At 36.4% G+C, this 288,358-nt stretch overlaps 1 long non-coding RNA gene and 2 pseudogenes across 1 annotated transcript; 2 read left to right on the top strand and 1 right to left on the bottom strand.

Moving 5' to 3' along the window:
• LOC101327696 (glycine dehydrogenase (decarboxylating), mitochondrial-like) overlaps positions 1–2,174 on the top strand; it is a 4,882-nt pseudogene extending 2,708 nt beyond the window's left edge.
• A 63,248-nt stretch (positions 2,175–65,422) lies between these two features.
• On the bottom strand, positions 65,423–279,460 carry LOC141278474 (uncharacterized). The gene is made up of 4 exons (XR_012331232.1): positions 279,324–279,460; positions 141,356–141,426; positions 132,829–132,877; positions 65,423–65,630 (listed from the first exon to the last, which is right to left on the bottom strand). It is a non-coding gene; the product is annotated as an uncharacterized lncRNA (long non-coding RNA).
• A 7,134-nt stretch (positions 279,461–286,594) lies between these two features.
• Positions 286,595–287,502, top strand: LOC101320370 (developmental pluripotency-associated protein 4 pseudogene; annotated as a pseudogene).
• The last annotated feature ends 856 nt before the right edge of the window (positions 287,503–288,358 follow it).

Genomic DNA, 288,358 nt, shown 5'->3' with positions numbered 1-288,358 from the left:
ATTTCATGCCCCTACCATGTCCTGGCCAGTGGCAGGCACTCTCATGACTGAGGCCACTGAGTCAGAAGACAAGGCAGAGTTGGATAGATTCTGTGATGCCAGGATCAGCATTCGGCAGGAAATCGCTGACATCGAGGAAGGCTGCATCAACCCCAGGGTCAATCCACTGAGGAGGTCTCCACACTCTTTGTCCTGTTTCATGTCCTCCCACTGGGATCGACCATATTCCAGAGAGGTGGCAGCCCCCCTTGATGAAACCAGAGAACAAATTCTGGCCAATCATCACCTGGATTGATGACGTCTGTGGAAATCAGCACATGGTTTGTACCTGTCCACCCATGGTTGTTTATGAATTCCCATTTTCTTTTTTTTTTTTTTTAATAAACAACAGAAATTTATTCCTCACAGTTCTGAAGGCTGGAAGTCCAAGATCAGGGTGCTGACATGGTGATGTGAGAGCCTTCTTCCAGGTTGCAGACTTCTAATTGTACCCTCACATGGCCAAGAGGGGAGGGATCTCTCTGTAGCCTCTTTTGTAAGGGCACTAATCCCATTTATGAGGGTTTCACCCTCGTGACCTAGTCACCTCCCAAGGGCCCCACCTCCTAATACAATCATCTTAGGGGTTAGGATTTCAACTTATGGATTTTGGGGGGTACAAACATTCAGACCATAGCAGTGACCAAATGAAATAAAGCTAGAAAGGATTTAAAGTGATTACCTCTAGGGAGTTCAGTGAAAATCATGTATGTTTTTCTAGTGGGATAGGAGAGAGGATACGTGTACTTTTCATTTGTAGTTCATTTCATCTTGTAGTTTGATTTTTTTAACCATGTACATGTTGTTCTACTTTGATAGTTTAAATTAAGTAGTTGGGAAAAAAGCACTTTAGTGTAAATGCCTCCTCCCATTACAAACCCTGAGACCCACAATTCCTAACTGCAAACCTTTTTTTCCCTCCTTAAAGGAAGGTTTAAGTTCTTCAGTAAGAGGCTAAGAACTAACACCTGAATAAATGAGTTACAAAGTATTAGGTGAAACCAAATGAAATTTTGACCAATGAAGATAGCAGTTTCATATCATTCAAATTAATATATGCTTTTTTCACTGAAAAAGTGCAAGTGAAGCCAGAACTGTAATTATAGCCTGTTATGCACCATACATTTAGTTTTTTATATTGATTTTCTACTTAATTTAATTAAAAAAAATTTTAAACCCCACAGAGCTCTGTCATAAACACAAAACTATTTTCAATTATAGAAAGGGCTAAGCCATCGGTCTCCAGAGAATTCTGGTTTACTTATTTTTAAAATTAATTTTTATTGGAGTATGATTGCTTTGCTTGCTTTTGTTTGATATGTCTCTTACAAAGCAACCTGCTAATTTAACTCAAAGTTGAAACTAAGAAGATGTCACATGAAGCCATCTATTAAATATTCAGGCCCCTTGTACATGTAATATGCTGAAATAATACACCCTGCAATTTTTCTATTTATTTCTTTCATGAAGAACTCTAACCGGAGAGGGGCCAGGAAGAATTTCCTTGTACAAGGGCAAAGTAGACTTAAGAACAATGTCTTATACTTAATCATTGTTTTTCAGCAAACCTTGAAAGTATCTGAATCTCAAAAGTTAGCCCTAGGCTTTTTTTTTTTTTTTTAAAATAAAACTCAATGCTCCTCCCAAATTTGAGGTATTTGATTCTGAATTGAGAATCCTTCTTGAGAATTTTCATCCTATACCTGACAATTTATTCCTGATTGTTACTTTGAAGGACTAAAAGCTGTAGAGGATGTGTAGTTTCAAATTATAGTTCTTGATATTATAGTAGGATGAGCATGTTGCTCATAGACACCTAGATCTCTAGGGAAGGGACTCTCAAGATCAGCTGATCTGTTCACAAATGAGGAAACTGAGGCCTAAAGAGACTGAGAAATTTAGTCTACACAGAAAGTTAATGACATACATAAAGTGACCAGAGACTGTTCAGCTCCTGCTGAGACCTTTCTGTTACACTGTGCTGTTTCCTTAACTAAGAAATTCACCATCAAAAATATCCAGGGTGTTTTTTTTTTTAAAGAAACTAGTTAAAAGTGGACTTTTGTAAACCTAGAAAATCATGATTCTCCAGATATGAGTTCCCATTTTCTGAACAGAAGAGGGTCTCTTCTTAATCTTCTCTCCTTAGGTTCAAGTGACTGATTTGATGTGCTTTGGAGTGTCATTTTCCACCACAGACCCAAGTCGGGTTTTTGTTTTTTTTTTTTTTGTGCGGTACGCGGGCCTCTCACTGTTGTGGCCTCTCCCGTTGCGGAGCACAGGTTCCGGACGCGCAGGCTCAGCGGCCGTGGCTCACGGGCCCAGCCGCTCCGCGGCATGTGGGATCTTCCCAGACCGGGGCACGAACCCCTGTCCCCTGCATCGGCAGGCAGACTCTCAACCACTGTGCCACCAGGGAAACCCTCAGGTAGGGGTTTTTTATACTGTGTATATTTTTGTAATCTCTCTCAAGGTAAATGTAAATACAACTAGCACAGTGAGTGGCAGCTCATCGTTGGAAGATTGATTTGCGTTGGTGCCTCTGCTTTCACATGTAGCAGTTGATGTTCAAGTTGCCTTGACTGGGACCATTTAGTTTTTGCATAGAAAATTTGGGGTGTGATAGTAACTTTAACTTCAATGTAGCACGTATGCAGACATTACAGAGGCCATACTGGAGATCTGATAGACATATTTTTATTCCAAATAAGTCTTTGTGGACTGTGCCATCTGTGGGAAATCCCAGGGCAAATGTTTACATTTTGTATACACTGAAGAAATCTTTTTCCTCCTACTAATTTGCCTTATCCATAATAGCATTTCTGAGTGTTTTCCTTTTTCCATGTGTATAGTTTTTTTAAATCTGCAATTAATAATGTTTTAAGAAAGCATTGCAATTTGAAAAAAAGTCTTATTTTGAAACAATTTTAGTCTTATAGAAGAGTTACAAAAATAGCACAAGGAGTCCCTATTACCTTTTACCCAGCTTTGCCTAATGTAACGTCTTACATAATCATGGTACCATTATCAAAACTAAGAAACCAACATTGTATAAATACCACTTAAATGACAGTCTTTGTTTGGACTTCACCAGTTTTTTCCACTAATATGTCTTTTTCTGTCCAAAATCTAATCCAGGATCCCACGTGGCATTTAGTAATGTCTTTCATTAGTCTTCTCCGATCTGTGACGCTTCCTCGTCTTTCCTTAGCTTTCATGACTTTAGTTTGAAGAGCTCCGGTCAGGTTTTATGGAGAATGTTCCTCAATTTGGGGTTATCTGATAATATCACAAGATTAGATGGCATGGACAAAAATAACACAGACATAATGTACCCTTCACAGTGTATCAATATATTTTATCACTGGTTATATGAACATGGATAACTTGGTTAAGGTGGTGTCTGCCAGTTTTGTGCACTGTAAATTGCTATTCCTTCTCTATAGTCCATAAATATTTAGGGCAAGATACACTGAGACTATACAACTAGGTCATGTTTCTCCTTAAACTTTAAACTAATTTTAGTATTCCATGGGTCTTGCCTGTAGCAATTCTTACTGTGATATTCTAATGGTGATTTTCTATTTCTCTCTTCTTTCTATATTTATTAATGGGAATGCTTTTGTAAGAAGAGATTCAATACTCCATGTCCCTCTTGTATTTGTTTAATTATTTGTTTGTATCAGCATGGAATCATGAATATTTATTTTATTCTTTATGTTATAATCCAATAGTTATTTTTAAACATCTTTATTGGAGTATAATTGCTTTACAATGGTGTGTTAGTTTCTGCTTTATAACAAAGTGAATCAGCTATACATACACATATATCCCCATACCTCCTCCCTCTTGCATCTCCCTCCCACCCTCCCTATCCCACCTCTCTGGGTGGTCACAAAGCACCAGCTGATCTCCCTGTGCTATGTGGCTGCTTCCCACTAGCTATCTATTTTACATTTGGTAGTGTATATATATCCATGTCACTCTCTCACTTCTCCCCAGCTTACCCTTCCCCCTCCCCGTGTCCTCAAGTCCATTCTCTATGTGTGTGTCTTTATTCCTGTCCTGGCCCTAGGTTCTTCATAAGCAATTATTTTTTTAGATTCCATATATATGTGTTAGCATACGGTATTTGTTTTTCTCTTTCTGACTTACTTCACTCTGAATGACAGACTCTAGGTCCATCTACCTCACTACAAAATAACTCAATTTTGTTTCTTTTTATGGCTGAGTAATATTCCATTGTATATATGTGCCATGTCTTCTTTATCCATTCATCTGTTGATGGACACTTAGGTTGCTTCCATATCCTGGCTATTGTAAATAGAGCTGCAATGAACATTGTGGTACTTGACTCTTTTTGAATTATGATTTTCTCAGGTTATATGCCTAGTAGTGGGATTGCTGGGTCATATGGTAGTTCTATTTTTAGATTTTAAGGAACCTCCATACTGTTCTCCATAGTGGCTGTATCAATTTACATTGCCACCAACAGTTCAAGAGGGTTCCCTTTTCTCCACACCCTCTCCAGCATTTATTGTTTGTAGACTTTTTGATGATGGCCATTCTGACTGGTGTGAGGTGATTTTTTTTTTTTTTTTTTTTGCGGTACGCGGGCCTCTCACTGTTGTGGGCTCTCCCGTTGCAGAGCACAGGCTCCAGACGCGCAGACTCAGCGGCCATGGCTCATGGGTCTAGCCGCTCCGCGGCATGTGGGATCTTCCCAGACTGGGGCATGAACCCGTGTCCCCTGCATCGGCAGGTGGACTCTCAACCGCTGCGCCACCAGGGAAGCCCTGTGATTCTTCATTGTAGTTTTGATTTGCATTTCTCTAATGATTAGTGATGTTGAGCATCCTTTCATGTGTTTGTTGGCAATCTGTATATCTTCTTTGGAGAAATGTCCATTTAGGTCTTCTGCCCATTTTTGGATTGGGTTGTTTGCTTTTTTGATATTGAGCTGCATGAGCTCCTTGTATATTTTGGGGATTAATCCTTTGTCAGTAGTTTCATTTGCAAATATTTTCTCCCATTCTGAGGGCTGTCTTTTCATCTTGTTTATGGTTTCCTTTGCTGTACAAAAGCTTTTAAATTTCATTAGGTCCCATTTGTTTATTTTTGGTTTTATTTCCATTTCTCTAGGAGGTGGGTCAAAAAGGATCTTGCTGTGATTTATATCAAAGAGTGTTCTGCCAAGGATTTCCCCTAAGAGTTTTATAGTGTCTGGCCTTACATTTAGGTCTTTAATCCATTTTCAGTTTATTTTTGTGTATGGTGTTAGGGAGTGTTCTAATTTCATTCTTTTACATGTAGCTGTCCAGTTTTCCCAGCACCACTTATTGAAGAGGCTGTCTTTTCTCCATTGAATATTCTTGCCTCCTTTATCAAAAATAAGGTGACCATATGTTTGTGGGTTTATCCCTGGGCTTTCTGTCGTTTTCCATTGATCTATATTTCTGTTTTTGTGCAAGTACCATAGTGTCTTGATTACTGTAGCTTAGTAGTATAGTCTGAAGTCCAGGAGCCTGATTCCTCCAGCTCCGTTTTTCTTTCTCAAGATTGCTTTGGCTATTCAGGGTCTTTAGTGTTTCCATTCAAATTGTGAGTTTTTTTGTTCTAGTTATGTGAAAAATGTCATTGGTGTTTTGGTAGGAATTGTATTGAATCTATAGATTGCTTTGGGTAGTATAGGCATTTTCACAATGTTGATTCTTCTAATCCAAGAACATGCTATTACTCTCCATCTGTTTGTATCGTCTTTAATTTATTTCATCCGTGTCTTATAGTTTTCTGCATACAGGTCTTTTGTCTCCTTAGGTAGGTTTATTCCTATGTATTTTATTCTTTTTGTTGCAATGGTAAATGGGAGTTTGTCCTTAATTTCTCTTTCAGATTTTTCATCATTAGTGTATAGGAATGCAAGAGATTTCTGTGCATTAATTTTGTATCCTGCTACTTTACCCAATTCATTGATTAGCTCTAATAGTTTCCTGGTAGCATCTTTAGGATTCTTTATATATAGTATCATGTCATCTGCAAACAGTGACAGCTTTACTTCTTCTTTTCCAATTTGGATTCCTTTTATTTCTTTTTCTTCTCTGATTGCTGTGGCTAAAACTTTCAAAACTATGTTGAATAATAGTGGTGAGAGTGGGTAACCTTTTCTTGTTCCTGATCTTAGTGTCTCAAATGCTCATGGAGGGTAAATCCAGGGTAAATCGTATCTTGGGTCACAAATAAAGACATGATACATTTAAGAAAATTGGAATTGTATCAAGTATCTTTTCCAACTACAATTCTATGAGACTAGATATCAATTACAGGAAAAAATCTGTAAGAAATACAAACACATGGAGGCTAAACAGTACACTACTTAATAACCAAGAGATCACTGAAGAAATCAAAAAATACCTAGAAACAAATGACAATGAAAACACAACGACCCAAAACCTATGGGATGCAGCAAAAGCAGTTCTAAGAGAGAAGTTTATAACAATACTATCCTACCTTAAGAAACAGGAAACATCTCAATTAACAACCTAACCTTACACCTAAAGCAACTAGAGAGAGAAGAACAAAAAAAACCCATAGTTAGCAGAAGGAAAGAAATCATAAAGATCAGGTCAGAAATAAATGAAAAAGAAATGAAGGAACAATAGCAAAGATCAATAAAACTAAAAGCTGGTTCTTTGAGAAGATAAACAAAGTTTTCTTTTTTCTTTTGTCCTACCCAGTACGTGGGGAGTTTCTTGTCTTTTGAGAAATCTGAAGTCTTCTACCAGCCTTCAGTAGGGGTTCTGTAGGAGTTGTTCCACATGTAGATGTATTTCTGATGTATCTGTGGGGAGCAAGGTGATTTCTACATCTTACTCCTCCGCCATCTTGAAGGTCTACCCCCCAGTAGTTATTTATAGGGATGCTCAAATTGCTCCAGAGTTGATGATTGTCAGCTTTTAGGTTGGGTCCACCATACTTTTCACATGGCTCCATCATTCATTCATTTATTCATCCATTTATACTTTCATTTATTCATGTATTTATTTAACCTGGCATTACATGATACTTCCAGCTTATACCCCAGCCCTGGAATGAAGCAATTCTCCAAGGAGCTCTGGTTCCTTTTATTGGAGAATGGTATTAAGAAACAAAGATGTGTGCTAGGTGTTATTGCTAATGGATGACACTGCTTCAAGGCCCCTTTAGAGGACAGAGCTAGAAAAAAAAAATATTATATATATATATATATATATATATATATACACACACACACACACACACACACACACACACACACATATACATTTGATCTTAAAACATGTATATACATAGGTATATTTATATATATTTCATATCTGTAACAATATGCGTATATAATGAAAGAACCAAAAAGCAAAACATAAGTTCATACAGGCATCTCCAACTCCAACCAGCACCACAGGTTTTGTTTCAGCATTCTCCTTTTATTTCTGTCCTCTTGTTTCTCCTTTATTTTACCTTCTTTATCTTAGGGTAAGAAAATTGGCTCTCATTATGTCATATATTTATCTGTTCAACTTTAGCACAAATAAAAAGCAGTTTCAGAATTGATAATCAGTACTCCTGTTGGAAATAAATTTATCAGCTAGATCACAGTGTTTGTGTAGAGCTCTTTTTATTCAGAACTTTTGCTCAGCTTTTTTTAAGAGTGTTTGTCTTCTTAGAGTTCTTAATGTATTCTGGATAAAGATTCTTTATTAGATATGTGCTTTGTAAAAACTTTTTTCGTCTGTGTCTACCTTTTCATTCTCTTAACAGTCTTTACTGTACAATTGTTTTTAATTTTGAAAGTCCCACTCATTATTATTTCTATTATTATCATTGTTTTTCTGTTGTTATTTATGGATTAAGTTTTGGCATTGTATCTAAAAAAGAAAAAACTATGCTAAACCAAGTTCATGCAGATTTTTCTCCTATGTTTTATTCTAGAAGTTAGAAGGTTTATCATCTTACATTTTACATTTATATTTATGATCCATTTTAAGTTAATATTTATAAAAATTGTGAAGTATACATCAACATAGATTTTTAAAAAAATTTTGCATATATAGAACACTTCCTAATACTATACAGAAAAATAAACTCAAAATGGATTAAAGACCTAAATGTAAGGCCAGACACTACAACACCCTTAGAGGAAAACACAGGCAGAATACTCTTTGATGTAAATCGCAGCAAAAGCTTTTTTGATCCACTTCCTAGAGTAATGAAATAAAAACAAAAATAAACAAATGGGATCTAATTAAACTTAAAAGCTTTGGCACAGCAAAGGAAACCATAAACAAAACAAAAAGACAACCTGCAGAATGAGAGAAAATATTGGCAAACTAAACAACTGGCAAAGGATTAATCTCCAAAATATACAAACAGCTCATGCAGTTTAATATCAAAACCTCCCGCAAATAACCCAATCAAAATATGGGTGGAAGATCTAAATAGACATTTCTCTAAAGAAGACATACAGATGGCCAAAAAGCACATGAAAACATGCTCAACATCACTAATTATTAGAGAAATGCAAATCAAAACTACAATGAGGTATCACCTCACACTGGTCAGAATGGCCATCATCAAAAAACTACAAACAATAAATGCTGGAAGGGTGTGGAGAAAAGGGAACTCTCCTATGCTGTTGGTGGGAATGTAAATTGGTACAGCCACTATGGAGAACAGTATGGAGCTTCCTTAAAAAACTAAAAATAGAACTACCATATGACCCAGCAATCCCACTCCTGGGCATATACCTGGAGAAAACCATAATTCAAAAAGATACATGCGGGCTTCCCTGGTGGCGCAGTGGTTGAGAGTCCGCCTGCTGATGCAGGGGACGCGGGTTCGTGCCCCGGTCCGGGAGGATCACACATGCTGCGGAGCAGCTAGGCCTGTGAGCCATGGCCACTGAGCCTGCGCGCCCGGAGCCTGTGCTCCGCAATGGAAGAGGCCACAACAGTGAGAGGCCCGCGTACCGAAAAAAAAAAAAAAGTACATGTACCCCAGTGTTCATTGCAGCACTATCTGCAATAGCCAGGACATGGAAGCAACCTAAATGTCCATCAACAGAGGAATGGATAAAGAAGATATGGTACTATAAACAGTAGAATATTACTCAGCCATTAACAAAAACAAAATAATGCCATTTGCAGCAACATGGATGGAACTAGAGATTGTCATACTGAGTGAAGTAAGTCAGAGAAAGACAAATATCATACAATATCGTTTATATGTGGAATCTAAAAAAAGTGTACAGAGGAACTTATTTACAAATCAGAAGTAGAGTCATGGATGTAGAAAACAAACTTATGGTTACCAGGGGATAAGGGAGGGAGGGATAAGACTGGGACTGACATATACACGCTACTATATATAAAATAGATAACTAATAAGAACCTGCTATATAGCACAGGGAACTCTGCTCAATACTCTGTAAGGGCTATATGGGAAAAGAATCTAAAAAAAAAAAAAAAGAAAGAGTGGATATATGTGTGTGTGTGTGTGTGTGTGTGTGTGTGTGTATATATATATACATATATAACTAATTCACTTTGCTGTACACCTGAAACTAACACAACATTGTAAATCAACTATACTCCAATAAAAATTAAAAAGAAATTTTTTTTGCATATGGCTATGTTCTTTTGAGTTCTGTCAGTTTTTACTTCATGCATTTTGAATCTCTGTTGTTAGATACCTTCACTTTTGGTATTATTATATCACCTTAGGGGATTGACCCTTTAGTCTTAAATTATGTCCCTGTTTAACTCCGACAATGTGCTTTGTTCAAAAGTCTAATTTGTCTCTTCCTAATATAGCCACCCTAACTTTTTTTTTTGCTTAATATTAGCATGGGAGATCTTTCTCCATACCTTCACTTTGAACATAGGTCTCTGTATTAATTTGATTTTCTTGTATACAGCACCTAGGTTGATGTTGTGTTTTGATTCAATCTGAATTCTAACTGGAGTGTTTAGATGATTTCTACTTAATGTTATTATTAATATGATTGAATTAAAATCAACCCTCTTGTTAGTCAACGTGTTTCATCTATTCTTTATTTCTCTGTTCCTCTTTTTGTACCTTCTCTTGGATTAGTTGAGCACACTTTTTGTTCCATTTTATCTTTTCTATTGGCTTATATATTGGCTTATTGTCCTAAAGGTTACTATATATGTTTAATTAATCAGCATCTATCTTCAAATAATATTACCCTGCTTCATGTTTTACAAGTAATACATTTTCATTATCTCTCTCCCATTCTTTGTGCTGTTGTGTTTATGCCTTTTATTTTTACATATGCTACAAACACAAAATAGATTGTTGCAATTTCTGCTTTCAACATTCATTTATATTTTAAAATAATTTAAAAAAATTGTATGTTACCTTCATTTACTAATTTTTAGTTTTCTTTATCTCTATGTAGATCCAAGCTTCTATCCATATCCTATTTTTTCTGCCTCAATAAATTCCTTTTTCATATCTTATAGATTATGTCTTTTAGCCATACATTCCCAGAGTGTTTTTTTTTCTGAAGAATTTCTTCTTTATTCTTGTAAAATAATTTTGCTGAATGTAAAATTCTAGTTTGACTTTTATTTTTTCCTTCAGCACTTTAAAGATAGCACTCCATTGTTTTCTGCATGATTTCTGAAAAAAGATGTCTGCTGTCATTCTAATCTTGGTTCCTCTTTGTGTGATGTATCTCTTTTTTTCTGTCTACCTTCGCAATTTCTCTGTTTTTTGTTTTCAGTCATTCACAAACAATATGCTAGGGGGTGTGTGTGTGTGTGTGTGTGTGTGTGTGTGTTTGTGTGTGTTTGGTGTTCCCATTCCCAGTTTGCTGCACCTCACAGGGGATGCATCTCTAGCAAGTTATGTGCTACTTGATATGTACAAGCCTGCCAGGGGGTGGAGGGCATTCTCTGTCATGATTAAGCCTCATCCTTAGCCAGGCACCATGTCCCTGGTACTTGTATATGTGATCTTTTCAGTGTTGCTGCCCCTTTTCCTGTGTAGTTCTGAGCCCAGCATGCATTTAATCCTCATTATAGCCCTATGTGTTCATTGTAACAGCTGTGAGTAATTTCTTCTTGCAAAAATCCCCATTCTCTGTAGTACTGATGAGATACAGGGCTCTAAAATTATATCTGTAAAGTGCCAGGCCCATAGTAGGTATTTGGCCAATGGCGGTACTTTTCCTCTTGTCTCCGTTTAAGGTGTTGGGAGCTGATGGGATATTTTCAAGAGGGAATGGGTGTGTGGGAAAGGAACAGATTTTCCTCTATGCTACTATTGTTTTCAGCCTCGGTGGACCATGGAGTTCTTTGCTTTGTGATTCAATAATTACTTATTTACAGACTCAGCAATTGGCAAGGTCAGTTTCACCTTCCTTGAGACAAAGTGTCCTGTTAGAAAGCCTACTGAGCTCTAGCTGTTTGGCTAATGTGGTTTCTGGGGTTTGTGGGAAACCTACCACATTTGTAAGATTATTCACATTCCCTTTGCATTTAGGTACACAGCTAGCAGAATTCACAGGCATATTCCATAAACATTTACTCCAAAGAGTAAGACAAGGTTTGTTTTTCCAAATAAATGGCTTCCTTTTTCTTCTTTCTTTCTTGCCTTCTTTCTCTCTCTCTCTTTCTTCCTTTCTTTCCTTCAAGTGACTTGTCACAGGCAGATTTTTTAAAAACTAACATTTCAAACAACGGCATCATCAATGTCCATTTCTATATTCTATAGAATTCTCTTAATGTATAAAATATACATAAAATGCTTTTAGTGTATATTTGAGAATTTTCCTCTCTGTTGATCAAGTTGATTCCCCCAGTCTGATAAACCTTGAAGATTAATAGAAATGAATGTAATTACCTAACTAGAAGACAAAGGATTCGCATGTAGCCAGTTAATTCTTATCTGACCTTTTCAGAATAATTTTATTCTATTTATTACTTGAAGAGTGGATACTGCTGATTGAGACCTAGATTTAGAGCTGCAGGGCATTAAAAAAATTAGAGAGATGGATGGAAGATGAATCATACACATTCTTGTATTAATTTTTGGCACTGCATGAGAAACTCTTCTTTTGAAAATGATATGTTTACTTCAAAATACTGAAGTGCAATGCATGGTGATGTGGGCCGGGTGATTAGAGTACTCAGACAGCCTGTATTCCTCCATCACCCATAACATGCTCCTTTATCCTTTGGCATGGCTGCTTCAAGGTCTTCCTAGGGCAAGAGGATCCATTGCTTTTTGTCTGACTTGTCTTTGACTTCCCTGCTCTACTTTTGCTTTTTTATTAGGAGATTTTGTCTCTTACCCTTCATAGAAATAAGCTTTTTTTGTGGATGCTTTGATTTTCGTGAGTACATCAATCACTAACTGTTCCTTATAGTAGAGTCATTCTCTTCATCTGTATTGGTTGCTGTCCACAGTCTACTGATATTCACACATTTTCTCTATATTTTACACACGGTACTCCATGTGCCCTTCCCTGACACACCTTGTACACCAGCACATTGCCTTTTGTATGTTTTCCCCTAGTCACATCAAATTAAGTGTAACTGACATCTGCTTCCTCACTACTCACCTACTCTTCTTAAGCTTAAATTTTTAAAGTTAATCGTGTTCAAAGAACAATTCTACCAGACTGGTTAAGACAAATAATAACCCCTACACTCTCATTCCACATTTCCCCATGTCCAGAGACAATCACTTTCAGTTAACTTGTTTTAAGTGTACTTTCACTCTCTGGATATCTTAATATCTCTAAGTACCCTGGTTGTATCACTATTTGATAATTTTTTTTCAGATTCGACACTATTTTTTGGCTCCCACTATGATAGATGAGAACTTAGCTTTCTCCCCACTCCACATCTCTAAGGATATATGCAAATTTCCATCTCATCATTCTCCCAGTAGAGACTTATAAATTTGGTTAGATCAATATTCAGTCTTGGAAATTTTTCTGGAATGATTTCAATGTCATTTTGCTCTACTGTCTCCATCGTTTGAACTGCCTTTTTGAGTTATCTTCAACCTTATCTTACAAAGATTCTATTGAGTTTTATATTTTTCTTCTCATGTTTAATTTTTGTAGGATATCATTTGTTTTCAAAATAGTTTTTTTCATAGTATCCTAGAGTTTGATGAATGCAATATAATGTCTGATTTCTTTGAAAATATCAATTTAAAAATTTTCTCTTCTCTGCATTGTCTCAGCTTTTTCCAAGTTGTTTTGTTCAATCTATTGCTTTGGACTTCTTCTGTGTTAGAGATTTTCTTAGATATCAGCCATCCTGGTTGTCTCTTCATATTCTAGAATGTTGTGAACTAAAATCCTGACTAGCAACTCTATGCATGTGGAAGGGTCTTAATTGACTGGTGGTTTCACTGCAACATGATTAGGCTAAATCATTTGTTAGGGAATACCTGATGTCCAAATATTTAGGCTTTTCTTCTTTGGGAGTCAGACTCCATCAGAGGACCCTTCCCATCCTCCTGAGTGTTCATTATGCTAACCACAGTGGGCTCAGATCCACTTCTAGGACCTTTGAAGATTCACAGGGGCTATAGCTACCTAGAAGCAATAACTTCCCAGAGACATTTCCATGAGCTTCCGCTTTGCTGTCCCACTCCATTCTTGGACACGCTTGGCTTATTTATTGACAGCGTGGTGAGTTCTCTGATTTTCCCATTCCTCCCACAGCTCTGTGAAGTCTAATTACTATAGCACACACTCAATCACATAATACTAATAGTCACTCTGTCTCCCTGTCTGAACCCTGACTGATAGACCCTCAGCTTTTTCCTCTTCAGTGGAGAGAACTGCCATCTTCTGCTCAGAGGGGTGCTAAAATAGAAGGGGCAAATGTAAGCTATTTTAGAAAGAGTTGGATTCCTAGGTGGAACTCATGTGACTTGAGAGGGGATTACCACCATCACCCCCAAACACACACATCCCACTTCATTTCACCACCACTCTTCAGCACCAAGGTTATCTAGTGCTACTGATTCCACCAGATGATTCCTGGATATTCCCACTGCAGCCTTAGGATTTGGCTTTCTCAGTGCTGCTAAGTCAGTTGTCTTCATTCCATATGTTTTGTAACATCTACAGTTTGTTACTGATGTCTCTGCTCCTACTCTCCCCATTTGTGGAGATTTATTCCTTAAACATTACTTGATATTTGGTGCAGTCACTGTGGAAACTAGTATGGAGATTTCCCCCAAAACTAAAAATAGAACTACCACATGACCCAGCAATCCCACTCCTGGGTATATACTTATAAAAAAATCAAAATTCGAAAAGATACATGCACCCCAACATTCATAGCAGCATTTACAATTGCCAAGGTATGGAAGCAACCTAAGTCCATCAACAGATGAATGGATAAAGAAGATGTGAGATATATATATATACACACACACACAATGGAATACTACTCAGCCATACAAATGAATGAAATTTTGCCATTTGCAACAACATTAGTGGACCTGGAGGGCATTATGCTAGGTGAAGTAAGTCAGACATAGAAAGACAAATACTGCATGATATTACTTATATGTGGAATCTAAAAAATACAACAAAGTAGTGAATATAACAAAAGGGAAGCAGACTCACAGATATAGAGAACAAACTAGTCATTACCCGTGGGGAGAGGGAAAGGGGGAGGGGAAATATAGGGGTAAAGGAGTAAGAGGTATAAACTATTATGTAAAAACTAAGCTACAAAGATATATTGTACAACACGGGGAATATAGCCAATATTTTATAATAACTATAAATGGAATATAAACCTTAAAAATTGTGAATCACTATATTGTACAGCTGTAACATATATAATATTGTACATAAACTGTAACTCAATAAAAATAAAAAATTGATATTTCAATGGGAGTTTGGTTTTAGTGGGGTTCCAGGAGAGAGTGAATAAGATACATGTGTTCAATCCACCATTTTTACTGAAACACCCTCATTCATTTTTTAAACTTTGTAATCTGGTTACTGGCTCTCAACTCTACTATTGCTCCTTCCTTATGAATAATCTAGATGTCAAATCAAAAGTCCTCTTTTCCAGTCCTTGTTGCCCTTATTTTTTCAACAGTATTTGACGCTACTGACTCTCCTGCTCATATATTTCCTCTTCTCTGTCTCTCCTTCTCTTCCTCTCTCCCTCTTGTTTGCCCTTCTTTCCTTTGCTACTACCACCATTTATGAAGCATCAATTTTATGCAAGATTTTTAGTTAGGCATTACCCTTCAGAGGATGCAGGAAATGGAAACCAAGAAGTTGGAGAGTAGAAGAACACTTTAAGTTATTCTGTGCCTTCATTGATAGCATGTGAAGCATTCCTCCCGCTCAGGGAGGAAATGACAGGTTGTAACTACCTCATGCTACTTGGGTCTAAAGCAGACAGCAAATCAGTCTGCATGAATGTTTCCTTCTAAGGGGGCCTGGCTGTCCATTATTTCAGGGTTTCTAATTCTCTGCAGAGCATCTGGTTAATACCACGTGGGCTTTGGTTCTGCTAGGCTAAACACTGAACAGGAAAATCCAGTGAGGATGTGGACAGAGGTTCTTTTCCGTTGCACCAGAGACAAATGTTCAGTTTGAGGGAGGAGATGGCCTTCTGTTTTTGTCACAAATCCTGAACTGAAGGACAAAAGAAGCAACAGTCATTGAGTGAGTAACCACCACTATTGTCACTGTGTGGCACTCATAAAGAGAGAGAAAGGTTTTTGCAAATAAAAACCATAATTAAAAAAAAATACCCTATAGATTACCTTTTTATAGGGGAAATAAAGAGCATTTCTTTAGGTTCACTTTAATTAAAAGAAAAAACTTACCTGTAGAAGAAGCAAAGGGTATTTCTCAAAGCAGATCAGAGCAAATAAAAGAAGAGTTGTTGGAGCATTAAAAGAAAAGGAAGTCTTTTTATACGAGCAAATTTAAACAGCAGCAGCAGTCATTTTAATTACAAGTATCAGGGCAGCAAGCATTCAACGTCTTCTATGTGGTGACTGATCTTCACAAATTGTCATTCCTTTCTTGATCTTCCCTGCCCTGACTTGGATAATCTCCACATAACACACTTGACCTCTCCAGAAAAACAAACAAACAAATCGGTGAAATAATGTATTTTATAGTTTGGAAAAACACTGCTTGCTAAGGGAAGACAGGACAAGTCATTTTTTCTCTCTTGAATATTCCAAAACTAGATTTGAATACAGTCAATCCTCATTATTAACCTCTTCTGCATTTGCAGATTTGCCTACTCACTAAAATTTATTTGCAACCCCAAGTCCATCCTCATGGCTCTTACATCGTCATTCTCAGCAGCAAAAATTTGAGTCACTCAACACGTTCCCACCTGAGCTTAAAACAAAGCTATGCTCTACCTTCTTGTTTCATCTATCATGCAGTAAACAAGTGTCCTTACCTTGGTGTATGCAGTGCCACATCTTTCCCATTTTGTGCTTTTTGTTGATGATGTCATGGTTTAAAAGAGCCCCCCAAGTGTAGAGCTGAAGTGCTGCCTGGTGTTCTAAAGTGCAAGAAGGCTGCAATGTGCCTTAAGGGGAACACAAGTGTGTTAGATGAGCTTCATTGAAGTTAAGCATCTTTCAGGCACGAGCTATAGTTATAATGAGCTCAACATTACCAAAGCAACGATTTATATTAAGCAAGGTGTCTTAAAAAAACACATACAAAATAAGGTTATGCATTGATTGGTTGACAAAAATGTGACCTGGCCTTGCAGGAACTTAACTTTATATTTCCCCTCAAAGCAATGATTCAGTATTTGCTAATTCAGTGTTTGCTCCAACTTTATAGAGCATAACTACTGTGAAGAATGAGAACGGACATAGAGCGAGGTCCGAAAAGTATTTTGAAGCCCATAATATCTGTCCTACACCAAGTGATTTTTCCTGTAATGTATGTGTTTACATTTTGTTCTAAAATTTCTGAGTTCCCTCTACGGGTTAGCTCAATATTCATTTCTCATGTCCTGCAATAAATGAGCTTGCCTTCACAGCAAACTGGAAGGTTTTCTCTTTTCTTTAATGTTCTCCAAATTTGATAGTATTGCTCCTTCTTGGACTATGAAACACATTATCTAATTTTTCAGGCAGCTAGAGTATTATGGAAGACGTTTTCAAACTCTGTGTGGTAAAGGAAAAAAATCAGAGAATGCTCCTTAAAAGACGTAATAGTTTAATTTCAGGGTGATTAGGTGGTAGTTTAAATTAAGTAAGTGAAAAACGAAAAGAGGGAGATTCCTAGCAAAAGGGAGCCATATTGCAATAGGAAGGACACATTTGGGAGGAAGGTAGCTGGCAAGACTCCAGGACAGGTGCATGAGAGGATACGGCAGCAGATTGCGTGGGGAAGTAGGCAAAGCTCCCCGTATTAAATGGCTTGACATTTGGGCAAGGAATTTTGTCTTCACAGAAAGCTTATAAAGCAGAAATAGCATGATACCTTCTTATTTATGTCTTTGCTCTTTATTTATTTTAGAATGATCTTTCTAATTATGTTGTACAGAATGAATTAAGAAAGTGATTAGGAAGCTATTTTAATATTCTTAGTGTAAAATCATGAGGGCCTTTAAGCAATAACAACGTAAAGAAAGAGGAAACTATAAATTGTAAGGGCAAGTAGGCCTTAGAATTTAAACTCCTAACAGCTAACTTGATATTGAAAGTAACTTCAAAGGTGGAAACTAGACTGGATCCCAATTTTAATTTATTTTAGCCCTTTCTCTCCCCAGCTTTTCTAAGTTCCATAAACAAATACTTACTAAGCAAAGATTGTATTCAAAGTACTGAATAGAAACTGAGAACATGACAATGATTTAGACATGACCCTGCTCTCAGAAGAGAGCAGAGAGAGAGACAGAATCATCTAAGCAAATAAGTGATGTATCACACAAATGAGCTAAAACTCTTCATCTGTCAATTGTGAAATTTTGATGATTGCCACGCTATGTTGTTGGTCCAATGTTTAGAACTCTCCAAATTCTTGCAAACTGATGAGAACTAATGCAGTTATTGCCAGACGCTAATTTCTTGGTGAGCCACAACCTTGAAAATCTATTAAGCCATAGAATAGTGTGAGATCGCTAAGGGAAAGTATTATTGCATTGCCATCTGTAAAGTTCACCCATTGTCAGGGCTACATAACGTGCTAGAGAAATTCTAGTTTCCAAAATGAGGTAGTCAGACCAGAAAAAACAACCATATGGGAGTGAGAGAAGCAGTATTAATTGGTCAAAAGGAGAATGTGTTTCAATTTAAAGAAATATACAGATATGCAGCTAAATTATATATTTCTTTTCCTGATGGCCCTCTAAGATTGAATTTTTTTAACTGATGTATCACACTCTCTGCATTTTTTAAAATGATTTCTGAATATTATATTATTCTTTCCTGGCACTCCGGCAAATGCCCAGAATAGAAGGCATGTACTCCTGTTGCAAAATTATATAATGGACTCAGTACTGTATAACAGTAGATGCATCTACTGCAAATAACCAGTAGTGAAAATTCCTGGGCAACCTGACCGTGCAACATGCATACAACACACCACAAACTATTTCCAGATGGGAGTACAGGGGGGCCAAGCATGCCAGTCTCCTAGTGTGCCCTTGGGTTCCTCTGTATGAGCTAAGTCTTAGAAACTGGTGTGAATTCCCTTTCTCTCCTACCTCAGTTAAAATAGCATCTCTTTTCTACTCCTCACTTTCTGGGCCTGGGAGGCCACCAGCCTAACAGTGGCAGCTGCCTAATGCACAGTAATGTCAGTGACATAGAATCTGTCTCAGATATACATAGGGGAAGGAAATATAATACCTTCTCGTGGACATTATTCTGTTACTTTCCTTCTTTATTTGTTATTTTGCTGTTGTTTATTCATAGACTCATTTTCTTTTGGTTTTACACTGGTTCTGGTTTATTAGCGAGTTTTCATTGCTTTTATGTCAATGTGTGGTTACCAACTATCATGTGAAGACCTACATACCTTAATGTGTGTGTGTTTTAATGAAATAATGACCAAAAATAATTAGTTCTTTTGAGTGTGCATGTTTGTGATGCCCATTTATTTATTTATTTTAATTTGTATTTGATATTGGAGCATAGTTGATTCAGTTTATATATATATATATATATATATATATATATATATATATATATCTGTGCTTTTTCAGATTCTTTTCCCATATAAGTTATTACAGAATGTTGAGTAGAGTTCCCTGAGCTATACAGTAGGTCCTTGATTTTTTTAATTTTTAATTTAATTTTTATGTTATATTGGAGTATATTTGATTTACAATGTTGTGTTAGGTTCAGATGTATGGCAAAATAATTCAGTTATACATAAAAATGTATCCATTCTTACTCTCCAAAATGTAGATGACTCATTTTTTTTCTCTAGAATTTAGATGACAATGTTGTTTTCAGAATTAAGCCACATAACATAAATGAAAAGACATAGGCACAGAGGACTTTTGGTTCTAGGAATGTGGAAGAAAAAGCCAGAAATGTTCCACAATCTAGATATGTGCAATAAGAGATAGCCAACATTCTTTTATATGCATAGCTGAATTTTTAAGAAAGAAAAAAAAATCCCACACAATGAGAAATGCAGGGACATCTAATGCTAAAGCAGTGGACTAAGGAGCTGAAGCTGCACTGCCCAAGGAGGGCTGTGGTCTAATAGCACTTGTGTTCTGACAGCCACACGTGGGGAGCAGAGGAGGCCTTGGGCCCCACATGCAATGAAGGATTGGAAATGAGATCCCTGCATAGTGTCTCAATTCATATCTGTCTGGCCATTTTGGAGAATAGGAATGTAGGAAAAGTTGCCTATCTCTATCTGGGCTTGGAGTGAGGAAAACATCCCTTAAGATATTGTAACCTGAGGCCTGTGCCTCATGCTTATTGCATAAACACACATACATACGCACCCACACACACTCACACAAAAGATAAACTCAGGCTGATGATTGCATCAACAACAGAAAGAAAGGGAAAGACAAGGAGGCGAGAAATTTAATGGGATCTGCATTTTTAAAAGACGTCTTAAAACTGGTATTAGTTAAAGAGGCAGATAAGGAGCATCTCGGACAGAGAGGGATCGTATGCAAAGGTTCTGTCATAGGAGCCAGACATTTTAGGGGAATCAAATGAGGTCCAGTGGAGGGGGAGATGAGGAAGCAAGAGAGAGGCTAGAATTGGAGAAACTAGAGGTCGACAGTGTGAGACCATGTACACAAACAGCTACAAATAAGCAGAGTTGCACAGATTGAGCAAAACTTGAGAATTGACACATTTGTCTGTTGCTAATTACTGAAAATTAATGGGTCACTGCATTTTGCAAAGTGAAAGACCATCTCACTATTATTTTAGACACATCTATGGCAAAGGACTACATTCATATCAGTGTCTACTTGAACTCAAACACTAGACCTTTGAGCTGGGACTAATACTATCTATAGTTACTGGAGAATTTTCTAGACAAATCATGCCTTGAACAGACTGGGTACTGTGGTAGGTAGAATGCTTCCCCTAAATATGTCCATTTCTTAATCCTCCAAACCTGTGAACGTTAATTTACAGGTCAAACGAGACTTTGCAGATGTGATTGAGTTAAGTATCTTGCGATGGAGAGAGTATCCTAGATAATCCAGGTGGGTCCAATGTGATCACAAAGGTCTTTATAAAAGGGAGGTATGAGGATCAATGTCAGAGAAGGAAATGTGACCAAGGAAGTAGAGATTGGAGCGATGCTGTCACAAACCAAAGAATGTGAACAGACTCTAGGAGCTGAAAAAAGGCAAAGAACTGATTCTCCCCTAGAGGCTCCAAAAACAACAGCCCTGCTGATCCATTTGAGACTGCTGATCTCACGTACTGTAAACTAATCAATTTGTGTTGTTTTAAGGCACTAAATGTGTGGAAATTTGTTCCAACAGCCATTGGAAACTAATGTAGGTAACTACACAATCTGAATGAAGGGATAAGGGTAAAGTAATTGCAAAGATTTTTCCATGAATAATATTAAGACGTGCAACTCCACAATTTACACAATTCTACAGTATAGAGCTGTGCTATCTTATAGAATAGTCATTAGTGGAATGTGGCTATTGAACACCTGAAATGTGACGAGCCCTGACTGAGATGCGCTAAAAGTGTAAAGTATACAGTGGTTTTTAAAAACTTACTATGAAAATATGAGGTAAAATATCTCATTAATCATTATATATTGATTGTATGTTGAAATACTATTTTGAATAGATTGAGTGAAATAAAATAGGTTGATAAAATGGATTTCACTAGTTTCTTTTTACTTTTTTAACGTGGCTTCTAGGACATTTAAATTACCTATGTGACTATAATTTTTCTGTTGGTTAGTACTGATGTAGCTATTTCCACAATAGCTCCACAATTTAGACATCTGCACCTGTCTAGAAATTCTTTAAACTTAGGGCTAAACTCAAAATTAGATATTGCATATATATATATATATATATATATATATATATATATATATATATATATATATATATATATATACTTTTTTTTTTTTTTTTTTGCGGTACGCGGGCCTCTCGCTACTATGGCCTCTCCCGTTGCGGAGCACAGGCTCCGGACGCGCAGGCTCAGCGGCCATGGCTCATGGGCCCAGCCGCTCCGCAGCATGTGGGATCCTCCCGGACCGGGGCACGAACCCGTGTCCCCTGCATCAGCAGGCGGACTCTCAATCACAGCGCCACCAGGGAAGCCCAAGATATTGCATATATTAAACAAATGAGCTCATGTATAATATATGAATATGCGCTAGTACAGGGTGAACATGAGCATTTTTCACATATCTTCAAACTACTAACGTAAACTGTGTTTTCTCTGACATTCTTGTCAGTATCAATTTTTAAGTCTAATGTTCTTTGAAACTTTGTTACGATGCGTGGCTTTTCAATCGCATCTTTTATTTTGCTTCTCTGGATATGACTTTATTTTCCCCTTTCCCAAGCTAAACAAACCTCCCTTGGATTAGAATAATGTATCTGAATGGATGAAGAATGGTTTTGTTCATCTTGGCAAACACTTTGCAATGATTTTAATAATGCCCTCTGTTACATATATGGCAAGAAAATAAATTGGACACTAACACAAATCAATGAAATAAATCTGTTCACTGAATAGTAGAAATATTAATAGGTATGTAACAAGTCCCTTAGAATTCTAAGCTTTGAAACCTCCACCAATCAGAATATTTTTAAAGATATATTTCATAATCACTTAAAAGTTTATTATAATCAGCCTAAGTTATTCTTGCTGCTTAGTAAGTTCTGTTTTTTACTTAATTAGGTGAGGTATAAATACTCCTCCTCCCCCCCAGAAAAAGCCACCATATTTTGGTGATAATGTTGTATAACTGTATAATTTTTGAGTGTGAACCATAAAAAGGAAATGAAATGATATTAAAGGTGAAACAAGAAATTATGATTGCAAATAAATCATAGTTATAACCTTGAATAAATGAAAGTTGGGTTTGAAAGTCATTTCCCTGACAGCCCATTTGTCAATTAAATTTATCTCATTTGTGAAAGTCCGGCACCACAATTATCATTATTCATGTAATGTACGAGGATTCATTCTAAGTGCCATGTCTGTCTCCTCTGCATTTATTCCAAATGCATTTAAAGGGCAATTGTTCTTAAAGGATAACTTAAAAATCAGCTTTCAAGTTCTATTTTCATTTGGAAAATCAAATTAGAATCCAAGTATCTTTTGTTTACAAAATAAGCCCAGCAAAAATGATTTACCACATTTAAATTGTCTAAGTCTTAATTGAAATTATTATAAAACTTGGTCCTATTGAATGACAAAAAAATTTATTTTGTTCATTATTAAAGGCCTCAGGTATTCTGGCTTGCCTCTGTCATAACCACCAGTAATCTACTGTAATCACACAATGCAAAAATCATCCCTCCTTCTACACACACACACACACAGACACACACAGGCTTTTAAAGTGTATTGGTGTGTGTGTGCACGTGTGTGTACCTATACAAAATATCTGCTCATCACTCCCTTAGAGGAGTGGTTAAATTTAGCATCACAAGTAATGGGAAGAACTGAAATTTTGTGCTAATTATAACACAATGTAAAGTACACAACTTCATCAATGAAGTTATCTGACCAAATGTGTTTAACCAAAGCAGAATTAAGACACTAGCCTTAACTTTCAGTTTACTGAAAATACAAGAGATATAAAAACAAGTTAATGACATAATAAAAAACAATTAGACAAATATGAAACATGAGGTACTCTCATGAGGTAAGAAAAGTGGTCTGGTGACTTAGAAGAGTCAATGTCATGGCAAAAATATGAAGGAACTCTTCTTAATTAAAAGGCATAATAACCAAGTGTAGTGTTTGAACCTTGACTATATTCTATTTCTAGAGAAAGAAAATGTAGTAAGTGTTACATTTGGGATAAATGGGAAAATTTGCATATGGCCTTGATAATAAATAATTACCAATTATTTGGTGAAGAATCCAGTTTTTTAGGTATGATATTGATATTGTGACTTTTTTAGTAGAATGCCATTCTAATAAGGAAATCCACTTTGAAGTACTTTGGGATGAATTGTCTTAATGTGTGTAACAATTTTTCTTTATATTGGAAATATTTTATAATAAAAACTTGATGAAGTGAATTTAAAATAATTGCTGACGATTCCTAAATGTATATTCTCAGTCCAGATTGCTTGCTGCACTTTAGATGCATATTGTCAACTTTTCAAAATCTCAATTTAGATATCAAAGTGGCATCTCCAACTTTCCATAACCAATCATGAGTTTGTGACCTTTCCTTCCAAAACATGTCTATCTGTGGTCTTCCTCATCTCAGATGATAGAAAGTCTACCTTTCCAGTTGCTTATGCTAAAGTCTTAGAAAATATTCTTTATACCACTTCTTCTCTCAAACTCCATATAAATACGTCAGGAAATCCTGTTGACTCTAATATCAAAATATATTCAGAATCCAACGACTTCTCATCGCCTCCACTGCTACAACTTTTGTCCAAGCCACTGTCTTAATCTCTTGCTCATATTCCTTCACTATCTCCCTAACTGCCTTGTTTCCAACCTTGCCAATTGCAGTCTGTTCTTAACCAGCATCTAGAGTGACCCATGTCAGTGTTCAGTGCGTCTGGGCCAGGAGCCAAGTTCTGCCATCTTTAACATAACAGCTTCACAGCGATTTTGGTTTTTGCTATATCATAGCCACTGATGAGGGAGAAAAAGTCCAGCAAAAGCATCTTTAAGGAGAAAACCTGAAAGTTGCATATATCAATTCCTCTCATAGGCCATTGGCCAAATTTGGCCACATGATCATAATTAGCAGTAAAAGAGACTAGGAAACGTAGTCTGTTGTTGAATGACAATGAGTCTAGCTAAAAATCAGAGTATCTTTTACTAAAGAAATCATGGGAAAATCTACACTAGGGGTTTTCAGAATTTCCCCCAGTTAAGTATTCTGGTTACCTAAGTATCTATGAATTGACTGCATACAGACCAAAATCCTGGATTTTGTAATGTTCATTCCTCTTCATCATATCTGGATTTGGCTCTTCAAAATCAATCTGTTAACTAACTGACAAGCTAGCTGCTTCTCTCTCTTCTAATATATGTTGATAGCATAAGAACAGCTATAACCATAATAAAATGAGAATCTGGAAAAAAGGAAAGAATGGGAAACAGAGTAGTCAGTGTTTCATAGCAGTCATCCAAGCTCAATGGACAGAAATCACACAGACTCCCTCCCCAGACTGTGGCGTGGGTTACTTGGTTCACCTATCTCGCGCCCCCTTGTTTCTGCCTTCGGGGCATATCTCCTTGATCCACTGGTCACTGTGATCCTTGCTTTGGAATATCCTTGTCCTTTGTCTTGTGTGACAACTCCAAAGTAGGATGAGTTGGAGAGTGTCCCCTCTTTGGGGACTAGGCAGCTTTCACACCCCATTTTCTGCCGGTGAAAGTTTGGGGGCTCCAGGGTTGTTCTAGGGATCAGACTCAAACTCTGTTATAAGGGAGGCTTGTGGTTTCATTGGCAATACAATTCCTCAGGGGTTTAGTTCATGTGAAAGGTAGCACACCCAAATATCTCAACGGGCCATTATTGCAATATTCCTCCTTTATTTACTGGCTTATATGTTAGGCCTACCTCTTTTAGGCCAAAAATTTTAAATGGCCCCATGAAGGCAACAGAAATAACAGGAACAGTAGATGTCTTTGATCTGATCTTTACATGTGGATAACTCTAGGCATTGTCTTAGCTCTTGCTGTTTGAAGCACAGATATAGTTGTATTTTTTAACTCTGAAAGACCCCAAATTCCTGGACTTTCCAGCACTCTAACTTTTTAGCCACAAAGAGATTCTCCTTTTGTGTGCTCCTGTGAGGTCCATCTCCACATGAAACCAGGCCAGTTCTGGTTTGTGTCCATTATCTTCTTGTAGTTACCTCCAAAAGGTGTAAGTACCAAGGGCGTGGCCAAGATGGCAGAGTAGGAAGACGCCACCTCCTCCCCTGAGCACACCAAAACCACAACTATTTACAGAGCAAATATTGATGAGAAAGGCCGGAAGATTACCGGCAAATATCTCCTACAACAACAACAAAAAAGAAAAAGAAAAAGGAACCACAAAGACAAAGGTGGGAAGTGGGGAGACAAGACCCATAACCCTGGGTGTGTGACCCACAAATAGGATAATTACAATTGCTGAGGTTCTCTCCAAGGAGCAAAGAGTCAGAGCCCGGAATCAGGCTCCCCAGGCCAGGGTCGTGCACTGGACCGACAAGCTCCCAGAACATTTGGCTTTGAAGGCCAGTGGGCTTACTTTTGGGAGAGTCAGAGGGCTGTGGGAAATAGAGACTCCACTCTTAAAAGGGGGCACACAAAACCTCACACATTCCAGGACTCGGGGTAGTGGCAATAATTTGAAAGAAGCTGGAGTCAGGCCCACCCGCTGATCTTGGAGATCCTCCCAGAGAAGCAGGCGGCAACTGGAGCTCACCTGGGGACATAGACACTGGCAGTAGCCATTTGAGGGAGCTCATTCTACCACTAGGACACTGGTACTGGCAAGGGCCATTTGAAGGCCTCGCTCTAGCTTATTAGGGCCAGGACCCAGCACTGCTCACCAGCTTGTGGTTACCAGTACTGAAATGCCTCAGGCCAAGCAGCTCGCTGGTTGAGGACACAGCCCCACCCTCCAGCAGGCTGGCTGCCCGAAGGCCCATTGAACCCACAACCGCCCTGGATCAGGCCCTGTGCATGAGTGCTCAGGACCCAGCCCTCACACCAGTGCACTGGCGCTAGCCCTGGAACCCCCTGGGTCCCATCCCTACACACCAGCAGGAGGACACCTAGCCCCAGGACCACAGCAGCCCGTCAGCCTGCTGTGTCAGGACCTATATGATACAGCAGTTTCCCTCCCGGATATCTAACCAAAGAAAACAAAAACACTAACTAGAAAAGATATACACATCCGAAAGTTCATTGCAGCATTATTTATAATAGCCAAGATATGGAAGCAAACCAAGTGCCTATCATTAGGTGAATGGAAAAAGATGTGGTATATATGTAGATATATAGATATATTACTCAGCCATAAAAAAGAATTAAAGTTTGCCATTTGTGACAACATGGATGGATCTAGAGGGTCTTATGCTAAGTGAAATAAGTCAGACAGAGAGAGATAAAGACTGTATGATTTCATTTATATATGGAATCTAAAAAACAAAACATATGAATAAACATACAAAACATAAACAGAGTTAGAGATACAGAGAACAAACAAGTGGTTGCCAGAGGGGAGTGGGTTGGGGGAAGAAAGAAGTACATGAGGGAGATTAAGAGGTACAAACTTCCAGCTGCAAAATAAATGAGTCATGGGTATGAAATGTACAGTGTGGGGAAGATAATCAATACCTATGTATTGTCTTCGTCTGGTGACAGATCATAACTAGACTTACAGTGATGGTCATTTTGAAATGTATAGAAGTATTGAATCACTGTGTTCTAGGTCAATTACGCTTCAAAAACATGCAAAGGGACAAACATACAACCTCATAGAAAAAGAGAACAGATTTGTGCTTGCTGGAGTTGGCAGTCGGGGAAGGGGGAATTGGATGAAGGTGGCCAAAAGGTACAAACTTCCAGTTATCAGATAAATAAGTACTAGGGATGTAATGCACAACACGATGAATATAATACTGAATACTGCTCTATGTTTTATATGGAAGTTGTTAAGAAAGGAAATCTTAAGTATTCTCATCACAAGGAAAATATGTTTTTCTATTTCTTTAATTTTATATGAGATGATGGACGTTCACTAAATTCATTGTGCTAATCACTTCATGGTATATGTGAGTTGAATCATCATATTACATACTTATAAAGCGCTGTATGCTAATTATATCTCAGTAAAATTGGAAGAAAAAAAAGAAATACAAATTAACACCAATATATCATGTTATGCCAATTAAAGTAGCAAAATTTTATTTTGTTTTAGTACTCATTGCTGGTCTAGACTAAAATGAAAATTGTAATACTTATGCATGGTTGTTGACAGGGTAACCTGGTATGATTTAGGAATGGATTATGGAAATATGGTTCAAGAACTGTAAAAGTGTTCCTACTCTTCGATAAAGCAATTGCACTACTGAAAATGTTACTTAACCCAAAAGATGGGGAAAAGGTACATATGAGAAGATGTTTATTGCAGCATTATTTTCAAGTATTTGGAAATCATTCAGTAGAGATGTAGTTAAGTAAAGTACAACTACTCTATGGAATATAAAACATTAAAATGGTAATGCTGAAGGTTATGTAGCAACATAGACAATGCTTGTTCTGAGTTTAATAAAACAATGACAACAAAAAGGCATAAGTAGCAGCCAACACACTGACTCATTCTGAATTTTGCCAATTAATTTCCTCAGAGCCATAGTCCCGGGAGCACACGGTCTGCCTTCCAAGTTATGGCAACAGCTGTCTTACCGAACATTTTGTCACAGCGTAATGGCATTCTTCAGTTTCCAGCTCACAATATTTGTGAATTTTCCATCTTCCACTTTGTGCATTTCACATATAGTCATAGTTTTCATGATAGCAACCCACTTCCAGGGCTTTTTTTTTTTTTTTTTTTAGGATTTCTGAACAATTAGAGCTCTAGAAAGATATCCTAAAATGCATTGGCTTTTTATAAGAACAGTGTTTTTGTCTCTAACACACTGGCTTAGAAGGTTTAGAAGTGAGCAGTCCAAGACTGGTGGGGAAGTTTCCAAATATGCTCTAAGTCATTACCATTAATCAGCTACCACAGAGGAGAAAACAGAGTTCAAGATAAGCATCTTAAAGGAGATATCCAGGAAGTGGTATACATTAATTCCACTTGTGTAGCACAGGTACAGACTTAGTCACGTGGGCACACCTAATTGAGACAACAACAACAACAAAATCAGTAGTAGGGTACTCACATACTCACCTAAAACTCTAGCGTTCCATTATTAAAAGATAGAAGTAACAGTTATTGATCTTTATCACCATCACCTCTGTGCCAGTTACTCTACTGGACACTAAAGGTATAATAGACAAAAACTGAGCAAGATATAAGCCCTAGTATTACAGAGTGACTAGATTTCAGGAGAGCCACCTCTAGATTCTATTCAAAATTGTATGAAACATTAGCTCTCACGTAAAATCACTGCTAACCTTGTAAAAGAGAGAAAGATAAAAAACACATTCAATTAAATGTTCCGGCTTTTATTCCTTTTTTACTTCTCCTTTCCTCCTCCTCTCACTCTCTCTCTCTCTTCCCCCCTCCCCCATCTCTTACTCTATCTTATCTTATCCTTTCTCTTTGTCATCCTTTTTCACATCCCAGGGGTAGGAGACAATGGCAGCTGGCCTGAAATCATAAATGGCAGACAATGACTACCTCATCTGGTGAGACAGAGGATATGGGGCTTGAGAGAAAGTGGGACATCAAGGACAACCTCAAGTGCTTTGGGCCTAAGACAAATGACAGGCAGAGGACGGCTTGACTGAGAATGGGGAACACTTTTGTAGATGCAGATAAGGGAGGTAAGGAGACTGACGGAAGCCCATTTAAGACATATTAAGTTTGAGATGCTAAATAACCAAGTGAACATGTAGAATACAGCATTGAAACATGGAATTCAGGAGTGAGGGCCAGGCTGGGATGTAAACTGGAGCATTTTCACCCTGAAGATGGTAGTGAAAGCCTTGGGACTGGATGAGATCACCAAGGAAGGGAAGGTAGGTAAAGGGAAAAGAAATCTGATCCCTGAGCTTGGGGTATAGTCTGAAAATTTTCAACTCAGAAAAAGTCTCCCTCCCTCTCCCTTCCCCTCTCCTTTTCCCTCCACCCTCTCCTCTGCCTCCCTCCCAGCTCTATATCCCCCAGTACCTTAATCTCTTAGGTACCTACAATACCTTAGGAGGTAAGATATTGTAGTTATATTGACCAGTGGTAAAACTCCAGAAGAGATGAGACATAACTGATTGAGATAGTAAGATGCTACTTAACCATCTTTGTCAATATCTAACTCTTAAAGTATATTTTAGATGCTAAAGAGAATTTAAAATTCTAGCATTATACAATTTAAGAATTGTGTCTTGTTTATGTTATAAATATTTTAAATAATTTTAAAAAATATTTCCCTTAAATTCCTCAGTAGCAGCTCCTCTCTTTCTTCATCTCAAAATTTCTGCTACATGTACAGCTTGATCAACATTTGTCACAATTAGCATTTAAAACAGCACGTGCTACATGACTCTAAACTGCGCACCAGCACACTAACTCTGATTTGTTAGTGTTGAACAGTCATCCCCTCTTTGTTTTTTTTTTTTCGGTACGTGGGCCTCTCACTGTTGTGGCCTCTCCCGTTGCAGAGCACAGGCTCCAGACGCGCAGGCTCAGCGGCCATGGCTCACGGGCCCAGCCGCTCCGCGGCACGTGGGATCTTCCCGGACCGGGGCACGAACCTGTGTCCCTTGCATCGGCAGGCGGACTCTCAATCACTGCGCCACCAGGGAAGCCCCAGTCGTCCGCTCTTGATTGAGCACAGCTTTAACTGCGGTCAGAGATCTGCAGTTACCCAGTTTACCTCTGACTCAGCAAGGTCAAACTTCAAGTTGCTCACTACTGAGAAAGAAAATTTATATATATACATCTCCAATTCTTTTTCAGATTCTTTTCCCATATAGGTTATTACAGAATACTGAGTAGAGTTCTCTGTGCTGTGCAGTAGGTCCTTGGTGGTTATCTATTTTATATACAGTAGTGTGTATATGTTAATCTCTAACTCCTAATTTAGCCCTCCCCCTCATCTTTCCCCTTTGGTAACCGTAAGTTTGTCTTCTAAGCTGTGAGTCTGTTTCTGTTTTGTAACTAAGTTTAGTTGTATCATTTTTTTAGATTCCACATATAAGTGACATCATATGATATATGTCTTTCTCTGACTTACTTCACTTAGTATAATAATCTCTAAGTCCATACATGTTGCTGCAAATGGCATTATTTCATTCTTTTTAAGGCTGAGTAATATTCCATTGTATGTGTGTACCTGAATCACTTTGCTGTATACCTAAAACTAATACAACATTGTAAATCAACTATACTCCGTAATCAAATAAAAATTAACTTAAAAAGCAAAAAAAAAAAAAAAAAAAGAAAATTCATGTCCACACCCTCTATGCTCTCCTACCCTGAAAAGGGCTTTCCTGCCTTGATGCCTGGCAACCTACTGTCTCCACAGTAGTGTGTGTATTTAGTGAGCTCTTCTGTCACCAGGTGAACAAGCTGGCTTTAAAATGACTAACAGAAGACAAGATGATCAAGATGAGCAGAGCTAGAAAAAGAGAGGTTTAAAGAAAAATTTAAAGTCTGCTTCTAGGTACAGATGACAACGTGCCCCAGTCATTTGATAAACTGAGAAAACAAACAAAACAAGCAAATGATAAGTGTATACGTATATCTTTGTGAGGTAAGAGTGAAGGTCAGGCATCGGACTTCTCTTTCTCGTGTGAAATATCTGTAAAAAAAGAATCCAAATTACCCTACGTTTTTTATATGTCTTGCTTTCCTTCCACGTTTGAATTGGAAGCAAAGCTATCTGAGCTTACATTTTAGCTCTCCAGTTAAACAACTGCATTAACTTTCCCTTATCATTTCATTCTTTGAGTCCTTAGTTTCCTCATCAATGAGAAAGAAGTGTTGGATAAGATGGTTTCAAAGACCCCCTCCAGCCCTAAAATCATCTCATGTTGTGGCATTATATCTTGTTCATTTGTCTAGGTCCTAGAGAAATAAAATCTGAATTTAAAAATAGTTTTTCAAGCCAGTTAAAAAAAAAGGCAGTTTATATTATGGTCTAAATCAGCACTTTTAAAACAGTGATGTCCATTTGAATCATCTGGATTGTATTAACATGAAGACTCTGATTCTACAAGACTGGGGTAGGGCTTGAGATTCTGGATTTCTAACAAGCTCCTAGGGGATGATGATGCTTCAAGTCTAAGCACCACACTTTGATCAGCAAAGATCTTAATAACCATGGAGCTTCCTACTTTAGAGACACATTCACACATGTAGTCTCTCTCAAACATACAGACACAGTTATGATGACCCAATGTTTTATTTTAAAGATCAAGTTTAAATGCTTTATTTCCCCCAAGCTAACATCAAACCAAATCAATTTAGAAACCAGATCAAACCAAATAAACTTAGAATAATTTCAGTTAATTATCAGAATATTTTATTTGCATTCAGAATTAGATTTAATCGTAATTGCTTTTTATATAATTCAGTGATTTTTTTAACTGATTGTTTGCTCTCCTGTCAACCCAATAAAAATATGATGTACTGTCTCAACTTGCCTCTTCTCTGTCCTGCAAAAGAACCCCAGGTGCCACGTTCACTCTCTAGAAAGTCATCCTAAAAATGCTACTGGGAATAGTCACTGTACGAAAAAGCCCAGTACAGGTGCTATGGGGTTTACTTTCAATTTCCATTAAATTTTCTCCTTCCTCTCACTCTAATTTATGTCAGGTCCTGGACCTATGAAACTCATATTAATTTGGACAGCTGGTCCCTACCTTGAAGCTAAAGAACTGGAAGATGTTTTATTAACCACTGCCCACCCGCCCCCTCCAAAAAATAAAAAAAACCACACACTGACTACCCTCAGAAATAATCAGCCAACCTGCAAAGGCAACATTAGTGCCAAGTCAATTAACAGATTGCTTCTGAGAGGAGTTTTTACATTTTTAACTTGATAATTATGCTCTATTCTTGAAGATAAAAATCTTTTCTGAACACTAGCAACTAACACTGCCAAATCTTTCTTGTAATTACCTCAGTGATTCCAACTATATAAGTACTTCCTAGACTCACACTCCCGTTAGTAGGGATCTTCTAAGTCACTGAATTCACAATGTAGATTCTCTTTCTAACGAAGAACTGAGGGCTTATGTCAGTTCAGGTTCTAGAATTAATTTATTGTTGCTGTTTTTATTATTGTTGTCATTTTCCTTATGGTGGGGCAGATCTCAGAGATTCTGACAGATCTAGTGAGGAGAGCTGGCTGCTTTTACTAGATGGAGGTTGTGAAGCAAAAGAATCAGCTAGGGAACTTATCTAAAACGCAGTTCTGTTATTTTCCTCCATCTCAAGCCCTTCATCTCTGGCATTCTGATTCATTAGGTCTGAGTAGGATGTCCAAAACTGAAATTTTAACAAGCATCCTATGTGATTCTGATGCAAATGTGCATGAGACCATATTGTGATAGTGATTTCATTACTCCAAAATATCTTAGCTCTTGAATCATTTAATATAAAAGTTGACATCTGAAAATGCATCTGTTTAGAGTAGCAGAGACTTTTTGTGATGTAGATGGTCACTATTTACATCAAAGTCTCTACTGAAGAGAGTCCCTTCTGTTCCAAATATGAAAGGTATTTCAAATCATACATCTTGATCACTCAAGCTTGTAAAGGATTCCTTCGCACTTTCTAGAACTGATGTAACTTTCATTTTAGCATTTGACACTGCTTAAATTTCTCTGGAGGCTTTACTATTATTTTGTAATTGAATAAGGGCAAAAAACAAATTCATTTCAACAGGAGCATATGCATTCTGCCTACTTAAAATTCCTGGGATGAGCAAAATGGTTTCTGACACAGTATATATATATTTAAGCTATAGAACACTTAAAGATCAACATATAATACAAGATCAAACCTCTTTGATGAAATGTAGCAATGTAGAAAAACAGGCAATAATCAAACTGATTTCCTAGAACTAATTATAAAAATGTGTGTAACTAAATATACCTTTATATAGTTCTTTATAAGGCAATTTAAAAATAATTATAAGTAAAATGTTATTAAAAATTGTCCTCCTCTAGAGATTTCAATGTGAGTGAAAGGTTTGAATACAGGAAGCACTAGAAAAGCTAAACTGAATTTTGGAGCTTAATGGGGTCTTTGGGAGCAGGAATGAGGAGACCTGGGTTCCAGCACCAGCTAAGCCTGTGACCCAGTAACTGGAGACAAGTCATATCTCCCTTCTAGACCTATTTTCTTCTCCAATTTGACTTCTTATGAGTGGGATTATTCAATTCAGTGGTTTACAGCTTGGAAGCCGCTTTCTGGAACCAGAGATACTTTCAATATTTGAAAAACATTTATCAAGAAACAAAACAAAATAACATATCACACACCTACACACACACACACACACACACACACACAGAGAATATGTAGTCAGAATAAAAATGAACAAGAATATTAAATGACATATTTTTTCATCTTTATTAGAATTAATTTACTTACTGGGACAATACTGAGTACCATGCATGGATCAGAAAATTTGCTGATGACTCGTGAGAATTTATAGATTAGGAAAGTAGGACAGTTACTTTTACCAGTAACACAGGTCACAGAAGTCAAATTGCAAAACAAAAAACAGCAAAGCATTTTGTTCTGGTGAAAACCAGGGAACCACTAATTTAGTTACAAACCCTGTATTTTACTTTATTTATTTATTTTTACTTGTGTAAAAATTAACATAATCTTAAGGCTCCACACAGAAACTACCAGAACTGATAAAAGAATTAAGCAAAGTACCAGGATATAAGATTAATAAACGGAAATCTGTTGCATTTCTTTACACTAACAGTGAAATACCAGAAAGAGAAACAAACAAAAAACAACCCCTTTAAAAATCACATAAAAAGAATACTTAGGAATAAACCTGATCAAGGAGATGAAAGGTGTATATGTTGAGAACTATAAAACATTGATGAAGGAAATTGAAGATGGCTCAAAGAAATGGAAAGCTATCCCATGCTCTTGGATTGGAAAAATTAATATTGTTAAAATGGCCATACTACCCAAAGCAATCCACAGAATTAATGTGACCACTATCAAATTACCCATGACATTTTCACAGAATTAGAACAAATGATCCTAAAATTTACGTGGAAACAAAAGACCCAGAATTGCCAAAGCAATCCTGAGGAAAAAGAACAAAGCTGGAGGCATAACCCTCTCAGATTCCAGACAATACTGCAAAGACACAGTAATCAAAACAGTGTGGTATTGGCACAAAAACAGACATATGGATCAATGGAACAGAATAGAAAGCCCAGAAATAAACCCACACACCTATGGTCAATTAATCTTTGACAAAGGAGGCAAGAATATACAATGGAGGAAAGACAGTCTCTTTAGCAAGTGGTGGTTGGACACTTGCTGGACAGCTGTGTGTAAATCAATGAAGTTAGAACACTCCCTCACACCAGACACAAAAGTAAATTCAAAATGGCTTGAAGACTTAAATATAAGACATGACACCATAAAACTCCTAGAAGGGAACATAGGCAAAACATTCTCTGACAAAAATTATAGCAATGTTTTCTTAGGTCAGTCTCCCAAGGCAATGGAAATAAAAGCAAAAATAAACAAATGGGACCTAATCAAACGTACAAGCTTTTGCACAGCAAAGGAAATCATAAACAAAATTAAAAGACAACTGGGAGAAAATATTTGCAAATGATGCAACTGACGAGGGCTTAATTTCCAAAATATACCAACAACCCATACAACTCAATAACAACAACAAAAACAAACAATGGGCAGAAGACCTAAGCAGACATTCCTCCAAAGAAGACATGGAGATGGCAACAGGCACATGAAAATATGTTCAACATAGCTAATTATTAGAGAAATGCAAATCAAAACTACAATGAGGTATCACCTCACACCGATCAGAATGGCCATCATTTAAAAGTCTACAAATAATAAATTCTGGAGAGGGTATGGAGAAAAGGGAACCTACACTGTTGGTGGGAATGTAAAGTGGTACAGCCACTATGGAAAACAGTATATAGGTTCCTTAAAAAACTAAAAAGAAAGTTACCTTATGATCCAGAAATCCCTCTCCTGGGGTTATATCTGGAGAAAACCATAATTAGAAAATATACATGCAACCTAATGTTCACTGCAGCACTATTTACAATAGCCAAGACATGGAAGCATCCTAAATGTCCAAATGACAGATGACTGGATAAAGAAGATGTGGTGTATATACACAATGGAATGCTACTCAGCCATAAAAAAGAATGAAATATTGTCATTTGTAGCAACATGGATGGACCTAGAGATTATCACACTAAGTGAAGTAAGTCAGACAGAAAAAGACAAATAGCATATGATATCACTTATATCTAGAATCTAAAATATGATATAAATGAACTTATTTACAAAAACAGCAACAGACTCACAGACATAGAAAACAAACTTATGGTTACCAAAGGTGAATGGTGGGGATGGGGGAGGGATGAACTGGGATTTCGAGATTAGCAAATACAAACTGCTATATATAAAACAGTTAAACAACAAGGTCCTACTGTATAGCACAGAGAACTATATTCAATATCTTGTAATAAACCATATGGAAAAGAATATGAAAAAGAACTTACATGTATATATATAACTGAATCACTTTCCTGTACACCAGAAACTAACACAACATTGTATATCAACTATACTTCAATAAAAAATTTAAAAAAGAACTAAACCTGCTCTGTGCCTGACACAAATTGCCAATAAATAAATTTTTGTTTAATACATTTAAACAAATACAGTCAGATGATTTTTTTATGCACACTAAATGTTGAAATACTCAGCTTCAGGTTTAAAAGGCTTCCAGATTATGGGAAGAATCTCCATCAGGAGTCATGGATAGCTGTATGTTTGACAATTGTACTAGGTATTTTTTCCCCTTGCTTATTAACAGAAGAATTATGCCATGTTTTAGTCGAGTTTGCAAAAGAAAAATTTTAAGGCTTTGATACCAAGTAAAATCAAATTTGTGAGAAAATGCTTATTCACATCTGTAGAGTGTTAAATGTTCCAGGATGAGAAGCAAGGCTGGGCAGCCAATGACTTGTCAAGTTATCCGTGCTGATCTCAAGCCAGGAATCTAGAGAGACACAGGATCCAGTGGGGTGGGGCAGATTGCTGTTCCTGTTCCTGGTGGGATAGGAGGAGAATATTAGCTGCTCTTGAGGTGGAATTTGTAGAACAGAGAAGTCATAGGGCCAGGGGAAGTGAAGTTGAAGGAGGGAAAGATGTAGACTAACGATGTAGACTAAAGATGTAGACTAACTAGAACAACATGACTAGCTCTAAGCTAGATCTGCCTGTGGGTAGCAAATAACTATCTAAGTTACACCTAGAGTTTGTATAACACATGGGCTCGAACCTTTGGCCTTGGGTTCCTGAGTGGAAAATGATGAGATGATGAACATCTGTTGAGAGCTTATTGTGTGCTAGGCCCTGAGCTATTTTATTGATACTTACTTCTCACAAGAACTCTATATCAGTAATCTTATTACTCTTATTTAATAGATGAGAAAATTGCAGTTTAAAACCTATAAGAAACTTCAGATTCCAAGTTTGTATTATTCAAAGTCCCTAAACTTAACTCTCAGGCTTTACGTGCTGGAAATATAAATATAAATATAAATATATATATATATAAATATAAATATAAAATAAAGGAAATGGTTTTCTCCTTCCCAGGCCAGTGGAAGGGTTCAGTTTATTCAATCCAGTTGCTACTAACAAGGAAGTAAATTACAGGTCATAAGCATATGACAACATATTCCAGATTTCCTTTCATAGCCCAGATTTTAAATGCTGTTCCCCATGGTTCTAATGATATTTGACAATGTCCTGAATTGTTGATATTGGACTACAAATTTTACTGCCTAGATTTTCTCTTGCTGTTGAAAATGTCACAAAATTGAGAAACTTCCTCATGTACCTTCAGGGGGAATGCATTCTATGAAGACGATGAAAACTTTATGGCAGTGACTGGTTAATCCTGAGTTCCAGTGGTCTGTATAATTGTCAATCCAATGTGGACCAGTATGGTCACTCGTTATTGGGCCACAAAGTTTCTGCACATTTGAGGGCAAATGATTTGCCAACCACTAATGATACTAAGGAATGTAAGATCTGATTCCTAATTTGAAAGAGACTAGACCTCATACAAAAGAAATATGTATGAATTAATCATATATTTTTATATCTTCTATTCCAGAGGTATATAGAAAGGACACTGTTTGGGGATGATTTAGGCAAAGAGGATTGAATTGAGGTCAGAGAAGCTTCACAAGGGAGAAAATGTGTCTTAAGGAACAATATTCGTTTTCCAGACTGAGAAATAAAAGATGTGAACTTTCGGTACCATCAATACAACTGGTATTGGCTGGTTTGAAATTTTATAATTGAAAGAAAAGTAGGGTGGTTGGAAGTAAGCCTGGAAAGATAGAGAACAAGTAATAAAGAGCTTTATATGCTATATGGATAAAATTCCATCACACCAAAGCATCAGCAAATGTTTAAAATAAGAGTTCAGGAAAAAATTGTGGGTATAGTTTAAAACATTTCTTTGGATTAGTTTTCTTTATGGGATTTATTTTTTCTTCTAACCCCAGCAGACTGTTGCCTTATTTAATTTTTAAGAAGTCCATTTTTTAACAAAGGTATAAGTTAACAATAAGAAAAAAATTTCTATCCTTTGAGATGTTTTTGAACAGAAAACTACAAAAGAGGTTATGAACTGTCTTTCCCTGGAGAAATTTGAGACTAAGAGAATCTTCTCCTCTGTCAGAAACACTTTAAGGAAAGCTGACTAGAGATAGGGTAATGAACGCGGTTAGTCAATGACCTTATGGGGTCCTCCAACCAAACGTTTCAGTGATTCTATGATTTTTAGAGAGCTGCAAACAAGCTTTGCAAGTTCACGATAAAATTTGCAAAGCAGCTTATGGTTGGCAAGGATTAGTGGGGCTCTGTGAGCCCACAGATTAACCTTTATGTTTTAACGTGCTTGCCCTCACAGGCAAATGCTCAGTGTGCTCCTCACACTGCTTTCAGCTTTAATAGGCTATGTGCTGTCAGTTATTTTTCCAGCCCTGGAAATACTCAGCTCTTTATTACTCAGCCAGGTCTGTTGTGGTCAAGGTCATACATAGTGTTGCTAGCTGGCAAAATATACAAAAACGTGAAGTTAATTGACCTTATAAGAGATGATTAGGAGTAGGTTCATAAAGACACCGAATTTCTGAATGGGAAATTGCCTTAAGGTTACTTCATTAAATCTCCAGTTGAATTCAGGAATCTGCTCAGGGTCTCATCTGATCTTATCTTTAGGAATATCAGATTACCATGGAGACTCTTCGTAGGGAATTCCTTAGGAAAATCTTTGTGCTACCTCAAATACAGCAAGGTTATATCAGGTCACCCTCAGAACCAAAAGCTTAGATACTCTCCAAAAAGGGAAATAACAGACAAGAGGAAGAAATTCTAAGAATTCTTAAAAAGCTATTAAAAAAAAAGATGAGGCATATTCAATTACTAACCCTCAGGGACACTAATATCAAAGAGTGTCCTATATATAACAGAGGTACTGGTATTCAAGAGATTAAAACTCATTCCAGAATCACTCAGATTTGTGCATGGATGCCCTTGTGGAGGTTTAATATAGGAAGAGCATGATCCTTAGTTTGGGTCTCCCACCCCGTTCAAAGACCCGACAGGGAGGGGGAGCCCTGCCATTCACACCTTTAAGAGGTTAGCATGTCTGTTAAGCAAAAGTTTTAATCCATGTGTACCCTGGAGCCATAAAGTCCTCCTTCACATCTTATTACTAGAATGTATCATGAAACTGTGGGTCAGAATAGCAACCACTTATAGAATACTCTTGAGTTACTGTGAGTGACTATTAATTCCCAGGGAAGTGATGTTTAGTAATTAACCATAATGGACAAGTACTTCGTGATAGCAGTCTCTCCTCATCTTTGAAAAATGGCTCATGAGGGACTTTCCTGGTGGTGCAGTGGTTAAGAATCCGCCTGCCAATGCAGGGGACACGGGTTCGATCCCTGGTGCAGGAAGATCCCACATGCCATGGCGCAACTAAGTCCATGTGCCACAACTACTGAGCCTGCATGCTGCAACTGCTGAAGCCTGTGCGCCTAGAGCCCATGCTCCGCAATAAGAGAAGCCACCGCAATGAAAAGCCCGTGCACCACAACAAAGAGTAGCCCTGTTCGCCACAACTAGAGTAAGCCCGTGCGTAGCAATGAAGACCCAACACAGCCAAAAATAAATAAATAAATAAACAAATGTAAAAAAATGCCTCATGGACTTCCCACAAGATTCTGTAATGATATATGTAACTTGTTGATAGCGATTCCTTATAGACTCAGTTCTTTCCTTGTTCATTTTCTTCTTCCATCTGAAGAAGCTATGGGGGCCTAGGATCCAAGAACCATTTATTTGTACTTCCTTTGATATTAACAAAATGAAAATTATATAAATTCTAATTGGATGCTATTGTGACATATACTTTTATTTCCTACTACTGAATGATTACACATAGTATTACTAGGTTTATATAGTACCAAAATTTAAACATGTTGTAATGATTCTTGAAGGCTTACAATACCCTGCATCCTCCAGCCTTTATCATACAGACTGGATCTCATTCTTAGCCCATTCATAAACAGATGCCTACAGATATTTCACATTCTTGATTTTGAAGGATCTTGGTTTTCTTACAGATCTGAGAGAATGGTTGATAATGTAAATATAATATGTCTTCTGGCATGCAGGAGTTAATTTTTTTTAATTGTCTATTTTCTTTTATTTTTTTAATCAGGACAATATTCACCTATTATACTTCCACTTTGCTTTTACTTGTGTTGTTTGGATGGTTGAAATGCCTGTCTTGTTCTGTATTCTGCCACTAAATAACCAGAATATCATCAGCTGAATTTTCATAGAAAAAAGTTAAGTAATGTGCCAATTGCAGAACAAACTTTGGTTGCATAATAGTGGTATTCATGAGCCTTTCTGTGTTATGCGTAGGATTCTTCTAACACTGATAAGGAGAGTTGTAAAGTTTTCCTATACTGCCCATTATTAATAAATGCCAATTGAAGCAAAAAGAAGAAAACGGCTAGTCTGACAGAAAGTACATAGACTCTTGATGAGAAAGATTAGAAATGGGGATGGAATTCAAGGGTGTCTCTAGATTTCTAGCTTTCTTCCCAGCTGTCTCATCTTAGATGGAAAGTCTGCGTATACTAGAAGAATTTCCAAATCTTATATTGCAAGGTCTTGAATTCCAGAAGTTCTAGAAAAATTGAGAAAAATGAGAATTGGGAAACTATGGAATTTAACTTTGAATACCTTTGAGAAGCTTATAAACTTTTTTATCAAACAATTCATCTCTACCTTTGGAGTGAAAAATTCACACCAATAGCTTGAGAAAGTTTTCTGGTAGAATTTTCCTGATAAGATTACTTTAAAAAAAGTAACCTTTTCTATAACATTATTTGGATATAAATTATTTTGTATGGGACACACTTCGGCCTGTTTGGGGGATCTGTATGGAAGGACGTCAACGTAATTACAGAGGGAGGAAGTGCCATTGCCAGAAGATGATTCATTAATTTCCAGACAGATTCATGGTTTGTGAATCAACAGCCGAGAACTCAGGACCTCTTGGCTAGGAATAGAAGTAGATGCAATAGTTTCAGTGACAGACATCTGTTATGTCTGACAGGGAGCAGTATGGTTCAGTGTTCAGTGTTTTCATCCTTCATGTGTTTCTAGACTTGAAGGAAGATTTTATTTAAATTGAGTTGAGCTAGAGGATTTTTAACAGTAATTATGAACTTATCATTTCCTGTTAATATTGCTGATACAAAAATTGTTATCTCACCAGACTGGTACTAATATTCTAATAGTTAATTTGTGTTGTACCCATATAACAACTTTCTTAACTAAATCAGTTGTATGTTACTTATAAGTGGTATATCAGCTGGATTGTTTGATCGTAAGAAACAGAAACCTACTGTAGCTAGCTTAGACTAAAAGATAATTTGTTAGTAATATGGTGGGCAGGATTTAAAGGGTCAAAGGAAAAAATTGAACAACCAATACTCAAAAAGAAAAATAAAACAGAGTAGTCTCTTAGAATAGCTAAGTGACCCACCTCTGTCAGATGATCCTTTCCTCATTGTGGAGGGATCCATATGTTGACCTTGCCTCCAAGATCACATGCAATGTGGGAGAGGTAGTTCCCTAAATGAAAATCAAGGTGCTTTCATCAAAAGAAAGAGGGAAAGATGTTGGCAGTCAAAAACAACAAACGTCCACCACCTAAACATGTAACTGCAATTTTTTTTTTTTTTTTTTTTTTTGCAGTACGTGGGCCTCTCACTGTTGTGGCCTCTCCCATTGCAGAGCATAGGCTCAGCGAGCCTGCTCCGCGGCATGTGGGATCTTCCCTGACCGGGGCACGAACCCATGTCCCCTGCATCGGCAGGCAGACTCTCAACCACTGCGCCACCAGGGAAGCCCGTAACTGCAATTCTTAATTAACTTCAGTGAAGAGGGTTTGGTGTTAATCTCATTAGCAGAACATTCATTTATTCATTCAAGAAACATGTGAATGACTATTTTTGTCAGATCTAGTGCTAAGCTTTGAACTGTAAAAAAGAGAGATGTAGTCCCCACTCTCATAGAATGCATATATCTTCTACAGAGATATCATCTCTCTTTACTAAGTACTGTCACTGGCTAGCATCAAATAAGACCTTATTAGATGGAATCATCAAAAATGTTTCAGAGAGCACCTTTATTGTCAGTTAATTCTAATTGGTAGGTAATGGGTTACCTCTAAAGGTTTGGGGCATAGGATTAATTTATATAAAAACGATTTGAAGGAAAATTAATCTAATAATGGTCTGAAGAACAAATTGGTTAAAGTGTAGAGAGTGGCAGCAAGAAGGCTGGAAGGCCAATCAATTACTAGAGACTTATCAACTGCTTTCCTTCTAATATAATCCACAAAAAAATATCAAAATAAAAACAAAATATTAATTTATTGTGAGCTAAAGTGATTTAATGCATAAATTTACTCTTTTCCACTCTACTAGGGAGATACAGATAAGGTAGTTGAGATGGAGAAATATTTGCCTTAAGTTGTTTATCTAGTAGATGGAAGAGGCAGGATCAATTACAGGTTAGCCTACCAGCACTTGGATTCTTTAACTTTCCTTAACTATATAACTATTGATAAGTGGATAGGATGAAAAAAATATATTAGTAAACTTCACATTTTTGACTGGGACTAACTATGGAAGATCAGAGCTAGGTGCTTGTCTCAATTAAAGCTGGATCTCAATAGGAAATAAACTTGTTCTAGAACCTTTGTAATACAAATATTAGCATACATTTCATCAATTAGTTCTTTTAATAGATTTATGTGAATTTATTTTTAACAGTGGGTCACAACCACCTATGATAGAGAATCAGATAAAAAAGCTCAGATCTAGGGCTTCCCTGGTGGCGCAGTGGTTGAGAGTCCGCCTGCCGATGCAGGGGACACGGGTTTGTGCCCCCGTCCGGGAAGGTCCCACATGCCGCAGAGCGGCTGGGCCCGTAAGCCATGGCCGCTGAGCCTGTGCGCCCGGAACCTGTGCTCCGCAATGGGAGAGGCCACAACAATGAGAGGCTCCTGTACCGCAAAAAAAAAAAAAAAAAAAAAAAGCTCAGATCTTCTGTCACATCTATTGACTTATGCTCTAGAGAAATGTGTGCCTGTGAAGTTTGAATTTTATTTCTTAACATACCTTGTTTTTTTGTTTGTCTGTTTTCATGTATAAAAGATGGGATTCTCTGTACTTGTTCTTTTGGCATTTAAAGTGCCTCATTTGAAAAAGTTTGAATGGTCTGTTTTCATTATTTGTAAGGTTATTGTAAAGTTTATTTATCACCTTTCCTATTTCCATTTCCCATTTCTCTGCAAGTCACACTCATTTTTAAATGTGGCAGGCAAGGATCTATTAAACCACATTTCCACCTTTGTGAAAACGAAACACTTGTTCCCTGAATAAAGTTGATCTTGTTTTGTAACTGACTGCCTACTGTGGCATATAGGAAAGAAAAATAGAATGACTGTATGGAATGTATTTATAAAACAGTGTTTTATACATACATAAATGAATATTATAAATAAAATGACTCATCAGCTCATAATGTTGCAACGCGAAGGGAATATTCTAGTTATCCTGTCCTCCTAGTTTCCTCTCAACAACAGGGATAGAATAAGAAATTATGGACTCCATACAAAACTTATAAAACAAACCAGAAACTCCTCAACCTTGATTGATATCATCCATGTTTCTCAAAAATATAAATACTGTATGGCTACTTGTATAATTTTTTTCTCAACAGAGATATAATAAAACTAGTCAATTAATTTTTCCTTTCTCATCTGAAAGGAAAAAGAAAATCCTCAAACCAGCTTTGAGTTTTCCTTTTTCAGTATTTGTCAATCAAAAAGTGTGAGAAGGGCTTCCCTGGTGGTGCAGTGGTTGAGAATCTGCCTGCTAATGCAGGGGACACGGGTTCGAGCCCTGGTCTGGGAGGGTCCCACATGCCACGGAGCAACTAGGCCCATGAGCCACAACTACTGAGGCTGCGCCTCTGGAGCCTGTGCTCTGCAACAAGAGAGGCTGCGATAGTGAGAGGCCCGCGCACTGCGAAGAAGAGTGGCCCCCGCTTGCCACAAGTAGAGAAAGCCCTCGCACAGAAACGAAGACCCAACACAGCAAAAATAAATAAACTAATTAATACCCTGTCTTGAAAAACCTCACAGAGACCCACAGAGTTACCCTTAAAAAAAAAAAAAAGAAAAGTGTGAGAATTTATCTTATGGAAAGGCCATATGCAAAATGAAAATCCATTATCTTTGAGTAGTTATGAGAAAAGACTTTATGGAGAAAGGGATATCTAAACAAATTGTTTTGTTATTATGCCTCCCATTGATTTATTAAATAACGTTCATTCAGTGCTGGGTACGAAAATGAATAAAACAAGGACTCTGCTCTCATGAAATTTAAATTCCATCCAGCGGAAAGGTACAGTATCACATGTGTAGTAGAGTATGATTAGTGCTGTAATCGAGATGAATACCAAGTCATCCTTTGGCACTTTGTGGGCAGTAAACACCTTGACTCATTTAATCTGCCCGCCTTCAGAGCTTTGTATTAGAGGATGCTCAATACTTGAATGAAGGAAATAGATCCATCCATCCAAGAGAATAGACTTCCTTGATATACATGTGCATCTATCCCAGGCAGTAGTCAATAAATATTCAAAACATGGCCCAGTCTGAGATGCAGCTGAAGGCATTAAGAATTGGGAAGAAGTTTGAAGTAAATAACCACAAAGAGCTCTCACAGCCTTAAGTTTTGTGGGCCTGTGCCTAAAATGGGTATGCATTCTTCACTTTCTTACCATCTCAGCTTTAACAGGTATAGTTCTCTATGGAGAGCTCAGAAAATCTACACATAAGAAACCTCTATAATACAAAAATCATGATAACTATTTGAATGCAAAGTAGGTAATATAAAAATAATTAAATATTAAGTCCAATTATCATGTCTTATTATTAATATTGAAAACATTTTCTCCAAATAATGTAATGCCTGCATGAAAGTAGGATTGGCAAAAAAAGCAGCCAAGTATTCCCCTAATATTGATTATGCTTGTGAAAGCTGCTCTGTGAACTATGTTCTTCTAAAAATTCAGAATCCCAAACAAGGAAAGGTTAGAATAATGAGGCCATTAAAATGACTTACGCTGGGCTTCCCTGGTGGCGCAGTGGTTGGGAGTCCGCCTGCCGATGCAGGGGATGCGGGTTCGTGCCCCGGTCTGGGAGGGTCCCACATGCCGCGGAGCGGCTGGGCCCGTGAGCCATGGCCACTGGGCCTGCGCGTCCGGAGCCTGTGCTCCGCAATGGGAGAGGCCACGACAGTGAGAGGCCCGCGTACCGCAAAAAAACCCCAAACAAACCCCAAAAAAAAAAAAACAAAAAAAAAATGACTTACGCTGACTGTGATCAATTAAGATATATTATAGCTATATAGACCTTCCAGGAACCTGCTTGATTTTTTTTTTTTAAATTATTATTATTATTTTTTTATTTATTTTGGCTGTGCTGGGTCTTCGTTTCTGTGCGAGGGCTTTCTCTAGTTGTGGCAAGTGGGGGCCACTCTTCATCACGGTGCGCGGGCCTCTCACTATTGCGGCCTCTCTTGTTGCGGAGCACAGGCTCCAGACGCGCAGGCTCAGTAGCTGTGGCTCACAGGCCTAGTTGCTCTGTGGCATGTGGGATCCTCCCAGACCAGGGCTCGAACCCGTGTCCCCTGGATTAGCAGGCAGATTCTCAACCACTGCGCCACCAGGGAAGCCCCCACCTGCTTGATTGGGAAGACTACTTGTAGGACACAGCTCTTCATCTTAAATAAATGTTTTGTTTGTGTTTATGTATGTCATCTTGTAGGTTTAGATGGTATACCCAAATCCCACAGGAAGGAAGAGAAGAGAGGAGAGAGAGAGAGAGAGTGCCCAAAAGGCACTGATCCTTGCAGGGAAATTCCACTTATTTGTAATTTATTTGTACTCAAAACGTAATATTATGATGGTTGTTTACAAAAAGGGAGCATCTGGAGCAAAATTTAGAGGTTTGGGGAGTGATATGGTTTTAAGAGTTTTGAGTCAAGCAGTCCTGGAAGGAAAATAATTTGAAGAAAAAGTACTTGACTTTGTGTGACTATTCCAGTTTCTATAGCATTTTAACAGCAAATTTAATCTCTCTTATTAATCTTCAAAGATATACTGTTAGACGTCAGGCCCAGATTGAAAGTCCAAGCCTTCTGGATCCAATTTTTTGTGTTTTTTATTACCCTACATTGATGAGGAAATCATGTTGGAAATTGTATGTAAAGTCGGCAAATTATGGTTAGAAAAATGACTCCATCAGATTAACATTTGTTTGCCACCACTATTGCATTCAGAGGACCACATAAGACACTTTGAATACATTTTGAGTATTGTAGACAAAACTTTCCTTTTCTAAGGACCATGTGAGCTTATAGAAGAAAGTGGAAAATGGTAATTGCCTTTGAAGAAAATTATAAGAGAATCAAATATATTACACTCAATTTCCTTTTTTATTTAATAAGTGTTTGTTCCTTTCTCTTCTTCTGATTATAATAATACCTAGAAGCCAAAAAGAAATTATGCATGATCCAACTATCTAGAAGCAATCACTATTGACATTTTGGCTTTTTTCCCCTGTATTTATTCTATCCATTTTTACATAGTTAATGTCATGTTATAGTTACACATTATATCTTAATATGTTCACATATATTGTCACAATCATTTTTCCATGTCACTAGAAATCTTTGTAAGTAATATTTTAATTATATGCACAATATCCCACTTAATGGATAAACAGTTTCACTTCAACACTTGCCTAATGTTAAATATTTAGGTTGTTTTCAATTTGTCACTCTTTTAGGTAATACTATGATGACATTTTTATTCTTGTTTTGAGAGTAGACTATCATTCCCTATATTGTATTGTTATGTTATATAAACAGATTATGGTTTATATAATATACAATTTATGATGTGTATTATATATTTTTATCAATATATATGATTTATATGACTTTTATAAATGTAAATCATTAGAGTGAGTGGAAATTATGTAGCTAGCCTGGAAATGCTTTGATTAAATGGTAAATCAAGATAGATAAAGAGAGAAAGAAAAAAGGAAAAGAAAGAAAGAAAGAAAAAAGAAAGAAAGAAGGAAAGGAAGAAGGAAAGGAAGGAAGGAAGAAAAAAGGGAGAAAGAGAGAAAGAAAAAGAAAGATTGATAGATGATGATTTAAGTAAGGAAGCATAGAGAGGGAATTCTAAAACTATATATATATATATATATATATATATATATATATATATATATATACCAGAGGGAATATATTAGTATTTTTTCTTGGAAGTTGAGGGGCATATTTTTTGTAAAGCAAGAATTAGAACTGTTAAGGATGGATACACTTACACTTTTTGGCACATGTTTAATATTTTGAGATGTTAGCAAGAGGCAAGTGAAGTCCTTTTTAGATATTTTATTAATAGGGGAATCTTAGGAAACCTGATGGATTAGGGTCCAGACAGGAGACAGAAACCACCCTAGTAATTTGATAGAGAATATTTAACATAAATAATTTTAATTAGGTATAAAATTGCTGACTATTAAAAGAGAAAAGGAAGAATTCAAAGGTGTAAGAGAGGTGGCAACTGCCGGAAGCTGCTGCCAGGCCACCCCTACAGCTGAGGGAATAAAGGAACAAAGAAGGAAGTGTCCTGTAGATCCGAAAATGAGACTTCTGAGGAGAGGGCTCTGCTCCTCCACTGCTGGTGTGTCTGAGCTCAGAGAAGGTGCCTCAGAACTCTGCGAAGGGGATATTGCTGCTATAGGAACGACTTTTGCCATCATGGGGACAAAGCTTTGCGGAGGTGCTACTCGCAGGAACCACAAGCTGACAGAGATCCCCCAAGAAAACAACAAACCATGGGGCAAGTCCTGCCTTCCTCTTCCAATCTTCCAGCCTCCCTCTAGCGCCCTCTATTGACAGAGTCTGTCGGGGTAAAGCCGCCAAAGCAGAAGTCTGCAGTTTCAGGTGCAGCATCTCAGAGTACGGGAGGGTGGGATTGCAGCTGAAAAATATCCTAATAGCTGGCATAGTTCACATGTTCTGACATGGATTAAATAAATGGATAATTGCAGGCAACATCTCTATTTAGAGTGAGCCATTTAGAGCCAAGATCCTTTCCTTCATTCTTGGATTGTGGAAATGGAAAAGCTCAATTCTGACAAAATCCAATTACCATCTTCGTATGCTTTTAAAGAAAGAGAACTATACTGACCATATGCATTGGTCAGAGTTTCTACTCTGCCTCTAGAGTATCTATGATGACCGTGAGCAAATGATTTACGTCGCTTAGGCTCAGGTTACTTTCTAATAACATAAAACTATATCTTTTTTATTTTAAAAAGATATTTGAAGACCAAAATCAGATAATATCATGAAATCATTTTGTATGTCAACAAATCATTGGTTTCCTTTCCAAATCCAAATAGTTTCTAAGTAGGACAGGGTGAATTTCTACAACATCTCAATTCTATTTTCTATTTATTCTTATGATAACTACGTAAGAAGAGGTTCACGTACATACTAAGTAAACATTTTCCAGTGGACTTTAATCCCTGATTTTAATTTCTTTTCTTTTCAGTGTGTGTTGCAAACATTGATGGATATTATGGATTAATCTTGTATAGAGTATTGCTTAAAGTACATCACTTTCTTGCCTGCCCACTGTTTGGTGACATCAGTCTACACTGCCCACGTACATTGCGGTCACATGCTGTTTAAGCAACACCTCATTACATCTTCATCCCCATCTACATTTCTAAAGTCTTTCTCCATAACATATTTTTGTATAACTGACAATTGACATAGCCTCCTTTGAGCTTCTACAAGAGAATGGTTTATTCTGCATGAACATACTGCACATGTATGTTTGTTAGAGAATTTTTTTATTCTGTAGCATATTTTGTATTTGTTTGTAATATTCTTCGTATGAGACTGTAAGCCTTTTGATATTAGAGGTCATTTTTTAAAATTTTTAAATTTTTATTATTTATTTATTTGGGGGCTGTGTTGGGTCTTCGTTTCTGTGCGAGGGCTTTCTCTAGTGTGGCAAGCGGGGGCCACTCTTCATCGCGATGCGCGGGCCTCTCACTATCGCAGCCTCTCTTCTTGCGGAGCGCAGGCTCCGGACACGCAGGCTCAGCGGCCATGGCTCACGGGCCCAGCCGCTCCGCGGCACGTGGGATCTTCCCGGACCGGGGCACGAACCCGTGTCCCCTGCATCGGCAGGTGGACTCTCAACCACTGTGCCACCAGGGAAGCCCTAGAGGTCATTTTTGTATCAGTGCCTCTTACAGTGTCTTGTAGGTCATAAGCGCATAATAAATACTTGTTGCATGACATATTTGCAGAAGAAGATTTGGCAGAACTTTATGTTCAATTTGATATAAGGTGTGAAGGAGACAAAGCAACCAAAGATGACTCATGTTTGTGAGCCTGGGAATGATGGGAACTTTTATGTAATACGGAAATTCAGAATGAATAATGGATTCGAGGAGGGTTTGGAACTCCATTTGTCAACATGCTCAGGTTTGGCTGTTAGGAGAATGCTTAGCTCAAGTGTTTTATTCCGTTAAGAGAGTATTTTGAGAAATTTGGTAAAAAGAGGATAAGCAATATTATAGAGTTATACCTTAGAGGTTGAAATTGAAACAAGGGCTTTATTTCCTGAGGGAGGAAGAATAGAAAGCCCTAGGGGAGTGTCATTCAACTAATAAAACTTATTGAACACATACCATGTACAGAGATCCACTGGTGAATTCAACAGATAAGGTCCCCAACTGTTGCGAAGTTTACAGATTTACTGCTGTAAATTGTTAGAGGCAAAACATAAAACAGGAATGGTCAGGTGGTTAAAAAATATTAAACCCACAAGTTGGTGTCCTTTCATATTTATCCATTCAACAAATGTTTGTTGAGTGCCATTCATAAACTAGTTGTTGGCCTGTATTCTTTGGGATATAGCAACAAATAAATGAGAGAGCCTCAGAGACACTGCAATTTAGACTTAAAACCCTGGAGAACCAGCCAATGAGGGTGTTGAGACTACTAGTGGCTGAGGCAATTTCAGCCTTAAATTGTGTCTTTGCCTGGGAGGTTTCTTATTTGTCTTGGCCTTCTTATGAGCAATAATGCAGGTTCCTTAGCTTCAGATATATCTGACCTAACCCTCAATGCATGGGAAATAGTATAGACACTTTCTAGAAGGGTATTCCTAGCCTAACAAGGAGGGTGCCCTAGATCCAGTGGATTCCTATCTTGAACTTGGTTCTATGCAAACTTGTTTAACAATTCAGACTTTAGTGGAAAGCATTGTAAAGAGTTTTGGATCAGTACTAAAGAGGTTCACACTCAAGTCAACTTGACTGCCGGTTCATATATCCCAACTCTAGTAAAAGAGCCCCTTCTTAGTTCAAGACCACCTACTTAAATAACTAGACTCTTAATTCATTTTCCTGTGTCTGGGTCCCTAAGATAAATTGCCCCTTTTTCCAAACACCGCCTTAGGTGTTTGGTCCCCACGTCCAGCTGTAAGGGCATGCCAAGTACTGGAACTGCTTCCTATAGGAAAGGCATAGATAACCAGCAGAGGAAAATCCTCAGCATCAAATTTTTATAAGGAAATCATGAAAATGATGTTTTGGTAGAGAACTTACACAAATGTCCAGCCTTTCATTCAACATAGTAATTCAACAAGTGTTTATTAAACACCTATTATATGTCATGTATTGCTTTAGGGGCTAGAAATACAGTAATAACAAACCAGATTCTTTAGCTTCATAAAACTTCCATTCAAATGGGTAGACAAACAAACAATAAATATAAAGAATAGATATAGAAGATAATGTCAGGCAATAATATGAGCTATAAAAAAATAAAGCAGGGTTAAGGAATAAGGAATGACAGCTGTTCTTTTGAGTGTGTCAAAAGAACAGCTGTCATTCCTTATTCCTTAACCCTCACAAATGTCTTTGTGAGACATTTCTGAGGAAATAGTTTTTGAACAGAAATTGATTTATTCAAATCTCTTTCTTTTTAACTAAGCTCTGGAAACATAGCGCTCAATAATAGGGACAAACATAGTCAAAGCCTGCTGAACAACTGCTCAAGATGAGTCCAGGTGGTCTGATCCCCTGAGATGTGAAAAAAATGTACTAAGAAGAGAATTTAAGATCCGTTGGCTTCATCAAGATATATCAAGGAATATGTCACCTGTCACACGTGCCGATCACTGGACACAATCTTGCAAAAGGACACACAACTCTATTTCTTACAGTTTGAAACTTGTCATTCTCAATGCTCTGTTGCCAGCATCAAAGCTGGCTTCCAGGCTGTCACGGGCAAGTGAGCACAGCTCCGTGCCAAAGCTAACTAATTTGCTAATCACCACTGATTTTGCAAAGTGTGTTGTGGAGATTTGTCTGGACAGGTTTACCGTCAGAGTGGATATACCACTGTATTAAAAACAAGATAGAAAAAAAAAAAAAACTAATTGCAACAGAACTAATCCTGAAGTGGAGGGTGAAGTGGCACCAGATGGGGAGAAAAGCCATTGAACTACGAAGAAGCAAAGAAAGACATTTTGGGTTTCTATGTGGCTGTGGCTACAGATACCCAAATAACAAGTCAGTTCACCAAGACGTTCAAATTAACGGTTACCTGAGGGGTTACAAGGACTTACTCTTTGACCAAAGTGACAATAAACCTCAGCAAAAATTATCAATGCATAAAAGCTTTTAATACATTATTCAATGAATGGTCATATGTATGACCAAGGACTACAAAAAGATTTTGTGTTTAGAAGTTCCAGTGATCATTTCTTCCTGGTGTTTAGCATTTACCATCCAATGAGCAACAAGTACTTTTTAAGCAGCAATATAGTTGGAATCTAAAGCCCATTAAATCTCAGCTTGTATCTGGTGTTTCCCTAAATGAAGTTTCACTCTACTTCTCAGTAAATACTTACTAGAGAAATAATGAGGTGAAACCCCAAATTACTAATACTTGAATATGAGTACTAAATTTGCTTTGGCATGTATCCAAAAATTTCATTCAGTGTCATTACTAAAACCGAATTAGTCTGGAACATGTGGTCAGGGATGTCTTTAATGTCGGAGAGGGTACCAGAATGGGGTGTTACCTCACTGGTGATGCTGAGCTTCTATGTCCTTGGCCGCCTTCTTTTCCTCTAATTCAAGAAGAATAGATTTTTGTTTGAAGGCTAGACAATATTACCTCTAAGACGGTTTTAAGTCTCAAGTTTCTTGTGCCTTCAAACTGTGCTCTTTGGAGTCCTCTGTGTTCCCGTGAGCACCATCAGGCTCCAGCATGGACATTGTAGAGAGGGTTCTGGTCAGCAAGCATTTCAACCAACCTCTGCTTTTACCTCTTTTACATACTGGGGTTTGCAGTATATTTTCATTTGAAGAAAAAGTTTTGTGTATAAAAGCAAAGTGTTTTGGGGACAAGGAGGTTACAAATGGGAGTGGGTATATGGCAATGAATCTCCAGAAAAAGGATTGATTTTTGTTAATTATTGCTCTATCTTTCAACTTGATTTTTTCATTCCGGTGGTCTCTAACCACATTAAGATGTGGTTAGCTCTCTTACCTCTATTACTTGATTCATATTTAAATACGATTTGTTGTATTACTCAGTTACCAATGCATGAGACCAGGGCAGGAATTCATGTTTTGAGGAAAGGCGTGTTAATAAATATCTTCCATAAAAACAGCAAGTTTCTGAGGAAAGAAATATTCATGTATCTGGTCATGGGATAATTAATATGTCTTAAGTGGGATAATTAATTTATCTCTGGAATTAGCTATATATGATAGACCCTGATGTCTGTCAGCAAAACATAACCAGAGTCATTCCTAGGAATACATTAACTATGTTTAAAAAACATATTATGGAGACTCATCAGTTTCGTGGGAAAGCTTGCTTCTTCATACTGACACAATACACTCAATTATTACAATGAGAATGCAAGGAAAATGGTATTTAAAGAGGGGAGTTAATGGGGTGAGGGAAATTGAGAATGCAGAATAATCATAACCTGAGACCAAATAAGGTGAAGTTTTTGAGTAAAGCTATATTTTAACAACTATTTGATATAACACCTTTTTAACACAAAAGTATTTAACTTGACATTAATTATTGATCTTAGGTTCTGTGCCTTTGACAGAGTATGGATTATAATGTGACATACATACTTGGGGAATTACAGAACAATGGCAGGGGTGGTAGGGACCTCTGACTTAAGAGGAAGATTGAAAAGTCATTGAGTTAGATGCCAAGAGATTGAGGTTTTGAGCGAATCTTTACCAAACATTACTGACCATGGACAATTAACATTCTTTCTCTAGTGTTTCCATAGTTTAAGGAAATTGAATTAGTTCTAAAGCTGTTTCCAGTTATATAATTATATGAATTAAAACAAAATAGAAAGCTTAGAGTCACAACATGTTATTCCAAAGAATATATTTATGAAAAAACCTAGTTAAGATAAAAATAAATTTGATTTTATAGCAATCTCTGTGCAGAGGAAAAGAGATTTGAAAGCTAGAAGATAAATAGAGGGAGTGATTGTCAGAGATATTAATAAAAAAAAAAACTCTGAAAAGACCTGGCACTCATTGGGAAAATGGACACTGCTCCTCTCAAATGATTTTTGCTTGAAAAGAGAGTGGTCTTTTGCCCCTCATACCTCTTTTTATTGACTTTAATAACTGGAATTTAAGTTCCACCAAATTTGAATTTGATTTTTTAAATTGTAAGAAAATTCCACTTCTCCAAATGCCTCCTTCCCTAAATCGTCACTGTGTATGATAGTTCACCATTTGAGACATGAGTCTCAGATATTTGTTCCTATAATTTAAAAAAAACTGTCATCATAATTGAGGAAATTATTTTTTATCTAACCCTATTTTTGTATAGCCAAGAATAGGCAGTATTTTTTCTTTCATTGATACCAATTACTCTGTAATAAAAGGACAACCACTTTGGTATTATAATTTGATGTTAAAGAAATATGTCAAGATTTTTTTCTATTGCCCTATTCTACCAAATAATTGTTTCTGTCTGAAAAGCTAATGGTTTATCTTTATAATTTAAAATGTTTCACAGGGTTTTTGCTTATTGGTATTAACCCTGCTGTGTGAATTATATGTACTTGCCAAATATGTTAATCTAGAATAACATATTACAACTTTAAAGTATTTTCAAGAAATATTTCCTCTTTCTTTTTCAAATATATTAGTATTTCTCAAATACTAACATGGATTTAACTTTTAGACATGACATTTTACCCTTCTGGAAAGCTATTCTAGTTTGGGATGCAAAAAAATCAATGTTCATACTAACTTTTAATAATTTAGCAGTTATTTAGACAGCTAAGTTTTAATAGTGTTAATTGATTTATACTTTACACTATTTCCAGTGTGATCAAATACAAATTTTAACTCAGTAGGTAAGTTTCTGCAAACTTCCTCATAAAAAAAAAAACAAAACATAATCTTTGTGCCTGCTTGAGATTATACTGAGACTTTTACCTATTGGCTTTTCTTTGTTACAGGAATGGGTAGGGAACACGTATATAGTAAGCCTAGAATGGAACAGAATGAGTTACATGTTAACAGCTGTCCTGAGAAGCAGTCTGATTTCCTGGGCCTGTTGCCAAGGAGAATCTTCTGGAGCCCTGGAAAGTGACTCTGGGGCTTAACAGTATAAAAGTTTGGGGCCAGCTGAGAGTAGCATAACATCTGAGGCCCTTCGTGATCTGACACCAACTTATCATTTTGCTTACCACTTATTTTGTTTGCCTCTTCACTATACTTGACTTTACATTCTTACTACATGGGACCATTCACCATTTCCCAAAGAAAACCATATTTTTACTAACTACAGGCACTTTGGCTTATACCCTCAGCCTGAAGCACCATTACTTCTCCCTCTTCTCTCTCCAGGTGCTCAAATTCTAATTCTTCATGGCCTTGTGCTTTAAACTAACAAGTAGATATTCCATACACTGAAACAGCCCTTTACAATGTTGAAGAGCCTTTCAAATCTATTACCTTATTTGAGTCTTACAAGAACCTTGTCAGGATTTTAGGTTACAATCAAATTAGTTTAAAATATAATTTTTCAGATGGGGAAAAAGAAAACATAGATGTGTTTTGACCAACTACAGATTACACAAATATTTGATGAAGAATTTGAACGTAAGTAATTTGTCTTAAAGCAAAGATTATTTTTCTTCAATACCATACATAACCCCATGACATCTTTCATTTTACAGAATAATATAACTTAAGAATTGGAATAGCTCTGGTAAATTTAATTTAGTTAAATTTACTTTCTTGCTTTCACGTATTTTTTTTTTCTGATAGGCTTCCTTGAAAGGTAAAATGGCCCAAGGCTGTCATCAGTGAATTAGAGTTCAAAAGGTATTCCTGGTTGAATATACACCAAGTCTGCACTTCATGCTATTGAGAACTGTGGCTTTGTGATTAAGTTTGTCACATGGTAACCGTGAAAAAGGAAACAGTCTCCATGAAGTTTCAACATGATTGGCAAACACTGGTTTTTGAAATAGCAATTTGCTGTTTCCATGTGATAGAACAACATTTTACTTATCCAGAGAAGTTAAAACAACCTGCAATTCCAAAGGGGTTAGGAATTATAATGTAGGGTAAGAATTGATTTGTCAAAAGTGCTGATTCATATTTAGCGTTTCACGAGAAACTTTGATTTTCCCAAAGTGATACATGAGCCTTTGGAACAACTTTGCTCTACTCAGTCATCCGATTTCCCTGTGGAGCATACAGGCTTTGTGGTAAGTATTTTGATTCCCAAAGGAATGCCTTTGGGAAATGCCAGACCAGCACAAATCATAAAGCTTAAAAGTGCCTGACTCTCCACTGCTACTATTACTACTGGGTGTCTTGCTGAAGTTTCTAAACCTTTATGTACTGCAAAAAGTTGAAATGAATCAGAAAACTGTAGCTGGGGGTGAAAGAAAAATAGAAGAGATTACATTTTGTCAATTCTTTTATTCTTTATCTCTGGTTTCTAGGTTTTGGACAAGCAGAGTGAGATGAAAGAACGTCCCTGCTGTCTTGCTGAAAGAGAAAGTCGTGGTTTCTGGAGCTCAGGTACAAGACTTAGGTTGAATATGTCACAGTTAAATCTTGGGAATGACTTAGTTCTATGCTGGCAGAGAAAAATGCCGCTGTACATTTTTTAGGGTTTGCAAGTAGGACAAGAGAAAAAAAATTAAAATGACTTGAGGATTATTGTGGCCACAGAGAGATTTGAGAGGGCAACTGCAAGTCTTAAGACTTGTATTTGATTATTTCCACTCTTGTTGCCATATATATTTTGAGGCTTGTTGAGCTATTCTTCACTGTGTGTTTGAGAAAAGAATGTTTTATAGGATTTATAGAACTTGGTTTGAATTATTGCTTCAATACTCTCTACCTCTGTAACTTTAGCCAAATCATGTAGTTCCTTTACTTATCTCTTTTCCTTTTCAATAGAACAAACTTGACAATATCTATCTTTTATAACTCACAAAACTATTGTGGGGCTCAAATAAGATAATAAATAATGAAAGCCTTGACGTCTCATAAAGCAGTAAAGAAATGTAAGGAGTCATTGAGATTACATCATAGAAAGTGAGTCTAGCAAACCTTCAGTATTTTTTACATTCATGTAATCACATTGCCCTACCATATTTTATGTAATAAGATTTCAGCTTTCAAAAGGCACACTCACAAAATTGAGAATCTGAGACTAGGACAGTAAGCTGGCACTAGATTTTTCCTGGTGGTTTAGGATTTCACCAAAAGAACATTAAGGTTTCAGGTGTTTGTTTCACTTTGTTTACACTTTGGGCTGGGTACAAAGTTCCAAAGAGGCGTGCCATATCCTTATAAACCCCCATAATCTGCTAGAAGGCCCTTCCGCAGGAGCCCACTACAGAACAGTATGGCGATGCTTTTCTCCCTTCCTCCTTTCCTTCATTCCTGCCATAGGTAGCCAAGTACTTACGATTTATCTATATGAACAAAGAAAATATTTATTCTAGTGCCCAAACTTGTTTGTAGAAGTCAGAATTTCGTTATCACATTTCTTTTAAGTCTTCAGAAAATGATATATTTGATATCATTTAATTTTTCAATTTATACATTTCATTTAAAAAACTCACTATACTGAAAGGGAAGCACCACTGAAATATGAATGAGATTTGGTGCACTGATTTTTAATTTGGCCATTCATCTCCTCGCTAAAGTGGGGGAACAGATGAAGATATCTGCTTAAAATGGACTAGGAAGCCTCTTTATTCTGGCACTGGGGGTCAGAGGGGAAGGGTTCCTCCTTGCTGTGGGCCTCACACAACTGAAAACCCATTTTTCCCCGGCACTGGGCTTGAAACGGGAAGGACTCCTCCTTTCTGTGGGCATCACACCTCAGAAAACCCTTTCATTCTGGCACTGCATATGAGAGAGGAAGGGCTCTATCCTGCTGTGGGCATCACTTCTCTGAAAACACCTTTATTCTGGCACTGGGGGGGAGAGGGGAAGTTTTCTTCCTTGTTGTGTACATCACAATTCTGAAGATCCCTTTATTCTGGCACTAGGGTTGTGAGGGGAAGGGCTCCTCCCTGCTGTGTGCAGCAAAACTCTGAAAACCCCTTTATTCCGGCACTGGGGGTGAGAGGGGAAGGGCTGGTCCTTGCTGTGGGCATCACACCTCTGAAAACCCCTATATTCTAGCACTGGGAGTGAGAGGGGATGGGTTCCTACTTGTTTTGTACATCACACCTCTGAAGATCCCTTTATTCTGGCACTAGGGGTGAGAGTGGAAGGGTTCTTCCTTGCTGTGGGTCTCACACCTCTGAAAACAACTTTATTCTGGCATTAGGTTGCCAGGCACATTATTATTCTGGCACAGACGAATGGATAAAGATGTGGTACATATATACAATGGAATATTACTCAGCCATAAAAAGGAATGAAATTGAGTCATTTGTAGACACGTGGATGGATCTAGAGACTGTCATACAGAGTGAAGTAAGTCAGAAAGAGAAAAACAAATATCGTATATTAATGCATATATGTGGAACCTAGAAAAATGGTACAGATGAACCAGTTTGCAGGGCAGAAATAGAGACACAGATGTAGAGAACAAATGTATGGACGCCAAGGGGGGAAAGCAGCAGGGGGTGGGGGTGGGGGTGTGATGAATTGGGCGATTGGGATTGACATGTATACACTGATGTGTATAAAATGGATGACTAATAAGGACCTGCTGTATAAAAAAATAAAATAAAATTCAAAAATTCAAAAAAAAAAAAAGAAAAAAGAGACCAGAGAGCTAGCTCTTTGTCTTTCTCTCTCTCTCTCTCTCATTCTCTCTCTCCTTCTCCCTCTCTGCCCACCATGTAAGGATACAGCATCTGTTAACCAGGAAGAAGGTGTTCACCAAGAACCTGACTGCACTGGAATCCTGCTCCTGAACTTCCAGCTTTCAGTCCAGAACTAAGAGAAATAAATATTTGTTGTTTAAGCCATCCAGCCTATGGTAATTTTGTCATAGCAATCTGGATGAACTTGTGTCAGTTGCAGTTGACCTCAATTTCCAATTCGATGATCTGTTTTGGGCTTCAATCTATTGATACATATCATTAGACCCTACTGATCAACCCCTAAAACTCTCCCCTACGTATCATCCAGGTCTTGCATCACTCTCTGACCATCCTTCTCAGTCTCTGACCAACTCCTTTTCCTTTACCTGATCCTTAAACCGACGATGGGTTCCACCATCATCTACTCCTTTTCTTGTTCTATTCTGCTAATGAGGTGATATTATTTTCTGTCATAATTTCAGCTGTTACCCATATGCTCCTGATTCCAGATCTATATTTACCACCCTAACATCTACCTTACACTTATATTTCCAACTGGAGATATTTGTCATTTCTCCCTGGATACCCTTCCAGCATCTTATATCTACCAATAAGAATCGAACTTATTATGCCCCGAATCCACCAAAAGAATGAATTAAATAAATGGAACAAAATTAAGACATATCACTAGATCTAAAAAAAAAAAAAACTATTTACAAAAGTATATAAAAAAAGAAAGATTCAAAAAGGACATGGAAAAATAACATGAGGAAATACAGAGGCAAATTTTAAAAATCAAAAAATGTGAAACTATCTGGGAAATAGTTTTCAATGTTTATTTCATATGCTAAGTACACACAGACATACACACACATACACAATCAAAATGTTAGCACTGGGCATTAAATATGCTTAAGATGGCACTTTTACCTTGTCTTAGTAATCAAGGAAAAGATCGGGATTCTCTTAGAGTTGATTAAAAAGTTATTATGGAAAAGACTCAACATAGATGATTTTTAATCATTCCTTTATAAACTCTGTATTTCTTAGCTAATGTAACTCCTTGATTTTATGCCCACTTCTTTTTTAATTTTTAATTTTTTTAACATCTTTATTGGAGTATAATTGCTTTACAATGGTGTGTTCGTTTCTGCTTTATATCAAAGTGAATCAGTTATACATATACATATATCCCCATATCTCCTCACTCTTGCGTCTCCCTCCCACCCTCCCTATCCCACCCCTCTAGGTGGACAAAAAGCACTGAGATGGTCTCCTTTGGCTATGCGACTGCTTCCCACTAGCTATCTATTTTACATTTGGTAGTGTATATATGTCAATGGTATTATCTCACTTTGTCCCACCTTACACTTCCCCCTCCCTGTGTTCTCAAGTCTGCTCTCTACGTCTGCATCTTTATTCCTGTCCTGCCCCTAGGTTCTTCATAACCTTTTATTAAGACTCCATATATATGTGTTAGCATACGGTATTTGTTTTTCTCTTTCTGACTTACTTCACTCTGTATGACAGACTCTACGTCCATCCACCTCACTATAAATAACTCAGTTTTGTTTCTTTTTATGGCTGAGTAATATTCCATTGTATATATGTGCCACATCTTCTTTATCCATTCATCTGTCGATGGACACTTAGGTTGCTTCCATGTCCTGGCTTTTGTAAATAGAGCTACAATGAACATTGTGGTACATGACTCTTTTTGAATTAAGGTTTTCTCAGGGTATATGTCCAGTAGTGGGATTGCTGGGTCGTATGGTAGTTCTATTTTTAGTTTTTTAAGGAACCTCCATACGGTTTTCCATAGTGGCTGTATCAATTTACATTCCCACCAACAGTGCAAGAGGGTTCCCTTTTCTCCACACCCTCTAAAGCATTTATTGTTTGTAGATTTTTTGATGATGGCCATTCTGACTGGTGTGAGGTGATACCTCATTGTAGTCCTGATTTGCATTTCTCTAGTGATGTTGAGCAACCTTTCATGTGTTTTTGGATTGGGTTGTTTGTTTTTTTGATATTTAGATGCATGAGCTGCTTGTAAATTTTAGAGATTAATCCTTTGTCACTTGCTTCATTTGCAAATATTTTCTCCCATTCTGAGGGTTGTCTTTTTGTCTTGTTTATGGTTTCCTTTGCTGTGCAAAAACTTTTAAGTTTTATTAGGTCCCATTTGTTTATTTTTGTTTTTATTTCCATTTCTCTAGGAGGTGGGTCAAAAAGGACCTTGCTGTGATTTATGTCATAGAGTGTTCTGCCTTTTTTTTTTTCTAAGAGTTTTATAGTGTCTGGCCTTACATTTAGGTCTTTAATCCATTTTCAGTTTATTTTTGTGTATGGTGTTAGGGAGTGTTCTAATTTCATTCTTTTACATGTACCTGTCCAGTTTTCCCAGCACCACTTATTGAACAGGCTGTCTCTTCTCCATTGTATATTCTTACCTCTTTTATCAAAAATAAGGTGACCGTATATGTGTGGGTTTATCTCTGGGCTTTCTATCCTGTTCCATTGATCTATATTTCTGTTTTTGTGCCAGTACCATACTGTCTTGATTACTGTAGCTTTGTAGTATAGTCATAAGTCAGGGCATCTGATTCCTCCATCTCCATTTTTCTTTCTCAAGATTGCTTTGGCTATTCAGGGTCGTTTATGTTTCCATACAAATTGTGAAATTTTTTGTTCTAGTTCTGTGAAAAATGCCATTGGTAGTTTGATAGTGATTATATTGAACCTGTAGATTGCTTTGGGTAGTATAGGCATTCTCACAATGTTGATTCTTCCAATCCAAGAACATGGTATATTTCTCCATCTATTTGTATTGTCTTTAATTTCTTTCATCCATGTCTAATAATTTTCTGCATACAGGTCTTTTGTCTCCTTACATAGGTTTATTCCTAGGTATTTTATTCTTTTTGTTGCAGTGGTAAATGGGAGTGTTTCCTTAATTTCTCTTTCAGATTTTTCATCATTAGTGTATAGTAATGCAAGAGATTTCTGTACATTAATTTTGTATCCTGCTACTTTACCAAATTCATCGATTAGCTCTAGTAGTTTTATGGTAGAGTCTTTAGGATTCTCTATGTATATAGTATCATGTCATCTGCAAACAGTGACAGCTTTACTTCTTCTTTTCCAATTTGGATTCCTTTTATTTCTTTTTCTTCTCTGATTGCTGTGACTAAAACTTCCAAAACTATGTTTAATAATAGTGGTTAGAGTGGGCAACCTTGTCTTGTTCCTGATCTTAGTGGAAATTCTTTCAATTTTTCACCATTGAGAATGATGTGGGCTGTGGGTTTGTCTTATATGACCTTTATTATGTTGAGGTAAGTTCTCTCTATGCTTACTTTCTGGAGGGCTTTTTATCATAAATGGGTGTTGAATTTTGTCAAAAGCTTTTTCTTCATCTATTGAGAAGATCATATGGTTTTTATCCTTCAGTTTATTAATATGGTGCATCACATTGTTTGATTTGCATATATTGAAGAATCCTTGCATTCCTGGATTAAACCCCACTTGATCATGGTGTATGATCCTTTTAATGTGCTGTTGGATTCTGTTTGCTAGTATTTTGTTTAGAGTTTTTCATCTATGTTCATCAGTGATATTGGCCTGCAGTTTTCTTTTTTCGTGACATCTTTATCTGGTTTTGGTATCATGGTGATGGTGGCCTCGTAGAATGAGTTTGGGAGTGTTCCTTCCTCTGCTATATTTTGGAAGAGTTTGAGAAGGATAGGTGTTAGCTCTTCTGTGAATGTTTCATAGAATTTGCCTCTGAAGCCATCTGGTCCTGGGCTTTTGTTTGATGGAAGATTTTTCTTTCTTTCTTTTTTTTTTTTTTTGCGGTACACGGGCCTCTCACTGCTGTGGTCTCTCCCGTTGCGGAGCACAGGCTCCAGACATGCAGGCTCAGTGGCCATGACTCACGGGCCCAGCCACTCTGCAGCATGTGGGATCTTCCCGGACCAGGGCATGAACCCGTGTCCCCTGCATCGGCAGGTGGACTCTCAACCACTGCACCACCAGGGAAGCCCTGTTGGAAGGTTTTTAATCATAGTCTCCATTTCAGTGCTTGTGATTGGTCTGTTCATATTTTCTATTTCTTCCTGGTTCCGTCTTGGAAGTTTGCGCTTTTCTAAGAATTTGTCCATTTCTTCCAGGTTGTCCATTTTACTGGCATACAGTTGCTTGTAGTAATTTCTCATGATCCTTTGTATTTCTGCAGTGTCAGTTGTTACTTTCTGTTTTCATTTCTAACTCTATTGACTTGAGTCTTCTCCCTTTTTTTCTTGATAAGTCTGGCTAATGGTTTATCAATTTTGTTTATCTTCTCAAAGAACCAGCTTTTAGTTTTATTGATCTTTGTTATTGTTTTCTTCATTTCTTTTTCATTTATTTCTGATCTGATCTTTATGATTTCTTTCCTTCTGCTAACTTTGGGGTATTTTTGTTCTTCTTTCTCTAATTGCTTTAGGTGTAAGGTTAGGTTGTTTATTTGAGATGTTTCTTTTTTCTTAAGGTAGGATTGTATTGCTGTAAACTTCTCTCTTAGGACTGCTTTTGCTGCATCCCATAGGTTTTGGGTCGTGTTTTCATTGTCATTTGTTTTGAGGTATTTTTTGATTTCCTGTTTGATTTCTTCAGTGATCTCTTGGTTATTAAGTAGTGTGTTGTTTAGCCTCCATGTGTTTGTATTTCTTACAGATTTTTTCCTGTAATTGATATCTAGTCTCATAGTTGGAAAAGTCTCATAGTGGTTGGAAAAGATACTTGATAAAATTTCAATTTTCTTAAATTTACAAACGCTTGATTTGTTACCCAAGATATGATCTATCCTGGAGAATGTTCTTGAGCACTTGAGAAGAAAGTGTATTCTGTTGTTTTTGGATGGAATGTCCTATTAATATCAATTAGTTCCATCTTGTTTAATGTATAATTTAAAGCTTGTGTTTTCTTATTTATTTTCATTTTGGGGGATTTGTCCATTGGTGAAAGTGGGGTGTTAAAGTCCCCTACTATTATTGTGTTACTGTTGATTTCCCCTTTTATGGCTGTTAGCATTTGCTTTATGTACTGAGGTGCTTCTCTCTTGGGTGCATAAATATTTACAATCATTATATCTTCTTCTTGGGTTGACTCCTTGATCATTATGTAGTGTCCTTCTTTGTTTCTTGTAATAGTCTTTATTGTAAAGTCTACTTTGTCTGAGAATTGCTACTCCAGCTTTCTTTTGATTTCCATTTGCATGGAATATATTTTTCCATCTCCTCACTTTCACTCTGTATGTGTCCCTAGGTCCGAAGTGGGTCCTTTGTAGGCAGCATATATATGGGTCTTGTTTTTGTATCCATTCATCCAGTCTATGTTTTTGGTTGGAGCATTTAATCCATTTACATTTAAGGTAATTATTGATATGTATATTCCTATTACCATTTTCTTAATTGTTTTGGGTTTGTTATTGTAGGTCTTTTCCTTCTCTTGTGTTTCCTACCTAGAGAAGTTCCTTTAGCATTTGTTTTAAATCTGGTTTTGTGGTGCTGAATTATCGTAGCTTTTTCTTGTCTGTAAAGGTTTTAATTTCTCCATCAAATCTGAATGAGATCCTTGTTGGCAATCTTGTTGTAGGTTTTTCCTTTCATCACTTTAAATACTTCCTGCCACTCCCTTGTGGTTTGCAGAGTTTCTGTTGAAAGATCAGATGTTAACCTTATGGGGATTCCCTTGTATATTATTTGTTGCTTTTCCCTTGCTGATTTTAATATTTTTCTTTGTATTAATTTTTGATAGTTTTATTATTATGTGTCTTGGCGTGTTTCTCCTTGTATTTATCCTGTATAGGACTCCGCACTTCCTGGACTTGATTGACAATTTTCTTTCCCATATTAGGGAAGTTTTCAACTATAATCTCTTCAAATATTTTCTCAGTTCTGTTCTTTTTCTCTTCTTCTACTGGGACCCCTATAATTAGAATGTTGGTGCATTTAATGTTCCCCCAGATGTCTCTTAGACTGTCCTCAATGCTTTTCATTCTTTTTTCTTTATTCTTGTCTGCAGCAGTTATTTCTACTATTTTATCTCTCAGATCACTTATCCGCTCTTCTGCCTCAGTTATTCTGCTATTGATTCCTTCTAGTGAATTTTTGATTTCATTTATTGTGTTGTTCATTATTTTTTGTTTGCTCTTTAGTTCTTCTACGTCCTTTTTAAGTGTTTCTTGTATTTTCTCCATTGTATAAAATGATTTTGGATCATCTTTACTATCTTTACCATGACTTATTTTTCAGGCAGACTGCCTATTTCCTCTTCATTTGTTTGTTTTGGTGGGTTTTTACTTTGCTCCTTCATCTGCTGCGTATTATCTCTGACTTCTCATTTTGTTCAACTTACTGTGTTTGGGGTCTCCTTTTTGCAGGCTGCATGTTCATAGTTCCCATTGTTTTTGGTATCTTCCCCCAGTGGGTAAGGTTGGTTCAATGGGTTGTGTAGGCTTCCTGGTGGAGGGGACTGGTACCTGTGTTCTAGTGGATGAGGCTGGATCTTGTCTTTCTGTTGGGCAGGACCATGTCCAGTGGTGTGTTTTGGGGTGTCTGTGACCATATTATTATTTTAGGCAGGCTCTCTGCTAATGGGTGGGGTTGTGTTCCTGTCATGCTAGTTGTTTGGCATAGTGTTTCCAGTACTGTAGCTTGCTGGTTGTTTAGTGGAGCTGGGTCTTAGCATTGGGATGGAGGTCTCTGGGAGAGCTTTTACTCTTTGATATTACGTGGGGCCAGGCGGTCTCTGGTGGACCATTGTCTGAACTCAGTTCTCCCACCTCAGAGGCTCTGGCCTGACACCTGGCTGGAGCACCAAGACCCTGTCAGCTACACAGCTCAGAAAAAAGGGAGAAAAAAAAAGAAATAATAAAAAATAAAGTAAAATAAATAATGTTATTAAAATAAAAAATATTATTAAAAATATAAAAATAAAACAGTAATAAAAAAAGAAAGAGAAAAACCAAACCAAATAACAAATCCACCAATGATAACAAGCACTAAAAACTACTAAAAACAAACAAACAAACAAATAAAGACAGACGGACCCTAAGACAAATGGTAAAAGCAAAATTATACAGACAAAATCACACAAAGAAGCATACACATACATACTGACAAAAAGAGAAAAAAGAAAAAATATGTATATAAAAATGAAGAGAACAACCAAATCAATAAACAAATATACCAATGATAATAAGTGCTGAATACTAAACTAAGATAAACATAAAACCAGAAACAAATTAGATGCAGAAAGTAAGCCTCAAGTCTACATTTGCTCCCAAAGCCCACTGCCTCAATTTTGGGATGATTCATTGTCTATTAAAGTATTCCACAGATGGAGGGTACATCAAGTTGACTGTGGAGGTTTAATCTGCTGCTCCTGAGGCTGCTGGGAGAAAGTTCCCTTTCTCTTCTTTGTTCGCACAGCTCCCGGGGTTCAGCTTTGGATTTGGCCCCACCTTTGTGTGTAGGTCACCTGAGGGCATCTGTTCTTCTCTCAGACAGGGTGGGGTTAAAGTAGCAGTGGATTAGGGGGCTCTGGCTCTCTCAGGCCAGGGGGAGGGAGGGGTATGGAATGCGGGGCAAGCCTGCGGCAGCAGAGGCCAGTGTTGCACCAGCCTGAGGCACGTTGTGTGTTCTCCTGGGGAAGTTGTCCCTGGATCACAGATCCCTGGCAGTGGTGGGCTGCACAGGCTCCCAGGGGGAGGGGAGGTGTGGATAGTGACCTGTGCTTGCACACAGGCTTCTTGGTGACTGCAGCAGCAGCCTTAGCGTTTCATGCCTGTCTCTGATGTTTGCGCTGAGGGCCGCAATTCACTTCCATCTCTGGAGCTAGTTTAGGCGGTGCTCTGAATCCCCTCTCCTTGTGCACCCTGAAACAATGGTCTTTGCCTCTTAGACAGTTCCAAACTTTTTCCCGGACTCCCTCCTGGCTAGCCGTGGTGCACTAGCCCCCTTCAGGGTGTGTTCATGCAGCCAACCCCAGTCCTCTCCCTGTGGTCTGACCTCCGAAGCTGGAGCCTCAGCTCCCAGCCCCCACCCGTCCTGGCGGGTGAGCAGACAAGCCTCTCGGGCTGGTGAGTGCTGGTTGGCACTGATCCTCTGTGCGGGAATCTCTCCATTTTGCCTTCTGCACCCCTGTTGCTGTGCTCTCCTCCATGGCTCCGAAGGTTCCCCCCAGCCTACCACCCGTCCCCGTCAGTGAATGGGCTTCCTAATGTGTGCAAACTTTTCCTCCTTCACAGTTCCCTCCCAGAGGTGCAGGTCCTGTCCCTATTCTTTTGTCTCCATTTTTTCTTTTTTCTTTTGCCCTACCCATGTACGTTTCTTGCCTTTTGGGAAGTCTGAGGTCTTCTGCCAGTGTTCAGTCTGTGTTCTGTAGGAGTTGTTCCACATGTAGATGTACTTTTGATGTATTTGTGGGGAGGAAGGTGATCTCCACGTCTTACTCCTCTGCCATCTTGAAGGTCCCCTGTATGCCCTTTTTGGCCAACTGAATAATAATTGGTGATATTGAGCAGTCTTTCATGTGCTGTAATCCATAGTAAGTTTATTTGTAGAATGTGAACCCAAACCTGTTGGCACCACTTATGGTATATTTTACATTGCAGTATAGTTTCTAGTAATTTGGTAAGGTTCTGAGTAAGAAGAGCTTGTGAACTAGTTGGCAAGACTATGTGAAAGCAATTTCTTGTCCTCAATGGCCTCATTTTTTAGACTTCGGTTAAAGGCTATTTTGAAGAGGGATAAGGTCTGCAGAAGGAGATCATTGACTAAATGGGTAGTTAGTGTGCTGTTTTTATCTAAAAAAAGTTGCAATTTAGCTCTATGAGCTATAAAATATAATTCTGGACATCTTGAATATGAGATGTAGTAAGTTCCTAGAATATGTGGAATATGGATGCTTAATGGACTTAGAGCCCACCAGTGTCATGTTCATGGGGACTCAAATAATTCTTTTTTGATAAACAGTTATTGAAAACAATACAAACTTCCAGTAGCAGAGGTTCCTAGTTGAGCCCAGACTGAGTTGACATATAGCAGGGTATTTGTGTTTAAGGACTAAAATCTCTGAAGAGAGCAGGCTTCCTCCTTTCCTACCTTCATCTGTCCTTTTCATAAAGTGAAACAAAGGAGAGATGAGGAAATGGGAGAATTGACATAGATTCTACCTCCCCACTCAAAATGGATTTAATGCCCAATAAAGAAAAAGATTAGTTTTGAAGTTGAAGAACATACCTTTATAAAATATTTTATGTCTCTGGGTATTAATTCCTAGTTCAGATGACAAAACGACTCACTTGAAAGAGGATGTTCTCTCTTTTATGAGGCCAAACATACTAGAGTATTCTCCTAGAAGACTTATTATTATTATTATTATTATTATTTTTTGTGGTACACGGGCCTTTCACCGCTGTGGCCTCTCCCATTGCGGAGCACAGGTTCCGGATGTGCAGGCTCAGCGGCCATGGCTCACGGGCCCAGCCGCTCTGCGGCATGTGGGATCTTCCCGGACCAGGGCACGAACCCGTGTCTCCTGCATCAGCAGGTGGACTCTCAACCACTGCGCCACCAGGGAAGCCCTAGAGGACTTATTTTCATGGTGGTTTCTCGGAGAGCAGAGATTGATATGAAAATGGGTTATATGAAGCAAGAGAATAAAAACATGGGGACCATCTCATGATGATTATTGCTGACTTTCATTGTGAGACACTCATTTATGAGTCCTTGAAGGAGAAATAAGAGTCAGGACAGGAAGAGGAGGTATGTACATGAAAAGAACTGGAATTTTAGTTTATTGATGAGTATAGAACTTCATTAATAGCTATAGCCTGAAGAGGCCGGGAAGCATTGTTAAACACTTAAAATACAGATTTTTCTTAGGCACAAATGGGTCAGCAGGATATTGTTGTAGTTTTCTACTATTTTAGAATGAAGAGAGTGCTTGAACTGTTAGAGGTTAAAAAATAAACTAAGAATCTTAGTTCTCCTGTTTGAGAATATTCCGAACAAAATGAGAAGAGACCATTCTACTCATTAATTAAATATCTATTTGTTTACTTCTCTGGGTAGAAGATTGATCTTTAGGATGGACCAAATAGAACAAACAATCTAAAAGAAAAATTTTGCCCAAGATAGGTAAAACAAGAATAGCCAGCTATTTTTTTTAAAAATTTAGGCGACCAGTTGTATAAAGTTATCAAATAATTTATCGAGGATGTGTAGAGAATCAGGTGGGTGTTTGAAAACTGGGTTTATCTGGAGTAGTTCATGACTAAATGCACTAAAGAAGAGCCATCTCCTAGAAATCATAGAGAACTCAATAGAGGAGGGCCCTAAACATCAGGTCTGAGCTCCTTTTAGACAAGGGGAAACTAAACCAAAGAGAGGGAAGTTAATTTGGCCCACGTGACTCCTAAACAGAAGTATCAAGCTCTATTGATTCTGCTTCTTTTTTTTTCCCTCTTTGTCGTATTCTTATTCTTAGGAAAATAATTCCAAGGATGCTATTAAAAGATAAAATATACAAATTCCTAAAATCAAAGCTAATCATATTGATGCTGCAGTGGGGCAACTGATCATTATGGAAAGAATTTAATTTGGTAGATCTAAAAATTACTATCTCATTGACACTTCCAATTTTGACTTAAACAGCAAATAATCTGTCTCTGTCTCTAAAACGTGTATCACCTATATAACTGCTAAACCAAATGGTAAGGATAAATTTTCATCGCATTAAATAAAGAAAACTGGAGACAGATCAGGTTTACTTAGGAACTTTATAACACAAAATAGGAACTAGCAAGTTAGGGATGTAGATGCTTTTAGAGTTAAATCCTGTGTTAAATCCCATGAAGGAATAAAACAAAAGGAGAAATCAGTTTGCTAGGGAAGAGCTATTAATTGGTTAAAAGGCATTTGACACTAGGAGCAAAAAGAATGTAGTTAGTATAGGATTTTCCTTTACTTGAGTGATATATTTCCTTGCTGCTTTAATAATAACATTGAAGTAATTGTATTTCCTCAGGAATGTTTTATGCAAAAGATGTTGCTCAATATGAATGCCTGTTAATAGGCTATAGCTCATAAAGCAATAACTTATCTTGGTACATCAACAAAAGGAGTATAAAATTGTATAGTAAAACCTTCTGGTTGGACTGGCTATCAAAGAACATAGTTTATGGCTTTGAAAATGGAAAATGAATTTATAGTTTGAAGTGCAAAAAAGATAATCTTGTGTCTGAATATTTTGTCCTCAATTAACTGATAGCATGTTTTCTATTTTGGGTAAAAGTCTAGAATAAAATTTAACATATATTATAAAAGACTGTCTTACATATACATAAAAATCAAATTATTATAAAGGCCTGATCTGTGCTTTGACAAATTTATTAAAACTATTCTTCAGTTTAAATTCTATCGACCAAATGTATACATTATGTGCCAAATATGGTCACAGGGACTATTGAGAATCCAACTATGGTGACTACCCCTGAAGGGTTTATCATCTGTAGGAAAAACACATGCTAACTGACATAAGATTGACAATGATCTGTTGAAACAGATGTACAGATGGTACTATCGAAGGACAAAGAAGGATTAACCTCAACTTGGGTAGCTTGGAAAGGCTTTAAAAAGTGGCTTGAAAAGTCAATTCTGAGGCAGGACGTGAACAGAGCATTCCAGAAAGGAGAATTATGTCCAGAAACAGAACATTAAGAATAAACTTGGAGACAAAGAAAGTAATTGGATGAGGCTGCAGAACTGGGAGGAAGAGAGAGATGGAGAAGGAAGGGAGGCTTGTGTGTGGTGCTTCATATGTGGTCACTGTCAACCCAGTGAATTCATTGCGTGGAGGTTGTAGGAGATCACACACGTGAAAGCTCCAGAGACAGCCTGCAGACCGGAGCACTAGGCGATCATGCACTTGAGTCCTGTAGCTAATCAGCAGCAGAGACTTCTCTATATCACTGGTGCCCTCCTTTCCATTGCTATCTACCTTTAGGCAGCAGTTATCTAAACTCAGTCTATCCTAGTTCCTGGTAATATTCAATTTATTTCCATTCCCTATATTTGTCAAATAGTCCAGTCCTTGACGTCTTATGTTCACACCGCTCCCAAGTCATCTTTCACTGAAACATATTTCATCCCTTGCTTTATCTCTTCTTTTATTTTGCGGTACGCGGGCCTCTCACTGTTGTGGCCTCTCCCGTTGCGGAGCACAGGCTCCGGACGCGCAGGCTCAATGGCCATGGCTCACGGGCCCAGCCGCTCCGCGGCATGTGGGATCCTCCCAGACCGGGGCACGAACCCGTGTCTTCTGCATCAGCAGGCGGACCCTCAACCACTGCGCCACCAGGGAAGCCCGGCTTTATCTCCTTTCATCCCTTAGGCAGCTACTACTCATGCTTCAAGATTCATTTCAAATGACAGTCTTTTGTGAAGGATTTTCTGACAGCACATAGGTAGAATATGTTTCTCAGTCTACCCCAAATTCTTAGACATTCTGTATCACATACCTGTATAACATGTGTATTTGTGCCAACTCAAAGAAGAAGGTATTTGATCCTTAAGATCAAGAAGAAGGTATTTGATCCTTAAGATCAAATGCCTCATAAAACATGTTAACATCATCAACCTGTTTTAAATAAATCATGGAACATGTTTACTTTGTCAACCCCTGTTAAGTCCCAGAAGAGCAAGTCTTTCCATATATCTCTGTTGCTAGGACATAGCCTGATTTAGCCAGGCTATGTATTAGCTAAATTAATGATTGAAAAAGGGAATCTGAGGATTCACTCTTATTAGGTTTCATATTATATCTTAGGAATATTTCCTCACGTAGTGTCTATTAAACTGCAAACTGGTATTTAAAAAGCTTCTGAGTATATAATATCCAAAAATCGTTCCATCACAAGAAAAAGCACAGAGAACACTTCTTTAACCTCTTGTACATCTGTACAAGCAAACATACACAGTAATACATATGCGAAAGCATTCCATTTTATTAACCTCAACGAAGGCCGTGGTTCATTTCCATTGCAACATTAATCTCTTCTTATCACAAAGAATGTAGTGTTCACACACATGTACACACACTTAAAGCAGGGTGATATTTTACCTACCTGCTTGGGAGGAAAAGCAGAGTAGCAAGTCTGTGATGATTTATTATATGACTGTATGGTGTAAGAAGCAAGTTACTATCATATGTTTAAAATATTTACTTTCCTCCAATGAGTTGCTTATTCCTTCAGAAATGGCTTAGAAAAAAAGCAGTGTGTTTAAGTTGTGTTGACACTACTTTTTTATCTCATACATCTAATATGTGGAACATTCCATTAATGCCCAATAAGTTTTGCATGGGAAAGAGCACAGATTATAAGATTTAAAAATGAAAGGTTGGAGCAGGAGAAGCAAGTCACAATCTACTATAGTTCTAAGGCCTTTAGTACACAATTAGAAGGGCCCCAGTGACTGATTCATGAGTTAATGGAATGTAGATGATGCTTTAGATAATGGACCAATAAGCTATTGGACACATTAATTCATTGCCACTTTTTCCAGCCACTTTTCTTTTTCCCCAGCCAGGGTATGTTTCTGATGCCACAGTCATCTTTTCCCTCTGTGCCTACTTTGTGGAAAGCAATCACAGGGGAGAGAGCTTTCCCTTCCGCCACACTTCCTTTGCTTTATCTTTTCCTGATTATTCCACTTTAAAAAAATGTCCTAGACCCTTTAAATAAAGAGTAGGAAGTAGAATCAAAGTGCTCCTAGAGAGCATATTTTGTATCACCTTCTGTGTAGTAAAGAATGTGGCCGGGCTTTGTCTCCACTTCCTGGGATGTAACCTGTAAATCTTTGGAATTTCCCAGAATGTCTTTGTTATTCATGGTGAATGCTTTAGGCCACATCTGATAGTTTATACTTACAAGGTGACTCACAGTGGGCCCCTAGATAGTTTATGCCAAGGAGATGACTCAGGATGGGAGCTGGCCATGCCAGAAAGGCCAGCCATGTGATTAGAGGGTTGGGGCTTTGAGCCATGTGATATCAGCCCAACCTAGATGAGAGGGAGCCTGAAGGCTGAGCTCAACTCTGTGGTTAATGATTAAATCAATCATACTTATATAACAAAACCCCAGCAGAACCTTTGGACACCAAAGCTCAGGTGGGCATCCCTGGTTAGTAATACTCCAAATATTTTGACAGATCAATGTGCTGGGAAGGTAATGCAACCCTGGGAAAAATGGAAGCCTTACATTTAAAACCTTCATAGGCTTACCCTATGCATCTTTCCCTTTGACTCGTTCTGATTTATATCCTTTTTGCTATAGTTCAACTGCAAAATTAACTATAATGTTTCCCTGAGTTCTGTGCATCATTCTAGCTTATTATTGAAACTGAGAAGATAGCAGAAGGCCCTAAATCTGTAGCCAGCTGGTTAGAAGCAACGGTGACCCAAATTTATGGCCGCTGTTTGAAGTGAGGGCAGTCTTATGGAGGGCTTAACCTGTGAAGTTCGGGGCAAAGCCAGGTGGTTGGTGTCAGAAGTCATTGTATCCACCTTATTTTTCCATAAGGGTAAATTTGAACTCAGGCAAGGTTAGTAATGTTCTCAGTGTCATATTGTATTAGCAGAAAACCTTGGATGAGAGTCAGGTCTCATTTTCCTCGTGCCAGTGTTCTTTTTATACTATGCTAGATATCAACTCAGATTCCATCTTCATCTCCACAATAGAAATGTGATAGAGAAGAAACCAAAGCAAGCAAAGGAATGGGATGCCAATGTGGGCAAATCTAATATTACGATGCCATCTGATAGCAGCTGTATTTCCTATTTACAAAAGGCTGAGAAGGTGCTGTGCCCTTGGCTAAGTACTTTCCAGCCATGATCTTATGCCATCCTCACAATTTAAATATCTCCATTTAACAGATGAAAAACTGAGGCTCATGGAATCTAATAACTTGCTTCAGGAAGCAAAGATAATATGTTGTGGAGCCAGAGTATTGGGGAGACAACGTGGGGTCTTGACAAAACATTCTGGAGGCAGCCAACTTTGATTCCTTATATTGGTTTGAGCTGAACTGTGAGATGTCTTAGGATTTATTTTCGATACTTTCTACAGAAAAATATCAGATTTGAAATTAAAAGTATTTCTTTAAAACTAGCTAGGACATGAATGCAAGGCAATCTCTCCCTCCCTTACGTTTCCCCACTTAATTTTTTAATAATTGTATTTCAGAGATGAAGTTTAAGAAATACAACTTACATGAGACTTTATCTTGCCAATTGAGATTTTTTTTAATAATCAAAGAAATAACACTCCATTCAAAATAAAAATTTAGACTGAAAGTTATGTGGCCTTGAGCAAATATCTTAACCATTTGATGAGTTCGCTTTTTCTTCTTAAATGGAGATAATAATGGTATGGGCCTCACAAAGTTGCTGTGAAATATGAACTCCTTAGCACAGTGCCTGGCACATAGCAAGTGCTGACAATAATTATTATTCGGGTTTACATCATCAGTAATCATTATTATTAATAACACTCAAGTGACTCCACTGTTATTGCTTAGTAAAATACATACTCTTGTTTTGTATCCTTGTTTGGTAGAAGAAAGACTATTAAGAAAGGAATCAAATGATAGAGGACTTAGCATGATACTAAACTAGCTGACTCCAAACTAGCTATGTGTCTGAAATAAGAAAATTCCCTAAGTCAGTGTGAGTTCAACTCCAGCAAGAAGCTCTGTCTTCATGAAATCCTTAAAGTCAAATGACTCATAGAACATGTTAACACCATTGATTCAGTTTAAATAAATTGGAGATGTAGAAATCTTCCCATTAACTTCACCAGCATATGCAGTAAAATGGTGAGATTTGGCTAATAAGAAAAATAATTTTAAATTGGAGCAGATGCAAATTGATAACTTGAGGCAGTAAACATATGTGAAGGAAACCTTAAAGTACTGAAAGGGCTGCATTCAAAGGCAGTTACAAGGGAAAACAAAGGAGCCAGGATTCTTCCTCACTAAGGCCAGATCCTCACTGCACTGCTGCTTTACTCAATTCCTTCTGGCATCTACATTGTCATGATTAAGTAGAATAAATGTTTCACACTGAGTTTTAGAGTGTGCAATAGAGAAACAAAGCTGAATTACCAGGAATAGCAAAGAGCCACTCTAAATTACTTTGTGTCTCAAGGACACAAGTCTGTGTGCAGAGGTGAAAAGCTGATAAAAGAAAAACAGACTACTCACACAGCAAACACTAGTTGTGAAATTTAACTTTTTTCAGTTGATAGAAAGAGCTAAAAAGAAGACCTATTCAGGCTTTTAAATAGCCTGATGTCTTTCTTCTTTTAATGATATGTGTGAGTGCTAAATCGTTATTTATTTATAAAAGCCACAAAGCTATTAGCAGCATAGTGTGGGAAATAAATATATATTTTTTAATTAGAAGGCATCCCATTAATTAGAAGATTCATTAGACAGCCAGGTGGTTCAGTGAATCAGCTTAAGGTTAATTCAAGAAAGATAATACTGTCACCTAAAATGTGGATACATCTGAGGGTAAACTTTAAAAATAAACAAACAAAATGATCTGGATAATGGGATTCATTAACCACTGGAACTGTGTGTGTGTGTGTTTGTAGGTGTGTATGGCAAGAAGGTCAAAGCTGTCAGCCTGGGAAGCACATTATTAATGTTGAAATTAGTGTGTCAGAACTTGTGTCATAATAAAATATACCTGTAAAAAGTAGCATGGCTACTCCTGGTATAAGATACCACTAAGCACCTTCTCACAACCTTTCACTAAAATATCCATGAAGACAAAAAAAACTGTAAAAATTAAAAATGATTAAAAAAACCAATAGTATAATTGAGGAAGATGCAAATGAATAATAGTAATAAATTATCTAAATTTTAGCTTATGGTATATCTTATTTTCTTCTTAAAATACATTGTTCCTCCAAATATTAGTTTATTCACATTCATTTATCTAGGTAGAAGTTAAACAGCCCAGAATTCAAGTAGGCAATCAGTGTGAAGATAAATGAAGACCATTTAAATGAGAGCAAGCAAAGACTATTTATTCAGGGCTTGCTACAGCAAGGGAGTTAGCTATCATCATTTGTGTTTGGCAGAGACTCAAAGGCAGGCAGAGGAGTGGGAAAGCTTCATAGTGGATGTTGGGCTGCACCCCATAGGTCTACAAGGCCTGTGCTTGCAGCAGCTTCAAGACTAAAGATAGAGCCCAGAGTCAACAACAGAGGCATCAGTGGTTTAGTGGATGGGGGAGCTTACACATCCGGAGCAAGGTCCTGGAGTGACACCCCACCACCTGCGGTGGACGGGCAGGACAAAGTGGCAGTGTTAGCTGGGGGTGGGGGGTGGGGAAGGGGAGATTACCAGTTATAGGGAAATTGAAGTCAGGTGGGCTCACTGGTTACCAGGGAAACCAGCAGAGGGGCACACCCCTCACCACCCCTTTGATAAGCTATTATAAGCTGGGGCATGGGGCAAGTACATAGGAAGGTCAGTCATGTGAGTAGGGTGTAGGTGAAGCAGGTCCTGCTTGGGCTGGGGATGTACAGAGATCAAGAGAACAGCCATCTTGAGTGGCCTGACAATACAATAGAAAAAAAGGAAGGCTTCAGGTATGCCCTGATTGGGATGCTGTTGGCACAGGGAAGCTGGAGGTGGGCTAACTAGAAGCAGGGTGTCCTATGTGATTGGTTGGGCTACCTATTTGGCTTTCTCTGGTTGATCCTAAATTAGAAGTGGGCGCAAATATTAAGGAAGCTAACAGTTATTAATGAAGTTATTATGAATTAATGATTGTTACAGGGGTTATTGTTTGCCTTCCTGGATTGGTTGCTGTAGTTAGTAGTCGGCCCTCCTTTATCGATTACTGTGGATAATAGGTTGGCTTCTTGGCATGGTTGCACTAGGTTGTGGGTCAGAATTCTATTTTTACACATAGACTGGCCATGATGCATGTGTATATTCAGTCTCTTATAAGTATTGGATTCCAGCAGTGGCATGTGGCAGTTGGGAGGAATGATCCTCACAAGAAAAGTACCATAGAAGTCAACAGAAATGAGCAGGCCACAGTAGCAATGCTTGCTAGAAATTGTGCTCTTCATATGTTACATCAATTTAGATTAATGAAGAACCAGCCCAAAGGAGGTGGAGAAAGTTGCTACCTCAGTAGTGCAGCGGTACATTGGGTGAAAGCCCGCTTGAGATGCAGAAGCTGTATACATTAATCTTTCCTCAGCTAAGTATTTGAGGAAGGTTGTGTCACCTCCTAAGTGGACTGAGAGAAATACCAAGCGTTGTCCAGTGACAAAGACCTGGTCTTTTTGAACGTGAGTCAGAGAAAAAAAACCTTTAAAAATCATGATGTTCTTCATAGAAAATTCTAAAGAATAAGAGAGCAAACACAGCATCCAGGAGACCTACAAGAATAACATATGCTACCGCAGGATCCAAAGGAAACTTCAAGAATCTGTTAGGATCTTCATTAGAATCAAAGAAAACATGGCTTCTGTGAAAATCATCTGAAAGTCATAAGGGAATTAGACTGATGGAAATGGAGATAGAAGAGATGAAAAAAGATGGAAAAGGAAAAGAAAATTGAAAGCAAAACAGTAGAATATGAATCTTCATTGAAAGTATCAGATCAGGGGCTTCCCTAGTGGCACAGTGGTTAAGAATCCGACTGCCAATGCAGGGGACATGGGTTCAATCCCTGGTCTGGGAAGATCCCACATGCCATGAGCCACAACTACTGAGCCTGCACTCTAGAGCCCGTGAGCCACAACTACTGGAGCCCATGTGCCACAACTACTGAAGCCCGCGTGCCTAGAGACCATGCTCTGCCACAAGAGAAGCCACCACAATGAGAAGCCCGTGCACAGCAACGAAGAGTAGCCCCCGCTCGCCAGAACTAGAGAAAGCCCGCAGGCAGCAACGAAGACCCAACGCAGCCAAAAATAAATAAATAAATAAATTTATTAAAAAAAAAGAAAGTATCAGATCAATGATGTAGGTCACAAACTTGAAACTCTCGTAAAGTGAGAAGAAAAAGGCAACTTTCTGTAAAAAATGAAAGACATTATTGTTATGGCCAGTGAAAAAACCAACAGTCTGTAGATAATTGACCATCCTGAGGGAGAGATAGAAGCAAGGAAAGAAGAAAGTTATCAAATAATAGTGATAATAATAATAATATGAAATAATTGCAGCTAACATTTTTTGACTATGCCTCAAACTACATGCTCTGTATTTTATTGGGATTATTAAATTTAATGCACACAATGGACCCATAACTAGTCTTATGTTAACTCTATTTCACAAATGAAAAAACTGAGCTTAAAAGGGTATACAAATATTCCCCTAGGTTATTAAATAAAGCTTTCCTCATAGAATTTCATTTTTTATAAAGTCAATACAAACATGGATATATATATATAATATATATATATATATAATGTATCCTCTCAAAATAAACATATATATCCTGTCAAAATTTTTGTATTGTTGTTTAAAGAAAAATAAGATACACGTATTCTAGCTTCATTTACTCTCTCTCTCTCACTCTCTCTCTCCATCCCTCCATCAGTAAACACTTCTAACTTGATTTGTCTCACCACCACAACAAAATAGTCATTAGGAAAGACCTCTATGTATCTCTAACCAACAGCTATTTTCCAGTGTAGTTTTCTTGACCTGTTGCCTATATTTGACACTGCTGATCAACCCTTCTCAAAACTCCCTGTTTCCTTGGATTCTATGGTGCTATACATTTCTGCTTTTCACAGGCTATCATCTTTCTTGAGCCTCTTTTTATTTGAGGGCAGGGGTTGATGCTCTTTCTTAGCTTAGGCATTTTATCTAAAAGCCTTTCCCATTTTCAATCCCCATCTCTCCCTGTGGGAACTTATTTGGCCTTTGCCATTTATATGCTGATGACTCTCAAGGTTGCCAAATCTCTTCTCTGAGCTCCAGACTCCTATATCTTCTCCAATGTCAATATGCATCTCACACAAAATGGACTTCTAGATTCTTGTCATATTTTCCCACCAAAAGCTTGCATCTCCTTCAGGTTTTCCTGACCCAGGAAATGGCATTGCACCATTAAGTGCAACTGTTCAGGCCAAACATCTTAGAGGCATCATTACCAACTCACTTTCTCTGACACCAACATCTAAACTGGTGAAATTCTTTCCTCATTATGTTCAAATAACCCAATTAGAACCACATCTCTCCTCCTCTACTGCTACCACTTCATGCTGAGCCACCTGGGTTACTGTATTGGTTTCTCAACTGTTCTACCCATTTCTACACTTACAGGATCCTCTCCCATCCTCTTAATATCCACCATTCAGCACCCATAGGAATTATTTTAAAAGATAAATTAGAGCACGTCCCATCTTGATCTCAAGTTTTCAATGGCTTTTCATCACACTTAAATAAAATCCAAAATCCTTGATCTTTTTCCTAAATATCTCTCTTCCCATCTCCTAGATGCTTCCCATTCTCCATTCCATTCTAGCCATCTTCACATTGCTGACCCACAAATATCTCACCATGAGGTCCTCAAACTCCCTGTTCCTCGGCCTAGAATATTCATTCCTCAGGTATTTGCCAAGTTCATTCCCACTGCAGTTAGGTCTCTGTTCAAATATCATTTCAAAAAACTGTAACTTTCTCCCCTAGTATATAAGCTCTATGAAGTCACCAATGATGTCTTTTGTTCACTGGTATATTGTTTAGAACTTAGTGTATATTAAATAGAAAAATGTTTTTTGAATGGATGTGTGACTGGACCTCAGACTCAACATTTCTACCAACAGGCAACCATCATCTTTTGTCCAGATTTTAAAACTCTCAGTCTTTATCCTATCACACCCTACTGTGTAGGTAGTTTACTAAATCTTACCATCCTCCACTAAGCCTACTGGAATGTATATATTTTTTGTATCATCTCTCCAGGAGTCTTCTTCCTTCCTTGGTTGATTTATTCAGTGTATTTATTATGTACCCAGCACCCAGAGTCTCCTATTAAAATGCAAATACTCTAGGTTAGTGACAAAGTAGGCCATGGTGAGTCCTTCCTTTCTAGGAAGGCTTTACACGTGAGAGTTTTGTTCAGCTGGGACCTCAGGAAAGTAGGAGCTAGCTATCAGGTCCTGAATACAACCCCATATGGGAAGTAGCTCTCAATTTTTAGTCCATCAGAATCACCTGAAAGATTTTTTTACAACACATATATCTGGGCTGGGATCTCTAACTCCTCTGATACTATAAATCCAGGGTGGGCCCAACAATTTTCATTTCTATCAAGTTTTTAGTAATACTGATGATGCTGGTTCAGGGACAACATTTTGAGAATAACTGCCCAGGAAGGCATTACTGGGGGAAAAAAACTTGTAAAGTAGAAGGAAAATAAGACATCTACCAAATATAAAGCTCCCCTTGACATATCCACTCTCTTCTGTCTGACACCAAGCTGTATCTGAAGAGAGAGGGACAGAGAGACAGACAGACAGACAATGACGTACTAGAAGACAGGAACTCTAATCTAAGCTTCACTCTAAACTGGTTGCGTGACCTTAAATAAGTCTTTAAACTCTTTGAGCCTCAGATTGTTTTTGTGTAAAGGGACAAACTTTTGTTTCACTCACATTAGTTGTAATAATTAAATAATGTTTCTCTGTAAAAAACCCTGGCACAAATTAAACTCTCAAAAATATGTGCACTATTTTCATTTTATACCTTCCCCAGAGCTTGCACTTTCTATATACACACTCATTATTATTATTTATACTCTGATCTTTTACCTCTAGCCAGAACTAAAAAAGGAGTATCTTAGTGTGTCTATGTCCAAGTATTTATACCATTTCTCTTCCAAACCTGTCATCACTGCGATAATTTTCTTTGTCTTTATTTATAACTTCTCAGGCATGACAAAATATTTCCCAAGAGTTTCCTAAGTGAAATTTTAAAATGATACCGCATTGCATCTACATGATGTTTTAACCTGGGGACCTATAATTTTGACTGCAGAACTGACTCTGCCAAATAGGTAGCTGCATGACTTGGCCAAATCACTTTACTTCTGTGTCTGTTTTACCATCTGAATATTTGGATAATACCTAGTGTTCCAGTATCTCAGAATGTTGGAGGTGTATCAGTTAAGAATGCTTTTAGCTGTGAGTAATAAACACTGCTGGCCTGGCTTGAATAAACAGGGCTTGATGTTTCTCTTATTTAAAAAAAGAACTGAAAAAAGGCAATCTACAGTAGTATAGGTAATCAACAGCGTCATCAAGGATCTAAGTTCCTTTTATCTTCCTGCTCTGTAATCCTTAGTATAGGGAGAGGTTGACAGTTTTTTTCTGTAAAGGAACATATAATAAATATTTTTGGCTTTGTGAGCCGTAAGGTCTCTGTTGCCACTACTTAACTTTGCCCTTGTAGTGTGAAAGTAGCCGTAGACAATATGTAAATGAATGAGTGTGACTGTGTTCTAATAAAGCTTTATTTACATAAGCAGGCGATGGGCCAGACTTAGCTGACAGCTTCTAGTCTACTGACCTATCTGACCTCAGTATGGCTGCTGCACCTCCAGCAATCACAGCTACATTCCAGTTAAAAAAAAAAGTGTACCTTCAAGAGGGTGAAATGTAGAAGGTGCATGTCTACCAAGTCTATTCCTCTCCTGGAAGACCCCACTCCTGACTTTCTATCATATGGTATGGTCAGAACTGCATCTGTGGTGGTCCTTATAGCTGTTCACTAGTATTCAGATTCATTTCTTTCCAAGCACCTTCCCCTCTACCTGACCCCTCCCCCCACACTCAGAAATTAAGTGTAGCAAGTTACTTGTATCAGTCAATGAAATTTAAGCAAAAATGATATATGTTATTTCTGAGCTGTACTTTTAAGACCCCAGTGTACAGGTTGTTATATCTCTTTCCCTCTGTCACTAACTATGGGAACATTCCAGATAACAACTGTATATGCCTGGGTCCCAGAGTGAGGACCCATGGAGCAGAGTTCATGATAACTTATATATGAAACGAGTTGAGAGACATATCTTTGTTCTTTTAAGGCACTTACATTTGGTATTTTTGGTAATTGCAGCATAACCCAGCACCTCTTGGGAGATGCAATTCTATATGCACACTAAAGAAGGTAAATGTGGCTTTTCAGCCTCTGTTGTAAAGCAGTAGTTCCCAATTTGTGATCCTTAAACCAGCAGCAGCATCATTTAAGATCTCACTGGAAATATAAATTTTCATCTCTGTCCCAGACCCACTGAATCAGGAATCTGTAACTTAACAAGCTTTCTAGGTGATTCTAATTTATATTTTACTCTCTCTGTAGTAAAGGAAGGAAAGGGAGAAAGGGATTATAAATGACTTTTGCTTCAAAATATAGTGTGTACAAGAATAATGAAGAAAGAAATAAAAAATGCTACATTACTATGTCATTAGCTACTATATTACTATACCCAAGGGAAAGGATATAGATGCAAGTAGCTACTAAACATGCTGTATAACCTTGTTCAAACTGTCATTGTAAACTTTTCTCTAATGAACATTTCGTTTGCAGTTATGGGTATATATTTCAGAAAACAATACATTATCCTGCTTATATGAATGCAAAATATGCACAAGACATCAGATGTATACTTTCAAAATAATTAAATTTTATTTTAACAGTCGATGTGCAAAATGCTAGTTCTGCAATGCCAGTGTTCATGTCACTTAATAACTTAAGAAAGCCTCTGGTTGAATGTGATTTAGTTCAGAGAAAATATTTGTTGAAGTATCTCAAGACTTGAGCCCAAAATAAACCACTATGGAAGACTGAATCCACTTTCATTCTGTTTTAGTTTTTTAAATCTGTGAAAATAACAAAAAAAAAATCATGCTTTGGAAAGTTAAATATATATGAAAATATTATCTTTAAAAGTTACCTCAATGAAAGTTGGAAGAAATGAGGAATAGCTATGAATTGAGAATGACCATCACTAAAGAATGACCATCACTGCTTAATTAATATTCACTGCTTGAATATTCTTTCCCTTCCTGACAAATTATTTGGTGATGTGGAAAGGAAAATGGAGGGTGAAGAGAGAGTAAGAAGCTTGTCCCTTCCCCACATCAGCCTCACTCTCCCCATCTGAAAAATAGAGCAGTTCTACATATCACACAAGGCACTGCATATAAAAGGACGTAGCAAGAACATGTTTCCATATGAGATTGTTTCATGCATTTATTCATGTACCTATTGGATATAAAAAGTGATTACTATGTGCAAATCCTTTGAGAAGCACCATACATACACATGGTGTAAGATAAGTATAACGTGTTCAAAGAGCTTATGTTCTGATGAGGAAGATAAACAAGAAAACAAATGACCTCAGAATAATAACTGCTGTAAATGAGACATGAATAAGTGTCTCAATCTCTTCTTTTCACTTTTCCAGACATCGTATCAATATCTCATGTCTGATCCATACCACTTCTTAAATGAATTAGCATAGCTGCACCCTTATTTCTCTGTCAGGGTCTAGTGTATCTCACCTCCAATATATCCTCCACTTGTCTGATAGACAGTTGCAGTGAAAAGCAAAGCTGAACATTTAGTTCCTTGTCTACAAATTCTTTCACAGCTTCCCTATGTGAGCAAATAAATGCCAAGCTCCTTAGCTTAACATACTCTCTCCTAAAATGACCTCTGTCTAGCTCACTAGTAGTATCATCTCTCTTCACTCCAGAAACTTCCTTAGCTCCAGCTTTATTGAACTGGTTGAGCTTTTTAAAAACTGGCAGATTATTTACCACACTGGGTCTTCATTCACCCTCTTTCCTTCTATGGGCTTAACACATAATTGCACATCATTCTAGTTTAAACATTACCTCTTCAGAAAGACCTTCTTGACAACTGTACGTGCTTCCACTCACACCCTAGTTTCTCTTTATCACATCACCCTGTCATTGCCTTCTTGCTTGTTTCCCTGTGATATAATGTTAGTCTCTCCCAGCAGGATATTCCTCCTTGAGGCAAGGAAATTATCTGGTTCACTCCTTTATTTCCAAAATTTAGTGCAGTTTCTGTTACATAATAGCTATTCCATAAATACAGGTTGAATGAATGAAGCATGCCCATACAGCAAACAGATTCAAGGGCTCATTCTACTTCTGCATGACTCAGCTGCACTAGGGAGAGGAAAAATTGAGGGCATTTGACCTTGATCCTAAACCTAATATTTCCAGTAAAACTGTCCTAGCAGGATGTGATGATAGTTTAATTTGAGACAAGGTACACCCCAAATCCCAAAGCAGACTCCCACATTTTATGATGTTTGACCTATACTCGTGCACACATTTGCTCTGTTTCTTGGAGTAAGGCTCTTAATTTCTTGATTTTCTGCTTCTCTCAGGTTAATATTTAAAATTATATTCCTGACTGTTTTGTTTCTCTATAACAAACTATCCTGTATCTTCAAATTAATGTTGTGACTTCACAGTGATAAACGTGATAAGGACGTTAAAAAATTCTGGCTTGTTTAATAATTCTTAATAATTGATGTTGGCACTGTTTATTTGGCATGTGATTCATATACTTATTTAATCATTCAATATTTATTTACTTGAAAGGTGCTCTGTTCAAAGCACTAGGAGGCACTAGGAGGAAATATATTCTCTTTCTTCTCTGAAAATGCTCAGCATAAAGTAGGGGGTATAAACATGATTAAACACAAATATAATGGATAACAGCATCATGACATTGAAAGAAACCCAGTTGAAACTAGAGGAGAGACACCAGGGTTCTCCTTTCTGGGTCGGAAATTAAATGACTGTGTGGGATTTGGCAAGTAATTCTACCTTTCTGGGCCTTACTTGTTTATTTGTAATCATATAAACACTAAGTTCTGGGCCTTACTTTTTTATTTGTAATAAAATTCTACCTTTCTGGGCCTTACTTGTTTATTTGTAATCATATAAACAGTAAGTTAGCTTTCCAATCTATACAAGTTATTGAAGTTAGGAAATTAAATTTAAGCAATAAAATGTTTGCCTCTTAATTTGGAAAACACTAAATAAATGATAATTCTCAGTTGTCAAATTTTTTGAAATGCACATTCTAGCAGATATGTGAATTAATTCATCTATTTATTTAAATAGATTTAAAATGTGATCTGAACATGCAATTCTAATTTATAAGAATTTTTATTACAACAGAATTTAAAAAATAGTTTAAAACTGCATAAATCTAAAAAATTAGGAGAGTAGATTAATATTTCATGGTCCATTCCAACCCTTAATTCTATTTTTGGAAACTGTTCAAATCACTTACAAAATGTTAGATCCTGTTCTGAGTGATGCACATGTACAAGCTAATTTAACTCTTACCTCAAATATGTGAAGAGACATAGTACTCTAACCACACTGCAGATGAGATTATAATTAAATGCCTAACTTCATGTCTGACTAAACCATAGTAGAGTCAGGATCTGAATCGAGACAGTTTGACTCTGCAGACCAAGCTCTTAAGAACTGCGTTAAGCTTGTTCTGCCACGGCGTGCAGTAGTATGGCCTGAAGCAAAATATAGAGTATGAATCGAAGATAAAATATAACTGGAAATTTCAGAAATAATACATGAAAGTTAATGAGGGTGTGATGACAGTAGAAATGGAAAAGAAGCACAGATAGTCTGAGATGTATGTGGCAGGCATCGTGGAGAACCAATGAACTGAATGTGGTGAGAAATAGAATAAATTAAGGGGGTTAATTAATAATGATATTAATAACTATAATAATGACACAACTACTATTTATTAGGAACCTACTATGTTTCAAACATTCTGCTAGTCATTTAACACTCCATCTCACAGATTAACAGGATTTGATTCGTAGGGACATGGTAACGGTTGAGATGTCTGTACGGAAAACAGATTGGCGTGAATAATGCAGAATGAATCAGAGAGGAACCTAGGAGGAAATTCCTCCTCCTCAAGAGGAGCACAGGTCTCAGAAAGCATAGGGTTTCAATGGTATCTCTCTCCCTTTCTCTCTCTTTTTCTATCTATCTCCAGTTTTATAAGAATTAATTTTTTAAGTTACAAAAGAACTCACACTATACCCAAAAGAAGTCACCTCTTTATTTTTTGTATAACTGACCTGCTTTCTCTCATGAGCCTTCAACTCACTGGGTGGTGACAAAACAAACACACAAAAATACCCAAACATAAACAGGCAAACTAGTTTAAACCATTCCTATTATATGAACAATCTCTGTACGATTTTCAGTCTTATTTTATAAAAGTTTTCAAAATTATAGAAAGAAGTAAAAGAAAACAGTCTAACCTCCATTTACCAATCACATACATTTAATAATCAATAGCATTTTACCAAGTTGTTGTTTTCATTTTTTTCTTGTATTTTCAAGTTAATCACTATCATTACATTTCACCTCTAAATATTTTGTATGCATCTCTAAAAATCAGGACTTTTTAAAACATCTCTTTTTTTATAAACTATTGTATCTTAAAATTAGTTATATTTAATACAATCTAATATTCAGTCTATTTTTAAATTCCCTAACTGTCCCTAATGTGTATTTATCTTTGGTCAAAGCAGGATCAAATCAAAGACCATCAATTGCATTTTGTTATGCCCCTAAGGTCTTTTTAAATCTAGAAGGGTCTTTTCATACCACTGACCTAAAGACACCAGGGCAATTGTACTGAAGAGTGACACAACATTTAGCTTGAACCCTTTCAATGAGAATACTTTGTAGATGATTCTGTGTGCCTTGCATTGAATTATTTCAGAAGGTGCAAGACTTCTGATTGTCTCACTCTTAGTGATACTAAGATTGTTATTTTAAACAGTTTGTAAAGTTACACTTTCCCCTTGCAACAAGATATTTTATTGGTTGATACTTTAGATCCATGCAAATATCCAGTTCTCTGTCAACATCTCATTTTATAGTTTTAGTTTCCATTGGTGATCCTTGTCTGAATAAATTGTTTTATTAGGGTTGCAATATAATCAATCTCTTTTGGACACATATTCAATCTTTCAAACATTTCCCATCTCACACACACATATATACTTTTTTTTCCCTCTTGAAATGACATTTAGATGCATGAGATGGCTTACCATGTCCTTGAAGGAAAAAATAGAGAGCCTCAAATCTCTATGGAATCTGCTGGATTCTCTTAACTATGGGTATTCTTCATCTGTGGGCTTACTGTTTGGTCTGCTGGTGTTGGAAGCTCAAGGCTGTCTATTCTCTTTTAGGTAGCCTGGTGCAGCTACCTATCCCATTTTGTCTCATGTGAGTCATGTAGATGTAACATAATTTCTGCATGTCTGCCACATACCCCATCCTGCTTCAGCCTAAACTATTTATACCAAGATGCTGCCATGAGGTTTCCTCACTGCTTTATCATGGTCCACTCCATAGAAGGACAAGTGCTATTAAATCAGCTATAATCTGTTCAGCAGACCCCCATGGGAACACGGGAATCTTGAGTCCTTTCTACACAGAGAAAATGAGTGTGGCTTGGAAAATAAGATGACCAATTGTTTTGGTTTACCTGGCCCTGAATGATTTCTCACTAAGTGGGAATTTCAGTGCTAAAACTGGGATAATTCTGTGAAAACCAGGACAGTTGATCACTCTATTGGGAAAGCCAAAAAGAAGTCCTCTCTCTGTCTAGTGGTCCCGTGCTACAGGGAACACTTGGCTGGGGTTGCTCCAGGCTGGCCGCAGACTGACATGCACAGTGTCTCCTTTCAGAGTCCCTGCTGCCTTCAGTATCCCCCTCAGTATCTCTAACACATCTCTCTCCTCTGGCACTTTGACCTGGAGATGGAAGACGCGCGGGCCTGTCTTACCCTCTGCTTTGCTGGCAAAATGAAATCCTTTTTTTCTCCCACAAACTCTTAGGCAGAAGATATACATTTTTCTTTGTTCTTTCCTCTTTTTGTATAATCAAGATTTTTTCTAGACCACTGAAGAGACAGGCTAGGTATTTCCTTCTTCCAGGTCACATCTTTTCTGACTCCAGCCTGACGGCTAAGCCTTAGTAGAGACGAGGGTACAAGAGATAAAGGTAGCCTTCATGATAAGGAAACCTGGATTGTAAAGTGTTTCACAATCATTTTATCTCAAATAGCCTTTCTTCCACATAGGAACTAATAGCTCATACATGCTTTAAAATCTAGTGTTAAATGTATTGTGGCTTTGAAAATCATGTTGTATTAAACGAGAAAAAAGCTCCTGAAAAGACAGTACCAGAAAATTCTTTTATTGCTATTTTCATTATGTGAGTTGGCTTGATGATGGATTAAATGGGATTTGAAAGCATCTAGAGAATATTCTGATATTGGTACTTGGAAAGTCTTTGTGAACATTTTTATTTCTCAGTCAGGCTTATATCAGCACCTTGCCTGACGTCTATTTATATGGTAGATGGTATGTGGCTAATAAAATTCCCTAATATTCTTTAAGCCATATGGCATCTATCTCTGTTAAATTACCTCAAGTGTTATGACTACTGGGGGTATAGGTACTGTAGGAAAACTACGTGAGAAGTAGAATGATTTATTCTATATAGCTTGTAGAAATGGGACATAAACTCAGTTTATCAGAGTTTCTGTCCCACATTACTTTCTGTTATAACAAACTGTTGATTATATCCCTATTAGATTGAAAGCTTCTGGAAGACAGTGTATCCCCTGGAAGAGAAAGCACATGGAAGGAAATGTAGTTCTTTTTCATCTCTTTCTCTAAAGAATGTGGTACAGGAAGAGAGCTGGGAGTAGGGTGGCAAAATGTAAGGGTGGGGAGTGCCAAAAAAATTTGGTAACCAAGATAAATATGTTAATGCAATAGTTTTAAAAATCAGAATGAAGGCAGAATGCATGATGTACCAAATACTAACATTTAAAATAAAGATGGGATGAGTATTATGAAGTTTTTCTTTTGCCTCAGCCTCTAACAAGGCTCTGCATGGCACTATACAGAGAAAGAACCGTTCAAGGGAGGACTTGCTACCCAGCTGCAGCCAGCCAGCTGTCAACTGCTGCAGTGCCTGCCTCAACTGCAGACCCCAGCTCATAGGAGGCCTCACATTCCTGGGTGCCCACATGCATAACTGAGCAAGGCAAGGGTAGAAATGCCCAGGAATTTTGACTCTATCAGAGAACATTGTAAGGCATCACTCTCTTAAGAATTCCCTGCTGCATTGGCCAGGCTTGATCTCATGTGCATCTCAGTTTGATTTCTTCCTCTGAACAATCCTGGTTCCTTCACAGGTGTTTATCCTTAAAACATCTTGCACCTCAAACTTTGATCTTAGCATCTGTTTCCAGAGCCCAATCTATGACTGGGAAACAGTCCCAAAGCCCGCTTCATCTATGTATCATGGTTTTGATTAAAATTTTGATAAATTATCAAAAATTGAATTAAATAAGTCCTGGTCATGTACTGTACAGGATGTTAACTCTAGTTAACAATACTGTATTGTACATTTGAAAGATGCTAAGCGAGTACATCTTAAAAGTTCTCATCACAAGAGAAAAAATTTGTTACTAGGTAGTGATTGATGTCAACTCACCTTATTGTGGTAATCATTTTGCAGTATAGACATATATCAAATCATTATATTATACACATAAAACAAAAAATGATGTTATATGTCAATTATATCTCAATTAAAAGGATAAAAATAAATAAAATTTTAAAATTTTGAGTTTTCTTGCTACAGTTTCTCTTCTTAAAAATCTGGAGATTGTTATATATAAAGCTGTCAGGACAATAGGAACGGGCTATAGACAAGTTTTAAGCAAATTATAAATAATACTCATAGCGTTACAGTGTGGTTTTATTTTTGATGATCAGTCCATCTCAGGGTAGAGTTAAAGCCCTATGCTTAGATTTGTTAGAGTACTGATTTCTCATGGTTACGGTTCATATTCTTCTTTTTTGTTCCCTTGATTTATCACAAGAACCTGTATCAGACTTGTTACATCCTTATATGACTCACTAGTTGTAGAGAGTTCCCAAGGCTATGGTCAAAATTTACTCAAAAATTTTTAACAAAAAAAGTCTTTATGTCACAAATACAAGACTTCATCAACTACATTTTTATTAATCTAACCATTTCTTCTTCTTAGTAACTATTGCACAGATCTGTACAAATGCTGAAAATTCAGGAGATATTTCCCCCTAAAATGTAAATATGCTTAGCTAGCCAAGAAGCTGTAGCATCACTCTTTTTATGAATTACAGGCAAAGGGATTAAACAGGCTTCCAGGGCTTCCCTGGTGGCGCAGTGGATAAGAATCCGCCTGCCAATGCAGGGGACACGGGTTTGAGCCCTCGTCCGGGAAGATCCCACATGCTGCGTAGCAACTGAGCCCGTGTGCCACAACTACTGAGCCTACGCTCTAGAGCGCGTGAAACACAACTACTGAAGCCCGTGTGCCTACAGCCCGTGCTCTGCAATGAGAAGCTACCACAGTGAGAAGTCCGCACACCACAACTAGAGAAAGCCCACGTGGCAGCAATGAAGACCCGTCGCAGCCAAAAATAAATAAATAAATTTATTTTAAAAACCCCAAAAAACAGGCTTCCAAGGAAATGAAAATGTTTTTTCCTGGGTTTGAGGCAGGAAACAATATAGTTTGGGTTGCATGTTACCAGACATGTTGTCTTTCATTAGCTAAAATTCTTTCCACATATAATATTTTTCCCCTCCCTCCTTCCCTACTTCCTTCCTTCCACCCTTCCTCTCCTCTTTACCTTTCTTCCTTCTTTTCTGTCTCAACTTCAGAGCCCCACCTTACCCAAGATTCTTACTTTCCCAAGTTGCCCACATTTAGGAAATGCTGCATTCTACCTTATACCTTCCAGTCTCAATGGAGTTTCACTATTACTTATTTTGTGCTCACTACATATAAGTTATATTTATATCTAGGTAGAAATAAGTTTTTTTTTTTTTTTCTATCACAAAACCAAAAAAATTACTGGTCTGGGACCCAGAATACTTTGGTTCTGGTATTAGCCTTACTGCAAACTTGATATTTGACAGGGAATAATCACTTCTCTTTTCTAGATTTCAACTCTTCCCTCTGGTATATGGAGACATTTGCTGAAATATTGTTGACACTTTCATTATAGATGTTACAAAGCTGAATGGGTACATTCTAGGGAAAGTTTTGGAGAATTCCATGTACAATTTTACAGATTTAGCAGGACTATGGATGTGTGTGAGAAATATGGAATAAGCTATGGACATGAATTCTAGAGTTACTATTTAGTGCCTGGAAAACCTTGAACATTTTGCACAGCCTCTCAGATTCTTAGTTCATTCATCTGTGATTGGAGATAATAATAACTAACTTGCATGGGTATTGAGAAGATTTGGGGGCCCCTTCTCGTCCAAAAGTAATACAGGGCTTATAGCAGTTACTCTGTGATTGTTAGCTATCATTATCACTGAAAGACCTACAATATTTCTGTCAGACCCATTTTCTTCTTTAAATTAACATTTTGCTTGATTGTATTTAGTTCTCAGCTTATACATAGGTATTAATTTGCACAATTTTGTAATATGTAAAGTGCTTTGAGCTCTCAGAGAAAAAGTATTATGCAAATAGAGGACATTATTATGCACTGCACTGATGTGTGAATGCTCAAGTCTCCAGAAACATTCATCTTAAAGGAAGTATTAACTTCCAAATCTACATGAACTAGAGTAACTTCCAAATCTACATGAACTATATACTACATGAAGTATAAATGCACACTTAATAAACACTGACAATTTAAGATGTTTCACTTTTCTGTTAAAAGTGAAAAGACAAAAGTTAATGTAACACAAAATTTATGACGCGATTATAAAATGCTAGAATTCAATCTTTAAGTTAGTATTAACTTCTTGCAAATAAAATGTAGACAGTTATAATAAGAGATCTTGCCAATCATTGCCAATGACAAAGTCCTGTCTGTATATATTTGAACTAGGTACATTTCTTTTTTTTTTTGGCGGTACGCGGGCCGCTCACTGTTGTGGCCTCTCCCGTTGCGGAGCACAGGCTCCGGATGCGCAGGCTCAGCGGCCATGGCTCACGGGCCCAGCCGCTCCGCGGCACGTGGGATCCTCCCGGACCGGGGCATGAACCCGTGTCCCCTGCATCAGCACGCGGACTCTCAACCACTGCGCCACCAGGGAAGCCCACATTTCTTTATTATTCTATTATCATCTTACAGTTGCATTAACTTGGCACAGCATTCATATATATTTTTTAATGCTCATAATTATTCTGTGAGAAAGCTTGGGATAATTAGTGAGAAAATAAAGGCTGAGAGAGCTTAAGTTACTGGTCTATGGCCACTTGAGAGTCTAAGTTCACACCATATTCACCCTACTGGTGGGCATGGATAGAGCAGGTAAGGGGAAATCACGACTATTCCAATTTGATTGGAGTGTAGATTTGAGGTGAAGGTTGGAACAGGTTGAAAGGATCCTTGAAATTAATGCTAAGACATTTGAGTATTTTTATGGATAGAATTAGAGGAAAAGTTTAACGCTCATAAAAGACTCTCCTCATCAGAACTGTGCTCTGAAGAGATTAATATGGTGGAGCATGAAGATAGACTGGAAATGGATAGGAATAGAAGCAGAGATTAACTGGATGCTTGGAATAGTTCAGAAAAGAAAACAATGATGAGCAAAACCATTAAGGAGGTAGTATGAATATAAAGAAGGCAGAGTTGTAGAAAGTCTTGGGAAAATAGGGGTTATAGAGAGTAGAGAGGATACAATGATAAAGTGCTTCTCCTTTACTTGTGTTCTGAACCAATGGTGAAATAGGACCCAGGAGTCTAAAAGATGTAGATTAACAAGTCTGCTTAATGGCTGAGGTTTGCGGTTTAGCCAAATCACAGCCAATCAGCTTGCTACAGTTGAATTAAACAATCTTTCACATTGAGTCACTGGCATGAATAGATAACTTTAGGCCTCCCTGGTATGGGCTACCTTGGTAACTAGGCAAGGAGAAGCAGAAAATTCCTAGAATATATACATCTGTAAGCAATCTGTTTCTGAAAAAGGAGGGATAGTAGAGCTGAAATAAGCATATTCAGTTCCTTCTTCCAAACTTGCTAATCAGAAAATCACCTCTCTTCCTGTGAGGAATGAAGCATAAAGAGTAATGAAGGAGACCAAGGTTTGACCAAGAGATAATTCTAGGAAGGTTCCTTCACAGGGAGACACAAGTACTTGACAATAAGTAAAATAAAACAAAATTATCTTTAACTGGCTTCTATTTACTTTAGTCTGTAGAAAATAATCAGTAATAAACTCAGCTTAAAGTGAGTTTCTCAGTCTCAGCACCTAATGACATATTTGAACAGAGTTCTTTGTTGTAAGATATTATATTGAGCATGGAGAAAGCTGAACAACATCTTTGGCCTCTACCAATATCACATTCCTAGTATTGACACCCACAAATATCTCCACACATTGCCAAATTTCCTCTGGGGAGGAAAATCTCCTGCTCCCTTCCATTGAGAATCATTGGCCTAAATAGAAAGGACTCTGACCATGGCTTTTTGGTCATCTCAAGAATCTAAGTTTTAATCTTTCTAAATTAATCATGCATGAGTCTCTGAATTACCTGACCTTTATTTTTTTTTTGTAGGTTCAAAAGAGCATGTCAATCTTTATGAGGAAAATATAATTTACACTAGACCTGACATTTTAGAAAAGACATCGATAACTAGATAGCTGGGAGAGTGCTAGTGGGAACTCACTACATATAATCCTTTCCTTAGTTTGGAAGAATATTCTTCGGTTTGTAAAATGCTTGAAGAATTCTCTTTGTCAGAGATAGAAGACTACATTTATTGTACAAGGAAGTAGGTAGGAATAAAGCATATGGGTGACACTATGATTAACAACACCCTTGTCATTACTGTCATTCTTTCATAGGGATCCACCTATGTGGTCTCTGGAGATATTATTTCAGCATTGGGCTATACTTATATCCATCTAGAACAGGGAATGCTATTGTAGGAGATACGAAATTTTTTTAAAAGCCATAAAATATTCTATAATCTTCCACAATTTAATTAATGCAAACAGCATTAAGATTAAAAAGCAAGACTTGGGTTTAAGAACCACTTTTGCTCCTGACTTGCTTCTTTACCTTGAAAAAGTCATATCATTTTTCTAGGACTAAGGTGAAACATGGGCACCAAAGCAAACCTCCACAATGCTGTGTAGTGGGTTAGATGGGTTGGAGTTTTTTTTTTTTTTTTCTGATTCATATTTGTCCTGAAGGCATAATTTTGTCACTTAGGGGACTGCCTATCAGATTCCCCAATTTTGGTAGATCTTGGGTTTTGGCCTTTGTCCTTCTGGCTGCAAAAGTCAGTTTCTTGTCAAGTTAGATAAATGTCCTCAGAGTAAAAGCAGCTTCCAGCCTCAACCTACCACTTTAGTTTCTCCCTTTCTCTTAGGTTCCAGCTTGGTCATTTTTTCCTGTATTTTCAGCTCTTTGTTCTTTTTCAGAACTTTTTACCATTTTCAAAGACAGACTAGTTTGCCATTATCAGAAATTGGAAGTATGATACATTCAAGATAAATAATTGGGAAAATAAATTGAGTCATAGAACAATAAGAACTACTATAATGTAACTATCAAGAGCAATCCCCTGAAAGCTATTTCTTTCTGTTTTTAATAGAGCATTACAAGTATTCATATTTTTATCATACTCAATGTATCCCTTTATATTGCATTTTGTCTTTAAACTGTTTTATAAAACATTTAATAAATATAAATAAATGTTTATAGCATAAGTGAGAGTTGTAAATCATGGTAGTGAGATAAAGAACCTGTATCCAATGTTCAATTTAAATAGAATACTATAAATCCCTTCTTCAATCCAAGATAACTGTTATTCTGAGTTTTGTGTTTTTATTCCTTTCCTTGCTTGCATTATATTTGTTTCTCATTTTGTCATATTTTATCACAAACATTTTTTGTAATACTGCAAATTTGTATTAATACACAATGATGATTGAATATTTCATAAACTGTGTATCATAATTTATTTAACTATTCTAATATGCATTTATTTTGTTTTTACTTTTTAATAAATAATGTTCTGTTATTCATCTCTATGTCTACGTCTTTGTTCATACTTTTGGATACTTGGGTAATAAATCTAGAAATTAAATTAAGAGATCAAAGAATATGTATTTTTTGAGATCTTTGATATGATCTGCTTAAAATCTCTTTTCAGAAAAGTTTGTACTAATTTTCAGAGTAGTGCTGTGATTAACTAGGTGAAATGTTTAATCAGACCACATGAATTAAAGCCCCAATTTACCTCTAGCTAACTGTGTTCTTGGACAAGTTCTTAAGCGCTCTGTGCCTCTACATTTATTTATTTATTTTTTGTAAAGTGATGTTCATCAGTACCTACTTCCTAAGGTTGTTGTAAATATTTGATAGAGTAATATAATTTATACAAATATGCTGTATGAAAAAGATTGAATAAACTGATAAATACCAGTAATAATATATGAGTGTGCTGTACTAAGAGCATACACTGTGAATATTAATTTAAATATTTTATAAAATATTTGCCAATATCTTTTTTCTTTTTTTAAAGATTTATGTATTATTTATTAATTTATTTAATTTATTTTTGGCTGCATCGGGTCTTAGTTGTGGCATGCAGGATCTTCGTTGTGGTGCTCAGGCTTCTCTCTAGTTGTGGCATGCGGGTTTTCGCTCTCTAGTTGTGGTGCACAGGCTCCAGAGCACGTGGGCTCTGTAGTTTGCAGCCCATGGGCTCTAGCTGCCTCGTTGCACATGGGATCTTAGCTCCCTGACCAGGGGTTGAACCCTTGTCCCCTGCATTGTAAGGCGGATTCTTTACCACTGGACCACCAGGGAAGTCCCTATTAATATCTTAAGTAAATATATTCTTATTTTATCTTTTATTACTTTGATTACTATTTATTTTCATCTGTGTATTAGCAGTACTTTTTAAAATAAACCATAAATCCATGACTTCCCCATTGATATGACGGGATATTTTTGATTCCTGTGAATTTGTATTAAGTCCCTAATTACCAAGAAGTTTAGCCTTTTCATTAAACATTTTTCAGTTGTTTCATTTTATAATTTGTCATTTTCTTTTTTGTTTTAGGATACATATTTTTTAAATGTTTTAATGTGAAAAAATGTTTGAATCTTACCCTTATTGACTTCTCCTATTGATTTTATGTTTAGAATGTGTTTCCTCATTTTGGGAAAAATTAGTCTACATTTTCTTTTAGTTAAGCAGTTTTGTTTTCAAAATTCAATACACCAGGGCTTTATTTTGGTGTAAATTAGCATATTATTTATGTCCCTCATTAATTCCAGGGGCTTCTCAGAAGAAATTCTAGGGTTTTGAAGTAAAAGATATTACTATCAGAAAATGAGGACAGTATCCCTCTTTCCAATAGATAGAGCTCTTATTTATTTGTCTTATTGTTGTTTATCCAGACTTAAGGGTGTGCCATCAGTGTTTCTCTGTTAAATGTAATATTGGCACTGGATTTCAGAATGACAGACATTCCTTATTGCATGAATAAAATTTCCTTCTATTTCCAATACACTCAACATTTTAATGAAAAATAGTTAAATCATATTAAATTTCTTTCTAGCATTGTTAGCTCTCTCTTCTTGGAGGAGATATCTGAAGCTATGTACTATTACAACAGGTTTCTGAGGAAGATATGCAACATAAACAGTCCAGGTAATTGCACACTTATGTTATTAACTAGGGCTTTGAACCTATGTCTTATGTTGTAGGTTCATCACGTTTTTTCCTCTTACTAAGCTAAATTTTTGCTATTAATTTTTTCTATACAACAAAATAAAGGGAATGATAATGATGGGAATGTTGATGGACTAATAAAGGTAATGATGATGATAATGATGATACTGATGATGATTGTCATGATGATAATGACCGTGACTATAATTAACAGTTACTGAATGTATACTATCCTGTGCTAAACTTTTCACATGCTTTGTTTCATTTTTCTTCTTATTAAATGAAGAAAGTGACAGAGAGAAGAAGAAATACAAACAAAATGTACCTTGTAAGTGGAATGGGGTATAAGAGCAGACATTTGGAACTTTGACTCAAGACCCTCAACTTTATTTCTTGGTATGTCTTGTTTCTATAATTCCTACTGTCAATGACCCAGTTTACAAGATTTTGTTTCTTTGAGTTCTGTGTTCCAAGACACAATATGCCACCTTCCATATATTTCTATGTTCAGCATTTTTTTGGAGAGTTGCAATCTCTACTGGGATTTTGAAAGAGAAGAATGATGGATGTAAGGGGAGTAGATGGGAAATGAGCTCATTAGAGAGCTCCTGTGCTCATTAGAGAGTTCCTATGAAAATAAAGAGCTGCAGTTTATTTCTCAAGTGAGTTAAGCCTTCTCGTCCCAGAATTACGGGAACAATAGAGTTTAATGAATGTCTTTTTCTAGCTTCTTTGATGCTGTTCATACAGTTTTCTATCAGAAGATGGAGCATATGGTTACTAGCTTATGATAGTGTTTTTAAACTTTTCCTCATAATTAATGTAATTTGGGTAAAGTCCCTCTGGATTTTGGCATATGTCTTCTTCCATATTTAGTTTATAGTTCCCTTGCTCCTTTTTTTCTTTGTTTCTCTTAATATGCATTTTGATAGGAACAAGGGCAGAGCTCTACCAAATTCCCTGGTCGCATAACCTAGAAATCTCTATAAATCTAGTTTATTATTTAACTAAAAAGTAATACTGGATGTGTTGAGTCTTATATCTTGTATTATTTGGACAGATACAATAATTTTTTGAGTATATTGAAAATCAGTTAATGCAAATAACTTTTTAGTACACTGTCCAAAAATTAGGGATGACTAAAGATTAACTTTTAACTTCTCCCCCTGCTGGTATTAGGTGAGTCCATAAGACATCTCAATAGCATTATAATTTTTAATTTCAAATTGAATAAATAAATAAAATGTTAACTAATTTACAGTCATGGAAATGTTAATGATTGAACTTAGGTTGACCTGAAGATGGCACTTATTTGAAATATTTACAGATATGAATAATGGACATAGTATTTCCCCTAAGTTATGCTTTGTGACCACCTAGAGGGGTGGGATAGGGAGGGTGGGAGGGAGATGCAAGAGGGAAGAGATATGGGGACATATGTATATGTACAGCTGATTCACTTTGTTATAAAGCAGAAACTAACACACCATTGTAAAGCAATTATACCCCAATAAACATGTTAAAAAAAAAAAAAGAAGTAGAGTAATGATCACTACATGTGGATGAAAAAACTACTGGAGGCTGGGGAAAGATATGAGCAAAAGAAGTAGAGGCAATAGAACCTATGTCAAACAGGCCCAGGACTAGGGACTGTTTTCATCAGCTAGATCAGAAAAGTTTATAACGGAGGGAGGGGAACATTGGGTTAAGTACTCAGAAAGGTCATGCCTCAGTAGTGGGCCTAAGTAGCCCAGACTGAATACTGCTCAGGAGCCAACTAGCAAATCATAAAAGCAAGATCAAAGGATAAAATATTCCTGAGTATCTTAACTGTACCTCACAACAAAGCTCAGGAATATTTGTAGGAATACAAAATACCTACCTAGCAAAGTAAAGTTCACAATGACTGATCCATTGTAAATTATCAGGCATACAAAGAAGCATGAAAACAAAATCTGTAATCTGTAATAAGATCAATCAATAAAAACTGACTCAGACCTGCCACAGATATTAGAATTAGCAGTAAAGGAGATTAACAGACTCTCTACTGAAGAATATATACAGCACTTGAAAAGATGCTCAACATCATCAGTCATTAGGTAAATATAAATGAAAACCATGACAAGACACTACTACACGCCAATTAGAATGACTAAAATTAAAATTACCATATGATTTGTTAGTGAGGATGTATTAGAACCATATTCTCATTTCCTGCTGGCAGGAATATAAACTGATATAATTACATTGAAAAACAGTTTGGGAGTTTCTTAAACCCTATCATATGATTCAGCCATTCTACTTCTTATTGGTAAACAATAATGTTGAATAGAGCTTAATACCAGTAAAGCTTTTATGAACATCTGTACATAAGTCTTTGCGTGGACATGCAGCTTATTTCTCTTGGGTAAAACTATAAACTCCACAAGGGCAGGGGGCTTGTCTGTCTTGTTCACTGTCCCAACTCAGTGCCTAGCTCTGTGTCTGACCATGGCAGGAGTTCAAATAGTGGTTGACTAAAGTAATATGATTTACTATGGACTTTGTCTTAACAACAAGTAAATGAGTAAACAAATTATGGTGTATTAACACCATGGAATATTACTCCACACTAAAAAGGAATGAACTATTGATCCATGCAACAACATGAATAAATCTCAAAATAATTATGCTGAACAAAAGAAGACAGACCATAATGAGTACATACTATGTGATTCTGTTTATGTAAAACTCTAAAAAATTCCAGCCAATCTATAATGACAAAAAGCAAACTATCTGAGGAGTCAGAGGGTCAGGAGAGGTGAGGGGAGAAGTGAGAAGGGAGAATGAGGGAAACTTTGGGAAGATAAATAGTTTACAATCCTGATGAGGGTGATGGTTTCACAGGTTTGTACATGTGAAAGCGTATCAAGTAGTACAATTTGAATATGTGCTGTTTAATGTGTATCAATTATACCTCAAGAAAACTGATTTTAACAACCTCCTCTCCCCCAGAACAAAGCAGTATCTGTCCGATCTTATGGTATTCTAGGAACAAGAATGTATTAGAGATATACTGTTATCTGTCCATGCTTTCCTATTTTTTTGCTGCCTCATCTTCTGCCTTTCCTTTAAATTATGGCTCCTCCTAGGTTTCTTCTCTCCTTGGTCCTCTTATCTCTTTGCTCTATATGCCCTCCTTGCATGTTATATCTTTTTTTTTTAACATCTTTATTGGAGTATAATTGCTTTACAATGGTGTGTTAGTTCTGCTGTATAACAAAGTGAATCAGGTATACATATACATATATCCCCATATCTCCTCCCTCTTACATTTCCCTCCCACCCTCCCTATCCTATCCCTCTAGGTGGTCACAAAGCACCAAGCTGATCTCCCTGTGCTATGCAGCTGCTTCCCACTAGCTATCTATTTTACATTTGGTAGTGTATATATGTCCATGCCACTCTCTCACTTCGTCCCAGCTTACCCTTCCCCCTCCCCATGTCCTCACCCTTCCCCCTCCCCGTGTCCTCAAGTCCATTCTCTACAACTGTGTCTTTATTCCTCTCCTGCCCCTAAGTTCTTCAGAGACATTTTTTTTTTTTAGATTCCATATATATGTGTTAGCATACAGTATTTGTTTTTCTCTTTCTGACTTACTTCACTCTGTATGACAGTCTCTAAGTCCATCCACCTCACTACAGATAACTCAATTTCGTTTCTTTTTATGGCTGAGTAATATTCCATTGTATATATGTGCCACATCTTCTTTATATATTCATCTGTCGATGGACACTTAGTTTGCTTCCACCTGCATGTTATATCTTGATGTCTTAAATCTGCCAATTTTTTTTCTAATTCACATAAATTTCCATAGCTCCTGATCTAAATATCTAACTATGTATTGGACACTCACCTAAATGCCCACAAGCACTTTAAACTCAATATGTTTAAAGACAAATGTCAAAAAAAATTAAACATCGCACAATAAAACAAGTTCTCAGGTGAGTTCTCAGGTGATACCACATGAATTACATACCATCCCTAATGATGTTTTCTCTCCCATATTTTAAACTTGAATATACTCAAAACTTTTGAACTTGTATTTCACTGGAAATTTAGGTAATAGAGGAACAAGTTAAGTGAATAGAGCAATCAAATATTGTATGACAATTGGCTCATTTTCTTCAAGTTCATATCATTTAAAAAAAGTGAGAAGTTTGGAAGTGGCTTTTAGATTTAAAAGGACTAATAAGATATAACAACTGAGTGCAATGTGTGACTATTGGATCCTGGTTTGAACAAGCCAACTATAAATAACCTTTGGGAATAACTAAGTAATTTTCATTCTGGATATTAGAAGTTATTTGGAAATTTTGTTAATCTTTTTGATGTGAATATGGCATTGACATTATGAAATAAATATTTGTTTTTAATTTTAAAAAAGATATATTTAAAGGATATACTTTTAGGATTTCTCCTATCTTTTCTTGCTCAGCTTCACCTAGGTGTGCCACTTACTATTCTGGGAGCTGTTTCCTACGGAAGAGACTTCAGTCAATTGCTCTTTGTATGATTATGAGAGAATCAAGCAGATTGAAAGAAAAAAAATATTCTTGCGTCCTCTATCTTAGCAAGCAAATATTAAACTTTTAGCCCTGACAATCTGATTCCAGTGTTTCTTCCTAATGAATTGAAGTGAAGCCTTCATCCAGGAAAAGATATATCTTTGGGGTTTGAAATGGAATCATCTGGGAGCCACTACATGATATTACAGGGATTTATTTGTGTGATGAGGAATTCAATTTAAATTATGATCGACATTAGAAACAGGTGAAATATTTAAGCTCACTCTTTTTCTTCTTCCTTCCCTCCCCCATCTCCCTCTCTCTCTCTCCCTTTTCTTCTTCCTTCTCATGGATATAATAGCTTTAGGAATTGAGTATAATAACATACACTTAATGTAGTATTTATTTTAACAATGAACTTTCTTGCCTATTATCATATTTCATTCTTCTGGCAACCCTGGTATCTGTAGGTGCTTGTATTTTTTTTAATCACTCACATTTTAGAGAAATGAGATTTAGAAATCCCTGATTCTACTAAGTTCTAGAGCCAAGGTTGGATTCTACATATCTGGATTCTAAATTCATTTTACTTCCAAAATTCTGATAAATATTTGTTCTATTTTTTCAATTTCATATTGAAGAGTTTTATAATAATTCTAATTATTTCCATGTCTTAGCAGAAATATGTATTTTTGCATGTTTCTTAAGTGACTTTAAATCATACTAAATGTCATACTGCATTTTGAGAGCTTCTGCCATAGTTGGTTACAATCTTAAATCATAATTATAATATTATAAAAGACAATTTACACTTTATCAGAAAAAGAGGTTGTAAAAGACATACTTTTCTTTTCAATTAAAAAAACTGTGTCAATTTGTGTAGCTAAAAATATGACTATTTCCATTGTTTCCAAAATGAGATAGAATCCATTGGAAGGTTTAAGGTGTTATTATAAGGAAATAACTCTCTTCATCTTCCTGTTCCCCAAATACTTAAGTCTGTGTTAGAATGTCTAAATGAATGAACTCAAGATCACATGTCTACAGGGCCAGGTGATATGAATAAGTGAAATGATAGTAGATGTACTCAGTGTCTCATGATTGATTATAAGACAGAAAAGTAAGGCTTGAGAGGAAGAGGTGAGGGATGAATACGTAAAGCACAGGAGATTTTTAGGGTGGTGAAACTATTATGTATGATACTATAATGTTGTATCCATGATGATATGTATCTGTCAAAATCCACTGAATTGTACAACACAGAGTGAACATTAATGTAAACTATTGTTTAGCTAATAATGTATTTGTTCCTTTGTTGTGTTGGTTAATTACTTGTAACAAATATACCATAATAAAGAAAGAGGGCTTCCCTGGTGGCGCAGTGGTTGAGAGTCCGCCTGCCGATGCAGGGGAAACGGGTTCGTGCCCTGGTCTGGGAAGATCCCACATGCCGCGGAGCGGCTAGGCCCGTGAGCCATGGCCACTGAGCCTGCGCGTCCGGAGCCTGTGCTCGCAACGGGAGAGGTCAAAACAGTGAGAGGCCCGCATACCGCAAAAAAAAATAAAATAAAATAAAGAAAGATGTTAATAATAGAGGAAACTCTGTGTGTGTGTGTGTGTGTGTGTGTGTGTGTGTGTGTGTGTGTGGTGGGGAGGAATTGATATGGGAATTCCGTACTATCTACTCAATATTTCTGTAAATCTAAAACCATTAAAATCTATTAATTAAAAGTCTATTAAGTAATTTAATAATAAAAATCTGTTAATTTAAAAATATACCAACTAAGAAAAATGAATCAGAAATTTTCTTTCAATAGAATCAGTGCAAAGAACAGTGTTCATTCTATAAGAACAATAAACAGTTATAAAATAAATTTAAAATTAAAATATACTATTTAAAATAGCATAAAAAATAAACTGCCTGGGATGATTCGAGAAAGAGATGTGTATGTTTTCATACAGAAAAGTATGAAATTTTGTTGAAATATATTTACTAATATATAAATAAATAGAAGGATAGCTCTTGTTCATATATTGAAATATTCAACATGATGAAGATATCAACTCCAGAACAATCTATATATTCAGTGAAATCTAACAAAAATTGTAAAATTTATAGGAAACGTAAATAATGAAAATAACCATAGTAACAGATTTCCCCACAAATTTTCACAACTTCCTATAAAACCATATTAATTAAGAGTGTGTGTTATTAACCTAAGTTTAGATCCTTAAACCAAAGGATCAGAATTAATAGCACAGAGACAGAATTACATAAACGTGCATGCTTGATCTGATAGAGGTAGTTTTACAGGTCATTGGGGAAAGGTTGAACTTGACAGTTTATGTGAGAATGTAACAGAGAAGAACAAAACTGACTTCATATTGGATCATTTAGCTCTAACCTTTGTTTTCTGTTGCCTGTGCTTTAGTCAGGTTGGCTCTGCACCTTTGTAAAAGAATGTTGCCTATATAGCCTGAAATACACTTGATAGCCTATTCTCAAGGCTCTGCTTCCCAGGCTTGACCTTTAAAGGTATAACACTTTTCATTCATATAGAGATAAAAAGTTACAGAACAGAAAGTAACATATGTCTTGTTGGAGTCTTACAGGAACATGGTGACCAGACCTACGTTTACAGCTGCAAGAACAAAGGATTCAGGCACCAGGAAGTTTGTAACAACCAGCCACATCCCCTCCCCTTTAAGCATAAAAGAAAGCTGAATTCTAACTGGGTGAGATGGTTCTTTGGGACACTGGTCCACCATCTTCTTGGCCTGCTGCCTTTCCAAACAAAGTCGCTATTCCTTGCCCCAACACTCTGTCTCTTGATTTATTGGCCTGTCATATGGCGAGCAGTATGAGCTTCGACTTGGTAACAAAAACATGTTAAAAAATAAAATTGAACCCCCTACTGCAGATTTTATATAAAAACCAACATTATTTACATTAAATTCATACATGTAAAAGATAAAACTATAAATAGTTAGAAAATCATATGGAGAATATTTTATTACCTTAGTGTAGAAAGTATTTTCTACACAAAACACACACAGCCACAAAACAAAAAATCGTAAAGGAAAATATTGGTAACTTAAATTTGGTAATTAAAATTGTGAACTTTTTTAATCCAAAAAATGTCTTAAAATATAAAATATTGAGTCATAAACTGGGAGAATATAGTTTCAACATATAAATCTAGCAAAGAATTAAAATTTGAATACATGAAGTAAACTTATCAATCAATAAGGATAAAAAATAAAACTGAAAAAATGTACAAGAGAAGTTGCAGAGAATAGAACTAATATCCAATAACTGAATAAACATATGAAAAGAAGTTAATTATCAATATTAATAGAAAAATGTAATTGGGAACTGCTTGGAGATACAACTTCACAAACATTTCTCTGATTGGTCTAAAAATGGCCATTGATTTTTCAGTTTGTTCAGTTTTTTTCTTGTAAGGATGAGAATGACAGTTTCCAAAGTCTTTACATATCAGAGCTGAAACTGGAAGGCTTGTTCTTCTGTTCTTTAAATCACACTTTTAAGAGAAGGAAAAACAAGCAAAACTTTGAGAAAATATTTATATACCATATATCTGATGAAGGACTTTTGACTATAATATATACAGAATTCTTGAAACTCAATATTTGAAAAATTAAGCAACTCAGTTAAAAAATGGGAAAAAGATTTTAACAGTTTCTTTAAAGAAGATACATGAGTGGTAAATAAGCACATGAAAATATGCTTGACATTAGTCTTAGGGAAATGCAAATTAAAATCACAATGAAGTACCACTTCATACTTGTTAGAATGACAAAAATTAGAAAGCCTGCTCTTGCCAAGTGTGGAAAGGATATGGAGAAGACAGAATTTTCATGCTGTGCTGACAAAGAATGTAAAACACTACATTTTGGAAAACAGTGTGGAAATTTCTTACAAGGTTAAACATATACCTGTCATATGATCCTGCCATTCCACTTCTATTAATTACCCAAGAGAAATGAAACTTTATGTCCATACAAAGATGGGCACAAAGCAGTTTTGTTTGTAATAGTTCTTAACTGGAAACAACCCAAATGTCCATAATTATTGACTGGGCTAACAAATTGTATTATATTCAGGATTATTGACATATGTAACAATATGGATGAACCCCAAAATAATTGTGCTGAGTTAAAGGAGCTTGATGAATAATACATTCATATGTCAAAATTATCAAATTCTATACTTTATAAATATGAAGTTTATTGTAGTCAATTTTGCTTTTAAAATGTTTTTAATGCCAAAAATAGTGAAAATACCAATGAAATGGAAAAATTCTTATAAGTTAACTTATGAAACTGACTTAAAAAATAGAGTGAGCAATTTGTCCTCTATTTCTTTTTTAAATGGAGAAATTGTTTTAAAAATCCTTATGCAAAATTACATAGAATGTTTACATGGTTTCACCAAAAGTTCACAGAACTGATCTCTTGATCTTATATAAATTCTTCTAGGGAATATCCAAAGAGACAGTACTCAAAGGATGAGGCTTCTGCATTCTAGCCTAATTATTCTAATTTATTATTTAACTATTCTTATTTTGTAACTTAATTGTCTTATTTACCTTTAGATTAAAAATGCATTAATGCCATGCTTGTACATTTATGATTATTCCTCATCACCAATTTTCCCACAAATTTCTCACCAATTTGTCTCACCATTGTCTTTCCTCAATGTATCAGTATTCCCAACTTTCCGATAAGTAGAAGTCTTTTCTTCTTATAAGGCATATATGTCACTTTTATTTAAAAAATGTGATTTAGCTTATATTTGTCTTGAGCTGACTGTCACTAGCAAGAGCAAAGTTAGTTAAACCCACTGCTTTCTCTCTTTCCTGCCACAGTTAAATCTGATATCCTGAAAGATTGCTTGTCTGAGCAGTTTAGCTTGTAGCTCCTTGTCTCTGCCAATAATTAATGCAGAATGTGCCCTTGGGATTTTTCACACCTGGGTGTGCCTCTGAGACTCTGCTGTTTCAATAAAGACATCATTAGTTGGGCCTACAAAACTATAGCATACACTTTTGAAAGCACTCTATGCAATCTTCACAATATGCTTATTCTTCCTCTTCTTTTTAATTAGTCCCACATTCACTATATTTGGAAATTATCTGTCACAATTTGTGATTATAAGGAGTAAATATTTGGTAACTTAATTAAATCTGGTAACATTTACTCTGTATTATTCTTTTTGTCTATTCAGTTGTTCCAGAGAGGAAAGGATGAAAAGTGTTTTAAGAGCTTTTTTGTCCAGGTATTTTTGAGGATATTTTTATAATCTTAGAGTTGAGAAAATCTTAAACAAGATATGAAACTCAAAAACCATAAGGCTAAATTTTGACAAATTTCTCTTTGGAAAAAGGAGAAAAGAACCTTACATAGAATAAAACATAAAATAATCAAATTTGAAGGACCAAAGAGAACCAGGATGAAACTACAATAATAACTGTAATAGACAAAGGCTTAATACTAAAATTAATGAGAACAAAACAAAGATCTAATACAATCAAAAATTCTGCACAGGATATGAATCAATTTTTTAAATGTGTGGCCAAGATGGCAGAGTAGGAAGACCCTGAGCTCACCTCCTCTCATGGGCACACCAAAATGACAACTATTTACAGAGCAAGTATTGACAAGAAATACCAGAAGACTAGTAGAAAAGATCTTCTACAACTAAAGATAGAAAGAAGGAACTACAATAAGATGGCTAGGAGGGGTGGAGACATGGTATAGTCAAGACCCATACATCCAGGTGGGTGACCCATGAACGGGAAGATAATCACATTTGCAAAGGTTCTCCTCAAGAAGCAAAGGGTCTGAGCCCCACATTGGGCCCCACAGCCTGGGAGTCCTGCATCAAGAAGGTGAGCCCCAGAACGTTTGGCTTTGGGGCTTACTTTCTGGAGAGCCTGAGGGCTGTGGAAAATAGAGACTCTATTCTTAAAGAATGCACACAAAATCTCACATGCTCTGGGACCCAGGGCAAAAGAAATAATTTGAAAGGAGCCTGAGTCAGACCTACCTGCTGATATTTGAGAGTGTTCCAGAGAGTCAGGAGGCAAATAGCTCACCCTGGGGACATAGACAATGGCAGCAAAAATTTTTGGGAGCTCGTCTACCATAAGGACACTGGTGATGGTAAGTGCCATTTTGGAATCCTTCTGCAAGGTTATGAGAGCTGGGACCTGACCCCGTCCACCAGCCTGTCAGCACCAGTACTGGGATATCTCAAGCCAATCATCTAATCTGGCAGAGATACAGCCCTACCCACCAGCAGGCTGGCTGCCTTAAGACATCCTGAACCCACGGCCACTCATCAATTATAGCTCAATAAAATGGGTTGAAAAAACACATCATACTATATGTAATACTTTAAAACTGTGTAATTTATCATATATCAATTATACCTAAATAAACATTTTTTACAAATAAATAAAGACCCCCCAAAAATGCATTAATAAATGCCAAGAAAATGTTCAACCTCACAATTAAATGGGAAAAATAAAATTAAATAATATACCATTTTCATCTTTTGTAATTTCATATGTTTAAAAGATTGACATATCAAATGTATGGAAACAGGCACTTTTGTGAGATTATAGATAATATGCATATAATATTTTTTGGAGGGTATCTTAGTTTGGACTGCTATAAAAAATTACCATAGACTGGCTTAAAAACCAGATATTTATTTCTCACAATTCTGGAGACTAGGTAGTCCAAGATCCAGGAGCCAGCAGATCCTATTTCTGATGAGAACTTACTTTCTGGTTTGCAGATTGCCCTCATTTCCTTGTACCCTCACATGGCAGACAGCAGACAGAAAGAAAGCTCTCATATCTGTTCTTATAAGTGAACTAATTCCATTCATGTGTGCCCCATCCTAATGGCCTACTTACCTCCCAAAGGCCCCACCTTCTAATACCATCACATTGGTGATTAGAATGTCAACATATTAATTTGGGAGGACTGCTAACATAACAGAGAACATTTTGGCATTATCTGTTAAATCCAATAATTTTAACTCAACAGACTTTGACCTCCAAATTCTATATCTAGAAATTCCTACTATAATAATACTGACACAAGTAAAAGATGGATGGATATATACATACTTATAAATTAATATCATAGCAATTATGCAACAGTGAAAATTTAGAAATATCCTAGAATGTCCACAGATAAGAAATGATTAAATAAATTATCATCCCATATGCTATAAAATAATATAAAATTCCTTGGAAGGAATGAGGTGGGTTTTTTGTTTGTGTGTGTGTTTGGGGGGAGCTAATACAGATGGATCTCTACACTTTAAGTGACAAAAGTAAGTTTAAAAATACTTATATGTTCTTAATCACTTTTAAGAAAGTAACCAAAAGTGTGGGGGAACCTCTCTTACATGTATATCACATATGTATACATACTTAGAAAAGTTCTGGTATTAAACATATTAAATTGATAACAGTGGTTACTTCTAAACAGTATGTATATGTGAGAGGGGAGCTCAATTTTCATTTCACATATTTTTGTGTTTGAATTTTTGACTTTGTATGCTTTGTATTTGTAATTAAAATAATAAAAATGTGCATAAAAATTTTAAATCTCCCTCAAATAGACATACATGAAACACATGCCCCTTCTTTTCACAAGCTGGCTGCTATAATGTACCCTTTAAGCCTCCACCTGTTCCACTGAGCTCCAGAACTCTATTCTAGATATCCAGAATTTGCTGCAGCGCTCTAAATATACTTATTTTCTTTCCACATTAACTTGTTACAGTTTTTCTTTGTGCTTGAGTGCTGGGTCCCACCCTACCTTCTACCCATGTCTGGAACATAGTCCCACTTTCTTGTAAACTCCTAATTATCTTGTACAGCTTAAATGTAACAAGTGTAAAGGTTTCTCTGATCCAGATCAGAATTTTAGAAATTCCATTTCTCTCCAAAACTGTGTTGGACAGAGGTCTACTATGGTAATTAACACTTATTTCCTAACTTTTTCATTTGGCTCTGCTTCCACTGACAAGAGGTATGCACTCTAAGGAGACTGAAAAAAGAAAGGAAGAAAATGGGCAAATCATAGGTACCAGAAGTTTTAAATTGAAAATTTCAATAAATCCTGACAATATGAGATTATTATTTTTCCCAAATCCCATCACAAGATTCAAAGTGTGGCCCCTAATACAAATAGTGTGTAGCAGACTTAGGATCTGAGACCTTGACTGTCTGATTTCAGAGGCTTTCAATTCTTTTCACATAGGCTAACTGCCCTTACTCTGTGTTGTAACTCTTTATAGTTTCACCGTCTATCACAGTAACTGACTCAAGAGGTTCTTGACTTATCTTTAACAGATGAGCAAATAAATGAATACTGTGCTTCATGGTATTGTGTTTTATACAAAGACAACTAAGACAGATTACTGTTCTTCAGAGTCTATAACACAGATAACCATAACACAAAGCCTTCCACATAGCATGAGAGATGCAATTATGCAATGCAAGATGAAAAATCTATATAACATAATTTGTGAGGAGTGGAGAAGCACCTAAAAAGGTGTCATAAAAGTGGCACTTGAATAATCACTTGACAATTAGGTAGGATTTCACCATATAAAAATGGAGGAATTGAGCGATAAGATAGATAAACAGCAAGCAAGCAATTCTATCTAAGGAAAGACACAAAAACACTTAAGTAAAGGAGATGTTTACAAAATTGTGGATAGTCCAGTCTGTCTGCAATAACTTTAAAATCAGGTCAGGGAAATAGAACCTTGCTCTACTAGTAAATGGGAGAATTTAAAGTCATTTGTACCTGGGGGAGTATGAGCAAAGACTATGTTTTAGGATGATTATCCTAGCAGGAGCATGTTGTGTGGGCTGAAGGGGAAGAGAATATAGAGACTGAGAATCTACTGAGGAAGCATCAATCATTCGCATAAGAAGCAATTGAAGCTTAAACCAGAATGTGGGTAGTAAAAGTAGTGGGAGGGAGACTCAGAATAATTAGAAAGGGATTATGAAAATGTTTACTCTAATATCTTCATTGCAAACTTTTTATTAAATCTTAGAATGGTGTTCAGTATTAGTTATTACATAAACAGTGGTTTATGACCAAGAATACAACAATCTGGGATACTGGGCTGAAAGAGTCAATATTTTTCATCTAATCATACACAATGTGAGCTTACTTTCTGAAATATTCTGTCTCAAGAGTACAGGTTTTCTAATATCTAACCAAAAAATCCTAAAAACAAAGACAAATCAAGATGTTGCTTGTTCTACAAATGAGACATTAAGTTATTTTTAATTAGTTATTAAGACAAAGTCATTAATTTCTATATTATGTGGTATTTATATCAAATGTGCTTGTTTCAGACAGTCAGACTTATGATAAATTTCATAAAAAATCATGTTTTGATAATAGCTGAGTAAAAACAGATGGGCTGGAAGTTTTCCAAAGACCTTGCACAAAATATTTGTTTTAGGAGCATGAAGAGAATTTGCCCAGAAAACTGATTTAAAATTTACTGCTTTGTTGATGCTTAAAAATGGCAGATTTTAGAATTTAAATTTCTTTGTGTTTTCTCCTATTTTCCACATATTTGCCAGACTTAAAATGAAAAACATTCTAATTGGTGATCAGCCTGCAGTACTAAAGTATTAATTTTACCACATGCATTTTTCTTATCAAGCGTAGGGTAAGGAAGAAGAGGAACAAATGAGACTATTCTTTCACTGTTAAAACATTAGAAGACACATGCATTTCATCCTAGTTTTCGGCTACTGGATCCACTAGAGACATATACTAACAAGTGATTGCCAACATGGGAAAGAAGGAGTAATATGTGTTGTACTCTCACTGAGAAACGTGACTAGTTTTGAGAACACTGTCCTATAGCCAGTACTTAGTTTAGGTGATGGGAATTTAGTGAAACCCTACGTGGACTATTTTGTCTGAACTGCCCAGAAAGGTGATTCTTTTCTTGCATTTTAGTGTGGATAAGAGCAGCATCATATAGCAGCCCAGAAATGCTGATTTCAGGGAAATTTTGCTTTTGTGAATACTGGTTGTTGTGTTTAGGAGAAATTTACAGTGAACCTAATCAAATAAAAAGTTAATTAAATCACTTTGGTTATTAAAAACCTGTTGGATGGGCTTCCCTGGTGGCACAGTGGTTGAGAGTCCGCCTGCCGATGCAGGGGACACGGGTGCGTGCCCCGGTCCGGGAGGATCCCACATGCCGCGGAGCGGCTGAGCCCGTGAGCCATGGCTGCTGAGCCTGCGCATCCGGAGCCTGTGCTCTGCAGCAGGAGAGGCCACAACAGTAAGAGGCCCGCGTACTGCAAAAAAACAAAACAAAACAAAACAAAACAAACAAAAAAAAAAACCTGTTGGATGTCTCCATCACCTCCAGCTAAAATATGCTCTTGTAGTCATTACTCTCAGTGGGGTCACCTCCATGAGATGAAGCCTAGAAAAGTAATAAATGAGAAGAAAAACTGAAAAGAATGAGGGTTCTAAAATGTACAGAGGGAAAATCAGGCTGAAGATGAAGCACAGAGGTGACTCCTCGTCTTCCTGCCTATCTTAACCTGTAAACATCTCAATTATAACTGAAGATTTTTCTCTTCTACACCCTGCTGGAAACTGAGATTGATTATTTATTTATGTGTATGTATATATGTATTTATGTATGTACTTATGTATTTATGTGTATATGTATTTACTTAACAGATAACTAAAAGGAGCTTATTAGGTATCTGGTACTGTTCTAAGCACTGTATAATTTAATTCCCATAACCTCCCTAGAGGTAGATAATGTTATTATTCCCATTATATAGTTGAGGAAACTGAAGGACAATAATTTAAGAAACTTGCCCACATCACAATCACACAAATCAGGTATTCTTTAAAAGAGGCTTTCAAATTTATGTAGAGAACTTCTTTGAAATAACTACAATATAATTATTCATTATAGCAGCTGAAAAATTTCAAACTACTCTATACTCTATGTAGTTATGTTCTTTGACTCTAACAATACCCTTTGAGGTAGGCCAGGAATTATTATCTCTATTTGAAAGATGAGGAATCTGAAGTTCAGAGGATTCACAGCTTTGCTCAAGGTCACAGCTAGTGATAGATATGTCATTCAAACTTAAGCTGAGAGTTGCCATTCAATTTCTTTTCACCCCAAGTCCAAAGTTTTTTCCACTATACTCACAATAACAGCATGAAGTTTGTTGCTGACAATTACCTACCTGTGAGTATCCCACTATCTCCTTGGGCTTTGCAATAGAGACCCACCCCACGTAATGTTACCCTTTCACATGGAAGGTCAATAGACACCGATTCCTCAGGCTGTCTCCCATTGTCTGTTGCAAGCCAAAAGCAGGCCAGCTTTGATACTATCATGTCCCATGCACAGGATTTGTCTGAATGATATGCCCTGTGCAAGTCAGTTTCAAATCTTCCCTTCTTTGATGCCAAGTTCTGACCTTAAATCTACAGCAGATTTTCACGGGCTCCACTCCCCAGTGGTTTTGAGCTCCACAAAACCCATCATTTATATCTAATGTTTTGATTGATACTAAAGTAATCAGCCTACTTTTACTGGAGAAAGTCCTTAAACTTAGACATGAAAAATAATGAATTGTATTCTTTATCAAGGCTATCCTTAGGGGCAAAAAGAAAAAGGAAAACCTATTATGATTGCTTTCTTAATTTTTAATGAGCCAAAGTCCACAGGCTTTCTCTCTTTTTTTTTTTTCTTATTTGAGTTATAAATAACATACAACTTTATGTCAGTTTCAGGTGTACAACATAATGATTTGATATCTGTATATATTGTAAAATGATCACCATAATAAGTCTAGTTAACATCCATCACTATGCCTAGTTACAAAAAACTCTTTTCCTTGTGATGAGAACTTTTAAGACCTACTCTTTTAGAAACTTTAAAATATACAATACAGTATCATTAAACTATAGTCACCATGCTGTATATTATATCCCCATGACTTTATTGTATTTACTGGAAGTTTGTGCCTTTTGACCCACTTCACCCATTTTGCCCACCCCCAGCCTCCCACTCTGGCAACCACCGCCGGTTTTACTTCTTTACAAACTGAAAACGAGAATTTTAAATACAGAATAGAAATAACAGTCATCAACTTATCAAAGTAGCAGAGAAATTTTTCTTTCTGGTCCAATTTTCCTAAGCATCACTCTACTCAAAACCCAAAGACATGTGTTACCTTTACAAACTGTGTTTTTCTAGTTCTGTGGGTTTTTCATTGTTACTTAGTCTATCTATAAAGCACTCTCTCTCTTTCCCCCTTTAAATGTTTCAATCCACATTTAAGGCACTCCTAAATGCAAGCTGTCATCTCTGAACTCTTAAAACATTCGCACAACCATTTTTGTTGTCGTTATCATTTTCATAGTCATTTTACACATGCCTTCTTTCTCTCTTAAACTTGGAGCTCCTTAAGAACAGAACTTGTCTAGGCATTGCTCTCAGGATTTGTACAAGACCGCATTCAGTTTATTGACTCCAAGTGGGCAGTAAAGTCAGACATTTAACTGATCCAGGTTCTTTGGATTATTGGACTACTCTGGATTCAAAATTTTTTAAAAAGAAAAAAAAAAGGAGGAAAGGAAAGAAAATCAACACACATACAAAACCCTAAATTCTAAATTTTCATTCAGAATATTACTTCATTCATATTGTCAACAGTAATCCATTAACTGAAGACCAGCTGGCTATTGTGGATATATGATTTAAGATGTATTTTATTATTATTTCCTTTTTGGACCTAGAGGAAAACCATATAACTAAAAAGTGGCAGAGCACATAAATTAATTTAAATCTAATCAAAATGGTTTAACTGACATTTTAAAAGAATTTTCACAAATACAGTCTAAATTTACTAGCAACTTTCAGTTGTCAAGATGTAAGCCAAGATGATTCAACCTCTGACTGCTATGAAACATTAAGGATCACCAATACCCATGGCAGATTAAAAGGCAAGGTTAAAGAAAATTTGAAGCCTATCCTGAGAATTCATATTAGTGCAATCACTGCAGGGCTGGGCATTATTTTATCTTCTTCTCACATTTAGAAATAGGTTGCCATTGGGGAGAAAAGAAACTGTAATGAAGTTTGATATTGATTTCTACTGAACTCCACGGAGCATCCGTCTAAACATCCCATTAAGATAAGTTCTTCAAAGGTCAGACTTTTCTCCCAACTTCTGAAAGTCAATATAATTCAAGCTAGTAATTTCCACAGGTGTTCTCTACTGTAAGACTCTTCTTCTCAAGTGGGCTGTGTATCGAGTGGAAATTTTTATCACACTTTATTTGACTAGGAAGCAAAAATCATAAATCAGCGAAAAAAATTAGGGCATATCATTTAACGTATATTAAATATTCTCTTCAAATGATTTGTATATTTTAGCATTTATATAATATTTTGCAAACAGAAATTACTATCTAATTTTTATTCATTATTCCTAAAACACCCCACGGTATTCCAATTCCCTGATTATTGAGGCAGTTTAGTCATTTATCTTAGGGGACACAAATAACTGGCATTAAAATGTTAAGTCTCTAAACTCCAGTCTGCTTACCCATGCTGTCTCTCATTTATATTTTAGCATTCAGGGAATCTCTTATTTTCTCTGAAATAATAAATTTGACCCAGATAGGATTCTTTTCTTGATTTTAAGCAGAATGGTCTTTTTGTGTTTGTGTGTGTGTGTGTGTGTTTTGGGTTATATTGCAGCATGTTAGTGGATATACAGAGGAGAGACGTATAAATACAAGTATAGACTGTACTCACAAGATGGAAATTTGGAAATATTTGGATGAGTCCTTTCCAAGTGTTAGAGAAAAATACAGAACCAACCTTAAAAGTGTATCATTTTCTTTGATTAAAGAAAATGTCAAATGCCTTTGCATTTTTGCCAATTAAAGCAAACTTCTTAAAAGCTAATTGTGACATATTCAGGCCTTTTGAATTTGCTCTGTGGTTTTCACCTTCTTAGGGAATGGAAATATATCTTCAGGAAACTCAGACTACCAAATTAAAATAAATTAAAATATGTACATGCTGGGCACCAAGCACCTACCCATGAGAACAGAGATGAAAGAGAAAACCTCTCTACCTTTGAGGTGCTTTATGACATTTGTGGAAAATTAAAACATGCATGTCTGAAAATTAAATAAATGTATAAATATAAAAGTATTATTCTACTAAAAGAACTGTAGACTGCTGTCACCTCTTAGAGTCCAAGCTTCCACACCTTTGAAAGGCAGAGGTTCATGGATGCTTATAGAATTATAGACTTTTCAAATGGGAAGTTGCTCTAAATTATCATAGGAATTATTAGGGACAAATGTAAGTGAAGGTGTAAAGCTAGCAGTAGAACGAGTATGCAATAAACTTTTGAATTCAGGACTTTTGGTGAAGAGTGTAAACTCAGTCCTTTGGAGTCTAGCCCATGATCCTTTGGAGTGGAGCCCCTAGGTACACTTTATGTAAAGCTGGGAATCCAAAGGCTAAAACATCAGTCAACCATCACCCTTCCCCAGCTCAATCATAACAGAATGCAAGGAAAATTGCCTTGGTACCCAACGGAGAAAGAGGGAAAGAACAAACCAACATACCTATCTCTGGGATGCTGTACATATAGATTAGCCACCAAGCTGAATTGCAACTCAAATTCATATTACCTGGACGGTCACAAAAAAAAAAAAAAAAAAATCTGTTTAAAAGTGATTGCTGGGCTTCCCTGGTGGCGCGGTGGTTGAGAGTCTGCCTGCTGATGCAGGGGACACGGGTTCGTCCCCGGTCCGAAAAGATCCCACATGCCGCGGAGCGGCTGGGCCCGTGAGCCATGGCCGCTGAGCCTGCGCATCCGGAGCCCGTGCTCCGCAACGGGAGAGTCCACAACAGTGAGAGGCCCGTGTACCGCAAAAAAAAAAAAAAAAAAAAAAGTGATTGCTATTGGTTCTAGGCCACTTGAAAAGAAAATCTAATTCAGCTTACTAGGTTTTCAAGTAGTCCCATAAATATATTCAAGAAAATAAGCAGCTCAGTGTAAAATATAACTAAACACACAAGGAAAACACATACCATAAATAAAACCAGCAGAAACAGACCCAAAAATATTTCACATAGTTAGGCCCAGATAATGACATAACTGTGTTTACTAAGTTTGCAAATTTAGAAGCAATGATAGCTTACAGAAAATTATTAAAAATCACCAAACCACTGGAATTTCCAGAAGTAAAAATCTCCAAGAACCCCAAATAAAACATCACTAATCACTAGGGAAATGTAAATCAAAACCACAATGAGATATCACTTCACACCTGGCAAAATGGCTCTTACCAAAGTTAAAGAATGATATTTAAGTATGACAATATTTTAATTTTTTTATTCTGGGGAAAGCTGATTTCTTTTCACATGGTTAAGAACTATTTATATTTCCTTATTTGCAAACTGCCCATAGCTTGTATTCATTTTTCTGTTACTTTGTTGATTTTCTTCTTTAGTCATTAAAAGTTTATTTGGAAAGAGTTCTTTACATATTGAAGAAATTATTTGTCTCTCATTTATATTGCAAATATTTCCCCAAGCTTTCCTTTGTCAATGTATTTTATTGGTTTTTTTATATAAAATTTATTTTTTTAATTAAAAAAAAAGATAAGAAATAACAAATGTTACAAAGATGTGGAGAAAAGGGAAACCTCATGCATTATTGGTGGGAATGTAAATTAGTACAGTCATTATGGGAACAGTATGAAGTTTCCTCAAAAAATGAAAAATAGAACTACCATATGATCCAGCAGTTTCATTTCTGGGTATTTTTCTGAAGAAAACAAAAACACTAATTCAAAGAGATATATGCACCCCTATGTTCACTGAAGCATTATTTATAACAGCCAAGGTACTGAAGCAACGTAAGGGTCCATGGACAGATTAATGGACAAAGAAGATGTGGTATACACACACACACACACACACACACACACACACACACACACACACACACACTGGAATATTATTCAGCTATAAAAAAGAATGAAATCTTGCCATTTGCAACAACATGGAAGAACCTAGAGGGTATTATGCTAAGTGAAGTAAGTCAGACATAGAAAGACAAATACCATTTGATTTAACTTCTATGTGGAATCTAAAAAACAAAACAAATAAACAAATAAAACAAAACAGACTGAGATACAGAGAACAAACACGTGGTTGTCAGAGGGAAGGGTGTTGGGGGATAGGTGAAACAGGGGAAAGGGATTAAGAGGTACAGGTACAAACTTCCAGTTATAAAATAAATAAGTGATGAGGATGTAATGTACAGCAAAGGGAATATAGTCAATAAAATTGTAATAACTTCAGATGGTAACTTATTGTGGTGATCATTTTGTAATATATGCAAATATTGAATCACTATGCTGTACACCTTAAACAAATATAATATTGTAAGTCAATTATACTTCAATAAAAAAGAAAAAACTCAATAGAAGGAATTAAATAGGAGTTTAGACACAGCTAGAAAAAGAATTAGTGAATTGGTTTAGCATAGAAAGCAATAAAATAAAAGATTGTTAAGAGTGAGATGTTCTAAAATATTTTTATTGGAGTTTTGGAAGGAAATAAGATAGAGATTGAAACAGAGTCAAGAGAGAGTAGCTAAGAGTTTTCATGAACTGATGAAATAATCCAATCCACAGATTCAAGAATTCTAAGCATTCTGTAAATGATATATAAAACAATATCCATACTTAGACTCATGATTTGAGATCTAAGAAGAAATGAAGCTCATACAAATGGTAACTATGTGGATAAAACTTTAGTTTTAGTGGTGCATTGACTACATAAACAATGTTATTTTAGGTGTTAAATATTACAGAAGGAAAATGCACAATAGTAGGTCAAGAGTGAGTGAAAATAGAATGAAAATGTCCTGAGTCCTCATATGGTTGGGAAAAATTAATTGTATGCATTGGAAAGTTAATTTTGAATGTTATAATTTCCAGAATATCACTGAATGATTAGTAAATGCATAAGTTCCAAACCAGCATAGGAAACAATGGGACAGTAACGATAAAATGATCAATCCAGAAAACATAAAAAACAGGAAAAGGTAAGAAAGGAAATGAAAAGCAGTATGCAAAAGAAATTAAGATAATAAATAATAGGTATAAACTCAAATATGTATCATTACAATAAATGGAAGTGAAAGTGTTTTATTTAAAATTAAGAAATTGTTATATTGGACTGAAATAGAATAAAAATAGTTCTAAAAGTAGAACTATCATATGACCCAACCATCCCATTCCTGGGCATATACCCAAAGAAAACCATAATTCAAAAAGACACATGCATCCCAATGTTCATTGCAGCACTATTTACAATAGCCAGGACATAGAAGCAACCTAAATGTCCATCAACAGAGGAATGGATAAAGAAGATGTGTCACATATATACAATGGAATATTAATCAGCCTTAGAAAGGAACTAAACTGTGTCATTTACAGAGACATGGATGGACCTAGAGACTGTCATACAGAGGGAAATAACTCAGAAAGAGAAAAACAAATATCATTATTATTACATATATATGGAATCTAGAAATATGGTACAGATGAACCTATTTGCAAAGCAGAAATAGAGACACAGACGTAGAGAACAAACATATGGATACCAAGGGGGAAAGGGAGGGTGGGATGAATTGGGAGATTGGGATTGACATATATACACTACTATGTATAAAATAGATTACTAATGAGAACCTACTGTATAGCACAGGGAACTCTACTCGGTGCTCTGTGGTGACCTAAATGGGAAGGAAATCCAAAAAAGAGGGAATGTATATATACATATGGCTGATTTACCTTGCTGCAACTATACTCCAATATAAAATTAATTAACTAATTAATTAATATAACAACAACAATAATAGAATTCCTCCCAAGTCATTGTTTCTTAGAGTGTTCTATGCCCTCTTTGGAAACTGTTTGAAAGTGGGTGAACTAGGATTGAAACACTGCATAATTCCTAACATAGTATCTATCACTAAATCTCTCTGTTCTTTCCCTAATAAGAGAGAGAAAAAGAAAAACATTGATTCATTTGTTCATGATGCCAAAATCCAAAAATTACCAGCTTTTTGAATTTCAGGAGTCACAGAGAGCATTAAGGCTGAGATGTTTAAAAACTATCAAGGATATAGGGTTAAGTATATAATTTAGGAAAACTGCATAACACTGAGGAAATCAAATGGCTAGAGGATGTTTGGGTACCTTTGTTAGTCACATGATAGCAGTTTTATTGTTGTTTAAAGTCTAGAAGTTATTTTGATCACAGGCATATATGTTATATCATTTAATGATAAAAAGCAGCAAAATCCAGAAGAAAGTCAGGTGCTTCCACCACTTCTCTGTCTGCCTTTAGCTAAATCACTCCGAGCCTCTGTGTTTTGGTTTCCTCATGAGCAGCATGATGTTCTTAATATTCCTTTCCAGTTCAGCATGCTATAATTGCATGAAAGTCAATTTGAAATAAAATGAAAGTCAATTTGAAATAAAATGAGCAACTGAACAGCAAAAAACAGGAGAGAGAGAACAGGAACGACATTGAGGAAAACTTGTGTCCTTATCCAATGTAGTATGTTTTCTAAAATTCCAGGATGATTTGCTGATTTTCATAATTATAGTAAAACTCGTCAAATGGATAAAAAAGGATTGGTAATGTTGTGATACTGTAGCCATAAATAATAAGGGTTTCACACTTACTGTGATTTCCATTTGAAATGACCTTATAGAAAATGGCTTGCCTTCCTTCACCCTAAATTACAGTACATTCTTCCACTGCACAAAGGGTATATTTTTAAAGTTGAAACTCTCTCTGGGTGATTGAACTACAATGCATCTGTAAGTTTCAGAGACCGCCACAAGGAATGCTGTCACTGGGAGAGGAAGATTAATAGCGGTAATAGCAGTTTAGACTTGACCCTCTTAATAATCTGAGATCTCAATGGAATATCTATCTCAAAATTACTTTTCCTAAGATGTATTTACAGAGAGGAACTAGGGCCGTGAGTAGAAGTTTCATACTCTAACAAAGAGGTCTGGAATTTAAATTTATTTAAAATTGAGGGATGCAAGTATATATTACACCATGTACCTTTTCATTTGAATCACATGTTTAAAAGTAGTAGACAGATTATAGTATTATAGAAACTTCTAAACAGTGTAGTATTTTATCAGACTTTTATTTTGAGAGTCTATAAAAAATAGTCTTATCACAGCAGCCTCTAGTAACATGAATAGTGAGAAAAAGCCAAGGAACATCTCTGTCCAAAAAAAAAAAAAAAAAGATTTTTTAGGCCTTTTGGATGCACCATATGTCACTGCTGAATCTGTAGCTTTCAAAATGTTCACGGGAAAGATATAAATAAATACGGCTTATTCATTCCAGCAACAGGATTTTTTTTTTATTTGTAGTAAAACATTTTGTGTGGATCCTCAAGCTCCAGATTTGATCCTCGGTTATAGACATTCGTTATTGACTGGAAAGCTTTCCTCCAAATATCAAACAAGTTCCTGCAAAATGTTAGTCAATACATTTTGGGGAAGGAAGTGAATATTCTGCAGCCTGCTGCTACTTTTGGAACTGTCTTGCTTTTCAGAGCATTGTCACCGTAGGACTGAAACATATGTGAAAATTCTTACTGTGGTACCTAACTCTCCTCCCTGTTTGTTACTTCTGTTTTAAGGACTGCCTTAGGATAGCTCCCCGCTGAAGGAAGATGCACACAGAACTGTTAACAGCTTGACTTCAAGGTAACAGACAAAACACTTGCTTTCACGATCTCTCTGACGTTTGATAGGATACAGAAGTAAGAGTAAGTGTGTGGAAAAGAGGAAAGTTTAGTCTATCATGTGTTTTTGGATCACATTCGGAAACGGCAAAGAAATGGTGACTATTTTTAAGCATTTTCACAATCAGATTAAAACTAAAGGAGCTTTTATTACCCTTGATTATATTCATAAGCATCTGATGATTAGAACACATGCAAAAATAATACCTTTAAATTGTATAAATTAGATGGCTTAGAATATGTTTTGAATACTTTATAAAATTGGTGAAAAAAATCTTCAGAAAGTAATACTGCCATTTCCTATGTGTTGGTAACTATAGCTATTTAAAAAATCTGTTTGGGGGAATAAATAAAAGAAGTTTTACAAATAAATAAAATAAAAGCATACTGAATTATTTGTATGGAGAGGAGCATTTTGGAATGTAGATGGTGGCAAGATTTATGTACTATATAAAGCAATGATTTTATTAGAGCTGGAACTGAAAGTGAGTGACATTCAGCCTTTGTCATTTGGGATCTCACATCTGTTTTGACTATTAAATGCTTGGAAAGAGACCCAAAAGTCTCTACCACCATAACAGTCTAGAGCTCTATAAAAAGTGTAAATTTAAAAAAAAAAAATGTCTATACTAACTGGTTTCTCTATTGTGGGCATCATTTTCTTTTTTGGTTTCTTTATCTGTAATCTCTATTTGTTTACATTATTATATACATATAAGCACTATTATACGAAATACGTTTACAAACAGTTATAACAATATGCACACATACACACATTTTATGTTCACTTGGAATCTGACAGTATGTTGACATGTTGTGTCAATTGTTAGCAGTTTATTAGCTATAATATTTATACTTCACATATAATTAAAGGAAAAATAAGAAATTTCCAAATTTCTCTGTAAAATTTTAGCCGATTATTTGCAATGCTTGTAAAAGAAAGGATAACATTATAATTCATCTTATTATTAACTTCTATTTCCGAAATTAATCTTAAAATGTAAATCTTAAAGTGTTAGATACAACCATTTTATTTAAGGGACCCTCTAAATAGTAGTTTCTTAGATATGACCTTCAGAATAATCTGAGGAAACAATACATGTGAGTCTTCTCCCTTAAGCTCCCCATATATTGAAACTGTTATGGAGCATCTGCTGTATATGAATAGCACTCATCTCATGAACAGATTTGACAGGGAACTCTACCCAATATTCTGTAATAACCTATATGGAAAAGAATCTGAAAAAAATGGATATATACATATATGTATAACTGAATCACTTTGCTGTACACCTGAAACTAACACAACACTGTAAATCAACTATACTCCAATATAAAATTAAATTAAATTAAATTGAAAAAATAAAATAAAAAGTGCTTTGACACACTCAAAACAGTTAACCAACAATCCCTATTCATCAAGACACCACATGGAGAAGAGAGGTAAAACCGATTATTCTAAATGCACTAGAATTTTGTCCCAACTTGTATAAATGCAAATCCTTGAAAAGGAGGATAACAACCTATGAATAAAATGTTTATTTCAGAGATTGACTTAGAGGAGAAATGCTTCTAATGGTAACAGCAAAGCAAAGGGAATAACTAAACAGATAAACTAAACATTTTCAAGCAATATTTTCATTTTCAAGGAACTCATTTCTCCATGCATCCCCTCATTTCATTTCTTTTGTTTTGCCTTACTTGCAGTGTTTACAGGGCAAGAATTTGGGGAGACAAAAGTTGCTGCTTGCTTCTAAAAGTCTGTCTTGTATAAGCCTTTGGATTTCTCATTTGTGTTTTCCTCTCACCTCCCCCTGCACTTAAATACTCTTAAAGTGAACAAAATATATCCCATGCCCCTGAGTTTACAGATCATTTTATTCAGAGACAATTATCTAAGGGATCTTCTCTTTCTACATATTCTAAGTTTTAATCTGATTCAAATTATATGATATATGTTTACATACTTGAAAAATGTTGGGTTTTCCTCTCAGCTCATATTTTTTGTAAAAGTCTCCACCGAGATATTTTAACTGTATTCTTCAGCTTCACAGAAATCATTAAAAAATGTAAATAAATCAGATTTTATATTTGTTGTAAATTTGTGGTTGAGAATTTCTCCTCTCAGAAATAGATTATATTACATACCAAATAAAATATATTTCAGAATTTAGTTTTAGTAAAATCTTTATCTTCCTTGAAGACATGATAAGTTACCTCTTTTGTGATACAAATCTATCTAGTTTGCTGTGTTCTTATTTTTTGCATAGAATACCAGGATATTCAGATGTAAATTAGGACATCAATTTCTTTCTTTCTTGTAAATTAGGATATCAATTTCTTTCTTTTAGCATTGGCTCTTATTTTCTATGTCCCTTTTCATATTTTTATTGCTTATATTCTTGAATAAAACTTTTCAAGAAATAACTGGAAAATTATTTATGCCAATATGTATGGGGTAAAAAATCAACCTTAACCTATAGTGATATGCCTCTAGTATTATTATAACTCTGATTTCCCAATTTTGAAAATGCTTATTTTCCATAATTCTTCAAATTAAAATGCTCTACATAATATTACCATGTTGTTTGAATATTTGTCAACTATAGTAAATATACATATTTTAATGTTTAATATCTGTGCTCATTTGAGTAAAATCTTGTTTCAATAACGTTGAGCTAGCATGTTCTGAATCTGCTTTTAGAGTTATGTTCTGCTCTTTTCAATCTTTTTCAGAAAATGAAATTTCTAACTATGCTAATACACATTTAATATAAGAAATGAATAGCAATAGTTAGGCTTTCCTTTAACAACTGTGGGAGACTGGGCGCTCTATGATCCAATGGTTTAATTAATGAACATTTCCTTTTGTTTGTCCCTATTTCCCCTTGCAGCCTTTGAGAGGCAAGAGGAAATTCTAATAGGGTTATAATTGGATATGGAGAGCACACGGTATTTATATATAAATTAAGAATACAAATTACTTATATATAAAGAATCACTTATATGTAAATAGAACACAGGTTTTACTGCAAAGCAACACAGAGTAGAGTAGCAGGGGTAAAATATATGGATCACAATAGTACTCACTTTAAGGATGTTAGCAGAAAAAAGTGTTAACAATTTGGTCTCTAGAGACAGATGGTCCAGGCTTGGATCCCACCCCTGCCAATTTCAAGCTGGGTGCTATTGGGCAAGTTATTTGACCTTTCTGATCTTCACTTTTCTTACTGTAAATAAACAGAATGCTAGTACTTTCTTTTTAGGGTCTATGCAAGTATTAAATGAGAAAATCTTTTTAATATGCTTAGCCCTTTCCTTTTATTATTATGACAGAGAAAATAAGAGTCACTTAAAGTGACTCAGGCAGAGGACCAAAATTATTATTAAATGTTGAGGGATTCAAGAGGCAGCCATTGAACTGGGCCATAGAGTTTTAAATTTTTGACAGGTGCTGATGGTGACTCTGGGCAGTATGCTCAAGGGCTTGGAGGCAGGAGAACTGGCAGTCAAGATAGCTGTTTACTTGGACTATGGGAGTCATCTAAGGAAATACTGAGAAATGGGGCTGAAAACATAAAGATCAGAGTGTGGAAGACCTTATCTGTCACTCTGTCTCAGAGACTACTTAATAGTGGCTATCTCTTAGATATTGGGCTATTTTCCCTGCAGAATTTTAAGCAGGTTGCTATTTGATTTCCAGTCATATAAACTTTACGATATTAAGTAGACTTAAAGTGCCACTAAATGTTATGGGTCTTATACACAAACATTAAGAAATTATTACATTAATATCCTCCAGGCACACACACATGCACACATTTAATTAGTAGCATTGTTTAGCAAATACTGCAAATGAAAATGATATTATGAAGGCAATAGACTGCATAACCAATTTTGTGATGGGCAGGATGAGTCTGTTGAATACTCAGAATAATGACTGAGTAGATCATGACAAGCTTAGGCCTTATTTTGCCTAACAGGCCTTATTGTTGATTTGCCCTTTTCTGTCTACACACACTATAAACAGCAGTAAAGATAGATTAATACCATAATGTAGACAATGTTCCTCTGTACTGTTCAAGTCCACAAAGTAAGAGAGACAGCAGAGTAAAGAGCTATCAGCCAGCAATTGATTCTGTCAGCTATAATTTCTACAGGGGATAAGAACATGCTAATTTGTATGTATCTGCCTAAGTATCAAGTTTCTGATGGTTTAAGTCTAAACAACTCACTTCTATAAACCTCTATGGAGTGTCTATTCTAAACTAATTACTATGCAAGGCTCTGGTGGAGAGAACAAGGATGCCAAAGTGACAAAAGCTATGGTCTATCCCTCCATGAACCCATCCATTTCATACAAGGCAGACTACGGTAAGTGTTAAGAATAAAACCAGTGGATTCAGGAGGGAGGCTTATTCCTCAGGGAAGAGATGGGTCATGGAGTCACAGAGGGAGTGAAATATAAGTTGGAACTTGAAGGATGGTTAGGATTTTGATAGCTTAAAATGTTTTCCATATAGAGAATATTTTGAGAAATGACTTAATTTGAAAGATCTTCCAGGCAGAAGAAAAAGAGTAAGAAACGACCTAAAACCGGAGAAGTTCAAGTGTATTCAGGAAACAGAGCTAAGGTGGTCCTTTTGATTAAAATTCCATTTTTATATATTATACCATTTAAGCCTCACAACAACATGCAAAGTGATTATTTGTCTCCATCACTCTAAAATTGGTAAAATGGCATGCCGTGGGTAAGACAGCAAAAAATTTGGACCTAACTGTATCTGTCTTCTAAGTCTATGCTGTTACCAGTACCCATAGACTGCCTGGATGGGATAAAGGGAGCAGTGTGGGAAATGGTCGAAATCCAGAAGAAGGTATCCAACCTGAGTGTGAGAGCTCTCCCCTGGAGTACATAATGGACAGGACTGGTCTTGGAGAAGAATGGGGATTCTGGAAGCTGACTGTTGGGGTGCATTCTTGCCACACCTCTTGCTCTTGTGTGATTTTTGGCAACCGATTTAACCTCCCTAACCCTCATTTTATCTTTTATTGAGGTGATAATATTAATAGCTATCTCAAAGGGCCATTGTGAGAATTAAATGAGATAAGAAATATAAAATGCTTAGCACAGTGCCTGTAACTTTCTTAGAGATGAATAAATATTACCCATTATTACTCTTATTAAAATTGTGTTATAATTATTATTACAACTCATTTATGTATGGTGTACTAAACCCAGCTTATACTAGGTTTGGTGCTGCCTTAGGAAACTCAAATGTGGAATGGCCTTAGATGAGGAATTCCAGGACCATCTCCAATTCCAGTGGACATATGCTTAGTCATTTAAGAGCCAAGTTAGCTTACGTGCTATTTGTAGATCAAGGACTCAGAAGAGTTTTCTCATTAATAGCAGAGCATGATTCCTATAACCAATTACATCATATGTTTAATTCTTCCTTTTCGTACAGTTCTTATAAGAGTAAGGCTCTAGTTAATTATGTAAATATACTTTGCCTCACCCAACCCCACTAACTGAAAACTCACTAGTGGTATGGACTAGGCTGAATTCACCTTTTATGCATTGTCATGATTTGTTTATTGTAGACCCTTATTAGGTGTTTGCATAATTTCTCCATGCACTTAGGTGAATGGAAAAATTATAAAATTTTAGAAAATTTCCCAAGGATCTCATCATATTTTCACTTATATATATTTCTTTATTCTCCATAAATAATTATAAAGATCTTTGTAAAATAGTAATACTGTTTCCTGAGCTCTTGCTGGGGCAGATTTTATTCTTAAGGATGGAGTACTCTTAAAGACCTTCTCATTTCAGCCTACAAAAATAATGAAGTTGAGGCCTTAGTTCAAAAACAATAGCTTGAGTTGGGCGACTTTTCAAGTGATGGGGACTTAAGTGTGTCCCTCACATCTCAGCTGAACAACAGAGAAATTCTCCAGCTTCAATGACCCTTTTATCTAATATAGGAAAAATGCCAGAATAGGTCATTTTTTGACAGAAAACTAACAGCACAAGAGAAAAAGTGAATAGAGCGTTGTGAGTGGAAAGAAACATTTCAGAATATGGATTTATTATTCTTGCTGTTCATGTGAAAAGACTGAATTTTTTCATTAAGGATAATTTTTAGAGCAGTTATAAGTTTACAGCAAATTGAGGGGATGGTACAGAGATTTTCCACCCTACACATGCATAGCCTCCCTCATTATCAACTTCCCCATCAGAGTGGTACATTTGTTACAGCTGTTGAACCTACACTGACATATCATAATTACCCAAAGTCCACAATGTAAATTTATAGTTCATTCTTGGTGCTGTATATTTATGTATTTGGACAAATGGATAATAATATGTATCCATCATTATGTTATCATACAGAGTATTTTCACTGCCCAAACAATTCTCTGTGTTCTGCCTATTCACCCTTTCACCAACTCATCAGTCCTTGGCCACCCCTGATCTTTTTATTGTCTCCATAGTTTTGCTTTTCCCAGAAGGTCAAATAATTGAAATCATATAGTATGTAGCCTTCTCATATTGGCTTCTTTAACTTAGTAATATGCAGTTAAGCTTCCTCCATGTCTTTTCGTGGCTTAATAACTCATTTCTTTTTAGCACTGAATAACATGTCCTTGTCTGGATGCACCACAGTTTATTTACCTATCCACCTACTAAAGGACATCTTGAATGCTTTCAAGTTTTAGCAGTTATGAACAAAGCTGATAAAAACATTCATGTGCAGGTTTCTGTGTGGATATAAGTTTTAAACTCCTTTAGGTAAATACCAAGGAACACAATTGCTGAATTATGGTAAAAGTATGTTTTGTTTTATAAGAACCTACCAAACTGTCTTCCACAGTGGCTGTACCATTTTACATTCCCAATAGCAATGAATGAGAGTTCCTGTTAGCATGAATCCTTGCCAGCATTTGGTGTTGTCAGTGTTCAGAATTTTAGCCATTCTAATAGGTGTGCAACAGTATCTCGTTGTTTTAATTTGTGTCTCCCAGATGACATATGATATGGAACATTTTTTACATATGCTTATTTTCCATCTGCATATCTTTTTTGGTGGGGTGTCTGTTAAGGTCTTCAGCCCATTTTTTAATCCAGTTGTTTGTTTTCTTGTTGTTGAGCTGTTTTTTAAAAAAAAATTATTTATTTTTAGCTGCATTGGGTCTTCGTTGTTGCGCACAGGATTTCTCTAGTTGTGGCTAGTGGTAGCTACTCTTCAATGTGGTGCGCTGGCTTCTCATTGCGGTGGCTTCTCTTGTTGTGGAGCACAGGCTCTAGCTGCACGGGCTTCAGTAGTTGTAGCACACGGGCTCAGTAGTTGTGGCTCGCGGGTTCTAGAGTGCATGCTCAATAGTTGTGGCACACGGGATTAGTTGCTCCATGGCATGTGGGATCTTCCTGGACCAGAGCTTGAACATGTGTCCCTGCATTGGCAGGAGGATTCTTAACCACTGCGCCACCAGGGAAGTCCCTTGTTGTTGAGTTTAAGGAATTCTTTTTATATTTTGAATGTCAGTTCTTTACCAAAAGTGTCTTTTGCAAATATTCTCTCTCAAATATTCTCTCAAGTCTATGGTTTGTCTTCCCATTTTCTTGACATTTGTCTTTTGCAAAACAGAAGTTTTTGAGTGTAATAAAGTCCAGCTTATAAATTTTTCTTTTATGCACTTTGCCTTTGGTATTGTGTCTAAAACTTTATCATCATACAAGATCATATAGATTTTCTCCTGTGTTATCTTCTAGGAGTTTTATAGCTTTATGATTCACATATAAGCCTGTGATCCATTTTGAGTTAATCTTTATAAAGGATGTAAGGTCTGTGCCTAGATTCATTGTTTTTGCATGTGTATGTTCAGTTGTTCCAACACCATTTATTGAAGAGATTATCTTTGCTCCTGTATACTGCCTTTAGTTCTTTGTCAAAGATCAGTTGACCATATTCACATGGGTCTATATCTGAGCTCTCTATTCTGTTCCATGGGTATATTTGCCAGTTCTTTCACAAATCCCACACTCTGTTGATTACTGTAGATTTATAGTAAGTCTTAAAGTCAGGTAGCCTCAGTCTTCCAACTTTGTTTTTCTCCTTCAATATTGTATTAGCTACTCTAGGTTTTTTGCCTCTCAGTATATACTTCATAATGTTTTTTGATATCCACAGAATACCTTGCTGTGATTTTGATAGGGATTACATTGAATCTATAGATCAAGTTGGAAAGAACTGACATCATGACAGTATTGTGCCTTCCTGTCCATGAACATGGAATATCTGTTCATTTATCTTGTTCTTCTTTGATTTCATTCATCAGATTTTTGTAGTTTTCCTCATTTAGATCTTGTCCCTTCTGAATGGAGATGCTACATACTGGTCTCCAAATCTAAAGCCAACTTCACTTAGATAAATCTTGTGTAACTAAAAAAGCCAGAACCAACTCAAAGCCATATTTGAAGAGGGGTATAATTATTGTGCCTAAGTGACTATTCCATCCACTGCTTCTTTCTTAGCCCTTGAACATGAGTGCAAATAAAACCATCATAGAGATAAATAAATTTGGGGCCATTGATCAAGTACTACCTATTGATGCTCAGTTCTACCCAATTAACATACTTTTGCTCTGTACAGGCAGAGAACATTGCTGTGTCTGAAGTTTAAAGCTGCAACTTTTGGGTGTGCCTGAGAATCATAATAAAACCATCCAAATTATCTCAGTCATCAGAGTCTTGAAGTTTGTATATATCATGACTATTTTGAGGTAAGCCTTACAAAAAATTAATTTTAGTAAACTTAATCCAAGTCTGCTGAGGTAAAAGCTAGTCTAGTCTGTATCAAGTAAGATGAGAAAGTTCACATACAAGTCAACAGTAAATTTTTGTTGTGTCTTCATGTGACATTCAACTGGTAAAAGGCAACCACTAAATTGTAAAGAGCATCAGTAAGTTGTAGACACTACCAATCACCTAAGTTGTCAAACATAAGTACATGGGTCATCTTACTAAGTCTTAAGGGTCAACATGCACTGAGGTCATACTGGGATTCTTAAACACTGCTGGTTGGTTCAAAAGAGCTGGTCCCATTTCCCACATTCTTAACACTTGCACAGATTTTTGTTTTAGTTTGTGTTTTAGGAAGCTATTAAATGATATTCCTCTTTCCATCCTCAGTTCAGAATCAACTGAGCAAGAAGGCAAAGCAATTAAGCAGACATAAATGAAATGACTAGATTTACTACTGATAAAAGATAGACTGGAAAATGTGACATTAAATCTGTGAAAAACACTCCCCAGAATTGTACATACTCATAACCCTCTAATCTTTCCCATTGGAGAACCTGCATTTTCTCTAAGTCTAATATTGCTAAGCTTAGAACATGGAAGAGCAGATAATGCATCTGTTCCGTTAACATGCTGGCTCCTCAAAAAGAATATCCAGAGCAAAGCCAAACATGCTCAGTTATTTCTCTTGGAATATGACCTTGAGGAACAAACAGGAGCAAAAGGAGAGAGACGTTGATTGATTTTGCTGCAGTCTTGCAGTGAGATCATTCAAGAGTTCTTGACTGAGATATTTGTACTCTCCAGGTTTCAGCCCTACCCAAGACCTTTGTATTCTATTTTTCCCCAAATTTGGCAATATCTGAAAAACATATTTATGTTACCCAGAGTTGATTGAATTACTTGCAACAAAATAAACCGATCCATATGTTTTGTTTGTTTATCTATGTTTTGTTTCTGTTTATCTTTTTAATTCACTTGGAATGTCTTTAGTGAATGCTGTGAATTGAGGCTCTGATTCATATTTTTCAAGTAGCTAAACATTTTTCCCAGCACTACTTATTAAATACTTCTCATTTATGCCACAATAATTTTTCTTATATTATAAAATATTTTACAGGAATAGACTACTGATAACTATCCTTAGAATTTGGTATTATGATGTTGTACTCCAGCAAAATTGAAGACATGGAAGTAAGTTTGATCTCTGAGAATCAAACAGAAACTATACTATCTAATGAATCTGACTGTAGGGCCATGAAAATGTAAAGCCATCTAGAAGAGACAAGATTTTTCTCAGATCAGCAGAATGTATATAATCTTCTTTAATATACTAAGTATATCTAAATAAAAAGTGGGATTCAGAAGGAGTCTTTCTTAGTCACAGAATCTAGAAAAATGAGTCTTTGAAGCAAACGTAACCAATTTCTATCCAAATACTGTTCAGAGACTAGGAAACTTTGGTCATTGGACTAAACACACTTCTGCTCTTGAGGGTGAAGCTGTATTTTTTCTGGGAAGGTACATACACAGCTGTGGCTAACAGAGTTGATGCCAAAACTTTCAAATATTTCTAATCCCTTGCAAGAATAAACCAATAATGAGATAGTCCAAATTCAGTGCACCAAGCTGATGCTGTTCTGATTCCTTGCTCATCAACATAAATTCTGAATAGAATGTGCCCCTGGTATGTCTACACTCAGAAATTCCGTTGATCAGGATTTTGACTACTGTCATTTCCTGATACAGTGATTTCTTCTCATAAATAAAAATGATTTCTTTCTGGGATTTGTCTTTCTATAGAGCTTGACTATACAGCTTGAAAATAATATTTTTTTCTGTCAAGGAATGACAACCAACCACCAAATCAACGAGCCAAAAAACAAACTCAACCTACTGGGAATAAAACAAAAAGTGGTAAGTCAATACTTTGAAACAAATAGGATATCATGGAACCTCTGCATAACACTGCAAACTAGTGATTCAACTGTAAAGCTGATAAGTGGGTAAAGATGTTATCTCCAGAGGTCATTTTTGAAAATTATTATTTTCAAATAATAACATTGTTTTATTCACAAAAATGCTATTGAATGTAAAAATATGCCAGTATATCTTTTCTCTATATTAAATACTATATTATTGAGACTAAGTTATATGAAAGTAAAAACAAACTAAAAATTTTCAGTGTTTTAATGTAATCTGATGTGAGTCAGACATTCCAAGAAAAGCAAATTTCACGTCAATATCACTAAGGTACATAAACATTAAAATCCTCAATAAAATATTGGAAATTTGAATCCAGTAAATAATTTAAAAGCATAACACATTGTGACCATATGTAATTTATGCCAGATATGTAAAATTGATATAACACTAGATAATCAAACAATGCAATTCAACGTAGTAACTGAGCAAAGAAGAATAATTGTATAATAACCTCAATAAATGAAGACAAAAATAAGGAAGAGAAGGAAAGTAGTCAAATCTCAGAAGATAGTAGGCCTTACCTTATTTTTTTATATTTTCATGATCAACTAAGAGCCTTAGAGCCACAGAGCTAGAAAAACTATTCTTACCCATCCTTCTCTATGAAAGTTCAGGAAATTTACTTGATTTAAATACAAGCAGCAAATAACAGTTATCATGTTCAGGGAAACTATACAGGAGCTGAACCGGAGAACTTGCTAGAATAACAATCTTTTCCCCTGATACAGTAATCTAGTGATTAACTTGAGCATATACCATGAAATTCTAGATCTGTTATTATAATGAAGAATTAAATGGTTGTAAAGGTCAATGCTAACATTTTCTATTACTGTCCTTAGTGTATACATACCTTTCATCTTAAAAGATTCCAGTATGCACTTTCAGATATGCTGATGTACCTGAATTAGAAAGAAGAATCCATATTAATAATATTTAAAGTTAGACTTCATTTTTATTCTTGAAAACATAGCCAACTTTGTAACATGTTTTGACAGTAACTATGGAGTTTGATGTGCCCTTAAACACCTTCCTTACAGGATGGTCATTTAATTTATCTTCTACTAGAATATCTAAATTCACCATTTAAAGACCACTTCACAGTTAATGAAAGTTAGAGCTGAGAGGTATTTTGAAGACTATTATCTTGTCTATTCCTCTAAGTTCTCTAACTGGGATCATTGGATAGCCTTTTCTGAATAATAATCATGAAATCCCAGTAGAATATAACACTGATCTCTGGGTTGGTTGAGGCTTGGCTGAGCCAGTTTTGCTTAACACTGTGTCAGGTATCCTGGATCTGCTTATCCATTGTCAGTAGGTCAGCAGAGCAACTCAGCTTGCTGCATCTAATTTGACCAATAGGCTAACTGGACATGTTCTCACAACAAGGGCAGAAGCAGGAAAGGTCAAGCAAAACCAAACATGTCTCTTAAGGCCTGTGCTCATAAATAGCATGGTTTTGCATCTATCCATACTCTCTTGGCCAAAGCAAGTCATGTGGCCAAGGCAACAGTCAGGGGGCACAGCGAGGCTGCGGCATAAATGTGGATGCATGCAGAAATGGGCTCAATAATTAATTTTGGGAAAATGAAAAAGTCACTCTCCCAATAGCACAGGGAGTATAGTGATTAGAGTAATATATTTTTCTAAATGGTCTTTTAAAAATGCATGTCTCTAGGAATGTCTTAAGGAGAGGTATTACTTAAAGAGCATAAGCTTAGGTAACTCATAACATTACACAGTATATTTTTTGTTCCATTTATTTAAATTTCCTGGCCTTGGATGTCTAGGTTCAAGTCCTAACTCTCCTAACTAGTTATCTCTCTGATTTAGGACAAGGGTTCTCAAACTTTATTATACATCAGAGTCATCTGACAGGCTTAAGACACAAATTGCTAGGCTTTCCTCCCAGTGTCTGATTCAATGGGATTGGATTGGGGCTTATGCTGATGGACCAGGTACCACACCTTAAGAAATACTGATATAAGAAATCCAAAAAGTGGATCACTAATAAATATGATAGTTGGTTTCTGTTTTAGGACACCCCAGGATTCCTTTCTCTTTATTTTCATGGCTTTCAATTTTGAAGGTAAATGACTCTCCTAGCCCTGTTCTATGTGTTCCATCTTTTATTCACAGGCATCAATAAATCTGAGAGGATTTTGTACTTCAGCTGAATATCAAATAAACTTGTTTGCCTCATCAGCGAACTGAGGAAATTTAAGAGAAAGAATCTGCCTCCATATTAATTAAACATTTTCAGTATTTAAATCCATCAATCTAAATGTGATTCAATTCAGCAAATAAAAATTGAGTTCTCACTCTAAGATTCTCATATAAATGTTCTTGGAAAAACAGGGAAGGTTAAGAAAAGGATACTACTAATATTTATATTTATTAGTGAATTCCCTAAAGTAGCAGACATTGACTATCATAAACTATTGAAGTACAAAGCCAAGAGGAAATTATTCATTTCTTGAGGTACATCTGGGGCATGACAGAGGATGAACTGTTGAGCACAATCATTTTTGGAAGGGAGTGAATAAATGCAGAATGAATAGTATGGAAATGGCAGTGATAGGAATTGATTCACATCTTGTTATTAATGTTGCTCAGAAAAACAAAAACAGAACCCAAGTTTACGTAGGGCCCAACTCCCCTCTGAATTCAGAGTGTCTTTAAAAAATACTTTCCATTTAATCTTTGCATAACATAACTAAATCTAATATTCAGGGACTGTAAAAGAAACAAATACTATCCATCGTACAAATGGATAAATCAGGTCATTGAAAAACTGTTCTCAAGGTCACAGACCAACTCAGCAAGAGAGATGGGACTAAGATAATTGATTTGTGACTTTCTATCATTCTTAGACTCATTGCTGAGCAAAATTTGTCATCTTTGTCCTTTAGTGAAAAATGAAGATTATTTAAAATATTAATGCCAAAAGATTTATTAATTAATCATGCTAATGAATAGAAGCTGCATTAGAAAGGGTACACATTTTTTTTGCTGTAGCATTATTGCTATTCATAAAAGTAATCAGATTGTGCTTGTTTTAGTTTTGCTTCTATGCTCTGATTTATTCCTAGTGCACAACTTTTCATAACGCTCATAGATAAATGCTAAAAGTAAGAATTTACATTTATAAGGCAAAACCATTCGTAGAAAAAAAAATTTTTTTCAGATTACATGGAGATGGTAAACTTTCTGTACTCCAATCTTGGAATAAAAAAGTAAAGATGTACAAAGTTTTTTATTGAAAGAAAATATGTAAAACTTAAAGGATTAGAGGCTGAAGAGGCATTAAATATATTTTAACTCAATAATATTAATTTTATATTGAGAATAAAAAAAGCCTAAAAAGGAAAAAATGACTCACCCAAGATCACATAGTCAATTTGTATTTTATTTGGGACTCATATCAGAGGCTTCTGCATGAATTAAATTTCACAAAATAATACTTAATACTTTCTATGTTTCCAGACTACTAAAGGATGCAAATATCAAGAAAACATTGTTTACCCTAGAACATACTCTCAAGTAGGCAAGTTAAGACACATACACAAGTGACATTTTTGTTACAAAAAAGTTACACTGTTTTCTTTGGATGAAAACACAAATGATATTCATTTGCTGGGCATGGATGTGAAGAGAACAAGGAAATCATGGGGCGGGGAAGACTTTTGAGATGCCCTAAAAGTGCATCAGATTTTGGGAAAACATGTTAAGAGAAAGCATGAGCAAAATCACAGAAACAAAACTTTGGGCATATATTGAGAAAACAAATATGTTCATATGGCTTGTGTGTAAAGGAGTAATAGAAGACAGGCTTTAAAATAAAACAGAAGAGAGATCGTAACAAGCAGATGGAAGAGTTTGGCTTTTATGAAGTCATCTCTTGCATCTCTCCCTATCTCCAATTTCCATGCTGTGCTTTGGAAATTGGGCTCAAGAAACCTCAATTAATTATTTAATCAACTCATCTGTTCTTTCTTTAAATTTTCATTTCATATTCAAAACTATTTACTATCTGTCATTTGATAAGCATTTTGTGAAATGCATTAGGTTAGGTGATGAGAATTTAAAGATGTATAGAAGATGGTTCTTTTCTTTAAGGAATCTTACAGTTAAGCAAGATGAACAAATATGTAAGCACATAGCTAAAATACAATTTAACAAAAGCTAAGATGTAAGTCTTCATTGGCTGCTAAGAAACTATTTTTTTTCTGGGAGACTTCCTAGAGAAAGGTACATGCTTGAAGAAGGAAGAGAAGTTTCCGGTTGAATAAAGGAGAGGAAGAACATTCCAAAACAGCACTTATAAAAGACGTGCGCTAGATGCTGAGTGAAGTCAGGATATACTATTATGATGATCACAAATATTTAAATCTATTAGAGAAGTTCTAGGAATGTTAGGTCTGCCCTTATCCAGAACGACTCCTTTTTCCTCTTAAGGTCCCTGAAGAAAAGAAATACACAAAGGAAACAAAGGGCAGTAAATACAGGCTTTCTTATTAGCTAGGCCTGTGATCTCACACTGCAGTAGTCTTTTTAACTCTCCTTTATCACATAGCATGGTTTCTTTATCTGACATAGAGGTTGAAACAGTTTTCTTCCCCTTAAGTTCAAATCAGAATTTTAAAATATATCCCCTCAATGAGACAAGAAACCATCCTGTTTTCACTAGGGGAACAGAAGTAGTGAACTATATAGAGGGCTTAATGGGAACCCCGTGCCCATGGCTTAGCACTGAATTGGCCAATAAAGCCTGCTCCTGGGCTTTTCGGGCAAGGCAGTTAGCTTCAAGCCTGGCTGGGTACCAAGGAGGAAGAGAAACCCATCAGAAGAGAGGGAGCCTGGTTTGCTAGGGGCTCAGGGTTCTTAGTGTAGCTACACAAGAGGTAGGAACTGAAAAACAATACAGCTGATAATCATCTCTGGATTTGATCTGTTCTACATTTATTCTGCAATGATCAGATTTGTACTCCAGAAAAGAAGTTTAGGTGCCAAAGTTTTAAAAGTATTGGTAAGTAACAGCTCTTTCTATAAGGAATATTTCAAGTTTTCCACAATGTCAGAATATGGACACTTTTGTCAAGGGGGATTTCTACACCACGTACCAAGACAGAGTGCTGCAGGCTGGTGTCTCAAGGTATCATTAGCCTCTTACAACCCCATGAGTGTATGGGAAAATCCTGAATAAATTGGTATGGGGCCACCACACCACAGCTAATTTAGTACATTACAAAAATTAAACTGTTGCAAAACCCATCAGCATTTACTATAAATATGACTTTGTAGAAAGCCTTAAAATTTTTTTGGCTTTTCTTTGTTTGCCCCAGCTTTATTGAAGTATAAATGACCAATAAAATCGTAAGATATTTAAAGTGTACAATGTGATGGTGTGATATACGTATGTATTGTGAAAGGATTTTCCCCAAGTTAATTAACACATCCATCACCTCACATATTTACCTTTTGTGCGTGTGTGTGAGAACATTTAGAGAGTAGAGAACATTTAGAGAACATTAGAGAGTAGAAACTCTCTCAGCAAATTTCAATTATATAATACACTGTTATCAACTAGAGTCAGCATGATATATGTTAGATCTTCAGATTTGATTCATCTTATGACTGAAAGTTTGTCCTTTGACCAATGCCAACTAAGGAATGTCACTCACCACCTGGTTCTACCAGAATTGAGTTATCAGCCACTGCAGTCGCTGACCTACCATAAAACCTGGAGAGAAATCAGGGCAGAGATCAGGAAGCAAGTGCCTGTACTCTGGGAAAACTGACAGAACAGGCTCTCAGGGGGTTAGATATTTTCAGGAGATTTTTTATGAACCCAGATTCTTGTATCTTTCCCATACTTAGAAAAGCACAAAACTATTAACTAAAATATCTGTTCCTCTTGACTAGCAGCAACTTTCAATCAAGATGTATGCTTGACTGCACGTACCCAATCCATGAGCATGGAACATCTTTTCACATATTTGTGTCTTTTTCATTTTCTTTTCATCAATGTTTTATAGTAGTGTACAGATCTTTCATTTCCTTGATTAAATTTACTCCTAAGTATTTTATTCTTTTTAATGCAATTGTAAATAGTAGGTGGGTTTGTTTTACTAATTTCTCCTCCTGACAATTCATTATTTATGTATAGGAATGCAACCGATTTTTGTATATAGATTTTGTATCCTGCAACTTTATTCAATTTGTTTATCCTACCAGTTTTTTCGTGGAGTTTTCAAGATTTTCTATATACAATATTATGTCATCTGCAAACAGAGACAATTCTACTTCTTTTCTTCTGATTTAGATGTTTTTTATTTCTTTTTCTTGTCTAATTTCTCTAAGATGTCCAGTACTATGTGAAAAAAAAGTGGCAAGAGTGGGCATGCTTGTCTTATTTCTGATCTTAGAGAGAAAGCTTCTAGCTTTTTACCATTGAGTATTATGTTAGGTATTGGCTTGTCATATATGGCCTTTATTATGTGAGATACGTTTTCTCTATACCCGGTTTGTTAAGAAGTTTTTTTTTTTTTTAGTCATGAGCGGATGTTGAATTTTGTCAAATACTTTTTCTGCATCTATTGAGATGATCGTATGATGTTTGTTCTTCTTTTTCTTAATGTGATATATCACATTGATTGATTTGTGGATGTTGAACCATCATTGCATCCCTGGCATAAATCATGAATATCTGAATCATGGTGTCTGATCCTTTTAATGTGTTGTTGAATTCAGTTTGTTCATATTTTCTTAAGGATTTTTGCATCTATGCTCATCAGGAATACTGATCTGTAATTTTCTTTTCTTGTAGTGTCCTTATCTGGCTTTGTGATCAAGGTAATGCTGGCCTCATAAAATGAGCTTGAAAGTATTACCTTCTCTTCCATTTTTTGGAAGCATTTAAGAAGGAGTCATATTAGTTCTTCTATGAACGTTTAGTAGAATTCACCAGTGAAGCCATCTGGTCCTGGATTTGTGTTTATTGGGAGGTTTTTGATTACTGATTCAATCTCCTTACTAGTAATTGGTCTATTCAGATTTTCTATTTCTCCATGATTTGATCTTGCCTGCATGTTTTGATGTGGTTGCTTTCTCATTCTTGTTATATGTAGGATTTTCTCAGCTAATTTCTTGTTTTCTTTCAGAGGAAATTTTTTATGTGTGGTTATACAATCAGTGTATCCTTAGGAGGAGAAAAATTCAGGAGACTCTTATGTTGTCATCTTGGTTGACTCCATCTGAGAGCTTTTTAAATTTAATAGACCATAATCTGATTTGTTCTTACTACTTAGCTGAATGTTTTCAGTTTGAGTGAGTTTGAAAATTAGAATAAACATTTACTTCTTAGTTGGTGTCAGTGAAAACCTAAGTGCACTACTATTTTTTGCCAATTATAAGAGATCAATAGAGTCTATTCTTAGGGCCAATTTTATTTCAGTTCATTGGGAATTCCTGCCAACCTAAAGGAGAATTATAGATTTACTTCCTATTAAAAAGGAACATGTAATGGGAATTCTGAATTGTAAGCTTTGCTTACCATTTCTGCTTTAGCAGTGGCACTTCCTGGATTAGATTTATTGTTTACATGGGAATTTTATTGAGATATTTTCATATTTTTTAGAACATATAGACTGGTTTAGCTCTAATTGTAAGTATTTGGGATGTTTATCAATTCACCTTATCATCTACTTTTAATTATTTGTTTTTTATTGATATTTAATTCTCATATGTAATATTCACTCTTTTTTTTAAAAAAAAAAAGCAAGGGCAGAATGGAGGAAACTCGTATGAATAATTTGGCTGTGTGAGACTTGTTTTGGAATGTTTCTGTAGTTTGTAATCAATGTTATATAATGCAAGCTCCTGTTTCATAATGTTGGAACTACTTCAGTAGGACAATGTGCTTTGAGTTTTCAACTAACTGGTCCTCCTTAAAGTGGAAGAATAGCTGAAAGATTCCCATTGAAGTATTCCATTGTAATATGCAATAAAATATTCAAATACTTATTAATCTTTGATCTGTTGATTATCTTATACCCCATCAAATCTCATTCTTCACAAAACACTTCACTTTGTTCCTGAATAATTAAGATTTCAAGATTCATTTTGTTTTTTCCAATTAAGACAGTACATCTTTGAAATCTACATAAGTAAAATTCAGGCTGTTATGGAGTGAATATTCTTCTGTTAGCACAGAGATGTACAGGAATCTTGTAAAAGCCAATTAAGAGAAGACTATAAACTAGGAAGATACTTTTGTAATTTTGTCATTGAATTAGAATAGAAATGAGGCTTAGATGTTTAGATACTACAATTTATTTCAGTATGTTTAATATCCATCATTTCTCTCCACATATCCTTCTTCTCTTTGTCCCATCTCCCACATGATTTTAATTGAATACATATTTGTGTGTATACATATATATGTATGCATTGCTTCAGTAGTAGCAATAACTACAGTTCAAGTCCTGAGTCTGGGATTGTAACAAACATTCACACTGTTATATATCTTGAAACACCAGGATTCTCATATTTTGGAAACAAATCTCAGTGCTATCACTTTGATAAATTAAATGAAGATGTTACAATTTTGTGACCTTGCAGAGGTCGGTTGGTCCCTCTGGTACCTGTTACTTCATCTATAAAATTAGAAAATATAAAGGAATCCAAACAAGATAAAGATCTAGCTTTTTCTTTATCAAAAATCTATTTTACTCTTAGTGATACTGAGCAGGAAAGTCTGTCATTTAATAATCATTTTCAGGCTGGCATGAGTCCAAGGTAATTTTGAAAATCATCAGGAATTTCGTTGAAATTCAAGTCATTTGCTTTGGATTATGGATTATAAAGTACACAAAAAAGAATGAATATAGCAAGCTTATGTGCTGATGAACTCTAAGTTTTGAATTACTTTAGAGAAAAATCTTAAATCTCATGGCAATAATTAATTTAGATTACATCTGTGATACAAAAATTGTCTGCTTACTTAAATCAACTTTAAAAAAGTCTATAATGCAAAAGTTTGTTTCCATGACTCCAAAAATCTGACTGAATGTCTTGCATGGACTGATCTTCCCTTACCTTCTTTAAATAGATTTACTACACTTATAGGAAAAATGTTGCCATTTTACTCTATGGAAAACATAGTGAATGAGGACCCTTATTTAAATGCTGATAAAACTAAAACACATTGGAAAAAAATACCTAAACTCTTTCAGTAGCAAAAATTAGAAAAAATATTAATAAATAACACTTTGGCACAATTACAGTTATTAAAATGATCTCTATAGAAATAAATAAGAACATTTATTTGCTAGATTGCTAAGATATTGATAATAGAGTATAAGAAAATGTCTTACCTTTATAATGTCATAAATTCATACATTTTGTTCACTTTAGTTTTTCTTTTATATTTTACACACCTGGAAACCTAAAATTCAAAGGAGAGGTTACACTACACATTGCATTCTCTAAACTTCTATAAGTATTAGTCAAAGTCAACTTTATGTAATCATGATAAATAATTTTAAGAAATTAAAAATAAAAGGCAATTACATTGATCTGATAAAGGGAATCTTAAAAATATCATACAGCGGGCATCATATCAATGATGAATTATTGAAAGCTTCCCATAAGGCAATAATGCCAGCTATAAGCACTACTTTTCAACAGTTTACTGGAGATCCTAGTGACTACAATTAGAAAAGGAAACAAAACGCATACACATGGAAAATGAGAAAAAAACTGCTGTTATTTATGGATGACATAAAAAATATTATTTTGTACATAAGAAATTCTAAACACTCTACAAACTACGAACTGATAAACAAATGTAGTAAGATTGGTGGACACAAAGTCCATTAAAGTTAATTGTGTTGAAATACAGTGGCAACATTAAAAATTTTTTTAATGAATACTATTTTCAGTAGCATAAAAATACTCAGGAATATACTTAACAAAGGATATGCAAGACTTTTACCAGAAAACTACAAAATATTATAAGCAAAAATCAAAGAAAACCTAAAGAAATGTAATGAAATACCATGTCCATGGATTGAAAGACAATGCACATAAAACTGTCAATTTAAAACAAATTGATGTATAGATTAAAAATTCAGTGTCAATCAGAAATCCAAACTCCCAAAAGTTAGTTTTAGTGGGGGATGATTAAAACCTGATTCTAAATTTATGTGGAAACACAAACAGCAATTTCAAAGACAAACAAATTTGGAATATTTACATTAATGGATATCAATAATTATTACAAAGCTATACTAGTAGTACTGTACTGGTACAAGGATAGATAAATAGGCAAAAAATAGAGTCCTGAACATACATATATAGTCACCTAAGTTATGACAAAGGTAACACTACAGTGTAGTTCAAGTACACTTCAAGTACAGTGTAGCGGGGAAAGGTGATTCTTTTCAGTAACCAGTTCTGGGACAATGGGGTACTCCAAGCCATATACAAATACTAACTTATCAGAGATAAATTATAGATATAAATATAACATAAAAATAAAGATTTTTAGAAGAAAAAACAGGTGAATTTATTGATGAATTGAGATATGCTTTCATAAACAGGAACACAAAAATTGGTAGACAAAAAAGATTAATTAGACAAATTAAAATTAAGGGCATATATTCATTAAAAGACAACTTTAAGATAATGAAAAAGGAATAAATAGAGTGAGAAATATTTGCAAAACATATATCTCTCACAAAGGCCTTATGTCTAGAATATATAAAACAAAACAATGGTAAAATGACAGGCAAGCCAATAGGAAAATGATAAGCAAAGACTTGAAAGGCATTTTACAAAAGAAGATAGCCAAATGAAAAGATGGTCAATATTTAGCCATAAAAGAAACGCAAATTAAAGCCAAAATGCAATACCACTACATAACTGCCAAAATTAATTAGTTTTAAAAAGGAAATAATACAAAATTTTTGTCAGGTTATGAATAACTGGAAATCTATGTGTGTTGGAGGTCAAGACCGTTGTTAATCTTGTGCAATGAGGGGAGCTTCTCAGGTGCTTGTAATGTTGTGTGTCTTACTATGGGTGCTGATGAAATATATGTGTTCAGTTTATGAAAAATTAATTGTACTTATACTCCTTATCTTTCCACTTTTCTCTATTACACCTCCATAGAAGTATAGAATAAAAAGTGATCTAGCTGTATGAAGAAGATATAGCCAAAATGTCAGCACAATGCATACATTTATCCATTTATTTTTAATTTTTTTTTGAATTATTTATTTAGGATAATTTACTGATAGTGAATTCCTAGATGAAAGATATAAAATACTTTGCAGTTTTTAATGCAATATTGCCAGAACTTTCCTCATAAAGAAAGCCAAATTTCTATCAAATTTACACAGGGAAAAAAAAATACAGTGGTATTCCTGTAGCCTTAACTATATTTGATTTTGTCACACTTTTTTCTGTAATTAAAAGTCATCTATTACATTTTATATTTTTATTTCATTTTACTTTACTGACTTTACCTTTTGTTTTTCCTTTGGAAGAATTATCTATTCATATCCTTTGACTACAAATAGACTAGGAATTTAGCTCCATGTTTAAATTTCAATCTGCAGAAATATTCCTGCCCTCATCTCCAACAGAAGGTGTATACTGTGTCACACCGTTACCAGATAGTCATAAACTGAGCAAGCAATCTAATACAGATTCTGTGCTGTGTAATTATTAGCTCCTACCTGCTGAGTCTGAGTTCATTAGAGAAAGCATTAGGGGGCTGCGTGTCTCTCACTGATTGTATGCGCAGCATCTATGAACTTTAATGGAATTTACATGCACATGTTCAGGAGGGTTTCAATAGGCACATTTTAAAATAACCATTTTCTAACTGCAGTGATACACTACAGGTTTTCCAGTTATATGGAACTCTTGGGGACTAGATTCATTTAGGCTTTGACTTCAATTAGCACAGTGCACCCACAGGAAACCTTTATGGCATTTTAAGTGTGTTTGCTATCCTGTGTTACAGCTTACACAAGCAGAGCTATGCTTGCATGCTCAATTTTTTAAGCCATAATATTTTTCGGTTTTTCAACAGACTTTGGCTTTATGTGGTTGCTTGGATGAAGGAAAGAGATTGGTTTTATAATTGAAGTTGGTCTCAGGTTTACCGGAGACTTTTTTTTTTTAATCAGAAGGTTTTTAAACAACTTTTCATTGGAAGTTTCTCATTAAAAAAGCATAACCCCCTTTTCTTAGTCATGTCTTTCTCTGCACATTTAAGTGCTGGATCTCTGGAACTGGCTGAGAAGCTCACTCATAAAATCTGGGCCTCTAATTCTGTTGGGTTTATTAAAGGCAAATCGTTCTTTTTGTGTTCAGTGTGATAGTTGTACAGGAAAATCATGATTGCTGTGTGTCTCCTCTTGTTCTCCAGTGGTTCACTTCATCAAGGAAAACAACAGTGAATTTCAATTATACACATGAAAAGAGGATGGTATCTACATGGGTCTATCCAGAGTTTTAAGAAGCATAAGTCAATTTTTCAGAGAAATAAAACTAATAGTGTTATATGTTTAAATTTGGCACATAAATTCAGAAACACACTTTGCTTTGTAGGTATGTCAATGTTAAAAGCATCCGCAACAGGCAACCACTACAGACTTATAAATCAGAGGTTCTCAAACATTTTAGTGCATCCGGATCACCAGGAGAGTTTATTAGAGCCTAGATTGTAGATCCCCATTCCTAAAATTTCTGATTCATAACACCTGCCTGAGACTCTGAATTTTTAACAAATTCCCAGGTGATGGTGAGACAGGCTGGGACCTGGGACCTGGGACCTGGGACTCTTTACTGCCCTGCTTGTACTTGGACAAACGTCTCCTAGAGGACAGAATACAAAGAAACTATAAGGAACTAAAAATAACTGCATGCATGGACAGTTGGGGCAAATTATGAACAAGATACGAAAAGGCCAAAACCCAGCTGCTACTTCTGGGGTGCTGGGAGCAAAAGCAGGGTACTGCACATGATCCCTGCACACAGCATGTCCAAGCGGGTGGGCAGACCACCTAAGTCACCTGCCTGCCCAGCCCATGGTCTGCCCCTACTCTCACTGCATTTAAGGGACCAGCTCACCTCGCCTCAGGGAGAGGGCAAGGACACCTCTTTCTCCCTGTGCTACAGAACGAGTCCCAGTAAAGCCTTGCCAGAATTCTTTGTTTGGCCTCTTAACAATTTCTATTGATTAAGGAGTCCAAGGACCCTGGTTGGTAAAAAATGATGCTGCTGGTCTGGATACCTCATGCTAAGAACCACTGATACAGATAAAAGCAGTATTCCAGATATAACTGCAGCCTTTCCTCCATCCTAGAAACCCTACTAGAAGGCAAATTTTTGAGTGTGATATTATTTTAAGAATAAGCATATATCTACTTTATTTACAAAATAAACTTAACAAGTTTGGTATTGTAGTGGTAACAAATTTTGGCACACCCCAAGTGTACCTGAACACAGCAGTTGAGGCTGGCTTCTGGAAAGGCTCCCCAGTAGAACAGTTTCTAGTTGCCCCTCCTCCACTTGCCTTTGCTGCTGTTTTCATCCAATGTCTCAATCTTTTCTAGGTCCACCACTCACTGCAGTCACGCTCTGACTCCTGCTTTTCTACCTCACATAGTCTCCATATGCAGAATGTTTTAAACTTCTACTGTGCCTTTCTGTATATTCCGGAAACTTCTCTGCAGTTTCTCCATTAGGTCACACCTAAACAGGGTGCCAATCAATTTTTGATACTTCCATGTGTCAGTAACCTACATCCTCTTATGCTTCCTGGCCATGGCAAGAACTTCTACTTCTCCCGAAAACCAGAAAGGTGTTCATCATCCCATTTCGAAGAACTTAAATTTAGTTTAAATAGTAAAGGAAGAGGGAGGTTTCACCCTGTGCTTCACAGAGGTGCCCACCCTACACAGTGTTTAAAGCATGAAGTCAAGCGTGCATCATAATTTCCACTACAGACATTCAGTTTAAGCTCTAATCATGACTTTGAATTATGGGTACAATTAATAACATAAATTCATGCTAAAGGGTGATTTTATGCCCAGCTACTTGCTGTTTTAAATGAGAGAGGCTAAAGCATGCCAACCCAATGCTATTCTCTTTTCCGTGACAACTTATTTAAATTTTTGTACATTAAGTTAATTTCAAACTGCACTAAACACATTTGGGCTCTCAGAGGGTAGTCGCTAGTTTTAATCTGCTTTAATCCTTTATGCATTGTTTTAACGTCGTGCAGTTTTATTTACATCTAATAGAGTTTACCTTTAATTCACTTCAGGAAAGCTTCCTATGGTAACCTGCTGTTTGCTCATTCTGGAATGGTCTTGTCTCTGCCACCCCTCTCCTCACTTCCTCTCTGTTCATGGAAATTGTCATATTTTGAGGCACAACTCAAGTTCCTGTTCCAATTATTCTTTCCATCCTTGTACCCCTTGTCCCCCTAATGAAAGCTTTTTACAGAATTTTGTGTTGTTTGAGTCATTTTTAATTTTCTATTAGTGCCTAGTAAGGTGCTTTGTGTATAAAGGTGATAATTTCTGTTATTAAAAATAACCAATTCATTAAGTAGTTACTGAGTATTAACTACGTGTTAGGTCCAATGGAAGAGACTGGCATTATAGACAGAAAGAGTATAAGACCCAGTGGAACTCATAGTCTAAGGGGAGCACACAGGCATGCACGCAAACCAAAAAGTATAAAACAGTTTTATAATAAACATACCGCCAGAGTGCTCTGACAGCACCAAAAACAGTATAACTCTCCAGTTCTTGGGAATTAGGGAGGACTCTGCATAGGACATAACATATGAGCTGTCTTAAAGTAAAAAAAATTACTGGATAGAAAAGAGAAAAAACCTTTCTTCCAAGAGTTAATGGCATGTACAAATCACAGACTTGCAAGTTGACACAGAAGGTGGCACACAATATGGTTGCAGAATATGAATTTGTGTTTCCATCACTGGTCAAATACTTGTGCCTTTTATTATGTTTTTAAAAATTTTACTGAAGTATAGTTGATTTACAATGTTAGTTTCAGCTGTATAGCAAAGTGATTCAGTTATATACAAAAGAATCTTCCCAGATTCTTTTCCATTATAGGTTATTACAAGATATTGCATATAGTTCCCTGTGCTATACAGTAGGTCCTTGCTGTTTATATATATTTTATATATAGTAGTGTGTATCTGTTAATTCCAAACTCTTAATATATCCCTCCCCCTCTTTCCCCCTTGGTAACCATCAATTTGCTTTCTGTGTCTTTGAGTCTATTCTGTTTTGTAAATAAGTTCATTTGTATCCTTTTTGCCTTTTTGTCTTTCTATTCTTGCCTCTCTAATGGATGTGCCCACGATAAGAACTGAGTGGAAAACAATCCTGGTACCTCAAGAAACGACTAATTAACCCCTCATAAATCTCATCACTAAAAACAGAGATATCAATCAGTCTAGTTGAGATTCAAGCAACAGTCATAAATCCTAGAAGTATGACATCATTTCTCATATTCACACACAGGGTAGACACTTTTTGAGGATCAACAATTTGCATGATACTGGACTGGTTACCAGAGAAGGTATAAATAAGTCAGTCAATGTAGTAGAGGAAAAGACAGACACAAGTAATAATAAACATATTCTCTTGTACAGAGAATTTGCATAGTGTGTATTTTAGTGGGGTGGAGCAGAGAATGATGACACATAGCAGGGACAATATGGGCGTGTTCATGAGGAAGGTAGCAATGCCAGTGAATTTTACCTGCAGGGTAGCACTTGAAATGGGGGAAGGGAAACCTAGCCAGAGAAATTGGAACAAAAATAACCAGCAGGTTGTAACTATTTAGTATAATAAAATCAACACTCTAGAAGGCCCATCTTGATTTGGGAGTTTCTTTTCTTGCCCTTCAGGGCCATACACCCTGGTAAAAACAGAGTAATATTTGCCACTGACTAATTTCACAGCGTCTGAAGTCTGATAAAATAAAGAGCACCTGAAAGAAGGATCAAATTCAATATGGTTCATCCATAATGTCATCCAACCAAATATTAAAGAGACTTTAAATAAACAGCTTAGGGCTTCCCTGGTGGCGCAGTGGTTGAGAGTCCGCCTGCCGATGCAGGGGACACGGGTTCGTGCCCCGGTCCGGGAAGATTCCACATGCCGCGGAGCGGCTGGGCCCGTGAGCCATGGCCGCTGAGCCTGCGCGTCCGGAGCCTGTGCTCCGCAATGGGAGAGGCCACAACAGTGAGAAGCCCGCGTACCGGAAAAAAAAAAAAAAAATAGCAGCTTATCTAAAAAAAAGAAAAAGAAATAGTTGCTGTGAATTTTTTAGAGCATCATCTAATCTGTTCATCACTGGTGCCATGAGACATCAGTTATGTAGATCTATCTTAATAATAATAAAGGAGGACACCATTTCAATGGAGTAGGAGTCTTCCATAACTGGTGCATCAGCATCATGAGAGTTCCAGAGGAGGCATCCCTGGGTAAGCCTTGTTTAGGATGTTATTTACTTATGGTCAGGCTTCCTCAGATTTGGAAGCACTCAGGCAATATGCTGACAGGTCAGATCAAGAGAACACACTGAATAAGCTGACCTTTGCTCTTCACTGGAGTGAGAAATATTTATGAGGCTAAATTTTCTCTTAGAGTGCAAAGCCTAGAGGAGAACTGTTACTCAGGCTCTGTCACTCAATAGAAAGAACAAGGGCATGGAATTTGGAGTCAGAAGGTCTGAAATCAAGTTGTAGTTCTATAACTCACAAGCTATTCGACTTTGACCAAGGTACTCTATCTCTCTGAGGTTCTGTTTCTCCCTTCGAATCCATGTATAACTAATATTGGCATTATCTACAGGTTTGCTATGAAGATGATGAGAAAAAATAAAAGTGTTTTATATAACATATGTAATTGCCAATTCATATTATTATTACTTTTATAGTTGAAACCTCAATGTGCTATATAACTATGTTGGAATAAACCAGGGGTCTTTCATCTTTCTTTTTTCACTGCATGTTAAGATTTTCTACCCAGAGATCTCATGAGATTTTGTTTGCTTATATTCATGTTTCCTCTTTTTTGTTGTTGTTGCTATTAAGATTTCTTTTAAAGAAAGGCCACTTAAAGTGACAATTTCTAACTCTTAAGACTTCTGCCATTTCCTCAAACTGAAAGGCTTTTCACATTACCCCATCTGGTATTTGATGTAAAATATAAAGCCCCATTATGTGCTAATTTGTCTATAGAATGTGGCCTTACAACTGTAATTAGTTCTTTTAAGTTTCTTCCTGCCATGGATGGTATTTTTTCTGAATAAATGATAATATGGGATTGTCTGTGTCAGAACAACATCCAGGAGCACAGACTAGCACCAATCTCACTCCCAGCCCCCCGAAAAAGCAATCTCTGGGTTTTTTTGTTTTTGTTTTTTTTAATTCATGATGTCTATTTATTCCCCACACGTTACGTTAGGCTCGTCACCATGGCTAGCTAGCTGTATATTTCCAAGAATACACAGCTCAGAAGCCAGGAGAAGTTTTGTCTTCCATAAAGGGTAGCACCTGCCCTATCACTCTATTGCTACACCCTTTGTGGAAGCAATGTCAAAATGTACCCAGAGACATGATCAGGGAGACCTGCTTCCTAAGTAGAAAGCAATTAAGATTCCAAACCATTCTTTATTTAGACCTAAAAAAGAACAGCACAAGCTGAATATAAATAAATTACCCAAATATTAATGCAGTGGTAATTAGAATTGTGAATTTAGCAGGTCTGGAAATAAGATTTTAAAAATCGTGTAATTACATATAATATTTACATCCTATAGGTCTTTGTGTAACATGCAACTCAACATGTACTTTAAATTATGATTTGTTATTTGCATCATAAAAAGCAAAATATTCTGGCAATAAGCACAAGACCTTAGCAATATTTGGGATGTTACACAAGACCTGGGAGGAAGCTCTCCAGGGACTTGAGAAACTCATCTTTAAAGATAGTTCAAAAGGGCCAAGGTAAAGCATTAAACACAAAATTACAATATGTTAAAACAAGCGGAATTGGAGATATAGACACATTTCTAGAGCAATAAGATATTGTGAACTAAGGAAGTGTCAGTGAAAATGGTGAGAAGAAATACATTTTTAAAAATTGGGGAAATACAACTGACAAGAATGAGTAAGTGTTTTAATATGGAGGTAAGGGGTTAAAAGAGTAAATAGTAAATAATAATTTCCAGGCTTTGAGTTTGGAGTACTAGGTGGTACCAATATTTCATATGGGAATTATAGTGGAAAATGAGCTTTAGAATAAGGACAGGAAGTATATTGATAATTTGAACATTCTGAAATGGATATGTCTTTGGGGTATTGAGAAAGGAGTATCCCGTAGGCAGTTAAAGTACATATGTATAGAGCTTGGAGGAATGTCAGGGCTAAACTTACAGATTTAAAAGTCATTTATACATAGATCCTAATTAAAACTATGAAGTGGAGGAGAAGTGAGAAAAGCATAGAAGACGGAAAGTAACTCTGAAGGATACCAAGGATATGCAGAGTAAGAAAACTTAATAGCAGAGACTTAGAGGGAATAGTTAAGAAGGAAATTGAGAAAGAAAGGATGTTACTGAACCCAATGGAACAATAAGTTTTAGGAGGGAAAAATTGGTCAATAGAATCCAGTACAGCCAATGTGGACAAGGATTATAGAGTGTTCATTGGATTTAGCACCTGGGATGACTCTGATGCCTCTGTTGACATAATGAAAGCTATTTGTTTCAACGGAGTAGTTTTGGTAAAGCACCAAGTAGGCTGTGGACTGTTGGGGCCAGAGCGGGGGTGGGGTGGGGGGATTACTAGAAATTCAAAGTGTAGGCATGGCTGGCAAGAGAAAGAGAACAAAGAAGATGACTACATGGGGAGGAGGATGCAGGTTCAAAAAAGGTTATTTTTGTTTTTTGGCCGAGGAAGGGAAAACTTGAGGATTGGTATGGTCAGAGGAAAACAGCCAAAGGAGAGAAAGGGCTTGGAGGTAAAAGAGAGGAAGGAGAGACTCTCTGGAACAGGAACCCTGCAGTATCAAGAGAGGCTGGCATTCAGGAAATTGTTTAAAATTCATCTTAAATAAAAAGATAGTATTATTTCCTTGGAGAATGGAGTGAAAGAGATAAAGCTGAATTCCAGTGTAGATAAGTTTAGGAAAGTTGGATGGGACACCAAAGCAGTCCAAATATGTCTATTCATGTCTAGATAAATTTACATGTGAGAGAAGCTTTTGTTTATGCCTGCCTGTACATGTACACAAAATTGGCTTTTGGGGAAAAATATGTGCAAACTATGGTTGATCACAAAAGCTTTTGCACAGCAAAGGAAACCATAAAGAAGACAAAAAGACAACCCTCAGAATGGGAGAAAATATTTGCAAATGAAGCAACTGACAAAGGATTAATCTCCAAAATTTACAAGCAGCTCATGCAGCTTAATAACAAAAAAACAAACAACCCAATCCAAAAATGGGCAGAAGACCTAAATAGACATTTCTCCAAAGAAGATATACAGAGTGCCAACAAACACATGAAAGAATGCTCAACATCACTAATCATGAGAGAAATGCAAATCAAAACGACAATGAGATATCATCTCACACCAGTCAGAATGGCCATCATCAAAAAATCTAGAAACAACAAATGCTGGAGAGGGTGTGGAGAAAAGGGAACCCTCTTACACTGTTGGTGGGAATGTAAATTGATACAGCCACTGTGGAGAACAGTATGGAGGTTCCTTAAAAAGCTACAAATAGAACTACCATATGACCCAGCAATCCCACTACTGGGCATATACCCTGAGAAAACCATAATTCAAAAAGAGTCATGTACCAAAATGTTCATTGCAGCTGTATTTACAATAGCCCAGAGATGGAAACAACCTAAGTGTCCATCATCGGATGAATGGATAAAGAAGATGTGGCACATATATACAATGGAATATTACTCAGCCATAAAAAGAGATGAAATTGAGCTATTTGTAATGAGGTGGATAGACCTAGAGTCTGTCATACAGAGTGAAGTAAGTCAGAAAGAGAGAGACAAATACCGTATGCTAACACATATATATGGAATTTAAGAAAAAAAAAATGTCATGAAAAACCTAGGGGTGAAACAGGAATAAAGACACAGACTTACTAGAGAATGGACTTGAGGCTATGGGGAGGGGGAAGGGTAAACGGTGACAAAGCGATAAAGAGGCATGGACATATATACACTACTAAACGTAAGGTAGATAGCTAGTGGGAAGCAGCCGCATAGCACAGGGAGATCAGCTCGGTGCTTTGTGACCGCCTGGAGGGGTGGGATAGGGAGGGTGGGAGGGAGGGAGACGCAAGCGGGAAGAGATATGGGAACATATGTGTATATATAACTGATTCATTTTGTTGTGAAGCTGAAACTAACATACCATTGTAAAGCAATTATACTCCAATAAAGATGTAAAAAAAAAAGAATGGTTTTATCCATCATATCCATTAATACTATCTGTGAACTATGTGAAGTACTTTCCTGCCACTGCATCTATGATTTGGGACCTGAATTATGCAATGCACAAAATTGTATCATATCTTCTGCTTTTTTTTCACCTAAGTCTTTATGGAATTGATTTCCTTAACAAATAAAATACGTGGAATAAGAAATCCAATAGTTTCTGATTTAAAAGACCTCTCTAGCACATTAAAATAATATTAGCAGATAACTTTCTAGAGATAAATCTTAGCATTTTCAAGAGGAGTAGAGAAGCATTTGTTTTTCTATCAAGAAGAATGGCCCTTCAGAGAGGTCTATTGATTTCATAGAGATGTGAAAAAGAATAATGGCTAACTGAAAATAGCAGTGGGGGTGAGAAATGATACTGCTCTAACTCCTTAGTAAACATAAGAAATTAGATTAGGCAATTAAGGCCAAATGAGCCTGATTCTTATATCCTGCAGGGAAACACCCTCTGCAGTGCATTCAGGGCTGAGACTGCAACTTGGATATTTCTAAAACTCCAGAACCTAGCACAGAGTTTGTCACAGGAACAAAAGAAGGAAAGTGTGGAAAAACAAATAGAAGGAAAGAAATTATTTGCACTGAAGAAGTTAGAATATATAAACTAAGTAATAATAAAAGAAAAAAACATAAAAGGGTTAAGTAAACAGTAAGAAAAAAATTAAGGACTCTTGCTTCAATAAATGCAAAATGTCAAGATGAGAAGATTGTAACTGGTCAAACCACATTTAGAAATTATATACAGTTCTGGATGCCAAAGCACAAGTGAGATGTTAAAAAATTGTGTGAGCAGAGGAAAGATTTTCCAGAAGATTAGTCTAGAAATGATGTCATGGGAGTAGCAATGGGAGTTGAAACAATCATAGTTGTATAACCAGAAGAGAAGAGCAAAAACTGTTAAGACAATTATGTGGAAGAGTTAGAATTTTTCTTGTGACTTAGGAAGGATAGAAGAGACTAGATTTCTTTTCTTTTTGAGGAGATTGCAACTAAGGGGGTTGAGTCAATTGTACTATTCAGTTTATGATAACTTTTCATCATTGGCCTTTACAGTACTTTATCCATTTATTCTCTTTATCTCTATAACATGACGCACTCTATTCTATAGGCAATTATGTCCAATTTAAATAATTTTTCTTTGTTTTTGTTCTCAAAAAGAATATGTTAAGTGGCGTTATAAGAATATGTTAAGTGGTGTTATATATAATCCTGTTATTAAACTTTTTCAAGCTTTTTGTTTCTAATAATTATTTGCTATGCTATGTATATATCTAACTTTTACTCTTAGCTGCTGTGTAATGCCCCATAGAGGATATCCACCATGCTTTACCTCTCTGGTCCCTGAATGATAGATACAAAGATTGCCTTAGGTCTCCATTCCCTGCAGCACCATCATGGATAAAGCTGTAAAAAGTATTTTTGTATTATAATATCGAACACTGAGATTATCCAATATTCTAGTTTTTATCAGTCTAATAGGAAAAACTGCTTTTTCATCGTAGTTTTTAATTTGAATGTTTTCTGGTTACTATTGATTTTGAGCATCTTTTCTCATGCTTTTTAGTTTTTGTGTTTCTTTACCTGTAAGCTGCTGATTTTTATCCATTGAGATTTCCCCCACTGAAGTTGCATTGCTTTTCTTGCATATTTGCAGGACTTCTTAGTCACATTTGACATCAAAAATATTTTCTCTCATTCTGTCATCTCTATACTGATTTTCTCTCTGGTGTCCTTAGTTGAACTAGAAATCATTATTTATTACGTAAACAATTTTATTACATTTTTATTTTATGGTATGTTACTTTGAAATTTTAAGAAGTCCTCCCCAGTCATTGCATCTCAAAGCTAATTCTCTAAATTTTCCTTCCATCGTAGAATTTATGGGAGAGTAAAGTTTGGCCTTTTCATGTTGAAAAAATGTCTCAAGGGAAAAAAGCTACTTTAATTATGTAGCATATGTAGAAGCATATTTTAATGCTAAAACTCATATGTAAATAATATTAATGGTAGGGCATGTCTTCTTTGTTTATAATGTATCCTTGTGGTGTAAACCAGTGCTTTTACATAGAGTTTATTCGATAAATATGGACAGGATGAGTGAGTAGGATTGGATTGAAAATATGAGGGTCTTAGGAAGTTAAATCAGTTATAATATGACAAAAATTTGTGATTAAAACAAAAAACTCACTCAGAATTGTAATATTTTGGGTCTTTGGAAAGCAAAATTCTGCTTAATTATAAATGTACACATAGCAGAACAAATTTTCAATTGTACCAGATCTGCTTGTTCTGATTAAGTAAAGTCAAATTTAAAACAGATAACTGTTTTAAACCAGAAGAGTACAGTTGGTACCCATGGGTTGTATGTGTTTATGTGTGTGTATGTTAATTGAGCTCATTCCTTAAAAATAATTAGGAGATATCACACAAAAATATGACCTCTTTAGAAAAACCTGAAGATCTTTAATATCGGATCTATATTTCTAGACAGACACAATTTACTGAAAGTCAAGTTTCAATAAAAGAGATCATAAATGCAACAATTTTCCAAGGTCCCCAACAATCATTGCTACCTTTCTGACATTTTATCTGGCCTTGTCATTAATTTAGTTTCTCTGTATAGCCCCTACATGAACTTCTGTTGATCTTGCCTCAAATGATCTGAAAATTAATTAGCATGCATGTTAACCAACCTTTATTTCTAAGTTCCAATTCTACCCACCAAAATCCTTTGCAGGCAAAGACAAAATTGTATCCCTTGATAATGTGGCAGAATCCAAGTGTATTAAAATTAAATATTTTTTCTGTCACTCCAATGACTTCAAATGCTAAAAAATAGGCATTATCAAGTGCTGACTACTTATCATTTAAAGCAATCTCTAATGTAGAGAATTATCCCTTTTATAGAATAATTCAAATAAAAACACTGAGCATCTAATAGAAACTCTTATCAAAACAGGATACTATCATATAAAACAGGAGAGCAGATAGACTTCAGAGAATTCAATAACTTGACTCCAACAGCTTTATTAAATTTTACTTTGAGATGAGAAGAGTCATATAAATACACTTAAGCTGAGAAAGTAACTAAACCATAGCCAGAAATAAATTTGATAAGAATGAAATAAATCAAATAAATAAAAAGACTGAAGTTTTTAGTGCATTAAAGCAGCTGACAAATGAATGCTCTCTAAATTGGAAAAGATATTAATGAATAAATATCAAAATATTAGATATACATTGTCCAAGAACAGACTGTATGCAATCTATATAAATAATGTGCCAGATGTGGCCAAAAATGTTCTAGAAAAGGAGTCCCACTGACGGCCTCAAATAAACATAAAAATATCCTCATAGGCCTCTGCAGTGATAACCTACTTGAGGATAGGACTTCCTTTCAGGAGCTACCAGGGTCACCTAATTCAGCACTGTGTTCATTAGGGAGCTGTCATCTAGTATTATGTAAAGCTTACTTTAAAAAAATGCTTCCAAAGGCTTTAGATGTATAAGTAGGCAAAGTCCAGCATGAAAAGAAAGGCACACTTACAGAGAGTACATAGCAGGGAGACCTTCCCTTCTGCCTAGGACGTCATAGGTCATGGCAGACCAACACTCTCACTGTGAAACGAGAAACTGGTGAATAATCACAAGGATTATAGTTTTAGAGGACTGGAAAATTTTAGGAGCAAGGGCTAGATACACTAAAATTTCACACAAAAAAGGAGCCCTTCTGAGATGGATAAACCTCAGGTGTTTTCTTCTCTGAGCTCATATTCTGATTCCAGCTAATGGATAAGGATAGGGCTTGGTCCCGGCAGAAGAACTTGACTGTGTGAAGGAGAAACCAGTCAAGTTTTTACAGGTCATGTTGGGATGCTATGACACACTGGAAACTGGGAGAGCTCCGAATATGTGGCAAGTTCTGACCATAAGACATTTACTGAATTTTGGGGCTGCATGCAGGAGAATGGGGAGAGAAGAATTTCTAAACAGTCCTGTAGCTTTCGTTACTTAGAGACAAAGATCGTTAGAGGAAGGATAAATCCTAGACTGAAATTTCCCTCAAGAGATTTGACAAAACTTAAGCTACGTGGGGTAAGGAACCAAAGAAGTAAACTCAAAATCTCTTGAGTGGAATGACTGTAAAGCCCCTGCACTCTTTCAGGAATTAGGAGAAGAGAACTTCCATTTTCTGGCTCAGAAGTCCAGCAAGATCTACCTGAAAGGAATAGGCTGGAATGAGAGTTGGACTGAGTCTTAAAATTACAACCTACTCCATACTCAGAACAATGCTGATTGGATGGAGATGATCAGATATAATGCCTTGTAGCCTAACAAAACTAAGGCTTCTGAGACTCCTGTTCTCTCAAATTTTTGACTAAAGAATTGGGTAGGGTTGAGGATTTCAGTGACTCTAGGAGGAGGGACTTGAGCAAAGCAGTAGCCAACATACCTATCCTTCAAGAACCTGCTCAGAACCCTTGGTAAGAATGACTGTCACTCTCATTTGTGTTCCTGGAATTCTTTAAACAAACTATCTTATATAGCCCTTATCACATTTCATCAGGGTCATATTTCTGTTTTCTAAACTGCTAAAGTTTAAACTTAAGATTTATTTCTTGATCCTTAGCAACAAAACAGGTGTTCTTAGCAAGGGATCCAGGAATAAAATTCAGAGGGCAAAAAAACTTGGGTGTGATAAAAAAAAATCTATTTTCATTAACTTCTAATTGAAATATAAAATTTTCCTCAATCGGGAATATAGTTAACTCATCATGGTAAAATTAGCATATCTATAACATGACTAATAGAAATCACATAGAGTTTCATACTGCATTACTAGTGCTTTGCATACTGAAAATATCATTTGTGCTTATTAGCACTTCAAAATAATGATAGTTATTAAACCCACTACTAGATCCTATTAAAAACCTAAATATATGTATATATGTATAGTATATATATGTATATACACATAGATACATATATATGGATATATACATGATTATGTATATTTGGATATATATATGTATACTATATATGTATATATACTATATACATGTGTGTGTATGTATCACTTTATCACAAATGTGCTTTTCAATATTGGTAGCTGGTTTTCTGTATAGTTGGTTTCCTTTTTACATCTTTTTATTTTGTGTTACATATTTTAAAATATTATAAGAAGGTATCGAAAAGCTTCACCACACTGTCAAAAAGGTCTCTATTAGTTTGCTATAGATATTGTAACAAATTATCACAAATTTAGGGACTAAAAAACAGCACAAATGTATTACTTTACAGTTGTATAGGTTAGAAGTTTAACAGTGGCCTCACTGGGCCAAAACCAAAATATTGGCAAGGTTTCATTCTTTTCTGGTGATTCTAGAGGAGACTCCTTTCCTTTGCCCCTCCAGCTTCTAGAAGACACCCATATTCCTTGGCTCATGGCCCCCTTAATCCATCTTCAAACCATCAGTGTTGTATTTTTCTGACCATTCTTTCATAATCACATCTCCTTCTAACTCTGATCTCAGCCAGAAAAGATTCTCTGCTTTTAAGGATCTATGTGATTAGATTGGGTTCACTCAGCTACACCAGGATAATCTCACTATTTTAAAGTCCTTAATGTAATCACATTTGCAAAGTCTCTTTTGCCACCTAAATTAACATGTTCACAGGTTCAGGATTTTAGGATATGAACATCTTTTTAGTGGGGTTGAGTCATTCATTATTCTGCCTACCAGAAGGTCCTTGGCACACAAAGAATAAGAACGTCTGAATACTTAGCAGACTAAAATGAGGACGCAGAATAACTTAATGAATCATCAGTGATGAAAAATTCTCTTAGGAAATTCTCTCAATGATAGATGAGAGATGCTGATGGTGAGTCAAGTCATCCACTTTTTAAATATGACACCAGACATTAGAAGGTCTAGATGAGAGAGAAACATGATTATGTATGGATAAACATTTCTGACAGGGTAAAAATCAAGTTGAGCCTCATGATACCTACATATAACTTTGCCTGATATGGTCCTATTAAGAAGAAGAAATTAAAAATACTGATAAAAGGATTTCCTTACGTTCATCAGAAGTTGGCAGTAAGTAGAAAGATCAAATTTTAGATACATTCTCTCCTACTCCACTTACACTTCTGTTAGAGAAGTTGAGGTTCGTCCCACACTCTATCACAGTGGTAATCTTAATCTCAAAGCAATTAAAGCAAACAAAACAAAACCCCCAAACTATTGCTACTGCAAGTTTTAAGCAACCAAGAATTCAATTAGTAGAAAAAAAAGTTTAAAAGTCTATTTCAGGAATGAATAAGAAAGTTACATATTTGTGCTATTTAATTTTAAACATAATCTTATTAATATAGATTGGAGGAATAGGTTGATTTTTGTACAAAGATCTAAAAAATAATCTTTTTGAAAATTCATATTGGGAGAGTCCTTGGATTTAAATATTATGCAGAATGTATTCACACTATTATAATATTAACTTTCATCTGAGATCAACAAGAAATTACCTTTACTTTTGTTTTATTGATGATGAACCAGAGAAAGAAAATGACTGGTTCAGAGTTATCAAGCAAATGATAAGGACTTGAACAACATTGGAAAAGTTTTATGAGAATTTGCAGGCTAACACGGGACCCAGGATTTCCATGTTCTATGATTAAGATTTGGGAAACACCTTGGCATAGAGGGCAATATTTAGGCTTTAGGGTCAAAAGATATGACTTCATTTCTTGTTCTGGTTACTGATGTGTAAGACCATTCCATCACTCAGAAATGATGCTGTTCTTTTTCTCCCAAATGTAAAGTTTCACCCTACTCCCCTCCATTTAGCCCTGCCTAGCTTCACCCTTAAAAAAAAAAAAGAAAAAAGAAAGATTGAGAAATACAGTTTGTTAAACTCACAGGTTTACTGAGGGGATTTAATTTAGGTAATGTTTGGGAAAGGACTGTGAAATATAAAGGACTACTCAAAATAAAACATTACAATTGAGTTGTTAGCAAGATATTACACATTTGTGATTGCCTTTTCTCTAATATATATTTGTTATGTTATATGACATATTTAGTAAAATGCAAATATATTAAGCTCAATAAATTATTTATGTGCAAATCATGATAAATAACCAACACCCCTGAATGTCTCTCATGCTTAATTCCAGTTGATACCCAAAGATAATCACTATGGTGACCTCCATAGTGAGGTCATAGGTTAATTTTGCCTGTTTTCAAACTTTATAGAAATGAGCTCATATATATTATCATCTTAATATTTTGTGTCTGGCTTCTTTTGCTCAAGGTTACGTCTAGGAGATGTATTCATGCTATTGCATGTAAGAGTAGCTCATTATTTTCCATTGCTCTGTAGACTTTCATTGTATGAATATACCACTGTGTATTTATTCTACCACTGATATATGTTTGTGTTTATCTTATTTGGGGCTACTGTGAATAATATTTTGCTATGCATGCACATGTCTTTTGGTGGACATAAGCACTTATTCCTCTTCAGTTTGATGTGTTCTAAGGTATACATATTATTAATTTTAGTAAATACTAGCAAACAGCTTTATTTTTGAGTAGTTTTACAAATTTACACTCAAACCAGCAGTCTAACACAATCCTATTTGTGCTAACACTTTTTATATTTTCTGTCTTTTTCGTCAGAGCCATTCTCACTGTACCTTCCTGTAGTTTTAATTTTCATTTCCCTGAAGACTTTAGAGTTGACCTATTTAGGTATCCTATTTTGTAAAGTGCCTCATTTAAAAAAATTGCCCCATTTATTTATTTTTTTGTTTTGTTTTTGCCTTTTTTTATTAGGCTGTTTATCCTTTCTTTATTGATTAGTTGGAATTCTTTGTACATTCTGAATGAATCTTTTGTTGGATAGATGTATTAAAAATATATTCTTCCCATCTCTGTGTTGTCTTTTACTCAATGCAAATTTAATAAAATTCACCTTATTGATCTTTTCTTAAATGTTTTTTTCTTTTTGTATCTTATTTAGAAAAAAATTTTGTTCATCCCAAGGTCATAAAGATACTCTTCTTACTTTCTTTTAGACTTAGTCTAAGGTCCAGAATATGGTTTGTTTTGACAAATGGCTTATATATATTTGTAAACAATTGTATTCAGTAGTTGGTGGATGAATTTTACCATACATGTCAAACAGGTCAAATTAGTTGATCTGTATTTCTATATCTTCATTGAATTTTGCCCCTTGACCTGTAAATTATGCAGTTTTGTTAAAATCTCCAACTGTTCTGAGACGTATGTGAAAAATTTCTAACTAGGTCATTGATTTGTCCATCTCTCCTTTCAGTTCTGTCAAAATTTGCTCTTAGTTCTGTTCAAAATATTTTGAAGATGTTATTCAATACATACAAATTTAGAATTATTATATCTTCCTTTTGAATTGACCCTTTATCTTCATGATATATCCTTCTTTATATTTTATTTCCTTAAACTATTTACTTATTTAAATTTTCTCTGATTTTGATATAGCTTTACCAGTTTTCTCTCAGTCGGTATATCTTTTTCCATTACTAACAACCTTTCTCTGTTCTTACATTTGAAGTATGTCTCTTAAAAACAGCATATAGTTCTCTTTTAAACATCTGTAGAATTTTATATTTTTTATTTTTTGTTTGAAGTGTATAAATAATTTCCAATTAATGTAATTACTAATGTAATTGGATTTAAGCTCATGATTGGGCTATCTGTTCTTTTTTTTAAAAAAAAATATATTTATTTATTTTAATTTTTATTGGAGTATAGTTGCTTTACAATGTTGTGTTAGTTTCCACTGTACAGCAAAGTGATCTGTTCTCTATTCCATCATTCCTCCTGTCTCATATTTTGAATTTATAAATCATTTTTACTCTTCCATTTTTCATTCTGAATTTGCTTTTAAATTATACCATATTTTCTTATTCCTTTAGGGGTTACTCTAGAAATTACTATATGCATCCTTCATTATTACTTTCTGCTTTAAATCTGTACTTTATCATTTCCTCACCATAATAAGAGTACTGTATTTTCATACTTTTATCACCTTTGTGAACTTTGTGTTGTTTTCATATATTTTGCTTGTATGTTTGTTCATAATTCCACATATCACTATTTTAACATTTCTAACCTTCAATCTTTTCCTCAGCTCCATGGTTCAATCTGGGATTATTTTCTTCAGGCTCCTTTTAATATTTCTTTTTTTTTGGGGGGGGTGGTTACGCGGGCCTCTCACTGTTGTGGCCTCTCCCGTTGCGGAGCACAGGCTCCGGACGCGCAGGCTCAGCGGCCATGGCTCATGGGCCCAGCCGCTCCGCTGCATGTGGGATCTTCCCGGACGGGGGCACAAACCCGTGTCCCCTGCATCGGCAGGCGGACTCTCAACCACTGCGCCACCAGGGAAGCCCTACAATTTGCTTTTAATTATATAAACAGTGAAATTCCATTTATTCAAGAATTATGTGCCCATAGTCTGCAATAATCCAGAATGACTGCAGTCTCAGGAGTTACTGAAGGAGACATCTGTTCAGAGGTCTACTTGGAAACTTGGAAAACGGGATTACATCAACAGAAAGTGGTACATTAATTCACTAAATAGGAGAGTGAATGAAACTCATCGATTGACCATTACTTGTGAAACAGAGTGGGGCCCTGTGGGGCTCCCAGGCCCTTGAAACCATGTGGGGCCTGGGCACGTAGGCCTCCTTTTGTCCACCATTTCTTATAGGCAAAACTCCAGCCTCCAGAACCTTCCCAGAGTCCCAAATGTTGGAATGTGAACAGTTGCAAATCAAGGGAGGAGCAGCCGAGAAACCACCGGAGGCAAGATTAAAGGGACCAGAGAAGCTCATCAAGATTAAGAGACCACCTGAGATGAGATTAAGGGAGTGCAAGCCCTGCTCACACCCTAGTCTTGTCAGAACCCCCACCTTTGAACCACTGCTATAAAACCCTTCATCAAAGCCTCTGGGGTTGAGACACATAGTTTTTTGAAGCAAAAGCCTGGTGTGTCTCCCTTTGCCTGGCAAAGCAATAAAGTTATCCTTTTCTACTTCACCCAAAACTCTGTCTCTGGGATTTGATTCATCACCAGTGTACAGAGAGTCTGAGCTTTCGGTAACACTTGATTATACAATACATGATTATGACTACATTTTATGAATCAGACACTGCAGAGTGCATGGGAATTAAAAATGGAATAAAGTATCAGTCTTTGGTAGAAATGAGCAAAGTATAGGAAACAAACACATACACAAACGCATTAAACAAATACCACCATGGTAACTGCAACAGAATTTCCTGGAGACACAAAGGAATAAGTGAGATATTGTGTCTAACGGGCAAAGGAAAGCTAAAACAAAAGAGGGTGTGTAGGAGTTTTACAGAGAGTGGGGGAAAACATTTTAGGAGTAGTAAAAATATTGCAAAAGGTGGATGCTTAAATCATCAAGACATCATGCGTCATCTGCTAGTAATCCAGTATTCCCAGGTAGTAGTCTTTGAGGATCAGCTTTCACAGAGGAAGAGACAAACGTGTTAGGCATGACTTTATATGCTATCAAAGACTTTATATGCCTCACACTGGGGAGCCTGGACTATATTCCCTAGGAAATGATGAGCCATTGAAGGCTTTGAGGAAGGCAGAAATCATATACACTTTTCAAAGTTCCTCTGTTAGCTCGGTTTTCTACCAAAGCAGGGACTGAGAGAAGGACTTGGGATAGATTGTTCATTTTCAAGATGGTCCCAGAGAACCAGAGTGGGATTCCTGGGAGAGTGAGGCAGGAAATGAAGAAAAAAGGACATAAAGATTTAGTATTAAGGTCACCATTCTGGGCAACAGGAGTTTGTTTCTCCACATACCTTTTGAGAAAGGTACAAACGTATACCAGAATTGTCTGCCTGAAAGGTAGGAGGTAGGAGCTCTTACTCCTTGGCTTCTGTCCATAATGGGCCATGGGTTCCCCCCAGCAGTTTTAAGTCTCCCCACTTTAGTACCCTGCTTGCACTCCCAGAATGAGCTCCTGGGGACAGCTCTAGGGCAAAAAGTAAAGATGCACTTGTTGTGAAATACTGCCAGGAGAGAACTACTTCCCAGAGGATAAGAATAGGGACATTGAAGGCATCTAATACAGGTCTTGGAGGGCAGATTATTTGATGGCTGAGTAGTAGCAAGCATAGTACTTGAGATAGAAATGTCAGAGAAAAGTGGTAGGTGCCAGGAAGGAGAGCAGCCTTCCTGACACTGTAACATATTAATAAGCAAGCTTTATTTTTTTTAGAAAACTTTACCAAATGATGCTTTTGGCTGTGTACTTGTTTGAGTCCTGTACATTGCAAATTTCAACATATAATATCATTGTCCTTGAGTAATATTTGAAATGTTTTTAATGGAATCCAGGCACAGGGATCGGCCGATGTCTAATGGGCCTTTTACATGGTTTCATTTCAAAAGTTTCTATTTAACTTGCATTATATCTTGGAATATAATTCAACATGTGCTGAAATTTTAGCAGCTTTTGAAGTTCTTTGTTTGGTGCCTTGTTCATTTGTCATTAGTGTTGTCCAAAGCAACAGTGGTTTCCTATGGTTGAATGTTTACATAAACATTTCTTACCATTAAGGGCAAGGCTTTTATTTGTTTTTCTGGTTCATTTCTTTTATTTCATAAACATCAATATGGACAATTCTTCAGAACTTGCCAGAAAGACATTCAAACACATGAAGGACATATTTGTCTTTTGATGGTGGATACTTATTCATTCAAGATAGAGTTTTGATAAGAACCTTCATTGTGCAGATATGAAAAATGAAACATAGGCAAGGTAATTGGGAAGTCTCAAAAAACATATGCTTCCATCAACACAGTGACTTAGCTCTCTAATATCATAAGTTTTGGATATTGGTAGTACTTGATTCTCTTGCTCTGAAAGTAAATCATCAAAACATAAAAAACTCGTCAAAGCAATGAACTGGTATTTCAACACTCAGTGTTTTTTCCAAGTTCCGTCTTCTTATTTCTTCACCATTCTTTTTAAAGTTAGAATCAGTTTCTATGCACCTTATACATGAAAGAATTTTATGAAATAAGACAGAACATTGTGCTGCATCAGAATAAAATGCTTATTCTTAAGCCTTCTCTTTAGACAATGGATCCTGGTGAATAATTCTCACCATACCCTATGCTGGATCCAAACTCAGAACTGGCTCTCTAATACCTACAGTTTAAAGATTTCTTTATTAGAATCTCAAAACTCTCCATGACATATCTCTCTTAATTATTTTCCACTATTTTTTGAGTTACTTATCTCATGTACTGTCTACTTACTATTCCTTATAGGTCACATGCATTATCACTACTTTCATGCCTAGCATATACTATCACCAGAAACTTAATTGCCCTTATTTAGGTCTCAATATTATTTATCTTTGAGAGAGCAAGACAGGGATCAATCTACCCTTCTCCATTCCTCTCAACATATAACGTTAGGTCCAGAACTTGGAAATAGAGTCTCTTTCTTCTAATACATTCTCTTCCTTTCTGACATTTATAATATCTTCTGACATATTCAAATCTTCTTCTTTGTGTAAAGAAAAATATGCAAATAGTTTTATCAGTTGTATCTGATTATTTCTACACTCCAAACTGAAGCATTGGCTATACCACCTATAAACATGCTTGATAGATACTGAACAAATGGATGAGTGGAGGAGTGTACTATAACCTCCCAGCATACGTTTCAACTTTGCGAAAAAGAAAAATCGCTATTGCAGTTGGCTGGACAAGTGCAACTTTTAGCTCCTGTTTATCATCATGACCAAAACTCTCTACATATATTGAACTTATATGCCAACCTCTATACAAACATGAGGAATTTAACAGAAATAAATCAAACAAGGTCCTGTCCTCAATTTACTCACAGCCTAGTAGAATAAACAGGATATGTGCAAAAGGACATATAACAGCCCGATCAAGACTACCTTGATGTGGAATTAAAGGAACAGACAATAATCACTGTTGCTCTTCAGAACTGGATGTGAGCTCTAGCAGGGACTGTAGGTAGACTGTGCTTCTCAAATTAAGCCCAAAGAATACGATCAACTTTCTTTTTCTTTTTTTAAATAAATTCATTTATTTATTTATTTACTTATTATTGGCTGCGTTGGGTCTTCATTGCTGTGCACGGGCTTTCTCTAGTTTCAGAGAGTGGGGGCTACTCTTCATTGCGGTGTGTGGGCTTCTCATTGCGGTGGCTTCTCTTGTTGCAGAGCACAGGCTCTAGGCATGTGGGCTTAGGAGTTGTGGCACACGGGCTCAGTAGTTGTGGCTCATGGGCTCTAGAGTGCAGTCTCAGTAGTTGTGGTGCACGGGCTTAGTTGCTCCGCGGCATGTGGGATCTTCCCGGACCAGGGCTTGAACCAATGTCCCCTGCATTGGCAGGCGTATTCTTAACCACTGGGCCATCAGGGAAGTCCCAATAATCAAATTTCTAATGCAACTACTCATAATAATTGTTTAATTTCATTTTTGGTTATTATGGGTTAAGCCAGGCAGTTATTACTAAACATTTAAAATGAGGAAATAAAAGCTCAAAATGTTTTCTTGATTTGCCAAAGCCCACTTGGCATGAAGTGTTAGATATAGAGTTTAGGTCTGTTGACTCTTTCTACCGGTAATGTCTGCACACATCCCTGCCATAGGATTTTTTGATGTTTTTAAGTGGCTTGTTTCTTTTTTTACTGTATGTTTTAAATTTTTATTTAAAAGCTATCATTAATTTTTCCACACAATGTAAGTAATAAATGATTGGTTAATATTATTTGAGGTAAATATAGTCGTTTGGTGGGCATAATTATTTAACATCTAAAATGTGGAAATATTTAGAAAAAGACTTAACATTCACTGTACACAGAGGTATGTAGCTGATCCAGGACTCCAAAGTGGATACCTACCTTTAAATCCATTGCTTCTTCCACTACACCATGAGTGCAGAGAGTTCCATCAGCCTGTATAGGGACAGGTCTTCTGTACATCTCTGAATAACAGAAATCACCTTCAAACTATTGTTGAAATGATGTCTGATTAATTAAAAAGCTATAAGCACTTGCGGAAATAACGAAGTGAGTGCCACAGTCACACTTACTAATCCTAACAAAGATATTTTCCAATAATGCCTTTCTGGGTCTTAGCTATTAATGAGTTCTATTATGTCTATGTCTACAAATATAATTTCTTTTTTTGATTGTTAGATGGTAACTCTAGGGCATGTGTTGTAAACAATGGTCTTGGTTTACTAGGTCTAGTTCTGAGTTTAAGTTTCATTTTCTAAAAATATGAAAAGACGATTGAATGATCTTTAAGACATATATTTTAGCTCTAATTTCCTCAGTTTACATTCTTTCTTAACTCTCTTCTCCCTACTCACTCTCACTTCATTACTATCTTACCTATCCCTAAAAATTCCTTGTCTCTTTCTAATGAGATTTAGAATATTAAAGAAATAGTCAATGACACTTATTACAGATGGTAAGACAGACTTCATTCAGGCCCCTCATGATAGGTACAGGGATCACTGCAGTGGGACTTTACCAAGGGGGAGAGAGACTGGACTCAACTCCAAATACAACATGGGCAAGGGGCAGTTTGTAACCAAGGAGCAGGTTAGGAGTCAGTGGTTGGAAAATTACCAAGAGGAAACATCAGGGGAAGAAAGATTCTATCTAAACTTACCTAATAGGATTCTTTGCTAAAGACAGGCCAGGGTGACTAGACATCACTGGGATATGGTAGAGAATAAGAAACCCCATCAGATATAATGCGTGATCAGATATTGAAGATGGAAGGTTCTGGTTAAACTTACCTAGCAGGGTTCTTGCTAAAACTGTATCTTTCAAGTAATTGCACAGATGGGTTTAGGAGAAGGTTAAGGAGCTTAACTAAAGTTTAGTCAAGCAAAGAATCTTTGTCAAGAGAAAATGGTATCTTTCCTGTTGTCAAACATGAATCATTATTTTTATTCTATGTTCCATTTCTTGCTTCTTAAATATCCAAACCCTGCCACTTCCTCTTCTTTTGAGTCTCCAACAATTTCCAACTTTCTAGTTCTTTTCTTAAAAAATCATATGGAATATGTAATCTTATAATGGTGACATTTGGAAATAGTTTTTTAATTTTTAAAAATTTTTAATTTTTATACAATTTTTAAAGGTTACTTTCCATTTACAGTTATTACAAAATATTGGTTATATTCCCTGTGTTGTACAATACATCCTTGAGCCTATCTTAAACCCAATAGTTTGTACCTTCTACTCCCCCACTCCTATACTGCTTTATGCCCACCACCCCTCATAACCACTAGTTTGTTCTCTATATCTGTGAGTCTGCTTCTTTTTTGTTATATTCACTAGTTTGTTGCATTTTTTTAGACTCTGTATATAAGTGATATCATATAGTATTTATATTTGTCTGTCTGACTTGTTTCACTTAGCATAATGCCCTCCACATCCATCCATGTTGCTGCAAATGGCAAAATTTTATTCTTTTTTATGGCTGAGTAGTATTCCATTGCATACTTATACCACAGCTCCTTTACCCATTCATCTGTTGATGGACACAGGTTGTTTCCATGTCTTGGAAATTGTAAATAATGCTGCTATGAACACTGGGGTGCATCTAGTTCTTTTAAATTCAGCAAATATGGTCACATTTCTACCATGCTAAAAAAAACATTCCCCCCAGGAAAACTCTTTCCTGTTATTTAGCAGTGCTAGATGGATCTAGATTTTGTGAATTTTGAAACTTATTACAGTTTGTGCTTCTTTAAGGAAAAAAAAACCCAGAAAATTATAAATACAGGATTAGGTGCAAGTAAATGTTTATTATGGAACACATAAATTTCTACAAATGAACAAGGACTAGAATACTCAGGCCTTTTATTCTGAGATATTTTGGGGAATTTATCAGAAGTGTTTACATGGAAATGTTCCACTTTGCTACTGGCACAGAATATTCCATGCCTCTCAGGAATGCCCTGAACTCATGGGACCCAAGCAAATGATAGCCCCTGAAGCTTAAGCTCATTACTTTCATGGAAAATCAGCTTTTGCTACTGCCTTGTTTTTCTCTCTCTGTTCAGAGCCAGGCCTCTAAAAAGGAAAACCTGATGCTCTGTTTTCATTTCCTCCTATCCTATTCATTCTTCCACTCACTGCAAAATGGTCTCCACCTCTGCTGCTCTGTTGTAATTTTGCCTGAAAGTCATTTATAATTTCCTTCTTGCCAAATAAACTCGATACTTTTCAATACTGGCTTTTTGCATTTACATTTTGTATTTGACCATCAGTTCTTTTTCCTTTACTTCCAACACATTCTCCTAGTTAGCCTTCAGATTCTTAGATATCTTTTTCTTAGTTTTCTTCATTGACTCCTTTTGATTTTATTCTTGGGACCCTTAAGTATAGTTTTGCCATAGCCTTATTTTAATTCTATATAGTATACACTTATTTCTCTACGTAACATCTTACTTATTCAATATCTTCCCTTTCTGCCAAATCCCTATCACCAGCCCACACTTCTTTCTAACTTTCAAGTGTTTATGTCCAAATGCTTGTGCAAAGTCCCTGAGGAGAGAGCATGCTTAATTTGTTCAAGGGCCAGGTTGGAGGTTAGTATGTTGGAACTAATGAGTTAGTAGAAAAGGAGTAGGAGGGGAATTAAGAGAATTAGTTAGTATAGTATTTCTCAATGGAGTACTTGCAGCAGAGTAGTTAACACATTGCTTTCAATTGTTTATTGCTTATATGACTTTACTCCTAAACTGAACTCCTTGAAAAAGGAAACTGTACTCTCCTTGCTTCTGCTGTCACATTACCTTTTCACTTGTATAAATTTTACTGAATGAATATATGAATGAGTATATGAATGAATAGAAGGATTTCCATGAAACTTGTACTAAGCGACATGATTCAAAAATAAATGACTCCTGGTGAAATATCTGTAAACATTCATCTTATAAAAACATGATAAAGAGTTCTTATGAAATTTCAAATGAACCTGCATATCTTTTTTTGATTTAAAAAAGTCAGTGACAGAGCTAAGTGAAGTATTGACATTTGGAAAGTAACGTCTTTCTATTTGCTTTCTGAATTTCATTTAACATGCCATTGTTTTATAAAATGATATTAGATAAGTGTAAGCTTTCTCAAAGTGCCTATACTATAAAATTGGTAAGCTGAAAATTTCAGCAATAAATTTCCCTCTTATCTAAAGTACTAAATGAAATATTTTCATTTGATAGTCATTTATATTTGGTCACTTAAGTGGTTAGGAAGAAGTATTAGGTACTGTCTACATGTTATACATTTTCAATAGAAAAATAGCGACACTAAAGTTCCATAATAATTCGTAGGAGATACAAGCATTTCTAAAATTATTCTAGCCTTATAAAACCATCACTTATACTACAGTTGCCTTCAATATAACTATAAACCAATTGAGCACCAATCGTTTTCACCTTCTTATTTTTTTATGGATTCTGGCAAAGTAAAAATGTGATTATACTATCGCTGTAGTATTTACATTTGCTAAATTTCTCTTGAAAGTCAAGAAGTACAGATACTATACTAAGAGTAAAAAAATCCATGACATCATCATTAACAATCTAGGAGTCAGAATATCCCACGGAAACCTTGAATGAAAATAGTTATGACCAAACCATAAATAGCAGCAGGACTTGCATAAAATCAGTAGCTATGTGGTAGGAGCAGCTAAAGGAGGAAGGAAGCACTCAAACACAGTTTCAAGATGGCTTAGCTCAGGACCTGGGTACAAGCCAGAAATGGATGGTGGCTCCCAAGGGGCAGAGCTGCAAGTGGTGCACCTTCTACTTTGTACAGAAGGAAAAGCAGCTTGAAGTGAGAATATACATAGGTTCATGGCAGTGGTCAAGGGCCTGGTCATCTGTTAAAGAGCTGGAAGGAAAAGGACTGGATAATCGGTGACAAGGAAGTCAGGGGTAGAGGCATGTGGATGGACTCAAGAGAGTAAGCATAAAGAGTAAAATTTTCATACCACCTTCTAACAGCCATCATAAGAGTCACTGAACAATCAAGTGGATAAAATGACTTGCCCAGTTGATGTTATCCAACATTTGTCATTAGCCACCCCAGAACTGGCAATGATTGATGGTCAAATAAATGAAGTGGTCACAGTGGCAGAACAGAAGCTACACATGGGTCCAACAGCACAGACTCCTACTTTCAAGACACATCTAGCTACATCTTCTTCTGAACAGTCAAATTGTTAATGATAGAGACCAATATTGAGCCTCTAATATGATATAAATCCTCTAGGAGATCAATTGGCCACTTGGAAATAAATTCCATAAAAATTTAGCAGCGTTCCTTGTTGATGAAATTTGTGGAAAATTAGTGATCTAAGACAGGTTGAGATGTCCCTTCCCAGGTAAAAGATAAGTTCCTGCATCTGGCAACTAAGAAAAAAAGGTACAACATCTAATGACCTTCTTTGGATTTTGGAGTTAAAATATATCTCATCTGGGCATGCGGCTTATACTTTGATAAAATATTTAATCCAAAAAGCTGCCAGTTTTGAGTAGGGTTCGGAACCAGAGAAATATCTGCACTAGGTCCAGGCTGCCATGCAAGTTGCTCTGACACTTGGGCCATGTGACCCTTCAAATCTGACGGTCATGGGCTGTCTGTGGCAAATATGCATGAGGTATGGATTATTTCACAGGCATTTATAAATGCATCAGAGTACAGACCTCAGAATTTTGGAGAAAAGCTAGACAGTCCTCTACAGATAACTATTCTCCTTTTGAAAAACAGCTTTTGGCTTACTACGGTGCTTACTAGAGACAGAATGCTTGAACATAGGCCCCCATGTTACCATGTGACCTGGGATGCTCATTACAAATTCAGTATTTTCTGACCTACCGAGTCATAAAGTTTAGTGTGCAAAGTAGCATTCCATCATCAAATAGAGACAGGCTTGAGAAAGTTCTAAAAGCATAAGTAAGTTTTGTGAAAAAACATGGCAGAGATGACAATGGCCCAAGCTCATGCCCCGTATCTCCTCTCTCTTAACCAGCATCTATGGTCTCAAGGGGATCCCTTGTGACCAACGACTCAGGAAGAAGAAATCTAGGCCTGGTAGCATATCTAGCACTACATAGTCTCACCAGGGTGTCCCTGAATGACAGCTCTAATGGAAAATTCTCCAAGTAGGCAACACTTTTTAAATTAATAAACATTTCTAGAGCAGTATTAAGTTTAATAGAAAATTGAAGCGATAGTAAAGAGAGTTCCCATATAACTATTCTTCCCTTACCCACCAACCCCCCTCACAGTTTACCCTATTATGAACATCTTGCATTTGTGTGGTACATTTGTTTCAACTGATGAACCAATATTGATACATTATTATTAACTAAAGTCCATAGTTTACATTAAGGTCCATTCTGTGTTATACACTTCTGTGGTTTTGCCAAATACATAATGTTATGTATCCATCATTACAGTATTATATAGAAGAGTTTCACTGCCCTAAAAATCCCCTGAGCTCTACCTATTCACCTTATCACATGAAAACCACTGATATATTACTGTTTCTATAGTTTAGTCTTTTCCAGAATGTCATATAATTGGAATTGTACAGAATGTACATAGCCTTTTCAGTACAGTACAGTATGTGCATACCGTTTTACTAGGCAATATGTGTCAAGAGCTGAGTTGAGCTGAGCTAGAGAAAGTTGAGCTACCAGGTGTTAAGGTGGTCAGTTAAGGCAATGAGCCAAAATGAAAGAACTGTTACTTTAATCATTTAATCATGCCTTTCATCATTTATTACAATGGGTAAGCAAGAGGCTAACCAGGATAAATCACCAATTCCTTCAATGTTAAATTTTTCCCATGGAATCATGCCAGAGGAAGGTCAGATATATTAGTGCAGATGGGAGAATCCACCAAGGGAGCCCTGAACAAAATGCTCCTGATGCTTTTTAGATCTAATGGGGAGGAGAGGAGAAGGCAAAGGCTAGGAATGGAAATGTACTGAATACGGAGTCAGAATGCTGAAAAATGCCTCACGGCCCTCCAATAAGGTGGTCATCATGGCAGAGGCATCTGAGAAAGGCCACAGGAGAGGGCTCCCTATAATAAAGTCTCCAAGTTGAGGCATTTAGGCTAGGAATGCATATATGCATAGAGCAGACCAGCTAGAGTGGAGGTGGGAAGGCACTGAGTACTTGACTACAGCTCCCTTCAGACTGTGTATTCAGTCTGATATGAGGAGGGCAGCTTTCTCTTATGAGGCCTGCCAGATAAGGGCTTTGTAACTGCTTATGGTCAAGACTGAAAGATAACACATAGAATTTTAGCTTGGAGATGGACTCAATATGCACTTAAAGTCCCTCCACGTCTTTTCTTGGCTTGATAAATCATTTTTTTTTTAAATCGTGGAATAATATTCTATTGTATGGATGTACCAGTTTATCCGTTCACGTTTTGAGGAACATCTTACTTGCCTCTAGTTTTTTAAAATTACGAGTAAAGACTCATGTGCAGGTTTTTGTGTGGACATAAGTTGTCACCTCATTTGAGTAAATACCTAGGAGGGTGGTTGCTGGATCATAGGTTGAAACTATTCTTGGCTTGTAAGAACTGCCAAACTGTCTTCCAAAGTGGCTGTGCCTTTTAAAATTTTCACCATCAATGGTGTCCTATAATAACAAACACTCAATTTTGATATATTCTCTCCTTTTTTGTCTTATGGTTTATACTTTGGGGATTTTAAGATATTTTCTCTCACATATTAAGGTAATGAAGATATTTGCCTGTATTTTCTTTTATTAGGTTTATACTTTTACCCCTAGCTTTACTTTCTAAACAATTTCTCATTCCTCCCACCTCTCTCTCACCACTCTCTCTTAGTGGTGGGAGAGAGAGACTGACATTGAAATACTAGAGAATTAGTTCTATTTCTCATGAGAACCTTAATTAAAACATTTATCAATATCTATTTCCACCTCTCCACTGTTTCCAAAGAACAAGTACCCTAGCTTGCTTTCACTTTTCTTTGATCCTTCCCACCTGACACCTTTATAACCACATCAGACTTCAACCAAGCATACCTCCAGTACTGACTGAGAACCAACTTTTTTTTTTTGAATTTTACTTTACTTATTTTTTTAATACAGCAGGTTCTTATTAGTTATCTGTTTTATACATATTAGTGTATACATGTCAATCCCAATCTCCCAATTCATCACACCACCACCACACCACACCCCCACTTTCCCCCCTTGGTGTCCATTTGTATGTTCTCTACATCTGTGTCTCTATTTCTGCCTTGCAAACCTGTTCATTTGTACCATTTTTCTAGATTCCACATCTATGTGTTAATATATGATGTTTGTTTTTCTTTCTGACTTACTTCACTCTGTATGACAGTGTCTATGTCCATCCACATCTCTACAAATGAACCAATTTTGTTCCTTTATATGGCTAATATTCCATTGTATATATGCACCACATCTTTATCCATTCGTCTGTCAAGGGGCATTTAGGTTGTTTCCATGTCCTGGCTATTGTAAATAGTGCTGCAATGAACACTGGGGTGCATGTGTCTTCTTGAATTATGGCTTCCTCTGGGTATATGCCCAGTAGTGGGATTGCTGGGTCATATGCTAGTCAGATATTTAGTTTTTTAAGGAACCTCCATACTGTTCTCCATAGTAGCTGTATCAATTCACATTCCCACCAACAGTGCAAGAGGGTTCCCTTTTCTCCACACTCTCTGCAACATTTGTTGTTTGTAGATTTTCTGATGATGCCCATTCTAATTGGTGTGAGGTGATACCTCACTGTAGTTTTGATTTGATTTCTCTAATAATTAGTGATGTTGAGCCACTTTTCATGTGCCTCTTGGCCATCTGTATGTCTTCTTTGGAGAACTGTCTATTTAGGTCTTCTGCCCATTTTTGGATTGGGTTGTTTGTTTTTTTAATATTGAGCTGCATGAACTTTTTGTATATTTTGGAGATTAATGCTTTGTCTGTTGATTCATTTGCAAACATTTTCTCCCATTCTGAGGGCTGTCTTTTTGTCTTGTTTATAGTTTCCTTTGCTGTGCAAAAGCTTTTAAGTTTCACTAGGTCCCATTTGTTTATTTTTATTTCCATTACTCTAGGAGTTGGGTCAAAAAAGATCTTGCTGTGATGTATGTCAAAGAGTATTCTTCCTATGTTTTCCTCTAAGAATTTTATAGTATCTGGTCTTACATTTAGGTCTTTAATTCACTTTGAGTTTATTTTTTTGTATGGTTTTAGGGAGAGTTCTAATTTCATTCTTTTATATGTAGCTGTCCAGTTTTCCCAGCACCACTTATTGAAGAGACTGTCTTTTCTCCATTGTATATCCTTGTCTCCTTTGTCATAGATTAGATGACCATAAGTGCGTGGTTTATCTTTGGGCTTTCTACCCTGTTCCATTGATCTATATTTCTGTTTTAGTGCCAGTGCTATACTGTCTTGATTACTGTAGCTTTGTAGTATAGTCTGAAGTCAGGGAGTCTGATTCCTCCAGCTCCATTTTTTTTGCCTCAAGATTGCTTTGGCTATTCGGAATTTTTTGTGTCTCCATACAAATTTTAATTTTTTGTTCTAGTTCTGTAAAAGATGCCATTGGTAATTTGATAGGGGTTGCATTGAATCTGTAGATTGCTTTGGGTAGCATATTCATTTTCACAATGTTGATTCTTCCAATCCAAGAACATGGTATATCTCTCCATCAGTTTGTGTCATCTTTGATTTCTTTCATCAGTGTCTTATAGTTTTCTGAGTACAGGTCTTTTACCTCCTGAGGTAGGTTTATTACTAGGTATTTTATTCTTTTTGTTGCAATGGTGAATGGGATTATTTCCTTAATTTCTCTCTATGATCTTTAGTTGTTAGTGTATAGGAATTCAAGAGATTTCTGTGCATTAATTTTGTATCCTGCAACTTTACCAAATTCATTGATTGGCTCTATTAGTTTTCTGGTGGCATCTTTAGGATTCTCTATGTATAGTATCATGTCATTTACAAACAGTGACAGTTTTACTTCTTTTCCAATTTGTATTCCTTTTATTTCTTTTTCTTCTCTTATTGCCATGACTAGGACTTCCAAAACTATGTTGAATAATAGTGGTGAGAGTGGACATCCTTGTCTTGTTCCTGATCTTAGAGGAAATGCTTTCAGTTTTTCACCATTGAGAATGATGATGTTTGCTGTAAGTTTGTCATATATGGCCTGTATTATGTTGAGGTAGGTTCCCTCTATGCTCACTTTCTGGAGAGTTTTTATCATAAATCAGTGTTGAATTTTGTCAAAAGCTTTTTCTGCATCTTTTGAGATGATCATATGGTTTTTATTCTTCAATTTGTTAATATGGTGTATCACATTGATTGATTTGCATAGTGAAAGAATCCTTGCATCCCTGGGATAAATCCCACTTGATCATGGTGAATGAGCCTTTTAATGTGTTGTTGGATTCTGTGCGCTATTATTATTATTTTTTTTTTTTTGCAGTACGCGGGCTTCTCACTGCTGTGGCCTCTCCCGTTGCGGAGCACAGGCTCCGGACACACAGGCTCAGCGGCCATGGCTCACGGGCCCAGCCACTCCACGGCATGTGGGATCTTCCCGGACCGGGGCACAAACCCGTGTCCCCTGCATCGGCAGGTGGACTCTCAACCACTGCGCTACCAGGGAAGCCCTGTGTGCTACTATTTTGTTGAGGACTTTTGCATCCATATTCATCAGTGATATTGGTCTGTAATTTTCTATTTTTTTTGTGATATCTTTGTTTGGTTTTGGTATCAGGGTGATGGTAGCCTCATAGAATGAGTTTGGGAGTGTTCCTTCCTCTGCAATTTTTTGGAAGAGTTTGAGAAGGTTAGGTGTTAGCTCTTCCCTAAATGTTTGATAGAATTCGCCTGTGAAGCCATCTGGTCCTGGACTTTTGTTTGTTAGAACCAACTTTCTTTTAATTCAAGGGTATCTCTACTGATTTTAAAAATTAGTTTATTAGGGCTTCCCTGGTGGCGCAGTGGTTGGGAGTCCGCCTGCGGATGCAGGGGACGTGGGTTCGTGCCCTGGTCCAGGAGGATCCCACGTGCCGTGGAGCGGCTGGGCCCGTGAGCCATGGCTGCTGGGCCTGCACGTCCGGAGCCTGTGCTCCACAATGGGAGAGGCCACAGCAGTGAGAGGCCCGTGTACCACAAGAAAAAAAAAAGAAATTAGTTTATTAGATTAATTTATACTCAACTGCTTTTAAACCGTTCATATGTCCTGAGTTTGGTTTAAGAAGGGAGCCTGTAGATTTCATGAGGTCACCATATTGTCAAAAATTCTTATTTCTCTTCTGATGTTTAAACATCTTTTGTGATGTTTAAAATTTAATATCATCCAAATTCTAAAACTTTTCTGCATCACTTCATTCAGCTAAATGTGAGAATAATTCTACCACTTATCAACAATCAAGTCAATGAGATTAGGTTAAAAAATTGGTAAAATAATGCTATATAAATGCAAAGTGCAGATCAAGTTCTAATAAAATCATAGAGACTTGCCAAATTTGTTGTCATGTTCTTGAAGTTTGGGAAAAGTATGCAGATAATGTTAAGTACAAAAGTAAAACAAAACGTGAAAGTGTCATTTTTTTAAACTTTAAAATGTTACATATAAATTTAGAGTGATGCATGTCACCAATTCTTTAATGCATGAATAGAAGAATTAATAGCATGGTTCAAAGAACATTTGAGGAACAGAGATTTATATAGTCTCTTGGGAAATTCATACTGGAATAATTTTGCTAAGTTAGAGTCCTATGGGCCAATAAAATATATGGAATTATCTTTTCTACAGAGCAAAACTCATTTGTATCTCTACCTGATTAAAAAATAAATAAAAATTAGCAGGTTACTTCTTAGAATCTGGGCCCTAATCAAAGGGAAAAGTCCCTAGGATAGTTAAAAAAAAATTCCTATGAAGGCCTGTTAGACAATGCTCTAATATCACAATGAAAAGACATGCAATCATATTTTGCCTTATTTCCAAATTTTGGATATTTTTTTGAACAATATAAAATTCTTTCATAGTCTTATAAATCAACCATGTTTTACTCCTCTTTATTTGTTCCCAATCTCTAACATTTTAAAGTATTTAATTCAAGCTTAGACTATAAGAATCTCTAAATAATAAAGGTTATTAATTTTATCCCTTACAAATTTTGACAGCTAGAGATAGGGCTTTTTCCAAACCTTTTTCTCTGATCTCATCAAGAGATATTTGTGCAGTAAAAATTATTTCTCTACTCTATTTCTAGTTCTCTGCTTACTTCTCCTGCAACTCAAGTCTTGACTCTTGTACAATTTTCGCACTCTTGAGGTAAGTTTTTATTTTTATTCTTTTTCTTACTTTCTCTTAATATTGCCTCTTTAAAATAAAATGCATAAAAAATTTAATTGCATATTTAACATCTGCTTATCATAAAATAAATATGCAGTGATTTTAACTTGCATCTTTATTTAATGAGAAATTATAGTCTCTTATGTAGCTTCAAAGAAATATGATGATGATGATGGTGACGATGATGGTGTTGATGTTGATGCTTAACCTCAATAGAGTACTCAGAGTTTATCAATGCTTTCACTTTCCATGTCTTATTTAATTCCAGTCAATTCTCCCTACAAGGCTGATAGATGAAAGAGGCACATGGATCCTCTTTAAAAAGCCAATAACACTGAAGCTTATGAATAAGTGATTTTGCAGCTTTACTAGTAAACTCTAGATCCACTAATAAAATATAGCTTTCTCTGAATCCACATTCTATCCACTTTCTAGTACGTCACACTCTGTGAAAGTACTTTGTAAACTGCAAACTGCTATACAAATGTGCAGGGTTATCAATACCACATTTATTATTTCTTCCCTTTTGTCTATCTCCATACTTCACTCAGCAGAAAGAAGTTAATAAGACATGTTTTTATGGGTGGAGCGTATATGAGGCTAAAAGTGAAGTGTTCCACTTAATTAGCTGATCAAGTAAATTGGACTTTCCAATTTATAATGTTATAACTAAAAATGCAAGCCCTGATACTACTGATACCTAGCCCAAGTTGTTTATATAAGGAGTAAAATGGGTCTACCAGATGACTCAGCAGACCACTCCTTGGAAAGACCCTTATGTGAAAGAGGCTTTTCCCACTAGACAGCATGTCCTCTTTATAAGATCTGTGGTAGATTATATAATTTCTGAGTGATTTAATAGATTTCATAAAGGAGAAATCTAACTGGTGTTTGACTGTAAGGAAAACAAAGCAAAGAATAAAAAGCAAAGCCATTCTAAATTGCAATTAGCATAGTAATCACTGCCATCTTCAACAGCAGGAACAATTTTGACTCTGTTAAAATGAGGATCTAGCTTTTTCTGCAAACATGGTGTTCTATAGCTCATCTTTAGCTTGGCATTTACTGCTGGGATTACCATAGGCAACCAGCTGCTCTCTAATATAGGGAAGGAGGCCAGGACTCAGTTGGAAACAATCGAAGACTGAAATCCTGCTGTTTAAGAATAAGTGAGCTAACAAGAACTTTCTGTATTAAAAAAAAAAGGAAGAAGAAGTGAGAATCAGAGAATAAAGAAAACTTCAAAGAGTTGTTGTGAATCAATACACGGACAGTTTTGAATGAGTGACTGGGTTTTTATCCTCCTTCCCTCTGGACTTTACTTAAGCTGTATTTAATAACAGATCAGGCATTGGCATTTATAAAGCTAGTTTGTACTGAGTTTGGAAGCATAAGAAAATTCTATTATTTATTTTTCAGAAGAAAAATTAAACTCCAGAGTTTTTAGATTTTAAAGTATAGAGTGAGCAAAATCGGATTATAACAGACAAATTTTTACTCCCTAATTATGCTCTGGCTGTCCCACTTTTTGTTTTTACTCATCTTCTTATCTCAAACTCAGTCATTCTTAACTTTTTATTGTGACACTGACACCTTTGAGAGTATGAAGATAACTATTGTCCATAACCTTGGGAACAAATGCATAAACACATAAAATTATATAATTAGTTTATGAGTCCCTAGAATCCTATCCTTTAAACTCAGATGAAGAACCTTTACTGCACCAGTAATGTTCTTTTATCCTTTGCCTGTCAAAATCCAATTCAAGTTTCAAAACTCAATTCAACATGCCACTTCTGAGAAGTCTTCTCTATTTCTATTCCTCCATGCAAGTTGACATTTATTATCCCCTCCATTATGCTTATACCTTTATTACAATCATTTATTCATTTTTCTTATATTTTCTTCCTTCCTTCAACATTTATTTATTAAATAGGCATCATAAAACTGAAATGAATAAAATAATTTCTGCCCTCAAGGAACTCTTGCTTCACTGATGAGACTTATACAAATGTGTGATCATGTGAGATAAGTGCTTATATACAGTGCAGGAAATGCATTGAGAGTACCGTGAAAAGGATGCCCAATGTTTCTTGTAAATATACTGCACCTTATTTATGAGACTTTTGCAATTTACTAAAAACTCTCCAACAACTCATCTTCATTTAATATTCCCAACTTTGTCAGCTGCAATATTATTAACAAATTTTACAGTTGATAAAATAAATTCAGAGAAGAAAAGATATTACTCAGAATGACCCAACAGGTAATTAATGAAACTGGGATTCAAAGTAATGTCTTATGACTCCAAAGCCAGTACTTTCTTCCATACTATGCTATATTTTTAGGATGGTTGAAGTTAGTGTAAATCATGTGTCCATTTCCCTACTACATTATAAGGTTCTTGGATTAATATAACGTATTTTTCATTTTATATTTTCTCTCTCTCTCTTAATTTTTCTTTCCAGCAAAAAAAAAAAAAAAAAGCCACCATATATATGGTTGGTACTTAGTGATACGTGTTTGTACTGAGTTTCCAGGTTGTATTTGCCCCAATGTACTTGACTCAATCTCCAGCTGGGAAAGTAGAGGTGTGAACTAATTTTATGAAGCTCCTACAATGTAGCAGGCACTGAGCTATGCGCTTTACATGTATTACATCATTTCATTCCAATACTGAAACTGAAAGGTAGGGCTTTTGATGTTCATTGTAGATGGGGAACTTAAAACTTCAAAAGCTAAGTAATATGTCTAAAGGCACAACATTTATAAATGCTTATGCTAGACAATATATTTCTGCTTAATGTCGCCTGATGGGCCTTTTGTATGCTTTCAATGATTATTTAGATGGATTTCTGTTTTTGAGAATAATGTAAACATTAACTAAAGAGTGATTCAGAAATGGGATTAAATTTATCCAACAAGTTATTCAACATAAATATACTGACTGCTACTATGTTTCAGGCACTTTTCAAGATAATGTGGATATAGAAATGAATAAAATGAGTATTCCTTTTCCTCAAGAGAATTTCCATTCTAATAAATAAATAATAATCAAATATATAAGTAAATATGTATGTCATGTGGTGACAATCAATACAATGGAGATAAAGAAAGTAGAATATGGGGTTTAGGAAGTGTGCAGGGGAAAAGGTACCATTTTATACAGGTGAAGTTTGATTAGAAACCAGACGTGAAAAAATAATCCATATGAACGTCCAGAGAGAGTGCTACAGTTAGATTATTTTACAGTTTCTATGATTTCAGTTTAAACATTTTTCTAATAATTTTGGAATTCAAGATTGAGATCTTATTGATTATTGACACAGATGCATGTGTATCTTTTTTTTTTTAAAGGAAGAAGCTTGCTGTCGAAAAATAAATTCAAATTTTTTCAGTCCTTCTAAGTCATCCAAATCATTTTAAAACATCAATTTAGGCTTGTTATTATTATTATTTTTCTTCCTGAAATTTAAAAATAATCCTAAAATGCAATTTGAAAATTCCTCCAAGCACACGTTGTGACCCACTCACAACTGTCTAGACATTCACTTGCTTCATTATCCATATATAGAGCACATTTATATACAACTCCTTTGGGCTATATAAGAAGAATGAAATGTGATTCGTGCTCCTGTGTAGATTACCACCCAGTAGGAATGATAACCCAGCACTTGAAAAACTACTGTAAGTCCTGCTATAAGAGCTATGGATAGTTAGGGAGTTTAGGATTGACATGTACACACTGCTATATTTAAAAGGACCTATTTATAGCACAGGGAACTCTGCTCAATACTATGTAACAACCTAAATGGGAAAAGAATTTAAAAAAGAATAGATACATGTATATGTATAACTGAATCAGTTTGCTGTACATCTGAAACTAACACAACATTGTTAATCAACTGTACTCCAATATAAAATAAAAAGTTAAAAAAAGGAATAAAGAAAGAGCTATACAACAAAGAAATCTGAGGGCAAAAAAAGAAAATATTTCTAATGGAGGAAGAAATAATTCAAAAACGAGAAGGCATATCTACTGGCACTGGAAAATCAACAGAATTATATAAAGCAGTGTAGGTGAAGGCATTATAAGCAGACATCAGCAGATGTCAAGGCATGGAAGTGAAAAGACACAGCCTAAAGAGAAGAGTGAGTAGTTTGACATGGTTTGGGCATGGGTATTTAAGTGGTGGAAAGAGATGCATGATGAGATATGGCCAAGTGTAAAGTGATATAATATTGGAGATCTTTGAGGACCTTAATTTTTGTATCAATCCATCAAAGCCAGACAACTGCCTGAATAGGTCGAACACATTTTCAGTATGCGAGACAGTTAGAGTGATTCTTGAGCTTGCTGGAATCTTGTGAGACGTTACTAATGGGGTGGACAAGACACAGCACCTGGCTGAGCTGGTTGCCAGCTGAAATTAACTGTTTCATTCCTGGAAGAGAGTGTGGCAGACCATAAGTTTATCCAAATAACATTGAAGTTAGTCGAAATAATTTTTTACAAAGTAATTACAACATTCTAGCGATTCTACTGGTCTCTTCTGAGCAATGTGCATGTGCATACATACATAAAATATGTAATTGCCAAAATTCATCATATTGGTTATATGTAGACAGGGTATGCTTCAAATTATTACAAACAGTGCAAAAAGAATTTATTCAACATAGAGACAAAAAATATAATTTTTTTTCATTCTTAGAAAAAATTACCCAGAAAAAGATACCCAACAGTTCAGTTAGTTTTTAGCAGGTATGCTGTGGCGCAAGCATACCTTGTACAGCAAGCCCTTTGCAAGTGTTCTATAAAATTTAGATCAAAGTGCAAAATTTATGTTTTCAACTTCATATAACTGACTCTATCTGTCATACAGAATATCGATCTTAGCAGGCTTTATCACACAAGGTGTCTTACAACCAAAGAGTAAGAAACGCAAGTGGAGGATGGCACTCTGGCAGCAAAGAAAGATCACTTTAGTGAAAGATGTGAACATTTTAAAGGGGAGCATGAGAGCAATAAGGAGTTTTATTCAAACAGAGGCACAATATGGAAGAGCAGATGAGTAAATTGTGTGGTTCCTGGAATACTTTTTGTAGACCCTGAGAGACACTGTTATTTTTTATAGTGATTGTATCATAGTAACTGTTGACTTGTTTGGTGCTGACTTGGGTCTTTAGCACCTTCAGGTGGGTGTTGCCACAAATTCTAGTATTAGAAAGTGTGTCATGACACCCAAAATGTTGATGACACCACTCTTTTAACATTGGGGATTCAGGCCTAATTTACTCATCTCTTGAGAGCTTCAACAAAGAGAGGTGAAGAAAAACAGTTTCTCAATTAGTGCACCACTTGAAGCACTGTCATAATTATTCCCTGGTTGATGCATTAACATATGGGTTCTGTATTTAACCATCTGAGTTCAAATTTCACAAGCATATCCAAATTCTCAGTGGCTTAACATAATAAAAGTGTATTTCTCACTCCTTTAATAGTCTAATGAGGGTAGGAAGTGAGCTGGGGAGTCTCTTCTGCATAACTTTATTCAGGGATTTAGAATCATTCCATTTTATATCTTTGCCATCCCAATGGGCCTCTGAGGGCTCTGCTGGATGCTCTCCCTTAAACCAAGAAACAAGGGACAGAAGAGAGAGAGAGAATTCACAGAGAATCCCATGAGAATAGTTTTAGTAGTTTTAGGCCAAACCTAGAAGTTAATATATGACCTCTATATACACTCCATTGGCCAGATCTCAGTCATATGTGTCTACCTGACTGCAGAGGAGTCTGAGAAATGCAGCTTAGCTATGTGGCAAGGGGAGAAAAGGTAAAAGAATTTGCTTGCACCAATTTATGGTCTCTGTTTCAAGTGGAGTATGGCCACTTCCATAGAACTCTGAGATCTAGAATATTGGGACTAAAACATACTCTACTCTGAACTGGTCAGAGTTTTGTTAAGTTGTGGCCAGCCTTCAGATGGATGCTAACAACCCAGAAAGGGCCCTGAGGAAATCTACCAGGGTGATGAGAGGCAAACAAAAGTACAACATACATGATGAAGAGCTGAACAGACCGAGGATTCTTAGCACTGGGAGAAAAAAAACTAGAAAGGCTAGCATGTAGAAGAAGTATTGGATTTAATACACGGGGCTTTTAATTCTGAAGTTATAAACAGTGGGTAAAATTTCCGGAAAGATAGATTTGATGAAAGCTGCATAAAAATAAAAGATTCATAAAGGTCAAACTATTGCTTTGGAGCTTATAAAGCTCTACATCATTGCAGGTTGGAATTTGTCATCAGGTTTGTGTGGTGAAGGTGGCACTAGATGGAACATTGGACCAACCAATCTCTTAAGTCTGTTCTAAGCCTGAAATTCTAGATTCTGGGGCTGATTTTTAAGCTGTGGTTCCTTGCTGTAAATCTTGACCAAAGACAATTGCTGCAAACATCTTCCCATCCCTTTAAATCTGAAAATTATTTAAACACATTATCCCCTACCTCGTACCATTTATTTAACATTACAATAAAGATGTCCCATTTTATTTGAAATGTTTTAAAGTTATTTTAAAATGTCAGCCAAATCATTGTCCTTTCTTTAATTTTATATTTGGAATAACAGAAGGAAGAACTTGGCTTCCTATAATAAAGAATGGCCCCATGTGATTTCAAGAGGCAATTCATTTGTGGGCTGGCTGTCAGCATTCTGCAGCTGGATATTTAGTGCTTCCTGTATTATGGGAGAGACTAGGGAACCCAAAATGACCTGGCAGCGTTCAGGGTGATCAGTTGTCTCAGTGAAGTTGTCTTCAATCCAGCAGCTGTCTCCAAAAACTCTTTCTAGCTGCTTAATTTTTCAAGGTTTGATTCCATATCCCAATATCTTATACTTTGGAAAGTTTCTGATAAACCTGTTTGTTTTTTTTCTTCCAAGGTATTGCATTATCTTTGTGAAATTGAATATTGATCCCTTTCACTCAGACAGTTTTGAAGTCAAGGACAATTCTGAGCCTTGGGTCCTGGTTTAAAGACACAGTATATAATGTTACATGTCTTCTTGGACACTCACCAATGGATTTAGATTTTGTAATCAGTGCACCTAGTTTGGAGACTGGTTTGTCATATATCATTTTAAATATAAATTCTCATGTACCAAATAGCTTCTGAGAAGGCAAACCAGAATGAGGGATTTTTTAACATTTATTGAGGCATTAAAAATTTTTAGACTATGACCAGCCTTCCAATTAATATCAAATATCTTTAGCCCCCTTTGAGGGACTAAATCTTCAAAATCAGCACAAAATCGGGTTGTACTGGTGGAAGCTTAAGATTAAAGGGACTAATGCTACTTTCTGCATTCACAGCATCACGCTGTGTAATAAACTGGTAAGGCACGTGCACGGGGGGGGAGGGGAGTGTTAAATTTTACATCGTAATTGTGGTTGAGTTGTGATATTTTTCTGAATGTTATACAACTATGAAATTATTGATAAGATCTTAGAGGAAAGGTACCTCTTGTACATATTGCAGAAAGCCTATGGCATAATCTACAAGAGTCTATATAAATAACTCAGACGGCAGCCATTTCACAGCTTCCAAGGTAGCTCATTACTGTGTCAGATAACTGAAGTCTTAGAAGGCTATTTACATTTTAAACCAAATTCTACTGTAGCTAGTTCTGTCCCCTAAAGCCACACAAGACAATTTATAATTTTCTATCCAAATAATAGATTTGTAGGAACTGAAAGGCTGTAATTAATGTAGATTAGTGCAATTTATTTAAAATAGTTACTACATTATAAATTATGATAACCTATTAAAAGTTTAAAAAAAAACTGGACAGAAACATAGCTTGAAAACATCTTTGTAGCCTGTAGCATGGTGTGGTTGCATCTTCTGTAAGCTGTATAAGGCAGTTCATAAATTAAATGCATGGATGATGCAACTGCTATATTTCCATTGAGGAGATAAATAACAAAATCTGGGTACAACTGCCTATGTTAAACAAGGGTAATTTTTCTGTAACTTTCAGTATACTTTCTTTACTACACTAAAGATTTACTGTTTTTTAAATCTTTCTTTCTCTCTCCCACTCTCTCTCCCTGCCTCCCCCTCTTTTTTCTTCATTCTTATCTGAGTTATAGCTCTGCCCTTTTTCTTTTATGTTTGACCCAAATGCAATCAGAATCAGAAATTTTGCCTCTCCTTTTAGTTTACATTCTGAATTGATAAATGGACGAATGAAGCAATAAATAAATGTTCCACGAAGGTCCAGAACATTGGCTTCATAGCAAGAGTTCCTTCAGTTTTCTTCTCTTCATTTCTGTCCCAGGATAGTTTGCCTTTTTACCTCAAATATGGTAGCTTGGCAACTCATGTACGTATCTTTCCTTTAAAGATCGCTGACCTATTCTGAGTCTCCAGTAATAAGAGTCCCCAGTTGCCAGAGAACCTGTAATGGAAAACCACTTGTTGGGAAGCCTTTTGAGCTGAATGTTCTCAGAATTTTGATGAAGACTTATATTCCTTGGACACCAGGCACACCCTGACTTCAGTCCCAGAATCACCTTCTGTAGGTGGGTTAAGTCACTGAGTGATCATTTGCTCCCTGTAGGTACACATTCTTCGAGGTGTTAAATGTTGTGTTTGATCTTTGTGGTGCAAATCATGAATTTATAACGTATAAAAACCATTTGAATTATGTGGTGACTCAGCCTCAAGGAGTCTGAATAATTTTTATTCTTATTAAATTTAAAAAATTAACACAAAACAGACCATCATCTGCCTGCCATAATATAGTATGGTCATTATTTTTTTTGTGTGAAAAGGAAGAGAATAAATATGTGAGATTTCTCACATAAAATGAAATCTCTTATTATAAACTTTTAGACTTTTTTTACATGTTTTCTTTCTGAATAAAACTTCAGGCAAAAGAGTTGATATTGATACCAATTTGATAAAGTTTAATCTGTGTCTCTTTGCGGTGGTCAGTATTTTGCTGATATGGTTATATAAAATATTTTGTTGTAACCTTGTATAGTACATTACATGATAATCAAATTGAGATTTCCTTCTGGGGACACTGTCTCCTAAGACATTTTATGTACCCTGTCAAGACTGTTAAGCACTGACATTTCATATTTACCCTGAAGAGTGATATTTCCAATTCTGCTTATTCTTGTGAGAATTTATTGCAGCTCATGTAGAGCAGTTGATTGTCATCAAACACCTTGCAAAAGAACTGATGTAAAAGTTAGAGGGAAGGACACAGAAAAAGATGGATCAATGTGACTCTGAAAGAAAGACTATGAAAATAACCCCTGTCAAAATTCTCAGCATCTTCTTTAATAAAGAAATTGCAGCTGGTTAAATAAGCTGGGATGAAGTGAGAGAGTGGCATGGACTTATATATACTACCAAATGTAAAACAGATAGCTAGTGGGAAGCAGCCACATAGCACAGGGAGATCAGCTCGGTGCTTTGTGACCACCTAGAGGGGTGGAATAGGGAGGGTGGGAGGGAGATGCAAGAGGGAGGGGATATGGGGATATATGTATACGTATAGCTGATTCACTTTGTTATACAGCAGAAACTAACACACCATTGTAAAGCAATTATACTCCAATAAAGATGTTAAAATATATATATATATATATATATTTTAGAACTATTTTTACCACACATGCAAAAAGAAATGTAGTCTTAAAATAAAGATAAGAAGTTATTTAATTCTAAGCCCAGAAACCAATCCCAAGGCATCTTGATCCATTAGTAGCTTAAATCATATGAAACTTTTTGAGCATCAAAGGCTCCAACTAGTACCTAATAACCTCATGAAAGTGGATTGTAGAAGAGGAAAATTATATTCACATCCAGATACCAGGACAAAGGTAAGTCATAGACCAAGATGATTTCTGAAAGAAAAGAAAAGATCTTCTGAAAGATCTCGATGTAGGACTAGTTGCCAATATTTAAGTTTTTATTTGTATACAAGATCTTTATCATTTATTAACACTACAAAAATTAAGTGGTTCTTCCATCATGATGCAAGTTAAAACTGTTAAAAGTATTTCCATTTTGATAAACAGGCACAGGCATTCTTAAGATCAAGTATTTATACCTTCTAATAATATCAATTTTGGGTGTGTGTGGGTACCTTTAACTTTTATTATAAAATAGATTTCTTTAGCATCCATTATGGAAAATTTCAAATGTACAAAAGTAGACAGAAAACCCAGTTTCATCAATTATCAATTCCTGAGCAATCTTGTTTCACCTCCAGCTCATTTTCTATTTGTCATATTCTCAAAGGCCTCTCACTTGGCCAAGTGAATTATTTTGAAGGAAATCCTTTCAAGCAGTTTTTGCTTGTCTGTTTGTTTGTAAAGTATAAGTTATCTTTTAAGTAAGACTACTATATAAATAAGTCTGATCATTATAGATTTTTTAAAAATGTGTGTTTCTTAAAATGTGTGTTTCTCTAGTTTAACACCTGTCACAGATTAAGGGAATATTGTCAAAAATGTCTTTTTCCCATCAGTGAATAAATAAATAAAGATGTGGCAGATGCTAGAAATTCTCAGAACAAACACAGAGGCGAACTTCATCAACAGACTAATCAGGAGACGTGAAGGCTGGTGAGAGCTAAAATATTAAGATGTGACCAAGATGAGGGCATTTTAAAAATTAAGATATTCTTGGAAAAGTGAGTAAAATAGCTCTCCACTTAATTCTGAGAAAATGCAAATAAATTACTGTTAAGATGTACATCATGTTCTATTGGCAGTAATTTTGCAGGGAAACAATCTGGCTCCAGCAACAACGGGGAATTAATGAATCTAACGGGAATCTTGGCCTATTGAATTCTCACCTTCAGTCTTTGGTTAACCTGCTGCTTGGAGCCTACCTGCTCTTCAGTTTTCTCTGGAAAAAGAGGGATGCTGCTGCTTATATATTCATGTACATTAAAATAGTTTGGGTTATTACTCTTGGTAGTAATTTGCATCATTCTTTATAACTCACAAAATACATTCATTTCATTTTCAAAATAATCCTAAACAAGTAAGGCATGTATGTTTCCCTCTGTGACAAAGTACCAGAGGCTGAGAAAGTATGTAATTTACCAAAGGTAAATAAGGAGAAGGACTGCAGAGCCAGTACTTGAATTCCCACCTTCTGATTCTAGTTCAAGACTTATGATAGCACACTGCTGCTGTTGCTACTATGGAAAGGTAGTAGATAGGCTCTTTCTACCATAGAAAGACGGCAAAGCCATGGTTTTTCAGTCAGCCCCTCTACTGCTTTTGTTCAGTCCCAGACGGCCAACTCGTTACATTTTGAAAAGTTTACAGTGTCAGCCACACATAAGAGCAGAATCACTCCACCAAAATGAGAAATTCTCCTCTAGGATGTATAAATAGGATCTCAGCAGGATATCAACTGAAAAGGAAAGGAGAAAATGTCTTCAGGCTACAGGCAATTTGGTAAATTAAGGTGGTATCTGAGAAACACACTGGGGTTTCTTGGGACTTGAGCATGACTGCTCACTGACGCATTTAATGGAAGAGAGTAACAGATTGCCCAGCCCTGATTACAGATAAATCAAGATTTTAAAAGGCCATTACAGAAGCCTATATCTTCTTCTTTTACTGAAAAAGAAAATGATGTTTCCCTAAAATGCAATGAAAAATCCATGTCTATAAATGATGCCCAATTCTTGAGTAGGGGATGAGAGTTGGGGTTAACACAGCCATGTTTCCTATTCTGTCACTCCTTATCTATCAAAGGAAACTCCATGGTGCTGGGCTTAGCATTTGTGTATGCAGACAAAACATTGTGTTTATGCAGACAAGCTTGAAATAAAGGAGCAAAGCACACCGAAGTTTGAGAGACAGCTTATTATTAAAAAGAAAATACTGGGCTGAGAGTCCTCTTCTAGCTCTGGTTCTGCCCCATTTCTGCTTTTACTGTGTGACTTGGGTTATTCAATTCAGTTCACCCAACTTTCATAGGGCCCCAGCTATATTAGACACTAAAGGGATAAAATTATGACTAACCACCATTAGAAGGGTCTTAAGAATGAATAAGAAAATTAAGGCAATTACATAAATAACTTTAATATAGGTGGATTAAGGTAAGTGCATTACTAGAGGTACTAAGAAGAGATATGCAGTTTCTAATGCAGATGAGCTCACTTTGAATGGCTTTTCAGGAAAGGTTTTGTGGCAGGCAGAATTTTGGTCATATGGCCTTGTTTCCCCCAACCCTTGAGTCATGCCCTGTGAATATGTCACATTACATGAACATAAGGAAATTTGTAGATGTAATTAAGGTTGCAAAAATCAATTGACATTAAATTGGGGAGATTATTTTGGGGTGTTCAGGCGGGCCCATTGTAAACACATGTGCTCTTAAAAGTAGAGATGTCTGCAAGACGAAGGCAGGAGAGGAAGTTAGAGAGATGCAGCAGAAGGGAAGGCAAAGAGATTCAAAGTGTGAGAGACTCAACCCACCATTGCTGGGGGTGGGTACATGAAACTCATGAATCTGGGTGTCTTCTGGGAGGAAATATCAGCACCTTAAGAAAATAAATTCTACCAACAACCTGAATGAACTTGGAAGTGAATTCTTCCCCAGAGACTCCAGTGATGAACACAGCCCTGCCAAAAACCTTGATTTTGGCCTTGTGAAACTTGGAACAGAGGACTCAGTTGAGCCATCCAAGACTTCTGACCTATAGTACTGTGAGATTAAAATTTTGCATTGCTTTAAGCCTTTGAATTTATGGTAACTTGTTATGGCATCACAGAAAACCAGTACAGGCTTCATAGATATGGACTTTGATATATGGTTAGGATTACAAAAAGAAGAGATTAAGAGAATGGCATCCAGGCAGAAGGTAAAGGATAGGTAATAGCACAAAGGCAGAATAATTCAAGTGTGATACAAAATCAATTGTTTGTCTCATAAAACTGAACCTAACAGCTTCAGTTAGCTCATCTATAAGTGAGTTATAAACAGTATTCTTTGCAAGCCTAGAAGGTCTATGAAAGGCCTCAGAGTTAACTGGGGGAGGGAGGTGATTATTAAAAGAAATAACCTTGTTGATTCATTTGAGACCACTACACTCCTCACCCTTATAATGTCGCAACCATTAATGTTTCACCTTTATCCATTCTCTATATAGGACTCAACATACTGCTATTTGAAGAAAGGAATCTGCAGCTTAAAACTTTTAAAACCCACTAAACTTGATGGTTCCTTCCAGATCAACAATCTACAATTATTTCTTGAGCATGTTATGAGGATCAAATTAGATAACCATGAAATGTTATAGCTTCACATTTCTGGTAGTTTTCCTATGGTGATGTGCATTGAAATAAGTATGACCCAGAACAACTACCACTCAGGATGCCATTTGGCATTGCTGTTAGAAGTAAACATGCTTTAGTAGAAGTATAATGATTTCAATACAATACAACTCCCTCCCCCTTCTTTTGTAATAGTTCATAGTGGCTGTTCAGGGCCAGGGAGAAGAAAATGCTGTTCTACATAGTCATTCAGGACCCAAATTGACTGAAGTTTTGCTGTCTTCAATATGTGACTTCTAAGTCTTCTCAAGTCATCATTATTGTCAATCTAGCCGAACAGAGTGGAAAAGGGGAGGGAGAAACACTCGAGGGAGCTGTTATGTTTGAGGCCAGGAAGTGGTACATATAATGTCTACCTTCATTTGATTAGAGAGCACTGAGTTAGTTGCAAGAGCACAACCTAATTACAAGGCAAGCTGGGACATGTAGTATTACCAGTGGGCAAATGGCCAACCACTATGGAAGGAGTGGGGTTGAAGATTTGGACCAATGAGACTGTCTTTGCCTCAGGGTCATGTTCAAATGAATTGCCTCCAGGATAGGCAAGAAGTACTGTTTTTTTCAATAGCAAAAATCTGTTTTTGGGTAGAGGGTGTGTACAGGTGGAGGGAGAAGAGTGAGTCCAATGTTGGTACCAGGGAGAAGGAAAGACTGCAGTAAGAGAAAGGTACTGGGATTTTCTCCCATATTTTATGAAATCTAAATTATTCTTCTTGTGGTAAGAATTTGTGATATTTCACAACAACAGAGGAGTACACAAGTATCCTGAATAACCTCCAGGGCTACAAGAGGTCACAGACCTCTAAAGAACTGGAAGCAGTACACCTACATGAGGCTTCATAAAATTGGAGGGACGATCGGTATGGGAGCTATGCAGTGTACGTATGCTGCAAAGGCAATGAGCTCTAAACAGGGAGATCTCAAATTTTCACCATTACAAGGGAAGTGAAGGGCAATGAGAGTTGGGAACTTGATGGCCAAGAACAAAGAGTTTTATCAAGGTCATATTTGGGTAAGTGAATTACCATTTAGGGTATTCTGTACTATGCAATAAACTTGTGAGTATGACTCTGTGCCAAGAGTGCTTTCAAGATATGTTCCATGCCAAAATAAATGATACGACCTCTCTATAATAGGCCTGTATCTTATAAGCAACAGTAAGAGATTCATGGAGAACATCACACAGCCTTTGGTGAAAGAGAGAGTTATCAAAGAGTTACAAAACAATACCAGGTGTATAGTGAATTACTGGTGAGTGAAATGGAAGGGAGCATGCAAACTGTGTTTTTAAAGACTTGAAAGCCCTTATATAGGAGACGAATTACATTTGCTCTTTTGACTGCAAAGGATAGAGCCACCAAGTAAAAGTGGAAACTTAGAGGAGTTGAATAAGTTGTTTTACAAACAACCCTCTCTTTGTGTTTCAAAGTTAGAGAGAAGCCTTGGGAGGAAACTTGCACTCCTCTTAAGCAAAAGATTGCAAGCAAAATCTAGTTGACCAGTTGGAAGGAATGCAGCAGCGAGGGAAGATAGATGCTAGGGTATCGATAGTTATAGATGCTTTTAGGTTCTTTCAAATCTTAAAATTGTCACTTCATGACAGAAATATAACAAAGACAAAATTCATGCAGGCCTTAAAAATAATGTAAATGTGCTGGGTCATATTTATTTTTTGTGAAACAAGCATTTTGTTTTGTTTTATTTTTCTTTCCACTTTTTGAGAAGTTTGTACAAAGATGATCCAACATAAATCAACCTACTTTAATGACATTAGACACTATAAATCTACTGTTTAATCCTTACTTAGTAGGGAGAAAAAAAAGATATTTCCTTTAGAGAGTAGAGATATTCCTACAGGCAGTACTTAGTTCTAAAAATCAAGGCGAGAGTATAGTTATTAATGTAGCAACTTTATACACAGGGCATAAAGCATGAAACTATTTGCTTAAGGCAGGACACCAAGTCAGTGGAGGAAGCAGAAAATACCTCACCTTAGACTCTGTTTTGCTATTCTGAGTCCTCATAGCAGCTGTCTCTTAAAAATGTGACTTTTATCTTGATTAGTGTTACTTTAAACATTCCACTATGAGTTCAAAATTACTAGCCTGAAGCTTCAAACTAAAGAAAACACACAAAAATAAAGAGAACTTTCACTGTCCAGGGAAAGAAAAGTCTTAAAGAAAACAGAAATTGGAATTTCCCAACAAAAAAAAAGTCTGACTTATAAAGCATATTGATTAAAGTTGCCATCTTTGCTTTTGTTATTCTACAGTAATAAAATGCTTTTTCAAAAAGTTTTTAATTCACATTTATTTCAAAAGTTCAGTGGGTTTGTTTAGTATTGTTATTTTTATGCTACCAGATCTGCTTACACTGAGGTTACAACTCCTGCTGCTACTAACCTAGTTTAAGACATCATCTATATCCTGGACTATCGTCACACTCTCTTAAAGAAACAAGTCTAACTCTACAGTATTCAATCCATGAATGTTGCCTGGAGAAACATTCTAAATTATAGCCTGGGATATGTGACTCTGTCCAAGAATCACAGATGCCCTTTTACTAAATACAAAATAAGCCCAAATTCCTTAGCCTAACATTAAGATCAACAAGTTGGTACCAAAATAACATTTTTTTGATTAAAAAATTTTTTTAACATCTTTATTGGAGTATAATTGCTTTACAATGTTGTGTTAGTTTCTGCTGTATAACAAAGTGAATCAGCTATATGTATACATATATCCCCATATCCCCTCCCTCTTGCGTCTCCCACCCACCCTCCCTATCCCACCCCTCTAGGTGGTCACAAAGCACCGAGCTGATCTCCCGGTGGGATGCAGCTGCTTCCCACTAGCTAGCTATTTTCCATTTGGTAGTGTATGTATGTCAATGCTACTTTCTCAGTTCGTCCCAGCTTACCCTTCCCCCTCCCCGTGTCCTCAAGTCCATTCTCTACGTCTGCATCTTTATTCCTGTCCTGCCCCTAGGTTCATCAGAACCACTTTTATTTTTTTTTTTAGATTCCATATATATGTGTTAGCATACGGTATTTGTTTTTCTCTTTCTGACTTACTTCACTCTGTATGACAGACTCTAGGTCCATCCACCTCACTCCAAATAACTCAGTTTTGTTTCTTTTTATGCCTGAGTAATATTCCATTGTATATATGTGCCACATCTTCTTTAGCCATTCAACTGTCGATGGACACTTAGGTTGCTTCCATGTCCTGGCAACTGTAAATAGAGCTGCAATGAACATTGTGGTACATTACTCTTTTTGAATTATGGTTTTCTCAGGGTATATGCCCAGTAGTGGGATGGCTGGGTCATATGGTAGTTCTATTTTTAAGGAACCTCCATACTGTTCTCCATAGTGGCTGTATCAACTTACAGTCCCACCAACAGTGCAAGAGGGTTCCCTTTTCTCCACACCCTCTCCAGCATTTATTGTTTGTAGACTTTTTGATGATGGCCATTCTGACTGGTGTGAGGTGATACCTCACTTTAGTTTTGATTTGCATTTCTCTAATTATTAGTGATGTTGAGCATTCTTTCACATGTTTGTTGGCAATCTGTATATCTTCTTTGGAGAAAAGTCTATTTAGGTCTTCTGCCCATTTTTGGATTGGGTTGTTTGGTTTTTTTGATATGGAGCTGCATGAGCTGTTTATATATTTTGGAGATTAATCCTCTGTCCGTTGATTCATTTGCAAATATTTTCTCCCATTCTGAGGGTTTTCTTTTCGTCTTATTTGTAGTTTCCTTTGCTGTGCAAAAGCTTTTAAGTTTCATCAGGTCCCATTTGTTCATTTTTTTTATTATTTCCATTACTTAAGGAGGTGGGTCAGAAAAGATCTTGCTGTGATTTATGTCAAACAGTGTTCTTCCTATGTTTTCCCCTAAGAGTTTTAGAGTGTCCCATCTTACACTTACGTTTCTAATCCATTTTGAGTTTATTTTTGTGTATGGTGTTAGGGAGTGTTCTAATTTCATTCTTTGACATGTAACTGTCCAGTTTTCCCAGCACCACTTACTGAAGAGACTCTTTTCTCCATTGTATATGCTTGCCTCCTATTTCATAGATTAGTTGACCGTAGGTGTGTGGGTTTATCTCTGGGCTTTCTATCCTGTTCCATTGATCTATATTTCTGTTTTTGGGCCAGTACCATATTGTCTTGATTACGGTAGCTTTGTAGCATAGTCTGAAGTCAGGGGACCTGATCCCTCTGGCTCCGTTTTTTTCCCTCAAGACTGCTTTGGCTATTCAGGGTCTTTTGTGTCTCCATACAAATTTTAAGATTTTTTGTTCTAGTTCTGTAAAAAATGCCATTGGTAATTTGATAGGGATTGCATTGAATCTGTAGATTGCTTTGGGTAGTATAGTCATTTTCACAATATTGATTCTTCCAATCCAAGAACATGGTAGAGCTCTCCATCTGTTTGTATCATCATTAATTACTTTCATTAGTGTCTTATAGTTCTCTGCATACAGGTCTTTTGTCTCCCTAGGTAGGTTTATTCCTAGGTATTTTATGCTTTCTGTTGCAATGGTAAATGGGAGTGTTTCCTTAATTTCGCTTTCAGATTTTTCATCATTAGTGTATAGGAATGCAAGAGGTTTCTGTGCATTAATTTTGTATCCTGCAACTTTACCAAATTCATTGATGAGCTCAAACAGTTTTCTGGTGGCATCATTAGGATTCTCTATGTATACTATCATGTCATCTGCAAACAGTGACAGTTTTACTTCTTCTTTTCCAATTTGTATTCCTTTTGTTTCTTTTTCTTCTCTGGTTGTTGTGGCTTGGACTTCCAAAACTATGTTGAATAATAGTGGCAAGAGTGGATATCCTTATCTTGTTCCTGATCTCAGAGGAAATGTTTTCAGTTTTTCACCATTAAGAATGATGTTTGCTGTGGGTTGGTCGTATATGGCCTTTATTATGTTGAGGTAGGTTCCCTGTATGCCCACTTTCTGTAGAGTTTTTATCATAAATGGGTGTTGACTTTTTTCGAAAGCTTTTCCTGCATCTGTTAAGATGATCATATGGTTTTTATTCTTTAATTTGTTAATATGGTGTATCACATTGATTTATTTGCATATATTGAAGAATCCTTGTGTCCCTGGGATAAATCCCACTTGATCATGGTGTATGATGCTTTTAATGTGTTGTTGGATTCTGTTTGTTAGTATTTTGTTGAGGATTTTTGCATCGATATTTATCAGTGATATTGGTCTGTAATTTTCTTTTTTTGTAGTATCTGTGTCTGGTTTTGGTATCAGGGTGATGGTGGCTTGATTGAATGAGTTTGGTAGTGTTCCTTCCTCTGCATTTTTGGGGAAGAGTTTGAGAAGTCTAGGTGTTAGCTCTTCTCTAAATGTTTGACTGTGAAGCCATCTGGTCCTGCACTTTTGTTTGTTGGAAGATATTTCATCACAGTTTCAATTTCAGTGCTTGTGATTGGTCTGTTTATATATTTTATTTCTTTGTGGTTCAGTCTCAGAAGGTTGTGCATTTCTAAGAATTTGTCCATTTCTTCCAGGTTGTCCATTTTATCGGCATATAGTTGCTTGTACTAATCTCTCATGATCCTTTGTATTTCTGCAGTGTCAGTTGTTACTTCTCCTTTCTAATTCTATTGATTTGAATAGTCTCCCTTTTCTTCTTGATGAGTCTGGCTAATGGTTTATCAATTTTGTTTATCTTCTCAAAGAGCCAGCTTTTAGTTTTATTGATCTGTGTTATTGTTTCCTTTATTTCTTTTTCATTTAATTCTGATGTGATCATTATAATTTCTTTCCTTCTGCTAACGTTGGGGGTTTTTTGTCCTTTTTTTTCTAATTGCTTTAGGTGTAACGTTAGGTTGTTTATTTGAGGTGTTTCTTGTTTCTTGAGGTAGGATTGTGTTGCTAAAACTTCCCTCTCAGAACTGATTTTGCTGCATCCCATAGGTTTTGGGTCATCATGTTTTCATTATCATTTGTTTCTAGGTATTGTTTGACTTCCTCTTTGATTTCTTCAGTGATCTCTTGGTTATTAAGTAGTGTATTGTTCAGCCTCCATGTGATTGTATGTTTTACAGTTTTTTTCCTGTAATTGATATCTAGTCTCCTAGCCTTGTGGTCAGAAAAGATACTTGATACAGTTTCAATTTTCTTAAATTTACCAAGGCTTTATTTGTGATCCAAGATTTGATCTATCCTGGAGAATTTTACATGAGCACTTGAGAAGAATATGTATTCTGTTGTTTTGGATGGAATGTCCTATAAATATCAATTAAGTCCATCTTTTTTAATGTATCATTTAAAGCTTGTGTTTCCTTATTTTTTTCATTTTTGATGATCCGTCCATTGGTGAAAGTGGAGTGTTAAAGTCCCCCACTATTTTTGTGTTACTGTCGATTTCCCCTTTTATGGCTTTTAGCATTTGCCTTATATATGAGGTGTTCCTGTATTGGGTATGTAAATATTTACAATTTTTATATCTTCTTCTTGGATTGATTCCTTGGTCATTATGTAGTGTCCTTCTTTGTCTCTTGCAATAATGTTTATTTTAAAGTCTATTTTGTCTGATATGAGTATTGCTACTCCAGCTTTCTTTTGATTTCCATTTGCATGGAAAATCTTTTTCCATCCCCTCACTTTCAGTCTGTGTGCCCCTAGGTCTGAAGTGGGTCCTTTGTAGACAGAATGTATATGAGCTTGTTTTTGTATCCATTCAGCCAGTCTGTGTCTTTTGGTTGTTGCATTTAATCCATTTACATTTAAGGTAATTATTGATATGTATGTTCCTATACCATTTTCTTATTTGTTTTGGGTTTGTTTTTGTAGGTCTTTTCCTTCTGTTGTGTTACCTGCATTGAGAAGTTCCTTTAGCATTTGTTGTAAACCTAGTTTGGTGGTGCCAAATTCTCTTAACTTTTGCTTGTCTGTAAAGGTTTTAATTTCACCATCCAATCTGAATGAGATCCTTGCTGGGTAGAGTAATCTTGGTTGTAGTTTTTTCCCTTTCATCACTTTAAATATGTCTTGCTACTCCCTTTTGGCTTACAGAGTTTCTGCTGAAAGGTCAGCTGTTAACCTTATGGGGATTCCCTTGTAGGTTGTTTGTTCCATTTCACTTCCTGCTTTTAATATTTTTTTTCATATTTAATTTTCGATAGTTTTGTTAATATATGTCTTGGTGTGTTTCTCCTTGGACTTATCCTGTATGGGACTATTTGTGCTTTCTGGACTTCAGTGGCTATTTTCTTTCCCATGTTAGGGAAGTTTTCAACTATAATCTCTTCAAATATTTTCTCAGACCCTTTCTTTTTCTCTTTTTCTTCTGGGACCCCTATAATTCGAATATTGGTGCATTTAATGTTGTCCCAGAGGTCTCTGAGACCGTCCTCAATTTTTTCATTCTTTTTTCTTTATTCTGCTCTGCAGTAGTTATTTCCACTATTTTATCTTCCAGATCACTCAGTCGTTCTTCTGCCTCAGTTATTCTGCTATTGATTCCTTCTAGAGAATTTTTAATTTCATTTATTGCATTGTTCATCAATTTTTTTTTTTTGCTCTTTACTTCTTCTAGGTGCTTGTTAAATGTTTCTTGTATTTTCTCCATTCTATTTCCAAGATTTTGGATTACCTGTACTATTATTACTCTGAATTCTTTTTCAGGTAGGCTGCTTATTTCCTCTTCATTTGTTTGGTCTGATGGGTTTTTACCTTGCTCCTTCAACTGCTGCATATTTCTCTGTCTTCTCATTTTATTTAACTTACTGTGTTTGGGTCTCCTTTTTGCAGCCTGCAGGTTCATATTTCCCGTTGTTTTTGGGATCTGCCCCCAGTGGGTGTGGTTGGTTCAGTGGCTTGTGTAGGCTTCCTGGTGGAGTGGACTGGTGCCTGCATTCTGGTGTGTGGGGCTGAATCTTGTCTCTCTGGTGGGCAGGGCCATGTCCGGTGGTTTGTTTTGGGGTGTCTGTGACCTTATTTTGATTTTAGGCCGCCTCTATGCTAATGGGTTTGGTTGTGTTATTGTCTTGCTAGTTGTTTGTCATGGGGCCTCCAGCACTGGAACTTGCTGGCTATTAGGTTGAGCTGGGTCTTAGTGTTGAGACAGACATCTTTGGGAGAGCTCTCGCTGATTGATATTACATGAGGCCAGGAGGTCTCTGGTGGTCCAACATCCTGAACTTGACTCTCCTACCTCAGAGGCCCAGGGCTGACAGCAGGCCAGAGCACCAAAACCCTGTCAGCCACAAGGCTCCAAAGAAAAGGGAGAAAATGTAAAAGGAAAAAATATTTTTTTAAAATAATAAATAAAAATAATAAAATTTATTAAAATAAAAAAATAATGAGAGCAACCAAACCAATAAACAAATCCACGAATGATATCAAGTGCTAAGAACTAATCTAAGATAAACATAAAAATCAGAAACAAATCAGTTGCAGGGAGCAAACTCCAAGTCTCCAGTTGCTCCCAAAGTCCACAGCCTCAGTTTTGGGATGATTCATTGTCTATTCAGGTATTCCACAGATGCAGGGTACATCAAGTTGACTGTGGAGATTTAATCCACTGCTCCTGAGGCTGCACAGAGAAATTTCCCTTTGTCTTCTTTGTTCCCACAGATCATGGGGTTCAGCTTTGCTTTTGGTCCCACCTCTATGTGTCGCCCTCAGGCATCTGTTCCCCGCGCAGCCAGGAGGGGGTTAAAGTAGTGGCTGTTTGGGGGCTCTTGCTCCTTCAGGCCGAGGGTAGGGTGGGGGTACAATAGTCATAATTGGAATGTGGGGCAAGCCTGCAGCAGCAGAGGCCAGCATGACGTTGCAACAGCCTGAGGCGTGCCATGTGTTCTCTTGGGGAAGTTGTCCCTGGATCACAGGACCCTGGCAGTGGTGGGCTACACAGGCTCTCTGGGGATGTGGGGTGTAGATAGTGACCTGTGCTTGCACACAGGATTCTTGTTGGCTGTAGCAGCAGCGTTAAACGTTTCATGCCCATCTCTGTGGTCTAAGCTGATAGCCGTGGCTCACGCCCATCTCTGGAGCTCATTTAGGCAGGGCTCTGCCTTCTGTCGGTAGACAGGGGAGGAATTCTCTCTCCTCACGCACCCTGAAACAATGGTCTCTTGCTTATGAGGCAGGTCCAGACTTTTTCCCAGACTCCCTACCAGCTAGCTGTGGTGCACTAGCCCCCTTCAGGCTGTGTTCATGCAGCCAACCCCAGTCCTCTGCCTGCGCTCCGACCGAAGCTCGAGCCTCGACTCCCAGCCCCCTCCGCCCCGGCGGGTGAGCAGACAAGCCTCTCGGGCTGGTGAGTGCTGTTCGGCCCTGATCCTCTGTGTGGGAATCTCCCCGCTTTGCCCTCCACACCCCTGTTGCTGTGCTCTCCTCCACGGCTCCGAAGCTTCCGCCCTGCCCACTTCCCATCTCTACCAGTGAAGGGGCTTCCTAGTGTGTGGAAACCTTTCCTCCTTCACAGCTCCCTCCCACTGGTGCAGGTCCCGTCCCTATTCTTTTGTCTCCGTTTTTTCTTCTTTTGCCCTACCCAGGTATGTGGGGGAGTTTCTTGCCTTTTGGGAGGTCTGAGGTCTTCTGCTAGTGTTCAGTAGGTGTTCTGTAGGAGTTGTTCCACATGTAGATATATTTTTATGTATTTGTGAAGAGGAAGGTGATCTCCATGTCTTACTCCTCTGCCATCTTGAAGGTCCCTCCAAAAATACATTTTAAAAATCTTTTCATCTAGGGGCTTCCCTGGTGGCGCAGTGGTTGAGAGTCCGCCTGCCGATGCAGGGGACACGGGTTCATGCCCCGGTCCGGGAGGATCCCACATGCCGTGGAGTGGCTGGGCCCGTGGGCCATGGCCGCTGAGCCTGCACGTCCGGAGCCTGTGCTCCGCAACGGGAGAGGCCACAACAGTGAGAGGCCCGCATACCCAAAAAAAAAAAAAAAAAAAAAAAAAAAAAAATCTTTTCATCTAGAAAGTTCTCACACTCTCTTATATCTTCATAGTCCAGTCATACTAGGGCACTTAATACCAGTTTTAAATAGTTGTTGTAAATAAATACTAATTTTAAAGAATCATATGTTTTGTTCTGAAAGCCCCTCTATATGCATGTTACAAGCTTCATACCTGCTTAATTAATTTCTTGTCTATGCATCAAGCCCAATTCAAATCTGTCTTCTTGTAAGCCTTCCATGGATCATTAAGTAGCCATGAACTCATCTTTCTTTTATTTCCATTATATGTTATAATCCATATCATATAACACCTACTATTGATTACTTATATTAGAATCATTTATATGAGTATCTGTGGCTCTCTATCAGTCAGGGTCCAGTCAAGAAAATGTAAAATATGCCAACTGTTTTAACAGAAAAGACTATATAAATAGCTGGTTACACAAATATTAGAAGATTAAAAAGGCAAAACCGGAAACCTTGAGATAACAGAGAGCTATTTCTTTCTGGAAGAAACTACCATTCTGGGAAATGAGGTTAAAGAAGGGGAAGAGGTTAAGTGTTTTTGAAACTCTATAACTTGGAGGAGGCTCTTTTAGAGGTGGGACCTAGCCCTTTTTTGAGAAGTTGCTGCCCAGTTGTGCTGGAATCTCAACATCTCAGAGGAGAAAACGTGAAGCTGGCACTCAGACCCATGAAGAGGGGCACAGTCTGACTACTGCTGCTATTTCTCAGGGAGCACAATGAGACCGGTTCTGGAGTGAAGAGAGAAAACTGGAAAGTGGTATCAACTCCACTGCCAGAATAAAGAGATGATATTGGCATATGGGGACAAGAACAGAAAATAGCATGCTATAGAACACAGCTTCTCATTTTTCTCTAACACTCCTTGTTAGCAGAACTATCAGGGAGGCATCAGGCAAAACAGAAATGTGGCTTGCATAACCTAGTGCAAGCATCACAAAGACAACATAGAAGGGTAGGGTTGATAGTGAGAGACAAAGTATCATAAGCCAACACACTTTCACGAGATTCTGAGTTCCCACAGGACTGGAACATCTCTGGATATCCCTATGTCTCCTGCAGAACATATCATAGTACTTCCCATGTAGTAGAAAATCAATAAATATTTTTATTTTAAATCTACATAAGTTCTTGATTACCTCAGAGCCACAGACATCCAAATGTAAAACTGAAATATGCAGCACCTTCTAGAAGTAAAAAGTGGAGTGATATAAGATAAATTATGTCAAGGATTGAAAATTTTTAATGAAATTTTACACTTTTATTTTCTGTTATAGTCAGGAGACCATTGCAGAAAAAGTACAATAGGCCTTTCCTAGTGTTAAGAAAACCCTGGTTTTCCAGGGGAAAAAGATTAGAAGGGCTTCCCAGTGTGTCACCAGGCCTTTTTCTCAGCAGTGTCTGAAATTTTTTGCCAGTATGAAAAAATTCCAGCTGTTCTTGCTATGGAAAAATAAAAGAGATGTCTCTGAAATGAAATAAAAGCATTAATTTTGGGCAAATAAGAATGAGAAATTTAGAAGGGGGGATGAAGTAGACAAAATATATTAAGTATAAATTTCTAGACATGACATTAATTAACCTTATATCTTAGGAGTTATCTGGGATAGTAAGACAGTGTAGATTACATGGAATTGAGATGGGGAGTATCATCTAAAGAACAAGAGATCTAAGTAAATAAAACCTCCATAATTATATCTTTTGATAAAATACTTCTCCATATTTAAGCAGAGCATGAGAGATATTCCCTGAAAAGCATCATTTATTATGGCAAAGTGCATGATATATTTGTCATCTTAGGCATTCAGAAAAAAAAAAAAGAGGGGGAAACAAAGTGAGAAAAAATATGTGTGTGTGTGCACGTATGTGTGGTAAACATTTGGTACAGAAGTATTGTGATTTGATACATTAATATTCCTAAATTCTTCAAGATCAACACAGAAAACATTGTTACTTCTCTTTACTGATCTTCCATGCATTGTATTTTAAGAAATAAATCATCAAATCCCTACACACAAAAATGGCTATCAATAAAATAACTGTGGACATTTATTAAGCCTTTAATGCCAGTCATTTGAGGTAAGTCCTATATATAATTTTTTTTTCTCAGAACATCCCTACGATGAAAGTATTAGTATGTTACAAGAAAAATATCTGGTGCATAAAAGTACTCTGTTAATAACTGTTGAATTAATAAATACATGAATCACTAAATTCCCATTTTACAGATGAGATTCTAAGCTATGAAGAAAAAGTTACCTCATGCTGTTTTTTTTAATGTGTTCTGAGGATTTAGGTTGCTTTTAAACAACAACAACAAAAAAAACCCAAATTATATCACCTTTTGAGATGAAGCTTTGGTATGATTAAAATAGTTAACATTTAAATTCACATGTACACTGTTGAAAGGAAAGAAACTTTTTGCTCTGTGAGATAATGCTTCACAGAATAGTAGCAATGGTCTTCACGTTAAGAATGTATAATGTGTACCGAATATAAAGTATAATGTATAATGTATACCGAATATAAAGTATTCGGTATAGAACGACAACAATCAGAAAACCACTGCATCTTATTTCTCACTTAATTAAGACAAGCTGTGTCTGTTTCCAAGGATGATTTCAGCTTATCTACAGAAAAAAGGAGGATGACAATAAAAAGCTTATGTTTCTGTATGAATTTGAATACATTAGATTAACCTCAAAAGTGCTTTTTTAAAGTCACTTTTCTGACCACTTATCTCTTCTCCCCTTACTCAATCTATGGCTCTAAGTTATATATGTCAAACTCCCAACCACTCATACAGATCCTCTTCAGAGCCCACCTCTTGATTCTTCAGCCCAAAATAGGCATATCTTTCCTACAAATACTTATTACCTTTCAACTCTGACTTTTGTGGGGCACATTTTACTATCTTCTAGTATAATGGATAACTGGAATTGAAGCCCAGCTATTAGTCAGTTCAACTCCGGAATGGCTTAAATTGTCTTCCAGAAAGAAAAGTAAATTATACATGGAGGAAGATAACATCATTCAGAGCCTCATTAATTTTAAAATTTTTACCCACATTTTCTGGCACTCTATCAAAACTAGTCAGGCACATAGACAAGAACTGGCTGAAAATCAAGAGAAAATAACAATGAGAAGAAATGCACAAGAAATTTAGAATTTAAAAAATTCAGAATTATATTTGAAAATTACTCATATGCAATTAATGTTTAATAAATAAGAGGGTGAATCATGAGTGTTGAGTGAAACATATAAAAAATGAATTATTCAGAAATTCTGATGAATGCATGACTTAAAGAATGATTTACTGCTCCAAGCATGGACATACTAATGTATTAGGCCCAGCTGATAAAAGAATTTGGGAAGTGGATGATAATACAGTAGAAATATCTGAACTGAAGCATGGAGAGACAAAGAAATGATACAAAATACAAAACAAATCCACAGATAAATGAGATATGCGGAAGAGGTTCATATAATTGAAGATTAAGAGAGAAAAAAAGAGAGACTAGGCCAGAAGGCATGAATTTTTCAAAATTGATAAAAAAAATATATCAAGCTTAAGATGCAACTAGTAGAACCTTAGCAGGATAAATACAAAGAAAATCACTCTTAGGTATATCATAGTAAAACTTCTGAAAACTAAATACAAAAATAAAATCTTAAAGCAGCCAGAGACAAGAAAATTGATACCAAAAGAACTGCAGAACTTTACAAATGTTTTTAAACAATAACAATGAAAATCAGAAGACAGTGGAATGATAAATTTAATGGCTAAAAGAAAATACCTGCCAAACTATAATTATTTACCTGATGGAAAATCCTTCAAAAAAGGAAGGTCATATCAAAGATATTTTTCAGACAAGCAAGAATTCATCACCAAAAGACTACACTAAGGGAATGGCAACAAGATTCATAAATCATTATGAAAAGAATGGATTAGTCAGTAAATAGTATAGTTTGCTATTCATATAAAAATAATGGGAATCTCTACTTCATACCATACACCGAAATAAATTTCAGATGATTAAAGACCTAATGCAAAAGAAAAAAAAAACTTTATTTTTTTAGGAAAAATATGGTGTAGAATTTCTCTGCAACTGCATGACAGGGAAAGATGTCTCAAGCACAAATCTTCAAAACATGATAAATATGTTTATAATAATATTAAACCCTTCTCTGAATAAAAATTTTCCATAAACAAGTGAGACTACAATAAATCACACACTGGAAGAAAATATGTATATTGCACACACTGATAAAAAATTATTCTTCAAAACATATCAATAATTTCTATAAAACAATAAGAAAAAAGAAAAACTTCTCAATAGAAAAATCAAAAGAGAAAATAAAAAAGCAATTCAAAAACAAGGAAATCTGAGTTAGCCAAGCAAATAAACAAAATAAAAAGAGAACTAAAAGATGCCCAAGTTTATGAGAAATCAAGAAAATTCAGTTTAAAACAGTGAGGTATGAAGGACTTCTGCTTCTAGCCCAGAAGGAGTAACAAAGGTTGGGTTTACCTTCTCATGCAACAAGTGAAAAAACAGACAAAATATATGAGATCACAGTGTAAAAGACTGTGAATATAAACCAATGAAGGACATTGAATATTTAGAGATGGGAGCCAAAGGAGCTACTTCCTCAAACTGTCCAGTTTACTACCTTGAGAAAGTTTCTAGGTCTTGTTGTAATGAGGAGAAACCTAGGTGTAGTAGTAGAATAGTGGTCCTACAAAGATGTCCATTTCCTAATCCACTGAATCTGTGAATATGTTACCTTACATGCAAAGGGTCTTTGTAAACATTAAAAACTTTAATATGGGGAGATAATCCTGGATTATCTGGAAGAGCCAAATCTAATCACATGAGTCTTTAAAATCAAAGAAACTTTCCCAGTTCAGTTCTGAGTTAGAGGGAGACATAACTATAGAAAAATGGTTAGAGAGATAGAGAGGCAATATTGTTGGCTTTAAAGATGGAAGAATGGGATGTAATCCAAGGAATCTGGAAGTCAAGGAGATGGATCCTCCCCTGGGGCATGCTGAAAGGAACTCAGCCTTGCTGAATCCTTGGTTTTAGCACAGTAACACTCATGCTGGACTTTTAATGTAAAGAACTATAAGATCATAAATTTCTGTTGATTTAAGCCACCATTTTGTGGTGACTTGCTACAGTAGCAATAGGAAACTAATATACTAGGAGTCTGGAAGACTTCCTGAGAGTCTAGGAAGACCAATGTGGCTAAACCTCCTAAATAGGGGGAAGCTGCACACACAGAGATTTCCAGATATCTGCAGAGAGTCCCTTTATACATTCAGTTGAGAACTGATCTGTGCATGCATATAAGGGAAATATCTGAGGCTGAGGAAAGAAACAGCCACAGGGTTAGAGGTAATAATACCCAACACTCAACACAGCTGTGAATAGTGCTGTCTCTCACCAGCTAGAATGGAAAATACATGAAACAGGAGACATTAGGTAAAGTATACAGGTGGGTCTTACTTCAATAATGGGGAATTAACAGCGCTAAAATGAGCACGGCTCAGAAGTGGTATAATATCACTTGAAGTTAGAGGGTGATAAGTTAAAGATGTAAAATATAAATCCCAAAACAATCATTAATATAAAAGACACAGAATATATAAGAAAGTAGAAGGAAAATAGAATTATAAAGAAATAATTGAAAAGAAGGCAGAAAATGAGAAAAATGGGAAAAAAATATGGCAGAAAGAGAAAACAAGTATCAGTTTATCAACTTAAACGTAACTATATGAATGAACACATTATATGCAAATGGACTAAATATCCCAACTAAAAGGTAAACATTGTCAGATTGGAAGAAAAAGCAGACCCCAACTATAAGCTGCCTATAAGAAATACACTTCACGTGTAAAGATATAAAGAAGTAAAAATTTAGAAAAAGATATGCCAGCACTAATCAAGAGAAAGCTGGGATGGCTATATTAATATACAATTAGATTATATATAAAATTATATTACCAGGAATACAGAAGATTATTCAATAATAATAAATAAGCAAATTCATCAAGATAAGAGAATAAGTCTGAACATCTATAACAGAGCTTCCAAATGAATGAAGTAACTGACAGAATAAGGAGAATCCACAATGACAGTTGAAGATTTCAATACCCCTCTCAATAACTCATAGAAAAAACAGACAGAAAATAAATAAACATACAGAAGATTGGAAAAAATTCTTCAAACAACTTGACCAAAAATTTGAAACAAAATTTTAGCAAATCAAATCCAAGAACACATATAAGCTAAAATACCTAACTACCAAGTGATTTTATGCCAAGAAGGCAAAGTTTGTTTAATATTTGAAAATCGATCTATGTTTTTAACCATATTCATAGCTTAAATAATAAAAAAAAACTTATGATACTCTCAAAAGATGCAAAAAAAGTGTTTAAAAAGTGTTTAACCAAATCCAACATCATTCCTGAGGAAAACGTTATGCAAACTTGGAATAGAAGTATGTAGGAAAGAGTTAACTCAACATGCCTGAGTTGCTCAAGCCTTGCATTTCCCAATTTTCATGAATGGCCCTTGACCAATTCCTGGGAATCGAGCTCTTGGAATGTTCTAACTGATAAGAGTGTTTTGAATGCTTACAGCTTTGAAATGTACTATACTAGCTAGTCTAGGTAGTTTGTGCAAACAGTGTGATTTATGTGAACACTTGCTTTCCTTCTAAGGGTCTGGAGTTTTGATAACTACAGTCAGTCATGTGGACATTATGTGCCTATATGGCAGATCCCCAATAAAATCTCTGGACACCTAGGCTCAGGCAAACATCCCTATTATGTAACACTTTGTATGTGTTGTCACAGCTGGTTGCTGAATGTACTAAATGTGTCCTTCACAAGCCTCCTGGTAGAGGACTCTCAGAAGCTTATGTCTGGTTTCCTTCAGAATTTTCTGTATGTGCCTTTTCTCTTTGTTGATTTTTCTGTGTACCCTTATACTGTGATAATTTGTAATAGTCAGTATAATGACTACCCAATCAATCACCAGTCCTGGGAGTAGTCTTTAGGACCCCTGACACAGAAGGTAAGTAACACAACCTGCTAAAAAAGAATCTATAAAAACCTTACAGCTAACACCAGATCAAACAGTGAAACACTGAACACTTTCTCGCTAAGATCAGATACAAGACTCTTCTAGTCAACAGTGTAATGGAAATTGTGGCTAGTATAACAAGGCAGAGAAAAGTAATTAAAAAAATAATTAGGTTGTAAAAGAAGTAAAACCTTTATTCACAGGCATGGTTGTCTGTGTAGAATTCAATATAATTTATAAAAAAGCTATTAACACTAATAAGTGAGTTATGTAAGATTCTGTACATATGAATCAATTGTTTTCTAAGTACTACAACAATTGAAAATCAAAATTTTAAAAATTCAATTTACAATAACAAAAAATTATGAAACACTAAAAAATGAATCTGGTAAAATATGCAAAAGACCTGTACATGGAAAATTACAAAATAGTGCTGAGAGAAATTAAAGACCTAAATAAATGAAGAAATGAATCACAGTAATAAGTTGAAAGATTTACTACTGTTAAATATCAATTCTTCCAAAATTTATTTATAGATTCAGTGTATTACCTATTAAAATACCAGTAGTCTTTTCTAAAACTATATATATAAATTGACAAGCTCTTTTTAAAATTGATGAAGAAATGCAATGGACCTAAGTATAGCCCCCCCCAAAAACAAAACCTTGAAAAAGAATGAAGTTTCACTGTGATTTCCTTATTTTAATGCTTTTTATTAAGTTACAGTAATAAAGACAGTTGGCTATTGGTATAAAAATAGACAAATAGGACTACTAAAACAAAAAGAAAACCCATAGATAGACTCACATATATAGAACCTTAATTTTCATAAAGGTGCAAAGGTAATTCAATGGAGAAAAAAGAATCTGTTCAACGATACCGCTATAACTACTAAATGTCTATATTAAAAAAAAAAAAAACCTTGATCCATTTCCCAAATCATACACAAAATGAATCTAAAATGATTCATAGACCTAAATGTAAACTCTAAAATTGTAAGATAACTAAAAGAAATTATCTGGGAAAACTTGGTGACTTTCTGTTAGGGAAAAAAAAAAAAATTTAACCTGTGAAATGAAAAGCAAGATCCATAAAAGTGAAAAGTAAAGAATTTGATTTCATCAAAATTAAAAACTGCTGCTTTCTGAAAGTCACTATTAAGTGAAAGATAAAGCAAGTGAAAGACTGGGAGAAAATAATCTGCAAATCATATAATTGATAAAGAACTTGTGTTCAGAATATATATATAGAAACTTCAAAACTCTCATTCAGGTTGTAAAATTGTAAAACCCTTTCAGAAAACAAAAGTAAACACAGACCTACCATATTATTCAGCCATTTAACTCCTAAGAAATGATCTAGAGAAATAAAGTGAACTGAAAGTATGCATCCAGACAAAGATGTGTACATGAATGTTTACCGCAAATTTATTTACAATGACCAAAAACTCGAAACAATTCAAATGTCCATCAATAGTTGAATGCATAAACAAACAGTGGTCCACCCAGGCAATGGGCTATCTTTCAACAATTAAAATAAGTGAACTATTCAGATTACAACATGGGTGAATCTCCAAATAATCAAACTGAGTGAAAGAAGCTAGACACCCCCCTCTCCAAATGCATGCACTGTTATTCCATTTATTTAAAATTTTAGAAAATTCTAACTAATTTAAGTGGCATAAAACAGATCAGTGGGTGCCTGGGGACAGTGGTGGGGGGCAGGGAAATCAGGAAGAACGGCTTACAAAGAAGCATAAGGAAATCCTAGAGCAAGGAATATATATATTTGTCAAAACTTATCAGATTGTACCCTTTAAATATATGCAGTTTATTATAAGTCAATCATACATCAGTAAATATGTTAAAAATGTGAAACACCATATTGAGGTATCATTTTTCACTCCAAACCAAGTATTGGTGAGTATGTGGAGCAATGGAAGTTCTCATAAATTATAGTGGGAATATAATTGTCACAAACAATGGGGAGAGCAATCTGGCAAACGTGACTAAAGCTAGTCATGCATACCCTACAACCCATGCATTTCACTTCTAATGATATTCCCTGTCAAAATTTTTGCACATATTCACAGGGAGATAAGATGTACAAAAATGCTTACTTCCAGGGCTTCCCTGGTGGCGCAGTGGTTGAGAAGCTGCCTGCCAGTGCAGGGGACACGGGTTCGAGCCCTGGTCTGGGAAGATCCCACATGCTGCGAAGCAACTAGGTCCGTGAGCCACAACTACTGAGCCTGCGCGTCTGGAGCCTGTGCTCCGCAACAAGAGAGGCCGCGACAGTGAGAGGCCTGCGCACCGCGATGAAGAGTGCCCCCCGCTTGTCGGAACTAGAGAAAGCCCTCGCGGGGAAACCAAGACTTAACACAGCAAAAATAAATAAATAAAATAGTAAACTCCTACCCCTTAAAAAATAAAGCTTGCTTCCATATTGTAATAACAAATTTAAGATAAATAAAACAACATTCAGAACAAACAATATATTCAAACACATGTAGTAAAAATTAAAAGCACACATATTGGAATGATCTGCACAAAATAAGTTTTAAAGATTATCCCTGAAGATAAATGGGAGAGAATGTGATTGGGGAAGATTGTATAGAATCTCCAATATTTGTTAAGTTCTTATTTTTTAAGTAAGTAAATTGGTACCTATTATATTATCCTTTATACTTGTTTATTTTTGACATATCTTTAACATAGGTAGGAGCTAGTCTATGTAATTTAAAGATGAAAATTTAGAATCAGAGAGGCTATGGAGTTTTCCCAAGGTCACAATACTAGCGAATAGAAGAATTCATCTAGGATCTAAACCTTCTTTCTTCTGGTCCTTCTTCTGGCTCATTTACACCACTGCTTCCATGTTAATTTTAAAAAGATAGAGAAGCTAAGAAATTACTTGTATATGAGATCATAGAAAGGTGTTAATTTTTTGTCACCATAAGGCATTAAAGTGCCTACTGAGCAAAAAAATATATGTAAAAGAGATAAAAGAGTATTCATAAGCATACTCTGGTGCATGGATATTGTGGAAAGAATGAAACAGCTAAACCTATGGAAATCTGAACTGCCAGGAGCTTGTGGGAGCAGAAAGAAGGAATATGCGACACATGGGTAATAATAAAGATGTTTGATTAAAATAAGAAAAGACACACTTAAGCAAAGGAGACTTCCATGTCATTATGTGGAGAGTTTTTTTTTTTTTTAAAGAAGATGTTGGGGGTAGGAGTTTATTAATTAATTTATTATTTTTGCTGTGTTGGGTCTTCGTTTCTGTGCGAGGGCTTCCTCTAGGTGTGGCAAGCAGGGGCCACTCTTCATTGCGGTGCGTGGGCCTCTCACTATCGCGGCCTCTCTTGTTGCGGAGCACAGGCTCCAGACGCGCAGACTCAGTAGTTGTGGCTCACGGGCCTAGTTGCTCCACGGCATGTGGGATCCTCCCAGACCAGGGCTCGAACCCGTGTCCCCTGCATTAGCAGGCAGATTCTCAACCACTGAGCCACCAGGGAAGCCCCGTGGAGAGATTTTTAATGAATATGTAACAGAAAAATTCATGTTAAAAACATTCCCTTTGTGCTGCTGCAAAAAATGAATTTCTTAAGTCCATACCTTAGAAGTTCTGGTGGTATTTGCTAAAATGGACTTATATGTCCATTTTATATATAAACATATCAAGACATACATTTATTCATCCACAAGTGCATAGATACTTATTTGTGCACAATATTAATTAACATAAGATACAAAACCATAACATATAACACATATATCATATAGCTAAGCATTATCATGGTTGAACAAATTTAGATTTTTATACAAATGTTATCACAGAAGAGATCATATTACTTGATAAATTTTGCTTTTAAACTTTAGCTAAATCTTGATCATTAAATGTATTCAGTTTAGATATTAGGATCAGAATCAGAGGAAAATGTTCTGTAATTCTGACCTCAACCATTACTAGCCTATTTATTCCTTCTATGGAACAATGATTTATTCAAGATGCATTCATTATTAGTAAACATATACCAGCATAGGTAGGTGCCAGGTACTACCCAAGCATTGGCGATATAGAGATGCCCCTGCACTTAATGACAAATATTAAAAGAGTTATCAAAATATACTCTTATGAATTATGACAGGACTATTTTTAAATTGCTTCTGAGAAAGGAGAGAAATGCAGATCAGAAAAGTCAGCAAAAGTTTCACAGATGTCCTTATAAATAAATGGAATAATGTCTGGAAAAGTATTTTCCAAACATTAAAGATTTATACTGTTTAAGAAATTATTATAAGTTCCCCCATCTCCGTTCTCAATAAAGAGGACATTTCACAGCACGACAGAACTTTGTACATGTAAGCATTCAAATATTTCATGGGCTGCTAAGGCTCATTATCTTTTCAAACATTTCTTTTTCCAAAAAAAAAAAAAAATCTACTTATAAGTAAACATCTCACCCATAAGTGAAAATAAGCACAGTTAATAATTTCCCAAGGGTAGTTTTTGCACAATTCATTGCCAGGCCAGCATATCATTTTTTCTTCTAAATATTATTGGTAGGTAAAATAATGGCCTCCTAAATATGTCCACATTCTAATCCCTGTAACCTATGAATATGTTAGTTACATGGAAAAGAATAATTAAATTAGCAGATGGAATTAATTTTATCAATCTGCTGACGAGATGGAGAGGTTATTCTGTTATCTAGGTGGGCCCAGTAGAATCACATGGGATCTTAAATGTGGGAGTGGGAGACAGAAATGGCAGTCAGAATGATACAATGTGAAAAAGACTTAAAAGGCCATTGCTGGCTTTGAAGATGGAGGAAGGTTCCGCAGGGCAAAGAATGCAGCAGCCTCTTTCTGTAGTAGAAAAGGCAAAGAAGTGAATTCTCCTCTAGAGCTTTTTGGAAAGGAAATAGCTCTGCCTGATTTTAGCTCGGTGAGACTGATTTTTGACTTCTGACTTCAGAACTGTTAAGGTAATAAATTTGTGCTGTTTTTTGCTTTAAAGTTTGTGGTCGTTTGTTACAAAAGGAATTAGGAAACTATTAAAATTAACACTTATTTCATTCTCAGAAAAACAAGTTCCATAAGCCTTTATTGAAAACCTCAGCCACTGCTATTAAATCGAATAGTTTTCTATTCCTGTAATTTACTACAAATATGATGGTTTAAAACAGCACCCGTTTATTACGGCACAGTTTTGTAGGTCAGATGTATGGGCAGGCTCCACTGGGTTCTATGGTCAGGATCTCACATGGCCAAAATCAGGGTTGGCCAGCCCGGGTCCTTATCTGGAAATTCTGAGAAACAATCTGCTTCCAGGCTCATTTCAGCCTCTCAGCAGATACACTTCCTTGCAATGGCAGGCTGAGTGTGCATTTCTTTGCTGGCTAACTTGGGGCCTCTCTCAGCAACTAAGACTCCCTGTACTTTTCATGTGGCCCACTTCAAGCCATCAATGGTACATCAACTCCTTCTCATGCTTCAACTCTCTCACTTCCCCTTCTGTCATCAGCTGGAGAAGGTGCTCTGCTTTTAATGCCTCATGTGATTAAATCAGACCCACCTGGATAATCTCCCTGTCTTATGGTCACATAATATAACATAATCATGGGAGTGATATCTCACCATATTCATAGGTTTTGGAGATTATAGTGGGACATATTTAGGGTCTCATTTTAGAAATCCTGCCTATTACAACTATTCAATTGTCTCTTTGATTTTTAATATATTTAAATGATTGATGAATTTACTTATGTGCCTCGCTTATACATTGCCCTGTATTCTGAAGTATTTTTTTATGGAGACATTATTCCAATAAAACATAGGAAACTCCTAAGCACACGAATAATATGTTGTATTCTTTCATTAATTGGCGCTATGTTAGAGCTAAGGATACAGAGATAAATAGGATTGTCAGGAAAGAGTCTAATGGAGTAATTGGAAGAATTGGAAGAAGTGTAGACAAGTTTGAAGAGTATAAAAAACCTAATGATATGGATATAGTACTTGTATGATTTAAAGGCTGTGTGACTATGGGGTAAGAATATTTAATCCCTAATTATGTTTATTTATTTCTGAATGTATTCAAAGTTTATTCAATAAACACCAACTGTGCACTAAAACGGAGAAAAATACTATTAGCCTACCTACCAAGAAATTTTTGAGAGTCAAATGAAATGACCTAAGTCAAAATATTTATAAAAGTATCAAATTTTATTCAAACATGAATTATTAAATTTATTAGTGCAAGTTCTTACTTAGCAGCTTCTATAACTACATCATCCAGCAAAGAGCAAACTCTATAATCAATACTTAAAACATTGACCACCACAGTCATTAATAAGTAAATATATGCATTATATTTTATTTCTCTCTCTTTTTTTTTTTTTTTTTTTTTTTATGGTACACGGGCCTCTCACTGTTGTGGCCCCTCCCGCTGCAGAGCACAGGCTCCGGACGCGCAGGCTCAGCGGCCATGGCTCACGGGCCCAGCCGCTCCGCAGCATGTGGGATCTTCCCGGACCGGGGCACAAACCCGTGTCCCCTGCATCGGCAGGCGGACTCTCAACCACTGCGCCCCAGGGAAGCCCCTCTTTTTTTTTAACTATCAAATTTTTCTCTAGGAAATCAAATTAATTCTCTATTTTTCACTTCTTCCTTCACCCATCTTCATCCTTGTTTGCCCTTAGGCTGTACAGGGCTTTAGTTTTACATTTGCTTAAAGATTTCCTGCTGTGGGAAACCTTCCTAATAGGTGAGGTGATTCAAGGCCAGACAAGGATGGCAGATGCCACAACACTGATAAGTTGTGGCTAAGCTTGCAACAAATCAGCTGGAGAAGTTCCCTGTACTAGCCACTTAATTGATTTTAGCATGGAGATGGGGAAAACTTAAAATGCTGCTCCAAAAATTGGCTGTCATACTCAAAGGACCTAAGAAGCTATCCCAAATCTGCTGTCCAACAAGCTTATTAATGAAGTGCTGGAGGGTTAGCTGGAGGTGGTAGGGCTCTCAAATTTACTGTGCATAAGAATTATTTAGGATTACTTGTTAAAAATGAATACTCCAGAGGACTTCTCTGGCAGTCCAGTGGTTAAGACTCCAAGCTGCCACCGTAGGGGGTGTGGGTTCCATCCCTGGTCTGGGAACTAAGATCCCACATGCCACACAGTGTGGCCAAAAAATTTTAAAAATATTAAATAAAAAAAATTGCACACTCCAGAGGTATACCCTGAGAAAGTCTGGTTTCGAAGGTCTAGGGGAGAGGAAGTATGAGACCTAGAAATAGGCATCTTTTAATAAATTACTCCACAGAATTCTGAAACATAATAGCAAATCAAAAAATGTATATTATTCTTCTTTAGTCATATGACCAACAACGCTTTAAAAAAAAAAAACTTAAGATCATGGTCTTTTTACTTCAGTCTGGATGTGAATTTTAACAATTCCAACGTGTTATTGTGTGATCTTGAATAAGTTATTAAAACGTACTGTCTCAGAAATCTGATCTGTAAAATGAATATCATTATAACTAATGCAAATATGGTGGGGATTAACATTTTAGCTATTCTAGTTATTATTGCTGTTGTTATTATTACTATTATTCTCCCTAAAGTGCTTACAGTGGTGTCTACATCTCTAAACCCAAATGATTAGAAGACTCTTGCTGGATCTCTATGGTACACTCATACTAACAAAGCCCCTTTTTATGTTGTAATAATATACAGCATAGAAACATAAGGAGCAATGCAATTGTGCAAGAATAAATTAAACCAAAGCTATGTGATGGGGCAATAACATCTGCTGAACAATATCAATCATTGCCAAGAGCACAATGATGATCCTGGGGCCATGCTGCAGGGGTGGCTTCATGGACTAAGAAATTTCAACAAAAATGGCATAATAGGATTCTATGCCATTGTTTTTCACATCCCTTACTCAGAAGTAGGGTCAGAAAAAGAAAGAGAACTTGCAAACCTCTCATATCCACAACATTTGCTATTTTTTCCCCCAAACATACTTCTCAGTAAGATGCACTGTAGCCCTTGTATACAGATTCTTCACATACATTAGGCCGTTTTTTGGAAGAAAATGAAAATCATACATAAATAAATCCTTAAAATATGACAGACATATTCTGACAGACAGTCAGAAGAGACAATATAAAGTTTGAATTAATAGCTCTCAGAGGTGGGGCCGTCTCAATGACCCTGACCCTTTCCTGGCAGGAGGGGATCTCCAATGATACAGGCCCAGGATGGTAGCTCCCTCTCCCCAGAAGTAGACAGTTATTTTCCTGATCTTTTCCTACAGCTACACTGGGTCTTCTTCTGAGCCTGAGAGAAACAGGTTTTTCTGCCTTCCCCAAAGGCTTAAAGCTTTTATTCCATTGGGAAGAAAGGGCAGAGGATCCTGGCAGTTTCCTGCCTCGTCCACAGCACTGTGGCTGCTCTGCCTCAGGCCTGGACCACAGGGAGGCTCTCTGTGGTCTCATGCCCCGCCCTCAGTCTTTCTCATGAGCATCTGTTGAGATCCATGGAGAAGAGCCTGCTAATGGATGATAATTTCCACTATATCTGTGGCTCTATGGTCTTATTCTAGACCATACTCTACGTGGCTTTCATCAATTTACAGAAAATTTTATCTGAATTCTTCCTAGTTTTTATAGCACTCTATGTCTGCCCCAGGTAAACCAGTGCTTATATCCCATCCGACCAGCGTGACTAAACTTCAGACAGGCTTCCTGCTTACTCTAGGTCTCTGACCTCCCATTTCTTATACCATTTACTTTAGAAAACTTGCAACTATAAACTGCTTCTGCCCCTTGGGGATATAAATCTTTTAAAAAATCTCTTGCCAGTTTTACAATTCAGGAGTTTCTCAAGGAAACTGGAGTGCTCCTTTTGAAATGTATTCATCAAGAAAGATGGTGCCCCTGTCCCGCAGTCTCTGTGGGAGAGTAGGAGCAAGCCTACCTTCAGTGGATGTTTTGCTCCAAGTTGCAAAACTACTTCCTGTCATAAAGCTATGTGAGGTTTATTCTTCCTTTAGATAAAGTCAATTAGCAAACACAGATAGCCCATGACTTCCCCTACCACACTCTGTACTTTTCCACTAGCTCACCCCAGCACTTAAAAACCCTCTTGCCCTTTGCTTCTATGGAGTTGAGCTCTGGTCTCTCTCTCCTATTCCAATACCCATAAGTCTTTCTTGCCTGTTTAACTTTGACCAGTGCAATGTTTTCCTTGACGCATCTCTTCCTTGAGAATCCTTTCTTTCCTTAGATTTTAGGCTAGTTGATTACACTGCAACCTCAATTTTCTCATAAGTACAAGTAAAGTTGTTATTTACTTGATTTCCCTGAATTTTTTATTGCTTTAATGGTGAAAGCAATACTCTTCCCAGCTCGCTACACCTTAAGCAGAAACCAGAGTACTTCATATTTTTATTACATACTTTGTTGTTTTCAATCGAATGTATGCTCTACAATGGAGGCAGTACATTAGAATGTTTGAACATACAGCATTTATAAATAATAAATGTACTTACACTGAAGATACAGCCTCAGTTACCAATAAGGAAGCAAAATCAAATACTAGAATCACTGGAAAGTATATTAGGGAGGATTTAATAAGACACGCTTTGGGAAATTATCAACAAAATTCTATTTTTATTATATTGTAAAAACACTGTCACTGCACTCCCACAAAAAAGAACTGAAAAACTAGACAAAAAATTCTTTCAGACATTATACAAAAGGAAGTACAGAACTGTGGCAACCATGAGAGAAGAAAAATGAACAATTTAGCCTCAAAATGCTCTGGATTTCTGCCTGAAAGCATTTACCAGAACCCAGTGCAGAAAAGAGGAATTCAATGCTAACACATGGGTTTGAGACAAGGAAAGAGATTAAAGTTCAGGAAAAATGAAAGTAGGCTCAGATGAAGATGCAATTTAAAAAAAAAGAAAATGAAAATAACATAAAGAAAAAAATTAAATGATTGGAAAAAATAGTGGAAATGGAAGACAGAAAAAAGGAATAATTTTCATATTATTGAAATATTTGATGAAGAAAAATAAAACAATGGACCAGAGCTAATCTTTAAAACTCTGATCCCAACCAGAATTAGAAAAAGACCTGAATCTGCATGTTGAAAAGGCTCTCAAAGTACCTGGCAAAATTAACCCACAATCATTATCTCTGAAACATATTCTAATAAAAAGGCAAAGATAAAATGTTCAAGGTTTCACGAAAATAAATTAAAAAGGCAAAACAAGGTTGGCATCAGAATTTTCAAAATCAACATATAAAGCCAGGCAACAAGGGAGCATAATTCTTTTTTTTAATTTTTAAAAAGCTTATTGTGGTCTAGCTGATAGAAAATATGTATATTTAAAGTATACAATTTGACCGGTTTGACATATGTATATACCTATGAAACCATTACCACAGCCAAGATAATGAACATATCTATCACTGCCCATAGCAGTTTCCTATGTCTTTGCATCATCAGCAAGCAACCACAGATCTGCTTTTTGTCACTATATTTGCATTTTACACAAATAGAATCATAGTATGGACATTCAATGTATAGGTCTTGCACATACTTTGCTAAACGTATTCCTAAGAATTTATATTTATTTTTTAAACCTTTTATTTTATATTGGAGTATAGTTGATTAACAATGTTGTGTTAGTTCTAGGTATACATAAAAGTGATTCAGTTATACATATACATGTATCTATTCTTTTTCAAATTTTTTTCCCATTACAGAATACTGAGCAGAGTTCCCTGTGCTATACAGTAGTTCCTTGTTGGTTATCTATTTTAAATATAGCAGTGTGTACATGTCAACCCCAAACTCCCATTCTATCCTACCCCCTATCCTTCCCCCCAGTGACCATTAGTTCCTTCTCTAAGTCTGTGAGTCTGTTTCTGTTTTGTGAATAAGTTCACCTATATCATTTTTTTTTAGATTCCACATATATCACAATATTATATATTTGTCTTTCTCTCTCTGACTTACTACACTTAGTATGATAATCTCCAGGTCCATCCATGTTGCTGCAAATGGCATTATTTCATTCTTTTTAATGGCTGAGTAATATTCCATTGTATATATGTACCACATCTTCTTTATCCATTCATCTGTCAATGGACATTTAGGTTGCTTCCATGTCTTGGGTATTGTAAACAGCACTGAAATGAATATTGGGATGCATGTATCCTTTCAAACCATGTTTTTCTCCAGATATATACCCAGGAGTGGGATTGCTGGATCATATGGTAGCTCAATTTTTAGTTTTCTTTTTTTTTTTTTTTAACATCTTTATTGGGGTATTGCTTTACAATGGTGTGTTAGTTTCTGCTTTATAACAAAGTGAATCAGTTATACATATACATATGTTCCCATATCTCTTCCCTCTTGCGTCTCCCTCCCTCCCACCAATTTTTAGTTTTCTTAAGCAACCTCCATACTGTTCTCCATAGTGGCTGTACCAATTTACATTCCCACCAACAGTGTAGGAGTGTTCCCTTTTCTACAACATTCACTGTTTGTAGATTTTTTGATGATGGCCATTCTGACTGGTGTGAGGTAATATCTCACTGTAATTTTGGTTTGCATTTCTCTAATAATTAATGATGTTGAGCATCTTTTCATGTGCTTCTTGGCCATCTGTATGTCTTCTTTGAAGAAATGTCTATTTAGGTCTTCTGTCCATGTTTTGATTGGGTTGTTTGTTTTTTTGATATTGAGCTGCATGAGCTGTTTGTAATTTTTGGAGATTAATCCCTTGTGGGTTGCATCGTTTGCAAATATTTTCATTCATTCTGTGGGTTGTCTTATTTTGTTTATGGATTCCTTTGCTGTGCAAAAGCTTTTAACTTTCATTAGGTCCCATTTGTTTATTTTTGTTTTTATTTCCATTACTCTAGGAGATGGATCAAAAAAGATACTGCTGCAATTTATGTCAAAGAGTGTTCTGCCTATGTTTTCCTCTAAGAGTTTTATGACATCCAGCCTTACATTTAGTTCTTTAATCCATTTTGAGTTTATTTTTGTGTATGGTATTAAAGAATGTTCTAATTTCATTTTTTTACATGTAGCTGTCCAGATTTTCTCAGCACAATTTATTAAAGAGACTGTCTTTTCTCCCTGTATAGTCTTGCCTCCTTTGTTGTAGATTAATTGACCATAGGTGTGTGTGTTTATTTCTGGACTTTCTATCCTGTTCCATTGATCTATATGTCTGTTTTTGTGCCAGTACCATACTCTTTTGATGACTGTAGCTTTGTAGTATAGTCTGAAGTCAGGGAGCTTTATTTCTCCAACTCTGTTTTTCTTTCTTAAGATTGCTATGGCTATTTGGGGTCTTTTGTGTCTCCATACAAATTTTAAGGTTTTTTTTCTAGTTCTGTGAAAAATGCCATTGGTAATTTGATAGAGATTGCACTGAATCTGAAGATTGCCTTGGGTAGTATAGTCATTTTGACAGTATTGATTCTTCCAATCCAAGAACATGGTACATCTTTCCATCTATTCATGTCATCTTCGATTTCTTTCATCAGCATCTTATAGTTTTCAGGGCACAGGTCTTTTGTCTCCTTAGGTAGGTTTATTCCTAAGTATTTTATTCTTTTTGATGCAATGGTAAATGGGATTGTTTCTTTAACTTCTCTTTCTGATCTTTTGTTGTTAGTGTATAGAAATGCAACAGATTTCTGTGGATTATCTTGTAAATTCTAAACTTTTTACTTAAAAATAATTTTAGACTCAGAAAAGTTGCAAAATGTTACTAAATAATTTACTTATGCCCCTCATGCAACTCCCTTCAATGATATTCACTCTGTAGGGTAGTATACCGGAAAGGAGACAATTGCACAGAGAGAGAATTCTGAAGATGTGCAGTGTCCTCCTTGAGTACCAAGTGGATTCCCAGTCAGCACAAGTGTATAAGCAAATTATGCAATGATGAGAAGAGACTACCCAAAAGCATTAAAGAGAACAATCACTGAGGATAGTAAGGACTAGGAATATTGCCTCTTCTTACTAGCCAGAGCATAAATGCTCATTATTCATAGGGAATAAAATAGAGAAACCAGAAGAATGCTGCCTCAGAAAAGGAATAAATAAACCTAAACTAAATGATGCAGTGATGCCATTTAACAAAAGAAAAAAGCAAGACCTTAAAAGGTCAAACATTTTCCAAAAATCTTAAGAATGGCTCAGAACAAAACTCATGAATATTTATAGGAATATGAAAATATCTAGCACTAAATAATGTACAATTTACGGTATTTGGAATCCAATAAAAAATTATCAGGCATGAAAAAAGCAGGTAAATGTTACACATATTGAGGAGTAAAATCAATCAAAACCACCCCTAAAACAAACATAAATAATAGAATTAGGACCCAAAGATACTAGAAGGGCAGTTGCATTTCACATGTTTCACATGCATTGCATTTCTCATGTTCAAAAAGCAAGAGAAAAGATTGACATGTTCAGTAGAGACAGGGAAGATATAAAAAAGAAATCTAAATTGAACTTCTCCAGATAATAACTGCAATGTCTAAGATTAAAAACGCACAGAATGAGATTAATGTTGTGTGCAATAAATGGTTAAGGAGAGCATAGTTGGATATAAAATCCTTGGTTTATATATTTTTCCACTGACATATTTTTTAAAAGCTGCTCCAGAACTTCTGCTTTTGGGAAAATAAAGCAGACATACTTTTCCCTATTCCTCCTGCTAAGTACAACTGAAAATCCTGAACATTATACGTAAAATAAACATATGAGAACTCTGTAGAGTAAAAAGAAGAAGACAGAGTGGCTAGGGATATTGCAACCCTAGGAATGACATGGTATTAAATTCCTTAGTATTTGGTGCGTTTGTTTTTGTTTTTTTGCCTCATATATCCTAGGAGTCAGCAAGTCAGAACTTCCAAAGCTTGAGGACATTTCCACCCCAAGACTGCTCTCTCTAAGCAAGGGATCATTAAAATGAAAATCTCACAAGGATCATTTATTATAAGAGTGGAGCCACATGCCTACACAACCATGATAGTGATATGAAAGAACCTAAAAAAAAAAAAAAAAGATCCTGAAATTATATGAGTTGGTACCATAGGAAACTCTTAGAAAATCTGGAAAACACTTTGAGAGTCCCTAATCTCTTATAACAAATATTTTCAAGGGTCATCCCATTTCTGTTTATGTTTCATTGAGATATATTGATGGAAGGTGGGATACAGAAAGCATTTTTGAATATCTATTATATTCTAGACATTGCTCAGCTACAAAGATAAATCAAACAAAAAGCTGTACCATAGGAATTTTAAATATAAAGGGGAAAACAGAGATACATGGAAGTAACTCTAAAGCAAGTGCTTTCCTACAAACATGCAGTAACAAAGACATATTCCAGGAAGTAGCCCATTTATGATGCAGACAAAACTTTAACAGCCATCCTGAAAAAACACACTTTGCAGACAAAATAACATGTTAAAGAGCCATCATCAATCTAAGCTTTTTTAAAACCATGAAATAAAGAGCATTCTCTGTGTTCTCATTTGCAAATGCATCCTTCCAGTAAAGCTCAAATAGCACATAGAATTAGCTGAAGCATTCAGTTCGGAATTAATACTGAAATAGAGTCCTGGAAGTTCAAATTACCACCTTCCTTCATCCATGCCATGAGAGAGTAATTTAGCTCTGCTAAGGGGCAATATGTTTCATAAAACCCTTATCTTTTTTTTTTCTATGATATAATGCAACTAGTCTTAATGGGTTTTGCTTTTTAAAAATCTCTTGGGCTTCCCTGGTGGCGCAGTGGTTGAGAGTCCGCCTGCTGATGCAGGGGACCACGGTTCGTGCCCCGGTCTGGGAGGATACCACGTGCCGCGAAGCGGCTGGGCCTGTGAGCCATGGCCGCTGGGCCTGCGCGTCCGGAGCCTGTGCTCTGCAACGGGAGAGGCCACAACAGTGAGAGGCCCCCGTACCGCAAAAAAAAAAAAAAAAAAAAAAAAATCTCTTGAAGTCTGCAGCAAATGACCATATCTTAAGTTAAACATACTGTGCTGCTCTGGGGGGATTAGACTTGAATACAGTCTTTACAAGATTGCAAAGGCTGAGAGCTGCTACTACGCTATTAACTGGCTAATCTGAGCCCTAAATGAGAACATTAAAAGAGGAATATAGATCTCTTTTAATGGGAATAATACTTTATCTGATAAGCTTTTTTTCCTGGATTGCAGGCTCTACATATCCTAACCCACTCTCCATTTTTCATATCTCAAATGTAGCCTATTTTCTTAAGGTGCAGTTCAATCATCAACTTCTGAATGCCATCCTTGATTTTCTCAGAGTAAGGGGAAATCTTCCTTTGAATTTCTTTAACACTTTCTACTCCACAATTTTTAAATACATCACTACTTTCCACACATTATAGTTATATGTGTCATCTCATTCTACTGTATTTCAAGTTTTTTGACCCCAAAATATATTTTATATACATTGGTAAATTGGTATTTTCAAGATATCTGATACAGTGTCAAATGCAGAATAAATTAAGAAATTCTTAATTAAACTAATACAGAAACAACAAAAATTCTGTTCATGAAAACAGAGTTCTATTTTAAAAGTCTATTAGTGTAATTTCATCTGAAAACAAAACTTGGTCCTACTATGGAGTAAATGTATCTCTTGGAATTCCTAAAGAGTTCTGTTCTAATTTCATGATTTTACTTTACACACAAAAACAAGTTTGAAGAAAAATGTGGAGAAAGAAAGCAGCAGGGGAAGGAGAAGGTAAGAACTTGTATGATGCAGTGGAAACCAAACAAAACACTGCAGGAGGGCTTCCCTGGTGGCTCAGCGGTTAAGAATCTGCCTGTCAATGAAGATGGGGACACGGGTTCGAACCCTGTCTGGGAAGATCTCATATGCCATGGAGCAGCTAAGCCCATGAACCACAACTACTGAGCCTGTGCTCTAGAGCCCACGAGCCACAACTACTGAGCCCGCATGCCACTACTGAAGTCAGTGCGCCTACAGCCTGTGCTCTGCAACAAGAGAAGCCACCGCAATGAGAAGCCCGTGTACCACAACAAAGAGTGGCCACCGCTCATGAGAAATAGAGAAAGCCCTCACACAGCAACAAAGACCCAATGCAGCCAAAAATAAATAAATTTATTTAAAAAAAAAAACACTGCAGGAAGGAGGTGATAGAACCTGTTTTAATAGATGTGAACTGACTTGAATGATGGACAATATTATCACGGATTTATCAATATGAGTGTGTGTCAATTCTTTTATGAAAATATTCTAATCTTACTGAATGGTATAGTCATCCAAGATCTAAACTGATAAAGCCATCTGCCTGTTTGGAATATTCAGGTGATTGCCCTTGAACAGAACATTCATTTTATTCTTTCACTGGAAAGAAAAGGTATGTTTCTCAGCCAGATTGTAGGGAAAGGAAAAAATCCTAATTTAAGTAAATTGGGCTATACAGATCTAAGGAGGGTGTGACAGAACTTAATTTAAAATGTGGCCCTGGAGGTGTGTCTCTCAGATACTCTTTTAAGATAAACTGCTCCAAGGATCAGAGTTGACTGACAGTCCCACTGCTATATGACTGGATCTACCTAGACAGGAACATGGACGCCATACTCAGTTACTCCCAGATAATAACATGGTGGCCTTTGTAGCTGGACCCCTCCTACCTGAATAAGCAACTTTTGCTTGAGGATTCTCATAGGCTGAGACATCATTAGTACTGGGCTGGGGTCTGAGAGCATAGGATGAGTCCCAGCTTTCTTCTCCTTTTTGTTTCCCGAATGTCAGACCTGCATCACTATCTGAAGCCTCTCACTGTCAGCTCCTGCCTCCTTTATGATTTGCAAGCATTTCCTTCAACAAATTTCTCAGACTTCCAGTCCTGTCTTGGCTTCTACTTCTCAGGAGAGCTGAACTGAATGAAAAGGATATCCCTTTAGATGTATTTGCCCCATAGACAGAGGCTCAGGTTTAAGCCATTCACATGAATATACTTGAGATTTTCGCAGACCTCACACTCCAACTTGTGGTTCACTAAAAGATACTTTCTTCTTTGTAGTATCTAGAGTGCTGATTTTCAAATACTATTCTGAGAATTGTTCTCAAGCATGCTTCATGAAAAAAAAGTTTTAAAAGCATGTTCCTACCTCAGGATCATGATTAAGTTTAAAAATAATAAAAAATGTACAAGAATATATGGTTTTAACCATCTCCTCCAGGTTAATTATGTAAATAAACATGTGTATTAGTTCTCTGTTGCTGTATAACCAATTACCATAAATTTAGTAGCTCATAAAAACACAGGAATATCTCATGGTTTATATGGGTCAGGAGTCCAGCCACAGGTTAGCTGGATTCTCTGCTCAGGGTCTCACAAGGCTGTACTCAAGTTTCTGGCTGTGCTGTATTCTCATCTGAAGGCTCAAGTAGGAAAGAATCTGTTTCCAAGTACATTCAGATAGTTGGTAGAATCCATATCTATGCAGCTGTCTACTGAGATACCCAACATTTTGCTGGGTGGAAGCTGGAGGCCACTTTAGGTCCCTAGCGGTTGCTCACAAACTACCCAATGTGTGGCTCTCTTCACAGGTAGTTCATAACATTGTTACCTATCCTATTAAGGCCAGTAGAAGAATTTCTTTTCCAGTTTGCTCAGATGGCATCTTAATACAACAAAACATAACCTTAGGAGTGGCATCCCATCACCTTACCATGTATTATATAAAACAAGTTAGAAGCAAATCATGAATCCTACCCACAGTCAAGGGGAAAGAGTTACATGAGGGCTTGGATCATCATGGGTCATCTTAGTGTGTTTCACTACTCTGGGTTTGGGAACCATCAGCCTAGATGATGAGAATATTCTTTATCTCAAAAAGTGGAACTAACATGACCTGATTACATGGGAAGTATTAAGAACGCTGCACCATCTTTCTCTTCAACTTAAAAGATAAGATTGCTATTCTCTCAGACATAAAAAGGAGTATGAAGCAGCTAAGTGACATTCAGACAATTTTTCTGTTCTCTATTTCCAGACCTGATAACAGTTTTCTTTATAGCCAAATGACTAAACAGAAGAAAACACATTTTAGATCTCTAAAAGTTTCTGTAGTAGAGGAGGACAGACATCAAAGGAAAATTCTTCCTCTGAACTGAATTCCCTATAAAATACATAAGAATCTTTTAGAAGAGCCCAGTTGTGAAGAACTTAGTACAATAAATCAGAAATTGAATGCCTGATTCAATTATTGTGTGACTTTGAAAGAATGAATGAATGAATTTTTCTTTCTATCCTCATCTGTAAAGGAGGTAAGAGAAACTATATTAAGGAATGCTTCTGAAGGTTCTGTTTGATAATTCATATAAAGACTTAGCTCATTATTACAGATTAAGTATTGGCTATCATATTCAAAATCGATATTTGTCTTGATTGTGGTAATAGTCAAATTTATGTGATAAAAGACCTTGTGGAAAACAAAATGGAATTGTTTGATATAAATTCATATTGCAGGCAAGAAATACATGATGTCACAGCAGAGAAAAAAGTAATTAGATGGTAATCTTGAAAATAATCCAAAACTCAAAGGAAAAGAATAAGAGGACACAATTTTTTAATTAAATGATATACGAATAGAAGTATTTAAAAATAGAGCAATCTGGAAAATAACATATTAAATTTTGAAAAACAAATCTTAGACTTCTTTTCCACAACCTAAATATTAGAGACTACTAGTGTAATATCTGAAATGTTTTAAGGGGAAGAGGTCGTAACTCAGAATTCTCTTCTGAACCAAGTTGTTGCTAAAAGAGAGTTAAAAGGAATAACTTTTTATATAGTCAGGGTCTATAAAAGCATATTACTAATGTGTATTATTACTGAAAAAAATATTAAAATACATAAGCCATAACCAAGATATGACTCCAAATAAATAAACCAAAAAGTGTGAAAAAATAAGATAGAAAGGAACTGGTATTTGTGACCAATGAAATAGTTGAATGTGTAGGGATATGTCTAAATAACTATTGAAATCATGATCACAATAGATGGAACAATGAGATTATACATATTTTAATATGTATTACAACCTTAGATTTTCACCCAAGAAAATTGATTAGCAAAACAAATATTCTCCCTCATATTTGATAAATGGGTACCACACTTATTTTTCTGGTTTGAAAATTAGCTTTAGTTGAATTATATGCTGAAAAAAACTATATTATATGCTGAAATTAAATTATATGCTGAAAATAATCATAGTAGTCAAGAAAATATATGACATTAATTATGTCATATAATTATGTCTTTCTGTGAAAAGTCATTTTTTTCAAATTTTGTATTTAAAAAAAATCCATAATTTGTCTATGTGGTTTAAAACAACATGACATAGTAAGGTTAAAATGAAAAGCAAAATGAATATGTCAGGGAGACACAAACAAGCAATAGATCTGTATATATGATTTAAAGAGGAAAACAAAAAAGATATAAAGCTTCATTTTATGGTAAAGAAACAGACAAATTAAAAATAACCATACTAGCATTAATAAAAACAATAAAAATGTACTAGAATAAAGATAAATATACCAAAGGAAACTTTTAAAAAATGTTCAGATTTAGCTCCATGACTACATAAAAAATAGTAAAAGAGAATTTATTCAGAGTACATTTTCTAATTAAAATTGAATAGAACTTGACGTTAAATAAATTTAAATAATTCAAATATTTTCACCTGTTTGAAAGCATCCTCTTACATAAATATTGGATCAAGGTGGAATTTTAATATACTGTTAAGTCAATATTTAAAAAATAAAAACAAACAGACAAAAATTAATTGAATTTGAACAAAGAGGTTTATAAACCTAAATGCTCTCATTATTTGAAAAAAAGAGAGGAAATAAATTAGCTCAGTTGAATAAATCAAATGGCAAAGAAAAAAGTAAACTAAATAAATTAAGCTGAAAAACAGCAGCATTTAAAAATATAGAGGTTGTATTGTTTTAAAGTAAGTAATATTAGAAAATATCTGGAAAACTCAGTTAAGAGAAATGTAGAAATGAGCTTTTGGAATAAAAAGAAAGGAACTGTAGCAATATATTGGACTTGAGCAAATTTAGTGAACTATAGAAACAGTTTAATTTTAATAATTAAAAAAATAGCTTTCAAAAATGTAAATTTTCAAAGAAAAAGAAAACATAAATTTACTTTAAAGTAATTTAAAATGACAAAAGTTTACTAATGAATTTAAAGAAGATGACCCTATTGGTTAATAAAATATTTAAGCTAAGATTTAATTAAAATAGTGTGACCCTGGTGTGATATTAAGTTATAATTGAGAAATAATCTTCAGTCCTTTAAAATGCTATGAAGACTACATAATGACATAAAAAATGCTTACAGAATAGAGTCAAGTAAAAACTTGAAAAAATATTTCCATATACTTACTCTAAATGTAAAATTCAAAAATTTATCATAAATTCTAAAAGATCTATAATAAATTCTAAAGACAAAATAATGCCCATATGTTAACAGTGATTGTGATTGCATTTCTTTCTTATATTTTTAAGTTTCTTCTAGTTTTTTGATATAGATATTATTCTAGGTCCAATGCTTTCAGCATTAAAAAGAAAGAGAGAAATAGAAAGAATGATAGAGAGAAAGAGAGAGAGAGGGAGGGAGGAAGAAAAAAAGCCCCACCTTCTGAAGCTTCTGTTCTAGTAAGGGAGACAAAGGTGTGTGTGTGTGTGTGTGTGTGTGTGTGTGTGTGTGTGTGTGTGTGTGTGTGTGTGTGTGTGTGGTGTGTGTGTGTGTGTGTGTGTGTGTGTCTTGAAATACTGACAGGTACTATGACTATTAAGAAAAAAAAGGGGATGAAGAATGATTTGACGATACAATCATAGATAAAACTGAGGATTTGTCATTTAAGAGGAGATCTGAATAGAGAGAGAGATTGAGCCATATGAACATTTGGGAAGGTTGATTACTTTAAAAGATATTAATACAAGGTCCAAAGGTGGAAGTATGCATTGAGGTTCCAGGAAAGGTAAGAAGGCCAGTGGGGGTTGAGTGATTGAGTGAGAAGAAGAGTTATAGGAGATGTTTGACATAACAGGGACTTAGGAATTATGTAAAGGACTTTGGATTTTCCTCTGGGGTGGGAAGTCATTGGATGGTTTTGATCAGGGAACGATATGATGTAATTTATGCTTTAAAATTATTCCCTTGGCTGCTTAATAGAGACCCATGCCAAGTGAGACAGGAGGTGAGGAAAGAAGAAATAAGACCAATTAAGAGGAAATAACACAAGCAAAAGATTGCACTAGTTAGGGATTTTTTTAGGGTTTTTTTTGCGGCATGCAGGCCTCTCACTCTTGTGGCCTCTCCCTTTGTGGAGCACAGGCTCCGGATGCACAGGCTTGGCGGCCATGGCTCACGGGCCCAGCCACTCTGTGGCATGTGGGATCTTCTCGGACCGGAACACGAACCCGCGTCCCCTGCATCGGCAGGTGGACTCTCAACCACTGCGCCACCAGGGAAGCCCAGGGATGTTTTTTAATTGAATATGTGTCACTCTAATAATTTAAAAATATGATTCAGCAATAAAAACATGGGAAAATTACTTGTATTTATAAATGATTAAGGTTATCTGTTAATCTTATAAAATGTCACACAAATTAATGAGAATAATACTATGACCACAACACTTAAGTCATTAAAAGTTAACACAAGAGAGATTATACTAATTAAACAAATCTGAAAATGTGCATACGTACTGGTGACCACAAAAATGCAAATAGAAACAATATAACAACCCTGATTACTTATTATGTTAGCACTTTATTTTTCAAAACACCAATGAAAAATATATTAGGGTCCTGTGGAAGAGGATTTGCATACACTGCTATTTTACTGTGTTCTTATTAGTCCTAAATATGTTTATATACTTTGACCTAGAAAGTATACCTCTCAGAAAATATCTTATGGAAATTTATACTTAACTTAAAATGTTTTTATAAACAAAATTGTCTCAGCAGAATCTATAAAAATATGAAACAGAGGGATTTTTAAAAAGCTAATTTAAACAATAGGGAATGGCCAAAAAAACCTGTTGGAATACTACGAAGCATTAAAAAAATACTGTTTCACGTGGAAAACTACTTATAGTGTTTCTAAGTGTGAGGGGCATGTTACAATATTTAACGTAAAACGTAATTATAACCATGTATTTAAAACTGCTATGGGTTTAGAAACATACTAGAAGAAAATATAAAAAACTATTAATATTGGTTATATTTAACTCAAGTAAATATATATTTTTTTCTTTGCTTTCTTTAATTTTCACATTATCTTAATAAGGATATATTACTTGGGTGTAGGTTTTTTGGATTATATTAAATTCACTGATTGTGCTATTTAGTAGCAATCACTAAAGTGTGCTCAATAGAACACGAAGAGCAGTAATGAAAAGGGAGTTATGAGGAGGACCTTCAAGATAGTGGAGGAGTAAGATGTGGATATCACCTTCGTCCCCACAAATACATCAAAAATACATCTACATGTGGAACAGCTCCTACAGAACACCTATTGAATGCAGGGAAGACCTCAGACTTCCCAAAAGGCAAGAAACTCCCCACATACCTGGGTAGGGAAAAAGTAAAAAAGGAAAAACAGAGACAAAAGAATAGGAACAGGACCTGCACCTCTGGGAGGGAGCTGTGAAGGATGAAAAGTTTCCACACACTAGGAAACCTCTTCACTGGTGGAGACAGGGGGTGGGCAGGGGGGAAGCTTCAGAGCCGCGGAGGAGAGCACAGCAACAGGGGTGCAGAAGGCAAAGCGGAGAGATTCCCGCACAGAGGATCAGGGCCGACCGGCACTCACCAGCCCGAGAGGCTTGTCTGCTCACCCTCCATGGTGGGTGGGAACTGGGAGCTGAGGCTCGGGCTTTGAAGGTCAGATCCCAAGAAGAGGACTGGGGTTGGATGCATGAACACAGCCTGAAGGAGGCTAGTGTGCCACAGCTAGTGGGGAGGGAGTCCAGGAAAAAGTCTAGACCTGCCTAAGAGGCAAGAGACCATTGTTTTGGGGTGTGTAAAGAGAGGGGATTCCTTCCCTGTCTGCCCACAGAAGGCAGAGAACCACTTAAAAGAGCTCCAGAGACAGGCATGAGCTGCACCTATCAATGCAGACACCACAGATGGGCGTGAATCACTAAGGCTGCTGCTGCAGCCACCAAGAAGCCTGTGTGCAAGCACAGGTAACTATCCACACCTCCCCTCCAGGAGCCTGTGCAGCCCACCACTGCCAGGGTCCCGTGATCCAGGGACAACTTCCCTTGGAGAACATACAGTGCGCCTCAGGCTGGTGCAACATTACATAAACCTCTGCCGCCGCAGGCTCACACTGCATTCCATACCCCTCTCATCCCCTGCCCTGAGTGAGCCAGAACCCCCTAATTAGCTGCTCCTTTAACTCCCTCCCGTCTGGGTGAAGAACATATGCCAGAGGGAGACCTACAAGCAGAGGTGGGACCAAATCCAAAGCTGAACCCCAGGAGTTGTGTGAACAAAGAAGAGAAAGGTAAATTTCTCCATGCAGCCTCAGAAGCAGTGGATTAAAATCCCCACAATCAACTTGATGTACCGTGCAACTGTGGAATACCTGAATAGACAACAAAACATACCAAAAGTGAGGCGGTGGACTTTGGAAGAAACTGTAGACTTGGGGTTTGCTTTCTGTGTCTAATTTGTTTCTGGTTTTATGTTTACCTTAGTTTAGTTTTTAGAGCTTATTATCATTGGTGGATTTGTTTATCGGTGTAGTTGCTCTCTTACTTTTTTTTTCTAATTACTTTTTTTATTTTAATAACTTTTTAATTTTTTTTCTTTTTTCTTTCTTTCTATTTTTTTTCTCCCTTTACTTCTGAGCCATGTGGCTGACAGGGTCTTAGTGCTCTGGCCGGGTGTCAGCCCTGAGCCTCTGAGGTGGGAGAGCCGAGTTCAGGACATTGGTCCACTAGAAACCTCCTAGCCCCACATAATATCAATCAGCGAGAGGTCTCCCGGAGTTCTCCATCTCAATGTCAAGACCCAGCTCCACTCAACAACCAGCAAGCTCCAGTGCTGGATACCCCATTCCAAACACCTAGCAGGACAGGAGCACAACCCCACCCATTAAGAGAGAGGCTGCCTAAAATCATAAGTTCACAGACACCCCAAAACACACCACCAGACACAGTCCTGCCCACCAGAAAGAAAAGATGCAGCCTCATCCATCAGAACAAAGGCACCAGTCCCCTCCACCAAGTAGCCTACCCAAGGCACTGAACCAACCTCACTAACTGTGGGCAGACACCAAAAACAAAGGGAACTATGAATGTGCAGCCTGTGAAAAGCAAACCCCAAACACAGTAAGTTAAGCAAAACAGAGAAACACACAGCAGATGAAGGAGCAAGATAAAAACCCACCAGACCAAACAAATGAAGAGGAAATAGGTACTCCACCTGAAAAAGAATTCAGAGTAATGATAGTAAAGATGATCCAAAATGTTGGAAATAGAATGGAGAAAATACAAGAAACATTTTACAAGGCCCTAGAAGAACAAAAGCACAAACAAACAATGATGAACAACACAATAAATGAAATCAAAAATTCTCTAGATGGAATCAATAGCAGAATAACTGAGGCAGAACAGATAAGTGACCTGGAAGATAAAATAGTGGAAATAAATACTACAGAAGAGAATAAAGAAGAAAGTATGAAAAGAATTGAGGACAGTCTCAGAGACTTCTGGGACAACATTAAATATACCAACATTCGAATTATAGGGGTACCAGAAGAAGAAGAGAAAAAGAAAGGTTCTGAGAAAATATTTGAAAAGATTATAGTTGAAAACTTCCTTAACATGGGAAAGGAAATAGCCACCCAAGTACAGGAAGCACAGAGACTCCCATACAGGATAAATGCAAGAAGAAACACACCAAGACACATATTAATGAAACTATCAAAAATTAAATACAAAGAAAAAATATTAAAAACAGCAAGGGAAAAGCTACAAATAACATACAAAACTCAACACCTATTTATGATAAAATCTCTCCAGAGTTAAAAAAAGAAAGAAAGAAAAAAAACCTTTCCAGAAAGTAGGCATAAAGGGAACTTACCTCAACATAATAAAGGCCATATATGACAAACTGACAGCCAAAATAGCTCTCAAGGGTGAAAAACTGAAACCATTTCCTCTAAGATCAGGAACAAGACAAGGTTGCCCACTCTCACTGCGATTATTCAATGCAGATTAGGAAGTTTTAGCCACAGCAATCAGAGAAGAAAAAGAAATAAAAGGAATCCAAATCGGAAAAGAAGAAGTAAAGCTGTCACTCTTTGCAGATGACATGATACGATACATGGAGAATCCTAAAGATGCTACAAGAAAACTACTAGAGCTCATCAATGACTTTGGTAAAGTTGCAGGATACAAAATTAATGCACAGAAATCTCTTGCATTCCTATACACTAATGATGAATAATCTGAAAGAGAAATTAAGGAAACACTCCCATTTACCATTGCAAAAAAAACAATAAAATACCTAGGAATAAACCTACCTAAGGAGACAAAAGACCTGTATACAGGAAACTATAAGACACTGAAGAAAGACATTAAAGATGATACAATGAGATGTAGAGATATACCATGTTCTTGGATTGGAAGAATCAACATTGTGAAAATGACTATACTACCCAAAGCAATCCACAGATTCAATGCAATCCCTATCAAACTACCAGTGGCATTTTTCACAGAACTAGAACAAAAACTTTCACAATCTGTATGGAAACACAAAAGACACCGAATAGCCAAAGCAATCTTGAGAGATAAAAATGGAGCTGGAGGAATCAGGCTCCCTGACTTCAGACTATACTAAAAAGCTACAGTAATCAAGACAGTATGGTATGGATGGCACAAGAACAGAAATATAGATCAATGGAATAGAATAGAAAGCCCAGCGATAAACCCATGCACAGATGATCACCTTATCTTTGATAAAGAAGGCAAGAATATACAATGAAGAAAAGACAGCCTCTTCAATAAGTGGTGCTGGGAAAACTGGACAGCTACATGTAAAATAATGAAATTAGAATGCTCCCAAACACCATACACAAAAATAAACTCAAAATGGATAAAAGACCTAAATGTAAGGCCAGACACTATAAAACTCTTAGAGGAAAACAGGCAGAACCTTGTATGACATAAATCACAGCAAGATACTTTTTGACCCACCTCCTAGAGAAATGGCAATTAAAAATAAAAATAAAGAAATGGGACTTAATGAAAGTTAAAAGTTTTTGCACAGCAAAGGAAACCATAAACAAGATGAAAAGACAACCCTCAGAATCAGAGAAAATATTTGCAACGAAAGCAACTGACAAAGGATTAATCTCCAAAATATACAAGCAGCTCATGCAGCTCAATATCAAAAAAACAAACAACCCAAACCAAGAACGGGCAGAAGACCTAAATTGACATTTCCCCAAAGAAGATATACAGATGGGCAACAAGCACATGAAAGGATGCTCAACATCACTAATCATTAGAGAAATGCAAATCAAAACTACAATGAGGTATCACCTCACACCAGTCAGAATGGCCATCATCAAAAAGTCTACAAATAAATGCTGGAGAGGGTGTGGAGAAAAGAGAACTCTCTCGCATTGTTGGTGGGAATGTAAATTGATACAGCCACTATGGAGAACAGTATGGAGGTTCCTTAAAAAACTAAAAATAGAGCTACCATATGACCCAGCAATCGACAGATGAATGGATAAAGATGTGGCACATATAAACAATGGAATATTATTCAGCCATAAAAAGAAATGAAATTGAGTTATTTATAGTGAGTTGGATGGACCTAAATTCTGTCATACAGACTGAAGTAAGTCAGAAAGAGAAAAACAAATGCCATACGCTAACATATATATATGGAATCTAGAAAAAAAGTGGTTCTGATTAACCTAGGGGCAGGACAGGAATAAAGACTCAGACGTAGAGAATGGACTTGAGGACACAGGGAAGGGTAAGGGTAAGCTGGGACGAAGTGAGAGAGTAGCATTGACATATATACACTACCAAAAGTAAAATAGATAGCTAGTGGGAAGCAGCTGCATTGCACAGGGAGATCAGCTCAGTGCTTTGTGACCACCTAGCAGGATGGGATAGGGAGGGTGGGAGGGAGACTCAAGAGGGAGGGGATATGGGGATATACATATACATATAGCTGATTCACTTTGCTATACAGTGGAAACTAACACAACATTGTAAAGCAATTATACTCAAATAAAGATGTTTAAAAAAATTAAAAAAATAAAAAATAAAATGATAATAAATTTTAAACAAGTGTTCCTCAGAGAGCTCCTTACTGCTCTATTTTGCATCTTCATGCCTAATTTCATTATTACTTCCCCCTACCTTGGAGAACATTATGTTCTTCAGAAACTTTATTTTTTTGCTGTTGTTTATAAAGCTTTGGGGACCATATATATGGAATTTTGATGCTTAATTTTTCTGGGTGCCTGTCTAACTCAAACAACTAAAATATATACAAGAACAAGTAAGCAATCAGAATTAGATATTTCTATGAAAGAAAAAAGTTGGCACTTAGTTTTTAAAGATTGGAAATATATTTTCTCTAATTATCAATTAAGAAATGTGGAGTTAAAAATGTTCTTATGATCCCAATAAATTCCAGAAATCAAACAACTTCCTATTTAATTTCAGAAGAGATTAAATAAATTTCTTTCCATGTAATTTCTGGTTATATGCATTGAGTTAATTTATCTAGATTTTTCAGATCAGATCAGAGTCATTTCTTCCTTCTTCCTCATATAGGGGAAAAATAAAGAACATCTCAGCTTAGAGGAAATATTTTAAAGTGTTCCACTTCCAGCCTCATTTTGATATTAGCATATTCTAGCTTACCTATGTGGACCTAAAATGGAATCCTATGTAACACCATAAACCACACACTTACATAAGAATCCTAATCAGTCTTCCTATTTAAGGAGGAAGTCCATTGATACTGAGCTATCATTCTGTAGACATAGTCACTCATAAATTATGTGGATGGATGTCCATGACTTGTGAAAAACAAATAGTTTGAAAGAGAAGGACTCAAACAAAGAAAGAGATGAACATTAACATGCCTCTCATATTCGGAAAGATTTGAGAGTCAATTTCATTCACTGAAAAAGAAAATGGACTGCTAAGGAAAGACATCAATTCTAGAATTGATTGTCTCTAAATGTGGTACTACCAGGTATGGTGTTCCCCTGATGTGATACAATACAAAGTATACAGTACCAGTTCTGAAGTATACTTGCCAAAAAGATTGGACTTGAATATCATCAAGTTTTTATCTCTAATTTCGAATTCATACGAAACAGAGTGGACAGAAAAATAATTTAAATTATAACATAAGGAGGCAATCAGACAAATCTTGAATTTGGGCCTGTTGACAAATGATGTGGCTTCCTCAAATGTCAATGACAGAAAAAAAGAAAGGCAACTGGGAAAAATTGAAAATGGATTTGGTATTAGAATATGTTAATGTATATTTTTAAGTTTTGATGGTGTGATAATATTGTTGTTCATAAGAAAATGTACTCAGATTTTTAAGATGAAACTATAGTGTTTAGGGTTAACATGCAGTGAAATTACTGAGATAATTATTTAAAAAAAGAGATTTCACAGTAATAAAATAAAAAAGAGTTTAAAAGATAAAAATAGGGACTTCCCTGGTGGCTCATGGTTAAAAATCCACCTGCCAATGCAGGGGACACAGCTTCGATCCCTGGTCAGGGAAGATCCCACCTGCCGTGGAGCAACTAAACCCATGTACCACAACTACTGAGCCTGCGATGTAGAAGCTGCAAACCACAACTACTGAAGCCCACGTGCCCTAGAGCCCGTGCTCTGCAACAAGAGAAGCCACCACAATGAGAAGCCCACACACCGTAACAAAGACTAGCCCCCACTCACCGCAACTAGAGAAAGCCCGCACACAGCAACGAAGACCCAACGCAGCCATAAATAAATAAAATAAATTTTTAAAAAACTTCATAGGTATAAAATAATGACTAAATAAAAGAAAATCTATACCATTAAAAGATGAAGATATACAATAATGATCCTCTTGATCCTGGAGGATCAGTATTGAATGTTAGTTAGTCTATTATCTCCACTTTTATGAAATGTGTGTTATCAAACCTTAGATGCTAGCCAATGCACCACTTAAGAAGAGAAAAGAATTAAACTATAGCTCATCATCAACTGAGATATATTCCAACTTCAGAGATACTAAGAGCTGAAAAATTAGGTGTACCTTAGAATCAATGAAATTTTGTATGTTTGAAATTTTCCATTAAAAGAAAAAGAAGATGAAATGAAGTTTTGGAAGTTACAAATACGTGTAAGAAGTAGAGGTGAAGTGGGAGTCAGAGAGGTAAATGATCCCAATTCTTTTGGATGGGACTCCATCTGGTAAAAGAGGTAACTGTGACCCTTCATGAGAAGCCAGGTTTAAACATAAGCAGCCATAAAAAAGAATGAAATAATGCTATTTGCAGCAACATGGGTGGACCTAGAAATTAACATACTAAGTGAGGTAAGACAGAGAAAGACAAATATCATATGATCTCAGTTATATGTGGAATCTTAAAAAATGATACAAATGAGCTTATTTACAAAATAGAAGTAGACTCACAGACATAGAAAACAAACTTATGAACGTCAAAAGGGAAAGGAGGGGAGAGTTAATTAGGAGTTTGGATTAAAATATACACACTATTATATACAAAATAGATAATCAGCAAGGCTCTACTGTATAGCACAGGGAACTATACTTAATATCTTGCAATAACCTATAATGGAAAATAATCTAAAAAAGAATATATGTATCACTTTGCTGTACACCTGAAACTAACACAACATTGTAAATCAACTATATTTCAAAAAAAAATTTTTTTAATAAAATTTAAAAAAGCATTATGGTTTGTGTATTTGTCTGGGAAACCAGGAGAAAGTAGGTCAACCACATGGCACACTGGCTTGCAAGGAGTCACTTAGAAATTACTATCCTGTTAAAACATAATTCAGCAAACCCTGACTCCTACATTCTTGGGGAGGAAAAGCCCCTTAGACAGAAAGTAACTTTCTTTGGAAAGATGCAAAATTTAGAAGGGAAGAATATGTAACAATGTTATAACTCAAAATATAACTCTAGTTTTTCTCTGCACATTCCCTTCTTTTCTTTCTTTCTTATTCCCTGAAGAGCTTTCTCTATTCTTTAAGTCACTGGAAAGTAAAAATAAAACTTCAAAGAACCAACCCCTCACCTCAGCTATAAACATCTAAGTAACAACGAAGAATCTTGCTCATAGGATATATATATATATTTTCTCCTAAAAGGAATGTTCCAGATAGGCCTGGAACTAGAGGAAAGAAGAGAGAAGTGAAGTGTGCCTCTTATTGACAAGTGTAAATTAGAAGATGGCCTAGGTGAAGTGTGTAACAGGAAAGAATAAATCTGAGTCCATATTAGATCTGTTTCTTTTACTTTAACCTTTGTATTCTATTGCTTTTGCTACAAGTTAAGAATGTTGCCAATAGCCTGAAATATACAGGATAGCCCATTGTCAAGGCTCTGACCTTTAAAGGTATAACACTCTGCCATTCATACAGAGATAAAAATTTGCAGAACAGAGAGTAACATTTGTCTTGTTGGAGGTTTACAGGAATATCATGACCTGTCCTACATGAACAGCTGCAAGAACAAAGGATTCCAACATCAAGAAGTTTGCAACTACCAACCACACCCCTTCCTCTTTTAGTATAAAGGAAGGCTGAATTCTAACTTGGGTAAGATTTTTTTGAGGACAGTAGTCCACCATCTTGGTCTGCTGGCTTTCCAAATAAAGTCATTATTCCTTGCCTCAACAACTTGTCTCTCGATTTATTGGCCTATCAGACCAAGGGTAGAAGGAACTCAGAACAGTTCTTGGATGTGGGTTTTCTCCACAGAAACCTGGTACCTAAGGATAATCTTCCATTTGACAATCTGCATGGACACTTGTCAGAAAGAACGGAGTTTGAGTCCCTAAACTCTTAATAGAGACAGGTGATTTGTGCCTAAGTTAAGTCAGAGAAAGCTAAAACAGAGTATGGAGTGGGCTGTAACATACTTTTGGGAAATCTTGAGGGCAACAGAAAGGCTAACTGCATGCTTTGGTGGCAGAACAGGAGACTGTGACTGTGTAGGGATTGATCTTCACACCCTGAGGTTGTTGGGTGAGGAATGCGGATTTGGAGGCTGCCTAGAGTCCTGTCCAATGAGTTGGCTGGGGAGTCTAGGAAATCTAAAAAGAAAGTGACTGAAATTATTCCCCCAGATGTACTCAGTTTCAGAAGGAACTACTGCAACTACTACTGTGAAGAAAGAAGCATCGAGAAATTGAAGGCAAAAGAGCCCAGCAGGAGACCTGTGGGAAGCCATTAAAAGGCTCCAGGAGAGAAAGAATCATCTTGAAACATCTGGCACACCCAGAGAACTCAAAGCTGGCATTTAAAAGCACAAGTTCAAGTAAGAACTCTCTCCTCCACCTTTTCCCCACTTTAATCTTTTTTTTTTAACATCTTTATTGGAGTATAATTGCTTTACAATGGTGTGTTAGTTTCTGCTTTATAACAAAGTGAATCAGCTATACATATATACATATATCCCCATATCTCCTCCCTCTTGTGTCTGCCTCCCACCCTTCCTATCCCATCCCTCTAGGTGGTCACAAAGCACCGAGCTGATCTCCCTGTGCTATGCGGCTGCTTCCCACTAGCTATCTATTTTACATTTGGTAGTGTATATATGTCCATGCCACTCTCTCACTTCATCCCAGCTTACCCTTCCCACTCCCTGTGTCCTCAAGTCCATTCTCTATTTCCGTGTCTTCATTCCCATGCTGCACCTAGGTTCTTCGGAGCCTTTTTTTTTAGATTCCATATATATGTGTTAGCATGTGGTATTTTTTTTCTCTTTCTGACTTACTTCACTCTGTATGACAGACTCTAGGTCCATCCACCTCACTACAAATAACTCAATTTCATTTCTTTTTGTGGCTGAGTAATATTCCATTGTATATCTGTGCCACATCTTCTTTATCCATTCATCTGTTGATGGACACTTAGGTTGCTTCCACGTCCTGGCTATTGTAAACAGAGCTGCAATGAACATTGCCCCACTTTAATCTTGATGGGAAAGCTAAAGAGCAGGGAGTGAGTAGGGAAGGAGGTGAGCACAGAGAAAAAACGGAGAAGCCTACTGTGCTCTGATTTCCCACCGCAGTCTGCAGTGCCTTAAACTGAACAAGGGAGAAGACTTAACACAAGTGAGGATGTCTGTGGTTCAAGGTGCAGTAAGATTGTCTATTATCAAGCACTTGGCAAAAAATTCATGACTTTGCTGGAATTCTTATCCAGAGACAGGACAAAAATAAAATTTTGCTTTATTTTGTTGAGAATCATGGGTTTTTTTTTGTTTTTGTTTGGTATACTGTTAAATATAATTACCTGGAGGAATCTTTTCCAGGAGCGGGGCCAAGCAGTGGTATTACAGGATGGCCTTCCCAAATCAACACTCTAGGTGAATTTCTCCTGGGTGGATTTATGTTCTCAGGTTCTATTTGCTGGATCACTGAAGTCAACTAGCATCCATAGAGCTAAAAACAAAATTTCTTCATCTACTCTCCTTCCTCAGGTAGTGGGTTCTAGTGAGATAGGCTGGGACCTGGGACCTGGGATCCTTTGCTGCAGTGCTTGCACCTGGACAAACATCTCTTCAAGCAGCAAAATACAAAGAAATTACAAGACACTAAAAATAACTGCATGCATGCACAGTTGGGGCAAATTATGGACAGGATATAAAAAGACCAAAAAACCCCAACTGCCACTTCTGAAAAGCCAGGAATAAAAGCAGGGGGGTCAGGAGAAAAAGCAGGGTACTGAGCATGCTCCCTGAACAGAACACCACCAAAGGGGTGTGAAAACCTCCTAAGCCACCCCTCCAGCCCAACCCCTGGACATACCCCTACCCTCACCCCACATAAGGAACCAGCTCGCCCCTCCCCTCAGCAAGCAAATAAGCCAGGGAACCGGCTACTTGTTCTCACTCCCCCCTGCTGCAGCAGGGGCCCCAGTAAAGCCTTGCCTGAATTTTTTGTCTGGCCTCTGATCAATTTCTATCGATTAAGGAGGCCAAGAACCCTGGTCGGTAACACTAGGAACAAATTTTTCCCTGATAAACCAGCCATGGTGCTGCCAATGGCCTTACTGCCTGAATGGAATAGTTATTGAATTAATGCCCTGATAGTATTGAGTGTCCCATTAATTCTCTGGACTTCTGAAAAATTAGGCACATCAGAGACTAAGCACTGAACCAGCACAAACCTTGAGACCCTGAAGCTCGTAAGAGGCGTCCTGAACGTAGCCGCCAATGGAAAAAATTCGGCCATCAAGAACGCTTCTAGATGAGACTGGGTCAAATAAAGTATTCAAGAGCACTGAAATCTCTTTGGACATTTAATTCAGTACGGCAAAATAATTGTATTTCAGGACTTTAATTATTGTAAACTTTGATGTCTTTAACTTCCAGAGACTTTTAATCTTTAGGCTTTTATTTTCCCTAGGCGTTTGATATGATACTAAAATTTGGGGCATCTTTGCATTGTTGGCTTTTATTGTTGGAATGTCTTCATAATTTAAAAATATAATTGATAATTTAAAAATCAATAGCAGCTATTTCTAAATATAGAGGATGGAAGAAGGAAACTGTCTGGGTGTTTAAGCTTGAAACCTCTTTATTGGGTTGTTAAAAGACTAGGGCCATAGATGAATTGTTAATATTCATCTCATCACAATTGGTTTTGCAGTTTATAAAAAGTCACCTAGAAAGTGAAGAACGCATTGGAAAGAGCAGAAATAGAACTAGAGAAACTAGTTGGGAGGCTGTTGCATAATCTTTGTGAGAGATGATGAAAAGAAGAACTGCAGTAAATGGCAATAGAATGTGAGGAGAGAGAGAGAGAGAGAGCAGGGATTCAGATTTAGTGAGTAACTGGATTTGGGTGGTGAGAAATAATTGCTAGGGAATACTAAAATGATGGCCATATTCCCAGCTTGCAAAACTGGGTGGATGGTGACGCCATTCACTGAAATATGGACTATTAGAGAGATATGGATTTGGGTGGGGGGAGAGATAATTAGGTCAGTTTGTGACTTACCGAATTTGAGTTGTTTGAAGTGTTTATGAGACTTTGTTGTGAAACTCTCTTATAGGTATTTGGATATAGAGGACAGGTATTCAAAAGAGAAATTCATCTTGAAGGTACTAATTTGGAATTTAAATGACTGAAACCATAGCAATAGCTGAGTATGAACCACCCCAAAGCATAAAGTGATAAGAGAAAAGGAGTCTCAGGATTATAAGGAGACAAATGTTTAAGGCAAGGGCAGAGGAAAATGGTTAAAGGAAACAAGAGGAATGACCAGAAAAGAATATATTTCCCTTGTGGCTTGATAAAGCTTCATCTCAGGTTTCTCTCCTAATGCTCCTACAAAGTCCACTTTTAGGAGTTATCCCTAATCTTTTTTTTTTTTTTTTTGGCGGCACGCGGGCCTCTCACTGTTGTGGTCTCTCCCGTTGGGGAGCACAGGCTCCGGACGCGTAGGCTCAGCGGCCATGGCTCACGGGCCCAGCCGCTCCGCGGCAAGTGGGATCCTCCTGGACCGGGGCACGAACCTGCGTCCCCTGCATCGACAGGCAGACTCTCAACCACTGCGCCACCAGGGAAGCCCTCCCTAATCTTAAGAAAGCATTTCTTCTGCTCTCCCATAAAGAATATGAATCAATTTAGAACTTAACTACTATATGCTTTCTCTGATTAATTTATCTTACACCTCCTTCCACCCACCCATTAAGGGTGTAATCTTGAGAGCGGGGACTGGGTCCTCATCATGATTACTAGACCTTCCCTCTCTTGTATTGTAGAATTTATACAGTGTTTTTACACTCACAGTCTAATCTGCCACTCTTGCAAGGCAGTCAGAACAGTGATTCAAATTATGTTACAGATTTTTTTTTTTTGTAAGTTTTGGGAGTTTGTTAAAGCTACTGTGGATACAGAGATAACCCTCCAGTTTGCATTAGGGTTACTTAGTCCAACTGGGGACTGAGAATGCACAGATTTATTATTGTAAAGCCAAAATTGGAACAGTACTATATTGGAAAAGGGTTTTGTCCCCATCTTATATAAGGAGGGAGGGATTTGGATTCCACACCCCCTGTTATGTCCCAGGCACTACTAAGGCTTTCCCATTTGCTATTTAATTAATACCTGCAACAATCTTTGGAGGAAAGACATTATTATTCTCAGTTCATATAGATGAGAGAATTTGAATTGAGGAAAGAGGAAAGCAAACTCATCCAAGATCACATCACACAGCTAGTTAAGGAAGGAAGCTCTGCCATGAGCCCATTTCTTCTGGCTCCAAATATGCAATGTCCTTTCTACTTATACTAAAATGCAAAGGGCCAACTTTCTCATATTCTCTGAGCTACTTCTAAGCATTTAACAAGTGTTTATTTATTTAAAATTATGCAGTTTTCTAAAATTGAAACAGAACCTACTTAAGAATATTTTGTGAACCTTTTCTATTTCAACTCTCTCTGAATTAACTGTACATAATTAGTGAGTGGGGAAATAACTACAAATAGGTTCTCTAGCTTCCCTTATGAAGATTATGTATCTAGATTGTTTTAAAAGCACTTAAATTCACCTGTATTTTGGTGAGTGGGTGGGGTGTGAACTAGAAAAGGGGCACTAGGATTTAAATCTTACAAGAAGCAAAACATAAAAGCAGATCCTATGGGAACATATGTTTATGTATGACTGATTCACTTTGTTATAAAGCAGAAACTAACACACCATTGTGAAGCAATTGTACCCCAATAAAGATGTTAAAAAAAAAAAAAAAAAAAAAAAAAAAAAAAAAAGCAGATCCTAGGGAGCCTCAGATTAATATTCTCCACCTTAGAATTTAAATAAACTATTGGACAAATTTATTTAATGGGTGAGGTAGGCTATTTCCATGTCTCAGGACAGAAGTCAAGGCTCTGAGGTAAATTTTTCTTGGATTATAAATCTGAGACCATTAGAATTGAAACAGAAGTTTTTGTAATTTTATCCAACATTCCCCTTTACACATAGAATTATTAAAATCTACAATGTGCCAAAGCTCACAAAGCAACAATCTAGAAAATAGGGTCAAATTCCTGGTCTCCTACTACTTAATCCAAATTTCTTTTCCTTGCAGTGTATTTTCCCCATCATGTTTTATACACAGTCACATCATTCCCTCCCACCCCACACAAACACAATTGAAAATTAAGGAGTTCAGGAAACATGAAACAAGAATATGTTAATATCCTTAAATGAACCTTGAATGAATATAAGAAAAATTATGATAAACATAGTATCATATCTTATGGATTTACAATATAATTTTAAAAGCCTAAAATATAACGTAATGGAATAATCATAAACCTGCATATTCAATGAACTTTGGTGAAGTGGGTATTTCCCAAGTTAATTTGACCAGGTAGTACAGTATTTATTTTATTTGCTTTGTTTTGTTTATTTGTTTGCTTGATTTTTATAGTATAAAGGACAATGCTGTAGATGACATAGTGTCTTCTTTTGCTTTATATTTTGCTAAATGTCAACAGAGTACATATAGGAAAGATTGTGCTACTCAAGGTCAAATTGTTTATAAAAAAGAAAACTGCTGCAAGCAATTTTTAAAGGTACAAATTATTTATAACATGTCCTGTGTTAATTACATCTAAAAATATTCCAAACGTTTCTTCTGTTAGCACTTAAACATCTGTTGGTATCTGCAAAGGTTCTCTTGGATTCTACAACAAATTAAATGACGTTTTCCTTGAAAAGAGTCTAGTATATGACAATAGGCTACTACTAAGATAATTGCCTTAAAAATATAAATGTCAAAGCAGCCAATTTCTCTGGTATTGACCAAAGTTTTAGAATTTGTGGATTTTTCTCCCTCTTGATATCAATGTGCTTTCTTAAAAGGCCTATAAAGGAAAAATAAAGACTATCAATAAGAAATAATTATTTGGGATCTAGTCTTACCATCAGCAATCCACAGACTGACCAAAATTCTTGTGTAACACTAATGCCAGTGGATCAAAGCCTTTGAAAAAGTTATGTGGCATTAATGTTGCTATAGATATATCCTTGTCTATATTCTTAATTTCTATTTATTGCAAAGTAATTTACTAAGATACCATCTATAATATCAAAGTAATGACTCATGTCACAGTTAATCATCACAACATATAATTTATTTATTCTTCAAACAGCTCCTGAATATCTGCCATTTTCAGGCACTGTGCTAAGCAATAAAGAAACAGAGATGATTCAGACGCAATACCTGTCTAAGGAAACTCAGAGTCTTTGTAGAACAACAGGCAGGAGGAAGAATTTTGGAAGAGAAGAACATTAACTTCAACTCAGCCAATACAATGTAAGCATTCACAGCAAATGAAATAATAGAAGTAACCATATAATAATAGGAAGAAAATCTAAACCACAATTTATTTCTAAAAAGTAAAAGTATATCTAAAGGTAGTCACTACCCAAATATTATTAAAGCACTGGTAAGAATTTTCAGGCTCTGACTACATAAATATTTTGTGTTAATTTTGCCAAGAAGCTGCCATCATGTATCTGATTTGTGGAAATTATGTTAGTTTCTTCATTTCTTGTACCTATATGTAAATTTTCAAGAACACTTTGGAAAAGCTGAAGTGGAGTTTAGTAAGCAGAAGTTTTTTTTGAACTGGAGATAATTGGTTTGATTTTGCATGTAAAATTCCTACCAGAGCTTTAATAAGTGGTCAAACTCAACAGTTTCTTCAGATTGAAACCTGAAAATAGCATGATGATACAGTACCTTCTTTAGGATTTATATTTTGTCTGAAATTAGGTGTCTTAAAATCTTCCAGTGATGGTTGATATGTCTATTTCAACTTTTATTTTTGTCCATTTTAAGAAGCTATCTCTTTAAGTACATAAAATTAAAAAATTTTACATCTTCCTTGCATATTTAATTTTCTATCATTATGAAACATTCTATTTATTCCTGGTTTTGCTTTTTTGCTAAAGGCTGCATTGTACTATGTTAGTATAGCTACACCAGATTCCTTGAGCTTGGTGTTCCTAAAGTATATCTTTTCTGTCTTTCCAACTTCAACCTTTTTGTTTCTTCTTATAAGAAAAAATATAGAGGCTACTTTTAAAATTAATCTGACAATCTTTGTATTTTAATTAAGGTGTGTATTCCATTTATATTTAATGCATTTACTTATCTATGTTAGTTTATGTCTCACATCTTAACTATTTTTTCTTTTACCCTACATGTTCCTCCGTGTGTTTTCCTTTTTGCCATCTGTTGGACTAATCATGTATGTTTTATTATCCCATTTTAGCTTGATTAGATTGTTACTTATACATTAGTTTGCTGTACTTTTAGCAATTATCCAAGAAATAACAATCTCATCCTTGACTTATCAAGGTCTGATTAAATTTAGTATTAGTTTACAATACACTTTGCAAACAATGCTAGCACTTTTCACACTTTTCAATTCTATTTACCATCTTTCATTTTTTCATATTACTATAGTCATGCATTTTAATTTTGCATATACTTTAAATCACATAAGATATTACTGTGATTGGTTTTTTTCAACTGTCAATATTTAGTTTTGTCCATATTTTTTGCATTTATGTTGTTCTTTATTACTTTCTATATTTCTGTGATTTTTGCTGCTTGAAATGCTCCTTATAGTATTCTTTTTTTTTTTTGCGGTACGTGGGCCTCTCACTGTTGTGGCCCCTCCTGCTGCGGAGCACAGGCTCCGGACGTGCAGGCTCAGCGGCCATGGCTCACGGGCCCAGCCGCTCCGCGGCATGTGGGATCCTCCCGGACCGGGGCACGAACCCGCGTCCCCTGCATCAGCAGGCGGACTCTCAACCACTGCGCCACCAGGGAAGCCCTACAGTATTCATTTTAATGCAACTTTGCTTGCAATCATTTGCTAGAAATGTCTTTATTTTGCCCTCCTTTTTAAAGAATATTTTTGCTTGATGTAAAATTCTGATCGGCAGTTACAGCAGTTTTTGAAGATGTGATTCTATTGTTTTCTGGTTTCCATTATTTCTGTTGAGAAGTGAGCCATCAGTCTATTGTGGCTCATTTTAAAGTATTTTATTTCTACCTGCTTTTAAGATTTTTCTCTTTATTTTTAGTCATCAATAGTCTCACTATGATGTGCCTAAGTAATTTATTTCTCTCTAGTGGTTTACCATAACTCTTGATTCTATAAATTTCATTCAATAATTTTAGAAAATACTCGGTCATTATCTATTCAAGTATTGTTTCTGTGCCATTTTTTTCTCTCTCTTACTTACCCTTCTGGGATTTCCAATTGCATTCATTTTGACAATTATTTCATGTCCTATATGTATCTTACACTATTTTAGGTTCTCTATTCTTTTCTCTCTACATACATCAGTCTTGTTATTTTCTATAACTCTACATTTTAAATAAATGTTGTCCGGTAGAAATATAATTCAAGCCCCATATGTAAATTCTTTATTAGCTACATTATAAAAAGCAAAAGCAAAAAAAAAAAGTTGAAATTAATTTTAAAAATATATTGAATTTAACCTCAGTTGAATTTTAATATTTAATGAATATACCAATATTAATAAGATTTTTTTCATTATTTTTTGTACTAAATCTTTGAAATCCAAGATATACTTTCTACTTACAGCACATCTCAAATTAGAATAGCCAGTTTCCAAGTGCTCAGTAGTCACACGTCTCTAGTGTCTACCATTTTGGACAGTACTGGTCTAGAATAGTAATCTTCTCATTAAGAATGTTCCTGAGGGGGGCTTCCCTGGTGGTGCAGTGGTTGAGAGTCCACCTGCCGATGCAGGGGACACGGGTTCATGCCCCGGTCCGGGAAGATCCCACATGCCGCGGAGAGGCTGGGCCCGTGAGCCATGGCTGCTGGGCCTGCGCATCTGGAGCCTGTGCTCTGCAGCGGGAGAAGCCACAACAGTGAGAGGCCCGTGTACCGCAAAAAAAAAAAAAAAAAAATGTTCCTGAGGGGTGCTTCAATATGGCAGAGGAGTAAGGTGGAGATCACCCCTCTCCCACAAATACATCAAAAATTCATCTACATATGGAACAGCTCCTACAGAACACCTACTGAATGCTGGTAGAAGACCTCAGACTTCCCAAAAGGCAAGAAAATCCCCATGTACAGGGGTAGGGCAAAAGAAAAAACAGAGACAAAATAATAGGGATGGGGTCTTCACTTCTAGGAGGGAGCTGTGAAGGAGGAAAGGTTTCCACACACTAGGAAACTTTGTTGATGTGGCTGTTCACTGGCGGAGATGGGGTTTGTGTGTGGGGAAAGCTTCGTAGCCACAGAAGAGAACGCAGCAACAGGGGTGCAGAGGACAAAGTGGAGAGATTCCCACGCAGAGAATCGGTGCCGACAGCACTCATCAGCCTGAGAGGCTTGTCTGCTCACCTGCCAGGGTGGGTGGGGACTGAGGCTCAGGCTTCGGAGGTCAGGTCCCAAGGAGAGGACTGGGGTTGGCTGCGTGAACATGGCCTGAAGGGGCTTACTGCACCACAGCTAGCTGGGACAGAGTCCGGGTTAAAGTTTGGAACTGCCTAAGAGGCAAGAGACCATTATTTTGAGGTGCACAAGGAGAGGGGATTCAGAGAACTACCTAAACAACCTTCAGAGACAGGCGAGAATGGTGGTTATAAACACAGACACCAGAGACGAGCATGAAATGCTAAGGCTTATGCTGCAGCCACCAAGAAGCCTGTGTGCAAGCACAGGTCACTATCCACACCTCCCCCACTGCAGGAGCCTGTGCAGCCTGCCACTGCCAGGGTCCTGTAATCCAGGGAAAACTTCCCCGGGAGAACACACATCATGCCCAGCCTGTTGCAATGTCACTCCAGCCTCTACTGCTACAGGCTCACCCTGCATTCTGTACGCCTCTCTCCCCCTGGCCTGAGTGAGTCAGAGCCCCCTAATCAGCTACTACTCCAACCCCCTCCTGTCTGGGCAGGGAACAGATGCCCTCAGGCGACCTACATGCAGAGGTGGGGCCAAATCCAAATCTGCACCCCAGGAGCTGTGCGAACAAAGAAAAGAAAGGGAAATCTCTCCCAGAAGCCTCAGGAGCAGTGGATTAAATCTCCACAGTCAACTTGATGTACCCTGCATCTGTGGAATACCTGAAAAGACAATGAATCATCCCAAAATTGAGGCAGTGGACTTCGGGAGCAACTGTAGACTTGGGGTTTCCTGTATGACTAACTTGTTTGTGATTTTTATGTTTATCTTAGTATAGTTTTTAGCGCTTGATAACATTGGTGGATTTGTTTATTGGTTTGGTTGCTCCCTTCTTTATTTTAATTACTTTTTAATTTTTTTTAATTTTTTAACTTTATTTATTTTTTTATACAGCAGGTTCTTATTAGTCATCCATTTTATACACACCAGTGTATACATGTCAATCCCAATCTGTCAATTCATCACACCACCACCCCAACCCGCCCACCACTTTCCCCCCCTGGTGTCCATACATTTGTTCTCTACATCTGTGTCTCAATTTCTGCCCTGGAAACTAGTTCATCTGTACCATTTTTCTAGGCTCCACATATATGCGTTAATATATGATATTTGTTTTTCTCTTTCTGACTTACTTCACTCTGTATGACAGTCTCTAGATCAATTCACGTCTCAACAAATGACCCAATTTCGTTCCTTTTTATGGCTGAGTGATATTCCATTGTATATATGTACCACAACTTCTTTATCCATTTGTCTGTCGATGGGCATTTAGGTTGCTTCCATGACCTGGCTATTGTAAATAGTGCTGCAATGAACATTGGGGTGCATGTGTCTTTTTGAATTATGGTTTTCTCTGGGTATATGCCCAGTAGTGGGATTGCTAGATCATATGGTAATTCTATTTTTAGTTTTTTAAGAAACCTCCATACGGTTAAACTATTTTCAGAGGAATATTCTGAGTATTCCTTTCACTTGTTCTGTAACAATTTTCAATAGGCTCCTCCAAAACAATCTTTACATATGCCTAGGCCACATGGAATCTGAATAAAAAAAAAAACTTCGTATTTTTTAAGAGAGGATGGTAGACTGCTTTGATCTCACTCTCTGTCTGTTGATGTGCCTGTTAAATGCCATTTACAGCCCCCAAGTGAAGAACAGATTAAAATGTATGCCTCCAAGTTCCCACTGGTCTTCCAGCCAGGATAGGTCTTCTCTTTGGTAGTATTATCTTCCTTTTTCTTCACAGCATGATTATCTTATACTCTTGAGCAGCTATACTTCCTAGTGGTCAATGCTACCAGTGCTTTTCATGTTTCTGCCTCTGCCTACAAGCTTGTCCAATACTCAATAAATATCCCACAATAAATATTTAATTGTCTGCCATGTGCCAAGTGTTCTTGCTTAGTGCCAACATATAACAGTGATCAAGACAGATACAAGGCATATGTCCCTAGTCCTGTGGAGCTTATTGATCAAGTAAGGAAACAGATTATCAAATAACCGCACATGCAAAAACAATAATAGACCCTGATGATTGCAATTTAATCATTAATTCATTTAGTCAACAAATATTCATTGAGTGCCTTCTTAAGTGCCAACCACTATTCCAAATTCTGTGGACAGATCAGTGAAGAAAGATGAATGTCCTGTTCCCATTAAGTATCTTTTATTTTTGTGGGCTAGCCCACTGTCAAGAGGAAATATAAAATGAGATCTGATCTAGTCTTCAGCAAAGGCTTCTCTGAGCATGTGACATTTGTACAGAGATATGAAGTATCAGTAGGAGTCAACCCAATGGGTTGTTAAAAGTAAATGGGGTGACAGGAAGACTATTCCAAAAAGAAGAAAAAGCAAATGCAAAAGTCCTAAAGCAGGTTGGAGCAAAACCTATGTGGCAAAATTTTTTTTTCTTAAATTCCAGTAGAAGAAATCCTTAGTTAATTTTCCCTTGATTAGTTTTCTATCAATCTCCGTTTTCAATACCGTGAAAGGCTTTTCTTTATGAATACTTTCAGAAAAAAATGTTGAGCAATCTCTATTAGTTTCTTCTAGCTAGATGACATTTTAAACCAGGGATACTAAGCCCCTTTGTAACAGCAATTTCAGTTTCTTCACACTGTGTCTTATCTCATGAGGTTTTCTCTTTATTTCTGCCTCTCAGCCAGCTGCCTTTTCAACTCAGTCTGTTGTCTCATATTGTTGTTTTATCTCATCTTTGAACTTGTTTCATAGATTCTATGTTTTATTGAATTATATTGAGAGCAAAAACCAGAAGCTTTGTTAAATTTATTTGTTTTGTAATATAAATCTACAAATAAATGTTCTTGCTGTATCTCTCCTTAGTATTATATGCATCTCATTCTTTTAGGTTGTAGAGTTTTTTCCATATATCCCATATCAGGTGTAACAGCTCAATCCCTAACCATTTAGAAAAACAAATCGTTCAACCTGGCACTGAATTATTCAGGGAAAGGGAATCAGATTCTCTTGGAAGCTGAATTTCAGTCTAGCCCCTGAACACACACCATGAGCTAGAGTCAAACAAGCAAGCAAGGTGAATAGCATGTCTCCCCCGATTAACTGGACCGGAGTATTTCACAGTGGTTTTGACAAATACCTCTATGTGTGTGTGTGTGTGTGTGCGTGTGTGTGTGTGTGTGTGTGTGTGTGTGTGTGTATCTCCACATAAATTTGCATATACACATATGCATGTTGGAAAAAGGTTTTATTTATTTATACTTCTCAAGCGGTTATAATAACTTTAGGCACTAGAACGAGATACTTAAAATTTCACCTCATTTGACATTGCATGTAAGAAGTCATGTCAAATCATTTTTAACCAAAACAAGAAATAATATGTAGAAGTGCAAGTAATAAAATGTGTACACGTAAGAAAAGTATCCATATTGGAACAAGTTTGATTCTATTCAATCTATTGAAACTAGGACTACCTTCAAGTCATCCATAATCAAACACTCCAACAAACACTCAAAAAACTAATATTATAATGAGCCTTTTTATTTCCCATGTACATTGAAAACCGAAAAAGAATCTTCCAGTCACTAAAAAGTTAAATTCACCACATATACTTGATTTCTCAGTTTCAAATAATTTTGATTAGTGTGAATAAATCTCCAAAAGTTGATAACCTTTGAGGGAGCCTATAAACCAACCGTCTGCATTTGCAAAATTAAAGATAAAACTCTGGGCCATGATGACCTCACCGAACAATCATGTCCGAGAGGGCAAGGCAGACTTTCTCTGCATATCATCCCTTTAGTTACACCACCTCTAACCACAACTAACTTAGACATCAGATGGACAATGCAGCTCCCTATGCAGTAACAACTCTAACTCACAAATACCTATCCCTTTACAATCACCATGGATTTCAAAATGCCACTTGGCAAAACTAATGGATTACACTCCCAAGAACGTGTATATTGAAAAAAAGAATAGGTCTGAAATCTATGTGTATACTTTAAATCAATCTCAGTCAATAACTAGAGCACATCCACTCAATAATTCCAGAGAGTAAAGAGATGCTTAACTCAAAATAATAGAGTCCCTCATCATAGAATTTTAAGAATGGTGGCATGACATAGATGTCTAAAAAAGTTTCTTGAATGAATTTTGGAAGAAAAGTAAATATTTTGGGCTCAGGCCATTTACCAGTCATCACTCCAATTCAAGGAGAGGACATGGATTGCTAATTCCCATCCGTAAGCAGCTTCAACTGAGTAAGATACATAAGTTTCTGAATAATCGTATCAAAAATCATTAGCATTTCTTTTAGTAAATTACAGTCTGGGGGTTTCCACCTTTAGATATAGAATGTTAAGTTACAGGAGATAAAACAAACCCAGCTTTCAATCACAGAAAGAATGATATTAGGCATGCCTGATTGAAATGAGGCTGGACTTTCTCATTATTATATAACCCTCCACTTACTGAACCATGTTCCCACGAAGTCAGAAGTATACTCTCTACAGATTACTGCAAATTCTCATTTTACATTGTTTTAACTGTCATCCATTCTGAATAGTTCTTATATCAATGACATTCTACTCTACAATGTAATAAAACTGCTATGGAAACACTGTCACTAATTATATTTATTTTACTACTAACAAAATATTTTGAATAAGAATTCATTAGCACTGCTCCTTTTTAGGTCTCTAAGAATACGAAAATTCTGTTCATGTAAGTATGATAAGTTTGATTAGGGTGATTATAAGAATCTTCTTACATGCAAATAAAATACTTTGTGTTTACATGCAGTATGTTCTTTCCTTTGAAAATGTACAAAAATATACTTAAGTTTCATAAATATTCTCACTAATAGAAGTCTAAATTTAAAATTATTATTTCCTTTTTGATCACCAAAGCATCAAGACAAAAAAAAAAGTTATCTTTATTTCACAAAGTTTGCAGGTAAAAGGAAAAATATAAATTAATGTTGCATCCTATTTTGTTTAACTACCACATAATATATTAACTGAGCTACAGTGGTATTCTAACTCACAAACATGGGAGTGAAGGGCTAAGAGAAGGATGAGGGGATTTTATCACAGGAAAGAATCTCCCTTCGTCACAGCTGTCAACCTAGGTAATCTTTTGAATTCTATTTAGCAATTCCCTTCTGAAATACCATCACTCCAAATCACTTCAGTAATATTTTTCACCAAGCTGATCTTCCTTGATGAGTTGCTCCTGCAGTGTGAAGGCATCTTGCTGCTATACCACCTGGGGCAGCTATTTCTTTGTCATACTTCAAAGCTGCAGCAAGGAGGGCTTGCTTGGATGGCTGTCCAGGAAACCAAATGGGAATTATGCTTGTTTCCCTCTGAATCACACCCTGTTTGGCCCTTACAATTTGGCAGGGTGGGGTAGGAAAAAATAAAGTCTAAATTTCTAATTACTTATACAGCGAGATAGAAGATTTTCTTCTTTGGTACCTCAACCATAAGATGTAAAAAGTAGCCTTTATATTAGATTTCATAGACAATGTCTACTGCATTAGCCCTCAGTTTTCTAGAACTTAATGAATCATCAATATGGTCAACACTTTGACCACTGCTTATCTGCCATTAAAGACTATAGAACATTAATATTGATTTCTTCTCAATTTAATGATTTGCTCATTTTACTTGGTACTATTGTCTTAAATGGGCTTCCTTAGCACAAACAGTTTTCAAAAACCAAAACATTTAGCCTTAAACCAGTAGAATAAATATATTTTGCCTTACCAGAGCACATAGATGCATACAATTAGAACAGAATGTCTATGTTATAAAACAAAACAAGGAATTGCACACTAGGATGTTAACAGTTACACATTACTGATACATACTGTCTTTTCTCCTGACAAATGTGCAATCTCTGGTAGTTGATAGTACATGCTCAATGTGTCTGTGTGTATAGATGTAGGTATTTATATACCCCTTAAAACTTTGATCTGCTCAAGTTCAGTCTTGAGTGATCCAGTATTCCAGTTTATTACCTTCTCAGGCAGAGGAAAATATGGACATTTTCACAAAAGACATCATCAAATAAGTGTGTTTCAATGATGGCAACATAATCAATGGTGAACTTTTGATGGGACAAGGAAATACTGTATTCCTCCTCTTGTAAACACTTCAGATAGAAAATCCTCCTGGATATGATGAGTGAAAAATCAAAATGAAGTTGGTATTGCTCAGAGAGCTCTCTAAAATGGAGCTGGGAGGCCATAAAGAAAGGGTGGCTTATGCACATCTCAGCCTGGACAGAATCTGAGGTTTTGGCCACTTAGTTTCCTAATGAAGTCATCCAGAACATCTGCCAGAAACTCAAGATACTTCTTAGACCTTTACCCTAAAATAACTTACGATAGTGTATCTAATTAGACCCCCCTACCCAATACCCCAATAACTTCTGATTCCTTAAGGACAAATATTTCTTGACTTGCATTAGAGTCAATCACAATTCTCATCAGGCAACAATGAACAAGCTTGTGGCTAATTTTGTCTTTATAAGCTCCTGACTTGCTCTTCACCAGAACACTCTTTCATTTTTACCTGAAGCTGTGTCTCTCAAATTGCAATTCCTAAGACCCCAGATAAACTATTTTATTTCCAGCCTCCCGCATTGCTTTTTTGTCGACATTACAAAGGTCCACTCGGCTCTGCGGGTTCCAGTCCCCATGGTAAAAATCGTCTTCACTCCTCTCTCATAAGGCCTAGAATATTCCCTTCAGAAAAGTGAGTAGCATCCACCAGCCTATTGTGAATTTGGCTAAGCTCTCTTATTGTGCTCTACCTTGTTAAGAGTCTGTTAGTCTTCTCTCAATAATTAAAATCTGTGAGAAGTGACCCAGCTCTCTTAGTGACACTTGCCAGAAATCTCCTGATGGATGTTATTCATTTAGAGGATCAGTGACCACTAGGGTTTGGTGATTTTCCCCAGTTAAACTTCAACTGAAACCAGGATTTCCTCATCTAACACTATTTCATCTGTACCTTGCTGCTTTGTCCAGGAAAGTGCTCTGCACTGGGAACAGAGATCTAACACACTGGGATTCTGACAGCCTTAGGTTTAAAATCTTAAATCCTAGGGAACTCCAAGAGAAGGGGGCAATATGATATGGTAAAATGAGCAGGGGAAGAAGGTCCAGCCAAAAGTCACAGCTTCTCCATTTATTTATGGCAAATCAATTTATTGTTCTCTGTACTAGTCACCTCACCTGTATAATGGGAATAGTAAATCTCTGCTTTATCTGCCTCATAGGTTTGTTGAAAGGATCAAATAAAATGATTACCTAAAGGAATCTTGTACACTTAGGAAACACTATCTAAATTTGATGAACTGTTTTCTTACAGGAGATACTATAAACTACTAGTGGCTGTAGATTAGCAGATTTTTTTCTGTCTGGCTATCTTTTCTATTAAAAAAAAAAACCTAGGAGAAAGAGAAAAGCACCTATTGTAAACAAAATTTGACTCATCATCTTTCTTTCTAATTCATGATGCCCAAAGACAACTGTAAAATGATAATACTGTTCATTTGCTTTTATGCTCTTTTCATCTTGTTTCTCTTCAGTGACTGTTAATATGGTTAACATGTCAGTTAATTTTTGACCCAAAGCTTATTTCTTTGAAAATATTTTTAAAAAGGAAGTTTTCTTTTCAAGCTCAGGCACAAGGAGACGTCTCATAATTCTATACAACCATTATAAAGCAACAGCCATATGCAGGCCTAGACCATTAGAAGTAGCACAATGGTGGGCCAGAGGGGCTTCCAATTACCTCCCTAATCAGGAGTGGTTCCCAAAGGGGGTCAGGTGTCATGTGTCTCCTCATTGTTTTTCAAGAAACATCCTGATGTTCTTGATATCTCATGAGATAAAATTTGTCATCTAGGGAATAACTAATAGCTGTATTTTTGATAGTATTTGTTTCCTTGGAAGATTTATAAGCATCTCTTTCTTTACTGAAATGTAACTATGACATTCTGATATCAGCTTTCTGAAGAAAACACAGACTTTCTAAGGAAACAAGGAGAAATCAGAGAAAATAAGCCTATGAATAACACCAGAGCTGATTCTGATTCTTATGCTGACATACCAACCAGCTTGCTATGTGACCTTAAGAAGTACCTCTCATTTCTGAATATCAGTTACCTCATTTGTAAAATAGGCAGCTTGAAATTAATGATTCTAAGGTAAGTGGGTTCTAAAGTGAGTTAAAGTTCTAAGTTTTACTTCTCACCTTCAATGATTCTAAAATACTTGGAGAAAAGTAAGCAAAATGCTTAAAATTATTCTGTACACTCTGTGTACGAAAGTGCAGAAGAAAGGGTTTTCTTCCTTTTTTTATACAGCTATCCTGTGGTTTAGTCATTTATTGTTCTTAGCTGTCAGTAGTTAACCATGAAATTAATAGTTGCATTATTTTTTTCTGCAGAGGCTAATAGCCTCTTAACTGTTTTTAATGGGATGTTTTGGAGAAGCCCTATATTTCCCACACTACAGTACATTTTTTTAGTATAGGGCCTCTGATTTAACACAGAGCTCAGCATCAGCTGGTAAAAGAGATTATTTTTAAAATACTGAATGGTATTAGTCAGGCAAATGTGTAATTATTTTCACCATATAATTTTGGCTCAACTGTGGATAACATTCAAGTTGCAGTTGAAAAACTTATGCCCTTTCCTTGGGGACAGTTTCATCCCAGAACTGGGATACATTTTTCATATGAATGTAGGCCAAAATATTGCTGCCTTATATTTTTTTTCCTTTTTTTTTTTGCGGTACGCAGGCCTCTCACTGTTGTGGCCTCTCCCGTTGAGGAGCACAGGCTCCGGGCGCGCAGGCTCAGCGGCCATGGCTTACGGGCCCAGCCGCTCCACGGCATGTGGGATCCTCCCGGACCGGGGCACGAACCCGCGTCCCCTGCATCGGCAGGCGGACTCTCAACCACTGCGCCACCAGGGGAGCCCGCTGCCTTATTTTTAATGAACGTTTTGTAATGTGGAAAGAAAGGAGATGATACAATAGTGAAACCTACTGAAAATCTAAGATGGGCAGAGCACATTGATAATCAGATCATTTATTTTCTGCAATCCTAACATAAGTGTGCTTCCTGTCAATGAGTCACAGTGGCAAATAAGGGCCAGGAAGCAGCTGGGTAAGTACAGGGCTGCAGGCCTGCAGGGCAACAATCATGTTGGGAGAAGAACAGGACTAAAAATCAAGTGGCCTCTTTTCTAGGGCTGTTTCATTTACACAAAAAACATTATGGAAAATCCCCTTCATTCTTAGAGCCCTCTCACCTCATCCATGAGAGAGATATTGATTCCTCATACCTCACCCCAGAGACACCACCAGAATCTACTGTCCAGCAAGCATTTTCCACCTCAGTAAATAACACAACCATGTCCAATTACCAGACACTACAAGGTCCTATGTCATCTGGCCCCTTCTCATCTCCTTGTCGTCTACCCTACCTGCACTCTGCACTATTCACTTCACTCCAGCCACAGTGCCCTCATTTCTGTTTCTTAAATATCCCAAGCTTACTCTCATCTCAGAGATTTTGCATTTATTGTTCCTTTTGTTTGGAACATTCTTCCCTAGTTGGAAAAATGGCTGTCTTCATCTTCTTATTTTTGTTTTAATTTAAATGTCAACTGTTAGAGAGGCTTTTTTTTTAACCCCATTTCAACCACTTCTTCATGTTCTAAAGTTGTGTAATTATTTATTTTTAAAATCTAGTGTCTCTTTCCACTCAAAAAGTATAAGCTTCATCCATAAGTGGGTGAAGCGGGTCTAAAGGTACAAATTTCCAGTTAAGAATAAATAAACCATGGTGGCGTAATGTACAGCCTGATGACTATCATTAGTAATACTGTACTGCATATGTGATAGTTGCTAAGAGAGTGTATCTTAAGAGTTCTCATCACAAGAAAAAAAATTTGTAACTATGTATTGACTTATTGTGGTGATCTTTTGAAACAGGAGGTAAGGAGGTAGGGCACAACCTTTGAAAGAATGACATAGCCCAAGAACATGACATAAACTGATTAGAACTAAATGGATCCAAGATGGCAGACAAGTCAACTTTTTCCACTAGACCTTGAGCCTCAGTATCAGCAAGTTCACATCAGCAAGCTAAATGACACACCTACAGGCGCCATGACAGTTCCAAGACCGACCATAATGATCAAAAGGTGGGTGGTGGCCCAATTCCTGGAAATCCCCACCCCTTCTTAAAATAGATGGAATATTCCTCCCACCCATTAGCCTATGAAATTACCCACTCCTATAAAAACTGACAACCCCATACCCTGGTGCCTTTCTCACCTTCTGAGATGGCCCACACTCTGTCTGTGGAGTGTGTTTCTCTCTAAATAAATCCACTTCTTACATATCACTTTGTCTCTCACTGAATTCTTTCTGCAATGAGACAGCAAGAACCTGAGCTTCATTAACTCCTGAAACCAGGTGTGTGATCTCAGTTGGAAGACTGTGGGTTTTGGCCGGGTTCAAGTCCCAGAGGTGTGGGTTCAAGTCCCAGTCAGGTTTTTGGCCTGGTTCGGATCCCGGTCATGTGGGTTCAAGTCCCAATCTGGGTTTTGGCCAGGTTCGAGTCCCAGCACGTGGGTTCAAGTCCTAATCTGAGGTGCACGGTTTCACTTTCATGATATATACAAATATTAAAGCATTACATCGTACTCCTGAAACTAATATAATGTTATATGTCAATTATACCTCTATACATTTTTTTTTAGTTTTAAATGTAAGCTCCCTGAGGGCTAGAACTAGCCCTGTCTTGTTTACTATTATATCCTAATGCCAAAGAACACTGCCCAACATACAGTAGGAAATCAATATATATTTTTGATTCACTAAAGAAGCTGAGTAACTTCTAAGATTTTCTTTGGCTCCGATACTTTATAAGTATTTGATATCTATATAAGAAGGACAAATCATATAAATGACAATGCCTTTCTACACCTAAAGTGGCACTCAGCTCTGAAATTCTATGATTGTGAAAATACTTGCTATTGCTTTTCTGTTTTCTTTTTATTGTCATCATGCTTATTCCATTTTATCATTGTTTTCATAGTAAATCCAATTAATGTTGAGTACAAAGTGTAGGGAAACAAAGAGCAAGATCACAAGGAGATAAACTGGGGATGAGAAGTGTTTCTGACCAAGGGCAGGAGTTGAGGAAAGAAAACAGAATTAAAGGCTATGTCAAGATGGCAGCCACTGGTGAAGAACTTATGTTTTCTTTCATGTTATGTTTCAAGAGAGGTGATACTATTCTCTTGAGCCTATCATTTATATGCTATGGAGGAACAGAGGTAACCAGGTATTTACTAATGACTGGTGGCTTTCAAAAGGTGGAAACTGTATAGGAAAACAAAAAGACAGGGGTAGAATTGATTACTTGACTGAAAAAGAGCTGAGAGTCACATTCTACCTCTTTCCTAGTCACATCACAAAGTGTAGAGTCCTGGAGAACACACAAAGCCTAAACTCTGGAGCTAATGCATCCAAAATTTTATGTATGAGACAAAGAAATAAAATGCTAGTACTATGGTTCAGTATGAGCCCATGTTTACCCTGAATCGTCACTATCCATATACAAACTGCAGAATTAAAGCTGGTGTTTGTATTGTGGGGAGACAAAATTTGTCACTCCAAAATGTCTACTTGGCATGTGCATTATTTTGAGCTGAAAACAATACAGGTTCAAAAGATTCAGGAAGAAACTTTGACCTTCCCACCAACTGCTGAATGAATGTAGATAGAGGTCCAGTTCCAGGAAGGGAATCATCATCATAGATAACAAAGTATGAACTGGGTGTGTACACAGAGAGGAACCTAGCAAAGTCTGTTTTTTTGTTTTTGCGGTACTCGGGCCTCTCACTGCTGTGGCCTCTCCTGTTGCGGGGCTCCGGGCGCGCAGGCTCAGCAGCCATGGCTCACGGGCCCAGCCGCTCCGCGGCATGTGGGATCTTCCTGGACCGGGGCACAAACCCGTGTCCCCTGCGTCAGCAGGCGGACTCTCAACCACTGCGCCACCAGGGAAGCCCAAGTCTGTTTTTTAATATCCCTCTTTTTGTCTCATTGTCTCTGTATGGGCCCAAAACATTTGTTTACAAACATTTGCTTTTCCATCTCCATGCCAATTGCTTTCCTCCCCTTTGAAACCAAGCAGGACCCTGTTGGGCTCCTGGGCACAGAAGCCTTTCTGTGTCCCTCGTTTCAAGTAAGAAAGGAGTTAGTATGCTATCTTGTTAAAGAAATCTTACAGAGAATGCAAGTCACAAGTCTACAGCCAGATCCACAGACAGATCACCAAACACTAGTCATGGAGGACTTTCCTGAGAAAAGGAAAAACATCACAGTTTGCTGAGGAGTGAAAAGAAATATGGGTCATATTTTATCCTTTAGACTTAAGATTCTATTTTAAGCTTGGGAGCTTTCATGTTCCCACTATCAAAATGTTCTGTGCTTTGTATAGAAACATCTCTGTCATCCAGAAGCTTACCCATTGGAGGTCCCAAAACAATTATAAAATTGAATGTTTGTATGTTTCTTTAATAAGAACTAACAGTTACTGGGAGCCTAGTATACATGGGAATTCTTCTAAATTTCATATACGTACTAACACTTTTAATTCTAAAAACATCCCTTATATGTAAGAATGTTATTTTCTCCACATTATGGATGAGGACACTTAAGCTCAAAAAAGGTGAATTATCTACCCAAGAATTATCTACACAGCTCTCCAAGTCCTGCCACTTAACTCTGAGCTACTGTGCCAGATTTTCTACTTTTATATATACAAATATATGATAATATTTTCCCATAATCCTTGCAATATCCCTATGAGGGAATCAAAGCAGGTTTACCCCCATTTTACAGCTAGGAAAACCTTTGAAAGAGGTTTTGGAGAATAGTACTGCCCACCCCCCCCCCCCCAGGTAGTTACTGGCACAGTCAGAAATCAAGAGTCCCAACTAAATAGTTTAAAACTTCCTTTTTCCACAGCATTAAGCTATAATATCTAGAAATCTGCTTTTCCTATTAAGAAAGTCAGTTAGGTCAATGTCATGAGATTTAGTGAGGAAAAACTAATAAAATGTGATTGTAAAATCCTAAGTTGCTGAACAATGCAGTCTGCAGTGCTTTCCCTTGTTGGTATGTATTCTAGAAATAAACAAATCAGTGAGGCAGGGGCTTCCCTGGTGGTACAGTGGTTAAGAATCCGCCTGCCATTTCAGGGGACATGGGTTTGAGCCCTGGTCTGGGAAGATCCCACATGCCACGGAGCAACTAAGCCCGTGCGCCGCAACTACTGAGCTTGCGCGCCTAGAGACCGTGCTCCGCAACAAGAGAAGCCACCGCAATGAGAATCCCACACACTGCAATGAAGAGTTGCCCTCGCTAGCCGCAACTAGAGAAAGCCCACATGCAGGAACAAAGATCCAATGCAGCCAAATATATAAATAAATTTATAAAAAAAAAAAATCAGAGAGGCATCCTGTCCTGTGTTTGTTTGTGGAAGGGAGGGAGGCAAAAGCAGTGATCCATTATGCATTGTTTTCCAGAGTAGGACACAGATCAGCCAGCAGTGCCACAGCCAGATTTTAAATATTCATGATGTTGTGGGTGGCTGCCCAGAATAGATTGCACTCCAGGGAAAGGCATCCCACACTTTCTTGTCACAAGGTATACTATAACTGCACAGAGTCAGAGACTACAACACCCTCCAAAGGGGGAAACCCTGGCCTCCTTAACACAGTCTTTGGTAGTTTCTGCTCAGAAATAGCAGCAAAGCCTGGGAGAGATAGTCTGATGGAATCTGCAAAGGAATTTCTTTTTCATGGAGCTGGGGAGATGATGGAATTAATGTTTTACACTGGGCTTTTTGCCTATGATTCTCATCTGCTTTGCCTGTAAGTCTAATGCAGCTGTTTCAGAACAGCTTCAGTAGTAAGGCCAATGTTCATGACAGTTTCTCAAACATTGCTCCAGATATTACTTTTTTGATTATTATGATTATTTTGTTATTTTTCCTAAAGGAAATTGCATTTCTAAAAGAATGCATTTGGGTCCAAACAACAGTAACTCCAAGAAAAAAAAGTCCTTATGAGTATTTTATAAGAACTCAGAGAATTCCAGTTTGCTCAAGCAAGGTGGATTATTCTTAAAGAAACACCTATATTCTAAGACCATGCAAATAAGGAAGATCAGAAAAGGTTCCTATAATATACTAACTTCCCAAAGACAGATCAGATATCTTAAGTATGTTTTCAAATTTATTGATTGCAACACACAGTAGTAAAAAATACATTTAAATCTGAACAACAAAGAGAAGAGTGGGTTTGGGTCTCCCTTTGGCAAGAAGAAGAAAAGTTAGAGAGGAGAAAGAAACGTTTTTTTAGTTTTTTTTTTCACAAAACAATACTACCATTATTATGCATAATGCACCCAATAGTTTCTATCCTATTTTATTCCATTTTATTCTCTTTAATTCTACTTTTTCAAAGTATTGGTCATAATCCCTTAAATTGATTGCATGGTCCACCACTCAGTCTCAATCTGCAATTTCAAAGAGTTTTAAAGAATTCAAGTGAAATAACTAAAAAGCTGAATACATGTGAAAGATGTGTACACATTTCTCTATAGGATACATATTCCTGGAAAAGAAGCAAGTGTCAAAGTTTGCTTCTACCCAGAGTACATCAGTATAGCCCTAGAAGACTGAGGTTTTATTCATACAACTTTTCAGGGTATAGGCATCAGGGAATAAAGCCAAGTGCTAGAAACAAGTGGCAACAGATGTTTATAAAAAGGAAAAAAAAAAAAAGAACTTCAGATATTGGCTTTTTTTTCAGACATAGACTACAGTAAAAGAACATTTGAAAATAATCATTCCAAATTTCTAGAAGTTAAATATATAATAAATATAATTTCAAAATTTACTGGGTAAATTAACTAGAATATTAGACACAGCTGAAGACAGAATTAGTGAACTAAAAGATAGATCTAAAGAAAGGATCCAGAATACAGCCAGAGAGTAAAAATTAAGCTGGAAAATATGAGAGATTAAGAGACATGGATGTTAAAGTGTAGAGATCTAATACATATAATCAGAGTTTCATTTCAGAAGATGAATAAAGGAATGGAGAAAAGGCAATATTTGAAGAATTAATGGCTGACCATTTCCTGCTGACGTAAAAAAAAAATCCTGTCATCAATTCTTCAAATATTGGGTCCACAGATTCAAGAGCCCCAAGAAATATATATATATATATAATAAAATCTATCCCTAGACACAGCAAAGTAAAATCTAACAAAGAGAAGACAAATGGAGTGATTAAAAAAGGGGTTACATCTAAAATAAAGGACTATAACAAACAATAGTTACACTATTTAATTTTGAGGAAGAGCAGGCTAGAACAAAAATTCTGAATAACAGTAGAATGGGAGTTGGAAGAGGGTCATTAGACTTAAAGTGTTCTTGGACAATTAATGTGTTTAGGGACATTGGTGTTAGATTTTTGTTAGGTTTTGTAGACACATGCAAAGGTAATGAGGTAATCTCTAAAATAACAGGTAGTGAGTACATAACTTCCAAAAATAGGCAAGAATTCAAACGTTTCAAGGAAGACATGAAAGAAGGTAGAAAAAGGCAATTAAAAGCAAGACATATGATATTATGACATGGAAATTTGGTATAAATGAATCCAGATATATGAGAATCAAATGTGAACAGGCTTTTGATGGATTAAATATTGTTACAAATTATTTATTACTCTCTCTTTGAAAGATGGCTTTATTTCCCCTCCCATTGAATCTGGGCTGGCTCTAAGGCTGCTTAAACAATAGAGGCAGCAGAAGATACATTTTGCAAATTCCAAGCTTAGCCTTTCAGAGAACTATCAGCTCTCATTTCCTCCTCCCTGAAACACTCATAATTGGAATGCTTCTGTGCAAAGCCCAATTGCTGGTGTGAACAGCCCAAGCAGCAGGAAGAGGTCCAGTGCAGACTGTGGTCTGAGATAAATCTTACCTACCTGACAATCACATGAATGAGCCTTCTTGGATGTTCTAGCCCAGAGGAGCCCCCCAGGTGATTTTGTACAATCAGTGTCATGTGGAGCAGAAGAGCTGCCTAGGTGAGCCCAGTAAACACACAGAATGATAGGAGATGATAAAATGTGGCAGAGTAAGATTTCAAACCCACAACATGTGATTGTAGATCCCAAGCTCTTAACCTCCGTGCATGCTGCGTCTCATCATTTAGTGAGCACGTAATATATGCCAGGCTCTGTTCTAAGGTCTTTACACTCTTAATGAGAATACCTTACTACTTTCTCTGGAAGAAAATGAGATAAAATTTTTAAACAGAGAAATATATACTGCATCAATGCTAATCAAAAGCAAGCTAGAGTAGCCTGGATAACAACATAGGCTGTAAAGAAAAAAGCATTGCCAGGGGCCAAGGAGAACATTATGGAATGACAAAAGTTTCAATAAATCAAGAAAATGTGATAATTTTAAATTCAAAATCACCTAATAACACAGCCTCAAATAATTTATACCTGATACCAATAAATTAAAAAACCCAGCATCATAGAGTGAGATTTTTAACATAGTTATTTCAGTAGTGCATACATCAAGCAGAAAAAATTTCAGTCAAGCAACAGAAGATTCAAAAGTACAATAAAAAATTAAACTTTATATAATTTACATATAGAGAATATTGCACCAAACAAACTGGAAATTATGCACTCTTTTCAAGCTTATACTGAACATAATAAAGATTGGTCATGTGTTAGTTAAGAAATTTCAAAAACTTGGTAGATTTTAGATAAATTTTCTGACCACAATGCAATAAAGACAGAAATCAATAGCACAAACACAACTAGGAGAAACCCCATATATTTGGCCACTCCTATTCATGAACAGGGAAGCAAAAGCCTAAAAAAAACCCACAAAAAACAAGCAAGCTGAATCCAATAATGTACAAAACATTAATACATTAAGACTAAAATGGATTTAACACAATAATGCAAAATTGGTTTCATGTACTATCTCATTCTACTGGGTTAATGTAGCCATTATATACTCCTATTAATTAACTCATATTTTTCCTGGCAGAAATTACTTAAATTCTTGAATCATCTGTCTTGTCACCTATAAAATGGTGAATTAGCTCTATTATATCTCTATCTCAAATGATAAAGGGGATCAAACGAAAATAAGTTCAATGATTGTAAATGTGGTTTGTAAACTGAAAACATTGTAATAATAAGATGAATTACTTTATTATGCACAAAAAGATTTTTCATAGATGTAAATATATAGTTGTAAAACATTGATATTTTCTACTGTTTATGACTATATTGTATAAATATACTGTAGTGCTATCTATTTTAATGATAATGAACATTTGGGTTATATCAAGTATTTTATTTAACTGCTTCACACAATGTTACTATGAGCATTATTGTCCACATCTCTAAGTGTACAAGGGAAAAACTTTACCTAGTTTTTACTCCTAGGAGTGAAATAATTGTGTTAAAAGTTGGTACATTTTAGATATACTAAGAAATTTCCAACTAAGGAGTGTGTGTCTACATTCCCATCTGCAGTGTTTGAGGCTTCCTCAATGTTGTATTACATTCTCAAAATTTAAGATACAACCCAGCTTCTAAAGTTTTGTTACTGTGATTGATTTAAAATGGTTTCCTGAGGTTCCCTGGTTACCAGTAAGATTAAGTGTATTTCCTTTTTATTGATATTTATTGTTCATTTATTTTCTCTTCTGTGAAGTGCCTCTTCATGTCTTAAGCCCGTTTTATTTTTAATCATTTCTTATTAAAATTGATAGGTACAAAACAATATTAAACAATATACCTGAGATATAAAGAATGACAATACAATGAACAGTCTTCCAATTTAAAGAAAAGTAAATTGCGTTTGAATCTCCTGTGTATCCTTCCTGATCCCATTACCCTTTCTCATCCATGAATGTAATGGCAAAATTAAATCGTGCACTTATTAGGCTGTTTTTAGTTTATCACTTTCCTGTATTATTTTTACATGGTTTTACTGCATATATGTATATGTGTGTTATAAAATTTTCTTCTCACCCTCATATTCAATAACACTTTTTCTGTTAGCATTATTTGGACTAGTCAGCATTACTCAGGAGAGTGATTCAACAGCATTAAATAAAAAGCTGCAGCTCCTCACCTTCAGCAGGTTACATAGAACTGCTTTTGAGAGAAGCTGCTTAATTGCAAATTGTCACCTGCAATTCAAAGTACCAGCAACGTTGACTTTCAATTTTGGGGCTATGTCTGAACTGACTAGGTGTTTTAATCTCACTCTCCTCTTTGTATTTAATATGATGTTAATCCCCTGACAACAGAGCTGTTCACACAGTGTGAGTTCTGACTGATGTCAAATAAGGAAAAGCTCTAGGAAAAAACCTTTTCAGTGAGCTTCTAGACAGGTCAAATAGTGATGCTTCTCTGGGGATGGGGCTTTGGGTGATTTTTAAACCTGTTCTATCTCCTCCTGTGGCTGCTAGGCTGCTGGTAATGCTGTTGATCTTCAAAGCTGCCATAAATTTGGGGAAAGGGGACAGAATTAGGGCAAGTTAAAAACACCACAAAGCTCAGTGTTACTACTGAAATACAGCTGTTTTTCTTGAATAACACTTTGGAATGTCTCAAGCTTCATTAATTTCCAGAATTCTGAAAAAGTAGTTTTGACAGCTTTTGCCAATGTTCTCATTGCTTTTATGGAGAAGCAGATTTTCTGAGGTCCTTAATCTGCTGTTCCAGAGTGCTTCTATCCTTGATGAGATTTAAAGCCCCCAGTCAGGGTTATGACTAATCTAGATTCCCCACAAGCTTTTTCCCTTTAGGTACCACTTGCTAACCTTATGCTTATTCTTCACTCTGGGATTTTATTTTGTTGGTTTCAAGGAAGAGAATTTTTAAAAATTTCTCTTTAACCTGCAAATCCATGTATTTCATATGAGAAGGTACTTTTACACATGAATTCTACACACAATATTGAACAAATGTGTAAAAACACTTTTTAAAATGATGGCAAGAATTTGGTAGAAGATCAAGAACAAAATGTAGTATTTCCAAAGACTCCAAAGGTGGTAAGAGATGAGATCCATAACAAAGGTGATAGCATAATTCTTGGTCAGGAAAAAAGTCAACTCTTCTAATACAATGGAAATACAGAATGGGAATAGGAATGGCAGAATACCAGGAAGTCTAGGATTGAGGGGAAAGGCAGTTAAGGAAGATCTTGTTTTATGATATTTTTTTTTTTTCTGTGAAGGGAATGTAGAAAAATGTTTGAAATGGTAGAATATGTTCTTGAAAAATATGAAGCCATGTTGAAAAGACAAATGTAGAGGATGGAGGGAGAAATCCAAGGATTCAGGGAATAGTATTTTCAGCTTTGAGAACGTAGTAAGAGTAGAGATCATGAATCTCTAATGCCAATGATCTGCACCACTGTGTGATTTAATACAACACTGGAATGCCATCAACTGAGGCTAAAGCCATGTGAAATCCCTTCCTTTTCCACAAATACATTATGCCATTATGCTCTTTTATACCTTTATGCCTTGTGTAATGCCATTCTCCAGTTGTCTACAATATAGAGCATCTAGTCTTCCTTCATCTCTCATTTGCTTCTCTTCAAGGGTGACACTATGCCTTATCTGATTAATGCGTTAAATAAAGAGCTGTAGCCTCCATGCTAACTGTATTTCAGAGCACCCTTCTTGCACATAACTCTACTCTGGTGGAGTATACCCATAGGAATAGGTCTTTCCTGCCTTACATAGAAAGAAGCAGTTCTTATCCTCTTTCTACATCAGTTCTTAGACTGTGATGTGTTTGGATAAATCAATTCATTTAGTAGATTGGTAGTTAAGAAGCACATTTTCATATCTGATCCAAGCTCCATTCTCTAATAAGTCTTTACCAGTATGAAAGGGTAAGTTGATCCCTGTTTTAGTCAGTTCAGGCTGCTGTAACAAATTACCATAGAGTGGGTAGCATATCAATAACAGAAACTTATTTCTTACAGTTCTGGAGGCTGGGAAGTTCAAGATCAAGTTGCCAACTGATTCAGTGTCTAGTGAAAGCCTACTTCCTGATTCTCAGACTGTTTTCTAGCTCTAGCTTTACATGGAGGAAAGGGCAAAAGAGCTCTGTGGGTCTCTTTTACTAAGGGAGCTAATAATATTGATGAGGGTTCCAGCCTAATCACCTTCCAAGTGCCCTACCTCCAAATATTATCACATTAGACATTAATGAATTTGGGGGAGACACAAACATTCAGCCCATAACAATCCCCTTTTTATTATTTCAGGTTATATGTTATTATCATCCTCAAACGCCAGCAGGCATTGTTAATAGAAACTTTAACACATTATTGGTCTTCCCTGTGAACATATTTGTTGCTCTATACTAGATTTTAAGCACCCTGAGTGCAGCAAACATGCTTGTCACTATTGTATATTTAGTACCTAACCAGGTGACCACAATATAGTAGGCAGACTGTAATTGTTGATTGAAATAGAGGGAATTTTCTTTATAACCAGAAAAAAAAAAAAAAAGGAAGAATGTAGGTTTCAGAGACAGACTTCCCACTTTCTATTTTTATGAGTTCAATATAAGAAACTGCTGAATGAAGCAATACATTGTAAAAACAAGCTTAAAGGGAAAGGGTAGATAAGCACAAACAATAGATAGATATAGTTTCTTTCCATGACTCTAATAAAGGGTCAGAGTTTGAAGAGCTCTTAAAAATCATGCATTCTAGTTTCAAAAAGAAGTGAAAAATATCTTTACATACTTCTATGTAAATGATTTCTAGGATACATTGAAATGAATAAATAACGGTGGATAAAATTATATATGTTACTGTTTGGATAAGAACTAGGAAATACCAGTATACGTAGGCCTATATTTATATTAACAAGATACGTAATAAAAAATTGGCAAGTAAACATTTAATAATTAGCCTCCAATTAACTTATAAAGGTTCAATTTTCCTTCTCTACAACTTTTGGTTGTTTTATTTTTCCCCCTCAAGTATATGCCTCCCCCTAAAAAGACACTTGTAAAGTCATCTTTTCTGATCAGATTATTATCTACAACAAATGTGTGATCTTCTCCTTGAAGAGTGCAGGTGTTTGCATGTGAAATTTGACACTTGGGTTGCTAGGGTAACAGTCTGCTATATGATAATGAAAAAAAAGAAATGCGTACTAGAGCAAAAAGGTGTGCTGTATGAATAGACCAGCTACAAAGTCTATTTGAAAAAATATGTCTTGTTCTACTATTGAATGAAACACTGGTAAGTTAGGAAATGGGAACTTTTAGGCTCATATTTTTCAGCTTCTCCCTGCATCTCAGGGAGCTTCTTACACGCTACTTGCCCCATGTTCCTAATACCCCTTTGCTTTCTTCTTCACCTCTCAGAAAACCTTGCGCTTGTTTATTTGCTTAAGGTGTGAATAACTGTTTACAGCTTGTAACGTGTAACATTTCTCCCCAAATGATTTTCTTCCATACTGAGAAGACAAAAGAGAATGCACCCTCACACTCTCTGCCTCTCCCCCTGCCAGCCCGGGACTTTCTAAGAGACACTGAAATGATACTTGTTAGTTTGCTCTTTCCCCAAGCCAGATATTTAGTTCTTTGGTTCCCGGATATTACTGCCTGAATATTACTATTCCAAAATCATCCTTTCTGAGTTGGGAATATAGATTTTGAAATCTAGAAAATCGTTTCAAGAGACACACAAAATTATGTAGAAAAATAAATCAACCGAGCCCTAATATCCCACATTTATTATTAGTGACTTGTGTAACCAAGGGCAAGCCGATACGTTTAAAATTTAGTTTTATCTCTGAAATGAGGTAGAAGGTGGAGAAGTTGGATTTAAAATGTTGTTCAGTGTGGTGATTACATCTATTTTCTTGGACTATTTATTTTCATTTCTCTCACTTAAATTTTCATTAAGATATTATGGACTTGATATTTCCAAGTTATTTTCTGTTTTAGCATTTTGTAAGTCACTTTTTACAATAATTTCTTTTTTAATAAAAAAATTAACATGTCATTTGCCCTACATTACACTTGAAAATCAAAGAATGTGTGATATTAGTTCAAGAAAGTTCTGATGGCCCAATGCAGCAAAATTTCAAAGCAGAAGTTGACTTCGGTTACTTTAGAATTCAAAAACCCAATAATATGACAGCAACAAAATACAAAAGAAAATAAATTCATAAATGTGCTGAGATTAGGAGAGGAGGATACAAAAAGTCCAAAATATTTTAGAAGACAGGTGTAAATAATTGTTTGACATGTGAAATGGAATTAATCAGCGAACAAGAATGCCCTCAGTTCATGCACTGTGCAGTTTCACATCTAGGTCATCTTTGTCATGTTCTGGAACTTTGCATAGATGATTCTTTTTGTCTGAAACATATCCCACCTTTTCTACCTGTTCCTCATTGCTGTTGGAATGAAATAGAATTCAATCCAAATTCTTCACCTCACCTAAAGGTCCTGTAAAAGCTAGCCTCTTTCCAACTCTCCAGGCTCATCTCAAACTTCTCTCTTGCTTCCTAGTTCCAGCCACATCAGCCCTCTTCACACTCTTGTAGATACTAAGTTCTTTACTGTTTTCAACTTTCCGCATAGGCTATTCTTCCTGCCTAGAAGTTTGTTTCCTTCTTTCATTCTTCACCTACTTAACTTTCATTCACCCATCAGGTCTCATTTCATATATCATTGCCTCAGGGAAAATCTCTTCAAATTCATCCCTATATCAGACCAGGGACTCTAGTACATGTTCTTAAAGGACGCTGTATTTTTTCTTTGTAGTTTTTATTACACTTTTTCTAATCATATGCATTTATGTGATTTTTAAAATCAATATCCATCATTCATCGTGAGACTCTAAAATCCATGGAGGCATGGTTATTTTTCCTTGACAAGGGATTGAATCTTTCTTCTAGACACCCCAGCACCTAGCAGAACAACTGACATACCAGTCATCTGATAAACATTTTTTAACGAGTTGTATTAATAGCTTGCAGTTAAAGAAATTATTACCTAATGGGAAAAGCATTGTCACTCTTTCTACCTTCTCATTACAAAAATATACAGTAGGTTGATGTGCCTACAAAATTTCCACACATGTTTTAAAAAAGCTTAATGGCAAATTAAATGAGCCAATATCCATAAACACCTAGATTGGCTCAGTATTCAACACATAACTGGAATTCGCTTCTCATCATCTTCTCTCACACGGTGCAACATAATGAAGGTTTAAATAAAAGTCTCTCTTTTCATTGTAATTGCATATAAACTGTTATTAGTAAAGGATTTAAAAAGGTATAATTTAAAACTTCACCTCTCTTCCAATATTTTTCCTACCAAGAAACTAAAGTCATATTCAGAAAGTGATGAAAGAAGTTTGGTCCTCTAACCATTAAACAATTTTAGCAAACAATCTTTGTATGAATATCAATTTCTGTATATTTAAAGATGATCAAATCCACAGGATTTTCATTGTTTACATTTAATTGTTCTCTACTGAAGGCATGAACTAATGAATACACTGAACCTCAGGGTTTCATTTGTGCAAGTATATGCTTTCCTTTGTGATTTTCTTGTGTAAACTGTATATTCGAATGTGTGTGTAACAAACACATTCTCCACGTTAAATGCAAACAAGTATTTCTTTTTTTTTTTTTTTTTTTGCAGTATGCGGGCCTCTCACTGCTGTGGCCTCTCCCGTCGCGGAGCACAGGCTCCGGACGCGCAGGCTCAGCGGCCATGGCTCACGGGCCCAGCCGCTCCGCGGCATGTGGGATCTTCGCGGACCGGGGCATGAACCCGTGTCCCCTGCATCGGCAGGCGGACTCTCAACCACTGCGCCACCAGGGAAGCCCATGAGGAACACTTCTGTTTCCTGGCTTCTTCGTCCAGCCTCCAATACTAGCACCATCTTCTCTCTCTTCCTCAGCTCCATTTTTCTCCTTTCTCTCTATGCCAACTGAACCTCCTCTATGACCTCAGTTCTCCCGTATTAATTCTCTCCCCAAACCTCCCATTTTTCCTGAAATTCTCCCCATCCGCTTTTCCTGTGAACCTATTAGAACCTGTTTCTTTAAAATTAAGCCTTCTGAGGATCCAGAAGCTAAGCCCTTAAGTTCTCATACTCCTTGGACTAAAGCTGAATTGTGAGCCACAGCCAAAGAATTTCCCAAACTAACTGAAGATCCTCACAGATTTGCTGAAGAACTTAATAGCCATTCGAACTTATCAGTCTGGTTTCTCTGACTTATATCAGCTAGTCCAAATGCGTCAGTAAAGTCCAAGCCCAGCATTTGATGAAAACCACTAATTGGAAAAATCCTGAAAGATCTCTAGAATTACAACTGGGAGTCCAGCCTGCTAATTTATTATATGATCAGGCTCAGACAATCCCTAAGTGACTTCATTAGGCAATTCCTATGGCTTTTTCAAAGCCCGTTGATTGGAACAAAATTAGTCTTGCACACAAAAATCTGAACCTATTCATGACTATCAATACAGACTTAGGATTATTTTAAAGGAAAATTCGATCTTCCTTCAGAAGTTGATTCCAGCTGGGTATGTTTTAACCCAATGTCTATCAATGGGCTGAATTGGGAAATTTTGTTTTAGTAAAAAGGACCGTGATGGGATGGGAAACTATGTCCACTCCAGATTTAGTTAATCTGACAAATCAGCTTTCTCTCACTCTAGATGAGTCACCTAAAGGGAAGACAGCTAAAATTCTTAATCTTCAACTCAACTGAAATTCTTAATCTTCAACTCCAGCAAATGAATGTCCATAAAAGAAACCAAAAGCCACCAAGTTTCTACTATTATTGCAAAGAGTCAGGACATTAGAACAGAGATTGTTACAAATTTAACTGCTTTAGGTGCCTCCAAACTTCTAACCAGCCTTTCCAATGTCTTCTCAATTCTCAGTGACAGGGCTCTGAGGAACTACAAGGGCTCTTCCCAATCCTCCCTTTTAATTGGCTTGGAGAAACATTTCTCCAAGATTGGGGATGAATCTCTTCTAGTTCTAATTAACAGTGAAGCCACACTCTCCAGTGCTTTACCCCACTACCATAAAACAAGCCCTGCCTCAGGGTACTAAGACAATGCAAATAGTGGGGATCTCTAATGAACCTCAAAATATCCCTGTCTCTGAACAGATTCCCTTTTGCTTAGGCCCTTTAAAATATACTCACCCTTTTCTCCTTGGTTCCTTGGCCCCTATCCATTTACTAGACCAAGACATAGTAGAGACAATAATGCCAGAATTTCTTTCACACAAAAGGGAGAAACATTCTAGAAATTTTACAGCAGTCACCAAAGCAGCCGATCAGGTGAATTAAATGACCCTTCGATATCTTTTACTTGCTCCGTCTCTGGTGGTATTAGATCTGATTCCGGAAACACTAATCATTTGCCCCAATTGAATCAACTACTACTTTCCTTACGGGCAAAATCTTCAACTGATAGAGGCAAAATTTGCAGTGCACCTCCTATCAAGGTTCAAATAGATCCCTCAAAACCTCTTCCCATATTTAATTAATACCCTAAAGTAAAAAAGCCCTTCAAGGCATAAAACCCATAATAGAAGAATATAAGTCTCCAAGGCTCAAGTCCTCATCATCCCTTGTACTAGTCCATGTAATACTCTTACTTTACAGGTGAGAAAACCTAAGCGCTGAGGTTGAAGGTTTGCCCAGGATCTCTGAGCAATAAACAACGTTACCCCTTGACACCCTGTTGTTCCTAACCCTCATAAGATACTAATATTCACTCCCACTGGAAGCAGATTCTTTACTGTAATTGATTTATGCAGTGCATTCTTTAGTATTCCAGTTGATGAAGCTAGCTGATACCTTTTTTTCCTCACTTGGGGAGAAAAACAGTTCACTTAGACAGTAATGCCTCAGGGTTTTACTGAGAAGCCTTCTTATTTCTCACAAATCCTGAAGGCTGATCTGGATGATATAAAGTTCCCTAGAGGTTCTACTTTGTTGAGGTATGTGAATGATTTGCTTCTTTCAGCTCCTTTTCGAGCCTCCTCCCTGGAAGACAGAATCCACTAGCTAAAGCTTTTAGCCTTAAAGGGACAAAAGGTCACCAAAGAAAAATTGTAGTCTTTCCAAACCCAGGTTTGATATGTAGTACATCTGATATCAGAACAAGGGTTATACCTAGACCCAGATAGGCTTCATGGTGTCCTAAGTTTCCCAAAATCCCAAAGTAAGTGTCAACTGTGAGTTTTTCTAGGGCTAGTTGTTTATTGCTGAAATGGGATTCCAAAGTTCTGTCTTATGGCCAAACCTCTGTATGCTATACAAAAGAACAACAACTTTGAACTAATTTTATGGGAATTACCAGATGCATAGCCTTCAAGTCCTTAAAGGAGAGTTTGACATCTCAATTATCAGATTCTCTTTTTCCTTTTTGTATATGAAAAGGAAGGGAACACCCTTGGTGTACTCACACAGAACAGGTGGACTATCATCAACCCATGGTGTATTATAACCAGCAACTGGACCCTGCTGGAATAAACCCATTTTTTGCTGGAGAAACAACTGGCAGGCTATTAGGTTTTAGGAATACCCCCTTGCTTTCGAGCCATAATGGCCACTGACCTTCCGGGAAAGGCCACCAAGAAAATCATTGTGGCATCTCCTTTAACCATTGGGTACTTCATGCAGTAGAAGCCCTCCTGAATTTCTGTCAACTCAACATTTTTCAGTCATCTACCTCACCTCCTATGAAGTTCTTTTCTTAACTGCTCTTCACGTAATTCTTTTATGTTGTAATAACTTTAACCCTGCTACTCTCCCCTCCCCCTCCCTACGATCAATTGATTTCTCATGGTTAACTGATGGTTCTTATTTAAAAAGTGACAGTGGCAAATATGGTGCTGGGTATGCTATCACAACTCCTTTTAATGTTGTTTAGGCAACACATTTACCTATGTCTACTTTGGCTCAACAGGCTGAATTACACACTCTCACATGGGCTTGTACTTTAGCCAAGGGCAAAACTGCCAATATTTATACTAATAGCAGATATGCTTTCAGAGTAGCTCATGATTTTGGAATGTTGTAGAAGCAATGTGGCCTCCTTACTTCCAGTGGAAATAAAATTTAAAATGGCCTCATTTCAGGAATTGTGTTATGCAATACTTTTACCTGTTGCTTTAGCTATTATTAAGGTTCCAGGACATTCTAAACGTGACTCTCTGGAAGCTAAGGAAAATCACCTTGCTGACACCTCCACAAGGAATGCTGCACTTAAAGAAATCAACAGCAGCCAAAACTCTGTCATGGTCCAAAGTGATATTTCCCCAAATCAAAACTTAGAAAAACTAGTTTTAAAAGCTCAATTATTGGCCTCAGAGAAGGAAAATCAAGATCGGAAATTCAACAACTGTTGGTTTGATAAAACGTAAAAGCTCTGGTTTGGACAAAATAACAGCCCAGTTTTACAGGAAACTCATATTCCCACTAGTCACCACTGTACATGCATGGAGCCATTGGTCTTCTGACAAAATGATCACCTTCATGAATCAATATTGGTGGGAAACATTTACAAGGCTGCAAAAAGTGCATACCTCACTTGTCTCACTTGTCCAAAGTACAACCCAGGAAGCCTGCTCACACTGCTCTTGGACATTTTGAACTGCCTAATGGACCATTTGAGGTCTAGCAAATGGAGTTCATGCAACTTCCTCCAGCTCACAGATATAAATATGTTTTAGCCATGATCTGCATGTTTTCACACTGGACTGAAGCCTTCCCTTGCAGACAGGTTACTGTGTCCTCTGTGGCTAAAGTCCTTTTGGAAAAGATTATCCCTACCTGGGGAACTCCTCTTGAACTTCACAGTGACCATGGAACCCATTTTACTGGTCAGGTGCTTCAACAAGTCTGTGTTGTTTGTCCGGTTTTACAACACTTTCCCTGTTTGTGTGAGGTAACCACCCTCAATTCTCTGGTTTAGTTGAATGCACAAATGACATTAAGAAGACTCTACTGGCGAAATTTGTAGAGGCACTCCTTACACTTAGCTAAAGGCTTTGCTGTTGGTTCCTCTAAATCTTAGATCCACCCCTTTTGGAAGTCATAAACTCTTACCCTTTGAGATGGTCACAGGACACCCAGTGCACTTGGCTCCTGCCTCTTTTGATGCACAACTGACAAAAGGAGAGATGTTTCAATCTTGCAAGGGCCTAATTGGTTCTATTAAAAAAATAACCATGTTTTGCTAGAGCAATCTTTTCACAGTACACTCTCAGGAGATGCATACCTTAAGTATCATACCTTGCAACCTGGAGATTTTGCCTATTAGAAAAGTCACCTCAACAAGTACTATCTTCAACCTGGCTAAAAATGCCCCCATCAGGCACTGCTAACCAACCCTTGTGCCACCAAATTCAAGGAATAGACTCTTGGATTCAAGTGTCTACTCTTAGGTTCTTAGGTGACACACCTAAGAACACACTAAACCCTGATTGGACCTGCACATCATCTGGTGATCTGAAAGTAAAGATTTCTCAGAATCGAAGCAGGTGATACCTGATAAGACAGCTTTCCCAAGATATCTGGACCAGGCCTGTTGGAGTTTGTCTGCCTTTGATGATGACATAATGGTTCAGATGATTTCCAGTGACTATGATCTTGATAAATTATGGACTTTAGAGAAAAGGTGCCTGCGAGTTCTACTCCTCTACTCCTCCATTTTACTCAAATGTGACCACAATAGGTTTCAAATCTGCACACTTTCCCTCCAATGTGACACTATATCTAGGAAAGGCTATTTCTGACATTGAGGGACAAAAAGCCCCTGAAACCAGAAACCCTAACTCTTGATCGGCAATGCTATCAGAAAAAAATCTTGATTAAAATGGGGAAATGTAAAAAATTAATGAACAGAAACCTCAAGTAGATAGAGTCAGGAGACCAGAATGGGGAGCTCTCATGTCCTACAATAGTAGAGCCCAGTAGAAAGAAAAAAGACTTCCTCTTCTTGCCTGGCAACAGCCCAGCCAATAAGAGACGATCGCAACTCAGGCAATGAAAAGCCGTGAACTCTTCGTTTACTATAGCCCTCCCAACTTCCTTTTCCCCTCTTTAAAAGATTCTCCATTTATTTTTGTGGGGGACTTGCATGTGGTTCACCATGTTTGCAGACTCTGAATTGTAATTATGTGTTGATCTGGAATAAACCCATTTTTGCTGAAGAAATAACTGGCAGTTTATTTGTTTTAGGTCAACAGACCAAAGAGCAAAAGGGAAGACAAGAACTTATTATGTCTCTAAGAGTTTCTGATTATCTGTAGTTGCATCATGTTTGCTCATAATCTATTGGCCAAATCAAGCTAAACTCCAAGTCAACACATTGGTGATGTAAACTCCTCCCATAGGAGGCACTGGCAATGAACAATTGGTGAGCAAGTATAATCTTCTTACAGAAAAGAAGTTAAGGATTATGAAAAATGTTATCTATCAAAGACTTCTGTCTTGATCACAGATATTTACTTCTCTCATTTCTGCATGCAAAATATTCTATTTATTTTCCCAAGAAAGATACACTAAAATTTCATCCCATCATGTGCTCAGCTTTGAAATCTAGGACTCATAATAGCTTTTACATCAGATCCACATATAGCTCGTTTTGGTCCAGAGACCTGTAACTAAAAAGATAAGTTTTCCCCTCCCCCCCACACTAATGCATACCTCATGCTAAAACAGGGAAGAAAGACAACTGCTTAGAGGTCACTGGGCAAATATCATTAAACTTCTTACCTTGAAGCTTGGTAATGTGCCCTTGATTGGGCCCGGTCATGCTTCCTATAACTGACTTCACAGCTTATTATTCTCCATGATTCTTTAGTCTCCCTCAGAAGTTTCCTTTCTTTTTCAGTTTCCTCCTTGTCCAAATCTAAAGAATGCAATGAAAAACATGACCTGCTTGGAAATCGAGCAGTTTTTCAGCCTACTTTATTCCTGCAGATGTTTTGAAAACCAATGTTGTTTCACATCAGAAAGTCACAATCTCTCTTAATTCAGGTTTGATTTCAGTCAATTGCTTGCACTATTATCCACATCTACAGTACTTTTCGTATACTGTATCTCTCTATACCAAAAACGTCTTTGTAAGAACACTTTTAATCCCTTCTTCTGGAGCCATGATGTCCAGCTAAAAAGATGTATTAAGGTCCATATTAAACTACAGAGTTATCTTAACAAAGGGAATCGTGGCTATAACATCGATTTGGTTTATGCCTTGAGACTGAGTCTGATTCTTTGAATAATTTCTCTGTTTGTTCTTTAACCTACTGGACATGAGTAGGAGTTGCAAATCTTAGCTTTACAAGATTGAGAATTTCTGGGTTCTTTTTTCCCTTACATCCCTGCCTACAAATGGACCAATTCTTTTCTAAGCACAGGTAGTAGTGCTTATCTTGTAGTACTTGCCTAACACAGCTAGTAAACAAAAACCATAGTAAAATTATGTATCACAAAACCCATTCCCCTAAATCCACAAATTTATTCAGTACATTGTTTGCCTAAGTTCTCTATACCTTAAGTGTACCAAATCTTTACCTCCACTGATATTTACTGACATTTTTTCCACACTCCAAAAACTTTCCATCACTGACCTGCTACACATTTCTAATGATATAGTTTATGGTATTTTGTTAGGGCAGCATTTATTTCTGGTACCACTTTTTGCATAACAGTCAGCTTTGCTATGTAACAAACAGCACCAAAACTTCAGTGATTTACAATAATAAACTTTCTTATTCACAGACTCTGGCTGCTGTGGCTTTTTTTTTTGTCTCTGCTCCATATGAGTTTTCATTCCAGGAAACAGGCTGTGGGAGCAGCCTTTGTCTAGAAGAACATTACCTTCCTGAGATTTGAGCAGTTTTCTCAGCCTACTTTATGTGTGTAGATATCTTGAAAACCAGTGATTGTTTCACATCACAAACAGTTGCAATATACCCCTGCTTATAGCAGAGAAAAAGAGTGAGAGGTACAATAGAATTTTTAAGCAGAAGTTAGTGTCTTAATATATAGGTTAGAGTGCCTGATTTTTTTTTTTTTTTTTTTGGTAGACAGTGTTCTTCAGCTACAGAGAATTAGAGAAATCAACAGAAACCTAAATAAATAGAGAAATATTACACATTCATGGATTGGAAGCATCAATATTAATAAAATGTAAAATCTCTTCAAAGTGATCTATAAAGTCAATGAAATTTCAATATAAAGTCTAGAAAACTTGTTTATAGAAATTGAAAAGTCGATTTTAAAAACAGAAATGCAAATGACCTAGAATAGTGAAAGCAATGTGAAAGTAAAGCAAACTTGTATGACCTACGCTACTAGACTTTGAAACTTACAATAATACTATAATAATCAAAACAATGGAGTATTGGCCTAAGGACAGATATATGGATCAATGGAACAAACTAGAATATCCAGAAATAGACCCAAACATGCAGCTGTGTTGATTTTCAAAAAAGATGCCAAGCTAAGAGAATGAGCAACCCTCTTTTGGAGCCTCTTTATCCTCAAAATCATTCTTCAAAATGACCTAATATTCAGGTAAATCTTGAGCAGGAAAAACATCACTAGCTGGCTTTTACCAACCTCAATGCTGACCTCAGGGTCAGAAAATGAAGTTTTTTTCTTGTTCTGCTAATGAGTGACCTCTACCAATTAATTCACCTCTCTGAACTTCAGAATGTGACAAGGCCATCAGACAAGAATATCATGCCATGAGTAGCACGCCAAAAACAGCAGAAGAAATATTAAAATGCCAATCAATCCATTTGCTATATATCATGCTGACTGTAATCAAAATCAGTAACATACATTCTGTCTACTATGTGAAAAGTTCCATGCTAAGTCTGATATCGAGCTACCCTATATCATGATAATTTCTGTGAATCTTAAAACACCACTGAAGGTTTCCTGTATTAAATATTAGGAACACGTCCAAAGGGAACTGCTTCTAATTACTTTTCTTTGAAAATTTCCCTCCTCCTTAAACTTCCTCATTAACTTAGCTATTTGCTTCCCTGGTTATAAAAGCAGCTGAGGCAAAAGAGCCACATTTACCATATGGTGATGAGTTTTACAGAATCAATTTTTAATTTTAAAATGCCTAATTTGGAAAGCAAGAGAAGTATACAGTTAAAACAAATTACAACTAATAGTGATTATATCGAGGAAAAAATTATCTTGGTATCTCCAGTGTCTTACATCTCTTACAAAACAAATTGCAGGTACCTTCATATTTAATTGTTATCTATAGATTTTTCTGCTGTTAATATTCTCCTGTAACAGGGAAGTTGGCAAAGATCAGTTGTGTGATATGAATCTTGAGAGAAAGGTACGGTTTATTCTAATGTTGTTTCCAGAGTTTTGAGGCATTTCATTAAAAGTAATTTCTAAGTGATACTCACAAACACATGTAATCACATATCCAGACACATGTATCCACTAACCACAAATACACTCCGTAGGGTATGGTAAGAGATTGTGACTGTCATTTTCGATTTAGTGTTTTCAACTCTATGTTTTAACCCAATACATAATTTCCCTCTTTGTTGCCTCCCATAAGATATCAACTGTAAATCCCTGATTAAAAGCAGTGAAAGGAAAGTGAAAAGAGGTAATTTCTTCCATTAATTCTTTGGAAAAATAAAAAATTAGTCCAATCAAAAATAAGGATACATCAGTCTGATCAGAGCCCCCTTAGGGATGAATTTCATCTCTGATAAAGAAAAGTCCCTGCTTGATTGGCTTGGCCCATTCATCCTGCCTTGAATGCAAATGTGAAAGCTTACTTCTTGAAGCTGATGTGGCCATCAGACAATAAGCTTAAAGAAAAAAATCAACATGTTCAGCATGGCAGAACAGAAATTAGCAGAAGTCTAGATACTCGATGTCATCAAAAACAATCCAACTTGGAACCAAATCCTTGAAAATATATTGTTATATGGGGTTATTAGATAGCTTCTTTGCTTAAGCTATGATTTCTCAGGTATTCTGACACCCTGAAGCCAGACCTCTTATACAAAGCAATATCAACCATTACATGAGCTAATGGCATGTAGCAAGGGTTATATGAGTTTTTCTTTGTTGTTGTTTTTATTATCTGAGCTCAGAACACTTACATCTGTATGACTATTCAACCACCTCACTTGGCTGTCTAAGTGCTTCAAACTTAATATATGAAAGCCCAAAGATTTTCTACCTCCAAACTCACTTCTTCCTAAGTCTCCCCCACCATTAGCACTGTTGCTCAGGCCAAAAACCTGAGACATTTTTTATTACACTTTCTCTCAATCCTTACTTTCAACAAATAAATATAATTGTTGGCATTACTCAAAAATATCATCCAAATCTGATTATTCTTTATTATCCCAACTTCTGTCATCCTAGTCCAAGCTCTAGTCTACCCTTATCCTGCCAGTATTGTTCCTGCTTTCACTTTTAGGCGGCATGCTCCACACAAGAGCTAGGAATGATCTACTTCAAATATAAGATAGATCATGTTGCTTCCCTATTTAGACATCAATGGCATTTCACCACTCTTAGAATATAATTCAAACATTTACTTGGACTGTGGATTTCATAGACGACTTCTTTGACTTTCTCTCTTTCTACTTTTTCATTCATTTGACTTCAGTAACACTAGACTAGACTTACTGGTATTCCTTGAAGACAACAATTCTTCCCTGACTCAGGAACTTTCCATTTGCTGTTTCTTCACCCTGGAGTGCCCTTTGCCCACACCTTGGTATGGCTTACTGCCTCCCTTCATTCAGGGATTTGCCCAAATATCATCTGAACAGATGGTGTCCCTCAATGACCCTATTTAAAATAGCGTGGTAGAAGCAGAAAATAGTAGATTTGGATTAAAGTACCACAGAATCTTGAGACTTGATTAGTATTATTGAGAAAAGTCTCTGAAGACTTTTGCATCACACTTTTCTTATCAGTAAAATGGGTAAAAATAATGCCTGATCATAAAGTATGGCAAAATTCTAAGTACACATCTGCGTGAAAATGGCTCATTACCACAGTAAAGATGTAAGATTCTATTTCATAAGTGATTGCAACTAATTGGGAGCAATATTTCACTGACAATAGTAATGTGGCAAAACCGTATATACACCTATATTGATATGACACTTTGGATTTTACAACTTCACAAATGGTTATACGGAGATCCTCAAAATGATGACAATAAAAATATTAGACTATTAAAATCATTTATGTATGAGAACACTGAGCCACTATACAGTGAACTAACTTGCATTCACAGCCTAGAAGTATTAGATTTTATACTTATTCCAACATTTTTACAACTAAAGGTTTAATACCTTTTGTGTAACACCATACAATAGGTCTAAATGCCAAAGAGGAAGATATAAACCTAAATATTCTACTAAGATCCATGCTGACAAATTATGAATTATTGAGTAATGTCTAATGTGTTGATACAAATACTGAACCATTCCTACTTACACAAGGAAAGAGATTTTTTTTTCATTGCTACAATTATCAAAGCAAAGAAATTGGAAATGGTTTGGAGAGAGTTTATAGTATTCTTTGGAGTTCCTGAGTTTGTCACCACAAATGAGAGGCTTTCACAGACCATAAAATTAACTTCCTCCATTGTCACTTGCCCAGTTGCACAAGACAACCTACACGTCTTTGTTAATTGGATGAAGTAAGTTTGCTATATTTTCCTTTCTTCCTCACAAGCGACACAAGCTGTGTGACGTTTTCCAAAGGGAAAACCCTCCTTGACTAGATTTACTGCTGACAAGCTGTCAAAGCAGTGTACGGCCAAGGTTCCGAGGAGTGAATATAAGTGAACATTGCCACCCTAAGCACAACATGTAATCGGGAAAATTCTCCAAGTTACTTGAGGTATATCTTTCAGAGAATTTTTTATACATTAGTATCGTAGGCATGAGAAATACTGTGGGGCTATTCAAACCTTATTCTACAATTGTCCAGGAAGTGTCATGCTTTAAGTCCAATGATTCTAGAATATGCTTTTCAGGATCATGGATTCAAACTTTAGCACGTTATTATCAGAAAAATCTGCACACCACACCAAGTTTTCAGTTTAAAAATGTGTCTTTGTTCCTTGTTTGAATTTATATTGTGCAAGATTCTGTACTAGATACCAAGGAAGACACAGAGATAATTGTTGCTTTTCTAACCTATGGTGGTTATGGTCTAATAGGAGTGATGAGACATCGATGCAGATAACCTTATCTATATAAGGTTGCATTTACATATCTAGAATGAAAAGTAATAATTTCTATAAAAGCAGAAGAGAGTATAAAGTTTAGGAAGTTTAGAATAATTATGACTCATCATAGATTTGGGGTTGTAGAGCTGGAAGGTAATTAAAGATTATTTAGCCTAGTCTCCTCATTTTTGATATGAGGAAATCAGAACCCTGGGTGGAAAAGTAATTTCTCCTAACTCACACAGCTAATTAGTAACAGAGCCAGAAAGAAAATAAGTTCTCCAAGTTCTCTGTCTTTTGATACTTATAGGAACAGATGTTCACAATAGTTAAGAATAACAACCTTGGGGCTCAGTAGGGCTGAACACCTGGATGTTTTTAATATCAGGCCACCTTCACCACTTAGAATCTTGGCCAGCATCTCATGCTGCATCCAACTCTAACTGTTCCAATGGGAGCTCTTCAGGGAAACAGACCAAAGCATCAAGAAAAGAAATAAAAACCAATTCTAGCCTTCAACAATCGAAAACAACATCTAACTTGTAAATTGTGTTGTAGCTCAGGATTCTGCCTCTTCTTAACTCTATCTATGACCTTTAATACTAGTGCCTCGAACCTCTGTCATGGTGACACATAAATCTGGATATCCTGACCAGTCTTCTTTCTAGTACCCAGGTTCATACCGCCTATTGGACAGTTACACGTAGATATTTAATCTGTACTTCAAACATAAAATATGTAAAACTGATTGCATTATTTCCCTTACCTTACATGTTTCTCTAGTTTTATTCCTTCTCCCAGTGTAATTAGAAATGCAAAATTCCTTATATCCTCCTCTGTGAAAGCTTCCCTGGCTCTTCTTTCCTCTAAGCTCTACCACTTCCTAAATATGACAAGTTTATTACAGTCCCTGGGGGTTACCATCTTCAATTATAAAATAGGGATTATAATTTCATTTACCCTCATAAGATCATTATGGTGGGATCATGGTGGCTACTGGATAACTTCTTCTGCTTAGTTATTTTTATCTTACTTTCTACATTTTCTATAAAGGGCATGCATTTAACTTTAAAAATAGCAAAACAAAAAACCGCACAACATTAAAGCAAAAAATATATCAAGAGCATTTGTTTCATGTCATTTTGTGATTATTTTGACCCAAAAGTAAAATATGCCCACTGTTTTAAGTTCAAAGCGTAATCACTGAATATATAATAAAAAGTAAGTCCCTCCATCCCTGGCAGAAAAATTGTGTTCAGCAAAATTAATTTCCTCTTTTCCTGGGCACACAGCCAAATCACTACACTGGCATACACAAGGTATGGTCTTGTGATAAGTTCCTAGCCAATAAGTAAAAGTGTATTGTGTCACCTCCAGGCCTTCCCATAAAAACCTCCCACATGCCATTCTCTGTGATCTTTGCCCTTCTTTCAGCTGAATTTTAATATCCAAGAAAACTTTGGAAGCCACAGGGAAAAGAGACTACAAACATGATCACCTTGAGTTCCTGAATGACTAGATGAAGTAAGAGATGGCGACCTCCATCATTACAGTTAGTGCAGAACCTCCATGAGTTGATAAGTGAAAAAAAAATTCACTTCTGTTGCATTTGAGTCATTATACAATCTGCAGTCTATATGTTACAACAGTAAGCCAATTTGAAATACATTTGGCTTCCCGAATGAACTGCTTATGGTAATTGGAATAGACCACGTTTTTTTCTGTGATAAAGAGAACCCGAAATGAAGAAGTAAGGAGAGTCTCCGTTTTATCAACCTTGAAATTTCTGAGCATGGAGAGTGCAGACAACCAGGAGTGCAACTCCACAAAGAAGGCAGAGGAAGAATATATGAGTTGCAAATTCCAACTTACATCAGTAGATGCCGAAGAGGGACAGGGGGCTTCTAGTAAACCAGATATACTAGAAAACTCAGCAAAGGGGACCAAAAGAAAAAGATCTATAAAAGATAACAGAACTTGCTGTCCACGAAAAATGCCACAATGTTGTGACAGTGTGAAACCTCAGAAGACAATGCCAATTCTTCCTTTACCTTCTATAGTGCCACCTGTCAATCTGATTCACAGGGACGTTGTGTGCGCTTGGTGCCAGCAGTTAAAACTAAGCACCAAAGGCCTGAAACTAGACGGATCTAAAGAACTCTGTGAACATGCCTACCCTCATCAAAAAACATTCCTGCCACAGCCAAGGAGGCCAGGATCCTATCATCTCCATCGAGAAGAAAATCAAAGTTGGACAAGGGCGAACTACCTCTGGAATGTTCTGATAAACAGATGTCTTTTGAAGGGGCTGTTCCTCCTGAGGAGGAAGCACCTGCCCTTGAAGGAGCTCCCACTCTTCAGGGAGTTGTATCAACGTCCGCCCCTGACCTGGAAGCTGTGTTTGCCTCTTGGAGCAGAATTGCAGCCAGGGCCGTGAAGATGGAGTTGGAGCAATCACAAGAGACCTGTGGGGTCTGGTGGTGCATGGTTCAGAGGAGAGTTCTCCCTGCTAACACAGTGGGCTGGGTTCATTTACAATTTCATACTGGACAGGCTTGGGTACCTGATAAACGAAGCAGGGTGTCTGCACTCTTCTTGTTACCTGCCGGCAATTTTCCACACCTCCACACCTGGAGGACAATTATGCTGTCGCCTGAGTGTGTACACAGGAATAAAGTATTAACGAAAAACCTGCCGTGAGATTACAACACCAGTAAAAAGGGTACAGCTATGATTATAATTAATGATAGAGAAGAGACTACAAATCAACTCCACGGCGCCATTTGACAGCTGAACTCCGCTCCGCACTCTCCATGATTCCCACTTACAGGGTGCACAGCCTGCTTACGGGGTTGCATGAAAAAAGCCTGTGAACTGACAAAAGTGGAAGTGGCTATCTCTCCAAAGATTCCCAGCCCTAAGGGAGCAGAAGATAAAGGAGATGGAGACATTTAAAAAATGCCAATTCGCTGAATGGAATTAATGTACTTGAAAGTGCGTCAAGTAAATTTCTACATTGGGCAAGATGGGGCTTATAGGCAAAAGTTCAAATTTGGTTATGTACCCCTTAACCAAGCATTCAACCTTATCATCACCAGGAATGGTAAGAGCAGCGATGGGTTTCCTGATGTCATACAATATATCACTGATAATATTCTTACCCCAAATAATCTTTTCACAGGGAGGCAATCAGTCCTGATTATGCCTCTTGTCTCAGCATAATTAAGTGAGCTTACCTTGTTTTGGATGGCAGGTACTTAGATGCACCCACATGTAAATATTCACAGAGCTATGCACTTAAGATGTCTGTATTTTACTTATACGTAAATTACATATAATTTTTTTAAGTGTCCTACATTGAATGATGAATTACAGTGCCTCTAGTAAAAAGGCAACTAGAAAATTTTGAAATTAAAGCTTTTATTTTAAAATTAAAAAGAAAACCCCAAATCCATAATAGTTTAACACAGTAAGCACTTATTTGTTGTTCCTACACACTTCTTGCCAGTCCTGGTTACCCTCAGGCAGATATTTTATATGTGTCAGCCACCCAAAC

This window comes from Tursiops truncatus, chromosome 4 (assembly GCF_011762595.2).
Source record: "Tursiops truncatus isolate mTurTru1 chromosome 4, mTurTru1.mat.Y, whole genome shotgun sequence".
Lineage (NCBI taxonomy): Eukaryota > Metazoa > Chordata > Mammalia > Artiodactyla > Delphinidae > Tursiops > Tursiops truncatus.
The sequence above is the reverse complement of the archived record's forward strand: the minus strand, read 5'-3'. Positions and strand labels throughout refer to the sequence as shown.